The 211,880-nt window shown below is 48.7% G+C and overlaps 2 protein-coding genes across 3 annotated transcripts; one reads left to right on the forward strand and one right to left on the reverse strand.

Moving 5' to 3' along the window:
* Positions 1-17,172: 17,172 nt before the first annotated feature.
* Positions 17,173-17,916, reverse strand: LOC307066547 (peroxisomal membrane protein 11A-like; the record flags this gene model as incomplete). Its single annotated transcript, XM_079723725.1, has 1 exon — positions 17,173-17,916. One exon carries the CDS (start codon positions 17,914-17,916, stop codon positions 17,173-17,175), a length of 744 nt encoding a protein of 247 aa, XP_079579851.1.
* An 18,398-nt stretch (positions 17,917-36,314) lies between these two features.
* On the forward strand, positions 36,315-207,671 carry GNAO1 (G protein subunit alpha o1; the record flags this gene model as incomplete). Of its 2 annotated transcripts, none has more annotated exons than XM_079723481.1 (8): positions 36,315-36,432; positions 36,648-36,690; positions 124,328-124,469; positions 182,871-183,031; positions 187,844-187,972; positions 189,873-190,002; positions 203,708-203,861; positions 206,931-207,671. In XM_079723481.1, the coding sequence occupies 8 exons, from the start codon at positions 36,315-36,317 to the stop codon at positions 207,116-207,118; spliced, it is 1,065 nt and encodes a 354-aa protein (XP_079579607.1). The 2 variants fall into 2 exon arrangements, with proteins under 2 accessions (XP_079579607.1, XP_079579606.1); XM_079723480.1 differs by lacking the exons at positions 203,708-203,861; positions 206,931-207,671 and adding exons at positions 193,859-194,012; positions 196,184-196,371.
* Positions 207,672-211,880: the final 4,209 nt, after the last annotated feature.

The raw sequence follows: 211,880 nt of genomic DNA on the forward strand, positions 1-211,880 counted from the left end.
CCGTATAGCTTCCTCAAGTTTAACAATTATACCAATCAAGTATTGTATTTAAGATAGTTAATTGTGTTTATCAGACAATATAAGTAAAGAAGAATAAATAAAATGTGCTGCTCTTTTATCAATTATAAGAGCTTCTAGAACTACATATGTTCAGTAGTTTATGTCATGAATCTTCTGAAATAACAAGAATCATAATGTAAACTTCCATAAAGAATCACAGGTTTGAAACAGGAAAACTTGAGATCAAAACAGAAAAACTTCCCCAAATTTTAAAGTACAAAGAAGATGGTATCATCACAAGCTTACAATCAATGTCTATCAGTAGTTGATTTTCGGCCCTAAAAAGGGTGTTGAGGGTGTTGCCTGTGGCACATTAAAAAAAAAAAACAAAAACAAAAAAACAAAACCTCCTTGAGGTTCTTCCAAGATTAGATGGGAAGCAAATGTGAGGTGCCTTAAACCAAGGAGAATATTGGTTGGTGCAGGTACAGTTTGAAGTGTATTGGTTTGTTTGTTTTTGTTTTTTCTGGTTTAAGCCTTTAAATATACAATTTGTTTCTAAACAAATTGATTTGTTAGGTGGAGTTTAGTTTTTGTTTCTGTTGGAGAGATTGTTATTCAAAAGAACCACCAAAAAATTGGGGGTTATATTCCACTCCCCAGGAGCAAATATTTTTAAATATTTTAGCTGTTTCTCTCTGTGGTTATCTTCATATTTCTAAATAATGTGCTTAAACAGCTACATCTTAATTCATCAGTTTTGGACACTGACTTACCACACTATTTTGGTGAGAACGTAGCTTACTTCCACCCATATTCTCCTCCCTGTTTTCCCATCATAAATATTGATATATCCCACATTTTCTTTTTAAATCAAAGCAATAGAGTTTACATTAATTGGACATTTAAATACTGTTCACTGCTGAGTTAAGCAGTTGACTATGATTACCTCTCCTTTTTCTGGCAATTTTTTTTTTTCTGGAGTCAGTAATTGTTGCTCCTTAGAATTTGTTGAGCTTTGTTGCTGTTGTTGCGTTTTTCTAGTGGCTAGATCTTCCCATGCCCTTTAACAGCAATAATTCAACTTTCCATATGGTGAAAGCAAGCAGATGATCATTTTCTCCTGGAGCCCTCCACACTCCCTGCCAGTCTGGACTGGTTGCTCTCTAGGATTAATGCACAGCTGTCATCTTGGGATTTTCCTTCAGGACCATCCTGAGAATTCCCTACACATTCTTTCTGCTTCCTGAATCCCATACCTTCTCTTTCTTGGTTTAATCCCTCATTGTGATGGAGTACATCTTCCTGCAGCTTCCTGAGAAAAGATAAACGGATAAGGAAGGAAGCTGAGGGATCTCACTATTCTTGTGTACATTTTAACCTAATCTCCCTGTTTTCAGTCTAGGACCTCATTTCCTGCCCCTTTTCCTCAGTTTTTAACTTCTGACTTTCATAATAGGTTCTTAAATAAAAAGTATTTCAGAGAAAGCAACTGTTAAAGCTAAAGTTTTATTTCATTTGTAAGAGCCAGGGTTTGTGGCGGGGAAAAAAAAAGGATTTATAGGTCAAAAGCTTGGAGTATGTGGAATAAAGCATCTTTACTCTGAGTCACAGAGCAGGAAGGATATAATTTATGATGTAAGGGCATTTCCCAGTACATGGGGTACATGGGGTAGAAGGAAAAGGCCTTCCTGGGCTGGGGGTGGGGGTGGGGTGGGGTAGGTATCTAGGGGGAAAAAAGCAAGAAAGTGGAGATTCAGAAAAATCCTACTTTGTGCCTTGTCAGCTTAGAATCAAAACCCCAAGGGATGATGGAGACTCTCAGGCCTTATTAAACGTGGTTGGTCAGAGCATAGCCCAGGAAGCTGCAATATGAGCAGAGGGGCGAGGCGAAATGTACTGAGAAGATACACTTAATTTAAATCTGATTTCACTTATACCAAGCTAGAGTGATGGGGGAAACAGAGAGTGATATGCCTTAGCTTCTATTCCTCCTAGAAGTAGCCTTGGGTTCCATACCACCTTGGAATAGTATAGTTATAATCAATGTATCTTATGGTAGCGTGGTTAGGCTTGAGCCAGGGCAGGGGTGCCTGCTTTGTCAGTCAACGATCTGAAACTCTGGTGAGCTTTTTCAGGTTGATGACACATTGCTGACATGGCTGAGGATGTGGAAGCTGAGCATGACTGAAGACTTTACAAAGGGCCATTTTCCTATTCAGATGATCCCTTTTTACTCTATCTAGCTGAAGGGAAAACTGAGTTATTCAAGAATACAGTAGGCCAAGAACAAACTTGTCAGTGAGACTTAAGTAAACAAACTTTTGGCATTCCCCTCAATAAGTCAGACACCCTATCTCTTTTTTCCAGAGCCCATATGAAAGCCCATGTGAGATTCTGAGTGAGGCATGCAATGATTGGCTGGTAGCTGAAAGAACACCTAGACTGGAGCTTGCAAGAGTGGCTTCTACCCTTATGTACTGTATTGGTGGGAATGTAAACTGGTATTGCCATGATGGAAAACAATATGGAAGTTCTGCAAAAAAAACTAAAAATAATACTATCATCTGATCCAGCAATCCCATTTCTGGGTATATATTCAAAGGAAAAGAAATCACTATCTCAAAGAGATATCTGAACTCCCGTGTTCATTGCAGCATTATTCACAATAGCCAAGATGTGAAAACAACCTAAGTATTCATCAACTGATGAATGAATAAAGAAAATGTGAAAGCTATATATAATAATAGTAGAATATTATTCAGCCTTTTTTTGAAAAAGAAGGAAATCCTGCCATTTGTGACAACACGGATGAACCTAGAGGGCATTATGCTAAGTGAAATAAGCAAGACACAGAAAGACAAATACCACATGATCTCACTTATATGTGGAACCTAAAATAGTCGTACTCATAGAAGCAGAGAATAGAATGGGGGTTGCCAAGGGCTGAGGAGAGGGAGAAATGGGGAGATACTGGGCAAAGGGTACTAAGTTTCAATTATGCAATATAATAAGTTCTGGAGATCTAATGTACAGCATGGTGACTACAGTTAACAGTACTGTATTGTATACTTGAAATTTACTAAAAGAGTAAATCTTAAGTGTTCTCATACACAAAAAAGATGGTAACTATGTAGGGTGATGGATATGTTAATTAGCTTGATTGTAGTGATCATTTCATAATGTATTTGTATATCAAAACATCATGTTCTCCACCTGATACATTTCTATTTGTCAATTATATCCCAATAAAGCTGAAAAAAGAGTGGGTTCTAATCTATTTCCTCAGCAACTAGCTCTGTGACCTTAAACCGTCACATCTCTTCTCTCAGCTTCAGTTAGCTCCTTTGTAATTGAAGGGGTTGAACTGTGCCTTTGTCCTATGGGTCATCTGTGTGCTTCAGCAGAAAAAACAGCTAAACATTTTTAGGTGGCTCAAATGAATAAAAATTAGATTTCAACCACACTGCTGTTATTATTAAATGGCTACCTAATCAGACCTCTCTTTCATCCCAAATTAATCTGTAATGATATAAATGGTAACTTACAGGTTTTGAAGTGTTTGCTTCTACATTTCCCCCTTTCTCTCCCTTCAACCCATTTGTGGTAAGTAGGGCAGACATTCTATCTCCATAGTCGCCATAGTCTATAGCAGCAATTCTCCAGAGGGTATCTATCACAAATTCTTATTCCTGGGCCCTACTCATTTAGAGCTACTAAATGAGAATCTCTGAGATTGAGGCCCTGGGATTTATTCACTTTTCTGACATAATACCTCTAGGTGATTTTTATACACCCTGAATTTAAGAATCACTAGTTTACAGAAAAACATTTGAGGCCCTATTACATGTCAGGCACTATACTACCTGCTTTGCATATATTCTTTTTTGTTTTTTTTTTTTTTTTGCTGTACACAGGCCTCTCACTGTTGTGGCCTCTCCCGTTGCGGAGCACAGGCTCCGGACGCGCAGGCTCAGCGGCCATGGCTCACGGGCCCAGTCGCTCCGCGGCATGTGGGATCCTCCCGGACCGGGGCATGAACCCGTGTCCCCTGCATCGGCAGGCGACTCTCAACCACTGTGCCACCAGGGAAACCCTGCATATATTCTTTCATTCAGTCCTTATAACAACTCAGTGAAGGATATATTGTTTTTAAATAAACTTTTTATTTTGGAATAATTTTATATTTATGGAAAAGTTGCAAAGATAACGGTGATAGTATTCACCTCCCCCAGTTTCAGTGGCTCCTATTGTTATTATTTATATTACTGTGGTTAGTTTGTCAAAATTAAGAAACCAACACTGGTAAATTAGTGTCAACTAAACTCTAAATTTTATTCAGATTTTACCAGTTCTTTCATTAATGTCTTTTTCTTTTCTAGGATCTAGTCTAGGATACTACATTGCATTCAGTTGTTGTGTCTCCTCTGGTCTGTGACAGTTTGTCTTTGTTTTTCATGACCTTGATAGTTTTAAGAAGTACTGGTCAGGTATTTTGTAGAGTGTTCCTCAGATTGGGTGTGTCTGATGTTTCTCTCACGATGAGACTAGGGTTATGGGTTTTTTGAAAGAATACCACAAAGGGGAAGTGTCTTTCTCATCATGTAACGTGGGGTATATGATATCCATGTGACATCACTTGGTAATGTTAATAAAGTATATGTTTGTAACCCCAACTCAACCTATTAGGAAACAAAATTTTATCAAGCTCAGTGTTCCACAACTGCTAAGTGATGGAATTAGGGTTAAGTTTCATTTCTTTTCTCTGCCATTTTGGTTACAAGTGACCATTCCAGCTTTATCGTCCCCAAATAAAACTCTCCATTTCAGCTTGACTTGTCCTACCCTTATGTTATTTTATACTCCACTCAACTCCCAAGTTTTCCAAGTCCTTCAGTGTTCAGCTCATATCCAATCTGCTCTTTGAAACTCTCCATGACCCCCAACATATTCTTCTTCAATAAAATCTTGAAGTGCTTACTGTCTGCCCCTCTAATCTTCCACTTTGCATATACTTTCTTAACCTCTGTCTTTCCAAGCTAAAATGGAATGTTAATGGACAGAGACCAACCTACATGTGACTCTATGTGCTCCTGAGCTGAATGACCTTGGTATCTCACCAACTGCTATCTTACCCTCTTCAATCTTCCACACTGTAGTCAGAGGAATGCTTCTAAACTGCAAATCTAATTATACCATTACCTTGCTTAAAACTCTTCAACGCCTCCCCACTATTTACAAAATAAAGTCCAAATATCTGATTCTAACATATGAGGCCCTTCATGATCTGACCATTGGCTACTATTTCACCTTGTCTCTAGCCATCACCCCACTCTCAACTCCACGGTATCCTGCACTTCAGTCATGAAGAACTATTGGCAATTTCTAGGTGGCCTGTGGCCTTTCTGAGCCTTATGCCTTTGCATCTGCTCTGTTATCAGTGAGGATGCCACTGCAGAAGACTTTTCAAACTGGCTGATAGAACAAAAACAATTATAACATCATGTAACAGGAAGTTGAAAAGGAGGAACGGTTGTTCAGAACTCAACAATGTCATTAAAGATGCTGGTTCCTTTTATTATCTCTTTGCTTTGCCATCCTCAGAAATTTTGATTTGCCCTCAGATTGGCTCCCTTCACAGTCACAAGATGGTTGTGGTAGTTTTAAGCATCCCTTCCAAGCACAGCAATATCTAGAGAAAAAAATGGGGGCGTATCTCTTCCAGTGTTTCCCTCTTAAGGGAAAGAAGCATTTCCTAAAGCCCTCCTAGCAGATTTCCTTTTATATCTCATTGGCCAGAACTGGTTCATATGCCCAGACCTAGGATAATCAAGCAAGAGTGGACTTACCATAATTGGTTTAAAACTATCAGCACTTCCTCCTGAAGGTAGCAATAAGGTCACTCTCCCTTGGGTCAAGTAGGGGAGAGGACACCTGAGCAAAATCTCGGCAGTTCCAGAAAGAAAGAAGGTAATGAGTGCTAAGTGGGCAGGCAGTAGTGGCCGCCACACTGTTATTGTTTTCTTATCTTTCTTGTCTACTAGATGGACTCCTTCTCATTTTTTAAGATTCACCTCAAATAACAGCTCTTCCAGGAAGCCTTCTCTGATATCACCAAGCAAAATGGGCTGCTTCATCCTCTGAGCTCCCATATTACTGGGTTCATACCTCTACTATAGCAGTTAATACATAAGTATAATTCTGCTACCCTCAGAAAAAGTGAAACCTTGGAAAAAGGCACCATGTTCTATAAGGCTTTTGAGTTCAAGCTTGTTGAAAGTAAGAGAGAAGGAAAGAGGAAGGAAGAGAGAGAGGGAGGGAGGAAACAACTTAAATTCTCTGAGTTCCAGGCTGTTCATCTGTAAAATAGGGATAATTTTCATTCCTAATAGTTGTTTTAAAGATTAAATGGGATAATATACAGAAAGCACCCAACACAGTTCTTAACACATAGCCTCCCATATATTTTTGGAGAACATGTACTCATCTTGTATTTTTTAAATACCATCCTCCCACCCTTCACACACATTTCCTAACAGAATGCTTTGCATACATATAGTTGCTCAATAAATGTGTTAATAATTTGCATCAATCTAAAAAAATACAGATTACTGAATAAATTAAACAACCAGCCTAGTTTGCTATGTCCTGATTTCCTTTATTAGATTGGCTTAGAGAACTTTTTAATAACATTTCCTAATTTCTCTATTAACAGAACTCTTAATTGAGGCTTTCCTACAACCATCCAGAACATTAGCTCTGCACTCACTGCTTCAGTGACCTTTCACTAGGCACTCTTTTGCTTTTCCACTCCACTCTCTTCAGTATTCTGGGCTTCATTTCAGATCTGTCCTTCTGAGGTTATGTCTTCCTCCCCTTCCTAACACTTCTTTGTTGCCCAAAATAGGTGATGTCCCTTCGGAGCAAAAACACTTGGCAAATCAGCTAGCTTTAATAGGTACAGCTGTATACTGGTGTCTGAGAGATCGGGGCACAGATGGATTAAATAAAGGAAGAAGCTCACCACCATCTCTTTCTCTCCATGTACCCCTGCATTCCTCAAAGGAGTTTACAAAACATATAAAAATAGCAATACCATACTCATCAAAAATGCACAAGCTAAAGGATGCTAAGTGAGACTTTGCAGAATGCTAAAGAGTAACTAAAACAGCCAGCTCAGAAGATCATCAGAAAGCATGATGAGGAAACATTTGATTAAAGGGCCCTATGCCCAATCCAGCAAACTGGGACTGGAGCTGTTTATGATCACAATTTAACAAACACACTTCTCCAAAGAAAACTGGAGCATGTAATGTGGCCTGTTTCCTGTAGACTATAATGGATATCTTTAGGACTTCTCTCACCTAGACTAGCTCCTGGTATGATACTGTCAGCTTGGGTTCTGCCTGTACTCAGTTCCTTAGACACCCTGTGAAGTTTTGTGACATTAACCCTGAAAGAAGTATCAGTATATTACCTAAAATATTCTTCTCATCCATTGGATATTTGCTTTGAAATACTCTTATTTCCCTGCATGTGAAAATTTTCTATTAGATACCATATTTAATCCTCCTTATATCTGGCATATGTGTGAATGAATATATTCGTGTGGATCGATTCTTATCTCCATGGGTATCAAGGCATGAACATGTTGTTTTATACATGCATATATTCATGCACAAATTTATATATGTATGTACTTGAAAATGAATGTGTTTTTACCACTTTGCATTTCTGAAACTCATCTTGAGTTGCATTGTCCTAATTTCTTTGAATGAAAGTAGCAAAATTGCAGCCCAAACTAAAATTGCTCAGAGGCCTCAATTTACAGGTAACTAGCCCAATTTAGTACTCAATTAAATCCTATTCTGTTTAATCTATTAGCAACTGTGTCGACCTGCTTGTCAACTACTATCTTCTTATCTTCTATCCTTAACTCAAAAATCATTCTACCTTCTCTTCATTTTCTAGAGTTCATGCCAAGTACCCTACCTGTTATTTGGTATTTCACACACATTCTTAGGGTCATAGTTCTCAAAGCTTGATTTGTATGCCTCTGGTTATCTGTCAAAAAGATTCTTTAGGTGTATAAATAGTCCAAAGAGTGAATCACACAAAAATGGTATGGGTGTCAGGGGAAGGTGTGAAGAATGAGAAGTATTCTTTAGTGAAGACTGATATTATCATAGAATCATAAGGCAGAAAGATCCCAACGACATTATCACTGTTGGGTCATCCAGCTATTAACATCTCCAGTGTTGGGGAACTGAGAGCCATCCCCAAACATGCTTTCCGATCATGACAACACTCTCTTGTACATCAAGGTCACATCTGTCTTCCTGTTGTTTCTCCCATTCAAGTATTCATCAAAAGCCCATTAGAGGGCTTCCCTGGTGGCGCAGTGGTTGAGAGTCCGCCTGCCGATGCAGGGGACACGGGTTCGTGCCCCGGTCCGGGAAGATCCCACATGCCGCGGAGCGGCTGGGCCTGTGAGCCACGGCCGCTGAGCCTGCGCATCCGGAGCCTGTGCTCCGCAGTGGGAGAGGCCACAACAGTGAGAGGCCCGTGTACCAAAAAAAAAAAGCCCATTAGAGTGGCTAACCTATAGTGGTTAGCCATTGAGCCACTGACCCCCTTGAGAATCTAATGAAAATGTTGGACCCGCTTCAAAAATTGCACATGCAAAAATAATTTTTCTTACAATTTCAGGGAGCTCACAAGTTCTGTGAAGCCCATTCATCCATGGACTTCCTGGCAAAGAATTCCTCACTACTGTTTTGTCCTGAGTAGAGACATAGAGGAGAAATAAGCCATGGTTTCCTCCTTCAAGGAGCTTACTTTTTAATAGCAAATGCTTGTGAAACATTTCATAGCAATGAGGCAATATATGGTAAAGTACTCATCATACATAGAAGGACAGAAAATTCCACTCTTGCTTATATAGCAGGCTGGAAGGCCTTGCAAGTGGCCACCATGCACTCACATTTTATAAGTGAAATAAAAGCCTTCTACTGTGTTCTCAGAACACAGCATCACCTGATGGCACAATAACAAGAGAAAAGAGGAGAGTGCTGGTCATGGTCTGGTACATGGCACTCAATAAATGTTTGGTGAATAAGTAAATGATCCAAGAATAAAATGCTCCTTGATCTTCCAAGGAGCAAGTTGAACAGAACAATAAAAATATTTTATTCGCCTCTAAGCTTTTTTAGGAATAGCATTTCCATCCACTTCACCACTTAATCCAAAAATGTTAAAGCATTTCTAAACCCAAAACAAACCTCTATGAGACATGTTTTAGATGAGTTAATAAAGGTTAAAAAGATGTATCCAAGGTCACAAAAGCCAAACTACAGATTAGAACCCAATCAAATCTTAGGAAGGGGGCACTGGTACCTCTATTTTAATTTCTTAATAATGATACCTTCTAACAAAGTATTTGGACAGCTTTAAGAAGAAGTGATTAATTTTCTTTGAAATCCAGATGTTAGTCTGCATTCTTTATGTGAGGGTGACCTTGGAGTTTCAGTAAAGAAACTTCATCAAATAAGGTAAAAGGAAAAACCTTTTAGCCGGTTCATAATCACTTCTATTTGTGCTGTTAACACTGCTCTGTAATGAAACACAAAATGTTTTCTTTCAGCTGGGATTGTTGTTCTTTAGTTCTTTATATTTATGTTACATATTGTAAGGATTGTTTTGTTTGGTGTAGTTTTTGCTTAAGTAAAAAGATATTACAAAAAGACAAATAAAATCTTGCAAGGGGTCAAAGCAGTTAACACTCTACCAACTATAAATGGAATATTCCCCCTTACAATGTCTTTCCCCAGAAAAATCAAAGATTTTGCATAATGTAAAGAGAGATTTGAAAGTATGAATTCAAGTCCTGGCTCTACCATCCAATAATTGTGTGCCTTTGATCAAGTCACTTAGCCAATCTGAACCTCTATTTGTCACCAGTAAAATCAGGGTAATAAAACCTGCCCTATTACCCTCCATGGTTAAAATGAGGTTTACATGAGATTATGCACATGAAAAGAGCCTTTTAAAAGTCTCTATCAGTGTTAAGACAATATAGTTTCATCCAGAAGAGATGCTACCTGGTGATGGTTGGGTCACTTGCACAATATCAGAGTTTTAGGGGTCAGACTGTAGTAGTGGGCGTGAGAATTAAGATCACTGCCACGCATACTTCCCTTTTACCTTCTCCTGCACCTCGGCTCGGCTCTACCAGAGTGCTAATCAGCTAAAAAGCATCTGAGTTGCCCCTAATTTCATGAACATTCAAAGCTATTTATTTGGGGGAAAGATAAGACGTACATAATGACTTGTTCCAAAGTCTGATAGCAGAGTAAAAACAGTCAGCAACTGAATTCAGAGACTCCAGGATTCCCAATTTAATTTGTTATTCAGTAGTCAATTGACAGTTACTAATGCACACTAGAATATAAGTACATCTTTATGATAGTGTTGATAAACAAACTTGATAAAGGGGGAAAACGGTCCTTATTTTTAAAATTAATATATACAGAGTCCAGTGAGTTCAGAGAAACAGCAATTCAGAAGCGTAATCCTGAACAGATGGCTGCTCTCCACATGCTATCTCTGAAGGGGAGTTTTTTTTCAAGGTAAATAGAAACAAATGTTTTGGTGCATTGTGTACCAAAATACAGATCTCACAAAAAGCATTTTCCAGCATGAAACAATTTTCTTATTAATCATATCTTTATGACAAAGACAAAAACTGGTGTGAGCTACTTTAAGGCATTCACTGTCATTTCATCATTAAATTATTCTTATTAATAGACAATATGTTCAGTTACTTTTAAGATATTCACGTTATTTTAAATCTGCCCATTCTATCCCCTCATTCCTACCCCACCCTCCCTTGGTTCCTAACAACACTAAGCCACAAAAGTAGTTTGTCTCTCTTTAAAATGTTCCTTTTATAACCAATAAAGTATGAATATACTTTAAGAAATATGTTAAGAATATGTTTTAAGAAAACAATACATATTATTGTTTCATTAACTTATTTATTTAACAAACGTAGTTCAGGGATCTACACAAAGGGTAAAAGATACAAATCCCAATTCTGTCACTGATTATATGACATTAAAGACCCCTCATGGGCTTCCCTGGTGGCGCAGTGGTTGAGAGTCCGCCTGCCGATGCAGGGGACACGGGTTCGTGCCCCGGTCTGGGAAGATCCCACATGCCGCGGAGCGGCTGGGCCCGTGAGCCATGGCCGCTGGGCCTGTGCGTCCGGAGCCTGTGCTCCGCAACGGGAGAGGCCACAACAGTGAGAGGCCCACATAACGCAGAAAAAAAAAAAAAAAAAAAAAAAAGACCCCTCATAACTTCTCCTAGCCTCAGTTCCACCATCAATAATAATAATACCGGACTTGCTCACTTGACAAGCCTGTGTATGAAAATGCTCATCTGTTCATTCATTCATTCTTTCATTCAACAGATATTCATTGAGCCTCTACTCTTTGCTGAGCACTGGCATGGTGCTACAGATATGGTAGTAAACCAAACAGACATGGCCCAGCCTCACGAGCTCAATCTATAACTATTCACAGAAGGAAACTAAAGTGAAAGGTCTTATTTCAACAGGAAAGTGAGAGAAAGATATCCTAACTTTGGAGCCATTAGACTCTAGCCTCTTTTTGCCCAGAGCTACAGGTGAGGCTCCAGAGAATTGGCATGGATTACAAGAGAAAAACTTTATCAAATATGCAAAAAGGGACCATCTCATAACTGCTTCATTTCTATATTGGCACAAAATGTGAGTTAAAATACAATCCAAAATGTTTCATCCTTTAGGTGTGTTTTTTTCCCCCATAATTGCTCATAGTGGCTTTTTTCTTTTTGGAAGGTAGGTGTTATAACTTTAAATACAAATGCATAAACAAAAATAGCATTCTAAACAACACAGGACAGTGTGACTTCTTTTCTAGTCCAGAATTTCCCAAAATGTGGTATGTAGACCACTGCAAGACATGAAATCATTTTAGGTAGTACACAGATAAAATTTTCTTAATGGTTATGTGTCTACTTTAATTTATATCAGAAAAGACATAGCACATCAAAACCATAATTTCACTGATATTTGGGCTTAATATGAGGTTAAGAGCCCCCATGAATTATAGGAGCAGGGCTCAGGTGGGCCCATGAATGTTTCCAATCTTCCATCATAACTTTAGAGACACAGGAGGAAGTACAAGTGAATTGAATTTCGCATCCTGAATGTCCACATGTATTGCAGCAATCTTATCTGAGATAGAACATACTATTACTTAAAACAGTAGCTCCAGAAATGGTCTTGGGGAAGTCTTCACTGACTCAGCTTGCATCACTTCCCTCTTTAAAGCAAACATTGTGGCCACTGGGATGAGAATCTCAAATTGGCCAGGCCTAAGCTTTGTTGCCCCCTCTGGAACCTGGGACTGGGGCAAATCTACCTAAACTGTATGAATTAACAATGGAAGAGATGTGGTTCCACAAAAGAAAACTGAGGGAGTGTTCCTTGTATGTATAATGAGGATAGTAAGTCTTACATTAGAGGACTGTGGTGACGATTAAATGAAATAATATATTTTGCCTGACTGACCCAGTGAATGGCTCAAAGCAAGTGCTCACCAAATGGTGGTACTCTACTAGTGGTAGTAATAATTGCTATTATTATTTGTTAACATGATGGTTGTTGTTGTTGTTATAGCAGTGGTTTTCTAAAACAGTTTTAGGGTCACATTTTTAACTTAATTATTTTATCAACCTAGAAATGAAGAATAATTATTTGAATATAACCTTTGGAGAGTCATTAAGCCAAGGTAGCAATTCCTTCAATTATATCCTTAATTTGTTTATCATCCATGCATAATCCAGGCACTCAATTACCACAATAAAATTTTCAGTGTCTCACCAAATAGGTTTTTGATTCATTCTTAAGTGACACAGTTTTATCGTAACATAATTTAATCTAAATAATTATGCAACAATAGTGTTAGTATTTCTGGTAATGCTATATTTACAATAAATTGCAATGTATTTTTCATAGAACCCATATGATCTTGTGGGTTAATTTACTGTTTAGAGTTTCAAAATTAAAAGTAGTGATTATAATAATAAACGTATCAGCAAGAACTTACTAATGTTGCTAGAATCTTTACTTGTTAAAAAGCACATTATGTGGTTAGGAACAAGAGTTAAAACAAACGTAAAGACTAAAAAAATAACAAAGCTGGTTAGCCCTCTGTGGACCAAGGATAGCACTGTATACACCCTTTAAGTAACCCAATTAATTGAGAATTTATGATAGACAGACATGAATGCAAAAGTTAACCAAAATATTTCTAGTAAAACAATATATGAGTAAAACATATTTGGTTCATAATTTTATGAGTAAAGATTATTATCTGTTAAGATTATCATGAAAAAATACACATAACAAATATAAAGCACTGAAGGAAATGAAGCATTGAAAAATTGAACTTTTAAAATATACATACAGTATATTTCTTTTACATTCATTACGTCAATCCTTGACAAATTTCAGGAGAAATGAGACAACGGTGGGTGAAATATTATCTAAATACTATAAATTTTAAATATTCTAGAAGTCATAGAAGGAGTTTTAAAACCCTGAAATTACAAGTGGTAATTGCTGCTGAATTTTTAAAATGTTAAAGTGATTGCCAAAGGAAACAAAGAATAAGCTTACCTAAAAGTTAAATCCTATCCAGAGTGTCAAAAAAATTAAATGATGTATAACCAGAGGTGACCAGTCTACTACCTTTATATAGTGAAGGCAGCTATAAAGTCCCCCAGAGGGCAAAGCCATTTCTGTTTGTGGCTTTTTTATGTTCTAGTGCTTCCTCACTAGAATCAGTTTTTTAGGAACACCAAATACCAAAGTGTACATCTATAGTACACACTTATTAGAAATATAAATGCATGTGGCTTTCTACCAAAAACCTCAACTGAATTAAGAGAAGCACTGGGGTTTTGCTTTTAGTAAAGAATTATGAGTTCTTTCTTCTTTAGAATGTTTGCATCTATATTCATGAGGAATATTGGTCTGTAATTTTCTTTTACTGTAATGTCTGGTTCTGGTATCAGGGTGATGCTGGCCTTATAGAATGACTTGGGAAGTGTTCCCTTCTCTTCAATTTTCTAGAAGTGTTTGTGAGAATTGGTGTTTTTTCCTTCTTAAAAGTTTAGCAGAATTCCCAAGTGAAGCTATTTGGGCCTGTCATTTTTTCATGGGAATATTTTTAAATACAAATTTAATTTCTTTAACAGATAGGATTATTCAGGTTATCTATTTCTTCTTGAGTAAGCTTTGATAGTTTGTGTCTTTCAAAATGAATTTGCTTATTTCATCTAAGTTGTTGAATTTATTAGTATCTAAGTTGTTCATAATAGTCCTTTATTATCCTTACTAATACCAGCATAATCTGTAGTGATGCCACTTCTCTCATTCTTGGTATTAGTAATTTGTGTCCTAAATCTCTTTTTCCTTATCAGTCTGCCTAGAGGTTTATCAATTATATTGATCTTCTCAAATAACCAACTTTTGATTTCATTTATTTTTCTCTATTTTTCTGTTCTATATTTAATTGATCTTTGTTCTAATCTTTACTATTTCCTTTCTTCTGTATACTTTGGGTTTAATTTGCTCTTCTAGTTTCTTAAGGTGGAAGGTTAGGTTACTGATTTGAAACTTTTCTTCTTTTCTCACTTAGGTATTTAGCACTATAAATTTCCCTGTAAGTACTGCCCTAGCAGCATTCTATGTGTTATATTTTCATTTTAATTCAGTTCAAAATATTTCCTAAATTCCCTTCTGATTTCTTCTGACCCATAGTGAGTTAGAAGTGTGTTATTTAGCTTCCATATATTTGAGGATTTTTCTAGACATCTTTCTATTACTGATTTCTAATTTGATATCACTGTGGATAAAGAACATACTTTATATGGTCTGAATCTTTTTAAATGAATGAAAAAATGTTTTTTGGCCTAGAATATGTGCTTGAAAAGAATTTGCATTCTGCACTTGGGGCGTAAAGTGTTCTATAAATGTCATTTAGGTCAGGCTGGTTGACAGTGGTTTTCAAGTCATTTATACTTCTATTGATTTTCTACCTACTTATGAGTCACTGAGAAAGGAGTGTTGAAAATTCCAACTATAGTTCTGGATTTCTCCTTTAATTTATGTCAGTTTTTTTCATATATTTTTAAGGTTGTATTATGATGTGCATAACATTTTTGATTTTTTTTTTTCTTTTGTGGTACACGGGCCTCTCACTGTTGTGGCCTCACCCGTTGTGGAGCACAGGCTCCGGACGTGCAGGCTCAGCGGCCATGGCTCCCGGGCCCAGCCACTCCGTGGCATGTGGGATCCTCCCGGACCGGGGCACAAACCCACGTCCCCTGCATCAGCAGGCGGACTCTCAACCACCGCGCCACCAGGGAAGCCCTTGAATTTTTTTTCTTGATGAATTATCCCTTCATCACTATGAAATGATATTTTTTTCTCCCTGGTAATATTCTTTGCTCTGAAATCTACTTTGATATTAGTTAGTCCCTCTAGTTTATTTTTGATTATTGTTAGCACAGTATATCTTTTTCCATCCTTTTACTCTTCTTTTGTCTATAAATTTATTAGGCATAATTTATTACAGTAGAAGATCTGGACAAAGTAAAAATAGTTAAATTTTTTATTTGCCCTGACCTAGCAGCTTTTATTTCTCTTAAAATTCCCAAAATGTTCTTTCTCAAATCCCGTTTCTTGATTGGTCACTTTAAAAATAAGAGAGCCAAGGACGTGAGTCTACTTTTTAAGAATCTCAATCACATTTATGGGAAATTTACTTAGTGCACATTTCTTTTCTCATTTCCATTTGGATAAATGTGATGGCTTTACTGGCAGGACTGACACTGACCTCTTACCTGATGGCATCCTATTTCTCTACCTCACTTGCCTCAAATTAAGAGGATCTGTAATCACAAATAAGAACCCAACATCCAAGATGAGAAGTAGAAACACAAGTAAGTGGCATTGACTCATTGTTCTACTGTCCTCTTCACTAACCCCTTACTGCTCTTCTCCACCTCCCCCAACCACCCTACAAATATGAACTCTGATTTATCGTAGAATATAGTAGAATTTCATCGTATTTGTGAAATTTCTCAACTGCACAAATTTTGATGAAAATTAATGCGTAAGTGCCCAAACTGTTATATGGTTTTAAATAAACAATCCTACTGGTGGATCTAGATATAGTTTTAATTTTTGTAGAACAGAATATAAACCACTGACCAAGAAAGGTTCTAAAAAAGGATTTTCGCAGAGGATTCTGGAGAGTCTTGCACTTCCACTCAATCAGGAAGGCAGTGAAATATGGAAAGAGCACTGGATTGGGAGTCAGTTCTGTCCTCAGTTTTAACCTCAGTCTCCTCATCTGTCACAGGGAAACCCACAGGCACCAATTGTGACTTACCACATTATTTTTACCTCAAGTCCTTTCTATCTGCTTCGGATTTTTTGTTTCCTCACTGCGTTACCTAAAGACACAATTTATACTATGAAGGTGCCTGATGCACTTCTGATTTTACTACTGGACAGAGGAAGGACAGGAGCACAGTGATGTAAAAGTCAAGTTAAGAGGCTATAAGCCCAGCTCTCCTCTATCCTGGCACTGGCAGCTATGGAGGAAGTGGGGTAACTGATCAGAGAATAAGGGGCCTCTACTAGATCTGAGAGAGGGTGTGTATCAGTCCTATTGTAGTTGGGCGAAAGTAGTGAGGCACATGGCCCAAAAGTCGCTTACATTAGTGTCCACTTGTTAGTTTGGATCTTTCTCAATTTTTCTCTTTCAATTTTTATCCGTTCAGCAACCAGTAAGTTCCTAATATGCACATAAGAGATGTTCAATAAATGTTAGATGAAGGAAAAATACTCAGAAATTCAGAAGTCACTCCAGCACTCTAGAAAACACATAAACCTTCACTTTCTCCCCTCCACCGTTCTTGGCCCCACCTCTGTTCACATCGCAGGTCACTCAGTCCGTAAGCACAGCATGACATGGCTGTGCCTAATGCAAATGTCCATTTCACTAACAGGTTGTCTTGAAAGCAGGTACTAGTCTTCAGCCCGAAACCACCTCAGTGGGTCTTCAGTTTCATCTGAGGATACGCCACAGTGATGATGCCTGCTATAGAGGACACGAGACCTCCAAGGCCTATGATGCCAGGATTGGACTTATAGATCCCCAGCTGGTCCAAAGGGTTCAGGATATCACAGAAGTTCTTCACTGTGTACAGGAGCAAGGGAAGATGTTTCTTCAGAGATCGGAATAAGAGAAGAAGAAAGAACTGTAGCCATTCTGTTTCCTCACTAGCCACGCTATACCCAAGAGGATCCTGGGATGGTGATTTCTCCCTCCTTGCCCTGTCATGTGCAACCTGTTCCATCTGCAGGGAGATTTCATACAGATCCATGACCAGGCTCAGCAGAAGAGAATAGTAGTAATGGCGTCCAGCCCACATTCGCCATTTCTCTTTGTTAATGCCAGAGGCGAGCCCTGCACTCCTCACGAAGATGATGGGGTCACAACTGAAATAAATCACAAGGTTCAGGCTGGCTAATGTTAGGCATACGCGGGGCACCAGGTCAGTGGCATGAATGCTCTGCTGAGTCGCCTGTACAGCATGTACCACATTGCCTAGTCTGAACCATTTACGGCCAGTGCTCACACTGGACTCCAGTTTCTTGAGCTTCATAACAACCTCCTCTTTGTCAGCTTTAGGCTCTAACAAATATCTAAGCAACATGCATGTGTACTTAGTGGCTCTGAAGAGTTGGTCCTGGCCCTGGGTCTGGTTGGTGAAGCTGATAAAGGCGTCCATGGCACCCAGCCCAAGGACAAGAGTTGCACTGGGCTCTGTTGCGAGTCCTCAGGGGTGGCTGACAGGTCCCCACGGGAGGGTTGGTCTCTGCCCATCTGAGGGGCTGAGTCTCCCCGCCCCTGTGGGGGTGGGTGCCCATCCTTTTACTTTTAAGCCTATTTGTGGCTTTATATTTCATTTGTATTTCTTGTAAACAGCACATATACTTTGGTCATGGTTTTTTAATCTGATCTGACCATCACTGCCTTTTAATTAGGGTGTTTAGACTATTTACATTTTATATAATGACTGATATGGTTAAGTTTAAGTCTATCATCTTGCTATTTCTTTCTTTTTTTTTTTAAGTTAAACAACAGGCTTTATTTGGGTTTCACCAGTTTTTCCACGAATGTCCTTTTTTCTAAGATCTAGTCCACTATCACCTTGCTTTTAGTTGTCATGACCCCTTAGTCTCCTCCAATCTGTCTTTCTGTGTTTCACAGTCTTTCCTTATTTCCCATGGCTTTGACACTTTTGAAGGTCACTGATCAGGTGTTTTGTAGAATGCCCCTCAATTTGGGTTTGGTTGATGTTTTTCATGATTAGATTGGGATTATGGATCTTGAGGAAGTCTACCACAAAAGTGAAGTACTCTTCCCATCAAACCATGTTAGGGATGCATTGTGTCATGACTTAGTGCTGATGTAAACCTTGATCATTTGGTTGAGGTGGTGTCTGCCATGTTTCTCCACTGCAAAGTTACTATTTTTTTTTCCCTTTTCATACCCTCTTGGGTAGAAGTGAGTCACAAAGTCTAGCTCACACTTAAGGGGAGGGGAACTGAGCTCCACTTTCTGGAGAAAGGAATACTGAAAAATTTTTGGACATACATTAAAACCACCACAGTAATTAATGAATGCTATTTATTTTCTATTTGTCCCAATTATTCTTTTTTCCCTTTTCCTATTTTTCAGCCTATTTTTGTACTGAATACTTTTTATTACTCCATTTTATCTCCTTTGTTGGCTTACTAGCTATAACTCTGGTTTCACTAGTAGTTGCTTTAGGGTTTATAGTATACATCTTTAATTACAGTATACTTTCCAGTGATATTATATCAGTTTACATAAAAGAGCCTTAAATTGTACACTTCCATTTCTTTGCTCCTACCCTTTTTTGTCCAGTGATATTATATCAGTTTACATAAAAGAGCCTTAAATTGTACACTTCCATTTCTTTGCTCCTATCTTTTTGACAAAAAAAGGTAGGAGCAAAGAAATGGAAGTGTACAATTTCTGAAAAGCTTTTGTATTTCTGAAAAAGTTATTATTTTGCCTCTGTTTTTTAAAGAGATTTTTTTCTGGGTAGCAAATTCTATGTTGGCAGTATTTTTATTTTAGTACTTTAAGGATATTGCTCCACTATCTTATCACTCTCATCCTTACTTTTTTAGGCTGCACCACACGGCTTGTGGGATTTTAGTTCCCCGACGAGGGACTGAACCCAGGCCCTCGGCAGTGAAAGCATGGAGTCCTAACCACTGGACAGCCAGATAATTCTGTCTTGCACTTCCTTGATGGTGTCCTTTGAAGCATGAAAGATTCAACTTACCTAGTTTCCTTTTGTTGCTTGTACTTCTGGTGTTGTATTTAAGAAACCATTGCCTCAGAATCACAAAGATTTACTCCTATGGTTTCTTTTAAGAGTTTTATCATTTTAGCTCTGACATTTAGGTCTATGACCAATTTTGAGATAATTTCTGTGTGGGTGTGGGGTAGAGATACAATTTTATTCCTTCGAGTGTGAGTATCTAGAGTGTTTTTTCTCTATTAGATTATCTTGGCATCCTTGTCAAAAATCAGTTGACCAAAAATGTAAGGGTTTACTTCTAGACTCTTAATCCTATTCCATTAATCTATATGTCTGTCCTTGTACCAATATTACACTGTCTTCACTACCGTAGCTTTCTAGTAAGTTTTAAAGTCAAGATGTGTAGTCCTCCAACTTTCTTCTTCTTGTTCAGAATTATTTTAGCTATTCTGAGTCCCTTGCATTTCCATATGAATTTTAGGATCAGCTTGACAATTTCTTCAAAAGAAGACAACTGAGACTTTGATAGGCATTATATTGAACTTGTAGATCAATATGGGGAGTATTTCCATCTTAATAATATTGTATTCCAACCCAGGAACATGGGATGTGTTCTCAGTTATTTGGATCTTCAATTTTTTTCAACAAAACTTTGTAGTTTTCAATGAAAAAGTCTTGCATTTCTTTTTAAAAAATTCATTCTTAACTATTTTATTGTTTTTGATGTTACTGTAAATTTCTTTTCTTAATTTCATTTTCAGATTGTTTACTGCTTGTGCATTGAAGTAAAAGTGACTTACATATTGTCACTTGCAGTGGTTAGGAATCTGCCTGCCAATGCAGGGGACATGGGTTTGAGCCCTGGCCCAGAAAGATCCCACATGCCGCGGAGAAACTAAGCCCGTGTGCCACAACTACTGAGCCTGAGCTCTAGAGCCCACAAGCCACAACTACTGAGCCAGTGTGCCACAGCTACTGAAGCCTGTGCGCCTAGAGCCCGTGTGCCGCAAGAGAAGCCACGACAATGAGAAGCCTGCGCACCACAATGAAGAGTAGCCCCTACGCACCACAACTAGAGAAAGCCTGCGCACAGCAACGAAGACCGAACACAGCCAAAAAAAAAAAAAAAAAAAATTGCAGGATTTCATTTATATCCTGCAACCTTGCTAGGTCTTGTCAACTACAAATAGAAATAATTTTACTTCTTTCTTTCTTTCCAATCTGGATGCCTTTTATTTCTTTTTCTTGCCTAATTTCCCTGGCCAGTATCTCCAGTAAAATGATAAATAGCAGTAGTGACAGCTGACATCCTTACCTCATTTTTGATCTTAGGAAGAAAGCATTCAGTCTTTCACCATTAAATATGGTGCTATTTATCTGTGAGATTTTCATAGATGCCCTTTATTTATCAGACTGAGGAAGTTCTCTTCTATTCCTACTTTTTTCACTGCTTTTATCATGAAAGACTGCTGGATTTTGTCAAATGCCTTTTCCGCATCAACTGAGATGATCATATGTTTTTGTGCTTCATTCTATTAAAATGGTGTATTACATTGATTTTCAGATATTAAACCAAATTTGGATATATTCCCGGGATAAACACCGCTTTCTCATGGTGTACCCCTTTATTCCATGACTGGATTCAGTTTGCTAGTATTTTTAAAGGATTTTTATGTCCATATTCACAGGGGATACTGATTTGAAAATTTACTTTCTTACGATATCTTTGGTTTTGGTATCAGAATAATACTAGTGTTACAGATTAAGTTCTTCTATTTTTTGAAATCGTTTGTAAAAGATTGGAATTGATTCTTTAAATGTTAGGTAGAATTCACCAGTGAAGCTGTTCGGGCCTGGGATTTGTGGGAAATTTTAAATTACTAATCCAATCTCTTTACTTGTTATAGGTCTATTCAGATTTTTTACTTCTTCCTGAATCACTTTCAGTTTGTCCATTTCATTTAAGTTATCTAATTAGTTGACATACAATTATTCATAGTACTCCTTTGTAATCTTTTTTTTTTCTCTAAGGTTAATGGTAATATTCCCTCTTTAACTTCTGATTTTAGTAATTTGAGGCTTCTCTCTACTTTTCTTTATCAGTCTACTAAAGGTTTGTATTTTATTGATCTTTTCAAAGAACAAAATCTTGGTTTCATTGATTTTCTCTATCGTTTTTCTATTCTCTATTTCATTTATTTCCACTTTTATCTTATTATTTGTTCCTCTGCTAGCTTTGAGTTTAGTTTGCTCTTCTCTTATAATGGAAAATTAGAATACTGATTTTAGATTTTCTACTTTTATAATATAGGCACTTACAGCCATAACTTTTCCTCTAAGCATGACTTTAGCTGACCCTTAAGTGTTGACATGTTGTGCTTTCCCATTCATTTATTTCATAATATGTTCTCATTTCCCTTGTCATTTCTTCTTTGGCCCATTCATTATTTAGGAATGTGTTATTTATTTTCCACACATTTGAGAATTTCCAAAATTTCCTCCTGGCATTAATTTCTAATTTAATTCCATTGTGGTTGGAAATGCTCTTTGTTGATTTCAACCCTTTTAAGTTTATTGAGGCTTGTTTTGTGGCCTATCATTGGTCTAGCCTGGAGAATATTCAATGTCGGCTTGAGAAGAACGTGTATTCTGCTGTTTTGGGGGTGGAGTATTCTATAGATGCCTGTTAGGCCTGATTGATTTATATGTTGTTCAAGTCTTCTATTTCCTTGTTGATCTTCTGCCTAGTTATTCATTCATTATTTTATTATTATTATTTTTTTGTGGTATGCAGGCCTCTCACTGTTGTGGCCTCTCCCATTGCGGAGCACAGGCTCCGGACGCGCAGGCTCAGTGGCCATGGAGCACGGGCCCAGCTGCTCCGCGGCATGTGGGATCTTCCCGAACCCGTGCCCCCTGCATCGGCAGGCGGACTCTCAACCACTGCACCACCAGGGAAGCCCTATTCATTCATTATTGAGAACAGGATATTGAAGTCTCCAGTAATTACTGCTGAATCATCTATTTCTCCATTCAATTCTGTTTTGTCTGTCTGTTTTGTTTCATGTATTTTCAGGCTCTGTTGTTAGGTGCATATATGTTTATAATTGTTATATATCTAAATGTTATAAATTATTATATCTTCCTGATATCTTCCTTTTATTATCATAAAATATCCCTCTTTGTCTCTAGTAATACTTTTGTCTTAAAGTCTATTTTGTCTGATATTCGTATAACCACTACAGCTCTTTTTTGGTTACTATTTCCATGGTGTATCTTTTATCCATCCTCTTACTTTCAACGTATTTGTGTCTTTGAATCTAAAGCGTGTCTCTTGTAAACAGCATATAATTGAATCATACCTCTGCCTTTCACTTGGAGCATTTAATCCATTTACATTTAATGTAATTGTTGTAAGGTATGATTTATGTCTGCCTCATTTTTATAAATTCTTTTTTTTCTGTGTTTCATTTTTGATAGTTTGTATTTTGTGCAGTCAAGTTCATGAATCTTTTCTTCTTTAACATTTAATATGCTGTTAGTGTATTTTTTATTTAAGACATAATTTTCACCTCTAGACATTTAATTTGTGCCTTTTAAAAAAAAACATATTCTGGGCTTCCCTGGTGGCGCAGTGGTTGAGGGTCCGCCTGCCGGTGCAGGGGACGCGGGTTCGTGCCCCGGTCTGGGGGGATCCCACATGCCGCGGAGCGGCTGGGCCCGTGAGCCATGGCCGCTGAGCCTGCGCGTCCGGAGCCTGTGCTCCGCAAGGGGAGAGGCCGCAGCAGTGGGAGGCCCGCCTACCGCAAAAAAAAAAAAAAAAAAGAAACATATTCTGGGCTTCCCTGGTGGCGCAGTGGTTGAGAGTCCGCCTGCCGATGCAGGGGACACGGGTTCGTGCCCCGTGGGAGGATCCCACATGCCGCGGAGCGACTGGGCCCGTGAGCCATGGCCGCTGGGCCTGCGCGTCCGGAGCCTGTGCTCTGCAACGGGAGAGGCCACAGCAGTGAGAGGCCCGCGTACCACAAAAAAAAAAAAAACATATTCTGGGCTTCCCTGGTGGCGCAGTGGTTGAGAGTCCGCCTGCCGATGCAGGGGACACGGGTTCGTGCCCCGGTCCGGGAAGATCCCACATGCCGGGGAGCAGCTAGGCCCGTGAGCCATGGCTGCTGAGCCTGCATGTCTGGAGCCTGCTCGTCCGGAGCCTGTGCTCTGCAATGGGAGAGGCCACAACAGTGAGAGGCCCGCGTACCGCAAAAAAAAAACTCAAAAAACCATATTCTAAGTATCTACCTACAGATAGGATGCAATTATAATAATTTTTTTTTTCTTGCAGTACGCGGGCCTCTCATTGTTGTGGCCTCTCCCGTTGCGGAGCACAGGCTCCGGATGTGCAGGCTCAGCAGCCATGGCTCACGGGCCCAGCCGCTCCGAGGCATGTGGGATCTTCCCCGACCGGGGCACGAACCCGTGTCCCCCGCATCGACAGGCGGACCCTCAACCACTGCGGCACCAGGGAAGCCCTAATAATTTTTAATGTCCTTCTTTACTAATTCTAATATCTGTGTCAGTTCTAACCTGGTTTTTATTGATGGATTGCTTTCCACATTATGGGTAAGATTTTCTTGCTTATTTGAATGCATAGGAATATTCACTTGCATATTAGACATTGTGACTGTTCCCTTGCTGGGAGATGAGTATTTTTGTATTTCTTTAAATATTCTTGAGTTTTATCCCATGACATAGTTAAGTTCCTCAGAAACCATTTGATCATTTTAGATCTTGCTTGTTAGGCAGGATCAAGGATTAGTCCCTGACTACTGATTACTCCCCACTACTGAACAAGATCTTAAGTACTCTCTCCAATACTCTATGAATTATAGATGTTCCGGTCTGGCTAACAAGAACAGGCACTACTACTGGACCTCTGTGAGTGCTGCCACTGCTCCCTCTAATCCTCTCTGATGGCTTTTTCCCCAGTCTTGGGCAGTTTCCTCACATGCATGTACCAATCAGTAATCTGAATACTCAAGAGGACCCCTGGAAATATCCAGAGTTCTCCCTCTGTGCAGCTCTCTCCTCTTCAATACTCTGTCATGAGAACTCCAGCTTCCTTGGGTCCCCTCGATTCTCAGCTCCATCTCCTCAACCCAGGGATTCTGCTGAGCTCCACCTAGATTTCCCCTTCCTGCTCCACAACCTGGAAACTCCCTCAAAGCAGTAAGCTTTGGCAATAATAGGGTTACCTCATTTGTTTCTTGTCTCTCAAGAAACAATGTCCTTTACTGCCTGATGTCCAAGGTCTAAAAAAACATTATCGTGTGTATTTTGCTTTGTTTTATTTTCCAGTTGTTTCAGGTGAGAGGGTAAACAGGCAGTACCTGTTACTCCATCTTGGCCAGAAACATAAATCTTTTCCTGAGTTTCTTGATGACACCCAGGGGTTAAAAAATTGCTCAGAATTTTTTCAAATTTTGGGCACTGGGAATATACCTTATCACACACTTGATACAATGGAATAGGAGGTACACAACATGCCCTATGACGTATTCCTTCCAAAAGTGTTTAACCTGAATCTGAGGAATACTGCATCTGAGCCAGGGTGGGCCTCATATACGCCAATACCTTACAATAGAGAGCAGTTCTTCTGCACCTAGATTCCTCCTGTCTCCAGAATTCTTGTGTCCAGCTCCATTCTCTTTATGCCATCTATACATGAATTTATGTTACTCCTATAATGGCATACATAGGCACATTGATGAGGCAATATTTAAGCATGAATCCAAACCCAAGAGGAAGAAGACACTTTCCTCTATTGCCCTAAAATAAATGCAGGGTACTGAAGGAGAAAATAATTCATGCATTTCTAAAACACCCTGTTATCTTTACCACAAGAAATCAGAGCCCAAAGCATGAGCAAAATCTGCACTCTTTAAATTGTGGTATGCTTGAATGACTTACTAGCTAGGTATTAGAATCTCTGTAAAGTTTCTAATGAGCAGAAAAACAGAAATAAAAATAATATTCTAAAATGTAACAATGATTATGATATTCAGAAATTCCTTATGGAAAAGTCAAAATCTTTCTGACTGTCAAAATCAAGTTTGGTTAGTAATGGGATGAGCCTAAGGAAGGATCAAGTCCCAGAAACTAGAATAGGGGTCTTAAACTGTGGTTTTTGTACTATCTACCTCAAAATTATTTAGGGGTATACATTTAAATGCAGATGTCTAAGCCCTGTTTCACAGAGTTACTGAATCACAATCTCTAAGGGTGGAACCCCAGAACCTGCACTTTTACTAAGCACTCTTGGTGATTTTCATGAACATTAAAGTTTGAGAATGACTATAAGTAATCTCATTGGAACAAGGCAGGACATCAGGTCCACTCAATAGGCACCAAAAAGAAAAAATCCAAAATGCAGGCAAGACATGCTATCCAGGGAATCTGACAGGAAGTAGAGGGTTCACGTAGACAATTACAGGAGTGGGAGGAAGGTTCTACAATGTCAACACATGGAAATCCAAAAGCGGAGTGATTTGTTAGGAGTCAGGCATTGGCAATAGGTAAAGTTTCAAACAAACTGATGACGGGCATCAGAGATGTAGCAGTTTGTAGTAAGGATCCAGTTGTGCAGACTTGGGTTTAAGGATTGGGTTCTAATTTCTATGAAGTTGAGGAGATCAAAGTAGAACTCCAATCCCAAAGCAGGGTCAGAGTCAGATACAAGAACCTAAAAAATGCCTGTTACTGGAACCAGTCACAAGGACCAAGGTGAGAGCCTACTCCTTAGGGACAAGGTTAGCTCAAAGAAGGACCAGCACAGAGACTAATTTGATATGCAGCCACCAAGCAGCACAACTAGGGGCTCTTGGATTTATCTGCTCATGGCCTGTATCAAGGGTTAGCTTGCCCCAGGGAACTAAGTGGCCCTGCTGAAAGGACTGGAAAAGACCTATCTGACCCAACTTCTCATCCCCTACTTGAATTCTCTTTCAGACATAGCCTCAGGATGTTGTCACAGAGGTAATAGTGGTTTTTCTCAGTAGTTATAATGATGGCAGCCAGCTGTGAAAGAGGCTGATTCCTAAATAGAATAGCTCCCTGAGGTGAGCAAGGGGCAACTGGATTCTGGAGCCAACAGCAGGTTGTCTTCACCCCCAAGAAATTCTGAAATGTCACAGCCTAGGGTTGAGAACCCAGGTGTCCTGTGTTCAACTCTACTTTTCTTTAAAATAACAGATCACATTTTCAGTGAAAGAACAACTAATTTTTTTTTTTTTTTTGCAGTATGCGGGCCTCTCCCGTTGCGGAGCACAGGCTCCGGATGCGCAGGCCCAGCGGCCAATGGCTCACGGGCCCAGGCGCTCCGCAGCATGTGGGATCTTCCCGGACCGGGGCATGAACCCACGTCCCCTGCATCGGCAGGCAGACTCTCAACCACTGCGCCACCAGGGAAGCCCCCTATTACAACTAATTTTTAGCTCACTATTGGATGAACCCATAAATCCTTTCTTTCATGCTTAAGTTCCTTCATGCTTAGAGACTGATATCTGTAAGGTGGTAGAAGCATATGCTGAATTCCTCCACTCCCTCGATGAAACCTTTTCAGCAAGTAGGCAGGGAGCAACTAGTAATCACTAACCAAGCAATTACTAATCTGGCAGATACACTCTAGGGTTGTGGGAAGTGAGTGAAGAATTGAGATAACTGTCAGAACAAATGCCAGAGAAAATCACAGGAAGGGCAGGACTGAATAGATCTAGTAGAGGCTGTTGAGAGAAGGCCAACCCCTTGTCAAGCTCATCTGCCCCTTTGGTTACTTACCACTGGCTGTCTCACTCCTGGATCTATGCGACTCCCTTGACACTCCTTCCCCAGCCCTGTGGGATGTTCCCCACTCATCCTATTCACCCACAAAGAAATACTCTCAAAATCAATTGGGTGGTGATAATGAGCCATCATGTGCCTGCTGTGCTAAAATGGATATAAGGCAATCTGGAGAAAACCTTTCAAGACAGGCTTTAAAAATATCCCAGTATATCTAGGAGTGGTGTCACTTTTAAGTTGAAAAATCAAAGTCAAGCTACAGTCCTTTCATAATATTGGCTTGTTTTGTTTACAAAGGTGTTATATTTCTAAAGCAAATGCCATAAGAAGTATGAAAGGTTTACTCGATCTGAAGGGAGGAAAAAAGAAACAGGAACCATTTCAATAGTGGAACAAATGGACCTGGATTCAAGAACTGAATGGATTTGTAACGTTTTCTTGCTTTGCCCTTTGGAGGGGTCTATTGCTCTGCCTTCAATAGTTTCCTAAATATCACTCTCCAAGATCTCTGTTCACTTAACTCAGATTTAGAATTATGGATGTAGAATACAGAAGATGCCTAAAATTCCATTCCTTAATTGAGGAAATTGAGGTCTGGAAAGAGAACAGAATTTCCCAAACCAAGACTAAAAGTTTTATCTCTTGATTCCTAGTCCAGTGTTCTTTTCACTCTGTTGCCCTTCTTGATGTTACTTTTTTTTAGTTTTGAAAATTACTTTCCCAACCTACTGGGACTAAAGCTTTTCAATATCTTCCTTTAATAGTTCTATATCATCTACTCCCCATTTCTGGTTGTTACCTTTATGAGGGAGAGGGTGTAGCAAAACATGGAGAATATTCTGATAATTATACACTACAAAGATAATCTGTTTTTTTTTTTTTTTTTTTTGCAGTACGCGGGCCTCTCACTGTCGTGGCCTCTCCCGTTGCGGAGCACAGGCTCCGGACGCGCAGGCTCAGCGGCCATGGCTCACGGGCCCAGCCGCTCCGCGGCATATGGGATCCTCCCGGACCGGGGCACGAACCCGTATCCCCCGCATCGGCAGGCGGACTCTCAACCACTGCGCCACCAGGGAGGCCCCAAAGATAATCTATTTTGTATTAAGAACTAGGAATAATTTATTGGAATAAATATCATTGGATCATGAATTGTTTAGATAAAGTTCATTTATGATGATCAATAATATCTGACAAAGGGGGGAAGGAGTATTGAGTAAAGTAATAACTCACTAAAATATAAATAATATAATTGGTCTAGGTACTGTTTAAAAGAGAAACTTAAAAGGAATCTGAAAAAGAATATATATATGTGTATATATGCATATATATGTGCATATATGTGTATATATATATACCCACATATGTATAATTGAAACACTTTGCTGTACACCAGAACCACTGCTGTACACCAGAACCTAACACAACATTGTAAATCAACTATACTTCAGTTTAAAAAACAGCAACTTAGATATAATCTTTGAACCTTGGATCTTAGGGAAGTGGCATAATGTGGCAGAAAGGACACTGTCTTTGAATTCAGAAAATTTGGGTGACCATCTGATTACACAATTTACCAGCTGCATGATCTTAGGTAAATCAGTTGAACTTCCCTAGGCTTAATTTTATTATGCATAAAATGTAGATAGAAATCTGGGCTATTTCAAAGGGTTCTTAAAAGGATCAAATTAAATAATGTATGAGAGAGTGCTATAATTCAAAGATCAGAGACTATATGCATCATGATGGCAGGGGACCTAGTGTGTTGTTTTCAACAGTGTATTCCCAGTGTGTTCCTAGAACAGAGTCTGGCATAGTAAACACAGTAAACACAATAAGTATGTATTAAATAAATGAAGGCAACGATAGGAAAAATTTCATTCTTATCATCATTTTCTTACTGGAGAAATGTTTATGGTAGGATAAAGCCAAGTATCGGAGTACAGCAGAAGTGGAAGAATCAAAAAAGAAGGAAAGAAGGATTGGTGTCACATCTTTCCTAAAACAGAAGCAGAGGTGGTAGAATCAAAGAAAGGATGATCAAATTGAACAATCCCAAAATTTACCCTTTTGCTTTCCCTGCCCCAGTCATCCCACCTCTCAATCCATGAAAATTAATCCCAGTATTAATTTTTTTAAGATTGTCTTTGGGCATCCACCTCTTTAGTTTTGGTCATTTTAAGCCATTACATTCAATGTTTTTATTGAAATCTGTATATGTCCTCTCTTTGGTCATTAGGAACAGTGCTGTTTTTAATTTATATTGGATGTAACTAATTCAGAGTCCTCCCTCCTCCTTTTTCTTTCCTCTTCTCTTAGCCCTCTCCAAAGGCTACAGTGGCCAAGGGGAAAGACAGCCAACTGCAGGTGTTCCTTGAGAGGAAAATCAGTTCAGTTCTTTCCTTTCTACTTCAAGCTCTGAATGATCCTAGCTAAAATCCTACGGGATAGGTGTCTGGTTGAAAATACATCTCACTCTGAATTACCCTTCTTCAATTTTATAGATGTGCTCCATCACACACACACAGGAATTTTATAAAAATGTTTTTCTCTGCCACAGATGTCAGGGTTTTACAGGCCTTTGGGGAACAGGTAATACACCCAAATGTTAGCTCAACTGAAGAACCATGTTTCCCCACTGGAACACTATGTTCTTGGTATTTGGCAGATTTTGGGAACACCCCAAACCACATGTACTTTAGAGGATGCAGACAGGTCACAAAATTAAATCATTCTAGTCTGGCCAAACACCCTCAACCTACTTCTAATAAGTTTGAATTAATTGATAGCCTCCCCCTCCCCCAGTCACACTTGTTACAGACAATCCAAACTGGTTTTAACTGAATTCAGATAAATTCACCTACTTTTTGCCTTCAGAAACACAACTGACAGGAGCAAACAAAAACATTTCTATCTTTAAGGAGCAATGCGGTAATAAGACTTTGGACCTTGAAGCTTACAGAAGACTAATGAGATAATGTCTAAATGTGTTTGAGCTGCATGTGTGAAAGGCTCTATGGAGATAGAGAATATGATAAATAATGCAAGAAATCTTTGTGTCAGGAAATCTCTTGTCTACTGGAGGACAAGAGTATTAAATAATACTTTACAAACATGTACCAGCTAATCACATCTGTCAACTCTAGCCCAGGTAGGTTAAAAAGTCCTATTATTCCTATTATAACAAATAAGAGTCTTGGTTTCCGATGAAAGATTTTCCAAGAAAATGCCAACAGGAATCACGGCTGTTAGGAAATGCTTTCATTTTAAGCCAAGCTTCCAACTTCAATTTCAGCTCTTGGTCAGTCTTACCAATGTGAAAGCACCAGTCCTAGCCCCCTCCAACTTTCCACTCAATTCAAGCCAAATGCATCCCTGTGGGATTCTCTTGCTATCCTAAATTGAGAAAAATCACAAAGCACACTCTCTTTGGGGTTCTTGAACCATCAAAATACACTCAGCAAATAATGTTCTCAACACTGACCACGTAATGGACTTCAATAACCTAAGAGCTCAACTCAATTATCTACAAGCCTTCAAGCAAGTCCCTCCGTTTAAAAGTACACAAAACCTTTATTTCTTCCCATGTCATCTTTTATTCCTAACAATGATAAACTGATTTTTTTCATGAAGTCCGAAAATAACAAATGAGAGACGAAATTTAGCAAAGAATATTCTGATGGAAACTTCAAAAACATTTGGCGTGTGCTCTTCTCACAAGTTCCTAAATACCAACAAATCTCCCATTTTGTTTGTTTAAAATCAGTATCATTTCATTTTTCAGAATCTTACTTGAAAATAAGTCATTACCTCTTTGAACTCACCCAGTCTTAAAAGTTTTCCAGAATCAAGTCACAAAATTTCTATTAGAATAATCAAAAAGTCTCCGAACTGCAAAGAACTTTGATATATGATCTGATTTAGCCCTTGTCTATAGACAGGTGAATTTGGTTAATAGCATTAAAATTGATGACCTGTGGACAATGGGCCATGCTTGACCTTTTGGGATATATACAAAGTGGTAACTCCCTCACCTCAAAGGAGTTTATAGTCCAGTGATATGTTTCCTGAGCACATCACTTGGGGGAGAACGTATGATTGTAAAAATGAACAACATCAGGCTCCACCTCAGACTCACTGATTCAGAAATTCTAGATATTCACCCAGGAATCTGCATTTTAAAAAGCATCCCACGTAATTCTTATGCACAATAACATTTGATAACCACTGTTCTGGTAGGAATGAGAGATGTGCACAAACTAATATTAATACCAGTCAGAGAAGCACTGAATAACAGCTAACAAGGACAATAGGATAAGGATAATAATATCTTCTAGGGACATAAAAAAAATTGGATCAGCATCTTCCCTCATTAATGCCAGATATTTATCAGAAAACTCTAAGTCATTTCTTAGCCTTACCTAGACATTCTTCAAAGTTATATTCACCACTAAGTTAGAGTGTGAGCTATCAATTTTATAATAAAAACCCTTAGTGCAGAAACTTAAAAATCTCTAGTGATCTACCATTCTCCCCAAAATGCCTAATACATTTGACATTTAGTTTGATTTCATTTAGCTCATGAACCACACATTTTAGCCTATTTTCTTCCCACGAGGAGAGTAACGTCTATAAGGAATAGTAATTCTCATAAGTTTTTCCTTTGACAGAAATACAAAAACTACTAAACATAAAGAAAATTTGAATTCAGAAACAGGAGAGATATTTGGACTTTAAGAATGTAAGCTATTAGTAGAATTAATTGGCACAGATTCTCTACAAGACCTAGCACTTTGTTCAGAAAAATCACCTAGGGAGTGGATACCAATACAGATTTTAGAATAGTCTGACTTGGTAGAAGTAAGATGGGTAACTGAATTTTTAACAAGCACCCCAGCTGATTCTGATGTGAATTGTTTTGAAACATTCCAGGGATTTCAAGATTTCAGGAAGCCAAGCTCATGTCTAAACCTCCCTTTGAGTCTAAGTCAATACATTAAACACAGTAGATGGTCAATACATGCATATTTAATTAAAGTAACCTCAAAAGGGAACAAATACGGAAATTCAGTTCATCAAATCAGAGCCCACGTTCTGTAAGTTAGACCTGGAGGATCTTGCTTATATCGTAAATTACTGTCCTCCAGAATAGGAGCCACATGTGGTACAAAAGCAGCTCAATGTAGGCTTTTGTTGTTCCTTTTAGAAAGTATATAAAATATTCTGATCACCTACTTTTAAAATTAAAAGTATGCTGAACCATGTGTGGTAAGGGCTATAGTTGACCTAAGGTGGGGTAAAGGAGAATTATTTTTTTGGTCAACAGGAACAATCAGAGAAATATAATTCTGAGGATCATATAAAATAAAACCAAATTGAATCCGTCCCTGGTTACTTCTGATGTTAGGACTATAATTTCCTCATTCCCACAGGAATTAACTATGGACAAATTAAACACTTGTGGTATTATCTAATTACTAATAACTCACAGAGAACTGAGGTGTTATCCTTACTTCTTTTGGTGGGGGGGGCCCAGAATATGATTGGTTTCTGGAGTTGTAAGCTTTCTGTGAGTCTAGGAAGTATGATATATATATGCAGACATAAATATATATATATTTAAATATAAAATAAATACGTATAACATGTTCTCTCTCAAATAGTCCACAAACCTGTAAAAGGAGCCCTGCATTAGCATTAAATGACTGCATGACCTTGAACAATTTATTCAGCCTCTCAGAGGCTCAGTTTTCTCAGCTGTAAAATGGGTACCCAGGTTGATATGGGCCCAGGCTCTTTCCACTCAGCCATGACACTGCTCACACCACAATCCCTAACTGAGGTTTATGTGGGAGGATCACTAGACATAATTTTCATAAAAGTGTTCTGTAAGCCGTAAAGCACTCTACAGGTGAAGCAGATCATTATTAGTCTTTTATGAAGCCGAGCTATAAAGATGCAAAGTGACCCAGAAAAAGAAAACAGGGTAGACAAACCTGAAATACAACACCTATAGTGCCTAGAACATTACCCTGTTCATGGCAGGTACGTGCTTAGCAAGTATTGAGTAAAGAAAAACACAAAACATAGGTTTGTGCCTCCACCATACTAGGTATGATACCAAGAAGGAATAAATATACCCAAAATCAAAGATAGTTTGATTCAACCATGTAAACCACAATGCCCCAAGAGTCTAAGATCTTCAATTAAAAATTACTTCATATGAAAGAGCATTAAAATGTAAAATATGACCCACCATTTACAAAGAAATGGTTATGGTCTTACCTCTTCAGTATTTCAGATGCAGCCTCGTAGGGATTGCAGAATCTGGGTGAGGTGGCTGAATTTTTCCCCTATATCTGAGAGATCTGCATAACCATCCTAGCAACCTTTAAAAGAAATAACAAATTCTATAGAATATTGGTCACCTAAGCTCTGTTTTGGATCTGGGAGGCTGATTTTTAGTGACAGCCAGATTTTAAGCAAACCAGATTCATCCCCTAAGCTCCCCTCCTCAATACACATACAAAAGGAGACTGGGTAGGGGTGGAGGGGCAAGTGGGGAAGAAGTTATTTACTTTATAAAACGATTCTTTATAAGAGTCCTTTGTCAGTTTTCTACAATATTTAAACGTGATCTAAGTTGAAATATTCAAATTACATTACATACAACTTTTGACATAGACAGCTATTTGTGGAATGAGGCAAACCCAAACTGGGAAACAACAAATTGAAAAATTCAGGGGAAAAAATGTTTTCTTCTGTGTGGGCCTTAATTGCCCCCCCATTGCAAATATATTTTTATGCTGGGTAACATTTCCAAAAACAGGGGTGTTTTTTCTATTGTTGAAATGAAACAAACAAGTTTGCCTTCAGAGCCACAAAAATGCCCAACTATTAGAAAAAACGTTTTCCACTGGCCGGTTGCCTCTCCTATCCCCATGCAATCTTTCCTATTGGCCCCTTTTTCTAGGAGGGCCCCTGAGGCTGTCTGATGGAACTGACTGTAAAACCATTTTGTGCAGTGAGAACTAATTTCTTCAACATCTCAGAGACCACCTAGAACATGCCCGATCTTTGGCAGAAGTGTATGTGTTTCCTCAGTATTTGATGAGTTGTACGCTGAGTAACTGACCCAGGGTTGCTGGGTCTTTATTTTAAAAAGAGATGGGGCCGGGGAGTGTTTTCAAAGATTTAGAGGAAGAAGCTCTCTTCTCTCAAAATCTATTCATTTAATGTATTTGTGTTTCGGGAAGAGGCAGGACAAGAGGGCTCAGTGCAAAAATCTCAACCAAACTAAACCTTTCAAAATGAGCAAAAGCATTTAAGCTCTGTGTTGAGAAAGTAAGCATCACTCGCATGAAAACCTGTCCCTCCCATCCAAAAGCTGCCCAGTGTGGGAACTGTCTCCTGCGTTGCCCTTTTGGCCAGCAATCTTGGAGCAGGGTCTGCGATGGCAAAGGGAGGCAGAGGCTCCATGAGAACAGGCCCTGGCTTTGTCTCATCCTGCTGTGTTCCTCTCCTCACAGCCTCCTCTCTCACATACTAGGTGCTCAATAAATGTTTGTGGGACGCAGGAAGCGAAAAATCCGAATCTGCCCCTACGCCCCAAGGGCGAATGATTGGGAACGCAGGTTCCCTCAGAACCACGGTCTCCTCAAGTTAACCGACGCCACCTGACCTCGGCTGCTACGGCCCCAGCAGCCGAAGAGCAACCAAGAAGGCGCGCTGCTGGAGCCAAGATGGAGAGGAGGCAGGAGAGCGAGGGAGGCGGCGCCGGCAGCGACCTAGTGGACCCACCTGACGGTGGCGCGGGCGACCCAGCCCGGAGCTCGCGTTGACCAGGCCCGAGCCGCCAGAGCACTGAGCGAGGGCGGAGGCGGAGGCGGAGGCGGGGAGGGGCGCCCCGGCTCGAGCCCGGCCCCAGGCCCCGCCCCCGCTAGGCCTCGCACGAGCCCACCTCAGGGAGCCGCGGGCCCTCAGGGGAGTGGGGGGAGGGTGGGGGAGGGGAGGCCGCGCCGCGCGCGCGCGCCCCCGCTAGTTACGCGGACCTCAGCGCGCGCGCCTCCCGCGCCCCCCGCCCCCCGCCCCTCCCCGTCTCGGGGGCCCGGCGCGCGGCCCTGTTGACGTCAGCAGGCGGCTGGCCGTGCGGGGTGCGCAGAGCAGCTGGCGCACTCGCGCGCTGCGCTCGCCCCCTCCCCCGCCCGGTCTGTGGCGCGCGCGCGCTCGCTCGCTCGCTCGCTCGCTCTCTCTCCCTTCATTTTTTTTCTCCCCTCCCTCCCAGCGTCTCTCCTCTCTCGCTCCCCCTCGAGCTCCGGCTGCCCGCGGCTCCGTCGCGCTCTTCCTTTCTCTTCGGTAGGCTCCACCGAGCGATGCGAGCTCTGGGAAACAGCGACGCCGTCTCCCGCTAGAGACTTGCCCCCCGGCCCGGCCCCTTGCCCAGCCCTGCCCAGCGCGCGGGGGTCGGCGAAGGCGCCGCGGACGCACCGACGGCTGAGGAACAGCGATGCAAATACACTAGCAGCACCCCCTAACTCACTCCCTCCACACCCCGCGCCGCCTCCTCCTCCGGCAGCAGCGGCAGAAGGACCCACCCTGCCCCCCACCCCACCCTCCGCCGGCTCCGGCTGCGATTCCTGCCTCGACTATTATTTTATTTATTTTGGGTCGTGCACAAGCTTCAGTGCCTGCAGCCCGCGCCTCCTCGGACCGCGGGCGCCTCCTCCCTCGGCTCCGGAACCCGAGACCCCTGCCACCCTCGCCTCGACACCCCCAGAGCCCCGCCAGCTGCCGCGAGTCTCCGCGGCTGGAATCTTGTTAGAGGCTGTCTTTTTGGGGGGTTCTGTTTTCCCGACATTTTTGTTTTCAGCCAAGGGGAGGCTATCGTGATTTTTTCCCCTTTGAGCCCAGGCTCTGCTTTCTGGGGGGGTGGGGGGCGCGCCGAGCCGGGGAGCCGTGCCAGCCGAGTCAGTCGTGCGGGCTGTGGCAGGGAAGGGGCCACCATGGGATGTACTCTGAGCGCAGAGGAGCGAGCCGCCCTCGAGCGGAGCAAGGCGATTGAGAAAAACCTCAAAGAGGATGGCATCAGCGCCGCCAAAGACGTGAAATTACTCCTGCTGGGTAAGGACCGGGACTGCCACCCCCATCCCCCGACCCCGGCCACTCTGCACCCCCCCACCAGTCCCCCCCAACTCGCTCCTGGGGAGACCTGGTCCCCGAGTTGGCACCACCATGTGCCCAGGATCGCCCACTCCCTCGCATGCCTTACCCCCCAACCCCCCACCCCGGTCCCCTAAGCTGACACTCACCAAATTTTCCCCCGTCTGTCCCAACAGGGGCTGGAGAATCTGGAAAAAGCACCATTGTGAAGCAGATGAAGTAAGTCCCTGTGGCATTGGGATTTGTACTTTTATTAAGCATAATTTTAAAATAATTTTTATTACCTTGCTCACTTCACATTGCTCTCCAGGCCCGGTTTTTAATTCGTGCACACACACACACAAACACACGCACACGCATCCACACACCTGAATTTGACTCCCCTCCCCCAGGCCCTACGTTGGTTCTGGGTCCTCCACCCCAACTCCCAGGGTGGGTGTTTTCTTCTCCGGGGGGGTGGTGGAGGGAAGGGGAGCGCCTGTAGTTGTATGAATGACAGCGTCCGCCATATTGATCAGAGCATCACATTATTGGCATGATTATGATCGTTACTCCTGATTGTGTGGTGTTTCCTGTGTGTCGCTGCCTCTATTTCTATCTCTGTGTGTCTGTATCATTCTGTCTCTATTTCTCTCTCCTCCTTCCTCCACCCCCTACTCCACATCCATAATCCCACTTCCCCCTACTCTTCTCCTGGGGCAGTGATTTTTGAACTTGGCTAAAACGTGGAGGGGCCCCAGCCCTAGGCTGGGGTGGAGTATCGAGTGTCTGCTGTTCATGGATTTGGTGCTGAATTAGAGGCTGTGGTTTCTGCCCCTCCTCCCCACCCCCAGAGGACGGAGGTTGGGGGAAGGGGCGTGTGGTAGGGGAGGGGGTGGGTGTCCAAGCGAATGTGGCTGGCGCAGGTGTATCCAAGGTAGAGGTGGAAGGAGGACGTTGCCTGTGAGGCTGAATGCCCGCCCCTTGCTGCTCCCCCGCCTTTCTCCCCCACCCTCCCAGCCTTTGCGCTCCTGACACTGGCAGTTTTCGTTCACTCTATGGCCTTTATCAATGTATTTATTTACACTCTGCATAGGCTGTGTTCCGTGTAATCTACCCACAATGCGGATCTCAGGCCCCACTTGCTGCACCACCCCCTTCTGCCTTAGATATCAGTTTCCCCTCCTAATTAACTGGGGGTGGATTTGAGTGATGGTTGAAAATTAAAACAAAATGGGATATTCCTTCCCTTCCACACTTTCTCAGTAAGGAGCCTTGCCCCTCCTTCCTACTCCCAGGCTGGCTTCTTGCCCCATCCACTCCTGGTTAGCAGTTTCTGGTGAGCCCACAGGCAGCTTTGCTTGGGGAGGGGGTGACCTTAGGAAAGGGGTGCGCGCCCTTGGGCCTCCTAGCCCCGCTGCTTCCGTCGGCCTGTCGGTTCGGGACGGAGGAGTTCGTTAAGACCGTTTAGCGAGGATTCCACGTCGCTTTGCTGTGACACCTTCGTGCACACACAGCTCCTAATTAGGGGTTGCTGTGCAGTAAACAAAAATGATTATTTTTCAACTTGACAGAATAGCCGAAGTAATTGCATCCCGTAGGAAAACAATGGAAAGTAAAAACCCCTTTCGCAGAAAGGTGGGTGGGAGACGAAGCATGCTTGCGGTTTCAGAACCAAGATGCAAAAAATCTTGCATGTGTAACAGGCATGACAAGCGGGTTCTAGGCGGCGCCATGATGGTAGGGAGTAGCGACTCGGAGACAATTTCTCCCGTCTGCTTGACGTGTTCTTATTTTTGTTCGAGAGCTCCCTGGGGCTTTCTGTGCAGAGGCCCCTCGGCTTGCCGCACCCAAATTATCCACAGGTAATTTGGCCTGGGGCTTCTTTGAAGCTTGTGCAACCCAAATGGATGGGAAGGCGGGGCCTGGGGAATTGCTCGTTGCAACAAGGTGCATGTTGCATCTGCCTGGAGGAGGCCTTGCAGGTCGGTAAATGCAAGCAGCACCACCCCTTTCTCCCTAAAGGGGACGTTTCAAAACTTCAGAACTCTAATCTGCAGTGGCAGGCTTGCAGCCCAGTAGAAGCCCCAGCCACCGGAGCTGGGTGAGGTTTCAGGCGCTGCGAGTGGTGGACAGCGCCCAGCCGAGGCTGGAAAAGTCGAGGAGGCTCAGCTTGGTGGCGCTCGGCTCGGCTCGGCTCGGCGCAGGCTGGGCGCGAGGCTCGGAGGGACTCGGCAGTGTTCGGAGCCGAGCCGGGGCCTCGGCGGAGAGAGCCGAGCCTCTTCGAAGGAGGCCGAAGGCATTCGGAAACGCTCGGTTGAAGGAGCAGGGTGTATGCTAGAGTCTGGAAATTAACTTTGAATCTGCCAAAGCAACTCCTTACCTGCTTTTCCTGAACAAGCCCCATAACTTAGGTTGATTTAATAAGAAGTTTAAAAATATATACTGAGTACCCTGAAGGATACCTCGCCTTTTTTATTCAAACAGAGGCACGCTCTCCAAGGAGATAGGCGTGCCATTTTAGAATGAAATTTCCTAATTATGTACTGGGGCAGAAAATCTTAAATGAAGGCTGTATTTAGACTTCTCCGGGAAAGTCTTCTGCGTCTCATATTTGGTTACACGGGGGGGGGGGGGGGGGCGGAAATCAAGCGTTAGCTATTTCAGATGGTTAAATCAGACGTCCTGGCACTTTCTCTCTTTTCCCTGCGCTCCCCCCTTTATCACCCAACAGGACGCCTTTCTGGAGAAAAATAACAGGCAAAATTGAGATTTTGTAGGTAAAACTGTTAGTATATTTTTAAAAATACACCAGTTCTCTTTAGGAAATGAGTAAGTTTGCTCAAAAGGTGAGTCAGAAAGATTTCTGGCCCATGTAAATTTTGCCACAAGGGACCCTAGAGTCCTGTCCTCCTGAAGCATTCATGAATGGCAGCTTTTCCTGTAAGCCCTCCAGCTTGGCTTGAAATAAATCAGATCAGGGCCTTGTGCCAAGCTGGATGCAGGACTTGTTTTATTAACCACAAAATGTGGGATTGGTGTCACGGTATCCTAGTGACGAATTCTTTTGAGCCTTCCCTTGCAGAGGTGATTTTCCAGATTGCCACTTGGGTGAGAGTCACTTGAATCAGGAGAACTGTACTTATGGGTGGGGCTGGCTCTGAAAATCTAGGTGGCATTTACAAAACGCAATTTTGGACTTGCCTGGCCAGTATGATTGGTTAACAACCTATCAGACCATACTTACGAGTTAATCAGGATGCTCTTTTATTTCACCTGGGCAGATGAAATTAGAGCGTTCTCTGTGAGTGATGCCCTGTGAGAACTCGATGACTTCCTAATGGGGACTGGGGTTTAATAGCTCAGCCTGTTGCGTTGAGAGGAAGAATATTGATATTGAGACATCTCCAGATCCTTTTTAATCAGCATTTCCAGAGGAGCAAAGAGCCACTCCATTCAGCGTACATTCTTATCCACGTTGTGGCGTGCTGATTAGAAGACGGACGGGGCTTCCATATATGCCTGTAGTAACTGAAATTATATTACAAAGGCCTTGGCTGGCAGATGCTGCTTAGAACAAAGTGTTAACACCCATACCAGCCTAGGAACATTGCAGGGAAACTGACCTTTGACATTCTTTTGCTTGATACATGTTGCAGTGGGAAACTCGCATCCATTAAGAGAGGCTACATGTTAGACTGTCATTTGAAGAGCGTGATTCTTAATACTTCATTAAAATTTTCATTTGAAAATAGCTTGCTAGGTTTTTTTTCCTTTGTGTATGTGATTGTGAACTAGTGTTTGGGAGCTCTGTGTCAGACAATCCAGAACATTTCCGTACTGAGAAATAAACAACGATCATTGAGACGGCAAAATATAATTTTACATATATCATGAGTAATCAGTGACTTTTTATGTGTGACATTTTAAATAATTTTGCTTGTTAGGAGGTCCTGACCTCACTTGTGATACAGCCTCGTCATTTTTGCAGTCAATCAGGGGACTCTTTTATTCCAATTAATCAAAATTTTAACAGCAAGTGTTAATTTTATTTAATCACCAAAGCCCTCCCAAAGAAATCCCTTAAGGCATTATATATGGAATCAACAGAATCACTTTAAGTGACTTCCCATTCTGAGCAAATAGTGACAACTACTTGGACTGTCTACCTGATGAAAATGTAAAATGAACTGTGGAATTGCTATGGACACCACAGTTTGTCTTCATTTGAGATGTTGAATTTTCTGTGATGTCATATTCAGGCTAGCTGTTGTCTCTGGAGCATTAAGTGAATTTTTAGGGAGCTAGAGAGTCCGAAGGTGAAAATTGAGGCCTGGCTTGCTAGCTGGTAGGCTTTATATAAGTGAACACAGTAAAGTGGAGCACTTTGGATGTGTGTTCCTTTCCAAGGTGCTTGCTCAGTGCCACTGGTAAAACAAAATTTAAGGATTTGCCTGGTGAAGACACCATTGCTCATACAAATATCCCAGCCCTTCCAGTAGGATTGGAGTCTGAGGACAGACCCTACCAGACAGGGAAGACAATCTTAAGATTGCCAAAAGCTGTTGGTTTCCTCCTACCAGCTGACCCTGACTTTGTAATTAGGGTGTTTAGTCTTTGGCTTAGGTTCAGGGCAAGCCTGTGTTCATTCAGCGCACCGCTGTTTGGCACCGGCTAAGTGGCAGGCATGAGAGGAGGTGAATAGCAGCTTGCAGCCATTACTCAGTAAAAGTACAGTCGTCTGAAAGGGCGTTTCCTGCACATCCCCAAACGGTCCCATGTTGGGGCAGCGCTCCATTGAGAGCTCCTCGATCTGTGGACTTCTTGTTTCTGCAGTCATCTCTTTGGCTGCTTTGCTCCCTCTCCCCTTCCTCCTGTCTCCATGTTTATTCAAATGGAATGCACCTCTCTCTCTGGAGACAGTGTGAGTGCAAACAGAATGTCAGATCAAGTAGCAGATGAGTTCTCCTTTGCTGATGGATGGTGCTGTCTCCCTTCTTACTGTTCACTGAGCTGTAAGTACCAGCAGACCTTCCTGCCAGAAGAGTAGCACACAGTCCACCTGATCTCCTCAGGAATCAGCTGTGGAATTCTTGAACCTCAGTCACCTGTTGGATTCTGAAATCGAACCCGTGTGCTTACTGAAAGGGTTGTTGCTGATGAGATTAAATGGATGAAGCTTCATGCAGGATTGACAAGACTCCAAAGGAATCCAGAATTTCTAGTCTCTGTGTGGGGCTAGATTAGATTTATAGTGCCCAGAGTCAGAGGACTGTCTTTTTTTTTTAAGGACTTGGAACTCCCCAGATTATATCATGCATCTTAGCCACGCCTGCTAAAGATAGGACAGGATCACTTATGTTTTTCAGCTTCTCACTGTTAACACTGGAGATTTAATATGAGTAGAATAAGGTCATATTTTTCTGACATGTGCTCAGTCAATCTGGATGCAGGGACTTGGTTCCCTCTCTCCCAGGGTGTTCTAAGTCTCTCATTTCTTACAAAGCTAGACGGACCATTATCACAAGAGCACATTTTGATCTGAAAGACAGTAGACAAGCCGGTGAGGAGGTGATTTCAAACTGAAAAAAGCATTTTGGAAAGAATTACCCCAAAATATGACACTAGCAAAGAACAACTTTTGATTTTGAAAATTTTTTTAATAGGCTTTTATTTTTATTTTTTATTTTTGCGGTACACAGGCCTCTCACTGTTGTGGCCTCTCCCGTTGTGGAGCACAGGCTCCGGACGCGCAGGCTCAGCGGCCATGGCTCACGGGCCCAGCCGCTCCGCGGCATGTGGGATCTTCCCGGACCGGGGCACGAACCCGCGTCTTCTGCATCGGCAGGCAGACTCTCAACCACTGCGCCACCAGGGAAGCCCAAAAATTTTTTTAAAATGTGCACGTATGTGTATGTTTACATACATACTACATGGATTTTAAAATGGTTAGCAGATGCTGTAAGAAGAGCACTTCACCCCACTTTATTGACTGCATCATAAAAAGCTTGAAGGTGCTCAAACTGCATTCTAAGAATTTGTTCAAACCAGTATCACATTCTTATTTTATTCTATGTCTCTCATTTATGCACAATACTGGTTAGGAAAGAAACCTCCTGAGAAATCGGTCATTAGCATAGCGGAGGAAGGAGAGAAAGGAGCAGTGACCTGTTAGTGGCTCAAAGAGATAGGTGGATTCCTATTGAGAGAAGCCGTTTAGCGTGCTTTTAAAACTGAGAGGCAGTTAGCAGCTTGGGCTCTGTAACCAGGCTGCTTGGCTTTAAATCTTGACTCTACCACTAACTAGAAGTGTGCCCTTAAACAAGTTACTTTTTTGTGCCTCAGTTTCCTTGCCTGTAAAATAGGGCTGATAATAAAAATACCTAACAGGGTTGTGAGCATTAAGTGATGTAATACATGAAATGCCCTTTTAACAGTTTTCTAGAAATCATTTTACACATGTCAGCTACAGTTTTGATTCCTTTGATTGATTAGTGGGTGTTCCCTTCCCATATGGAGTTCTCAAGTATGTGGGCCTTAGCTTCCCTGAGAGCCAGAAGTGGGGCGCTGTGGTTCACGCTCAGGACTTCTTCCCCTTGCCTGCTCTGCAGCATCAGTTATATAACTAACTGTGTTGTCATAAGTGATATGACATTTTTGATGGCGCAGCTGCTTCAGCCCAGGAGGCTGGAGTGATATTACAGAGAGTGGGAGAGAGCGCTGGACCAGGAGTCGAGATAGGTGGCTGTGCTCCTGCTGCTCTGGGGGCTCCGTTTCCTGGAGTAGTTGGCCCAGGGCTACCCCAAGCTCCTTTCCTGCTCTAAGTGAGCTATGAAATTGGGAATTACCTTCATGTTCAGATTCTTGAGGTCTTTGATGCAAGGTTCTAAACATAGAAGAATCAATTCTGGCTCCCTCCTGAGGGGGTGCGGGGTACCCATGAAAGCTCTTTTAAGGCCAAGATAATTGCAGAATAGCAACCTCAACCACAAAGCTTTCTCAGCCAGGAAAGTCATAGTCCTGAGAGGCATTTAGAGAAAACCACCTCTAACCAAACTGTTCATGCAGATGTGCTTCTCAAACCAAAGAGGAGGATCTGAAAGTATCCTGTGATTGAGAAACAGGATGTTTCTGGGAGGAGGGACCCAGTGACATGTTAAAGGAAGAAGTGGTTTGTCTGTGGCTTCCAGGATGCTTAGAAATGGAGACAGCCCTGACTTCCACCCTGGATGGGAGGGCTACATAGACAGGAAGGAACTTGCCCGGGTTCAGGTGCCTAAGATCCAGGGAGTTGGGAGATTTGCAGAATAGTTAAAGGGGAGGATCAGGAGAGCTGTGTTTTAATTTTGGCTCCTTCTCTAACTTGACTTTGGGCAAGTCGTTTAGCCCCTCTGAGCCTCAGTCTTTTCATCTCTTACTTAGGATATGAGCTAGAATTTCTCAGGCCTCTTTCAGGATTCTAGCTCAGTAAATGCAAAGAGAAACCTAGAAGCCTGAAATGCAGGGGGGAATAGTGGGAGTATTTACCGCCCACAGCTTTTATCTGCTGAGCCATCTTTAGTTCTAATTTTCTTTACAGAAAAGAGGAAAAACATTGTGCTTTTCATAGCACCAAAAAATTAAAGTAAAATAAAATCCTGCAAGGCTAATAGTCGGTGCCTTGAATTTGTCCCCCTGCTCACTTGATTTCTCAACCAAGAATAGAGGAAAGGGAGATAATATATTTAAGGATAGGACTGTATCACCAAGAATTTACCTTGGATTCCCTGCTGATGACTTAGCCAACAGATAGGTTTTCTGTGGAAAATTGTTACTTATGGGAACAACTTCCCCATGCTGTAAAATCAACCTGGGCCACCTGCCTCCAGAGTCTTAGAGCACTAATATTTATTACACAGTGCAAATTAATTAGGTGTTTATGTATCTGTCTCCCTTGCTAGTCTGGGTGCCCCCTCCCTACCAGGGCTCCCTAAAGCAGGAATGGTGACTTATTTTTGCTCATCATACAGCACTGAGCCCAATGTCTGGCACAAAGGAGGTGTTTAATGAATGTTAGTTGGAGAAAAGAGAGAACTGAGGTGCACAAAGAATGCAAACTCATTTCTACAAAAGACGGAATAATAATATTGAAAGCCTTTGATGGTCATAGACTGTGTTCGTCATTTTCAATCCCATCTGTTATCCTCATTTGTTTCTTCTATCAACCTATGAGGAAATACAGTCATCAATTCCATCTTACAGATGAGGAAGTGAGGGTCAGAGAAGTTAGGTTAACTGTGTAACTTAACATCACACAGCGTAGTAAGTGACAGCAATGTATTGAGATCATGATTTGCCTAATTCCAAAACCTATGTCCTTTCCATTCTAATACCACACAGTTCTTACTAGACCACCACTAGTGTGGGCAACAGAGAGCTGGCAGGCCAGGAGCCAGTATCCATCAGCAGACAGTATGGCACAAGCCTTGATTGAGGTCAGTGGCTGAGAGAATAGCAAGTGGTTGGTTGGGGCCAGGTTCCTTCTGGAGGTGGAGGTGGTGGTCACCATCGTGTATCACATTGATTCTGACACGAAAGTGGTTCCTAATCATCATCTGGACAGCTCCTGGAATCATTTTCCATTCCTGCCTCAGAAGTGTGGGCCATTAGTAGGTGGCAACAGAGAGGAGCTGCCATTGAAGGTTCAGGCTTTGGTGGAAGGAAGTGGTCGGAGAAGACTTGGGAAAGACAGAATAGTAGGATATCCATCCATTCAGCCAGCCAGCCAGCCAGCCAGCCAGCCACCCAGCCGTTAATCCATCTGCTCACCCATAAGCACTTACTGAGCACCTAGTGTGAGCTAGACATATACATGATGCCATGGAAGTAGGGAGGAAGGTCTTAGTCCCTGCTCTTGAGGAGCTCAGCCTAATGGGAGATATGTGTAAAAGACCCTTACACCTCAGAGCAGGAAGTGCCACGGGGCTGTGGGAGAACAGAGGGCACCTTCTCTAGGCAGGAACATTGGCCAAGAGAAATGACACATGGGCTGAGTCTTAAAAATGAGTGGTAGTTAGCAGGTGGAGAAAAGGAATGCCAGGCAGAGGGACCAACATGTAAGAAGGCACTGAGATACGTCGCCACTTGGAACATGCTGGGAATGTGAAATAATTTGGTTTGATTAGAACACAATATATAAAAGGAGTGTCAAGAGATGGAGGATAAAAGATGAGACAGAGATCCGGTCGTGAAGGGCCTTGTTATTGTGCCAAGGACTTTGGATTTTATTCTGAGTATGAGATGCCACCAAATGGTTTTTTTTAATTCAAGTATAACTGACATAACATTATATTAGTTTCAGGTGTACAGTGAGATGATTCGGTATTTGTATATATTGCAAAACGATCACCACAGTAAGTCTAGTTAACATCCATCACCATACATAGTTAAAATTTTTTACCTTGTGATGAGAACTTTCAAGAACCAGAGAATTTTAAGGAAATGGGTTGGCAGGATCGCTTTGTGCGTTAGAAAGATCACCTACGTGGACTGGAGGAATCAGGTTCTGAGGTTAGGAGACCAGATGGAAAGTTATTTCTGTGATCCAGGTGGGAAAAGATTAAGAACTAAACTAAAGTGGTGGTAGTGGGAGGTGGGAAAAGGAGATAGATTTAAGAGCTATTTGGGCAGTGCAATAATAGAATTTTTTTCATGATCAACTGGAATGGCGTTGAGGAGGAACTACATTTTAAAGGATGTAGACAAAAATGAGTCCAGGATTCCTGGTTTGGGCCACTGGTGGGATGGTAGTGCCGTTCCCTGAGATGGAGAAATGCAGGAGGAAGAGGGAAGGCTTGAGGAGAAGAATGCTGACTTATTTTGGTCATGTTTGGTCATGATTCTTGTGGATCATCCAAGTGGAGATCCCTGGCAGGCAGTTGGATATGTGGATGAGGAGATAGGATGCACTTGGGGAGAAGGGTCAACTTGGAATTCTGTGGTGCTCATGGGCAGTGAGAGCCTTGAAAGTTGGGAATCTCACCAGGCTAAGTAAGAAGGGGAGAGAAGGCAGAGGATGCATCTCCCCCCACACACACAGCTCCAGGAGCTGAGAAACGTCTAGGGAGAGGAGCCTGTGATGGAAATCAAGAAGGAGTGAGCTAAGAGGCGGAAAAGAAAATCCAAGGCAGAGCAGCATCATGGGAGCCAAGGAAGGAAAGAATTTCAAGAAGGTGAGGAAGTAGTTGAGTCGGATACTGCAAGAGTCAAATAAGATGAAGATTGGCAGGTGACCACTGGGTCTGGAAACTTGTTGGCAACCTTGGCAAGAGCAGTTTCAATAGAGTGACAGGAGAAAAGACAAATTGCAGTGGAGTTAAGCATGTGGGATTGAGGAGGTTGTGGCCACAAATGGAGTCTCCTGGAAAAGAAACTGGAACTGTAGAAGGAAGGTAGGAGAAGGGGGGAGGGCTCAGGGAGGATTTATTTGGCCTCATTTGGCTCCCATGTGGGGACTTGGATCCACTGAGAAGCCGTAAAGAAAGAGTCCAGACCAAGGGAGATGCAGAAGGTATAGGAAAGAGGAAGTGGTAGAAAGAGCAGAGCCCCAAGAGGATGGGCAGGGAGGAGGGGGTGCAGAGTATGGATGGGCAGCTTAATCTGGACATGAATGTGCATCTCCTCCCCTGAGACTGACAGGAAGGCCATAAGCATGGGGTGTGTGTACAGAAATTTGGGGCTGGGATGGTGGGGACAAGAAGTTGGAGTTCTTGCCTTATCATCTATTTTTCTCTGTGAAGTGGGAAGAATTAAAAAGCAGCTGTGCTTGTTTACCAGACACCAAAGGCTGGTAACCTTTGTTCTCTTCAAACCACTCATTTATTCGTTTACTCAATATTTATCAAGCACCTGTTATGTGTTAGGCACTGTTCTAGGTGCTTGGAGATTCGGTGGTGGGCAAGTCAGTCCCAGGGGAATCAGGCAATGACTTCACAAAGAAATAATTGGACATAGTAATTGCAGACTGTGAAAACTTTTCTGGAGACACCTTTGCGTGAAGCCTTATACTGATCACGTAGGAATCCAATTCCTGCCCTCAGAGAGTTGGATCAGTTGGGGGAGACAATCAGTGCACAGAAGAGGCAAAACTAGAATTTGATTTGGACAAGGGCTCAGGATTAAGTCTGGAGGCAGTAGGTGGAGAAATGAGAGTTCAGTGGAACTAGGCTCTTCTACTCTGCCCAGATTCCCTCATTCCAGGCTGTCCCCGTGGGGCTGCCATGACTACCCCTGCTGCTTGAAGATAGAAATGGGCATGTGACCCAGGCCTTGCCATTCACAATTTCCCATTCCCCTGGTCATAGTGATCTTTCCAGGGGATGTGGTGTGAACTCAGTCCAGGTCGAGCAGAGTCCTTCTCTGGGATTTTGTAGTTACTATGAGAAAGGAGCTCTTCATCTGGGATCCCAGCAAGGTCCTCACTGGGTTGGATTGATGAAAGCCCAGAGCTGTCTGTGGCCATGTTTTCACATCTCCATTACTCTGTGCAGGAAGGAAGTTTACCTATTGTGGGAGAGACTTCGGGGGATGGGGGAATGGGGGAAAGAGAGAAGGAGAGAGAGGGGTTTCCAGAAAGACCTTTGATGATAATTATTGTATTCTCTGAAGCTGGCTCTATGCACTGGACAGTTATGTGAACCAATAAATCCCTTCTTTCACATAAACTAATTTGAGCTTGAATTCTCTCTCCTTTACAACCAAAATCATCTTAAAAATGGGTAAGGCCTTCCAGGAAGATGAAACAGTATGAGCTGAAGCACAAAAGCAAGACTCAAACATGCAGGGCACCATTATGGGGTAGTGGACAGTCTTATGTAACTGAAGAGTTGGGGTTTGTGGGAATATGAGGAGAAGTGTGGAAAGGAAGAGTGCAGCTGGACTGTAGGCTTCCCTGAGCATTTCGCTACGGGGTACACACTGTGAATACATGGTAGGGTGCACTAACCTCCTCCCTACATGGTAGGGTAGTAGAGCGCCAAGTTAGGAGAGCTTGAAGAGGGAAACCAAAGAGGCTCAAGAGCAGAGAGAGATTTTTGTAGTCTGCACTAGAGGATTGCTATGAAAGGCAATGAGGAATTGGATGGGGGAGAGATTTTAGAGGCAGAATAAGTGAGACCTGGTGTCTAGTTGAACATGGGGAGAAAAGAGTAGATCAGAAGAGTCCTCCCAGTTTTGAACCTGGGTTTTGGAGTTTAGTTATGTCAAGTTAGGAAGCATAAGAGTTTAGTTATGTCAAGTTAGGAAGCATAAGAGCAGGGAGGGAAGTAGCAGAGGGAAGATGGCAAGTCAGACCGCAAGCACGAATTTCCGGTCCTTGTAGGATAACTTCCGTGTTCACAATGTTCAGTGGTTCTCTTGGAGAAGAGAGGTCGGGGCTGGAAGGAGAGTAGGGGACTCTTGGCTGCCCTGTGTGGTAAGACCATGAGAGTCAGTGGATGCAGTGCCCCTGGGGTGGGAATGCAGATGAAGAGGAGAAGGGGTCTCAAGGAAGGATTTCACCCCCCACATTGTGGAGGTGAGGCAGGGGAGCCTGCCTTCGATAGACCCAGAGGTAGCTCCAACTGGGAAAAGGGGCTGGAGGTCAGAGGCACAAGAGGAGGCCCTGCCACGTGTGCTTCAGGAAGTTTTGTGTGGCGAGCAGGGTTCTGTTCCGTGGCATTGTCCAGTTAGATGAGGACTAAGAAAAGGCTGTTGTATTTTGGTGATTGAGGCTATTAGTGGCCTTTAAAAGAGCAGTTTCAGTGGAGAGGAAGGGATAAAAGCCAAATTCAAGAACATTTTAAGGTGGAGATAAGGCTGAACTGGGATTAAGGAAACTTGAGTTCTACCCCAGCTCTGTCCCTATTTAGCTTGGTGGCCCCAGGCAAGTTCCTTAACTTCTCTCGGATTTAGTATCTTTACATATAAAATTAGGAGACTGGACCAAAAGAGCTATAAGCTTCTGCTCAAGTCTTGAGGTCATAATTTAAGTTTTGCTATCCAGCAAAACAGATGTTCTCGTGGCAAAGGAATTCCCCGCCTTCTCCCTTGGCCACCCCCACCTGAGATAATAAATTATAACAAAATTAAGCTTTCAGAACTCTAGTGCTAATTGAGAGAGAAAACTGGGACATCAGCTCAGGGAACTGTGGACACCAGTGCATGTCGTGTCCACGTATACCCTTCGCTGAGCGCGTGGGGCCCTGCGAGGCAGGAATTTGTCTCATAATCTCTCAGGGTTTACAAGACCAGGGTCCTGTGTGGCTCTTCCCCGGGGAAGAGTGCAAGACAGAATAACCCCTGGGCTCTCCCTGCCTCTCTGAATTCACATGGATAGGAGAAAGAAGGCCTGTGAGCCTGAGCTGGCTGTGTGTGGGAGCTCCAGCCAGGTGGGCAAAGAAGAGTTGAAGGGACCCAGGCCTCAGGAGAGAAACAAGCCTGACGGCTCCAGAGGGCCAGGATGGGAGAGGCCCCGGCTCTGTGTCCCAGGCACTCTGTGGCCCCATCATTGGGGACTTTGGGGAAGGGATGGTAGAATGGCAGTAGGGAGACCCTGGTTTGGAGTTGTGGCCAGTCCTCCTACCCTTTTTTTTTTCCCCCATGTGCATGCAATATAAGGCCTGTTTCTTCTTTGAATCTTCTTAGAGTTTCAGCCACGTGGACCTCACTAGTCCCTACTTCTTTGGCACACGTGTGTTCATTCTGTGAATCCCAGTGGAAGCCCAACCATGGGTTGGCGTTATTCTAAGTTTCTAGGAACGGAGCTCTTAATAAGACCTACAAGCTCCCTGCCTTTAAGGACCTTACAGCTTTAGAGAAGGGGGATAGACAGTAAACAAGTAAATGAATGAGCAGGGTCATCTCATGTAGTGATGTGTTTGTTCTAAAGGAAGAAATAGGGCTCAAACAGTGGGGAGTGGTGAGAGGCGATGAGGGAAAGAAAGCTGGTCAGGAAAGAGCTGAGGAAGAGGGAAGAGCAGGTGCAAAGCCCCTAAGGCAGAAATGAGCAAAAAGGCAGCCAGGGAGGCTGGACCACAGGGAAGGAAAAGTAACGCGGAACAGGATTAAAGAGGCAGAGAGCCACCGTGCAACCCACGGAGAGGCATTTGGGTTTCATTCTGAATGCCATGGGGGCTTAAAACACAGGACGACTTGACCTGACTTATGTATTAAAAAGATTCCTCTGCATTCTGGAAAAAGCAAAACGATAGGGACAGAAATCACATCACTGGTTTCTAGGGATGGTAGGAGAAAGAGATTGACTACAAGGGGGTAACACGGGAACTTTTGGAGGTGATAGAAAACATTCTGTCTGTTAATTGGTGGTTACACAACTATATATGTTTATCAAAACTCGTCAAGCTGTATACCCAAAAAGAGTGAATTTACTGTAAGTAAATTATACTTCAGTAAATCTGACTTGTAAAGTGTCCATTTTTTAGGAGTTCCCCGGTGGTCCAGTGGTTAGGACTCTGCACTTCCACTGCAAGAGGCACAGGTTCGATCCATGGTCAGTGAACTAAGATTCTGCATGCCACGCAGCTCGGCCAAAAAACAAAAATACATTTTTTAATTAAGAAAAAAAAATTGCAGTATGCCTTAACAAAATACCTCTGGCTGTGTTGCTGCGTGGCTGGTGGACGAGAGAGCCAGCCTTGCACAGCCCAAGCAGTACACCCACTGCTGGCCTGACAGTTGAGCCTGTGTTGTGTGCTCTTCCTAAAGGCTTCCTTAAATCAGTTTACTGATGTGTGTTCCTAGTTTTCCCGTTCACATAGCTTTCCTTTACAATTGGCTTGAAAGCTCAATGTGAGTAGAAACCATCTGCTTGTTTTGTGTGGGCCCATGGTAGATGCTTATTACATATTATTTTCCTTACCTTTGAATGGCGCTCTAGAGTTTACAGGCTGCTTCTACATTCGTTAATTGCATTGGAGCTTTACTTACAACAGCCTTGTCAGGCCACACAGACATTCCTGTATCCCCATTTTATAGATGAAAAACTGAGGTGAAAATCAGTGTAGTACTATCAGGAAAGCATGAATTTTGGAGATCTTGGCTTTGCCATTTGTTGGCTGTCATGTGCTTTGGGGAAAATCATTTCATCGCTCTGAACCTCGGTTTCCTAATCATTAAAAAGAGATTGAAAAAAAATTAAACTCATTGCAGATACACTGTGAGGATTAAATGCGGTAACACAGCTAAAAGCACTTAGCATAATGTTGAAGTTCCCTAAATGGTAGCTATTTGTAGTATTTTTACTATCAGTGAAAAAAGTGATGTATTTAGGCGATATGGCCAGTACATGATGGAACCAGAGCCTAGTTTTTCTGACTCCAGGTGGGTCTCTCCTTCCATAACATCACTCAGTACGTTCTGCTGGTTGTCAGTTGATTGGTCTGGAGCTAATTACTTTTTTACCAACTCAGATCCTTCAGTGCAGTCGTTGATTAATTTATATTTGTTGAGCACTCACCATGTGCTCAGCACTGTGTAGACACAGGATACAATGGTGAGCCAAGACAGGCTCCATGGCTGCCCTTGAGGGCAGAGACGCCCTTAAGTTAATAGGCATTACAGCCAGCTGAGAGGTGGAGGATGCCGAGGGAGCATCTACCTAGGTTTGGGGTATGGAAAGACTTCTGGAAGAGGTAACATTGAAACTTTTTTTTTTGTAGCAAAAAAGCATTTTTGTGACATAGATCAGTACATATGCAAAATGTGCAGTAATCTTACACGTTTAGCACATGTTTAAAAAGCATGCACTCATGTAAAGAAGGTCCCTAAATATCCCTTCTTGATCGTAGCTCTTTCCCTCACTCCCCACTACCTTGATTTTCATGGTGTTTCCTTTTCTTTAGAGTTTGTCACCTATACATGCATCTTCTTCTCAAAGAAGATTTATTCTTACCTGGTTTTGACCTAATTGGAATCATACTGTTATGTATTAAGTTGCATCTTTCCTTCAACATTGTGTTTGTGATATTTATTCAAGTTGTTGTACGTAGCTGTAGTTCATTCATTTTTATTGCTATATAGTATTTTATAGCATTCTCTTCTGAATATTTATAATTTTTCTATGGAGCATTCACAAATATTTGTGTATACTTATGAATTTGCCATACATTATTCAGTTCACTGCTATATAGCTATACAGCATTATATACCAGCTCTGACTACCCTGCAATTTATTTATCCATTCTACTGTTGATGTGCCTTTGGGTTATTTTGAGTTTGGGGCAATTATGAAGGATGCTGCTATGAATACCCATGTAGATTTATATCCTGAGGCACATACATTTGTAAATGGTTCTTTGGAGTAGAATTGCTGGGAATCTTCAATTATATTAGATAATGCCACATGGTTTTCCACAGTGGTTTTTCCATATTACACTCTCTGCACTAGCAGAGAGAATTCCTGGGTTGTTCTAAATCCTTGCCGATATTTGGTGTTGTGAAACTTTAAAATTTTTGCCAAATTGATAGTGTATCTCATTGTGGTTTTACTTTACATGCTCTGCTAATGAGGCTGAACAGCTTTTCATATATTGATTGGACATTTTGGATTTCCTTTTCTATGAGGCACCTGTTCTTTTGTTACTTTTTTAAAATTAGGGGGTTTTTCCTCATTAATCTGTAGGAGTTCTTTATATGTTCTGGACAATAGTCCTTTTCCAGTTTTATTCATTATAAATATTACCACCCTTTGTCCTTTCACTTTGTTAATGATACACTGTGATTTTTAAAAGTTCTTATTTTTATGTTAGATTTTTCAATCTTCCCCTTCTTGGTTAGTGTTTTTTGTGTCCTGTTTAAGAGATCTGTGTTTTACTTTGAGATGGCAAAAGTTATCCTTTTTTTTCCCTCTTCAAAAAGCTTTGAAGCTTTTCCCTTTCATATTTAGGTGCTTAATTCACCTGCAGTTGATTCTTGTATATGGTGTAAGATAGGATTCCAGTTTCATTTTTTTTCCTAGATGGATACCCATTTGTCCCAGCACCACTTGTTGAAAAAGAGATTTTTTTTTTAGGTCACTGTTCTGTAGAACCACCTCTGTCATAAATCAAATGTTTATATACACAGGGACCTGTTCTTTGGCTCTGTGTTCCATTCCATCGGACTCTTGACTCCTAGCTCATTGCCACACTATCTTGATTACTGTAGCTTTATAACAGGTCTGGATATTTGGTTTAGTAAATCCCCCCCACCTTGGGCATCTTCATGAGTGTTTTGGCTGTTCTCAGTCCTTTGTGTTTGCATGTAAATGTAAAAATCAGTTTATGTTACACACACACACACACACACACACACACACCCCACTGCTATTGGGATTTTGAGTAGTATTTCTTATTTCTAATCTGTTTGGGTAGAATTGATATCTTTACATCTTGAGTCCTCCTGATCTATGAGCATATTACATTTCACCACCTATTTAGGTTATCATACTTTCTCCTAAAAATATTTATAATGTTTCCCATAGAGGGCTTATATACTTTCTGTTAAATTTATAGCTGGATCCTTGATATGTACAATGGTCTTATAATTGCTCCTTTTTATTAGTTGCATTTAAAAAATTTTTTTTTGTTGACACTAATAGTTTATTTTTTTAATTGTGGGACAGTTGACTTATAACATTATATTAGTTTCAGGTGTACAACATAATAATTTGATCTTTGTATACATTGTGAAATGATCACAATAAGTCTAGTTAACATTCATCACCATACATAGTTGCAATAAATTTTTTTTCTTGTGATGAGATCTTTTAAGATCTACTCTCAGTAACTTTCAAATATGCAATAATGAAGTATTACTAACTATAGCCACCATTCTGTACTATATGTCCCTATAAAATAAATAAGTCCCCATGACTTATTTATTTTATGATTGGAAGTTTGTACCTTTTGACCCTCTTCACCCATTTTGCCCACCTGACACCCCCTGCCCCTGGCGGCCACCAGTCTATTTTCTGTGTCTGTGAGCTGGGTTGGGGTTTTGTTTTTAGAGAGTCCATGTGTAAGTGAGATCGTATGGTATTTGTCACAACATTTTAGATACTAATTTAACTGTTCCAACGTTGTTGGTATTTCTTGGTCTTGACATTAGATTACTCTTCTAATTTAGACAGATACTCAGTTTTAGGGTTATCATCTAGATTGACTTGTGCTAAAAACATAGAACGCTCTGAAGGGTGTTCTCATTCAATATTGCCAGCACCCAGAATCTGTACAGTGTACAGAATATCTAGCTTGTTTGCCTCCTCCCTCCCTCCCTTCCTGTGACATAGAACTATTCTCTTTATCCTCTCCCCTTTCCTGAATCCCAAACTCCCCCTACTCTACCCCACTCCAGGCAGGAATACAGCTCAACTGACATGCTTTTAGCAGCAACAATAGCAATTCAGGTCTTTTGACTGGAAAGGCTTCCTAAGGTGATGGTATAAGCATTTGAATTGCATTTTGTATCTGTTGCTGGTATATAGAAATACAGTTGATTTTGTGTATTGATTTTGTATTCATCAACCTTATTTAATTTTTATATAAATTCTAATGGTTAATTGTAGATTGTGAGGCCTAGAGAAGGGAGTGAACTGTCCAGGTTCCCATGGCTAGCTAGTACCAGAGCAAGAATGAATGTGCTCCTATTTCTCCCTTGACTTCTCAAGGGAGAATGTTCAGGAAGGGCTGGGGGAAGCCAGCTGGGGAGAAGGAAATAACATTTATTGAACACTTATTATTTTAAAATGTTTAATATACATGATCATCTTAACGCTTACTGGTGGCAGGTTACTGGTTATCCCCATTTTAGAGATGAAGAAAGTGAGACTCAGGTTATCTGAAAGACTTGCTCAGGGTCACATCTTGGTTCATCACTGAGTGGACATTCCGGAGTTGGAGGAGTCCTGTTGCTCTGTCATACATATACCAGTCAGCACACCTTCTGCATTCAGGTTTTGGACTCTCTGGGAACTCCTGTCCCCGCCATGCTGTCTCCCAGGGCCCCAGCCCTTGCAGATCTGGTCTGCCGCTAATAAAGCTAATAAAGCTGTCCTAGCATTTTGGACTCAGGAAGGCCTGCTTATTGTCAGCTCTTGGGTTACGTTCACCCAAAGTCCCAAGATCAGTTTCCACCCCTGCCCCCCTACATAGTTCCCTCTCAACCGAGAAAATGAGTTCACAATGTGTTGGGTTCTAGGAACCAAATTAGGTGTTGCCCTGGGCCTCTCGTTTCAGTCCTGACTTGAAAATATGGTTGCGGTTTTACCACCCTGCTTTGTTATACAGTGAATTAGAACGAATTTATGGTTGCAGTCCTTCCCGGCACCCCTTTCCCCCAATCTCACTGATTGTCAGGAGCTGCCTGCACTCAAGGAGGAGGTTTGCTGTTGCTGGCTGTGCAGAGGAATTGTGCAATGCTCTGTTTGTGAATGCAGCCCAGCAGTGCTCTATTCAGTGTGACAGCTTCCTACTCTGGAACACACGGCCCTTCGCAGGGTGACTGTAAATTATGCAACCCCAGAGCTAAACAATGAGGAGTAGGGGGGAAAAGGAAGGGACAAGCTGGATTTTAGCCTGGATCTGAAATGTGAGTGTGCGGACTTAGGCTACTTGGCGATTGATGGGAGGAAGGTCTTTAGCAATTGAGAAAAGCCAGGAAGTCCTGTCACAGTGCTACTTGTGAAAGTGGGTTTTACTTTTTTAAAAATGTAAATGTTCTTTTCAAACTCTGTTTATCAATTCAAGGAAACTTTTAGAAACTAGGAGGGACGTTTACAAAAGAAAGTAGTCATATGTTGTTACCAAAAGTAATTGAGTGCTGAACACAGTACTTAACCTTTGTCCTGGTAGCCCCAAGTCATCATTTTTTGTTATTGTTTTGATGCTAAAAATCAGCAGTTCCCCAAAGGGTAATTGATGTGCAGACTGTTTCCGCCCTAGCCCCCCGCCCCCCAGTGGTCCTGGAATGCAATTCATTCTGCTTTGATATGCTTTATGTAACTTTCCGGTCTCTTCACTTGCTGTCATCTGTCACATCTTGCTCTTTCAGTGTTCCTACCTCATACGTTATTCCCCTTCTCTTCTTCTACTCTGAATCTGCAGTGGCCTGGAAAACAAAATGCCTGGCTTTGTCACAATAGTGTGTAGGGCAAGAATAAATAGGATATAAGCAAGGACCTGAGGAACTCTTGTAAAGTAGGGTGCTTGTGCTTTGGTGCCTGTACCTGGACTTTCTGCATTTCTGCTTACTTATGACATGGGATTAAGTATGTAAAAATGAATTGGCAACCGTGAAATGCTCTATAAATGTAAGTGATGGTGACAGGGTAGCTCTTGTTGTGCAATCTGCGGCTCAGAGTTCTTCGTTGTCCTTCATGACTCCTGGCAAGGTTTCGATTCACAGAAATTGCTGGACAAGTGGCTTCCAGATAAGGGTGATGTACTGTCATTTGTTACAAATGTTGTTGGCCTGACTTTAGCAGCAAGGAGGCTGGTATGAAGAATCTCTGTAGCAGAAGGGCTCTGCTTGGCCCTTTCTGTAAAATGGCATGGGTGTACCACACATGGTCAGGCTGCATGAGAGGGTTCCTGGGGAGCCCTCCCCAATGGTGGGCACCAAGGATGTCTTCTCACCTGCATGAGAACTTAAGGTCACTCAGCTGAGCCGGGCTGGATGCACTTGCTACTTTTTGGTCAAGACCTGCACTAGCAGTTCTTCCAGGGAAGAGGGAATGTGAATTTGGCTATTTTCAGATGTTTATAGTCTTTGCACTGAAGTGTTTGAAACCCTTTGGTTAAAAAGCTTTCCACCAACATTATTGTTCATTCATTTTTTTCACTCTTCAGGTATTTATTGAGGTCCTACCGTGTAGGAAAGGGGGATTAAAGAATGCAGAGGGGATGCTACAGTTTTTCAAAGTGGTCAGGGAAGGCCACAACAAGAAGATGAAATTGGAGCAAAGACTTGATGGAGGTGAAGGAGCCAGCTGTGTACAATGGGGAAAGAGTCTTGTAGGCAGAGGGAGCAGAAAGCATGAAGGCGCTAGGTCCTGCTCCCGTGAGCCTAGCAGAGTGTGCTGCGCGTGGGCTGTTCGCAGAGAAGCAGCTTGGGCTGGAGGGTGCCACGCCCGCCTTGGTGTCAACCCTGCCTGGTTGGAATCCTGGCTGTGCCACCTTCCAGCGAGTAGGTTTGAGGAATGTATGAAGCAGAGTAGAAAATAGTTAGCCCAGCACTAGGCACATAATAATAATTATGGTTGTTATTCTTTACCAGTTGGCAAACATTTGATATGTGTAGGACTTGTTTCCTCATCTAGGCTGTAACCCTCCTGTGGAGGGAATCCCAATGCCTATTCTGTTCTACCCCACAAGCCAAATAGGTCCATGGTGCACAGTGATATGTGGGTCAAACTTACACCATAAGTAGAGCAAACCATTTACACTGTCGTGGGTTTTCTCATAAATTGACTGTTGGGTGGGGAAGAAGTTTTCACAGGGCTTATGTGAAACTCCACTATACGTATTTGATATGTATTATTTGTGTATGTGGGCCCCCAGTGGATTAAGAATGGCTGAGCGTATGAAACCACAGCTTTTTATTGAGCGCTATTGAGAGGGAAGGGCCTTGCTGCCCGTGCTCCGGTGCAGGAGACTTCCATCTCTGGTTGCCCCACCTCCTCTCTCCATAGCCGAGGCCTGTCCCTCTGCTCCCTTTTCCTACAGATCTTGGAATTTTCAATTCCTTCCCACAGGTGCTAGGGCCAGGTCCAAGCAGTAGAGGAGTTCGCGCCCGGGCTACAGTGCTAAGCCCTTCCTTCCTACACTAGGGGCAAAAAATCTAAGAGAAATAACATCTTGATCTAGGCAGCGGTTACACAGGTTATACATCTATAAAAATCTATTGAGCTGTACACCTAAGATTTATATGTCTTACTATATGTAAGTTATATCTCAGTTTCTTAAAAGGTAATAATAGTGTGTTTTGTTAAGCAAAGGAAGGTCCAGAAAATTAAGCAACGCTCCTCTGAGTCTATGAGCCTCAGGAGAGTCTGATTCTGTGGGGAGCAGGGAACGGTGCTCTGTGGGGAGATGTTCGAGTCCTCAGAAGAGAAAGGCATGCCCCCCACAGCCTAGTTTTCCCTACTTAGCTGCTAGCATCAGCCATCTGTGAACCTCGCTCATCCCCCACATTTGCAGCTGGGGGTACAGGACTGGCAGGAGATGCTCCAGCACCCACTTTAGATTCCCTGAACTGCCAGCATGTGAGTTCACAGCCACAGTCCACTCGCCTGCACAAACCTGCCTGCCATTGTGAAGTGCAGGCCCTCAAGTCCTGTCTCTGCTGCTTGCCAGGTGAGGAATCAGCAAGTCCTAACCGTCTCTGAGCCTCACGGGGGATGGCGGGTTATCCCCTGTAAAATGGTGATAAGACCTGTGTTATCAGTCTCATATGCTTGCCAGGAGTAGCAGATCAGATCATGGATGTGAAAGTCTCATATAAACTATCAACAAAGTGGACTCCCAAGCCCAGCTTCTTCCCCCGGGTTTTGAGGGCAGTAAAGCCCAGTGGTTCAGTGTGCAGGCGCTAGAGGCAGACTGGCCTGCCTGGCCCTGCCACTTACTAGCTGTGTGACCTTGGCAAGCTGTTTACCCTCCTGGTGCCTCAGTTGCGAAATGGGAATGATGACAGCACTTGCCCCACAGCTTTGAACTAGGGATTGGATGAGGAAGTCCAGGTAAAAGCACTTGGCTCATGGCTCAGTTATGCAGCTTGTGTTACCATGGGCAAGGCTCTCTGCTAAACCTTGAGAGGACATCTTTATTGCACAGAAACCGGAAAAAACAAAAACAAAAACAGAACAGGTCTTATTTGAATATAACTGCTTCATGAACTAGCTATATTTTCCATGACTGGGGGCTTGAGATTGATTATTTGCTGTATTGGGGAAGTTTTCCATCCTGAAACCTTTAATCTTTCTTACCTAATACATAAAGGTCCCCTGTGACATGTCCTTGCCTTTAGGAGTTTTTCTGCAGCATCAATTGTGAGCTGTCTGATTTATGATTCAGTGAAAAAGTGACAGACTGGATATTCTTGTTCAATTCAAGGTGATTGCTGCATAGTCTTTTTTTTTTTTTTTTTTTTTTTTTACGCGGGCCTCTCACTGCTGCGGCCTCTCCCGTTGTGGAGCACAGGCTCTGGACGTGCAGGCCCAGCGGCCATGGTTCACGGGCCCAGCCGCTCCGCGGCATGTGGGATCTTCCCGGACTGGGGCACGAACCCGCATCCCCTGCATCAGCAGGTGGACTCTCAGCCACTACGCCACCAGGGAAGCCCCTGCATAGTCATTTTTAACAGGACACCAGATTTAGCTAAACACTTGCAGTAAGGTAGTATGAATATTCAGTTCAGGATGCTGCCTATACAGGCTTGAGCTGCTGTGGCTTTTTGTCGTGAGCCCGGATTCTAAAAACTCATACGCAGCTGACATAATGGCTTCTGTGTTGCCTAAGGGGCAAGAGACCCCTGTCATTAGAGTCAAGCATTGACTCCTCCTTCACCCAGTTTTTTTTTATTTATTTATTTTTATTTTTTATTAGTTTCTGCTTTATAACAAAGTGAACCAGTCATACATATACATCTGTTCCCACATCCCTTCCCTCATGCATCTGCCTCCCTCCCACCCTCCCCATCCCACCCCTCCAGGTGGTCACAAAGCACCGAGCTGATCTCCCTGTGCTCTGCGGCTGCTTCCCACTATCTATCTACCTTACGTTTGGTAGTGTATATATGTCCATGCCTCTCTTTCGTTCTGTCACGGCTTACCCTTCCCCCTCCCCATATCCTCAAGTCCATTCTCCTTCACCCAGTTTTGAAGTGAGTATTTGTAAAGCCCCGGGCTGGAAACTGTAGGAAAATGCAGAGAAGGAGTAAGAAGGCCGATTCATTGAAGGTCTGCCAAGTGCCAGGTGTTTTATATGCATTAAGATTATTTAGTCATCAGACATTACACCGGGAGTTAGGTATTATGACTCCCTTTTTACAGACAAAAAAAACTTAAGCAAGGTTAAGTCAGCTGTCCAGCTGTCCAGGGTCACTGTCTTGGGGTGTAGTCAGGAGGTGATCTCAAGAGCTTTCCTAGGACCCTTGGTTGCACTGTTCTAGGGGTGCCATTCCCATTGTGTTATGTATGAATGACACCCCGGGATCTTATTCCTGAGTAGCTTAAAAATCAAGTAGGAGAGATACAACATACAAGGAAGTTAACAACACATGATGAAGTTCGATAAGGAGCAGAGAACGAGCTCTGTATGTTCCGTGGAGGGAAGAGGCCCTTACTGAGGTGGAGGCAGGGTGGGTGCCAAACAACTCGTAATCTGAAATAAGTTCTGTTGTGCTTTGCATTTTGTTCAGGTGTGTATTTCTTATATTTTCGGAATTGCCAAAAACAATTATCAAGCTGTGCCTGGCCCCAGGTGGACTAGGAAGTCCTCTCAAATGTTCTGCCCCTTCATTTCCTCCCTGCCCTTTGCCGGAGATGGAAGATGCCCCGCGGTACTGAGTAGAGCCGCTCTCCCCTGAAACTGGATGCCCGACTGGCACGCACTTTCTTGAGCAAGGAGGTGATTTGTATGTGGGCCTCAAATGTCTTTCCTGGTTGGTGGGGATGGACCATCACCCACCCTTTGGGCTCTTCCAGGGGTGTGAGTGGTAGGGAAGGGTAGGAAATGAGGTACCAACGTCAGTGGAGAAATCAAAAGCAGAGCATTAATATTCTACGGCAGTTAAGTTGGGCAAGAAAGGTCCCAGCATAAAACTGCACAAAATGAGAGATGATGAGACCTGATGGTGAACTAGGGGCCCAGCCATGCTATCCACCGTGATAACTGGATCCACGAGCCAGCTTAAGAAGGGCATTTGCTTTGCTCCCAAGACAGCTCAGCAGCGACTTGCCGACTCCCTGTGGCCTGATTCCCTAGGGCAGCCTCCAGGTTCTGCATGATCTGGCCCCTGCCTACCCCTCCAGCCTCTTCCCTTGCCGGTCGCCTTGCCTCCTTCTGTGCTTGAACCACACTGACCTTTCTTCAGTTTCTGAAACAGACTCTGTGTGCTCTCTCTTTTATCTCCAGGCCTTTGTCCATGCTGGGCCCTATTCATGGAGCCCTTTTTACCCCGCTCTTTGCTTGCCCAAATCCCACTCACCATCCAGGCCTCAGCAGAGATGTCACTTCACAGAAGCCTTCTCTGAACCCTAGGCCACTGGCATTTCCATTGCACATTGAACAGACCAACCCACTGCTCATTCTGTTATCTTTCCATGGTTGGTGTGCACCCACACCATTTTTAAAATGTGAGACACCACTCTGAGGGAATGTGCATAGTTGGAGTCATTCCTTGCCTCCACCCCCAGCCACACCTCTGAGTTGACCCACTCCAGAGAGCAGTCACTTGACCCTCAGGTCACTGTGGGCCATGACCACCTAATGTCAAGGCCTCAGTTACTGGTGGAGATGTGGTGGACTCGGGGAGGGTACTGGTGCCCGATCACCACAGCGTTCCCATCCCACGGGATCTTGAGTTGAAACCACCACATTGGGTTAAGATATGCTATGATTTACCCTTCCTATTCCCCTGCCTTCCTGGAGATCCAGAGACCTTCTGGCAGTGAGTTCTCACCTAACCTTCCCCTCTCTGGCAAGACCCCAACTTAGGGAGGAGGCTCTTGTGTGGTTCAGAAGCCAGCCAGTCTTGGAAAGCTGAGGTGCCCCATCGCATCTCTGTTCTTGCTTCCACTTTCTCACAGCAAAAGGCTTCCTGAGGGGCCCTTGAGTTGGTCAGAGTATCATGACTGCAGTTGCCTTCCAGAAAACCAGAGGTCTTTAAAGACTTTTTTTGTGTGTCAGCTAATAAGAGATCTTTCCTTCTCCCACTCTATGCCCCATCCCCCAGATAAAGATACTAATACACAAAGGAAACTTAACTTTTCCTAGGTCAAGGCACATACCACAAGTAAGACTTGAACCAACATCTCTTGACCATTGATGCAGGCCCTTGTCCATTGCCACGTTCTGCTTTTTGTGTGGCTCTGTCATGGCTCTGACTTCCTCTGTTCTCCGGAGGAATCCTGAAGCCCCCAACCTGTGAAATAGCCCCTGAGAGAGAAGCATCTGGAGGTGTGTACCAAAAGACCCAGAGCAGCAGGAAAACCTACCACATGGCTCCCCTCCGTAGGGTAGGCCTTGGTGCCTTGGGCCCTCCAAGGCCTGAGAATTTGAGTTTCTGGAACTAGAGGAGGCCCTGGTTAGTCCAAATATCCAATAGAACAGAAGAAACGTTTATGTCATCCTGATGCTGAGAAACAGTAGGACCGGAATGGTAGCCCCAGAAACACAACAGGAAAGGCAGAAGATGACAAAGCTCCCCATAGCTCCTTGGACAGCCATGAAGGACAAATGGCTCTGGCCTCTTTTTGCCGGTAAACTGAAGTTGGAGGCAGACCTGGGACCAGAACTCTTGGCCTCCTAGCCTGGGGGTCTGCCATCATATCCACCTGCCTGCAAAAATTCACCCCCACCTCCCCCATGCACCCTTTCCTCCCCCCATGAAGAAATCACCTTGGAGGGTGCTTTCAAAATCATTCTTTTAAAAATCATTTAATGGGACATCCCTGGTGGCGCAGTGGTTAAGAATCTGCCTGCCAATGCAGGGGACGCAGGTTCGGTCCCTGGTCCGGGAAGATCCCACATGCCGCAGAGAAACTAAGCCCGTGCACCACAACTACTGAGCCCTCGTGCCACAACTGCTGAAGCCTGCGCACCTAGAGCCCGTGCTCCGCAACAAGAGAAGCCACCGCAATGAGAAGCCTGCGCACCGCAACGAAGAGTAGCCCCCACTCGCCGCAACTAGAGAAAGCTCGCGTGCAGCAACAAAGACCCAACACAGCCAAAAATAAATAAATAAAATAAATAAACTTATTTAAAAAAATCATTTACTAAGAGCCTACCGTGGCCAGGTTCCATGACAGTTCCAGGCTACCAGAACAGAATGATACTTGAACTTTCTCCTGTAAGTGTTCATCAGAGCCTCCTGGAGGAGTTTAGTTCCTAAAACCAGCATTCTTAATGCCTTTTGGGTCACAGACTCCTTTGAGAAACTGATGGAAGCTATGAAGAGTCTCCTCAGAAAAATGCTCCTGCATTTTTTGCATTTGTAAAAACAATATTTGTATATGGGGGTTAATAGTCTCCCAAAGGCAGTCCGTGGATCCGACACACCTGGCCTTGATGGCAGATTAAGAAGGTCTGGACCAGATAATGAGATTATAACCTTGTTCTTTGAGAACAGTTGTTAATTCTCCAAAGGCAGCTTGTCATAGTGAACAGAGGATGGAAGCAGGGGTGTGACTTTGTGGTCATCGTTATTATTTTGGCAAAGTTGTACATGCGCCAGTGTCCTGTGGTCTTTAATTTTTCATCCTGCCCAGGGTGTGAGAGGAAACCAAGGCAGAGGGAAGGTTGACCAGCACCAGAGCCAGCGATGGTGCTTAGAGAGAATGTAGCCATTGGACCCAAGCCTCTGCTTCTGGGGGTGGGGAGAAGGAAACCAGGTGGGGTGTGGGAGAAACTTAGGAAAAAAGCCAGGAGTCAAGCACAGAAGTTTTGCAATGGGATTTAACAGGGTTTTAAAGAGAGCTCAACTTTGAGATGAACAGGAGGTTTAGAAAGCCTTTATAAGGTCTTCCTAAGTGATGCTGACAGCTAAGAGTGGCATGCCCCTGAGAGTCTATGATTATCTCGAAGGAGAGATCTTTATGGGAGCCTTATTAAGAACAGAGCATGTCAGTGGGAGGGAGCAGCAACGTGTTCACAGCTCTGGAGGGCAAGTGAGGCAACCTCCTCTATTTGCAACAAGCTTTGCAGTCCTTTTCCATTATATCTGCAACAGACCATGGGGTTGGTAGAGGACCCCCTTGCTCCCTAGAAATTGTAGAACACTAGGGTCGTTAGCGCAGGACGTAGTAGGCTGCCCGTCTAAAGGTATCCTTAAAATAAACCCTTAAAAAATAATAAAATAGGGCTTCCCTGGTGGCGCAGTGGTTGAGAGTCTGCCTGCCGATGCAGAGGACACGGGTTCGTGCCCCAGTCCGGGAGGATCCCACATGCTGCGGAGCGGCTGGGCCCGTGAGCCATGGCCGCTGGGCCTGTGCGTCCGGAGCCTGTGCTCCGCAATGGGAGAGGCCACAACAGTGAGAGGCCTGCGTACCGCAAAAAAAAAAAAAAAAAAAAAAAAAAATTAATTAAATAAAATAAAATAAGCCTTTAATTGGGCCTGGGGTTTGCCCCTCTACAGCCAGGGTGATGTGACAATCTAGATTACAATGTGCCCTCCGCCCCCCGCCCCAAGCTCTGGAGCCCTGGAATTCCCTGGGTTGGTGGCCTCCAAAAGAGCATGAAAGCCATTTCCCCTGTGAGATCTTATCCCCTTCATGTGTGCTCACCAGGTGCAGGGAATTCTGTCAGCCCCGCTGAAGGTTTGAGGCTCACCCTGGAGCCTGGCAGCCTGTGCTTCCATCTTAGGTGGAAATGCAGAAATGGAGTGAGCAGAGGATAAACCCAGAAGAGCCAGGTCCGGGGAGAGCAAGAGAGCGTGTAGTCCAGTCCCTTCATTTGATACATGGGGAAACAGTGCAGCATAGCTTTGATACATGGGGAAACAGTGCAACATAGCTTTGCTGCTAGACTGTAATAGCTGATGAGGAGGGTGACAATAGTAGTACCATATTTTGAGCACTTGCTGTGCACCAGGCGTGGTGAGGGTTATCTCAGGCACTCTCCATGAGATGGGCATCACAGCATGGTTGAGTGTCCATGTTATGCACAAAGGTCCTACATAGAATGCGGGCCCTGGAGCCCCAGCACCCAGCTCCAACACCTGGGTGTGTAGCAACTATATTAGTTTTCTCTTGCTGCTGTTCCATATTACCACAAGTTTCATGGCTTAAAACAATACACATTTATTCTCTTATCATGCTTTAGGTCAGAAGTCTGGTATAGGTCTCATCAAACTGAAATCAAGGTATTGGCAGTCTGTTCCTTTCTGGAGTCCGTAGGGAGAATTTGTTTCTTAATCTTTGGGATTGTTGGTGGAATTCAGTTCCTTGCAGTTGTAGGAGTCCCCCTCTTCTTCTTGGTTGTAAACCGAGGGCTGTCCCCAATTTCTAGAGGCCACCACATTCCTTGGCTTGTGGCCCCTTTCCTCCATCTTCAGTGCCAGAAGTGGTGAGTCGAGTCCTGCTTCATCACGCCTCTCTGATCCCTCTTCTAGATTTGCATCTCTCTCTGACCCAATTGGGAGAGGTCCTCTGCTTTTAAGGACTCGTGTGATTAGATTGGGCCTATCTGGATAATCCAGGATAATCTCCTCTTCTCAGTGTCCATAACCTTGATGACATCTGCAAAGCCTCTTTTGCAAGGTTGCAGGGATTAAGGTGTGGCCATCTTTGGGAAGGTCATTATTCTGCTTATCACCGTGACCTAGGGAAAAGTGCTTGACTTCTTGGTTTTGTTAAGTGAGGAAGATGATGGTACCCGCCTTTGGGTTATGAGGATCAGTCCTGGCACATTGGTAAATGCTTATTTGGTGTTAGCTGTGGGCATTGTTACCAAACCTGTTTTATTTTGAGGAATCTGAGACTTGGAGATGTTAAGTAACTTGACAAGGGATAAGATTCAAAACTCCTTGAGGGAAAGGACTGCGTTTTATGCATCTCTTTCATCCCCCGTAATACCTAACACAGTGCCTGGCCCAGAAAAGATGCTCAGGGAATGTATGTTGGATGAATGACTGAGGACCAGAAAGAATGAATGAATTGTATGAGCACCATTAGAGATGGAGGGACTCTGAGAGGTCACCAGTCCCAGCCCCTCGTTTCACAGCTGAGAATCCGAGGCTCAGTGGGGAAGGACGCCGCCTCCAGTGATGCCTCAGGTAACGGTAGAGCCCAAAATGTAGCCTGTGACTCCCTGACTAGTACGTCTTCCTCTGCATCAAGCTGTATTCACTTCTGTCGGGCTTTCTAGACCCTGTGGTCTCAGCTAAGCTGGAGGCCAGTCCCATGGGATAGAGGTGTTGAACCTGACCCTGGCCCAGCCTTGGAGAGAGGAACTAACAGACAAGTGAGAGCTCCCGTTCTTTCTTCCTGGAGGTGGCCTTTGGCAAGGCCTTTCTGTAGTTGGTTCCTCAGCCTTCTGTAGATTTCCGGCGGCACCGACCCGATAGGACAGCAAGCAGATGCCTGACTCACTCTTGCCCACATCAGTGCCCCTCTGCTTTGACATAAGGCTGCATGGCATAGTCAGGGGACCTGGGGGTAGTCTGCTCACTTACACTTATAGTGTGACGGAACCAGGGACCATTTGGCTCCTTGGGACTCAGTTGCCCCATCTGTAACCCATCTGGACACCTCCAGGGTCCCAAGTGAACCCTGCATTTCAAGACCCTTTCAGAGAGATGGCTGGAAAACATTCACATCACACTCCGGGACAGAGATGCACTGTCGTCTCCAGGGCTCCCTGGCTCTGCTTAGGCTGAGTGCAGCTCGGCAGCCAATGAGATCTTTCTGGGCAGCTGGTAGTGTCCCCTCTCTTCACAAGAGCCAGCTAAAGCGGGATGGGGTGGTGCCCCATATCTCTGGGCCCTCAGCTGTGCCAGGCTGCCCCTGACACGAGGCAGCCACAGGGAAAGCGTTATATCACTGTAGAGCAGAATGTGGCATTTATGCTGTCTCATTGGAATGAGGGCTTTGTCATTGTATCTGGTTGTTTGAGGAGAGTTGAGCAAAGTCAGAACTGTTCTTTTCTGGGCAAGAAATGTCAAGTGTTACAATGTCAGGGGTACCAGGTAACTCATGGAGGAATGGAAGGTATGGTGGGTGGTACCATGAAAAGGACACTGATGTGTTCCTCCTGTATGCCAGGCCTGGGCTCGGCACTTATTTTGATTTACGGTAATCCCTTGAGGCAGGTATGATTTTCCTAGCTTTACAGATGAGGAAATGAAGGTTTGGAAGTGCTGACTCCCTGGTCACCCGAGGGTACTAACAGGAATTATTTGGCCTGTAACTAGTTGAATACTTGGTTGTCAGGTGAGGAGGTATGTGCTTTCTGATGGGGCTGGAGCATCTTCCCTGCCTTCTAATGGGAGGATGGAGTCCACTCTAGCAGAGAGGGAATGGGTTAATCAGTGGCCTAATAATCATAGCCCCATTTATCAGTAATGACATGTCTGCTGTGTGTACTGTTCTAGCACTGGTAATATGGCTGTAAAAGGAAGAGTCAGAGTCCTTGCCCTCAGGGAGCTGCCATTCTAGTTTCAGGAAGACCTACAAACATACAAATAATAAATTGCAGGTACTGAAGGCCATCCAGAGAGTAAAAGAGGGAAGTGTGATGGAGGCTAGCTGGGAGGCTGCTTTAGCTAAGGTGGTCAGGGGAGGTCTTCCTTAAGGAATGAAATCTGAGCTTAGACTCCAGTGGTGAGAAAGGGGCAGCCATGCAGAGACCTGGGGAAAGAACTTTCCAAACAGAAGGAACAGGATAGTGGTGAGCATGTGATGACCCGGAGACGGGAAGGCTGCCAGGGTGGCTGAAGCCAGGGGAGTGAGGGAGAAGGGGGAGGGGAGGGAGCTCTGGGAGGGGCCGGCAGGGCCCTCAGAAGGTCTTTCTGAGCATGTTGAGGAGCCGTTGGAGGGAGTTAATTAGAAGACAGCCATGCTCTGATTTATACTTGGAAAGTTCACTCTGGCTGCTCTGGGGAGGATAGCAGTGGAGGGGCAAGAAGGGAAGCAGGGTGACAGGAAGAAGGCCATCGTGGTCTTCCAGGTGGGTGACAGGTAGTGGCAACTGGGACCTGGTAGTGGACTGTGAGAAATTACTGCAATCAGGCTATTTTGGAGGTAGAGTCAATAGGGCTTACATATAATTAGGACAGTGGAATGCTGGTAAGCTAGCCAGGGTGTAGTGTGCCAGTTTCTGTGGTGTAATATCCCCACCATGGCTGATTCCAGGCTACCAACCTCACAGTGGATGATGCAGTTAGCTCTTGTGAGCGTGACTGAGCCAGCTACAGTGCACTCCCCGGTTCGGCTGTGGGATCCCAGGGTCTTTGGTCGGCGCATCTCGGTGGTAGTGATGCTGTCCACTGAGGTGGGAAAGATCAGAGGTCGAGAGAAAGAGGCTGGGGCTGGGGAAAACAGTTCTGTTCTGGCCATGTTAAATTTTAGATGCATGTATTAAACAGCCTGTTCTGTAAGTTCTGGGCAATTGCATGCTTTACCTCATTTTAATGCTAGTCCCTCTGATACCTATCTGTGAGTTTGGTGGTTTCTCCATTTACGGAACAATAAAAGAGGCCAAGAGGGGCTTCCCTGGTGGCGCAGTGGTTGAGAGTCCGCCTGCCGATGCAGGGGACACGGGTTCGTGCCCCGGTCCGGGAAGATCCCACATGCCGCGGAGCGGCTGGGCCCGTGAGCCATGGCCGCTGAGCCTGCGCGTCCGGAGCCTGTGCTCCGCAACGGGAGAGGCCACAACAGTGAGAGGCCCGCATACCGCAAAAAAAAAACAAAAAAAAACAAAAAGAGGCCAAGAAGTTGAACTGAAGTTGTACAGCCAGTGAATGGCAGAGCTGAGTTTGAACTTAGTTGGTTTGATGTCACCCCAAGAATCTAACCACTGCACACACTGCCCTCCAGAAACCACCCCATCCTCAGCGCCACGCTACTTTTCTTAGGATGTTAAAAGTGGGTCTTTAGAAAGTTTTGGAACAGTCTTCAGACCAGAGGTTACAGTATGGTTACCCACAGACCTCACCCACCCTCAGCTGTGTCGTATGGGGTGGGCTTTTTCGATGAGGTGGACCTTTTCTTGTTGGAATCATTTTGTTTTATTGGCCTGTACAGTGTTAAAAAAAATAAAAGGAGAAGAAAGACAGACATGTAATTCATCTCGCCTTAGACGAGAGTGTATTCTCCTGCTGCCACCCTCAGGGTCCTCCATTCCCTCCTGTCTCACCACCTTCCTGCTTTACACGCGTGTTACTTGCTCGGCCCAGGAAGCATTGAGGTGTCCCTTGCTCGGGAGGAACGCAGCTATGGTGGCCTCCGCAGGCTAGCTCTTGGCTTGGTCCTCGCACATCAGGAAGTGAGCTCTGAGGCTCCTGTCCCGACTCCCAGGCCTGAGCCTGGCCTGGGGCTTGAGGAGTGTTTGATCTGCACCCTCAGCGGCTCCCTTCTTGACCAGCACCATCCACCGGAGGCACCACTGTACTTGAGCAGCGAGAACTGTGATTGTTCTGACCCAGTGAATACTGAACCTATCCCACCTCTTTCCCTGGCTGTATTACTATTAATTTGCTAACAAAATGAGACATGGGGGCATTGTTTGTCTCCATCAGCAGCCTTTTGACCTTTCTCACTGGTGATACAATCAATGAAATGGTACACTTCAGCATCGCCAGGCGTGGCTGGAGCTGAGTGAAATCTGTGGTCAGGGAGGCTGAGTGGAGTGCACAGCCCGCTGTGGTGGCTGCATCTGCCTGGCTCCCCTGGACCGAGAGGGCCGTGCTGGGCTGTGTTACCCGAAGCAGCATAGCAGGATTGACTGGAAGGTGTCACCCAGAGTTGGCATGACCAGTCGGCCCTGAGCACTGCTCTGGAGCTGATGGCACTTTCCTGAGCCAGGGAGGGAGGCCAGCCTGCCTGCATCTGGGCAGGTTCTTGCATTCCAAGTGCAACTGGCAAGGAGAGTTCCCCCCGGGTTTGGTCAGGGCCCTGCCAGGCTGGAATAGGGTAGGTAGAGACTCACCTAGGGAGCATCAGGGCTTTGCAGGCATTTCGGACTTTGCATGTCTTTAGTAAAAGATGTTTAAGTCTGTATCCCCAGTACCTGTATTTTTATATTATGTATATTAAAATGCATAAGGACAAAAAGAAAAATAGAAAAGTTAACTAAAAATTATAACTGGAAATATCACTTTCTCCCATGCGCCCGTGGGTCACGGCGGTGTCCTCCCTCCCTTCTGCTGGCCTAGAGCTAGTGCAGTGGGAAGAGCACCAGGGGCTCAGAAACCTGCGTGCCGAGTCCCAGGTCTGCTTATTAATCTACTATCTACTGCACGCTGTCTCCTCGCCTCACCGCCTTGCTTCCTTCAGGTCTGTGTAAATGTCACTTTCTTAGGTCTTTTCAGACCACCCCACCCTATGTAAATCCCAGCCCACTCCCTTACCCTGCTTTGTGTTTCCTGAAAGTACTTACTGCTACCTGGTGTGTTTATATATTTTTGTTTGTTTGTTGTCTGTCTTCCCCCATGTATGCTCCAGGGGAGCAGGGGTTTTCTGTTCTCCGTGGTATGCCTGGCACAGAGTAGGAACTCAATAAATATTTGTTGGTTGAACAAATTAACCTTCTCTGTATAAGGTAATGCTGCTCAGTGAACTTTTGTGTTGGAGGAGAAATGACAAATGACTTTAGTGGTTGAAAGGAGGATTTAGAGGGTAGAAGTGGAATTGTTTTAAGGGATGTCTGCTTTGTTGGAAGACATCACTGTTGCCTTTACCCATGGTTGGGGACAGGAGCTACAAGTAATTGGATCTCTGCTGACTACCAGGCACTGTTCTAGGAGATGATAGCTAGGTAGGTAGGTAGGTAGATAAAAGGAAATAATTTAATCTTCACAATAACCCAATGAGGTAAATTCATTATCTCCATTTTACAGATTTAAACAAAACAAAACAAACAAACAAGCAAACAAAAAATAAACTTGAGGCCCAGAAACTCAAGTGCATCTAACTCCAAAGTGCCTAAAACCATGGCTGGCACAGGTCAGACACCCAGTGAGTATGTGTGGAATGAAAGAAAGCCCAAGTATGTATATCCCTAAAGCTTCTCAAGCTTTTATACTAAGTAGCCCTTGTGGAAGAGGCTGGTGAGTGTGTGCCCAGGAAGGTCAAAGGGTATCACCTGAAGCAGCCCATCTCAAGCTCAGAGATTCTTTGATATCTGGCTTTTTATTTTAAAAATTAATGTGAATTTTTGCATTTCCTTTATATTATAAAACAAACCCCTCTTTATACTATAAAAACGATGCTTTCGATTATTTAGCAACTTACATAATTTCTTCAAACACTCCAATTAAAACTGCTGCTCTGCGTTTAGCTCGTGGCTGGTATGCTCCTGGTGTGAGTTTTATACACCCAGGAGTCGTTCAGCCCAGTGTGCAGGGGCCCCAGTGGAGCCTGGTGTGGGGCCTGGTCTCTTCCACGGCCCTCAGCAGGATCTCATGCCGCTTGTCCCTGTGTAAACATGGCTTGTCCAGAGGAAACGGGATGTTCGCTTCCAAGCCTGGGCCATCTGTTGTTTCAGACCTGGATGGTGGCTGCACCTGGGCAAACGGGGCCTTCAGCAAACAGTGCCTTGCTGGCCCCCTGATAAGGGGTTGCCTCCCAAGCAGATTTTATAGCTCTGCCCTTCATCCCCAGTCGGAGAGCGGGCGGGGAGAGTATAAAATATCCCTGAAACTCTCGGAATAATCTTTATGGTCTGTTTTATATAAACCAGAGGTCCAGTGTGGTGTGTGAAATGGACCACTGAGACTCGGCCCACAAGGCTTTGGTGTCAGAGAGCTAAGGGCCTCCCAGAAGGACCTCTTTTTGGGCTAATGCTTCAGCGACTGCGTTTCCAGTTATTCTCTCCAGTGTGGGAGTGAAGGTGTTCCACTTCACTCCCACAGAAACCATAAGGTTTCTTCACTCTCTGTGTCTTTGTTTGCCTCTTCCCGGAAACCCAGTTTGTGTCAGTCCAGAGTCATACAGTGGTTTAGAACTGGAAGGGCTCTTAGAGACCATCCAGCCCTCGCATTTCACAGATGGGAAACTGAGGCCCAGAGATAGAAAGGGAGGCCCAGCCCCACCGTAATCTGCCAGTCTGCACCCTCACAGTCCAGGGCTGTGGAGTTGGGGCACTGGATGTCTGTCTCTGTAGGGAAACAGCTGATGCTTTGTTCACTTTCCTCGTCTTGTTAACCTCCACCCCACGGATACATCGCAAAGCCAGGTCCCAAAGACTGCAAGAGGTGAGAAGAATGAGGGTGGTCAGGTTCACAAAGAGGATGCTGCCGTGACCTGGGCAGTTTGGCTTACTCTCTGTGTGAAGGGCTTGGCTGGTTCCTGTTCAGACCCAGCTCCATGTTCAGGTCCTGAAACCCAGGGTGGCTGGCTTTGAGAGCCATTTGGAGGTGGGCTCAGAGCAGACTCACTCTTACCCAGGGAAGGGACTCCCTTTGTTCATGTCTCTGCCCAAGTGTCACCTCCTCCAAGAGGCCTTCCACGATTCCCTGCCTTTTAAAATAGCATTCCTCATCACTTGCTGTTCCCATACTCTGCTTTAATTCTTCACTTATGACCACCTCTCGTGTGCTTTTTTGTTCATTTTCTGTTTTCTCTTTCTAAAATATACGTCCCCTGAGAGCCCAGTCCAGGGCTGTTTTGTTCACTGCCGTATCCCCAGAACATAGAAGAGCACCTGACATGTTTTGTGTGCTTAATAAATACTTGTTGACTGAATAAAAGGAGGACTCGGGGATCATGGGGAATAGGAAGGAACTGGGTACAATGTGAGGATACTGGGAAGACGTGGAACGGACAGGAAAGAAGTGTGTGGGCCTAGGGGCCTTGCAGGACATGGAGCATCTGGAGGTGCTTATGGACTAGGGAGCAGGGGGAGCTGGGAAGGAGAGGCAGTGACGGGAGTAGGGATTGGGGATGGATCAGGAAAGAGAGTGGACACAGCCTACCCTCTGAACCACCTAAACAAACCTGAACACAGACTGTGCACAGAGCTGCTTCAAGGGGCTCATCTGTGATTCTTTCCAAAGTCACCAGGCTTGATACTAGGTGCTGGCCTCTGAGGTCAAGTGTTTTTGATCCCTTGGTGGCCCAGCCTGTATTTCCGCAGGGGCCTCTGCTCCTTTGAGGCTTGACACCCTTCCTGTTCTTGATACCCTGCAGGGCAGGGCCCCTGGCAAGGTGGCACCTGGTCTCAGGAGACAGATGTGTCTCAGTTACAGTGTTGTCCCCAGGGCTGCCCACCAGCACTTCCCCCATTTAGGTGGCAGGGCAGAGTGAGAAATACAATGTGGGAGCTGGAGGGGCCCCCAGACCATTTGGTCCATTCCCATCTATTGCAGAAGGGTGAGTGTGGACCAGATTGATGCCCAGAGAGGGTAAAGGACCTGTCTAAGGGCACACAGCAAGACAGTGGCAGAACCCAGTCTAGAACCTTCTTTTTTTTTAGTTCTTACTTTACTATTGCTTACCTTTTGATGGTCCTCCTTCCTACAGCCTCCCCTACCAAAAAAAAAAAAAAAAAAGTCCATGAAACCCTGACGCAAGGACCTCCTGATGCCTACTCTAACATGATTGATTGACCCTCTGAAGCCTCGTAACTCTGAGGTAGTTGCTGGAGAAATTCATGCATCTTCAAAGATATGCCCAGTAAGAAAAACGGTGCTTCTGGCAGAGAAAGTGGTTCCAGTGAGTCGAGCGTTTCCCAGGTTCATATTCCTTGGATTTCTGGTTTCACGAGCTTTTAATATTTGTTCTGCACCTCCCCCTAAAATAGTTGTACGGTCAAGTAAGAAAATGCTACCTCCTGTATCCCCATCTTGGAGAGACACAATGGTCTTTAGCGTATTAAATGCTCTGAGAAGTTCTGTAGTTAAAAAAAACAACAACAAACCCAGCAGGACAAACAAATTCAGAGTTTCCCACACTTGTTTGACCTCAGAACTCATGAAAAACTGTTGGCCTCTCACAGAGCTGGTCTTCCCCCAGCTACAGACCAACTAGATCGCTCACACAAGGTAATACCCAACCTTTACTCTTTATTTGGTATACTCCTGGTTTTTTTTAAACTTTAATCATAAAATATATTTTAAAAAATAGGTCATAAAGGACTTTACAAAAGGGGTGAAGGTGGAGTGCCCTCCCGCCAGCTTCTTCTAACTAGACGGACAGAAGAAAGACAGCTTCACAAAGATTATCTCCTCTTCTTTATATCCTCGTGATTCTGTTTTTATTGTCCTCAGAAAGCCTACCGGCACTTTCCATTTTGTGAGTAAAACACGTCCTCTACAGAAATGGCTTTCAAGACAGGCCAAAAAGAATTCCCCATCAGGAAATGGTATCAGTGACTGTCACATACCTCGGGAGGCAGAGTATCAGAGTGTTTAAGTGGGTTTGAATCCTGCCATCACCACAAAACATTACTTCCTCTGTCTTTCTGATTCCTCCTCTCTTAAGTGGGGTGCTCATAGTAGGGCCTGTGAGCCTAAGGTTGTCTTGAGGATTACACAAGATCTATGTTGAGCATTTAGAATGGTGTCCGGTGCAAAGCCAGTGCTTACTGAGAGCTCACCTATTAATATCACTATCACCGCAGTGAGAGCTGTGTGTAGGCAGCAACTTTGTTTTGTTCGCTTCTGTACCCCCGGTGTCTAGAACAGGGGCTGGCGCATAGTTGATGCTTAGTAAAGACTGGTTGAATGACTGAGAAAATGAATGGATGGCCTTCCCTGTATGGAGAGGAAAGCACATTTCTGAGAGTCAGATTCCAGCAGAGTAGGTGCCAGGGTAAAAGTGAGCGGCTTTCCGCAAGGCGAGGCTGTTGTTTCCTCTGCCTTGTCCTCCCTGCACATGAATGAGGAGCCAACACCCGAAAGGATGCAAGTCTCGGCGTGGAACTCAGAAGTAGAGCGTGAGGTGATTTCCTGGAAGGTGACAGTGTCATCTGAACATTTTGGGCCTTGAGGTTCCAAGCCTCGTGGATTTCTATTCCTGGTTACTACGCAAGGTCTGTGTTTGTCCCAGCCAGAGAGTTGCCAGCAGAACTGCTTACCTTGGGAGTGCCACAGGAAATTTGCTGCCTGGGGAGCTGCTTTGGAAGGGGAAGTGCCCACGGCTGTTCAAGGGGGACCGAGAGTCCCTTGGCCACCTTGACACCCTTGCCCCGCAAACGCTCCACATTCTCTCCTCTGCGAGTTGGCACCACAAAATGGCATGCGAACCCTTGGCCTGCTGATGTTGACTTTACCCTCTCTTGAGAAAACAAAACCAAGTCACTGGACCAAACTAAGCAGCCCAGACGCTGTGCTAACCCGGCTCTGCCGGGAAGTCTGATATTGATTTGTCCCTGGCCTCTCTTTGCCTTCAGCAACCTAAGGTCTGCCTGTCACCTAAGCTGGGAGGTTGACTCCATTACATTCCCTCCAGACACCCACACCCGCATTGTTTTTATTCTTGAAGGAGTCCGGGTTTACCTAGAGTTAGGGACTTTTAAGGACTGTGAGTGGCCCAACCTACCTGGTCTGTGGCGGGAGGTGAGCGGTCTCACCCCTGTCCTACCCTCTCTGGCTGGAGGACTCAATAGCAACCAGTCTAGGGAGCAGCAAAGGCCTGAGCAAAACTTGTGTGACCAACCAGGTTCATGACCTTGGCCCCCTGGCCCAGAATGTCCTTAGGCTGGGGATACTTATGGCTGGGGAGGGGGGTAGATCTCTGGGGAGGGGGTGGCCTGCAGCTGAATGCTGTCTTTGAGGAAGTATAGCTGGAAAGAGAGGTTATTGTGATTCAGCCAGGCCTGAAGTTCCTCAGGCTCTCCCATGGGGTTCTGATAGCCAGTTTGGGGAGAGCTCACCAAAGGCAAAAGCCTGGATGAGCCTGTGAGCTGTTTCAAAGCTGAAGTAGCTTCTCAGTTCTGCCGCTCCCATTTTCCCTGCTCTCGGGCTCGTTTGCTCTACCCAGAGGGTGTTCCGTGAGGGGATAGGAGTTCTTGAGGTCCAAATAGGACCAGCACTCCCCTCTACCCTCCCCACAACGCGCCTGGTCTAATGACCACAGTGGGTGTGCAGGGGGCCCTTTCCAACTCAAAGATTCTCCAGGAGAGCACATTCTAGCCCTAGGAATTGAGGAGACCAGTCTGCCTCTCTCGAGCCACGGTCATCTGTCTATGTCAGAAACCTGTTTGCCTTGGAGTGGCGAGCACACGGCCATCTGCAGCTGCCCTGCACCTGGCTAGTTAATGTTCAGCCACCTGCTTGCCCGGAAAATGTTATCCATGTCTCTCTCCCCATTGACTCATCAGAGTTTAAATGTAGCTCCAGTGCTTGAGTTCTAGAAATGACACCTGTTCTCTGACCGGGCAGACATACTTAGCCACAGCTTACAGCTCTCAGGGTGCTGTTGGAGGTGGGGGAAAGAGTGTTAAGGTCATGCTCTCTTGAGGGCTGATGACTGAGGTGCAATATTTCTTCTAGCATTTGGCTCCCTCAAAGAAATTCAGTACTTCCCTCTGATTGCAGGGGGCTTTAGGATGTTAATAAAAGGCTCAGTCCATACAGATCATCTGGCAACTTGATAGAGATTTAGACTCTTAGAGAAGACGGGAGCTTAGAAGAGCATGCAGCCTGGCGCATTTACAGATGAGGAAGCTGGTGCCTGCAGAGACCACAAGGACGTAGAGAGTGCTAGTGCACCTGGAGGGCAGCCCAGGTGAGTATCCTCCACTCTCGTAGCCTCTGCCCATCCACCATTTCCCCTTGGCTCCTTTAGAGCACACACCAAACTTGTGTCCAAAGGTGGTGCTTATGGTGGAGTGCTTGCTAAGAGAGAACCTTCCATTTTCCATGGGATTTTGATGGATTTGTGGAGTATGCCCAGCCCTCCTCTGGCCTCCCTGGCTGTCCTGCTGTGTAGACTGCAGTCTCTGTGTCCTTCACCGTCTGCCCCCATCACCCAGCTCTCTGCTGGGGCTAAGAAAGAGTAACCCCACCTTGTAGCTAGCCACTTGCCTGTTGGAGTAAGATGAATGTGCATTGATTCTGGCGGGAGGTAAGGTATTTATCTGCATCATTTGACCTGTGTGGATCTCATGGCCATATGTAAAATAGGAGGAGAAATGGAGTGGCACTTTATGTACATGACTTGGGTGAGTCTCTGTCATTGGAAATCATCACAAAGGGGGATTGAGCCTGCCCTGTTTTTACCTGAGATGGTGACTCTTTTGAGTCAGTGCATTTTGACACAGAGAAGCTAAGCATCAGTCTTTTTCTTTTTTTTTTTTTTAATTAAAAAAAAATTACTTATTTTTGGCTTCGTTGGGTCTTTGTTGCTGTGCGCAGGCTTTCTCTAGTTGCGGTGAGGAAGGGCTACTCTCTGTTGCGGTGCGCTGGCTTCTCATTACAGTGGCTTCTCTTGTTGCGGAGCACGGGCTCTAGGCACGCGGGCTCAGTTGTTGCGGTGTGCGGGCTCTAGGGTATGAGGGCTTCAGTAGTTGTGGCACATGGGCTTAGTTGCTCCGGGGCATGTGGGATCTTCCTGGACCAGGGATCGAACCCATGTCCCCTGCATTGGCAGGCAGAGTCTTAACCAGTGCACCACCAGGGAAGTCTCAGCATCAGTCTTAAGATAAAGACTTCGTCAGGCATGATTCTTGATTCTACTTCTTAGTTAAAGTGAAAACAGTGTTCTCCCATCATTGCTTCCTAGATCTTTCCTGAAGCTGCCGAACTGGTTGACCTTTGCTGGCAAATCAACATTGATCTACTTTAAGGAAAAGAAATTAATGGTATGGGCAATATTCACTGTAGTTTAATTCAAAGAATCTAACCTTAGGTAAAACGTGCAAAATAGATCATGTTGGAGAAAAGGGAGGCTTTGGTAAATTGTATCTTTTCTATTCCCCCCGCCCCCACACATTCTGTCTCTGTCTCTCTCTCTCTCTCTGTCTCTCTCTCTCTCTCTCTCTCTCTCTCTCTCTCTCTCTCTCTGAATTTACTGTCTGAGGTAAATTGGAAGAAAGGAAGGGCAAGTAGAGGTGCCCTTCTTAGGGACTTTAGAGATTCCCAGTGATGACTTCCAAATAGGTGTGAACTGCATTGGTTCAGGCCAGCCCAGTCACTTTAATTGGCCAAGGTCAGAGAAGTGAAGTAGCAGTCTTTGTTTATCCTGCAAACAGACCTCTTAACTTCCAGTCAAGAGCTGTGTTTCACTACAGTGTGCTACTTCTCTCCTGGAGTGACCTTTCCAAGCTGGTCCGTGATTCACCAGAGCAAACTGGTCTCATGGCGTTGTTGTCACACCAGCAGCTTTGTTCCCAAACTCAGTGATCCTCTGTAAGCATCACACATCTTATGGCTTTGAATGACTTTTATTTCACGAAGTCAGTGTCATCAATAGAGAATCAAGTTTTACCACCATTAAATATTTTCAGATTCTGAACACATTCTGGAAAAGGCAGTGAGAAGTGCTTTAGCCAGTGGCAGTGTTGGTGGAGTGTGTGGGTTTGTGCATTTGGGTGTCTGTGTCTAGTTCCACCACTTACTGCTGGGTGATCTTGGGTAAGTTTATGTAATTTATCTGGGCCTCACTTACTTCATCTAAAATATGGGAGTGATAATAGGACCTAATTTATAAAGTTGTTGTGAGGATTAAGTGGCATGCTGTACATAAAGTGCTGACTAGCTTGTTGCTGGTGCATAACAAGCACTCACAGAATATTTGCTATCATCATCATCATCATCATCATCATCATTTTATTCTTCTCTCTCTTTTGTGTTTAGATTGGTCTCTCCTATAGCTGTAGATGTTATCACCCAATGCAGATAAATATAAAGAGTCAAAGAACTAAAGAGTAGTGACATTAGGCTAGTGGGATTTGTGCAGCCTTTCAACAGACATTTATTAAGCACTTACTGTATGCAAGACATAGAGCTGCGCATTGGGGTGAATAAGACAGATGTGGTCCTACTTTCATGAATCCTATCCTCTTGGAAGGGAGACAGGCATTGAATGGTTACTTACCAGTGTGCAGAGTGTTACAACATGGATGCCCTCTGTCTGACAGAGGAGGGAGAGAGGAGAAATCATACATCTTGGTGGCCACCCCGCTCTTCCAACCAGAAGAATGCCAAGATCTCCCTGGAAATCCATCTGTGTAAATTTAACTCTAGGGGGAAAAACACAGCCGTTCCATTTCCAAACTGGAATTCTCCCCCATGTGTTTTTGGGAAGCACAGATGCCTTGGTGTTTCCCTCTAACAATAACAGAGATTGTTCACAATTATGAATGGTATTGGTTGACTTCAGCTCCAACAAAACCATGAATCATTTCATAACTTCTGAAATTGCAAAGAAATAACAAACACTCTGGCTCTAGAAAAAAAATGGACAAGTTATGGAGCACAAATTCGTCTAATTAAAACGTGAATTCTTTTTTGTTTGTTTATTTAACAGCTGCACATTGCAAGGCCAGCTGGCAATGGATAAAAAGGCCAGTTTAGTGTCTAGGTACCTGGGGTACCCCTTGAACAGTCTCATCTGTGTAATCTGTAACTGGCTATCCATAACTTCCTTTCTCCATCTCTCTCAAAGCTTTGAGCCAGAAGCATTATTTCATACATTTTACCACGTTCTAAGGAAGTGAGGGTAAAAGGAGATACATGGGCTGAGGCTTATGTGACAGACAGTCTCCATCATGGATCCCCGTCACAGATACCCATAGGCACATACACCCTTAGGTGGGACCACTTTTTCCAGCACACTTGTTGGATCCTCCTGATACCTGGCCACAAGATGAAGTTTTCTAAAGGTGGGATTATGAGGGTCAGGCTTTCCCAATGTGTGATAGCCTATGAGGTGCCAACAGGGCCTGGTATTTGAGATACAGGCTGACAGCTCCTCCTCTTCCCTCTTAATCGAGAAAGGTGCATTCTTTCTTAAAAAAAAAGATGCATTTTGGCCGTCGACACCCGGGTGCCTTTGCCCATGCATACATTCAGAGGCACAGCTGGGTTCTAATATCTCAGAGCTGAGACCAGATGGAGAGTGGGGACAAAAACGTGATGTGTCACAGTATCTGAATCTTGCCTCCCATTGTATTGACATTCTTTTTTAAGTTAGTAATGTTATGTGCTATAAAAATTTGTTGAAAAGGTACTTCTTTTGGAAAACAGGCTCAGGGAAGCCAACTCTGCTTCCACTCCTGGTCTTTTTCCACCCTGGAGGGTACAAAACAGGTAGCAGGAGACTCAGACCCATTGGCATAGCATGCCCTAACACACACACATTTTTTCTTAATAACATTTTTGTTACACAATTAATACTTGTTTCTCATAGATAAAGCATACAGACTTTATTTATTTTTAAATATTTATTTATTTATTTGGTTGCATCGGGTCTTAGTTGCGGCATGTGGGATCTTTTACTGTGGCGCACGGGCTTCTCTAGTTGCAGCGTGCTGGCTTCTCTAGCTAGTTGTGGCGTGCAAGCTCTCTAGTTGTGGTTTGCGGGCTCTAGAGCACATGGGCTCAGTAGTTGTGGCACGCGGACTTAGTCGCCCTGCGCATGTGGGATCTTAGTTCCGCAACCAGGGATCAAACCCGTGTCCCCTGCATTGGAAGGCAGATTCTTAACCACTGGACCACCAGGGAAGTCCCAAGTATACAGACTTTAAAATGGAAGAAAATAAATATAACCTGTATTCTCACTACTCAAGGAAGCCACAGGTGGCATTTTGGTGTATGTATTTCCAGACTTCTTTCAATGTATGGGTACATGTTTTTAAACAAAAATTAGTGTCAGGGCTTCCCGGGTGGCGCAGTGGTTAAGAATCTGCCTGCCAATGCAGGGGACACGGGTTCGAGCCCTGGTCCGGGAAGATCCCACATGCCGCGGAGCAACTAAGCTCGTGGGCCACAACTACTGAACCTGCGCGCCTAGAGCCTGTGCACCGCAACAAGAGAAGCCACCGCAATGAGAAGCCCGTGCACTGCAACGAAGAGTAGCCCCTGCTCGCCGCAACTAGAGACAGCCCATGTGCAGCAACGAAGACCCAACGCAGCCAAAAATAAATAAGTAAATAAATTTATTTTAAAAAAATTAGTGTCAAACTGAACACCTGATTTTTTTACCCCTTCTCACACTCAACATACACTCTGAACATTTACCCATATCAACAAATATGATTGCATATCACTTTGAATGCTCTGCTTATCTCTTGGAAGATCTTTCCTTTCGTTTCTGTCTTCTTGCTATCAGACAGAGAGACAGTAGAAAATACACTTTACCATTGTATCACAGACTCACATCTTGGGCACCTCTGAAAGTTTTGCACTGGCCCATCACAAACACTCCACTTAAGACCCTTCCCACTCCAAGTTGTGATTATAAGTATGCCCACCATTGCCAGGGTGAAGGGCAGCTCTGTAAAATGCACCACCAGCTTTGGCACCATGGAGACTGTGGGAAGTTGCCTTGGGTACCACTTAGAAGCACTAAGTAGGTTTTCTTAGCAAAGAAAAAGGGACTAAATTTTATTTATTTATTTATTTATTTATTTATTTTGGCTATGTTGGGTCTTTGTTGCTGCGCGCGGGCTTTCTCTAGTCGCAGCAAGCAGGGGCTACTCTTGGTGGCGGTGCGCAGGCTTCTCATTGCAGTGGCTTCTCTTGTTGCAGAGCATGGGCTCTAGGCGCGTGGGCTTCAGTAGTTGCAGCACACAGGCTCAGTAGTTGTGGCTTGCGGGCCCTAGAGCGCAGGCTCAGTAGTTGTGGCGCACAGACTTAGTTGCTCTGCGGCATGTGGGATCTTCCTGGGCCGGGGATCGAACCCGTGTCCCCTGCATTGGCAGGTGGATTCTTCCCTGAGCCACCAGGGAAGTCTGGGACTAAATTTTAATGGAACTCTCTTTGGTGGTTAGATACTTATAAAAAGGAGCCAAGTCAGCATTCCCCTCCCCAGCCTAGGCTTCCTGCAGCTGAAAACACCTTCCATGGACAGAGTGGGTCCTAGGGACATACTGGACAGGCCATCCTTAGCTGCTGAGCCCACAGGGACTGGTAAGGCACCACCAGATAAGAATATCTGTCTCCTTTTGGAGCCTAAATCCAGAGGTGCTGAGGCATCACATCCTTCAGGTTTTTTGTTTGTTTGTTTTCGCGGTACACGGGCTTCTCACTGTTGTGGCTTCTCCCGTTGTGGAGCACAGGCTCCGGACGTGCAGGCTCAGTGGCCATGGCTCACGGGCCCAGCCGCTCCGCGGCATGTGGGATCTTCCCGGACCGGGGCACGAACCCGTGTCCCCTGCATCGGCAGGCGGACTCTCAACCACTGCGCCACCAGGGAAGCCCCATCCTTCAGGTTTTAATGAAGAATTGTTTCAGTGATGAGTTCTACAGATGATTGCTGAGGGTTTGTTACTCTGGGGGGGAAGAAAGTTAAGAACTTCCGTATTTAGAGCAGATTGGCTAATGTGGGAACAACTACAAATAATCCAGGTGGGGGACCCTTGTAAATGCCATTGTTAATTATCACTGGAGCCTTCAGCTCTGGATCTCTTTCCCAAAGTGGATGAATAAGATTGCCATTTATTCACTGAAGGTTAGAAACAGCATACAGCATCTTAGCGTAGGCGACTCAGCAGAGGCTGTGGTAGTACCGTTGAGGAGTGAGGGGGTCTCAGTAACTGTCCTTGAGCCATTCAAAAAAGGAGTCCTGTCTCCACAAAGGTGCTCACAGGTCAAGCTTTTAAATCAGAAGAACAACTTGTCATTGTCCCCTGGGACTGCAGAAGGTGAATAGGTGGGTGGTTCTAGAAAGCACAGCAGGAGGCTTCATATAACACAGCATGGATTCAAGGCAGGGGCTCGGCCAGCCCCTGGTGTCTGATGAAGAGATGGGGACTCTTCTTCAAGTGCCTCTGAAAGCCACCTCAGTAGCCCCTGGGGAAGTGTCCTCTCATTGGTTTCAGCTCAATCTCTGCAGGGCTCAAGAGTAGCAAGAGGCAAGGTTGGAGACGCTTCCTTTTGTGGGCACCATTCCCTGGATCCTGTTTGTCCGTCGAGTTATGGAAGGCGTTTTGCTGCCCCCCATATCCAAATTCGGTTTAGCAAATCGTCATTGGGTCCCCCCTCTGTGGCCTCGTCTCCAGGTTTCTACAGATGTGAACACCTGTAGCTTCACTCCCCGGAGTAGTATCAGTTTTCAACCACTTCCTTAAAGTGTCCCATCAATCCATCATGGCTCTGTATAATGCTTTTATTGGGTGGTGGCTCCCATATGTGTATACATTTGAGCATGTCAGTTTGGTGGCCTTTTTCCTGCTGTCCTGAACTTTTATCTGAATCTCATATCAGAATCTAATTTTTCCCTTTTCTGTAGACTTCCCATTTCCTCCATGGAATCCCTATGCAGGGTTGTAAATGGAGCTCCATGGCTTGATCTTGGTTTAATTGGTTGGTCTTAGATTGTGATTTCCTCTCTCTCCAGGCTCAGGGCTACTCATGGCCAGGTGCTAAGGTTGACACAGTTGTGAGCTGTGAAGCAAGCCAGGGTGTTCTCCTGAAGTGGGGTCATCCTTCACAACCCAGGTGTTAGAGAGGTATTTGGAAACTGTAATAGGACAAGTTCTCTGTGGTCTCTGGTTTGATTCATCTCAGCTCAGGAAGGCCACCCTTGTGCAGAGGAAGAAGGTAGGTGACAGCCAAGGCCATGGTGCCTCCAGGGCCTGAGTGCTCCTTCCAGGAGGTGGCATTGGTATCATCCAGCTCTCTGTAGGGTTCCATGCTCTTCGTGCTCTGTGTGTTTGGTGGCTTCATGGAGCAGGGGCAGACCTTGAGAACCAAGCAGTCCCGTGGCTACATCCCGATGAGCCATGCAGGACTCTCCTCTGACCCTACAGTGCTCTGATGCTGCTCCTATGGAATTTTTCATGGTGAGTTCAAAGCACTTTGGGTGGGTGACATTGCCCAGAGCCTGTGATGTGATTCCCACCATCAGAGAATGCCAGTGTGGTTGAGCAGTAGAGCTGGGGGTTGAAGCATCATTTCTCAAGCCCCTTCCTCAGCCTAGTGTGCAGCATTGGGGTGCAAGGGTAACTATACATAGCACACCCCTCCATCACTAAGTGGGGGGGGAGTGAGTCCCTTTTCTGTTCTCTTTCAGTCCTTCTGATCAAGTCAAGGAGAGAGTTTCACTTGGGCATTAGGATGTCTTTAAATCCCTCTAAGCCTTCCTTTTTTAACAAAGAGCATTTTATTATGTGGTCTTACTGTAAGGTTCTGTTTCTATTGTATTTGCTTTCATGGTTATCTCCTACTTAAAGCATGTGGTAAGGGTTTTTCATTTAAGGCAGTAATATAAAATTTCTTTTTTAAATAATAAGATATATTTGTTCCTAGCATGTGGAATTAAATTAAACTACTAAACTAATCAAGAAGCGTGGTACGTATTATGGCCAAAAATCATGAGGGTGGTCCTTGAGTGACTAAGGTTTGAGAAGTGCTAAATCAAACTTGCTCTTTTCCTTACCACGCCATCCAACGTCCCTTCTTGCCAAGGCAGCTGAGAAGGTGTTTTGATTTGAGTGTGTGTGGTTTATGTCACTCACGGGAGCTCCTGATTACAGGCCTGTGGGACTGAACATGAGTAGAGGTTGTGCTGTCTACTGGCAGAGACTTTGACCTTGACCCTCAGTAGGAAACCATGCTTGGGATAAAGAAAAGTCCTTGACTTGGGAGTTCCTGTAGCATACCTGACAACAGCCTGCATTCCAGTGTGGTCACCACCAGAGTTAGTGGGTACTGTGAAGGTCACTCAGCCCACTCTCCTGCCAGTCTAGGACAGCCTCTGGAGCCCAGCCAAAAACACTAATAGCAAATGTGTATTGAACTCTTACTACATGCTGGCACTTCACATGGGTTATCTTACTTACTTATCATAATGCTTAAAAGGTAATAGTTATAGTGGTAGTAATAAGAAGAGGAGGAGGAAGAAAAAGATGGAAAAAAGGCTAATATTTATTGAGAACTCTTCCCAAAATGATCAACAGATTCAGTGCAGGCCTTTCAGAATCTCAGATGCCTTCTTTGTAGAAATGGACAAGCTGCTTCTAAAATTCATGTAGGATTTCAAGGGACCCAGGATAGCCAAAACAGAGTATGGCCTATACCTCCCAATTTCAAAACTTACTACAAAGCAACAGTAATCAAGACAGCATAGTACTGGCGCAGGACAGACATACAGATCAATGGAATAGAATCGAGAGTCCAGAAATAAACACATGCATATGTGGTCAGCTGATTTTTACAAGGGTGTCAAAACCATTCAGTGAGGAAAGAATAGTCTTTTCAGCAAATGGTGCTGGGACAACTGGATAGCCACATGAAAAAGAATGAAGTTGGACACTTACCTCACACCATATATAAAAATTATCTCAAAATGAATCAAAGACCTAAATGTAAAAGCAAAAACTATAAAACATAGGGATAAATCTTCATGAGTTCGGTAAAGGGTTCTTAGATATGACACCAAAACATGAGCAATAAAAGAAAAAAATAGATTGGACTTCATAAAAATTTAAACTTCTGTGCTTCAAAGGGCATCAACAAGAAAGTGCAAAGACAACCCAAAGAGTGGGAGAGCATATTTGCAACTCATAAATCCAATAAGTGATTTGTATCCAGAATATATAAAGAACTCTTAAAACTCAGTCATGAAAAGACAGATACCCCAATTTTTTAAAATGGGCAAAGGATCTGAATAGACACTTCTCCAAAGATGATATACAAGTAGCCAATAAGCACATGAAAAGATGCTTAACATCATTAGCCATCAGGGAAATGCAAACCTTAACATGCAGTACGATGGCAAGAATCAAAAAGTCAGGTAACAACTAGTTTTAGTCAAGGTTGTGGAGAAATCGGAACCCTCCTACACTACTGGTGGGAATGTAAAGTGATGCAGCTGCTTTGGAAAACAATCTGGCAGTTCCTGCAACGATTCAACATAGAGTTACCTCATGGCTCTGCGGTCTGACTTTATGATTTCATGGTTGGAAAACAACCCAAATAGACAACTGGATAAGCAAAATGTGGTATATCCATACAATGGACTATTATTCGACTATAAAAAGGAATGAGGTACTTACACATGGTATGATGTGGATGAACCTTGAAAGCATTATGCTAAGTGAAAAAGCCAGTCATAAAAGACCATGTACTATATGATTCCATTCATATGAAAGTCCAGAATAGAGAAATTGATAGAGACAGAAGGTAGATTACTGGTTGCTTAGATGTGGGAAGGGGTGCGGGGGAGGGGAAGAGAGATGATAACTAAAGACTTCAGGGTTTCTCTTTTTTTTAAAATTTATTTTGGGGGCTGCATTGGGTCTTCATTGCTGTGTGTGGGCTTTCTCTAGTTGTGGAGAGCAGGGGCTACTGTGTTGCGGTGCGTGGGCTTCTCATCGCGGTGGCTTCTCTTGTTGCGGAGCATGGGCTCTAGGTGCACAGGCTTCAGTAGTGGTGGCACGTGGGCTCAGTAGTTGTGGCTCACAGGCTCTAGAGCGCAGGCTCAGTAGTTGTGGCGCACGGGCTTAGTTGTTCCGCGGCGTGTGGGATATTCCCGGACCAGGGCTCGAACCTGTGTCCCCTGCATTGGCAGGCGGATTCTTAACCACTGTGCCACCAGGGGAGTCCCCAGGGTTTCTTTTTGAAGTAATAAAAATGTTCCAAAATTGACTGTGGTGATGGTTGCACATATCTGTGAACATACCAAGAATCCTTGAATTGTACTTTAAATAGGTGAATTGTATGGTATGTTAATTACATCTTAATACAGCTGTTAAAAATATTTATTAAGTACTTACTAAGTGCTAAGCGGAGTTCTGAGCATTTTTACCTATATTAACTCAGTTTATTTTCACACTTACCCAGTGAGGTAGGCCCTATTATATGTATTTATCCCCCATTTTGCAGCTGAAGAAACGGAGGCAGAGTTGCCCAAGGTACTCTTCTCACCTTAGCACATGAGGAAGCCAGGGCACAGCGTTTAAGTGCTGCATCTCCGGTGATGCAGCAAGTACACAATGGAGGCAGAATTGCAGTCTGGTACCAGACCCCTGCTCTCGGCCACTTACCGTGCTGTACTAGAGGTAAAGGAGGGGTCCCTGTCCCGGTGGAGTTACCATCTACTTGAACACGTATTCATAAGGGAGAAAGAAGCCCCAGAAACACTGTCTGAATGACCATCCACACTAATTCACTCTGGGACTTTAGTTAAGGACAGCATTACTGGGCCTCTGTTCCCTCATGCTTTCAACCATGTCTTATGCTAGATGCAAGAGGGCCCCATTCTGGGGTTCTTAAAGGTAGTAATGCGGTCTGTGGATGACCTTTAGCACTAAAAAGAAAAAATTCTAGCAGGATCCTATCTGTTATCAGGTCTTGCAGGCTAACGAGACCGCAGAGCGTCTTTGCTCTTGGCTGGAATTACATCCAACCAGGGCAGTAACCCTGGTTACCTCAGGCTGATGCGAAGCTCTGATTAGCAGTTACGTATCTGACTCTGCTTAGCAAGAATAAGAAATTGAATCCTTCATTGCTTGAGAAGTGCTGTGTGGTAGGATAAACCTTCATAGCCTGTTTTTGGGCCACTGGGTAGGAGAGGCCAACTGCAAGTCTGGGGGCTTCCACCCCTCTGTCAGACTATGATTCTCTGAGGTCATTTGACCCCCACAGGACTTACCCTGCCCTGGAACCCCGTCTTTCTGGTCACTCAGATCCCAGCTAAGGAAGCTTTCTCTTACTACCCAGGGGTTCCCTGTTGAAGGCTGGAGCCCAGGCGGGCAGTGGGTGGGCGGTGGCCACCACAGCCAGGCTGGGCAAGCACTGTGTACTGTCAGGAAAAAGGGCAGGGCCCTCTGTGCTCTGAACCATCAGTTTTTCTCTTTCTGTAGGCAGGAGGCAAGGCCTGGGTCCCGCTCATCAGCACCGTCCTCAGTTGTGCCTGGAGAGCTCTGAAAATAAGGCAGATTAGGAATAATGGCCCCTGGGGTCTACTCCAGCACTAGTATTCTCTGGCACTAATTTTCAAAGCACGTTCTACTAAAATGTTTTCCATTGAGCAAAATAGTGCCTCTAGGATCAGCCTGTGCTAGAGTCTTAGGACAACTGAGCCGGAAGAAGCCGTCAAACAACATTTATTTTATAGGTGAGAAAACTCTGTTGGTTTGTCCAAGGAGCTGTCTCAGCTACCACTGTTGGTCCAGAGAGAGGTGGTCTGCAGTCTGCTGTGGCTGCTGATCTGATCATCAGGATCATTTATCCATTCGCACAAGTCCGTGACGGCTGCTTCTGTTCTATGCTAAATTTAGTTTGTGTGGATTTGCCTTGGGATCACAGCCTCAGTGTTCCACTTGATTCAGCTTGGCTGGGGCAATGCTCAGGTCTTTTGTAGAAGAGTCCATGGCCCCGGCCAGTTAAAGGGTGGCCTGCCCTAGAGCAGCCAGAAAATCTTGCTCACTGACTCATTTGTTAACTCACGAACATAGCAGGCATTGCCCCAGGAATTGGAAAAGTATGAAAGCATTTGATGCGGATATGTTCCTGACCCAGAAGGAGCTGACGGGTGTACGGAGGAAGATAAATCTGTGTACTAATCACGGCAGAAAATACTTGGACCAGTTGGAGGGCTGGGGCACTTGAATAATAGAGGCCCACAGGAGGTTTTCTGGAGGAGATAGCATTTGAGCTGCCCCTGAGGAATAAGTAAGATTTGGGAACTGATATGATGTACCTTCTCTGTCAAAACATGGCCCACTGGGAGCAAAAAACAAAGCAGTTGAGACATTCCCAGTACCGAGTCTGGAGGCTGGAGCTGGGCAGTGGCGGGGAGGAGGGGGGTCCTTGAAAATCACCAGGGTAATCACTTCCCCTCTTCCCCTCTCCGTGCTGGGTTTCCCATCCTCGAAATGGTGGGGTTGGTAAGATAGATGATCAGCCGCTTTCTGCTCTGACTTCTGAAAATCTAGTCCAAGCTCCTCATGTTTTAGAAGTACTAATGTGCAGCTATATCCATTAGGTGCTGAGCGTGACCACACACTGTGCTGAGTGCTTTGTACCAGAAACACCCAGTGAGGCTTAGAGGTCAAGCCACTTGCTCACCAGGTTCATCCGTTCACTTAGCAAATAGTGGATACGTCTGTGTGCCAGATACTGCCCTGGGCATAAAATGATGAGCAGTGCAAACACAGCCTGTGCCCTCGTGGAGCTTATAAAGTTTTGTGGAGGAGAGGGACACTAAACACACATATTATGAATCTTATTATAAACTGCGGAAAATGCAGGCATCTTAGGAGAGAGACCAACGGGAGGTATGTAATTTAGATTTGGCATGTTCTGGTAAGGGGCAGCAGGATTCAAACCCAGATCGTACCATGTTCAGAGCCCCTTCCATAAGGACTGCCCAGCCTCTTCCCAGCTGAGATCTCTGCAGGGCCCCTGGGTAGTCAGGGACAGGAGTCAGGTCTCCCAACCCCCTGGGTCTGCCTTCTTTCCTCACAGGCTACCTTCCACTCAGGTTACTACCTCAGGGCATGTGCCTGTCTGCACGGCTGATGAGAAAACATGGCTGACTCCTGCAGTGCCCTCTTTGAGGGGAGGTCAGGGTCAGCCCTAACACCCAAACTCTCCTTTCCATCCACCTTCTCAGGGCTCACAAGTCTCAGGTCCTCCTAAAACAGTTGGTAAGCTTTCCTCAAAGGTCATGTTATGGAAAACCCCTGCTTAAATCTGCCTGCTGCAATCACAAAGGGCATCAGTGAGAAAACCTCTTCCGGAGAGTGTCTGTGTTCATGGTAACGTGCCGAGGTCACAGTGTGACATTGGAGCCCTGTACACAGAAGCAAGGATCTTGTTGCAGGCGTCCCGGGGCCCTGCACTAGAGGATGCTGGATGTTTAAGTTCAGTGTCTCTGGCCAATAGCAGCTCTAGGACTCTTCCCAGCCGGGGGCTGAGGAGGACAGGGAGCCAATGTGTTCATGAACCAAAGGTCCTTTTCTCTGCCAGGATTGTCCTCAGGGAAGAGCTCACGGCACCACAGCCCCCCAGCATCCTGCCACGGACCTTGTTCTCTGTGCTTCCGTGTTCTCCCTCATGTGCCCTCCCCACACAACAGTACTTCTGGGGCCAGTAGGCTGTCCTTTCTCCCCTGCTTGCCCTCCTTTCCTGGCCCACGGCCCTTCCACCTAGTTACAGCCCTCTCATCTCTCTTCCCTGGACATCAGCCTCTTCAAAAAGATTTTTTAAAGAGCAAAACTGTAATTTATGTTTGTTAACTAAATGAATTAATCAAATAGGCCTTTTTATTATGTAATATTCTGTCCATAAAAAGAATATATGACATCAATATGAGGTGTTAATAAAATGCCCATTTTGCCGAGTTAAATCTCCTTGCGCCCCACCCCTAGAGTAACAGCCTCTAACTGGCCATTTTTCCTGTTTTCTCCCCAGTCTAATCCAATGTCCACGTGCCTGCTGAAGCAGTCTTTGCCCAGCTCAGCTCCCTGCAGTCACCATCTCTCCCTCTCGCGCTCTCTCGCTCGCTCTCTCTCTCTCTCTCTCACACACACACACACACACACACACACACACACACCCCTGACTGCACTGCCCAGAGCACACAGGCTGGGACTGGCTGTCCTGAGCAGATCGGAACCACCTGCACCCTGCTGCCTCCCTGCCTTCGGTGCATGGTTTCCCTTACCTGGAATAACCCCCACCCACACGTCCCACATCTCTGCCTGTCACACCCACCTCTCCTTCTAGGCCACAGAGTGTCATGGTTTTCCTGAAGCCGCACCTGATTCCTCCAGTCAGCTGTGCTTCCTCCTCCTCTGAACCCCTTTATAACATGGGTGGTTTTTCTTTTCTCTTCAGGCATCTGACATTTTGCTCCTTTTTATTAAGGTCAGTTTTTTCCAGATCTTATCTCACACAATGGATTATAAGCTTCTTGTGGACAGCCCTGTGTCTGAATTTGCAGGGCCTGGTAGAGCACCTTGTACATAATAGATGCTCAGTGCATAACTGGACAGTAGTGACTTGAACAGTACTCCTCCAAAGCCCAACTCACATCCTCTTCCCTGAAATCCTGTAAAAATAGGTACCCCTTTGTCTCCCTAGGGAAATAGGGGCTCCTTGAGCAGGAATGCGGTTAGTTCTTGAAAAATACTGGCTGGATGTATGAATATTTGCAAGCATTCTGCCCGAGATGGAGGATTAGACTCAATGCTTTCTAAGGCAAAAATTGTTTAACCTGTATTGCTTCTTGATAATTAACACCCATGAAATGATACTTGAAATTGAAAATTAAATATCACGTAAAGACAGAGCAATTGTGATATCGACTGTGCATTGTCACAAATACCTCTTGAAGATTGCGGCTCTCAGAAAGTCATTCATAAAGGGTTTTTTTTCTTTTTCTTTTTTTTATTGAAGTATAGTTGATTTACAATGTTGTGTTAACTACTGCTGTACAGAAAAGTGATTCAGTTATATATACACTTTTAAAATATTCTTTTCCATTATGGTTTATCATAAGATATTGAATATCGTTCTGTGTGCTGTACAGTAGAACCTTGTTGTTTATCCAGTCTGTGTATAAAAGCTTACATCTGCTAAACCCAGCATCCCACTCCATCCCTCCCCCTTGGCAACCACCAGCCTGTTCTACGTCTGTGTTTCCGTTTCATAGATAGGATCATTTGTGTCATATTTTAGATTCCACAATTAAGTGATATCATATGGTATTTGTCTTTCACTTTCTGACTTCACTTAGTATGATAATCTCTAGTTGCATCCATGTTTCTGCAAATGGCATTATTTCACTATTTTTATGGCTGAGTAGTATTCCATTGTATATATATGCCACATCTTCTTTATCCATTCATCTGTCAATGGACATTTAGGTTGTTTCCACATCTTGGCTATTGTGTATAGCACTGCTCTGAATACAGGGGTGCATGTGTATTTTTGAATTATAGTTTTGTTTGGATATATGCCCAGGAATGGGATTGCTGGATCATATGGTAATTCTATTTTTAGGTTTATAAGGAGCCTCCATACTGTTTTCCTTAGTGGCTGCACAACTTACATTCCCACCAACAGTGTAGGAGGGTTCCCGTTCATAAAGGTTTGAAGTCTCTCTGTAGATGTCTCTGGGGATAAGGGGTTCTGAGGGAGATTTTGTCTGCATGTCTCACTTTTCAGTGCCTTTAACAAAACACAGACTGCTTTACTTTAACTGACACTGCTAAGAAGAACATGTACAATTCTTTCAAATGGTTCTTAGATAGTATAACATACCTGTGCCTTTTAATTGTACTGTCATTACAATGTTTAGAGAATATAGCATACAAAAGTTTCCACCCTTAACTGCTGTTTCTGTTTTTCTGTGCTACTTTCCAGTCCTTGTCCATATGTAGCAAGGAAACTTTCATTTCTGCCGGAAATGAAATTGAAGTGCTGACGTGATCATATTATAGACAAACTTTGTGAGCACCTAGTATGTACAAAATCCTGTGCCGAGAGCGGTGCAGGATGCAAAAAAGAGTTTGTCCACTGAACAGATGTTTACTAGGTGCCTGCTCTGTGCCTGGAGCTGCTCTGGGTCTCGAGGTGCATTAGCAAATAAGGTAGAGCCCCAGCTCTCAGGGATGGGGAAGCAGACACCTAAAGAGATTAAAAAAAAAAAGTATCAGGGCAGATGGGCTATGAAGAAAGATAAAGCCGAGTAAGAGGGATAGAAGGAGCTGCTATTCTAGGTGGGTGGTCAGAGACATCCCCTCCAAGGTAACTTTGAAGCAGAGATTTGAAAGAAGTCTGGGAATGAGGAAAGAGTTTTTTGGGAGAAAGAACTTCTTTTTTTGCATTTCCTTTCACACTGAATGTGAGTGTGAGAGACAGAGGAGTCGAGGGTGAATTCCAGGTTTTTGGCCTGAGTAACTGATAAGATGGAGATGCTGCTGAGCCCTAGAAGAACACAGGAGGAACAGGTTTGGCCAGCAAAATCAGGAGTTTTGTTTGGTCACGTGAAGCTGGATAAACCTCCTCCTAAGTTCGTGGCAGACACCGCCACGACACTGTTCCCTGCTCAACCCAAATGTGGCCTCAACATCTCCTCAACACTGTGCTTCAGAAACCCACACTTGGGAAGAAAACTTTCACTTTCCTGCTATTGACAGAGAATCCAGTGAGTGTGTACTGGGGAGGCCAGTGCTGGGGAGGTGGCATGATCTGGGAAAGTTGCAAGGAGGAGAGAAGCTTGAAGTGAGCTTCCTGTCAGTTAGGGGGCTCTTGGTTGTAAGTGCCAGAAAACCCAAATCAAAATGGCTTAAACCATACAGGAAGTTAGTAGCTCACATATCAAGGAGATTAAGCAGTCCCGCGGTTGCCCAGTACAGCTGTCAGGGACCCAGGTCTTTCTTTTTTTTCCGCCAGGCTCAGCACTTAGCTGGCTTCTCGCTGTCGCAGCTCCAGGCATCCTGGCTTCACACACCTAAGTCCAAGGGCATCCCAAGGAAGGAATTCTTGAAGAACTCAGAGGCCTGGGCAGTTAGAATAGGAAAGGCCACTGCTAATATTCCCCTGAGCAGTTGCACTTGTGCAGAAGTTGGACCGCCCTCAGCATAAGCCCTGTGCGGAGGCCAGGTGTAGCTGATGGCTCTTGAGTAGAAAGCAGAGGACAGTGCCTTCCCTTGGGAAACAAAACTGGAAACTGATACTGATTCTTTGTCATTCCCACCTTCATTCAGGTTGTGTGTTAGACCCTTTCGGCTGCAAATGATAGAAATCTTGCCCATATCAGCTTTAATAAAAAGGAAACTTGGCAGTACCCGGCACTGAAAAGCGTGGATCCAGAGGCTCCAAAGATACCCTCAGCACTTGCGTCTCTCTTCTCTGCCTTCCTCTCTCTTAACTTTGCTCTCAGATGGGCTCGCCTGTCAGGCCCACGAGATGTGGCCTCAGCCTCAGGCCATACATGCCTCAGCTTTGAATGCCCATGGAAAGTGTGAGTTTCCTTACTGGATATCCCAGGAGAGGGCTTACTGCTTCTCATTGCTTCTGACCGGCTTGCATTCCCATCCCTGAAGCAATCACTGTGGCTCTGGGGAGTCCAGTGTGCCCAGACCCCACCTTAATGACACTGAACAAGAGTCGGGGTGAGGTGGCACGCCAAACCGCTGATGCTGGCAGAGAGGTGAAAGAACAGTTGGTAAACCCAGGCCACGGATGTCCCACCCAAGGTTCTACCTCCAAGTCCAAGAACTATCCAACATATTTTGGTTTTGTTTCAACATCCCCTTACGTGTTTTACAGTCTACAACAGGCTATCACAGACATCTCACTCGGTCCTCACAATAACTCTGTAAAGGTGGCTGGGTGGGGATTATTCCACTTTACAGACGAGAGTCAGAGAAATTAAATGACTTATTCTGGATCCTCCAGGTAGTAGATAGCAGGTCTGGCCTTTGAACCCAGGTCTTCTGACCCCAAGTCCAATGTTCTAGCCTACTCAGCCAGCAAAATTGCCTGTTACATTTAAGACTCGCTGTGAATCTGCATGCGTATTTGACGAAAGAAGTTCTTAAAACTGCACAAATGAAATCAAGTTGAAGAGTCAGCTCAAGGAGTTACCATCAGTTGAAGGCTTGTGATATGTAAATGAAAAAATAAAGAATGTCATTAAGTTCAAGGGCATGTTTAAATAATAGTTAATTAACTTTTACTTTTACAGAATAGCAAATATTTTCCCCTTCTGCTGAGTTGGGTCCTAGGAAGAAGGATTGTAATACCCACAGGTGGTCAAGTACCAGTAGGATTTTCCTCAGCCTCCTTCGTAGAGAAGAGCTTGCTGTGGATGAGTCTCCTCACCCTCCCCACCCTCCCCCTCCCCTGACGAACGTGCAAACCATTGTCAGCTGAGGGTCCTGCAGATCATGTGGCAGAATTCAGTCTGCCCCCAAGGTTGGCACACCAAGCTTTCCCCTGCAGGAGTCGATTCTGTACCAAGTGGGATTATCTGCCCACCCCCATCTCTCCCTGAACTCCAACTCCAGTCTGTCAGCCAGGCCGCCTTTTTCTCTGATGAACAGGTGGCTCCAGGGTGGATTCTGAAGCATCTTGTTAGATTTCGGGGTGTTTGGAAGTAGTTTTTCTGGGGTCTTAGATGGAACCAGAAGGCTTCAGGCCGGAAGGCATCAGCTACAGTCTCCAATTCTCTGAGGCTCTGTTTACAGACAAGTTAGACTTGTCCCCTACAGAAGGAGCAGTGGGCAGATAAATTACAGGGAGGGCAAGAAATCATCTTCCCACCAGCAAAGTAGGGCCACGCTGAGAAGCATAGAGGGAATTCTCACCTCAGATGAGCTGATCAGGCCAGAAATGTGTTTATGATTCATTGAGAACATAAGTGAAGGTACAAGGTAATTATAGGCACTCTGCCGTCTCCCCATTGGTTATTAGTCTCTGGATGACAGAGCAGTAGCAGGGCTGGTTGGGTACAGCCTCTGTGAACCCAGGTCTTCTGACTCCACGTCCCCCAGGTTGGCCCCAGACGCCAGGCTGCTGGAAGGACCCCCTCATATTGAGGTTCAGGGGAAGCAGTGAGTCCTGGGCTGTACTGGCAGCCTCAGCAGGCCGCTAGGCACAGGGGGAGCAGGGCCAGCCCAGGAGGGAGTCAGGGTGAGCTGGGTCTCGGAGCGCCTTGGTAAGAGCACAAGCTGTGGAGTTAAACAGAAGCCCGCACCTGCCACCTACTACCTGTGTAACCTTGAGCTAGCGAGTTCATCCCCCTAAGCCTCTATCTACTTCCTCCTCTGAGACATGGAGATAATAGTAGTACCTTCCTCAGAGAGTTGTTGTGAGGATGAAATGAGATGGTGTGTGTAAAGCACTGAGCACGATGTTGGCACGGAGTAATGCCTCAGTGTGTTCGGGTAGTGAGGCCGTTGACCTCTTCCAACCCATGTCTGAGGTCTGAGTCCTGCCCTGGGTCTCAGGAGTGTTGTCTCGGTACCAGCCCATTCTGAGGACCCGTGGCCTCACCGAGCCATCAGACCAGGAGCAGCTCATCCACGTGCCGTCATCAGGGATACTCAGGCGGACTCCCAGACGCCCTCCCCACTTTTCTCCTGGCCCCATCATGCTGTACCTTCTCAGGGGCAGCTGGGTGGGCCCTGTGTTCACAGCGGGGAGACACCCCGCGGCTTTGCTGAGCTGCCCTCATGCAGCTCACAGGGCCCATCTGGTGGGTGGAGCCCCTGTGGCCCCCGAAGAGGTGCCGTGCCAGAGCCGGGTTCTGAGGCTGCGGTGGGGCTTCTGGTGATGGGCTCACCTGCTTGCCTCGCTTGCCTCATTCCAGGAGCTCAGCGGGGGAGTTGCTCTTGACTGACCTCTGAGTGTCTGACGAGATAGCAGCAGCAGCAGCAGCTGTGTCTGGAGCCAAGTGTTGGAGCAGGGAACAGCGTCACCCCCCTCGGGGCCCCTCTAGCCTGGCCCAGATTTTGGCCAGCTCTCCCGAAAGACTCCCTCGAGGACCCTGGGTCTGGTGCCAGGACCCATCACCCCCACCCTCCCTCCATCTCACCCGCAGCAGTGTGTGACTCGTCTTATCACAGAGATTAGCGGGGAGGAAGCCTGCAAGTGGAGGCAGAAGGCCGAAGGTGAGCCCCAGCACTGGCCGCTTGCCCACTGGTAACCTTGAGCAAGTCACATTTCCTTTCCAAACTTGCTTTGTTGCCTGGAAGAAGAGGGGGAGAAGAGAACAGCTCCTTTCTCCTTAATAGGGGATGCGTGAATGTCACCTAAGCTAACCATAAGGCAATGCTTAGCTGTTTGAGAAGATTTTAAAGAAAGTCAGAGGTGAATTTGAGAAATGAAAAGATTCTTTCCAGCCCAGTGGAGCAGATATTGGCCACTCTTTTCATCTATTTGGAGTGAAAGCAGGCACTCTCACTGGACCACCCTGCTAGTTTCAAGGCTGAAACTACAATTGTTGGGTCCCGCTCAGGTTCGACCCCCAGCAGGAGGTCTGCACAGACATGGAAGGTCTCGGAGGCCTGGCTCTAACCTCGTGGGCTGCATGCTTCTGTTCTCTTGTGGCAGCAGAGCTGAGGCATGCATGGGTGGCTGAGTGTGATGGGGGATCCAGCATTGAGCCTCGACCTCCTCCCCAGCCTGGGGGTGGGAGGGAGATGTCAAGTCTTCCTGAGATTGAGGTTCCAATTAAAAACACAAAACAAAACAACCTTGTTGAAATTCTAACTAAAATTTATATTAAATTCCATTATACAAAGGGGGAGATTTTAAAAATAATACTGTGTTCTCATTTGAGAACATGTATCTTTTCTTCAAATCTGGTTTTATATCCTTCAGTAAAATTTTTTTTGAAGTATAACATACCTAGTAAAAATACACAAATCCTAATGTACAGCTCAATGAATTTTCACAACATGAACACACCTGGATACTCAACATGGCCTGCACTGATCTCTTTTTGTCATCACCCCTACTCTCCTGACTTCCAACAGCATAGATCCGTTTTGCCCATTTTTGTATTTTCTACAAATGGAATCATTCAGTATGTACTCTTTTGTTTTTGTCTTTTACCTGACATTCAGGTTTATCCACACCGTTGGGTATAGATGTCGTCGTTTCTTTTCACTGCCGTATAGTATTACATTGCGTGACTAACCTCAGTTCTATTCATTTCTTCTCCAAGTGATGGGGGTGACTTCTGGCTTTGAGCTATCAGCATTAGTGCTGCTAGGATCAGTTGTGTTCATAGCTTTTGGTGAACTTTTGCATGCATTTCTCTTGGGTATGTACCTAGGAATAGAACTGGTGGGCAGTAAGATTTTTATAGTTTTCTTCTTATAGGTTCCGTAAGTTTCTTGTGTAATTTATCCCTAGATATTTATAATTTTGTTGTGGATAGGCTCTTTTTAAATTTTCTCTTTTAGGTATTTATTACTAGAAAAAATATTAATTTTTGAATATTTATCTTGGATCCAGCCACCTTACCAATTCTCTTATTAATTATAGTAAACTTTTTTTTCTTTTTTACAGTAGTCTCTTAGGTTTTCTGGATATCCAAATATCATCAAAAAGGTTATTTTAGCTCTTATTTTACAACACGGATACCGTTTTCTTGCTTTACTACATTAGATAGTAGTAGTAGGTCATGATAAATAATAATGGTGATTACGCTCATCCTTATCTAGTTCTACATTTTAGTTAAAATGTTTTTAGAATGTCCCTGTTTAAAATCATATTTGCTATCGAGTTTTGGTAAATAGTTTCTATTTTGTATAAGCAATTAGCTTCTATTCCTGGTTTTTAATGAGAAATGATTTAAATTTTACCAGGTACCTTTCCGGCATCTGTTAATGTGAGCATATGACTTTCCCATCTTTGTAGTTGTTATAGATAATGATGTTGAACGACTTCACATTTCTAGGATGAACAGGTTTAGTTGTAACATGTTTTTTTCTTTTGCTACTTAGCTAGATTCAATTATGCAAATAATTATTGCATCGGTTTTAATAAATGAGAATGGTTTATAGTTTTCTTGTGCTGTCTTCTTCATGTTTTAATAATTAAAGTTATAGTGGCTTCATAGCATTAATTGGGGAACTCTCCATCTTTTAGTATGATCTAGAATCCTTGAAATGATGTTGGAATTACCTGTCATTTAAAGGTTGGATAAAATTCATTGAATCTATCTGGCACTAAAAACCTAGCGCCATTTTCAATAGTAGATCTTTGATCATCTTTGCAGTTTTTCTATAGTAATTTGTTTTTGCAAATGTTCCTCTACCTCTTGGATCAATTTTAGTAATTTATGTTTGTCTATGGAATTATCAGGTGTTCAGGTTTGTGGCCATAGGGCTGCATGTGGTATTCTTTTATGATTTTGCTTTTTTCTCTTCTACAGTTGTGGTTGGGTCTTCTTTCTCATTTCTGATCTTTGTAAATTTGCTCTTTTCCTCATAGTCTCATTAAAGTCTTATTTTACTTATTTTCAGTTTTTGTATTTATACTCTCCACTCTTCTACTATTTTTTAATCTTATTAATTCCAGCTTTTAACTTTATTGATTTACAGTCATGTTCCTTTCATTTTGGTTTGTTCTTTTTGTAATCTTTTGGTAATCTCTTAAGAAGAGGGCTAAGTTTCTTTATTTTTTCATATTCCTTCTTTAATCATAGAGCCTTTGAATTTCCTCTGAGCATGACTTTTGTTCTGCCCCATGGGAATTGGTATGAAGTAGTCTCTTTAACTGCTTTCTAGCTAGTTTGTCATTTCCCTTTTGATTTCCTCTTCAATCCTAGATTTATCTAGGAGTGGGCTTCTTAATTTCTAAGTCAATATTTTTCTCCTCACTTTTTAAAATTTCGAATTTTATTGATTGTAATTAGATATTGTGGTATATAAAAGCTCTTCTTTGTAAAATTTGTTAAGGTTTTATCTCTGCAACCCAACATGTAATCAGTTTTTGTAAATGATCCAGTCCCTAAAAATAGTTTATTTTGTGTTCAAGGAATGTAAGGTCCTGCATATTTCTAGAAATTCAAATTATATTATTCATTTTCTCTGTCATCTTAATTAATACTTGCCTGTAAGATTTGTCCATTTCTGAAATAGCCATCTTTGAAATTTCACATCAATATTTTATTTATTCCATTTCTAATACTTGCTTTGTATATTTAGCTTCTCTGGTGTCTAATGCATACAAGTTTCTGATGGTTGTAACTTTTTTCATAAAGTGTTCCTCTAATCATTACAAATATCTTCATCCTCTGCAGTACTTTTCAACTAAAATTCCCCTTTATCTAATTAATTTTGGCACTCATGCTTTCCTTCTGTTTGCACTTGCCTGGTATCTATTTGTCTATGCATTTATTTTCAACATTTCTACATACCTTTATTTTAGTTAGATTCTAAAAAACGTTGTGTACATGGGTTTTGTTTTCTGTTCTAATTGTTAATCCCAATCTGACATCTTCTTCATTAACTGATGTACTTGACTTTATTCCTTCCATATTATGGTATGTTTTTAATTTCCTTCCATCACTATTTTCATGTTTTTCTTTCCTCTTGTTTGTGCTGGTTTGATGTAGTTGCTTTGCATTTCCCTTGTCAATTTGGAAGTTCTCTACTTTTCCATCTTATTAAAGGTTACATTCTTTCCCCCTTAATTCATAATCAAATACGTACTGCCCTCTGATTATTTGAAAGCAAGATAACACAAAATAACTGTTTCTCCCTCCAAGTTGCTCTGTTTCCTCTCTACTTTTCTTTACTTCAGTGGGATGAGACCTTTAGAATTATTGCCCTGTCCCCTATTTAAGATGAGACCTTGGAAGACTTTTACTTCCTTCCTTTTCAACTCCTTGATTTTGTTAGGATAATTCACTATTTTTAGCTTTGGCCTGTGGTTGGACTTTCCCTGATAATATGTCCCTTCTATTTTCAGAGTCCTTATTTATCGGTTCTGTTCCCAGAGAGTCCACCTTTCTCTGTTTAGATTTAGGAGAAAGGGGAGGGAGCACGGGTGTGAGCAGACATCCATATTTATCGTGCTTTCCTGACCTGTTCGTTCCCCGTGCCCTTCCCCCCCACCACCCCCGCCCATGTTGAAGTCTCTGTTCTGGTGCATCTGTTGTTTGTTGCTTTAAGTATTTTCCATAGATGGGACGTGTGGGTGGTAAAACTGTGGATCCTTGCATATCGGCAAATATCTTTTGCCCTGATGGGCAAAAATGATGGGCAAAATACACAGTATCAGTATTTGAGGGATTTCGGTTCTCTTTTATGAGTGGTCTGTAGATGGTATTCTACTCTCTTTTAGCCTGTAGTATTATTCAGATGAGAAGTCAGGTATCAGTCTTTTTTTTTTCTTTCTTTATAGGTTCTTTCTGTCTAGAAGCTTTTAGGGTTTTGTGTTCATCCTCAAAGTTGAGGAATTTTACCAGGATAACCTGTGTATATGTCCTTCTTGCCACCCTTCCTGGAACTTTGTGAGCCCTTTCAATCTGCAGACTCGGGTCTTTTTTTGGAATTATCTTCTATTAGCTACTTGGAATTATCTTCTATTTGTTACTTAATTACTGGCTCTCCTCCATCAGTTCCCTTTCCTTCTTCTAGAACAACCAGTATTCTCAAGTTAGATCCCCCTAGGTCTTTCCTCCAGGTCTTTTGTCTTTTCCCTCATGAATTCTGTCTCTATATACTTTTGCTTTGTACTTGGAGATGATTTTTCCTTTTGGTCTTCCAGACCACTAATTCACATTTCAACAGGGAATCACTCACCTACTATAGTTGGGAAGACTTTTTTTTAATATGCAGAAAGTCTTTTATGTCTTTCCTGACTTGCTTTAGGGCACATGTGATTTTCTGTTTGACTTGTCATTTGTCTCCTGGAACATGTGCACTGTTTATTCTGACTGATCTTCTGCTCGGACTTTGAAGCATGTTGTGAGTTTTTCATTGCTTCTGGTTGTGGAGTCCAGAGTGGCAGGTCTCCACTGTGGAGTGGAGCTGCCCTCGTCCTCTGGGCCAGTGGTGTCAAGGTAGGTGAGCCACTGGTTTGCTCCTGGGATGTCTAGGAGGAGTTTTTTCTCCCTGGCTTCCCCTTTCTCCTTCAGTCCCAGGGGCAGGGGAAATGCAGCCCACTTGTTCAGCTCCTTCTTGGCCTCCTGAGGTCCAGGGAGACCAGGGCCAACCAGGCAAAGCCAATTTCAAACTCCCCATCCCAGGGCTTCCCTGGTGGCGCAGTGGTTGGGAGTCCGCCTGCCGATGCAGGGGACATGGGTTCGTGCTCCCGGTCCGGGAGGATCCCATATGCCGCCACGGAGCGGCTGGGCCTGTGAGCGGAGCTTGCGCGTCCGGAGCCAGTGCTCCGCAACGGGAGAGGCCACAACAGTGAGAGGCCCGCGTACCGCAAAAAAATAAACAAACAAACAAACAAACAAAAACTCCCCATCCCTCCTCCCCAGATTCCCCCACACACACTGGGGTCCACAGGTCTCTCTTGGCCAGTCTCTTCCGGGTATCCGCAGCTTTCGATTCTTGCTCCAAAGCTCTCTGAAGCTGCTCTTCAAGTAAAAGGGAGAAATCCTCACACCAGTGTTTAACTCTTCTCTCCCATATGTACCCCCGTCTACCCAGAGGCCTCAGCAACTCTCTGATTCAGCATGGGCAGATGGATTAGAGATGCTAATCTCTTTCAGGTTGCTGTGTTCCCAGAATTCTTGTCATCCTCTCTCAGTTTCCAGTGGATCTGCTGAGACTGGATAACCCCCTACCCTTCCCTTCCTCTGGGCAGGCTATTGTTGTGACTGGCACCCGGAACCCTAACATCCCCCCATGCCCTAAAGCCCCCTCCACTCTTTGATCTGCTTGAATCAGATTAGACACTGGACTGGATTCCAGAATCGTGTGCTCCAGGGTCCCTTGCTGTGTGGGCTGGGCACTGCTGACGACCCCCAAGATGATTTACGATGGTAACAAGGACCCGGAATTCTATAACATTGAATCCCATGATGGGAAAGTTCTTTTTTCAATTCTCTTTCAGTTCCTCTTGAGTTTGGTGTTACTATGTCTTTGACACCTCTTTAACGCTTATGAATCTCCCTTTTAGCAAAAAAGAGAGCAGGTATCATGCTCAGAGTCTTCGGTAGGCAACAGTATTTGCCTTTAGCCGGGACAGGAAGGCTGACAGAGGAGGAGGTTTGGTGGGAAAATCAGTAGTTTAGTGCCCAGCCCATTTAGTCTGTAATGCCTAGTGCATATCTAAGTGGAGATGTTGAGTAGGCAATCCAGGGTCTGAGCCCTGGGGCACTCCAGTGTTTAGAGATTGGATTCCTTCCTCCTTGCCAACCCATGCATAGGTACCTTTCCTGCTAGTTGGCTCAGTGCCTTTGCATTGGCTAGCTCAAGAGGTTTGCTTCCCATCACTTCTGGGCCACTTCTTGGCAGCCGAGGCCACGTGATTGTCATCAGTGTTCCCTGTGTCTGACCAAGCAGCACTTAAGTGCAGACATGGCCTGTGGCCAAACTTCCAGCTGTGCAGAGACTTCTGGTTGGCTGTGCTTCTTGTCAGATCCATGGGGTGTGTCACATCCTCCAATGAGGCTGCATTAAAAGATGGAAGCAACCTGGATCTGTTTCACAAGTTTGAACATGGTTCCCACTAAATACTCCAGTGTCATTGGACCTGTCAAATTCCTGGCCATATTTATTAGTATTATTCCCACCCATATTTATTAGGATAACAACAACAAGAACAAAAATCTGCCATTAGTTTAGCACTTTTCCTTCCTACCAACATGCTGGAAACATTTAGTCTAACGGGAACATGGCTAATGCCACTAACTGGCTCTTTGAAGGGGTCACAGTGCCAACAGGGCCAGCAGGCAGTAGACTGAGGGCTGCAGATCAGTGGGGCCAGTGGATCACTGGAGAGCACTGGCCTGCCCATAGCAGGCAGCCAAACTCAGGTCCCACCTGAGAAGGCAGATCAGCATGTCCGATTTTTTCAGGAGAAGCCAGAAATTAGTATCTCTTTGTGAGAATTCTCCTGATTTATAAATGTTTGCTCCAATGAAAAAAACTAAGCTAAACAGAAAATGAAACCACTGCAGGCCAAACAAAACACATCTCTCTCTGGCCCAACTCCAGGCTGCAGATGGCTAGTATGAGGCCTGCGCTCTGGGACGGTGGGCCAGACAGTCACTTTGATTCTCATACCTCCCCCATTACTGTGAAACGGGGCCACTACCAGGGCTGTTGGGATGGAGGTTATGAAGGGGACCCTGCTTCCACCTGCAGTTCTGCTGCTAACCGGCTCTGAGACTTTGGCCAAGCAGTATGTTAACCTCCCTAAGCCTCAGTTTCCTTATCTGTAAAATGGGGATAACTGTGTTCCTTATCCCTGAGATCTTGTTGTGAGGATTAAATGAGATAATATACAGAGACGCCTAGCACAAAGTTAGTGTTTAATCAGTAGGAACTGTTATTATTGTTCAAATAATATCTGTGAAAATGCTTGGAAAACCCAAAAGGGAGTGTTGGGTACTTGTCACTGTTCTGGGTAGTGGCACACTAGCCGGCTCAGAAAGCCCCTTGCCGTGTCTCTACAGCAGAGGGAGGCAGCAGGGCCGGCCTGAGAATGGCCTCGTCCAGGCCTCTCCCCTTTATTTTGCTCAGGGACATGATGGTAATGATAATATTCCTGAAGTCCTGAGACTTGCTGTCTAGGAAGGCCCAGCTCCACATCCCCACGGCTTCCCTGGAACTGGTGTCAGAGGCTCGCTGCCCTCCACACTCTGGCCCTGACACACCTGTAGCCTCTGAGCGGCACCCCCTGCCATAGGATCAGGGGGTGCTGAGGACACAGAGGGAGAATTTCTGTCATCTCTTTTGGGAGAAATGAGGGATTGGGGCAGGATGTGGTGAAGGTTTAGTCTGAAGTTGCACAGAGGAGCCCTGTGCAGCCCTGGACTCCACAGCCCTGTTGGCGCTTCTCCTTTGGATGTGGACATCGCAGTCCAGGCCGCTCCTGCACAGCGCACTTTGTTCTTTGTGGAAAGTGCCACCAGGCACACATTCCTGACTTCAGATGGTCCATGATCTGAGCCTCAGAGCACAGTGACGGTGTCGGGCTTGAAACAACAGACCCCACACTGGGAAGCAGGATATTTGCTTACACATTCTTGCATGATCAGCCAAAGAGCCCCAGGGACGTTTTGTGATCCGTGTGAGCCGACCAGTCCGTGTTGGAGCTGGGGATGCTGGAGCCGGCGCAAGAAGAACAGCCTGGCTTCCGAGGGCTCGGTCAGCACCACCCTCGGGCACTGCAGCCATCGCACCAAAATAGGACCTGGTACGCCGTCAGCCTCACACATGGTGGGAATGCTGCCTCCTTGTAGCAGCGTGTGATCTGCTTCAAAGAGGCAAAGGCTGTGCCTTGCACTGAGTAGATGTTGGCGAAGTGTTCATTGAACTGAAGTCCATTCTTGGGAGCCCCTGTTTGTGTCCACATTCGATGCTGGAAAACCGTGTGTGTTCTCTTCCCCTTCCTACCCTCCTTCCCGGGCTCTGACCATCCCTGCACCCAGACCATGCTGATCATCCTGCATGTTGGAGCTTAAAGCACATTTGATGTGGAAGTGTCTTAGAACAGCTGTCTCAGCAGTTGGCAATGGTGCTAATAAGCAAAAGTGAGTTTGGTGGGGACACACAGTGTCAGGGGTCTTCCAGGACAGGCCCCATTCATTCATCCACTGTTCACTCCTTCAGCAACCATGGGTTTGACTCTGGGGCAGGAGGAGGAATCTGAGCTGGATTCTGCCTTCAAGGGGCTTTCCGTCCAGCGAGAGGGCTGAGACGCATCCTAAGGAATAGGAATATCAGGTGGAGAGCGGTGAGTGGAGCAGAGGCAGTGCTGTGAAGGGCAGCAGAAGGGGCAGAGCAGGGCATTCGTTTGATGAGGATTAAGCTGTGACACTGGAAAGGTGTTAAAGACTTGATGAAGGGGCCGGTGTGGTAATAGCAACCTCCTGATGGTTGGGACCACTTCCTAACGCCTGTCCCCTCCTTTCCAGTTGGTCAGGAGTCTTGCCCCTCACCAGCCTGGTCTCCTTCCTCCACATGTGCTTGATGTCATCAGTATTCCTTGGAAATTGTGGTCTGTGGGCTGTCTGTACAGTAGTTAGGAGCTTGGGCTCTTGGGAATACCCGTGTTTACTTGCTGCCTGACCTTGAGAAAGTGCATTAACCTCTCTGTGAGCCAGTTTCCTCATCTTTAAGATGGAGCTGGCACTCACACTCACATAGCTGCGCTGAGATGGTTGCCAGGAGCTGAGGTCCCAGGGGCGTTGGGAGGATTGAATGCATGAATGTCCAGCCCTGGGCACAGCGCTGGCAACTATGAGGTCAACAGGTGCTGGCCATCCTTACTCTTCCCTAGGACCCAGCTCTCCCTGCTTCCCGTGTGGCTGAGCGGTATGCATTCGAGCAGACTTGGATGATAGGCATTGTGTGTTTTTCTTTTGTCTTTACCTGAAATCCCAACAAGGAGAGCCTGACCAAGAGGACAGATTCTCAGGATGGCAGCTGGAGAGGCGCCTCCATGAACTGCTTGATTTCCATGTGAGCCAATTTCGGACTTGATTCACATTTGAAATCCCTCCGCTGCCAGCCACTGGACCAGGAGCAGGTCTGCTCCTCAGCAGCGGCTCGGAGTTCATGATGAGGCACCAGACTCTACTTAGCCTCCTGCTGGCCTCACAGACGAGCAGCAGAACCACCAACTGAGCCCCGATTCCATGACCCGCCAGCCCCGGCTATCACAAAGACAGGCCGAGAGGCCGCAGCTGGGCTGTCAGCGACCTCCGCACCACCTGCAGCCCTAGTGGATGTTTTTGGCCTCAAGAGCAGAACACGCTGCCCCAACTCCAACATCCCTGGAGAGGAGAGTGGCTGTGGAAGCCTGCAAAGTGATTTTTGTGGACTCTCTGTTTTGGGTCGTGATCATACTTATAGTGGTTATGAATGAGGAGCTTGCATCTGCCTGAGAAAGTCTGGGATGGGAAACCCGGGAGGCCACAGCGGGGCTATTTAAATCCACCACACGGAGACCGGCATCCTTTCTGGGCCACATGCACTGCCGGGGAAGGAAGGCTGGCTGGGCTGGACTCTGCTGCATGTTTCTGTGACTGTATTTCTCTCAATCTGGCAAGACATGCCCTCACCTGGAATTCTCCCTCACTTTCTTTTAAAGACTCAACAAACGGGTGACACGGGGAACCAGAAGAATGCGGCTTACGTGGTACTGTCGGAGAGGTTCAGGGGCCTGAGTGCAGACGTGGCCCCTTTGTCTGGCAGACCTGGCGTGGCAACTGACCACTGCCATTAAGTTTGGGGGAGACGTGCGTTACTCTGGAGAGGAATGTGAATTCAGACTTGCTTTTGGCAGACTTCATCATAAGCACTTCCCCGGAGGGCATGAGAAATGTGATTTCCCCAAGGAACCCTGCCCTGTCTCAGTGACCTGTACCTTTTGCCTTGAACTCTGTCCTCGGCAGGAAGCTGAGAAGAGCATTTTGTTGTCTCTCTGTTTGCGAACAAATGTTCACCTAGAACGGTCCACCATCTGGGGCACTGCTTGGGAGGCTCTGTGGGAAATCCTGAAGCTGCCCCCTGGGTGCGTGCCCAGCAGCCTAAACCAGGGAACAGGGGATTCTTTTCATGCCCCTTTGTCTCTGCCAGTTGGTGGTGGTGTTTTGGTGTCCTTCCTGCTCAGTCAGTGGTAAGAAGGGAAAGCAAAACAAGTACTCATTTTAAAAGAACAGGAAGAGAAGAACCAAGAGCCTGTGATAAGTGTTTTCCAGGCTGCCCGCATCTGTAATCCAGAAGGGAAGAAAGGAGGAAGTCGCTGGTCCCTGGAACGCGTATAAGAAAAAGTGATCTCATTGATTAGCTCTAGTAGTTTTCTGGTAGCATCTTTAGGATTCTCTATGTATAGTATCATGTCATCTGCAAACAGTGACAGCTTTACTTCTTCTTTTCAGATTTGGATTCCTTTTATTTCCTTTTCTTCTCTGATTGCTGTGGCTAAAACTTCCAAAACTTTGTTGAATAAGAGTGGTGAGAGTGGGCAACCTTGTCTTGTTCCTGATCTTAGTGGAAATGGTTTCAGTTTTTCACCATTGAGGACGATGTTGGCTGTGGGTTTGTCATATATGGCCTTTATTATGTTGAGGAAAGTTCCCTCTATGCCTACTTTCTGCAGGGTTTTTATCATAAATGGATATTGAATTTTGTCGAAAGTTTTCTCTGCATGTATTGAGATGATCCAGAAAACTACTAGAGCTAATCAATGAATTTGGTAAAGTAGCAGGATACAAAATTAATGCACAGAAATCTCTGGCATTCCTATACACTAATGATGAAAAATCTGAAAGTGAAATCAAGAAAACACTCCCATTTACCACTGCAACAAAAAGAATAAAATATCTAGGAATAAACCTACCTAAGGAGACAAAAGACCTGTATGCAGAAAATTATAAGACACTGATGAAAGAAATTAAAGATAATACAAATAGATGGAGAGATATACCATGTTCTTGGATTGGAAGAATCAACATTGTGAAAATGACTCTACTACCCAAAGCAATCTACAGATTCAATGCAATCCCTATCAAACTACAACTGGCATTTTTCACAGAACTAGAACAAAAAATTTCACAATTTATGGAAACACAAAAGACCCCGAATAGCCAAAGCAATCTTGAGAACGAAAAATGGAGCTGGAGGAATCAGACTCCCTGACTTCAGACTACAAAGCTACATTAATCAAGACAGTATGGTACTGGCACAAAAACTGAAAGATCAATGGAACAGGACAGAAAGCCCAGAGTTAAACCCACGCACATATGGTCACCTTATCTTTGATAAAGGAGGCAGGAATGTACAGTGGAGAAAGGACAGTCTCTTCAATAAGTGGTGCTGGGAAAACTGGACAGGGACATGTAAAAGTATGAGATTAGATCACTCCCTAACACCATACACGAAAATAAACTCAAAATGGATTAAGGACCTAAATGTAAGGCCAGAAACTATCAAATTCTTAGAGGAAAACATAGGCAGAACACTCTATGACATAAATCACAGCAATGACCCACCTCCTAGAGAAATGGAAATAAAGACAAAAATAAACACATGGGACCTAATGAAACTTCAAAGCTTTTGCACAGCAAAAGAAACTGTAAACAAGACCAAAAGACAACCCTCAGAATGGGAGAAAATATTTGCAAATGAAGCAACTGACAAAGGATTAATCTCCAAAATTTATAAGCAGCTCCTGCAGCTCAACAAAAAAACAATCCAATCCAAAAATGGGCAGAAGACCTAAATAGACATTTCTCCAAAGAAGATACACAGACTACCAACAAACACATGAAAGAATGCTCAACATCATTAATCATTAGAGAAATGCAAATCAAAACTACAATGAGATATCATCTCACACCAGTCAGAATGGCCATCATCAAAAAATCTAGAAACAATAAATGCTGGAGAGGGTGTGGAGAAAAGGGCACACTCTTGCACTGCTGGTGGGAATGTGAATTGGTACAGCCACTATGGAGAACAGTATGGAGGTTCCTTAAAAAGCTACAAATAGAACTACCATATGACCCAGCAATCCCAGTACTGGGCATATACCCTGAGAAAACCATAATTCAAAAAGAGTCATGTACCAAAATGTTCATTGCAGCTCTATTTACAGTAGCCCAGAGATGGAAACAACCTAAGTGTCCATCATCGAATGAATGGATAAAGAAGATGTGGCACATATATACAATGGAATGTTACTCAGCCATAAAAAGAAACGAAATTGAGCTATTTGTAATGAGGTGGATGGACCTAGAGTCTGTCATACAGAGTGAAGTAAGGCAGAAAGAGAAAAACAAATACCATATGCTAACACATATATATGGAATTTAAGAAAAAAAATGTCATGAAGAACCTAGGGGTAAGACAGGAATAAAGACACAGACCTACTAGAGAATGGACTTGAGGATATGGGGAAGGGGAAGGTGTGACAAAGCGAGAGAATGGCATGGACATATATACACTACCAAATGTAAAACAGATAGCTAGTGGGAAACAGCCGCATAGCACAGGGAGATCAGCTCAGTGCTTTGTGACCACCTAGAGGGGTGGGATAGGGAGGGTGGGAGGGAGGGAGACACAAGAGAGAAGAGATATGGGAACATATGTATATGTATAACTGATTCACTTTGTTATAAAGCAGAAACTAACACACACAAATAAAGAAAGAAAAATTAAAAAAAAAAGAGAAAGTGATCTCCAGCTGGACTTGGTCACTGTGAAGTAGGGCTGGAGCAGAGGCTCTCCTGAAGTACTGTAGCCCTCAGAGCCCTCAGGAGTTAACACAGTACCAGTTGTGTGCAGGAACTGCACCGTCTTTCACATCAGCAAGTCTTTGTGGCTAGTCCAGTGTCCTGCTGCCATATTTCCAAACAAAATCCCAAGGGCTCTGCAGTGTATCTGTAGTCATTAAAATTCCTGGTTGCTGAGAACAGAAACCTGCCTCAGAGTGAGTGAAGCACAGAAGGAAACACGTTGGCTCATGTAACTGAGTAGCCTCGGAATATACTAGCATCAGGCATAGCTGGATCCAGGTGTGTGCTACACTGACTGGCCAGGTATGGATCAGGGGTTCACCTCTGGAACTTAGGCTAGGGATAGGGAGATTCCCCAAAGTGGGAGGAAGGATGGTTCTCCAAAGGAAGGGAGAATAGGAACTGGGCAAGCAAAAATAGCAGATACTACTGCAGCCCTCATTTGCTGTTTACAAAGCTCAATGTCCCTCATAGGCGTATTCCGCAGTGAGTCACCACTGCACCCCACAGCGAGTGGTGAGGGATCCAGGAAGAACCCACCCAGAGAGGAGCCCTCTCACAGACTCTCTGAGTCCCACCTGGTCTGCTTAGATGACAGCTTTTTGGACTTGTCAGTCTGGGGTCAGAAAGGGAGATGTTTTAGGTGGCTCAAGTTGGTGACTTTCTGTTGTGTGAGCTGTCTACCAGCAATAGCAGGCTCTAGTGGTCTTTGCTCTGTTTCCTGGGGTTCATGAGAACATACCCAGGGGCTAATGAGCGGGGTCATAAATGATGAGCAAACATACTGGAGGCACGAAGGGTTGTTTTCCCAAGGATTGAACAAGAGGAGCAAAGTGCTGCAGGCTCACTCATGCTTTCTCCACAAAATAGAATCAAAAAGCTGTGCAAACTGCCCCCTGGTGTATAATATTATCCATATATTAAACATAACGCACTAATAAGAATACTTCATTTCATTATGTCAGTGGAGGAAGAAAGGGCAATCTAGCAGCTGCCCTAATCAGGCAGATGGGAAACCAGAAATGTTACTTAGATTCAGTCAGGAAAATCGACACTGAACCAATTTGCCTCATTCACTGGCTTTTATACTGTGTTTAACGAAAGCTCACGTCTTTACATAAGGCATTGTAAAATGGGCTCGGGAGCCATAAAGCTCTCTGTCGTGTCTTTGCAACACAACCAATGATTTTAACAGTTGGATTTCAAAACACAGGTTTGGATTTTCCAAGAAGTGACATGGAGTGGGCCATATAAGGTGTCTGCATGTCCTCACCCTTAGAAAACCTACGAGAAGCAGGATGTTAGGGTTAAGGGGGAGGGGGTTTGCGGGTGGACCGGCGCTGGTAAGGTGGGGGGGATCCTGGTAAACCACTAAGGAAAAGGCCACAGATCCTGGGCCTTCAGGCAGGAGGCTGTTCAGCGCCATTGGTGGATCTGGGATCAGCAAGGGGTATGAGGTGGTGTCGGGCCAGGGAGGGACCCATGTTTCCAGGCTCACAATTTAAAAGCTGCCTACCTTTGCAGAAGCGAGTCATGTGTGGAACCACCATTTTAGAGCTGATGAGGTCCTGAGCAATCACCTGTTTTGTTCAGCTGTTCAACCAGCGTTTATTGATCCTTCACTGTGTGCCCGGCACTGCTTAGGGTGCTGTGGTCAGTGAGACAAACGGGGGCCCTACCCTCATGGAGCTCATTGGTATGTGGGGAAACAGATAAGATACACGTAAATCTATATTTATATCAGGTGGTGATAACTGTTTTGAAGGAGAAACAGTATACAAGTAAATACATATATTTATGTCAGGCGGTGATAACTCTTTTGAAGGAAAATAAGGCAAGATAAAGACAGAGGATGATGGAGGGCCTGTTTTAGCCAGAGTGGTCTGAGGAGGTGACATCTGAGCAGACCTTGAATTCAGTGAGGGATGCAGGCCTCTATTTCAGATCTCCTCAATCCTTGGTCCACCAAGAGCCCCTTTGATTGCTTGTCCCCACGTTTTGTGATCTGTTATACCCCCAAAAGACATAAAGATGACCACTGAGCTTGGTTAAGCTGAGTGAAGCAGGGTGACCACAGGGAGCTGACACAACCCAGGCCCGAAGCTGGCACCTGACCCGTCCGAGAGGCTGGGCAAAACACACAGGAAATGAATCCGAAGTCCCAGTGACTCACTGCAGCTGCTCGGTGACAGAGACAAGGCCAGACCCCAGGTCTCCTGAGTGACAAAACTGGGGTAGAAGCTGCCACAGGAAATGCCAGTATTTTTCTCAAAACACTAGCATGGGAAGAGCCAGTGGCTGAAATCTGAGGGTGGGTTAGGAGGCCGAGGGTATCCTCACAGGAGGCTGGCAGAGCTGCCTTGAAGGATTTCCTCTAACCCCAAGGTGGAGCCCCAGGCCAAGGCTAGTGCTGCTGACCTAAGAGGGGCTGGCCAGCGGCCCCGGCTCTCGGGGACCTTTTCCTGCCCACTTCACTTGGGGTTCCAATGCTTCTCAGTGGCCAAACTGCGTAAGAACCTAGGTCTTCTGTCTCCAAGTCCAAGGCATGATGTCTCTAATCCAAGGCTGGGGTCCCAGGAATCAGACCATCCACCCTACTGAGAAGAGAAAAAGGAACAGAGCCTGAGAAGGCAGTGCTCAGAGCATCATGCCCCCGTGGAATGAGAGCCGGCGTGCGCCCACCCCCCAGCACTGGGAGTCTTGAGAAAGGGCAAGGTCCACACTGTTTTCCAGATAATGGCAGCAGAGGCTGTGTACTGGAATCACGACATGTCCTGGCCTCGCCCCGGCTCCATCTGGTGACAGTTGGCAGCTGACATCTTTGCTTCTGGCCTGAGTTTCCCCTCATTAAAAATGGCATCTTTATAACAGATTTCTGCAAGTCACTGTCAATAGGACATACCCCTTGTTTTGTACCAGTCATTCCCCTGGGGAATTGGTCTGCCTGACACTATTCTTTTTAAATACCCTCCTATTCTATATTATTCTACATTAGAATATCAGGTTCTAAATATAGTATGAATCACTAAGGGATCTTATTTTTTAAATAACTTTTCTCATACCATACAACTTCACCCCACAATTAAACAGCTGGGTTTCAAATCGAGTCTTTCGTGCCTTCTTTTCAAATAGCCGAAAGATCCCATTTGTGCCCACGTGCTTCAGTCTAGCCCGGCCTGTGAGGCAGGAGTTGTCCAGCTTCTGGCTTGTTCTGTGCAGGTTTCGTAGCTTTCTGCCTTCACTGGGTGGAGTAGGCTCTTAGTTGAAGCTGGGAAGAGCTCCCATCCACAAGCAACCCCAACATCCACTGGTAGGGGTTTGGCTACATGACTCAAGGCGCATTCAGATGATGGGACCCCAAACAGCTGGTGACAACTCCTGGGTGACACAGAGCCACACAGTGTGATTCCATCTCTGGGGAAACAATATGGACTCCCAGGTGAAAGAACTGAAATTTACACTAACATGAGGATGGTGCTTCCCTCTAGGTGACGGGATGATGGCTGATTTTTTTTTTTCTTCTTCTTCTTTTTTCCTTAGCTGTGTGAGTTGGAATCTATGAGTGTTCCAAGAATAGTCCTTTCAGGCAGGGCTGGAGAAGTCAGGGAAAGAGGAGGGAAAGCTGCTATTTTAAAGTGATCCGTGCTTAGAGCAGAACTGTTGGAAGTCAAGATGGTTCAGAGTGGTACACAGATGAACATTTTGTTTATTTTAATAGGTGACTGTGTAATGTGTATTAAGAAAAAATATAAGTAGTGCATTAGTGCTGGGTGATCAAGTCCCCGCTGCTCTCTCTGACCTCATCCCCTCCACTCTCCTGGTTATTTACTCCATTCCAGCCCAGCTGGCTCCTCACCATCCTTCTCACACACAAGGTGCCCCAGGACCTTTGCACGAGCCGTTCTTTGTGCCTGAAATGCTCTTCCTCACATACATCCAAGATCCACTCCATCTCATCATTCAGGTCTCAGCTTCACATGTCACCTCCTTTTCAGGCTCCTAACTCTACACCCCCTTTTTGTGTTTATCACTGTATGATTATTTGCTTGTTTGTTTACTAGACTGTGCATCCCTTGAAATCAGGGCTATGTCTGTTCTGTTCCCCACTGCCTCCTGGGTACTGTATGAATGGCACTTGGCATGTAGTGGTCAGCTTTGTGGGTGAGAGGAGGAGGAAGCCACGGGTGGGGACTGGAGGCAGTAATCTTGAGGATGGCTCCAGCTCTGCCAGTCAAGGAAACAGCCTTTATGCCTAGAAAAGAGCAAAGCTTCTGGCCTCTCAAGAGGGACTTCCAGGTCTCAGTCCCTCTGCTCACTTGGGACTCTGGGAAATCAGAAACAAGGGCCCAGCATAATTACTTAGTAAGACACCTGCAGCTGGTGGTCTCTGAGCCAGTCATTCAAAACATAGGTACCCTCTGGCCCCCAGCCCCTCACTCATTTAGGTCAAGGCACTGCTGCACTGGGTGCACGGGGGACCCGTGGCCTGGGAGACAAGGCGAGTGGTCTAGCCCTGCTTTGGCACTGATTAGTCTGTGATTAGTCTGTGACTTTAATACTAGGGACTGGCAGTTATTGGGCCCAACTGTGTGCCAGGCCCTCCCCACACATTCTTTAATACTGCAGACAGCCCTGTGAGGGACAGTCATTATCCCTGTTTTCTAGAGGAGAGACCTGGGCCCAGGAAGGTTAACTTGGCCGTGGTCCACACGGTTAGTGAGTAGGAGAGTCAGGGTGTATCCAGCTCCTAATAGGTACTCAGTGTCCGTTTGTAGAATGAACTAAATGGATGAATAGCGTCCCCTGGGGGATATGGGCTGCTGCAGGTCCTGGAAATGCCCACCTGTCACCAACCGCCTGTCCCTGCTCACACAGTGCCCTCTGGACCACTGTTGACTGCCCTGCTTTGTCTTCACCCTTGGTGGCATCCAGCAAACCAGGGACCAGGCAAGACTTCATCAAGTGAGAATATGTACAAGAACAGAGTCAGCGGAGCCCCAACAGGGAGAGGAGGGGATGTTTCACCAGGGCCAGTCCCCGCCGCCACGCACACATTATCCTCGGGTGCCTCCCCTTTGCTGTGCCCGCCTCAAGCTGGTCTGCTGTTCCTGCCAGCGCCCGTAGCCTGGCTGGTGTTTGTGATGCTTCCCCCATTGAATTAACTCACTATTTGTACTTCTCCATGAGACTCAGTGGAATCCTCCCTCCGGAGGGAACATCAGACCTGCACCAGCACCAGATCCAGAGCAGCCTTCCTGACTAGGCTCTCTGGCTTCCAGTCCCACCTGCCAGCCTATGAAGTGCCTTCTGTTCATTTAGCACACATTTCCCGGCACCCTGTGTGCCAGCTGGGGGCTCTGGAAGACACGCAGAGACCATGCAGGCTCTCCGCAGTGCCGCTTCTGCCTGTGCTGTGCCCTCGCCCCGCCCCCAAGTCTGGAGTCCTGTCTTCCTCCCTGTCTCTCTGGCCTGCTCCCACTCCACTTGGAATGCTGCTTCCTGAGAGGTGGCCCCTGCTGTAGGTCCTTCTCTTGTAGCTCTTTCTGGTTGGGTTTTTCTTCTTGGGTAGCACCTACTCCACTTATAATTTAACCATTTGTAAAAGTACTTCTTTGATATCCATCTTCATATTCAAGCTCCATGAGGGCAGGGCTCGTGTCTGTCGGTTCACTCTTATATCCCCAGCACTTAACTGGCACATGGTCAGTACCTGAAAAATATATGAAGACTGAATTAGGGGCTGAATGAAGAAGCTTACAGAATACCCTCAGAGAAGCCCCCCAAGTTATTGGGAACTAGAGCTTTTAAGACAGAAGTGGAAAAAAATCTTTCTGTTTTGCAATTGTTAGATGTTTTTCTTACCTGGTATCACCCATCACCCCCCCATCTCAGGGGTGCACTAAGGTAGATGAGAGGTCTATGACACAGTGGAAGGGCCTCTGGAAATTTTGTCCCTGCTCTGCCACAAGCTAACCATGTGACTGTAGGCAAGTCTGTCCTCTCTAAGTCACAGTTACCTACCCAGGCAGGGAGCATCATGGTAGGAGCGTGACCTTTGTCATCAGATAGTATCATGGCTGATTTGGCAGATGCACGGTGTCACTAGGAATGCCCTATACCCCTTTGACCTGCCGTCCTTAGGGTGGTGGCCTTTAACCTCTCGGTCACAACATGGCTGCCATGGCTCCAGTATTTACTTCGTCATGCAAACACATGTTAAGGCAAGAAGCCAGGGAACGGCTGGCAGAGGGACAGCCAGGGACACGGGGGCAGTGGAGAAATGAGGGGACCGGAAAGCTGTTCTCAAAGGTCTGTCACTGGAACAAGAAGAGAAAGTCTTTCTCAGAGGCATTTCTAGCCAACTCCCCTTCAGTCTTACTCGCTTGAGCTGGATCACATGGTCACTCTTAGCTGCAAGGGAGACAGGGAAGGGAATGCACCATGGTGAGAAGGGAATGGCTGTTGGGCGGCAGCCAGCATGTCTGACGCACATACCCTTCATTTGGCCCTTGGCAGATGCCACTTTATACTGTTAACTCTCATGTTCTCAGCACTAGCTTTCTCACCTGGAACGAGAGCCCTGGGAAGGCAGGGACCAGGCTGAACCCAAGTGAAACACGTCAGGAAATTCCTATTGATTGACGACTTTACCCCTTGTTACTCGATTCTTCTCTCACGGCCAAAATGGTCCCCCTGTTAATAAACATCAGTCTGTCTCCCATCGAACATGATTTGTTGTCCTTTCAAATAACAAATGCGCGTTTTTTTTAATGAAACAAAACAAACATGATAAGAGAGTAAAAAAAAATCACTGAATGCTACCATCCAAAAGTGATCTTGATGATATTTTGTTAAGCATCCTCCCACGTCATCCTTTCTCTCTCCCGCCTTCTCCCTCCACACCCCCACCTCTTACCAACACCATCACACACAAATCTAGTTTTATATAAATGGCTGCATGGGGCACACGTTGTACTCTAACCGGTGTTTTCATTTTACAATCCTGTCCGGGTCCGTTGCTCCGGTAGGTTCTGTGGAGCCCCTAATTGCTGGTATGTGGCTCATTAACTCACTGGTATCTCACTGTTGCCTGTTTGATTAAAACTGTGTTCTCTGAAGCCAGGGTGGTCTTTTTCCCCCGCTAGGGAGGGCTGTGGCTCTAGGGCCAGAGCCACATTGCTGATCAGGTTTCCCCGACGACTGGAAACTGTTGTCAGTGGTCACACGAGTGAAGCCCTGAGCACTGACCCTAACCCAGGCAGCCCACATGTGATGAGAAACACATTTTATAACCTCATTAAGCGGCCCCCAAATCAGGAAATTTAGCTTTTCGACCCGCTGCTGCTCCTGTGATGTTTGTTAGGTAAATGCACGGATCCTGTGCTCCAGTCTGGGCCATGCGCCCTCTCTCCGCCCCGTCTTCCTTCCTGTGGCTGTGAGCCCTGCTTCTCCTCCTCCGGGGGGCGGAAGGGGTCTGCCCATGGTGTCCGGCCTCCCTGCTGCTCCATGGCCCCGGGTCACTTCCTGTCCTCAAGAGGACAGACACCGGACACCCAGCACCCTGTACTTTCTCCCCTGGCTCCACTTAGCAAATGCAATAATATCAATAACAGTCATCATAACAGCTGAGCTGATTGAGTGCTTCCTGTGCCAGGCCCTCTTCTTTACATACCGTGGCCCAGTGAGCGTAGCCACTGTTAATTACTAGGCCCATCTCCATGGAAAGTTGAGGAAACTGAAGCACCAAGCAGTTAAGGAAATTGCCCAGTCACACGTCTCAAGTCTGACTCCAAAAGCACCCCCTTAATCTAAACTCTTAAAGGGATTATTGTGGAGGATGGAGAGATGGTCCTGGTGCCAGGGAAAGGGTGCTGATAAAAGGAAGCAGAGGAGGGGCATTTAATCCACCATGGAGATGGAGTGAAAAATCATGTGTTCCAGCAGCTTAGAGCCTGTGCGTTTGTGAACCTCCAGAAATGGGGGGTAAAACTGTGTGTGTGTTGGTGCGTCTGTCACAGTGTCAGAAGCATCGTGATTCAGAGAGGGAGAATGGCTGCTGGGCCGGATGATCCTCCAGGGTCCCTTCCAGCTCCTAAGCCTGTGGTTCTGTGACCATATAAGGCCACTGTGCCTGGGGAGTCTCACTGCAGCGGAGTGCAGTCCTGCACTGAGAAGGGGAAGCAGAGAGCAAAGGGAGCCCCAGCCCAGGCCCCCTGCAGGGTCTCCAAGGCATCAGAGAGAGGAGCTGGGATAGGGGAGGTGGCAGGGGTGGTGGTGGGGGGAGTGGGGTCCCTCCTTGATTGCCTCTTCCCAGAAAGCTGAGACCTGCTCCAGCGGGCTTGGCTGCTACCCTCCCTCTCCCTCCCCATTTCCACTTGGGATCTTCTCCCTCAATTGTGTTGCCAGGTTTCCAGAGTCCAGCTGGTGGCTCCTGTCCAAAATCAAACACTCAAGGCTGCAGAATCAGCCTTGCTTGCTCCCCAGTTTTCTTCTGGTTTGGTAGCTTGGAAAACCCACACCCCTCTGAGTCCCTCAGTTTGGGGTGGGCACCAACACAGCATCTAGCTTGACCCTCCTTTGCTACCCTGGCTCTGAAGACATAGGAAATCTGGTGAGTTCCCACCCCAACACACACACACACACACACACACACACACTCACTCTCTCTCTCTCTCTCTCATGTCTGCCTCCTTTAGTGAGCTCCTTGGAGAGGGGTGGGTCTTGTGCATCAGTGTAATCCTGGTTCATGTAGTTATGTCCCACTTCCCCTGAGTACTATTCAGAGCCTAGCCCTGTGCCAGTTGTTATGGAGAGCAGGAACTGAGATGGATGAGATGTGGTGCCTGACCTCCAGGGACTGACAGGCTGGTGGTAAAGACAGAAAGTTAATAAATAAGTGCACTAGGAAATGGTCTCACAAGGTATGAAACATGTTTTAGTCATGACTGTATTGGTTGTAAGTGACAGAAACCCAAATCAGATTAGCTTATGCAGAAATAAGAGGGAGTTGTTTGACTCATATCACTCAGAAGTGTAGGGATAGGGTTAGCTTCAGGAATAGCTGGATCCAGTGGCTCAGATGATGTTTCTGGGACTTGATTTTGCACTCTGTCACTCAACTATGTAGATGAAGCTTGGTTTGTCTGGGGCTGCTGCAGTGTGAGATGTCAGAGATGCCACATGCAGCCTCACTCCTGCTTTCCAAATCCTGGCCAGGTCTCCTCCAGGGCTCAAACCTGGGCTGTCACAAGAAACCAGAAACCAGACTCCCCTGCGCTGCCTCTCCAACCCCTAACCAAACACCTCCTTTCCTTGCCCCGTACTCCTTGGGCTGATATTATAGGAGATGTTTTGATGCTCACTTTGTATGGGAAATCTCTGGGTTCTCTGGGAACCTAGATATAGGGATCCCAACAGAAGAAGCAGTCCTGCCTGTCAGCATCCACCTGGTGGGCACAAGCACGACCTCGAATGCCATTGTCACACTTACCAGCTGTGTGACCTCGGGTAACTGGGTTAATCTCTTTGAGCCTCAGTTTCCTCTATCTGTCAAGAGAAGATAAATTTATCTCCTAGGTTTGTTTTGAAGATTAGACGAGATAGTGCATGTAAAGCACTTAACACAAAGACTAAACCCTCAAACATGAGCGGCTGTTATGATTCTGCTTCTTTTGTACCACCAGTGAAGGAAATTCTATTTGGGGGATTTTGACTTTAGAATGAAGATATTATCACTAACAGCTACTATATATTATATACTTACTATACAATAGGCACTTTACATTTATTCCTCACAGCAGTTCCTTGAGGCTGAGGAAACCAAGGCCCGAGGGGTTAAATCCTTTGCCAGGAACACACAGCTCATCAGTGATGGAGCTGGCGACCCCGTCTTTCTGACTCCTAAGCTCTGACCACTCTCCGGAATGAGATGGGAAATAGAAAATAAAGGGGCCTTAAGTGATACTTATAAGGATATATGACTGAAATCAATGCTGGGGTGAGGGGTTAGGAAGCAGAGAAGAATGGGGCATGAAAGAAATACTGAAGGACTTAACACTAAAAAAATCCAGCCTTTTTCTCTGAATGGCAGAATTATGAACATTTATTTATTTTTGGTGTTGTTCTGTATGGTGCAACTTTTCTATGGTTGAGTACTTACTACTTTGTAGTCAGAGGGAAGGGAAGGTGTAAAATTCTACCCTGAAGCAGAAAACCCAGTTTTAAGCTAATATAAGCCAGTTTGAACAAGTTTTGCAACCAGTAATCATGATTTGAGCAATTTTTGGCCAAACTGCATCATTTTTGTAAACCCCAAATGAAGCTTCTCTATCTTGGGCCACCCCAGGCACCAGTGAGACCTTCCAGGCAGTGTTCTGCCTAGTCCAGTCTGAGGCTTGAGGGGTGGCAGAAAGGACTGTGTGCTCAGAGACCTGGGTGCTGCTCCTGCACGTGGCTCTCTCCCTGCCTGCTGACAGCCATTAGGCCAGTTACTCAGTCTCGCTCAGTCTCCTTTTCTAGAGATCGGTATAATAAAATCCTACCCTCCCTACCTTGTTAGGTGGTATAAAGAATTAATACTAACAGGTGTGAAAAATGATAGTCCCATCCCCTAGTGGAAGGAAATCCTGTAGAGGGTCTAGAGAGTATTCCCAGGAGAGTGGCAAGGCCTGCTGGTCCAGAACGAAGCATGAGAAACTCATGGCACTGGCTTCTTGGGAGAGTGTGTCATGGGGACCAGTAAATCCAGGCTGCACCTCTCAGGTCACCCAGAGGTCACCCTCTGAGGGGAGTCTGGTCTTGGAGACTTTTTTAGTGATGGTTCTAGAGTTTACAATATGTACCTTAACTTATCATGCTTTACTTTCAAGTAATATTATGCTACGTCATGTATAATACAAGAATTTTTCAACAGTATATTTCCATCTTACCCCTCCCATCCTTTGTGCTATTATATAAATTTTACTTCTATGTAATAAGTTTTCAGCCTTTTTCCTCTCTTTGCTTCAGTTTGGATGGTTTCTGTATCTGTGTCTTCAAGTTCACTAATCTTCTGTGTGTCTAAATCTGCTGTTAATCCCCTACAGTGAAATTTTTATCTCGGATATTGTATTTTCATCTTTAGATACTTCATTTTGTTCTTTTTTACCTTCCATTTCTTTACTCATTATACTCATGTTTTCCTTTAATTTCTTGAAAATATTTTAAATAGGTGTTTTTGAGGTCTTATTTGTTAATCCCATCATCTCTGTCACTTCTGGGTCTGCTTCTGTTGACTGATTTTTCTCCTGGTTATGGGTCACACTTTCCTCCTCCTTTGCATATCCAGAATGAATGAATGAATTTATTTATTTATTTATTTATTTATTTATTATTATTATTATTTTTTTGTGGTATACTGGCCTCTCACTGTTGTGGCCTCTCCCGTTGCAGAGCACAGGCTCCGGACACACAGGCCCAGCGGCCATGGCTCACGGGCCCAGCCGCTCTGCAGCATGTGGGATCTTCCCGGATCGGGGTACGAGCTCACGTCCCCTGCATCGGCAGGCAGACTCTCAACCACTGCGCCACCAGGGAAGCCCCCAGAAATTTTTTATTGGATGCTGGATATTATTAAGTGTCTGGATTTTGTTGTCCTCATTTAAAGAGTGTTAGATTTTATTGTCAGGCAGTTCAGTTACTTGTGGGTCAGTTTGCTTTTTTAAGGCCCGTTTTTCAGTTTTGTCAGGGCAGGTCTAATGTAGCCTTTACTCTAGGGCTAGTTTAGCCCTACTACCATGGCGTGAGCCTTCTGGGGTTCCTGCCAAATGCCCTAGGTGTCAGCTCTCCACTCTGGTTAGTCGGAACTTGAGCATCTCCCAGCCTTGGGCCAGCTCTGGGAGGTGTTCACCTTATAAGCTCCCTGACACTTGTTTCTTGAGCTCGTAGAGTCTCACTCTATTCAGCCAAAGACTCAAGGAGACCCCTGTTCAGATATCTGGAGCTCTCTCTCTCTCTCTGCACTTTTCTCTCTGGTACTCTGCCCCTCAATTCCCAGTCCCCACAGCTTTCCTGAACTTTTATCTTTATCCCATCAGCTCAGTAAGACCCCTGTGCTCTGCTTGGGTCCTACCTCCCTGCACTGAGGTCTGGTAGACGCCTCCAGGCAGAAAGCCAAGGCAATCATAGGACTCACCACGCTTTGCTTCCTTTCTGTTCCGGATCACGGTCCTTTGCTGCCTGTTCTCCAGTGTCTGAAACCACTTGTTTAATGTATTTTGTCCAGTTTTCTGGCTGTTTACAGTGGAAACTAACAATTCCCTTTGAGATCCCCCGTGGTTGTACACCAATGCCTCAGACTGGGTGTACACTCAAGAAACTTGTACAAAAACGGAGTTAGGGCTAATAAAAGTCAGTGAAAAGGCAATAGGGTCATTTTGATCTGCTTCTTAGAGAAACTCAGGATAAAGACTCACAACCCAGCACCAAGTCATATTTTATAACAGGAATCATTAGTGTCCATCAACTGACAAATGGATAAGTAAAACGTGGTATATCTGTACATGGAATCTAGTTTGGCAATAAAAAGAAAGGGAGTACTGATGCATGCTACAACATGGATGAACATGCCAAGTGAAAGAAACTAGTCACAAAAGATGACACCTTGTGTGATTGCCTTTATGTGAAATGTCCAGAATAGGCAAATTTATAAAAACAGAAGGCAGATCAGATGAGTGTTTGCTTACTGCTGGGGTAGGGGATGGGGAGGGACTGCTAATGGGTACAGGATTTCTTTTGGAGAGGACAGAAATGGTCTAAAATTAGCCTGTGGTGACCATTGCCCAACCTTGTGAATATACTAAGAAGTACTGAATCACACGCTTTCCATGGGTGGATTGTGTGGTCTGTGAACTATATCTCAGTAAAACTGTTTATACAAAGAAAGAAAACTTGTTAGCAGTTTTCTCCTGTACTGACGGACGTGAACAGCTGGAGAGGGGCTGTGGAGGTGGAAATGGAGGTCTGAGCTACTATACAGGTGGATGTACATGTTACAGGTAGCGTTCAGTCTTGGACTGAAAAACATGACCACAGGAGAGTTTGCACGGGGGATGACTAATGTTGGATGTTAGTCTTGAAATCCATTTGTCCTTTCTTAATTACCTCAACCATGAGAGGATTCTTGCAAAGTCTTGGCTTTACCCCCTCTCTAGTTCTCTCTCCTCCCCAGACCCTTGTCGGCAGCAGGCGTTCACTGAGCGGCCGCCATCTGCAGGGAACAGGGACCTCAAGGCATGTCTAGCCTCAGCCCTGACCCCAGAGGAACCTGAGAACAGGAGGGCAGGGAGTATCGCATGGCCTCTGAGAACTGCCGTGTCGCCTTCGTGTCCTCCATGTCATGTTCAGAGCCATCAGAATAAGGGTGACACAGTGGTCACATCCCAGCTGAGGATGGGGAGTGGGCAACTCCTTCTGTTGGCTTTTCTCTGGTCAAAAAGGAAGGTTTTAAGTGAGTGCTCTTCCCTTCATTAAAAGCAGCGTAAGTTTTCTGCGAAAGAAAACATGTATTCTTCGTTTGCAGGCTTCTCACAGGGGTCTTCAGCAGTATACTCCTAACTGGATATTTAAGTTAAAACCCTGAGCTTTGCTTAAAAATACTAATGGCGAACATTTATCGAGCGCTTAGTGTGTGTTCTAAGTGCTTTAAAGTATTGTCAACCCCTTGACTGATCTTTCTTTCACTGTACATAGGGAATGTAAAAAGGCTGCATTTCTTTTTTCCACTGTTCTGTTTTTCAGATTAATTTTCAGTAATCTAGTTTGATTTTTCCTTCAGATTTTGTGGTTTTATCACAGCAGCTCAGTAATTCAGCATCCGAGCTGGGCTCGGCCCTCAGCCAGCTAAGCCGGGAGGTTGGCTGGTGTGGGGCTTCACATGCCCAGCACGCTTGGTGCCAGGTGTGGACAGCGCACTCATCAGGCATGCTGTGTGTGGTTTTGCTCTAGGATCATCCACGAAGATGGCTTCTCTGGAGAAGACGTGAAACAGTACAAGCCCGTTGTCTACAGCAACACCATCCAGTCCCTGGCAGCCATCGTCCGGGCCATGGACACTTTGGGCATCGAATACGGTGACAAGGAGAGAAAGGTAGGCTGCTGCGCCCATGCACACGGGGAGGAGAGGGCCGTCTCTGGTACCAGCTGCGTCCTCTTTATAAGGCCAGGCTGCCGTGCAGGGACAGGACGAGACTGTGCTGTGTCACCCACCAGTGTACCAGTTGACCTGGCCAATACAGTCAAACAGGGACTCTGGTGACAAACCGCCACAGCACAATCGCCAAGGAGACAACAGCCATAGAATTCCAGGGTTTATTTTGCAGATGAGAAAGGGTTGGTGACTGCCCTAAACTGGGACTCTCACAACATTGTCCAAGTACATGCCCTTGGGCAATTAACTTGAACAGAAAAAATATTTCTTAGACAAAACAAGCCCCACCTGGCCACAGTCTTCCCTCCTTAGGAGAGCTCTCCTTACCTTGTTGGGGGGTGGGGCAGCCATTTGAATTCAGTCTCTTCCCTCCTTTGCCCCATGGGTTGTGTTTTCTGCCCCTCCGAGGTGAGTCTGAGGACCGAAGAGGCTCTCCTTCCTGTAGGAGGTCAACATCCTAGAACAGGGACAGTTTTTCAGTTGAGTTTCCAGGCATCTGATAAGTGGTGAATGGAATAAGTTGTAAAAGCCTCTTTTTTGCAAACATTTGTGTTAACTGTAAGACTGAACCTTACACAGCTATACTGGCAAAGCCAAATAAAAGGTGGGGGGGGGGAGGAAGGGAGGGAGGGAAAACAGCCTCAGATAAGTTATCTAAAAGGGACTCTTCATCTCCTGGTGGGACCCTGAATCCCAGCGATCCCCTTCCTGTGACCTGGAGCGTGAGGAGGGGAGCAGGTAGAGGCCTCCGAGCACCTGGGCCCCTCCTTGGAGCCTCTGGACGGAGAGCGTTAATCTCCGATTACTGCGTGGTTTGGTTATACATCGTGTATATATCCTGTCTTGGCTAAAAAGTCACCTCCCTCACAGAGGAAAACTATCCGCACCTTCTCTGGGTCTGATAAATCATCTGTGACAGATAGCTTTAAATGTAAAATTCAATATTTTATGCACAAAATCCTAATTCCATGCGACAGAGTCATCCCAGCTCAGGCATTGCCTCCTCCCGGAAGATGGGAACTGGGTGACTGAGAGTGTGTCCAAGACCAGCCTGGGGTGGGGAAGCCGGGCGCTGCCCCTCTGCAAGGCTGAGTCTGGAAGCTGGTTCTGCAGAGGAAGTACTTCTCCCCAGGGACCAGCTTTGGATTTGGTCATAGAGCCAGGGCCTGCAGAACCAGGGGCACTGAGTTCTTCAGTCTTGTTTCCACTAAGTATTCACTGAGAGTACAGTGTACCAGGCCTTGCTGGGGATACAGGAACGAGCACAGTAGGAGTGGAGCTGGAGAAACCAGTCAGCAAAGAGCAACTCAGATCATCAGAAGTAGCCAAGACAGGTTACAGGTAGCCAGACAAGTTACAGGGCTTCATTCATTTTTAATGATAATGGCCACAGTGGTTATACAAATAGCTCTCTTGTATTGAACACCTACTAGCTGCCAGGCACTGTGCTAAGCACCTTACAAGTATTAACTCACTTTAGTCAACTTAGGCATTAAAGCCCAGAGCAGGAAATGCCTGGTATGATCTTCAGACATGGGACAGGCCACAGGCCTTTGGTCTTTCTGTCTGCCTTTTGGCCAAAGAGAGAGCATGGAGCCTGAATCTCAGTTAACCAGACGACAGGCCTAGTGCAAAAGCTCATGTGTCCACAGCTCACACCTTACACAAACACACATGCACGCAGGCACACACAACCACAGCCTGCGAGATCTTCCAAGAGTATGTGTGTTCACCGCCACACCCACCTCCCAACCAGTCTTCTTTCCCCAAAACCTCCTGCCCTGATTATAACCCAGACAGTCAGTGTGGCTTCAGAATGCTTTTCTCCTTCAGTTTTGGAAAACGTTTGTTGTTCCCGGGGGGATTTTTTTTTTTTCCATTTTATTATCCTGAATAGAGAGATAATTGCTCGGGAATTGCCAGGAAGATGATATATCAAGGACTATACTGCGGGACCCCTTGGCTTCTGTGGCTGTTCCTCTTCTGTGGGATTCCTGGTCGAGACAGCCCTCAAGTAGGAGATCAGGAAAGGCTCCTCTGGGAAGGGAGACCAAGAGCAGAGTGGGGACTCCCTGGAGAGTCCACTGGACACAGAGAGGAGCTGGAGCCCAGTCCTCTCCCGGCAGGTGGCACCATGGCAGACGCCTGACGGGTCTGCGGGGCAGCACAGGTTTGTCAGGCACAGTCCTTCTGGCTGGCAAAGGCCTCCAGGCCCTGGGGCACCTCCTCCTGTGTTATTTCACCTTAGGCTAAAGTGAGCCAGGCAGCTGGAGAAGGTGTTTCCTGGGAGTAGGCTGCTCTGGATTTGCTGTCTGGGCAGCGGGGTGCAAGGATCCCCTACCTGCCTGTATATCAGTTGTCAGGGGCTTGAGGTGGAAGGGGGCAGCCACTTCAGACTGGGTGGCCAGGGAAGGTTCCCCTGAACCTGGAATGGATATTTGTGATGAAACTCGACTATAAGAAGGAGCCAGCCGTGGGAGGAGGAGGAGGGACAGAGGTTCTAAGTGGACACTACCAGGGCCCTGAGTGAGAAGTGAGCCTGGCAAGTTGGGAACGAGAAGCTCTGTTCAGCCTGAACTGCGCCTGGGGGCATAGGTGGGCCCTGGGGTGTTGGACTCCCTCCAGTCAGGTCTGCCTGCATCTGGCCAGTTGTTGGTGCCCAGATGCCCTGACCCCAAGGCTGGGTCTCCAAACTCTTTCCTCTCTCGGGTTCCCAGGGGCTGCCCACCTGGGGGATCTGCTGTTTGGATCTGGGAGAACCATCCCATGCAGAGCCGACCCAGATTGGTGTTTTGGTGTGTAAAGAAAAGACCTCCTTCTCTCTCTTGGCTTGCGCATGTCCGCCATCGTCCCCCCACCCATGATGGCGTATCTGGAGGAAAACAGCCCCACACCCAGCACCTGCTTGGGCCAACCAGTTTTATACTCTCCATACAGAGAAGTATCTAGAAGCTTCCTTGCCATACCTCACTAGAACAACGTCCTTGACTTCTCCTGGCAGCTGGCTTGCCCCCCTGCCCTGGCCCCCCAGTGGAGGGAGGACTGATTGGTTTCTCCTGAAGCCTCTCTGGGGTGTGGACTCACCTAAGGCCATATGACAGTGCATGAGCCCAAGCCTGAAAGAGCCTCTTTGTTGGGCAAACAGCAGGGATCTCCTTATACACCCCATGCCCCAGCCCCCCCAGACCACAGACTGCTCCCCATAGATACCACACACTCCCACACCTCCAGGCCTCGGCTCAGACCACACCCTCTGCCTCTTGTGCCTTCTCCCCTCTCTTACCCCTGGAGCTCTTCCTGCTCAGCAAGGACCAACTGAGCTCCCGTCTTTGCATGAAGGTTTCCTCCTTCCCCTGACAGCTCAGCTCAGCTCAGCGCTTTCTCTGTTGAGCATGTATGTCGTGCAGTGTGTCACTCTTTCCTTAGAGCAGTGACCCTTGCGCTTCAGGGTGATCAAAACCCATTTGAGCAGCTAATGAAAGCCATGAGCCTTCTCTCCAGAACCGTGCACTCACTCACATGTCCAGGAAATTTTTCATACGATTTCAGGGGGCTCTGGAACTCATAAAGCCCACCAGTGCAGCCTAGAATAAGAACTTCATTATGTCTACGGTCTTTCTGCTCGAGGCCTGTGTCATTCATCTTTGGGTCACCTCCCCACCCCAACAACCAGCACAGTGCTCAGCACATAGTAGGCCCACCCAAAAAAATCTCTTGAGTAGAATGACATTTCTAACTTTCTCGGTACTTAGAGAAAAAAGGAAAAGAACCTGTAATGTTATCACTACTGAACAGATGTTGACTGAGTACCTACTATGTGTTCAGTTTGTACTAAGCTCTGGAGAAAGATTCAGAGGAATGTGGGATGGGGCCTTGAAGGGGCTGGTCATCTGCTTGAGAGGACAGGGCTCATAGGCTCATTCCGTGAAGTGGTCAGGGAAAGCTTCTTAGAGGAAGTGAGGCTGGAACTGTCCTTGAAGCAGAGGTACGGCTTCACAGGCACAGATGTAGGTGAGGAAAAGGACTTGAAGCAGAGAAGAGCATGAATAAAGGGCATGGGTTGGTGGTGACCAGAGGAGATTTGACTGACGGAGGAGGCCAGTGGCCAGGACAGAGGATCAGGATGTAGGAAGGTGTGGGAAAGTTAGAAGATACAGTTAGGTCCAGATTGGGTAGGCCTTGGAAAGTATGCCAAGGGGTTTGGGTTTTATCCTGTTGGCAGTAGGCAGCCATTGATAAAGTTTGAGCTGGGGAAGGATGGGCTGAAAGCGAGTTTTAGGAGATTATCATGATGGCATATGCATGGTGGGCTAGTGGTGGGAGAGACTGAAGGTCAGGAGGCAGGTTGGGAGCTACAGTAAGGGTCTCGATGGGAGTTGGAAAGGAAGGGCAGCAAAGTGATGTGCGGTGATGAAAGAAAGGGACCTGGTAGTTACTTGGCTACTGGGGCAAAACTGTAAGGATCAGGAAACTGGGACTCTAGTGTTACCGGCCTTGATGACTGGGAACAAGGTGACACCTCTGGCAGAAAGTCAGGAGATAGGCTGGGCTGGGCCAAATATGGTCTCAACCTCATGGGCTCCAGGTGGAGTCAGCAAGTAGTAGATGGACTCAGAGAACTGCAGCTCCAAGAATTGAAGGTGATGATAATAGTTGCTTTCAATTTTTATGTTCTAGGGCTTGCATTAAACCATTTATATTAATTAAAAATTTTAATCCTAACAGCTACCTGTGCAGTGGGTGCTATTGTTATCTCCATTTTACAAGTGAAAAAAAAAATGAGGCACAGAGAGGCAAAGTGACTTACCCAAGGACATTCAGCACAAAATATATACGTATATAATACAGATTTGTAACCCCAAGGAAGCTATGATTCATATGGCTCAGGTCCGGAGCAGAGTCCCATTTAAATAGGCACAGTACAACCAGGCAAAACAAATCTTCAGAATCCCATTCTTTCTTCTGAGTTTCTCCAAAAATATGAAAAGGGACTCAAAGGGCAACTCCCACTGCTTTTCTCACAGGTCGTTTTCTGTCTTCCTCACGTCTGTCCCACCCCCACTCTCTTTAGCTGCTTTCTCTCGCAGTTCCCCAAGAGACCATCTCTATACCGCCAGCCTGCCAGGCTTTTCCCCTCCTGTCCTCTTTCTCCTTCTTGCTATTCCGCCTTTTTTCCTCCTGCTTTCTTCCTCCCTCTCCTGCTCTATGCCTAGAAGGGGCTCCCTCTCCTCCTCCCCCTCTTTCCCTTTCTCCAACTGTTCCTCAGTTTCTCTCTCTCTTCTTCTCCCTGTCTCTCTCTCCATCTCCGTCTCCCTCCTTCCTTCCCTCCCTACTCACCCCCAGTTCATTATCATGTAAATTCTCTTAACTTTTTGAGTGGAGTCCCTCCCCCTCCTCCTTCCTCCGTCTTCCATCCTCAGCCCAGGGCCTTCATCTGCATCACAAAAGCAGAGAAACTTGTGTGGCAGAACTGACCTAAACTCAGACACTGGAAGAAAGTCTGGGGGAAACTGGACAATTACAGGTGTAGGAGGTTCACTTGGACCACCGTGGGAGAGGGGGAAAGTCTGTGAACAATCCCATGTTATAAATTTTATCACACCCATGTGTATATGAAAATATACATAAAATTTATGTGCATATACATGTATACTTGCATATGTAAAGTACATTATAATGGGACAATAGCGAAGAGATAATGCTTTGAACTTGTATGAGGCTTTATTCAGTTGAAAATACTCTCATTTTCGTTTTTTTCATCGTTTGTGCATATGCCTATTTCTCCCACTAATTTATAAACTCCCTGAGGACAGAATATAGATCTTATCCATCTAGTACAATGCCTGACACAAGAAGTATTGGATACTGCATTCAAATCCCAGCTGGATCACCAGCTATATGGCCCTGCGTAAATTATTTAACTTCCTTAACCCTCAGTGTTTCTGTATGCAAAACAGGCATAATTCTAATACTGTCCCCTTTCATCTGTTGTAAGATTAAATGAGGTAATGCATGTGAAGTGCTTAGGACAGTGCCTGACACGTACAGCACTTAATGGGCGGCCCGGGGTCAGTGACCCAAGCAGGACTAAAGATCAGTGCTGTTGCTGGAATTGCTGCTCAGCCTCTAATGTTACACCAAGAGGCTTCATTAGAACACCCCCTCCTTAGAGATAATGGCACTATTTGGGGAGGCAGAATCAAATTTCATACTTAGATTCCAGAATGTCATTGGATCTCCTCTGGTAAAAGAAATCTTGACATTTAAGTCACACAGCGGAGCGCTGAACACTAACTTCTTTTTGTGTGTGTGTGTGTGTGGTACGCGGGCCTCTCCCGTTGCGGAGCACAGGCTCCGGACGCTCAGGCTCAGTGGCCATGGCTCACGGGCCCAGCCGCTCTGTGGCATATGGGATCTTCCCGGACCAGGGCACGAACCCGTGTCCCCTGCATCGGCAGGCGGACTCTCAACCACTGTGCCACCAGGGAAGCCCCTAACTTCTTTTTAATCGGGGGAATATGGTGGTGCCATCTCCACAGCGCAGTGCTGTTCACCCTGTGGTTTACACAAATTCTGAAACAGACAAAAGCAAGGATGCTCTCTGGTCTGTGTCTGCCTGAGTTCCTGGGGTCTAGAGAAACCGCAGCGGTCCTCAGTGGTGGTTGTCAGATCTGATGGGGGCTGGGGAGGTGACACATGAAGGCCCAAACCTGAGGCCAGGAAGAGGCTTCCTCTGGGCAGCAGCATGTACACTGCTGCACGCTAGGTACTGCGCCGCTCCTCAGCTGTATCGGACCAGGCCTGGCCAGGCTCTGTTCCCCTGCCTGCCCAGGTTAATAGAGTTTGAAACTCCTCCATTCAAGGCCATCTAAGTCTGCTGCTCCATTTTGCAGATGGTGGCAAAAAATAGGCCCCACCTGGGCCCAACAGGAAAGAGACTTACTCAAGGGATGACCTGGCAGGCCCAGAACTAGAACTTCAGGTTTTCTGAATCACTGTTCACTTCTCTTTCCATCTCAGCGGTCTGCCCCAAATCACTCAGCCAACTTGGGGCCTCGTTTTCTTTCATTTGGTTGGTTAGTCACTCATCCTGCAGATACTTCGTGAGCAGTCACATCCCTGGCAGACAGTGCACAGGGAGGTGGGTTTACGTGCAAAAATGAAAAGATGAGGGATCCCATCCTTTGATTTCCAAGGCCTCCCCAGCTCTGCAGGGCTCAGTGCAGCCAGGTTGGCTTGCTCCCTGTGGTCTAAGGCTGGATCGGGCCCAGGCTCTGGGTTGGGGCAGGCATCTTTATTTTAAGCCCTGCCATAAGGAGTTCCAGACCTGGCTGCTAATACCTTGGCCCAGGTTGGTGGCACAAGTGGCTCTTCCTGGCCTTACTCCAAAAGGAAGAACCGGCTCAAAGGAACAGCAGGTTTCAAGGTGGGAAAGGAAGAGGAGGGATTAAAATTTCAGGTTTTTGAGATGTCCCTCCAGTTCCTCTCCTCCTTAGAGTATTCTTGGGTTTCCTCAGCTGCAAATGGTTGCCCCCTCCTCTTAACGCTTGTCATTTTGGAGCTCCAGCCCCAGCTCTCCCCGGCCCTCTGCCTCAGGATGCCTCCCCTCTGCAGCTAGACAGTGAGTCTGGAGGGCCAGGACGGTCTTGTCCACCTGAGCATTCACCCGTCCATTTGTCCACATTGATGTTCCCGCAGTGGTGGGCAAGACCCAGTTCCTGCCCCCAGGGCGCAGGCAAGGAAGGCAGATGCTTCAGCAGATAGTGCTTTTTATTCTCGTGAAAGTGCAGTGATAATGACATACCTCACTGGGTTGTCTTGAGGATTAAAGGACTAATAGGTACAAGCTCTTAGAGCAGGGCCCAGCACACAGTAGGTACTCAGGAAAGCTTAACTGTTATTAGCATCATGTGCCTTGAAGCAGAGTGACAACTACTCTAGTTTTCAAAGGTTGATTAGGCCTTACAGATGAACAATGGTAGGAGGGAAGCAGTCCCCCCTGGCTGAGGGCAGCCTGAGCTGAGTAAAGGTGAGCGCCGGGGTCTGAGTGCTCATAGGAGGAGCCCTGCCTTTGCTTGGGTTCCATCCTGCTGTCAACTGCCCACCCTAGAGAATCCGGAAAGCCGCAGCAGGCTTGGACTTCTTGCATGATTGGCATTTAATGAAGAGGTGCTGATGAGGGGAAGATGGAGCGTTCTCCTCCACTGAGTTTTGGAGTTTACTGAGGGCTAAATAGAAAACCATTTTTCTGAATCTTGATAAAATGCTGAGCCATTCCCTGCCTTAGTAAGTCAAGTGTTGAGAACGCATGAGAGTGTTTCCTTGTTGATGGAGGGTCACACTGGGCCCTCTGTGGCCTTCAGGGGTTGTGGTCCAGGCCCAAAGATGAAGGACATTCCAGGAGGAGGCTGGGCCTAGTATGCTTCCCCAGGACATTCTGAAGAAGTTACCTTTGGGACTAAATTGTTGGAAAAACAGTTCACCTAGGAGAAAAGCCCACGTTCCTTCCTGCCTTGAGGCCTTTGATCCACAGGCACCAGGCCAAGCATGAACACGCTCCCTGGCCTTGTTCCTCGAGAAGCAGGGTATGGGCTGCCATTACAGTTACGGAAGGATTATGGAGGTATTCCCTGTGTTGGGTTTGGGGTAGTCACAGCCTTAGCTTTAAATGGTAAGCACTTTCACTTGGGCAAGTCACAAAGCTCCTCTGAGTCTCCCTGTGCAAGTTAGGATATATTGGGCTGCACGTAAAAACCACACAACCAGCAGTGTCCTTGATGGTAGGGAGGGCCATGGTTTCCTGGACAGGGACTCCTGAGAGTCGGCAGCCCGGGGCTGCTCTGCAGCTGTGCAGCATCGGGGCCTGGGTCAGCACCTCGGTGGCTCTCCGGGCGCTCATGGCTCCAGGATGGCAGGTGACCCCCTCTCACAAGGCCTCCAGAGGCAGGAGGAAGAAGCAGGGCAGCCCGACTTCTTACTTCGCATTGGCCTGGCAGCAAGGGATCTGAGGAAAGCAAAAATGTGGGGTTTCTGGCCACTCTAGTAGGACACAGAGGCAAGAGACAAGGTGCTGGGGGACAGCACCAGTCACCACCTGCCACCCTGCCTGTGGACTGTCATGGGAATTAGTAAGAATGTGAAAGCAGATGTACTGAGTCAATGGGAAGTCCAGTCCAGCGACCAGGAATGGGGGAGGTACTCTGGTGGATGGGTGCTCCTCCAGGCTGGGGCAGAGATGGGTCCTCGTTTCTTGTCCAGTTTCTGCCTTTGTTTTCCCACTGTCTTAGTCTTTTCTGGCCGATATAACAGAAATACCATAGACTGAGTGGCTTAAACAACAGAAACTTATTTTTCACAGTTCTGGACATTGGGAAGTCCAAGATCAAGGTGCCAGCAGATTAGATGTCTGGTGAGGGCCACTTGCTGGTTCATGGACAGCCGTCTTCTCACTGTGTCCTCTCACGACGGAAGGAATGGGGTTGATCTCTGGAGTCTCTTATAAAGGCACTAATCCCCTAATCCCCATCCCAATATCATGATGTTGGGGATTAGGTTTCTACATATGAAGTTTGAGAGGACACAGACGTTCAGTCTACAGCACCCACATAGGCTCAGAAGCTAGAATGTTGTCCTGAGGGGCACCGGAGACAAGAAAATGGTGGCAGGTAAATCTCCTGGCAGCACAAAGCTATGGCAGAGTCTCTGGGAAGAACGTCCGTGTGAGCCTGGGAACAGGGCTCCCCGAGAAGAGCACAGGCACACCACCACCCGCCCGCCCTGGCACCTGCAGCAGCTCCAGCCCCCCAGCTTCTCTGGGTTCGTTGGTGACTGCCGCACCTGGCCTCCGTCTAGCTCCTCCTGGCTGCCCTTCCACTGCGAGCCGAGTGGAGTGGGCGTTCGAGCCTGGGCCTCTGCCAGCCTCTGCACATTCATTGCCTGTAGAAAGAGGTGTGGAATATGTAAAAAGAAAGAAAAGGAAACCTAAAGGCTCCAACCAACAGTAAATGAAAACCACAGGCAATGATGCCTTGCACTAGTGTCCCCTCCCGCTCTCTCTCCCTCTCTCCCCACTACCCCTTCACAGTAGCTTACACACCCCTCATCTCTGTCTCTCCCTGTAAGCCCTCCATCGCCCAGCTCTAATGGTGGGAAAATGTTACAACTGCGCAAGTAAGTATTCCCGAGCATCAGGATGAGGGTGGGGTCCCCACTAGTTGCCTTTCCCTTGGATGTATGGGGGGGCCTCACATTACAGCCCTCATTCTCCACCCCCGCCCCCCCACATCTCTGCCTGGCTACTCCACAGGGGGAACCAACAGCCTCCTCTTTGGAGAGGGAACATTGTGGGTGCATCCTTTGGGTTCAGAGGTGTCTTTAGGGTGGCAAACAAGCTGCCAAGGAGACCTCCCAGCCTTAGAAGATGTAGAGAACAGCTAAGAGAGGCCTGCCTGGCCAACGCTCATTTGTTTTTTAAATTTATTTATTTATTTATTTATATTTTTGGCTGCATTGGGTCTTTGTTGCTACGCACGGGCTTTCTCTAGTTGCGGTGAGCAGGGGCTACTCTTCACTGCAATATGTGGGCTTCTCATTGCAGTGGCTTCTCTTGTTGCAGAGCACAGGCTCTAGGTGCATGGGCTTCAGTAGTTGTGGCACGCGGGGTCAGTAGTTGCGGCTCGCAGGCTTAGTTGCTCCACCGCATCTGGGATCTTCCCGGACCAGGGATCAAACTCATGTCCCCTGCATTGGCAGGTGGATTCTTTTTTAAATTTTATTTTATTTATTTTTTTTGTTGCGTTGGGTCTTCGTTGCTGCGCGTGGGCTTTCTCTAGTTGCGGTGAGCAGGGGCTACTCTTCGTTGCGGTGCATGGGCTTCTTATTGCGGTGGCTTCTCATTGCGGAGCACAGGCTCTAGGCGCGTGGGCTTCAGTAGCTGTGGCTCTCAGGCTCTAGAGTGCAGGCTCAGTAGTTGTGGCGCACAGGCTTAGTTGCTCTGTGATATGTGGGATCTTCCCAGGCCAGGGCTCGAACCTGTGTCCCCTGCATTGGCAGGTGAATTCTTAACCACTGCGCCATCAGGGGAGTCCCAACACCCATTTTTTGAGGCTCCTGGCATTTGAAAAATGAAGAATTCTTAAAACAAGGTCACAAAATTGTGGTTTATTTTATTTTATTTTATTTATTTATTTTTTAAGTTTCTTTTCTTTTTTTTTTTTTTGATGTGGACCATTTTTAAAGTCTTTATTGAATTTGTTACAATATTGCTCCCTGTTTTATGCTTTGGTTTTTGGGCCACAAGGCATGTGGGATCTTAGCTCCCTGACCAGGGTTCAAACCCTCACCGGCTGCATTGGAAGGCGAAGCTTCAACCACTGGACTGCCAGGGAAGTCCCATGTGGTATATTTTAAATGTGTGTACTTAACAAATTAATACCTTGGACCCACCACGAATGCAATGCAATGTAATTGTGCTACCCAGAACATAGTTACCGGATTTATAAAAATGTTAGTACACAGCCTGTGTCGGCTGTGCAGTCCTATAGGGGGACACAGGTTAAAGCTTTCTGGTGAGCACGGTCACCATTCACCCCAGAGGTCTCTCCCTGACTGTATCTATTACCTTATTTGGTCCAAACCCCACATTTGAGCCCTTTGTGAATGTCAGATCCTTTCCTGGGGACCCAGTGTACTGCAGAGAAGCTTGGGGGCCAAGAGGTGGACTTTGGCCCGTTGAGGGGTGTCAAGGATGGGAAAGGGGTTAGGTGTGCCAAGGCAGTGGCACTGTGTGGGTGAGACCATGAGTCACAGGCAGGGGTGGTGGCCAAGGTGTGGTATCTGGGTCCCTCCCTAGCTCGGAGGCCTTGCTCTGCATGCTTGTGGGGTGGGGGGTATAGTACCACACACGTGGGCTAAGGGATGGCTTCCCTAGGAAAACCAGAGCCCATCTGCCCTTCCCATAGCCACACACGTCCATCTTCTGCTTTACTCAGCTCCCTCTCCCCTTCTTATTTATTTGCTCCGCTGCAACCTACAGTGGTCTTGCATCACTGCCGAAGACCCTCTCTGGATGTTAGGACACTTTTTGTTACAAAAGATAAGAGATACAATCAAACTGGCTTGTGAGAAAAAGAATCACCTGACCCAGGGATTAAGAAGTCCAGAGTGGGGAGTTAGTTCCCTGGTGGTCTAGTAGTTAGGATCCTGCGCTTTCACTGCCATGGACTGCGTTTAATCCCTGGTCGGAGAACTGAGACCCCACAAAGCCGCATGGCATGGCCAAAATTTAAAAAAAAAAAAAAAAATCCAGAGGTCCTGCTGCAGGTGAGGCTCACCTCAGCAGCTCTGATGATGGCCCTGGCTCCTCTTCATCTCTCCATTCTGTCCCCCTTACAGCCGTCCCTTGACACTCCACAAAATCGCTTCTTGCCTTGCAAGAAAATGGCTACAGCAGTTACGTCACCACATCCTTCCACCCCACCTGACCTGTGAGCATCCCGGGATGTACAGAACACAAGACGTGCCCCTGCAGTCCCTTCCCTGAGAAGCCACTTAGGTCCTGGGAATCCCTCCCTCTCCTTGGCCCCAATTAGATCACACGCCCATCCCTGAAACAGTCACTGTGACCAAGGGGATGCAGTACTGATTGCCTGAGGGGTTCCTGGGACCAGAGTGAATTCCCCAGAGGAAAATCAGCTCATGAAAAAGGAAAGGGAAGCAAAAGAAGCAAATGCTGGGGAGGCCACCATAGCCATCCTAAATCTCTTCTTGAGTTCAGTGCTGCCAACTGTGCCTGATTCATATTGTATCAGCGGATGGCCAGCCAGGCTCAAGCTAGCACAGCAGGATTATGAGATAACCCAGTTTGGCTGGAGCCAGAGCTGCTGTTCCCATGGTGGCCTCTCCCCCAGGGTCCCAGGTGTAGGGCGCGTGGACACACAGCCCCCAGCCCACCCCTCCCCTTTCCCATCTCACCTTTTCACTGGGGCTGTGGCAGGGGTGATGGCAGAATTGGAGGTGAAGCCAGGCGGGGGATACGGGCCCATGTTTGGGGATGTCTCCTGGGAAGTCTTGGGTCTTTGCCAGCCCACCTGAGCCAGCAGGGACCTTAGCCATGTGCCAGTCAAGACTTCATTTTAGAGCTGGGCAAGTGCAGCTGCAAAGGGCTGTGCCCAAGAGAGGCAGCTCAACAGGGGTTAGAGCCAGGCTTTGGAGTCAGAGACACAACCTTGAATCCTCACCCTGCCTGTCACCAGCACTGGACTTCAGGGTGGTCATTTGGTTCACTCAACCTCAGATTCCTCATCTGAAAACTGAAGATGATAATAATATGACCTACTCACAGGGTTGTTATGGTTGAAGAATTAATGTGTGTTGAGGGCTAAGCATGGGGCCTGGCACCTAGTAAGTGCTCAGTAAACAGCTCTTGTTTGCATCTTCCTCTCACCCACACTTCACTGCCTGTCTGGTAGAGAGAGTGCCAGGACTAGAAGCCTGGCTGTGACAGTTGTTTCAAAACAGGGTGAAGAGCTAGTGCCAAGGCCTCTGAACTCCCACAAGTCAAAGAGGGGGCCTCAGCCCCTCCCCGAAATTCCCTATCGGTTCTGGTTCCAGGCTGGGAAGCAGGGTGTGTGTCCCGGCCTCTGTCCCTCTTCCTGGCTTTGCTGGAGTGGAGGTGAGGAAGGCTACTCCTGAACCAGGGTCTGGCAAGGCCTGAGACAGAGACCAAAAGAAGTAGAGCTAAGGAGAGCGAAAGCAGGATCTCAGAGAAAAGGAGAGAGGCAGATAGTGCTGGGTGACAGTCCCCCGGAAACACTTGAGCTGGTTTCTTCATGAGTAGGAAGGGCGACCATATGTCCCAGTGTCAGTGGGGTGCCTGGCACAGAGCAAGTGTTCCTTAAATGGCAGCTACCTTGTTCCTTTGTGTTTAGTCTGTCCCTGGCTCCATGAATGTCATTCCCGCTGTAAACCCCTCCCCAGTCCCTGCGGCTGGAAGTGTCTTTTCCCTCTCCTGGGCACCTACAGCATCTCTCTTTCTTTCATTTGTTCACTCACTCATTCATTTGAGAAACATGCCTTCTGTGCACTAGCGGTGTGCCAGGCCCTGGGCGCACAGGGGTGAGCAGAGACGAGCAGCAATGCCGCCTTCACAGAGCTCAGTCTGGGGGAAGATGGGCGCCCCTCAGTAACTCCGGAGAGCTGTGAGCATCCCAAGAGCAGGCCTGGCCTGGGCTCTGCTGCCGACGAGGTGTTTGACGGAGAGCAGGAAGGAGCTGGCACGGTGGGGCCGGCGGCAGCGGGAGAGAAGGTGCGTGGGACAGATTGTGCAAGAGCACGTGCAAAGGCTCTGATGTGGGGAGTCAGGGTCTGAAGGAAGGCCAGTGTGACCGGAGCTGAAAGGTCAAGTGGGGAGAGTGGCAAGAGATGAGGCTGAAGAGGGAGGCAGGGGCCAGCCAGGTGAGGAGAGCTTCCAGGCCATGAAAGGAATTTTGGCTTTGTTCCTGACTCAGCAGGAAGGCACTGAAAGTTTTAAGCAAGGCCAAGACATGGCTGGCCTCTGAGAGGCCTGCTGTGGCTGCCCTGTGGTGAATGGATAGATGGGCGGCCGGAGAAGAGCTGAGAGGCTACTGCAGGCCCCGGGGGGTGGAGAGGTAGTCTGCCCCGAGAGGAAGCGGGCCTCTTTCTGGGCCTGCCCACTGCCCACCTGACATGGAACCCGGTGCAGCCGCCACATCCCCCACGGGACCACGAGCTCCTCTGGGTGTACTGCCCGCACAGGGCCTGCCAAACCCTGCAGAGTCCTGTGGGTGGGCCCACGGAGGTTCCCGCCTCTCCGACTCAACCGACACAGACAGGGTACCCCAGGCCCTCAGTACCATAGCAGCCCTGGCCTCCCTGCTCTGGGAGTCCTCAGTGGGAACCTCCTCCAGCCTCCCCGACCTCCCCTCCAGCCCCTGACCTCAGCCCCTTCTGGATATTCTGACCTCTTCTCCCTCAACCCCCACCCCTGGCCTCAGTCTCCTCATCTGTAAAATAGGGATGATTCTATACTTATGACAACAAACGCCACAGACGGGGAGTCCTTACAAGGCAGTGTGCTCCTCCAGACACAGCATGAACGTGTTACTAGCTCTGATGTGCACAGACAGACCCTTATGGCTCAGACAGCAAGCTCGCATCGCCCAGCATAAGTGCTGACAGTCGGCTTCTCTCCTTCCTCTCTCCCAGGTGAGCCCAGGAGCAGTTGACTGCCCTAGAGGAGCCGTGGATTAGGAGCATTTGCACAACCAGACTCCCCTCCCCCAATATTTCTGGTCTGAGGTCCCCAAGGCACAGTCCTGAAATAGCTCACTGCCAAATTAGGTCCCGCTTTTCCAGCTCTGTGGGCGCCCTCCCCTTTCTTGCCCAGCCCTCTGTCTTCCTTCCTTTCTCCTTCCTGCCACACTTCCCTGCCTGGTGCCATGACCAGCTGGTTCCCCTGATGACAACTGGCCAAGGAGAGGAAGGCAGCTCTCCCGGCCCAGGGCGGCTCTGTGGGCCGAGCTTTTGCAGGCCAGGTTGCCTGCTGGGGGCCTGGGCCGGTCTGGGGGCTCCACCACTGTTCTCAGGGTCTGCAGTTGTGCACCTGAGTGGTGCAATACCTTGATTCCAGGATACCACCCTCTCCAGGACCACGTCCAAGAGTTCCCCTCTGCAGCAAGGAGCATGATGATAAGGTCTCAGCCTCTTGTATCTTCCTATATGGAACCACAGTGCACATCCTTGAAGTGAAGCTCTGTGTGTGGTAGGGCAAAGAGCACATATTCAGGAGTCAGGCCAAAGGTCTGACAAGGTCAAAACTGGATCCTCCTTTTTTAGCTTTGTGACCTCAGGAAGGTTCCTTAAGTACCCTGAACCTCAGGTTCCTCCTCTGTAAGATGGATATAATACTGGTGTATATCAGTCAGGATGCAGGCTTCCCTGCTGTAACAAAGACCCCCTAAATAACAGTGGCATAAATAAGATAGATATGCATTTCTCTCCTGCCTGAGCAACCCAGATGTGACACCAGTCAGGCCCTTCTGTCCTGTTGCTCTGTCACACTCAGGGTCTCTGCTTCCGTTCCAGGCCCAGGATGCTGCCCTTGCTACCCCTTCTAGCCAGCAGCACGGGAGAAAGGGAAGGGGATTGGCTTATAGAAGGCCTTGAGTGTCAGGTCAAGTATAGATGCTCATGGCCTGGACTGGGGATGTCTAAGTTGGGGGAAGAACCCCTGACCAGCAGTGCTCCACAGAGACTGCGTGGTAGGCAGGAGAGTCGTGGTCCCCTCCCTGGAACTTGTTGCGTCATGTCGGTGTGCTTCAGATTTACTTCTTATCCAAGGCCCAGTGGGTCTCCCCTGGCCCAGGGCATCAGAATCTCAGACCCCCTCCCACCAGCCACTCAGGGGCAAGCCTCCCTGCAGGATGAGAGTCCCACCTTGCCCAGTGCTGTCCTCATACCTGGAGGCTCAGGCCCTGCCCGCTCCTCTTCCGACGATGCTTCCCTTCTTTGTGCGTCCTCATCCCTTGCAGTCTCCAGCAGCCTTATTGGAGTTTAATCACAGCTTTCTTAGTGAGCCCTTTGCTGTGAACGTACAATTTTGTGCCAGAGGAATTGTTGACACTCTTCTAGGCCAGGATTCCTCAGACATTAGTCCCTCGATGTGATGCAGCAACACTCTCTCTTCTTGTTGAGTACGTCTGGGGACACGGGCTATATCTCCTCTTGGGGAACTACAGTGTGCATTACCGTATCCAAGGCACTCGGAGCCCTACAGAAAGGAAGCTTGTTGATGTTGTGTGTCTCATGCAGAGTTTCCCAAACCTTTTTTTTTTTTTTTTTTTTTTTTGGAGTAACCCAATTAAGTTGTATAGCCGTTATATGGGACCTGCCGCTCTTGTCCAGGTCCTTCCTTTTACAGAAGGGGATGCTGAGGCACAGAGCAAGGAGAGGCTTGCACAGGATCATGCCGCAGGCCCAGCAGAGCTGGCACGAGAACCAGGTCTCCGTGGATTGGAGAAAAAAAGGGAGGATTTTTTTCCCCTTGGCTTCCTCTCTCCTGGCCTCGCAGGAGGCAAGAATCACACTCCCACATTCCAGTAACCGTTGGAGGTGTGCCTTCCCTGCTCCAGAGTCCCTGTCCCATGCCCCCCCATAAGCATCTGGTCTCCCCGAGCAGTCGGAGGGCAGGGCCACTACCTTCTGCTTCTCTTGCTTTTACAGGTGGGGGGATCAGCCTGGTTCTAAGGGTAAAGTACAAAGATTGGGTCAGTGACCTCTTTTTTTATTTTTTGCCACACATGAGTTAGAGTGGATTCTGGGTTATCCCTCTGAGACTTTCACCCTGACTTGCACTCTGCATGCCTCCAGGAGTGCAGACAGGGGCAGCCCTGGGTGCTTCCATGTGATCTGATCACACCCCGTGCCCTGCACTGTTCTGAGCACTGTCCACATGTTAGCTCATTTGCTATCTTCTCTTGTCCCTTTCAGGGCACCCTGTTTCTTGACAGGACCATGACTGATACATAGACTCCATTATTGCCCTCATACTACAGATGGCAAAACTGAAGTTCAGAGAGAGAGAGGAAGTAATAAGCCCAAGGTCACACCACTGGGACTGGGTGCAAACCTAGGGAGTCTGACTCCAGACTTTTAACTAATCTAATGAGGGTGCTGGCCCATGACCTCCACCTTGGCTTTCCCGCCTAGAAAATCACTGGGAGCCACAGCCTGGGACCAGGCCCTGAGCTGTGTGCCGGGTAGATGAGTACCAGGAAACCAGGTACCTCGACTCAGGCCAGGCTGGGATCGCTAGCCTACTGGCAGATGAGGCCAATAAAGGCCTCGTCTACTCTGGAAAGGCTGATTCTGCCCCCTTGGCTGGCTGCTGGGGGCTTGCCAGCCACAGGGGTGAGTGAGTGGAAAGACTGCTCCAGGTGTCACCATCCGGAGCATGCCAGGAAGCAAGCCCCGAGCACACCTTGGGCTCCAAGTCCTAGACATTTCAAAGCTGGGCAGGGACAGGAGAATCAGGTCTAGCCTCTGTGAGGAGGCTGTTTCCTCCTGGGAGAACTTGGAGAGGTGGGAAAATGCAGCCCCCCCAGCCCTTCTCTTACCAGCCACCCAGCCAGATGGGGAGAACAGCCAGCATGGGGACTAGTCTTCCCTCACTGTGACTTTCTGGCACCTGGAGGGGCAGGAGCCCAGTGTGCCTAGGCCCCCCAGGAACTCAGCAGGGAGGGGCTGGGGTCTTTGTTAGATGAGGGTCCATCTTGAGCTGGAGGCGTGCCAGGCCTCAGCTCACGACAGAAGAACACTGATCCTTCACAGAAAAGCTGGGCTCCAGGCCCTGCCCCAGCTTACTCTGTGACCTCAGACAAGTCCCTTGTCCTACAGGGTCCTACAGAAGAACCAGCTGGCCTCTAGATCTCCCCTCCACCCCACCCCCCATCTCAGTTCTGTAACTTCTAAAAAGTTCTATAAATTCTCCTGGCAAAACTTAAATGCTAAGCTCGGGTGATTGCCAAGCACAAGGCTCTTCCCTTGAATCCAAAAGAGAAAGAATCCCCCGTGTTTCAGTCAGCGCAAGTTAAAGACCGACTTCTCTCGGGGAGGGAGTTGGTGTAAGGTGGCCGGCAGACTATTGTCAGCAGGGGACACAGCCCCCCATGGGCACCCAGGGCACGCAGCTTGGGGTTGGAGCCTGGGGCTGTAGATACGGGCACTGTCCCAGCCTTAGGGGAGCTCCGGTGTGGACTGGCACATGCAGGCCGCCAAGCCACAGGGATAAAGCCACTAAGGCAGAAAAACACTGTCAGGTGTTACCGTCACGGCATCTGTGTCAAGGGTAACCGTGTCGCAGGGCTGCAGGGGGAGATGAACATGAATGGCCGTGTGAAGCTGTCAGCTTCCCTCTGATCACTCTGGAAGGCTCCCTGGGTGGCAGGCAGGGGAAGGTGATTTCAGGAGCCGTTTACTTGACGAGAATGAGATGGCAGAGCAGACGGAGCAGGTTCAGGGTGGGGGCATGAGGCCAGGGATGCCTTTGGGCATCATCACAAACGTGCACACATTTTCATTGACTGACCCGTGCCCTAAGCCCAGAGCATGTGGGCCAGCATCCCACAGCAGCGTCAGGGCACCTGGACTGCCGAGCAGTGGGAACTGCTGCTCCTGAGTGGGTAAGCCCCAGGCAGTTGCAACGGTCGCCTCTCCTGCCCCCCCATAGTCTGCTGCCCGCAGCAACCCGTGTGAGCTCTTACAAGTGCACGTCTAACCCCCTACTTAGAAGCCCTCAGCAGAAACCTCGGCCCTCAGGTAGAGCCCTGCCCGCCGCGGGTCTCTGCTCCTGCCACAGCATCTGCTTCTGATTCAGGGCTTTTGTGTGAGCCACGGCCTCTGCAGGAGGCATTCTCCACCCCTGTTCCCCCCACAGAACTGGGCTCTATTGTCACCTCCTCTGCGAAGCCTCTCCCACCCCCCCAGACCAGGCCGGGCCTTTTGTCCTGACACTCTCAGATCCCTGGGAGCTTACTTCAGGGCCTTGTCATGTTTGTAACTGTATGTGTGTATGAATATTCCCTCAATGTCTGTACCCCTGCTAGACCGTAAGGGGAAGGGGCAGGGCCTATCTGACTCCAACTGGAATCAGTGCTGAGTACCCAGCACAGTGCCTGACCCAGAGGGAAGGGGATGCTCAGCTAAACTCTGCTCCATGGCCACAGTGTGCCGAGTTGTCTGCTGGGGTCAGAATGTACATATCTCTGGCCCAACCATCCAAAACTGAGAGCTCCCTCCTGCTATTGTTGCTGTTCAGGAAACAGCCACTGGCAGGCTCTGCCCTGCCCAGCCTCTCAGCCTACAGGTCTGGCTACCCCTCTGGTGCTCTAGCCTCGAGAAGCAGCCACCATGGAGCCCAGCAGCTCTGTGGACGCCTCTGCACCGTGAGGCCTGTGGGCCTGGCAGAGACAGGGGCTCAGACATCTCGCCAGGCTCTTTCCGTTTCCCCAGGCCTTGGCCTGAGAAGAATCTGGTGACAGTATGAATTCTGGGTTTCAGGCCCAGCTTTGTTTGTAGCTCACTGTGTGATCCTTTGAAAACCCCAGAATACGTGCTCGTACTGGATCTCTTGGTCAGCTGACTGTGTAGATGCTGAGGTCCAGGGGAACACAGCGTCCTCAGATATGCAGGGAGATGGCTTCCCGTGAGTGTAGCAGAGAGAGTCACTAAAAGAACCAGCCAGAATAACTTTGAGAAGTGCAGCCCACTGACTTGGACTCTCTACAGCACTCACAGGCCCTGAGTTGGGATTTCAACACCCACCCCACCCCCCAGAAGATGAGGTGAGAGGATGGAGACTGTGCTTCCTCTGTGGGAGCCAGAAGGCCCTGGTGGCCCTCAGACTCCGTGCCCATCGTTGTCCTGGGCCTGGACATTCTCTTCAGCGTTTACGGGGCACCTGGTAAGTGCCAGGCTGGCAACGGACAAGCCCTCACAACCCATGCGCATGAGGAGCTCACAGACTTGTCTCCCGGTCCCGCACTGAGCGGTGCTCAGGCTCACACTCTGCAGCCAGCCTGCCCCCGGCTGAGCCCGATGCTGCTTTCTGTCAGAGGTGTGACCTGGGGGAAGTTACCGATCTGCTCTGTGCTTCTTTTTTTTAATCTGTAAAATTGGGATAGTAACGGTTCTTTATCTCATGCTTGGGACAATGTAAAGGGCTTGAACAGTGCCTAACGCACGAGTATGCGTGAGCTCTTTGTATTAGTCGGCTTGGGTTGCCATAACTAAACATGGACTGGATAGATTAAACAACAGAAATTTATTTTCTCACAGTTCTGGAGGCAGGAAGCCCACTATCGAGGTTCTGGCTCAAATAGTTTCTGGTGAGAGCTCTCCTCCTGGCTTGCCGATGGCCAGCTTCTTACTGCGTCCCCACCTGGCCTTCCCTAGGCACGTGACTGCAGAGAGGGGGAGGGAGAGCCCTGTGAGGTCTCTAATAAGGATGTCAATGCTGTCAGATCAGGGCCCCACCCGTATAATCTCACTTAACCTTAATTACCTCCTTACTCCAAGTGCAGCCACACTGGGGTTGGGGCTTCAACCTGCGAATTTTTGGCCAACACGTACATTCCGTCTAGAACACTCTTACTGAGAGGATTTAGCCTTTATGATCTACTACCCTGATTTGGCCCTTGGTAGTGAACTTGCCTGGCATGTATGAGGCCTCTACCAATTACACAGCTCTGTGATGAGCCCCTGTGAGGACAGGCACCCTTTGTTTTCCAGCTCTGAGCCCTGGGTTTGGCGCAAAAGTAAATCCCTTTTACTTCTGCATCTTTTTTGAACTCTGGACCTCCCACCTGTGGGGCAGGCATAACTGGTGTCTACACTTGAGGAAACTGAGGCTCAGAGAATTCAAATGACTGGCCCACAGTCAAGCAGCTAGTCAGTGGCAGGTCTGTTCTTGGGCCCAGATATCTCAGAACCTGGCCCATTGCCCTTTCTACCACTGGTATGACCCCCTGTGAGATCAGAGTCAAAAATCAGATTGTGGAGAACCAGAATGAGTTTGGATCCTATACTGTAGAGCCATCTTGTTCATAGGCCATCTCCCAGGCCTGAGTTTTCTCAGCTACTGAATGGAAACCACACCCCTTGCCCTAGTACTGTGTAGGAAGGAGAGCAGGGTCACACATGCGAGAGGTGATACCTACTGGAAGCTGGCTCTGTGCAACTTCCCCTGGAACAAGGCCCCTCTTCAGGCAGGACACAGAGGGCAGGCACCCCAAAAAGAAACCCCATACGCACTAGCAGTCACTCCCCATTCCCCCCCACCCTCAGCCCCTGGCAACCCCAATCTACTTTCTGTCCTTGTGGATTTGCCTGTTCTGGACATTTAATACGAATGAAATCATACAATATGTACTCTTTTGTGTCTGGCTTCTTTCATCTGGCGTAATGTTTGCAAGGCTCATCCAGGTTGTAGCCGAATAGTATTCCATTGTATTGGAATTTGGAAACACCAGACTTTGTTCATGCATTCATTCATCAGTTGATGGACTTTGGGTTGTTCCCACTTTTTGGCTACCCTAGTAATAATGCTGCTGTGAACATTCATGCATAGGTTTTTGTGTGGACTCATGTTTTTGTTTCTCTTGGGTGTATACCTAGGAGTGGAACTCAGGGGTCATATTCTAAGTCTGTTTTAACTTTCTGAGGAAGTATCCACCTGTTTTCCAAAGCGGCTGTACCATTTTACATTACTATAAGCAATATAGGAGTGTTCCAGTTTCTCCACATTCTCGCTTACATTTGTTATTGTCCATCTTTTTTATTATAGCCATCCTAGTGGTATCTCAGCGTGGTTTTAATTTGTGTTTCCCTAATGACTAAGGATGTTGAGCATCTTTTCATATGTTATTAACTATCTGTATGTCTTCCTTGGAGAATTGTCTGTTCAGAACCTTTGCCCACTTTTTAATTGGGTCATTTGTCTTACTATTGAGTCGTAAGAGTTCTTTATACATTCTGGACACCAGTCCTGTATAGACATATGATTTGAAAATGTTTTTCTCCCCTTCTGTGGTTACCTTTCCCCTTCCTGGATAGTGTCCCTTGAAGTCTCACCCACTCCTTCCCCTGCCGCCTTACTTGGGCCTCCTTCTTTTCTGGTCCTACTCATCTTTCTTACCAGCTCTCCCCTGGGGACTTGCACCCTCCTGGAGCTACAGGAGCTGGCTCTTTCTTGCTTCGTGGACAACATTCCCAACAGGTTCTTGCCCAGCCAGCAGCCTGAACTGCACCCAGACTGCGGTTGCCCTGGGTTTGGGGGCTCTGAGTCTGTGTGATGAGCTGTGCCCACAGCCCCATGGGCCGAGTGTGGCAGAGTGGAGAGGTGACCACCATACACTGATCATCCACTCAGCCCTCGATGCTCTGCACGTGCTCTCCCATCACATTCCCAGAACAGTCTCGAAAGATGCTAGTATTTTGTCTTTCCTGGGTATAAAATGGAGCCAGGATTTGCTGTCCGGGGTGTCGGAGTGCACAGCATGTATATGGCTCACAGGCAACAAGTTTGCCTCTGCTATCTTATTTGGTAAATGTCTATTCTGGGAGGAGCCCAGTGTTGCTCAAAAATTCTAGAGAATGTATTGGTACCTCCCTAGGACTAAGTTCCAGGATAGTAGCAACAGAATTCCCTTGACATTCCAGAAAATGCCTGACCTCACCTGGTGTAACAAACAACCCCCAAATCTCAGCGGTTCAGCACAGTAAAGGAATGTTTCTTGTTCACATCACAGTCTGATGTGAAAGGTGAGGGGTGCTCTGGCCCATGCAGCCAGGAGGCAGCTCCCCTCTGCTCTGTGGCTTTGCCAGCCCCTCAGCCTCAGGGTCTTCTGCTGGACTCCTGACATCAGGCCAGCAGACAGGGAAAGGAAATGCATGGAAGGTTGTAAGGAAAGTTTAGGGAAGGCCAGGCCACATTCCATTGGCCAGAATTTGGTCACTTGGTCATACCCAACTGCAAGGGGGTCTGGAAAATGTCTAGCTGTGACCTCAGGAAGAAAAGTCAAAATGCTGTCATTGCAGGAAGGCAGTGCCTGGCACAGGGCGCAGGTGGGAATTTTAGCCAAATCGCCTCCTGCTCCTTGAAGCCCCACCTCAAGCGTGGCGAGAGGTCCATGTTCGTGGCTCCTCCGGGCCTGTTTGTCCCCTGCTCCTCATGGGGACCCAGCGAAGTTGTGGGGGCTGAGCAGTGAAAGAGCATCGCTGCTCTGTGACATGATGGAGCAAACCTGAGGTCACTTGCTGGTGGCAGCTGTGGCAGAGCCTCCCTGCCCCCCATGTCCTCTGTCCCAGCTCTGTGAAGATGGACCGCCTTCTGACGCTGATATGCGTGATGGCCCTGGAACTTTGATTCCAGGTGCTGTGTTCTAGGAGCTTCTGTGTTATGTCATTGTTTCTCTAGCCTGATGCACATAACTTTGGTTGTTGTGAGATACATGTATTTTTGGCTGCGTTGGGTCTTTGTTGCTGCGTGCGGGCTTCCTCTAGTTGCAGCGAGCGGGGGCTACTCTTCGTTGCGGTGCACGGCCTTCTCGTCACAGTGGCTTCTCTTGTTGCGGAGCACGGGCTCTAGAGCGCAGGCTCAGTAGTTGTGGCACACGGGCTTAGTTGCTCCGCGGCATGTGGGATCTTCCCGGACCAGGGCTTGAAACCGTGTCCCCTGCATTGGCAGGTGGATTCTTAACCATTGTGCCACCAGGGAAGCCCTAAACCTTTTTTTTTTTTTTTTAATTTGTTACATGTCTATTGTAATGCGTGTTAGAAAAAGAAACACTTAACACATCAAACTCATAATTTCACCTAAATTACCATTTACGATGAGGCTAATTTCAGGGCTCTATTGATATGGAAGAAAAAGTGACACCTGAATGGCTGAGCTTGGGAACATGGCATCAGGTGAAAAGGCTCAGATGCTGGACTGCTTTAAGGAACCGTGGTTCCAGTGCTTGCCAGCTGTGTGACCACACTGCACCGACTTTCCTCCTCAGTAGCCTGTTGCCATAATGTAGATAGAGCATAGGGTGCTAGGGTGTCAGATGATGGACAGCGGTATCTGGCACATGCTATGTGCTCGGTACGTGTTAGTTATTAGGAAACACGGCATCCTGTCATTTAACTGTGCCAACAATCCTGTGGTAGGTGTTATTACTGCCATTTTATAGATGAGCAAAGAAAGGTTAAGTCACCTGCCCAACTGGTAGCAGGGCCAGGCCCCCGGTGTGCCTGACTTTCAGGCTGGGCTCTGCCAGGGGAGTCCTGTTGCAGTCCTGGCTCTGGCACTGACTTAGGAGGCCAAGTTAGGCAGGCCCCATCCTCCTCTGAGCCTGCTACATGCATGGGGCAGGGGGTCAGCTTAGTGGTTTGTGTAGGACCAGGCTTGCAGAGCGTAGGGGCTGGTATTCTCACTTCAACCACAGCAGACACCTTTGCTTAAAACAAAAATAAAAACAGAACTGGACCGGATGTGTTCTAGATGCCCACAAACTTTGCCCCTCCCCAACCCCTTGCCTGGCTGTGGATTCTTGCTGCCGTCTCTCTCCATAACATCTGGGTGCTTTATTGTGACCAACTTAACTTCAAACTTAACCCAAGTAGAGACCATCATTTGTCTGCCTAATTATCTGTTGATGGATATTTAAGTTATTTCCCTTCTAGTGCTAATATATATAATACTGCTAGAACACTGATGTACAGGTTTTTGTGTAGACACATATTTTTAATTCTCTGGGTATGTACCTAGGAGTGGAACTGCTAGGTCATATGGTAAGGGTATGTTAACTTTATAAGAAAGTTCCAAACTGCTTTCCAAAGTGGTTGTACTATTTAAAACTCCACCAGCAGTGTATGAAAGAGTTCCTGTTGTCCTGCACTGTCAACGACACTTGGAATTGTCAGTCCTTTATATTTTAGCTGTTCTAGTTCGTATGTAGTAGTATTTCACTGTGCTTTTTAATTTGCATTTCCCTGATGACTAATGATATTTGCACCATTTTGGTCATTTGTGTATCTTCTTTTGTAAAGTATCTGTTCGCACCTTTTTATTCTTCCCTTTTAGTGGGTTGTTAGTCTTCTTATTAATGAGTTGTAAGAGTTTTTAAAAAATATATCCTGGGGCTTCCCTGGTGGCGCAGTGGTTGAGAATTTGCCTGCCGATGCAGGGGACACGAGCTCGTGCCCTGGTCCAGGAAGATCCCACATGCCACGGAGCGGCTGAGCCTGCGCATCCGGAGCCTGTGCTCCGCAACGGGAGAGGCCACAACAGTGAGAGGCCCGCGTACCAGAAAAAAAAAAGAAAAAAAAAAAAAGATGCAGACCTACTAGAGAATGGACTTGAGGATACGGGGAGGGGGAAGGGTAAGCTGGGACAAAGTGAGAGAGTGGCATGGACATGTATACGCTACCTTCCTTCTTTATGTTGAAAGCTCCACCCTCCTCCCAGTTACTCAGGCCGAAAACCTCGAACTCCTCCCTCCCCTCCTGTGTCCCACTTCCTTTTCCAGAATGGCTCTTGCACCAGCCCCTTCCTCTCTCTACCCAGGCCTCTGCCCCGGGTCAGGCCTCCTTCCTTCTGCAGTGCTTTTGGAAAAGCTCCTTAGCAAGATGGTCTGCCTGCCTTCGGCCTCCCCCATCTTCCATCCTGCGTTGCCAAAGGCTTCCTTTCTGAATCAGAACCCTGCAGCCCCGGGGTGGATGTTTGGCGGAGACCACTTCGTAAGGGCAGGGCTCGGCTGTCACTGGCTTCTCTGGTTATAAATAACAGGCTCTATTCTTAGGCCACCAGTAGTTAGTTCTCGTCCCCTACTGTGCAGAGCCTCCATCAAGGACATTAGCGTCCTTACTGGAGACAGGCCATTCCTTGGCCTTTGGCAGGACCCATTCCTTTGATACGTGATCAGAAAATTCAATTATAAAACCAGTTACTGATTTCCTGAGCTTTACAAGGAAGACATGAAAGTTTGATTAAGTTTGAATTCCTGTTTGGCTGATTGCCAGCCAAGGCCAAATGGGCTTGTGGGAAGTTTTTTTGTTGATTGTGTTTTGTTTTGTGGCTGCGCTCATGGGAAGAGGGGGCACGCTGGTTTTGTGTTGTGGGGTTTTTACCACCCCTCCAACTTGCTGAATGGCTTTTCCCCTGTTGTGATGCATGAGATGTAAATCCCCCCAAAGACCCGTTGCCAGGGTGACAGGCTCTGGAATTGAGCTCAGCTAAACAACGTCCTTCAGCTTTGAAGGTTGAAGCATTTGTTTCCCATGCAGAGTCGGGTTATAGTGGCCCTCCACAAGGCTGCGTTCAGGGCCACCTGAATGAACAGGGACACAGAAGGGGCTCTCTCACTGGTCACTTTGGAGTAGCTTCAGCAGTGTGGCTGGGGTCTGACTGCTTCCAGCTTAGGGAACACACAGAGGCCAAGGATCAAGGGGTCAAAAGACTGGAGCCCCTGAGTGCTTCTGCCCAGGTGGTCCTCTCTCCCCAGAACCTGCAGTGCTGGCCGGCAGTGACAAGCTGCTGGGCCCCGACAGCCAGGGCCTCGGGCGGGAGGGGATTGGAGAGCAGACCTTTGTCTCTGGCCAGAGCGCCTTGCTTTCTCAGGTACTTCTGGGAAACTGAACAAAGCCTGTGACGGGAGCTGACCGGGGCTCTAGGTCAGAGTCTGAGTTGGTTCCGGAAGCCAGGTTCCTTCCCTAGGAATAAAATGAGAGGATTCCAGTTGTTTGGAAGCTGTAGCCATCCCAGAACTCTTCCTATGGGAGGCATATTATCCGAGAGTGGGGATGAGGCCCCACTCAAAAGCATCTCCCCCGTGCCTAAAGTGCCCCAATTAGAGATGGAGCCTTCTGGATTTTAAAAGCCTTTAAGTCTCTAGGAGTCCTGGTAAAGTACTAATACCCCTGGAGGGAAAAGCATCTACCAGTGGGGACTAGCCATCAGCTAACTGAGAAAATGGCCCTCTGGGAGTAGGATGTGGGATTCCCTGTGCCCAGAGTAGGGTCAGATGAACTCCACCTGCCTTTCAGCTCAGTCAAGGCTAGACCCAAAAGTGACCCCTCAGACTAGAAAATACTTGCACCTCTGACATCTGCGTGGTGCGCCACACCTCACAAAGCACTCACACCCCGCCCTCGGCCACACAGCAGCCTCACCGGCCAGCTACCGCTACCCCCAGTCGGACGAGGTAGCCGGGGCTCAGAGGGGTCAAGTGCCTGGTCCAGTGCCACACTGCCGGTGAATACAGATTCTGGACTTGGCCCTGGGACTTCTGAGTCCAGCCCAAGCCTGTTCCTCTGCACTCACAGCTTCCAACTGCATTGAGGCCACGGACACAGTGCACCTGCTTTGTTCAATTGGCTTGTTTTGTGTGTGTGTGTGTATGTTTTTATAAGGTGAGAATTTTTTGTAAGGCTTGAATTTGGGTTCTTTTCTTTTCTCTCTCTCTCTTTTTTTTCTTTAAATGAAACTGTTACAGCTTCCTGGTGGAGTTGTAATTAGGAAATTCTGGATTAGTCAGCCAGGCAGAATTGACAAATAACCAGGCAGTGCTGGATAGAGTACTCTTTCCCCTCCTTTGAAATTCAGGAAGTTGTGAAGGTGGGAACATTTTGTGCAGCTGGGCTGGGCCGGAGAGGATGGACTCCCTCCTTTATGTAGAACTAGACAACAACAAAAACATTAGTTATCTTTGTGTAGCATGATTTTTTTTATATGTGCAGACATGAGGTATTATGGGAAGGGTAGGGGGAGCAGGTGAGGGAGGAACCCAGGTTGGGGTCTAGGCTTTGACAGGAAGGGATTGGCACCCCAGATGGGGGAAGGGTTCTTGAACAGGTACCTGGATAGACCCCACAATCACCCCCACTCCACTTGTACTTCTGAGTGACAGTGATGACAACAGGGCAGTAACAACTACCCCATGTAAGGAGCACACTCAGGCAGGCCCTGCGCCAGACACTGTTGTTTATGATGTTCTTCATTTTCATTCTTCATTTTAATAGTGACATGTTTATTTTAATATGAATCCAAAAAGTATGTAGCCCATCTAGCTCATGATTGCCCAGATATTAGAGTAAGGCCAGTGTAGGGGCTTAACTTTTTAAAAAAGTGAGTCAAGTAAAAGAAACATTATACACATAAGGCCAGGGGTATTACACAGAACGGGCAGAAATTACGAAAGCAGGACAGAAAGGACTGAAGTTTGGGAAAGCTTGCCTTAGCCATATGAGCTAGGTAAGTAATATGGTTATGCTCATTTTACAGACAGGAGACTGAGGCTGAGAAAGGTTGAGTGACTTGCCCACAGTCACACAGCTGATAGGTGGTAGAGCCAGGACCAAGACCCAGGCCTGCCCGACTCCAAAGGCAGATGAGCAGCCCCAGAGAGGCTCAGAGCTCAGAGCCCATAGCCCAGGTGAACAACCTCGTCTTCATGCTCCAGATGAAGGGCCCAGTGCTGGCCTGCCGGCCAGCCTTCCTGGGGCTGTCCGCTGGGGAAAGAAGGCTTTTCCAGCTCCTCACTGAAGGGTTGATGGAGGTGAATCCCACTCTAGGGAGGGGGGCTCTGGGCTTGCTTTCTCTAATCAGCTGCGTCTAATTCCCTCAAATAAAAGCCTTTTCAGAAAGCGCCTTGGCAGAGCTGCGATGCCCAGGATTCTCTGTGCGGAGGCCCCAGCCCAGCTCCACCCACCCCCAGGGCCCTCCTGGTCTCCCTTCCTTTCTTCCCTGGCCTCTCCCAGCCCTTCCTTTTCTTCTTCCTTTCTTGTCTCTGAATCACTTTTTCCAATAAGCTGTCAACTCAGTATATCAAGTAACTCCCTGAATGATTTCTGAAAGACTCCTTCTGAGGACTGAAACCTCAGAGTTGGAAACACATTTATATTTATGTGGGGCTGAGATTTCAGAGCAGTATTAAATTTGCATGGGGAGCTGACAGAGTAACCTCTTCCACACAGTATAGACGGTGAGGAAACGCATCTTCAGCAGGATAGAAATAGTCAAACAAGCAACTTTTCCAGGCCTATTACTCTACTGGGAGAAATCAGCCCAGTTTACCTAGGCATGGGGGAGCAGCAGTCAGACAATCAGAGCAAATCTTGTGGCTTAGAAACCATTTGGGTCCCTGTGTTTTATAGTTGGCTGGATACCTAACCACGGATTCTGGGGTTGCAACCCCAGAAATAAAAGACAGTTGGTGCGTGCACGCATGTACACACTTGTGTATTTGGCTGTGTAGTTTGTGTGTGTTTGACCATGTGCCTTCTCTAAGGAAAGGGCCTGTAGCTTTTGTCAGCTCTCAAAGGGGCCTCCTACAATCCTAAAAAGGTTACACTAAAGGCCTACTATGTGCCAGCCATATAAGCTGCTAGCTGAGGCCTCTGAGGAGAGTAATTCTCACTGAACTTAGACTTTAGAGGTGAGAAACGAACAAATAAACAAGAAAAGCCAGATAGTGGTCAAGCAGTGCAGAGGATTTAAATAAACAGATTCCATGAAGGGGTGGCTGCTTGAAGTCAAGGTGGTAACCAGCCAGCTTCCTGCAGCAGCTCACACTGTGGCCGACCGTGTGACATAGCCACAGCTGACATCTACTGACAGCTCACCATGTGCCAGGCTCTGTCCTAGAGGGCTTATATTATTTCCTTTAAGCATCCCAGCACCCTGAGAAGTTGGGACTGTTTCACAGATTCAGGTGGTAAGGCTTGGTGAGGTCACACAGACGGCTAGTGAGAGAGCCAGACCTAAATCTAGGGTTGCCCACGTCCAAATGCCTCACTGGGTAAAACGCTTCCCTCTCCAGACCTCATTTTTCTCATCTGTAAAAATGGGATGCTTCTATACTCAGCAGCTTATCCCCGAGAAGCAAAGAAAATAGTTTTTAAAATATAAACTTTTTTTTTTTTTGCGGTACGTGGGCCTCTAACTGTCGTGGCCTCTCCGGTTGCGGAGCACAGGCTCCGTATGCGCAGGCTCAGCGGCCATGGCTCACGGGCCCAGCCGCTCCGCGGCATGTGGGATCTTCCCGGACCGGGGCATGAACCCATGTCCCCTGCATCGGCAAGCGGACTCTCAACCACTGCGCCACCAGGGAAGCCCAAAATACAAACTTTTATACAGATAGGTGTGAAGGAGCCCCAGGTGGAGCTGATGGTGTGTCTGTGGTCCCACAGAGGTTCCCGAGTTTTCTCAGACCCCTTCAGGGCTTCCAGGGGAACCACCAATGTGAGGAATTTTACCTAAACCTCATTTTGCTAATTGGAGAGTTTGCCTTGTCTCCCACTCTCCTGTCAGAGTTCCAGGGAACAACAGCTTTAGTTCTAGAAGCCTGACACTCACGGCCACTGGTCCCTGAGGTGGTGGTTCTCACCACCTGCTCGTTGCCAAGTGGCCACAGGCTCACATGTCTCAGCCAGTGCCAGGCCTCGTTCCTCAGACCTTTGGGAGCTCCAACGTTAGCCTGTGTGGCTAGTGTGGCCAGTGTGAACACAGGCTGACTGATGCTGACAGTGGTTGATGCTTAGACTTAGGCTGACAGCATCAGATAGCTACAGTGGTCTAGAAAACAGAGCCTGGGCCACTTTAGCCCTTACCGTTGATTGAGGGTTTTTGATGTCACCCCTCTGAGAGTATTAATGGAAGGGGTAACACACTTCATTAAGTACCTTGGGGTGACTTGGATGTGCTTTTAAAGGTCAAGGCTCTTACAAAAGGGGTGTGGTAGAGCCAAGAGCACAGGTTTTGGGGGTGAGAAAGATCTAGACACACCCCAGCTCTAGCTTCCAGCTCTGGGACCTTGCATCATTCATTTGCCTCTTGACTTCATTTTCTTCTGCCTTGTTCTCATTTATCCAGGGCTGTAGGAGGTAGGGTTGTTCTTCCCTTAACCCTCTAAGCACTTATCACAGAAGTAGCTAATTTTGTTCGTTATTGCTATGTGTGTGCTTATGTGCACAGGGAGATCGGGTTTTTTTACATATTTGTTTGTGGGTTTTTTGTTTTGTTTTGGTGAGTTATTTTTAACCAACCCCCTGACTTGTACTTATTTTACTGTGCATTTCTTCCAAGTAGGACACAGCTCCACTGTTCTGCTTGATTGAGGGGTTCAGTCACAGCAGTCCTGTGTGACTCATAGACCACAGTGGCCGTTACGTTACATTTTTACTCTTTGTCACGCTGAGCACCTGACTGCGCTCACATTGAAAGCACCCAGCATCCTATGCTGTTATCACCTCCATGTTACGGATGTGGATACTGAGACTCAGAGAGGCTAAGTAGGCATGGTTCCAGGGTCCAATTACTCTCGCCGTGTTGCTGTCTGGAAATGTGGGTGTAGCCAAAAGGCCCAGGGCCCTGAGTGCCCCGACCCGAGGGTCCTCCCCCACCTTATCCAGACAGTGGCACCTGTGTCCCATCTCACTTTGATGTGAGCAGTCTTCTCAATGTGCAGCTCGGAATCTGCTCCTTCTAGCCCCATGGACAGCCCCTTCCCACCTGCAACGTTCAATTCTCAGGGACCCCAGTGCCAGCCCAGGCAGACTGAAGTTCCCCGGGCCCCAGCTACTTGGCAGTTCAAACTGTGGCCTCTCCCTAAAGGGTCTCCACCAGCATCTGCCCCTTCCCTGCCACGTGCCCCACTTCCCAGCCAGCCTGAGCTTAGTCCTATCTCCTTGCTGGGAGCCACCAGCTGAACCTTCAGGGACCCTGTAATCCCTCCTCTCTGTGCCTCAGTTTGCCAACTTGTATGGTGAGGGAGTGTAGACAGCATCATTTCTGAGGGCCCTTCCAGCTCCGACGTTGCAAACCTCCGCCATTCCTCGTCTGCTGACTGCAGTGGCCTCCTTGGTGTTCTCTCTGTGGCCACCATCCCAGCCCTCCCACACCCAGTCTGGCTGCACACAGCAGCCAGAGTGAGCTTTCAGACCCAGATAGCATTTCTCAGCCCTCCATTAAGCCCTCCAGTGGTTTCCCACCACACCTGGAATAAAAGTCGAACCCCTTTCCGTGGTCGGCAGTGCCCCGATGGGGGCTGGGGGCTCACACACTGGCTGCTCTCAGAAGGCGCCTTGAGCACAGCCAGCACACCAACCTACCTGCTGTTAGGCCCCGTTACCCACATTACTGGTATCATCACTGTGTGTCTTGATTTCTCACCCAGCCTGTGTCCTCAGTTTTATATTTATGGCTTGCCCTGACATTTTCCTTTTCTTACATGTCCCAAATTATTAAAAACAGTTGCTTTATGGTTAATTGAATGAATCATGGGAAGAACATTTTTTTCCTGTCTATAAATAATTCCCCCTAAAATTTTTCTGGGAGGATGCAGTGCTGTGACAAGCCCCCAGCACATATCTGATAAGTGCCATCGTGCTCCCAGCCTCAGCTCATGAATGTCCAGACGTCACTGGAACTCCCCCTGACCTGAAACAGGACCTCCAGGGTCAGGCAAGCTGGGGGTTGGTGGAGAAGGGGCACAGGAGTCGTAAGCAGCCTTCAAGTGCTAATCCTGCCACTTCCAGACATTGAAACTGCCCCCAGAGGGATCAAAGTCTTGTTTTTCAAGACTGACACACAGAAGCCCATTCGGCAACTAACTGGTGCGATTCAGAGCCAAGTGTAGGCATTCAGAGGCGAGGCAGGCGTGGGAGCTAGTGCAGAGCCTTCCCAGAGCAGAGGCTCTCCTGCAGCGTGTCCTGGAGCACAGGGTGGGTTACAGGTGTGCCCAAGGGAGTCCCTCCTACGTGTACGGAAGGTGCTGTACAGATGCCATCATTCTCTGCTGGACCCTGACTTGGGAAAGGTTGGGGGGACCAGCCTACAGGAGGCAAAGCTTGAGTGGGTATCTTAGGTGGCAAGGCCTTGGGTAGAGATTTCACCTTCTGGGGGAGGAGAGCCCCTTAGATACTCGCACGCTTGTGCAGCATCACACGGTGTGATGGTATCGGCCACCTCACAGATGATCACATCCAAGGAGATGCACAGAGGCGGCTCGTGTGCTGCCATTGACCCCCAGCCCTCATGCCTGGCAGTCACTGCCCATCAGTCACAGCACTGAGCCTGGCCTCAGAGTCCTGTCGTGGTGGCTGTGCCCCAGGTGGCCGCTGAGTTGGTCAGAGTTGGCCTTCAAGTTGAAGCCAGCGTCCTGCCTCTGGTCTGCCCAGTTCAGCTCCCTGTTTTTAGAGGCCGGCAGGGGAGAATGAGCTGGAAGGCCACATGGGAGAATACCCATCTTGCACCCCAAGCCTTGTAACCTCCTGGTGCAGCGCTCGTTGGTTCCTTCCCTAGCAAGTTCATTTGTTCATCCAGTGTTTACTGAGCACCTGCTGTGTGCCCCACTCAGTGGTAGGTCCTGAATGCAAGAGGGAGCCTGACTTAGGAGCTCAGGGTCCAAGGGGAGGAGGCCTGGAAACACATACCCTATACCGTGGTGAGAGCCACACTCGGTGCCACCCTCATCGGGGGAGCAAGACCCTGCAACCCGAGGCTTCAGTGGGCCCCTTGTCTCTGCCCCACTCAGGGGCTTTGCCCACCATGCTGGACGCCTGTGTTCTGCCACTCCTTGCTGAAATCCTTGCCCCAAATTCCAGTCTTGTCTCCAGGGCTGACTAAGACCCATGACATCCCAGGCAGGCAGATCCCTGGGGATGTCTTTTATCATTTATTCAGTGGGTCCATGGAAACCCTGGTTTTCTATTAGTGGGCATTCTTCCTGTATTGTTCAAAATCAGAGGTATATTAGATGCACCGAGCATAACCTCGCGTTTTAACTTTGGGGAGCTGGCTTGCGTGTCAATCATCTGTAACAAGAGAACACTGGTCCCTCACAGTCCCTGAGGGGAGAAGGGGCCCACGTGGATGTGATTACACAGGTAGGCTCGCAAGTCAGTTTACAAGTTCCATTTTGTTTTTCTTTCTTTTTTAAATGTTGGCAAACATTCTCCACTTTTCTGCAGTTCGTGTTCTTTCTTCGGTTTTCATTTGCAGTACTTCCAACCAGACAACTTCTTGGGAGGAATATTAGAGGATTTGAAATTTAGACAATAAAATAAATCCCTTCACCCCTGAAAACAGCCCTATCCCATGCACAGTTCAGTTCCAGAATTCCACTGACCACCTGTCTCGGCCTGGCCAAGAGTCAGTGAGCTGGCCCATCCCTGCATGTGTGTCCCACACATATGTGGTTGTGTCAGTGTTCAGCTGGCATAGGTGGGCACCTAGGAGGGACACGGTCCACCTCTCCTAGAGCAGAGCCAGCACACTCCCCTCCAGTTGCTCTGGAGGCATCCAGGACAGAGGGGGGTTTGTGTTCAGACCTGTGACATTTCAGCTCCTCTCAAGACTAGTCTGTCCCATAACCTGGCTCTCCTGCATTTCCTGTTGAGGTGAGGAGAGACCTTGAGAGTGGGCACTCCCTTCTCTGCTTCCTGACCCTGTCTTTGGCTCACCCTGGTGCTGCCAGGCCTCCCAAGGACAAGGAGATGGCACCTGGTACCCAGCTCAGTTTATGTCCCAGAATTCATTCATTCCTTCATTCCATAAGTGAACAAACTAGTCAACAAAGTAGATGCAGGCCCTGCGGGTATGGAGCTCACAGTCTCCCTAGGAAGATAAATAGTGAGGAAACAAATGTACCTAATTACACACTGTGATAAGTTCTGTTAAAGAAAAGAATGCTGGCAGGGACAACAGGAAGCACCTGCTTTAGATGTGGTGGTGGGGGGCATCAGGGAAAGCTTTGAGGGGAGGGGTGTGTTACATTTAAACTGAGACTGGAAACTAAGAAGAGCCAATCTCTCAAAGTCTTGAGGTAGCAGGAGGAGGCGTGCAAAGGCCCTGAGGTGGAAATGAGCTTGGCAGGTGTGTTGCCAAGCCTAGAGAGGGGGGTTAGGGTGGCTGGCACATTCAGGTAAATGAGGGCAAGGGAGCCTCAGGATGAGGTTCAAGGCGAAGCAGGACCCAGACCCTGCCGTGGCCTTGTAGGTAGAATCTGGGAAGGTGGAGGGAGAACCCCCACTCCCAGCCCCAGGAGAGCCCCATCTTGGGCTGTATTTGTTTGCTAGGGCTGTCGCAACAAAGTACCACAAACTCGGAGCCTTAAGCAACAGGAAATTTTCTTACTGCTCTGTAGGCTGGAAGTCTGAGATCAAGATACCAGCAGAGTTGGTTTCTTCTGTGGCCTCTCTCCTCAGCTTTGTAGAAGTCTGTCTTCTCCCTGTGTCTTCACATGGTCTGTCTTCTGTTTGTGTGTCCCAATCTCCTTATAAGGTCGTAATGGATTAGGGCCCACTCTGATGGCCTCATTTTAACTTAATCACCTCTTTAAAGACCTGTCTCCACATACAGTCACGTTCTGAGGGACTGGGTGGTTAGGACTTAAACGTATGAATTTGAGGGGGACACAATGCAGCCCATAACCAGGGTCTTTCCTGACATCCTCTTTGAGGACAGGGTTGTGGTTTTGGATCAGCATATTCAAATGCCCTGGGAGGCCAGGGGAGACAGTCCTGCTTAGTCCTAAGCAGCCCCGCTCCCTCTTTGTTGAAAGAGCTAATTAACAAATGTTTAAGAGTGTCAAAGACTTAATGGCACCAAACTGAGACTTTCTTACCCACGATTAATCAGAATCCTTGAGAGTTGGAAACCTCCCGGAGTGATTCATTGGTTTTTACTGCGGGTCCCCAGTGGCCTACACTTTGGGACACCCTCCTTCAACATTGCCAGGCAGGGCAGAGTCTAGGCAGGGAAGTGAGTGACAAGCTGAGTAAGGAAGGGGGGCTGGGGCTGGCCAAGCCCACCCAGGCTCCTTCGTGTTTTCTCCCAACCCCTAGCATAGCCCCTTGCCCAAGAGGGAGGCCCAGACAGCCTTGTGTTGAATTAACTGGAGGGAAGAACCCACTTCCGACCTCAGCACCTGCCTTCCCCAAACCCCTCAGGGCAGTGTGTTCTCAGCTTCCAGAGCCAGGGGACAGCTGACCCCCAGCTGCTGGAGGATCAAGGTGTCTGCAGACCCACAGATTAGCCTTGGGTGGCTGCCCCTGCCCTTATGCCAAAGATAAAAATAACTAAAAGGAGGGAAATGTCCTAGAGAAATTACCTTGAACTTCAGAAAACATGAAGCCAGGCTTCGTCTAATTAAGATGACATTTTAAAAGGGGGTAGGGGGGTAGGGGGACACCTGGGTGGCATTTTAAATTGCAAGCTGATTGTGCAGCGTCTAATTTTGGTTCTGAGCAAAGTTTCCAATTGGAACAGAGGACCTGACTTCAAAGGCAGCGCCAGTTGGGGAAAGAGTGAAAAGAGCAGCAGGGGGCCTCTGGGCACAATGTGGCCAGGACTTAGCAAAGGCTGGCAGCCCGGGGGTGGGGGGGAGGTGCACGCAGCCCTCGAGAGCCTGCTGTGCCTTTTAGGGGATCAGTGGAGCCGCTCCTGGGAGGAAAGCTAATTGAGGCAGTGGCCTTGTCCTTGGAGAGTGAGCTTTTGTCCAGCCTGGGCCATTGTGGGAGCACTCACCAGGCAGAGCGCTGGCCTGGGCTGGCTGCAGGCCTCCCCCCTACCCGGGTCTCTCCCTGGTGCCATAGAAACAGGCCTGGTTCTCAAGTAGCAGCCCCTAGCACCCTCTTGGGGAGGGGCTACTCCCTCCAGGGGACTTCCTCCTGCCAGCCTCTAAGGCCCACCAGGTGGAGAAGGCCTGCTGCCTCCCTCCCAGAATCCTGGGAGAGGCAGGCTCAGTCCCTTTCAACTTGGAAGGTGGGTGGATGGGTCTCTGAGTTGGAGGGAGTTGGAGAGAGTTGGAGGGCTGGCCCATCCCCCCAGGGCGCAAGATACTGCTCTCGGGCTCTCTGGACAAGCGGCCGCAGGTGTGTGCAGAGCCAGCTACCCTCAGGGGCTCCTGCGTATCCTCCCTGCTTTTGTCCACCCCAAGTTATCTCACAAAGATGGCTCAACTAGGCAGACTTACTATTACTGTTAGGACAACTCAGACTACTAACACTGATCTGCACATATGCACCCACGCTCAGGCACACTCACGCACACGCATGCACGCCATGATTGAAGCGTTTCACAGTTCAGAGAGCTGTGAACTCCCCTAGAACCCGGGTTCTCACAGAAACCCTGGAGGGGAACATGGCGCAAAGAGCACCACCGCTTAGAGCTGAGGAAACTAAGCCACAAACCGTTGAAATGACATGCCCACATCTTTGAAGGCCAAATCCTTGCGTTTTCCATAAATCTTACGTGGACTCTGTCTCTTGCTCCACTGGACTCTCCCCGACCCACCTGGCTCCTGATCAGCCACCGAGGTCTCTGTCTCCATCCCTCCCTCTGGCCTCCATCTCACTCTCTCAGCGAAGGTCTTTCTCCAGGGCCTTCGCAGGGAGGCAGGCTGCATGGTGGGGTGGCTGACTAGCGAGGGCCTGGAAGAACTTCTAATAGGTAGCGGGCAGGTGACGAGGCCTTGGTTGCAGCGTAGTGGGGTTTCGCAGGGGTGATTAAATGCTCTCTCGGCAGTAGCCTACTTAAAGGGAGAGAGCCTGGAGGCTGGGAGACTGGGCGGACCCCTGCTGTCATCCATGCAGGAGAGGCAGGGGTGGCCTTGCAGGGGAGTCAGACCTTTCTGTGGGCAAATGTCGGTTCTTGGGAACCAGTTGGCTGCAGGGACAGAAGAGAATGGAGTTGGCCTTGGGGTCTCTAGTTTGTGTGATGGGAAACACAGAGTTGCCTTTGGAAAGGCAACATGTCCCCAGAGTGGTTCAGGCGCTCCTGGGGTCACACAAGTTGACCTGGCAGTTCACATGGACCAGTATCTTCTGTTTGAGTAGTTTTGTGTATTTTAGTGTATATTAGAAAAATTAGCACACCGACCTCTGATTTCACTGATATTATTGTTTAGGATAAGATGATTTTTTTTAAACTTATTTTTGGCTGTGTTGGGTGTTCGTTGCTGTGCGTGGGCTTTCTGTAGTTGCAGCGAGCGGGGGTTACTCTTTGTTGCGGTGCGCAGGTTTCTCATTGTGGTGGCTTCTCTCGTTGTGGAGCATGGGCTCTAGGCGCGTGGGTTCAGTAGTTGTGGCTCGTGGGCTCTAGAGCACAGGCTCAGTAGTTGTGGCACACGGGCATAGTTGCTCCCGGGCATGTGGGATCTTCCCGGACCAGGGATCGAACCCGTGTCCCCTGAATTGGCAGGTGGATTCTCAACCACTGCACCACCAGGGAAGCCCCTTTAATTTTATTGAAATATAGTTGATTTATAATGTTGTGTTAGTTTCAGGTGTACAGCAGAGTGAGTCAGTTATACATGTGTGTATATATATATATATATATAAAAATATATATATTCTTTTTTACATTCTCTTCCATTATAGGTTATTAACAAGATATTGAGTATAGTTCCATGCACTATACAGTAGGTCATTGTTGGTTATCTATTTTATATATAGTAGTGTGATATTTTCATCCCAAACTCCTAATATTTCCCTCCCCCACCATCCCCCTTTGGTAACCATAAGTTTGTTTTCTACGTCTGTGAGTCTGTTTCTGTTTTGTAAATAAGTTCATTTGTGTCATATTTTAGATTCCACATATAAGTGATATCATATGGTATTTGTTTTTCTCTGTCTTACTTCACTTGGTATGATAATCTCTAGGTCCATCCATTGCTGCAAATGGCATTATTTCATTCTTTTTTGTGGCTGAGTAATATTCCACTGTATATATGTACTACATCTCTTTTATAGGATAAGCTGATTTTTTTTTTTTTTTTTTTTTGACTGCATTGGCTCTCTGCTGCTGTGTGCGGCCTTTCTCTAGTTGCAGCGAACGGGGCTACTCTTCATTGTGGTGCACGGGCTTCTCATTGCAGTGGCTTCTCTTGTTGCAGAGTGCAGGCCCTAGGGCGTGTGGACTTCAGTTGTTGTGGCATGCGGGCTCAGCAGTTGAGGCTCATGGGCTCTAGAGCGCAGGCTCAGTAGTTGTGGCGCACGAGCTTAGTTGCTCTGCAGCATGTGGGATCTACCTGGACCAGGGCTCGAACCCATGCCCCCTGCATTGGCAGGCAGATTCTTAACTACTGGGCCACCAGGGAAGTCCTGGATAAGCTGATTTTTTAAAATGAGTTTATTTAATGTTTTAAAAAATTAAGAAAATAGCAACGGTCGTTTGCTGGTACGGCAGAAATCGTGAGCCTGAGATGGGAAGGAAGGCGGTGACGGAGACTGTGGGATGGGAAACCAGGGGCGGGGGGAGGGTGGGACTGACCGGGAACCTGCTGAGTTGAGTGGAGGAGCCAGGGAACCTGGGGTCACTGCCCAGAGAGCCTGTACAGAGGAGGATCTGGTGACATCCCACCCACCAAGAAGGTGGCTTGAGAAAGCAAGAAGGGTTTTGAGGACTGAGGAACTTAAATGTCTGGTGGAGGAATGGGGCCCACAAGGGAGACAGAGGAACTCACTGTCCAGGAAGCAGCATCCATGGGGCCCAGAGCCCGGCGCGAAGACAAGTGAGCAGAGGGCAGGCCAGAGATGGAGAGGGGCACTGAGACCCCTGGCGGGAGTGGGGACGGAGGTAACAGGACGAAAGGAGGAAGAGGAGGACAGTGGCTTGAGGGGGAACAGGGGCAGAGGAGGGACTTAGTTTGGGGAGGCCAGAGCATGAGTGCAGAGAGAAGGTGAGGAGAGGAGTGGATAGGGGTGCGGCGGGGCGAGGATGAAGAGTCAACAGAAATGGAGTGGGACCAGACCTCCATCCCCGCCTTTTCAGCAGGTCAAGCCTGACGTGGGATGCAGGGCACAGTGACTTTCCTTTCAGGGTTTGGCTGAAGTTCATCTGGTGGCTGGGGGGGGTGGTCTAATAGGCCTGAGAGGGGGCAGTCCTAGGTTTGGATTCAGTGGCCCTCAGGACTAGGTTGATCTGGCCTCCCCACAGGCAGGCCGAGAGGACCGGCCACCTCACTGGAGGGCAAGTGCCCGCTCAGCCACAGGGCTGCTGGGGACAGGTGGGCAGGGCGGGTCCCTCCCTCCTTCCTTCTGTCCTCCCTGCTGGGCTGGGGGTTGGGCACTTACCTTCTCGCTCCCTTCCAAGAGGACGTTGGCAGCTAGTAGACCAGAAGTCGCCATGACAACAAAGCTCCTTAACAGGCCAGAGCCCCTGGATCTCCTGCATCTGCATCCAGGCAACTTGGGGCAATTGTCTCTTAACAAAGGTGAGCCCTCGAGTTGGCTGTTGATGGTGAGGAGATGGGGCGAGTTGGGCAGACTCACTGTTGCCATCCCCCTACCCAAGGCAAGGAAGGCACAGATGCCCCTCCTTTCCCATGAGAATGCCACGTGCTCCTTGGGAGCTGGAACCGACAGTGAGCTCATTCTCTCTGGAAGCCAAAACCAGAGAACCAAGGAGGGAGGCAAGGACAGAGAAGGAAATAGGAGGTCTGCAGCTAGTGAAAGCTGGAGCCCATGGCCTGCCCCCTGTCCTATGCTGCCCACCAGCAAGCAGTGTACATGCCCGGTAAATCAGGGTGGTCCTCCAGGCTTCACAGAACCTGTAGCAGAGGCCCTGATGGTGAGAGGAGGGTCAGGGCCGTGCAGAACTGTAAGTGAAGCAGGTTGTTTCCAGCCTCCCTGCCCAGGGCCCAGAACCAGCCTCACAACTCCTGGGTGTACTCCTTCTGTTCCGTGTCCCGAGGACGCACTAGCTGTGTACCTGTCTTATGCTGCTCACCGTGGCACGGCGCTTCCCAGTTGAGGGAGTGGGCAGGTTTGAGCTAGCATGATGGACAAACATGTTGATGTTTATCTCAGTAGCTACTAACTCACTTTAGTGCATTTTAGAAAAAAATTAAAACTAGCATATCAAATATCCTTTTGCAGATATTTTTGTTAGTGATACTAAATTTACTTTCTTGTACAATAAGTTTAAGTGGATAAAAGTCTAAAGAAAGATATTAAGTAAATTATAGTAGATCGTATAGAAACACAACAAAAATTTACCATCATTTATCAAGCTTCTATTATGTGCCATGCATTGTTCTGTGGAACAAAAATTATGCCAGTGGTCGGTGTGTAAGTGACTGAGGCTTGAGAAACACTGCTTCAGGGCACAACTTTCTCCTTTTTCCAGGAGAGTAGACGGGAGCGGAGGGGGGGACCCAGATTCTTCAATACTCCAGAAAACTTCACCAGCTTACAGTCTTTTGGAGAGGGCAGCGTCTTGCTCATTGAAGCAATAGAAGAGGAACAGTCCCAGATAATCCATAACCTAGGGCTAAACAGAGGCCAGATGTCACATAGGGAACAAAAACCAGAAGAGGAAGACCACTAACAGGTTGTATCGATCAGGGTATCACTAGCTGCTACAAAAAATATACCCCAAGGGTTTCATGGTTCAAATGCAACAGGTTATTTCTTGCTCAGCTTATAGTCTGGGCAGGTGCTCTGGGTGGGTGTGTGGCTCTCCTCCACATGGTGATTCACGACACTGGATCTTCTATCTTATGGACTTTGTCATCCTCTACATTCAGGGGGCAGGGAGCACACTTACACCTGAAGAGCCTTGGTCCGAGAGCAGCGCACTGCACATTCACACTCCACGGACTGCAGCTCAGTTACGTGGCAGGTTGTAGCCTGCAGGAGAATCCCGAACCCAGGGGCCATGAGAGGGCTGAAATGCAGCCCACCTTCCCCTCACCGAGCCATGTGGCCTGAGGAAAAACTCCCTTTTTCTAACCCCAATGAAGGTGCTGTGTGGACTGTCCTCTACCCTGGCCAGGGCTGGGGGAGCAGGGCATGGAAAGGGGTGAGAGGGGAGAGAGAGACAAAGGAACCTGAGCCCAGGTGGCACCATATGGCCCCCTTTGTAGCCCCACTGTTTCAGAGAGTGAGGCCAGCTCCTGAGCGGGGGCGTCCCGGGGCTGCCCCTCTCCCTCAGTGAGCCCTGTGCAGCTCTTCCTCAGCATAGGGCCGAGCTGAGGCCTGGGACGCTGCCTGGTGGGACAGTTGACCACCGTCCCACGCCCAGGTCTGTACAGACTTGTTCCGCCCCGTGTCCATGGTACCCAAGATCACCCAGTGTCAATGTCGGGGAGATGAGAATGGCTGGGGATAAGTGGATAGGGGATACCATGTGCCCTGATCCCAGGCCTCAGAGAAAGCTGCTCAGGTGGCAGCCCCCAGGCTGCTGCAGCCCTGTCCCTGCCAACATCACATGAGAGACAGGCCCCTGGAGGCTTCGCTCAGCCCCAGGCCTCCCCCAGCCCCACACTCCTCTTGTGGCCAGGTGCTGGGAGTCCAGGGAGCTGGCAGCCAGCCTGGCCCCACTGTGCCTTCCTCCTCCTGCCTGCCAGGGCAGCCCGCTGGGACCTCTGCCTGGCCCAGCTGGTGCACAGCCGTGGGTGCCACTCTGCCTCACCTGTGTTTTGGTTAACCCGCATGTTCGTCACCCTTGTTTTTTACACCTGTCGCCATCCCACCTGCCTCATTGTAAATACTGCAGCATCAACATGCTGACACTGGTCCCCAGGATGGGCACCAGCGGGCCCCTGGGGAGCTCCAGCCCCTTAGCAGCGGGACCAAGCAGAGCAGGCGATGGCAGCAAGAGAGTGTGCACGGGCCAGCTCTCTCAGACCCTACCCTCACGGAGACGTCAAAAGACCAGGACTCCGGGCCCGGCGCTGCCAAGGGGTGGTCATCCAGCAACCAGGGGAAGCAGTGCTGCGTGGTGCTGACAGAGCATGTGCCCTGGAGGCAGGCAGCTGGGGCGCACATCCCAGTCTGCCCCCTGCCAGCTGAGTGAGCTCAGGCCGGTCTCGTAACCCATCTGAGCTTGGTTTCTCCAATTATAGAAGGGGGGGAAACGATAATACTGGTGAACGTTAAATGAAATAAAGCCCTTGGGAAGCTCTCACTAAATACAAGCTACTGCTATTATCTCTTAGAACTCCTTGACCACCAGAGTTCTGAGCACGTGTGTCTCTGTGTGTGTGTATCTGTGTGTCTCTGTGTGTCTTTGTGACTAAGTCATCAGCTCCTAGGCTCACAGGAGGCCCCGGGGAGGCCACAGCCCTAGGCTTGCTGGTCCTCTGGGCCTACCCTGGCCCCTGACCCTAGAGGTACCTCCTCAACCCCAACCCTGGCAGTCTTCCACCACTACTACCCTTTGGCAAAAACTCATAATTCCTGATTTTCTACCTGAGACGTCGTCTGTAGCTCAAAGCCCTGCCTCTCAGCCCATGAGAAGGTCTGGTGTGAGTCAGTTCCACCTCATCAGCTGGCCCTCAACGTGTGCAGCTGGGGGCCTCCGTCTGCATGGTCCCCCTTGCTAACAAAGGGAGATAGGGAGCAGGGTCCTGCTAGAATTTCACATTAGTGTTGGGCTTTCCTTGTCGTTATTCTGCTGGGTGTCTTCTATTTAAGTCACTTCATGCAGAGTTTCCGTTTACCATAAGGATATGAAGTTCATAAGTACAAAGATGTGTCTAAGATGTGATGGGCATCAGGTGGAACAGAACTTGGGCAGAAGTTAGAAGGTGTTCAAGGGATAATGTTTGGGAAAGAGTGATCTGGTCTAGTGATTTTCAAACTTTTTGGCTTGAGAACATCTTTACACTACACTTTATAATTTTTTAAAAATTACTGAGGACCCCAATAAACATTTTGTTTATGTAGGTTGTAGCTATCAATCTTTATTGCATTAGAAATTAAAAACAACAAATTTTTAGTATTTATTCATTTAAAAGTAACTATAATAAACCCATTACATATTAATACAAATAACATTTTTATGAAAATTACTATCAATATATTGTCTAAAAATACTTCAGTAAGCAGAATATCGTTGTCTCACATTTTTACACATCTCTTTAATGGGCTTAATGGAAGACAGCTGCGTTTCTCACACGTGCATCTGTGTTTAGTTCGTTGTGATGTGTTGTTGGGTCGAAGAATCTGAATCACATTTGGCCCCACACAAATACATGGTTAGAAAAGGGAGTATTTTACCAGCCTTTTCAAATAGTCCTTCTTTGAAGTTCACTAAAACTGAACAGTTGGTAGCTTCTTTTTTTATTATTATTTATTTTATTTATTTAGTTTTGGCTGCGTTGGGTCTTCGTTGCTGCGCGCGGGCTTTTCTCTAGTTGTGGTGAGAGGGGGCTACTCTTCGTTGCGGTGCACAGGCTTCTCATTGCGGTGGCTTCTCTTGTTGTGGAGCACGGGCCCTAGGGCTTCAGTAGTTGTGGTACATGGGCTCAGTAGTTGTGGCACACGGGCTTAGTTGCTCCGCGGCATGTGGGATCTTCCCGGACCAGGGCTCAAACCTATGTCCCCTGCATTGGCAGGTGGATTCTTAACCACTTCGCCACCAGGGAAGTCCCAAGCAGTAGTTTCTTAAAGGGTAGAATCTGAAACTATATCAGTGACCATTTCCTACTCTGTTACATTAAAATTCAACAAGCAGTACGGGAACAACTGGACATCCACATGCAAAACCGTGAATCTGGACACAGACCTTATACTTTTCACAAAAGTTAACTCAAAATGGATCATAGACCTAATGTAAAGTGTGAACGTATAAAACTCCTAGAAGATAATTTAGAGGCAATCTAGATGGCCTTGATTGTGACCATGACTCTTTAGATACAACACCAAAGGCACAGTCCATGAAAGAAAGAATTGATAAACTGGGCTTCATAAAAATTAAAAACTGTTACGTGAAAGACACTCTCAAGACAGTAAGAAGACCAGCCTTGGACTCGGGCACAATATTTGCAAAAGAAAGGTTCAGTAAAGAACTGTTATCCAAAATATACAAAGAACACTTAAAATTCAACAATAAGAAAGCAAACAATCTGATTTTAAGATGGGCCGAAAACCTTAACAGATACCTCATCAAAGAAGATATATGGATAGCCAATAAGCATATGAAAAGATGCTCCACATCATAAGTCATCAGGGAAATGCAAATTAAAACAACGAGACACCACTACACACCTTTGAGAATGTCCAAAACCTGGAACACTGACAACACCAGATGCTGGTGAGGATGTGGAGCAACAGCAACTCTCAAGCATTGCTGATGGGATGCCAAATGGTACAGCCACTTTGGAAGAGTTTGGTGGTTTCTTACAAAACTAAACATACTCCTACCGTACAATCCAGCAATCATGCTCCTTCATATTTACCCAAAAGATGTGAAAACTTATGTCCGCACAAAAAACCTGCACACAGATGTTTATAGCAGCTTTATTCATAATTGTCAAAACTTAGAAGCAACCAAAAGGTCCTTCAGTAGGCGAATGGATAAGTAAACTGGGCAACACCCAGACAGTGAAATATTATTCAGCATTAAAAAAAAATGAGTGATCAAGCCATGAAGAGACAAGGAGGAACCTTAAATGCATATCACTAAGTGAAAGAACCCAATCTTAAAAGGCTACATACTGTATGATTCCAAATATATGACCTTCTGGGAAAGGCAAAGCTATGGAGACAGTAAAAAGATCAGTGGTTGCCAGGGGCTGGTGGGGGGAGGGATGATTGGCAGAGCACAGAGGATGTTTTAGGAGAGTGAAAATCCTCCGTATGATACCACAGTTCTGGATGCGTGTCATTATACGTTGTCTAAACCCATGGAATGTACAACACCAAGAGTGAACCCAAAGGTTAGCTACAGACTTTAGGTGATTATAATGTGTCGATGTAGGTTCATCTTTGGTTTAAAAAATAAATAAATAAAGTGTACCATCCTGGTGAGTGAGGTCAATAATGGGGGAGGCTCTGCATGCATGGGTCAGGGGTTTTATGGGAAACCTCTGTACCTTCCTCTCAGTTAAGTCTTTTTAAAAAAATCCATTGATCTACTTTGCACTTTGAATGGGTCAACTGTGCATGATTCTTAACATCATTTTGATCATTTGGAAGATACTGGTTCAGAGTTATGCACATCTTCCAAACATTGACGTATTTCAGTGGAGAATGTGAAGAACTCACATTTGTTAACAACAGCATCTATCTTATCAGAAAAGTCTTCAGGTATTGGGAAGCTGTCAGGTTATGGTGTTAAATACAAATTTCCAGAATTCTGATTTTTCGCTTGAAAGTTGGAATGTTTTCATTTTGGTAACGAATTTGTTAGTTGCTTTCCTTGAAGTGATAGGCTCGCTTGGTTTTTTAGAAAATGTCTTCCAAAGACCAAGTCTGAATTACCATTGTTTGTCTGTCAGGCATTCTTTCAAGTAAAAGTGGTGTCATGTGAGAAAAAAAAAGGGACCGTTTGGGCTGGCAGGGCAGTCTTACAAGTGCCTTCCCTCCAGACAACCATCATCTGCAGTTTGCAGCACACTTCGTGTTTTATCACACAGAATATGAAAAAGACGTTTGTGCAGGGTAGAGATTCTTTTTTTAAAAAATAAATTTATTTTTTAATTTATTTTTGGGGTTGGGTCTTCATTGCTGCACGTGGGCTTTCTCTAGTTGCAGTGAGCAGGGGCTACTCTTCGTTGCAGTGTGCGGTCTTCTCGTTGCGGAGCACGGGCTCTAGGCGCGTGGGCTTCAGTAGTTGTGGCACGAGGGCTCAGTAGTTGTGGCACGAGGGCTCAGTAGTTGTGGCTCATGGACTCTAGAACGCAGGCTCAGTAGTTGTGGCGCATGGGCTTAGTTGCTCTGCAGCATGTGGGTTCTTCCCAGACCAGGGCTTGAACCCACGTCCCCTGCATCGGGCAGGCGGATTCTTAACCACTGCGCCACCAGGGAGGTCCCTAGAGATTCTTTTAATTCATAATTTTGACCATTTCCTCAAGGACATTCTTAAGTAGAACTGGCATTGGTTTTATTGTGAATGCACAGTGGCAAAGAACAGAATGGCAGCTGGTACAGTTCGGTGCCACTGCTTCCTGCAAAGGGGCTGCGGTTTTGTCTCCCGTTGCTTTTGTACCATCAGTGCAGGCAGAGAAGCCAATAACATCGTTATAGAGTTAGGAAAACAGTTTTGATCTTGTGGACCCCTCAGAGACCCCCAGGGGTGTGCGGGCCACCCTTTGAGAATCACTGATCCAGCCAACCTCTTCCTTGTGCCTTTGAGGACAGAGACTCCGAAAACAGATGAGACTTGCCCAGGGTCGCAGGGTCAGTCAGGCAGAACGTGGACCCCTGGTACACTGCCCCAGGCTGTGTCCCTGAGGGCCAAGAAACAAGTGACATGCTCCTTTTCAAACAAAAACATCGTCCCATCACTTTTTTTCTTTTTTTTTGCGGTACACGGGCCTCTCACTGTTGTGGCCTCTCCCGTTGCGGAGCACAGGCTCCAGACGCGCAGGCTCAGCGGCCATGACTCACGGGCCTAGCCGCTCTGCGGCATGTGGGATCTTCCCGGACCGGGGCACGAACCCGTGTCCCCTGCATCGGCAGGCGGACTCTCAACCACTGCGCCACCAGGGAAGCCCCCAATCACTTTAATGGATGGTGCGGGAACTGACGTCTCCAGTGAGGAGACGAGGAGGGAAGGGGTGTCAGCGAATAAGCCCAAGGAGAGGCACCATCAGCCAATCCTGTCGTCTCCAGGACCTGCCTGCCTCCCATCATGTACATGCTGTTTCAGCTTCCATCTTTTCTCTTCCATAATTGTGTCGCTAATATCTCCCAGCTGAGACGGCTCTAATTAAACTATTCACCGATGTCACTTAGTGTTCTGAAGAGACGAGGTTGTCCATTATCACTTTTCTTCCCCTTTGACTGAGCTCTGTGTCGGTAATTTCATTCTGCCCGTGTTCGTTTCTTAGAAATTTAGCCTATCCAATTTCAGTTCTTTTCTCCCATCTCAGGACATTGAGCTCAGGAGAAAGGAGGCAGAGTATGAGGATTTGGACATTTCTGTCCCTTTCACCTTAAAGTTTATTTTGGACTGAACAGTGCCTGCCGGTGGTTCAGCTGTCCTCCCTGCCCCCGTCTAGGAGAGCCTCCCAGGAGGTATAGACTGGTAGGTCTGGACCCACCAAGGGGAGAAGGGCAACAAGAGAAAGTGGCACCACCCAAGGCTGTTCCAGAGGGGCTGCTGATTGGGGTTTTAGGCAAGCATGCTTCCCCACTCCATCCTTGGGATCTGAAGCAATCGGAAGCCGTGGTGACATAAACACACCACTGCCCCAGAGGGCCCAGGACAGCTGCTGTTCTGCACCCCCCATCTCTGCCAGTCACCCACCTAGGACACCTCTCTGCACTCTGGCCAGCTATCACTGGCTGGGGCACTGGCCTCCTCTGCAGGCCCTGCTCACCCCCTTCTACACTGGCCTCAGCATTTCCCACCCTGTACCTGACAGTCTCCTTACCCACCTCTGGCCCTGAAACCCCTGCCAGGGTGGTTTTAGGAGACACACGCAGCGGCTTCACCTAAGAACAGCACAGCTGGGGAGAAGGCCGAAAGCCATGCCTCCTGAGAAGGGCTGGGGGCCTGAGAATGTCCCCAGACCCACACTCAGGGAGTGTTAGCATCTGCTCGGTAAGGCTCCATCTTGGAGCTGCCCACAGTGGGACCCAGGCTGCCCCCAGCCCTCTCCCTGGGTTGGGGGTACACAGTTCACACTGCACTCGGTCTGTGTGAGAGCTCCTGGACCATCTGTGCGGGCTGGATACTATTCTTCATTTAATGTCCATGGGCTGTGTGGACCTCGAGCCCACCATTGTCCAAAGGCCCTGCTGATGGCTGGAGGGGTGTCTGATGCCCTCCAGGATCCACTGCTTCCTGGCAAGGCCCTCGGCTTCCCCTTTAATTCCCTCGTGAGGGAAGAGCAGTCTCTGGACTGTGCCTGCCTCGTGGGCACAGCTGACCCACGACTGCCTGCTCCCAGTCATACCCCTCTCGCATCCCCCGTCTGCACCAGTTTTTCCTTGAGCTGTGGCCCTTACTTAGTGGCTGCCTCCTTGGAGGAGGCTTCCCGGACTCGGACTCCACAGCTTGGTTGTGTCTGACGCCCCCACTGGACAGCAGGCTTGGGTGGGCAGTTTCCAGATCCTGCTGGCTGCCGTATCCCCGGCACCCAGCCCTGGGCTCAGCCAGCCTGTGGTAAGCAAACATTCACTGGTCTAGCACTGGCTCCTTCTGCTTAACTTGGGCCAGGGCCAGGGGTGGGACCCACACCAATTACAGAGGCTGGCAGATGGTTTCTGAGTGGAAACTTTTAGGTGTCGAGCGCTAGAACCAGTGAGCGCTGGAACCCGGGCCAAAGTCATCCCCACAACCCCCTGGTTTTTGAAGATACATAGCAAGCCAGAAGGAAAAGCTGCTTCTAAACAACTGGAAGATCCCAATGGTTTTGAGATGGAAAAGGGTGTGATCCTTCAGAAAATGAGGTTCTTTAGAAAACCCAAGTCTTTCCCCCCTCCTCAGGAGGCAGCCTGGGCTCAAAACAGAGAAGGTTTTCAGAAGGGCTTAGGACAAATCAATCCCTGAGGAATCCTCTGAGCCCAGCTGGAGGTCTTAGGAGAGTCTTCCTTTTACAAGGCCCCAGGCTCCTGACAAAGATGGGACCATGGGACAGAGGGAGGGGACGTCAGGGGGCAGTTGTTCCGTGATGTGTTCAAGGCTGGGGAGATGCAGACAGTCTCTCCTTATGCCTAAATATTTCTCTTTCTGGCAAATGTGAAAGTTCATAAGGCGGGGACCCCACTCGGTAGTGGGTGTACTATGGATAAGTGAGTGAATGGGTGGGTGGCTACATAGATCAAAGAGGAGTGAAAGGAATGAAAAGGGTGCACGAATGAAGAATGAAGGGATGGGCAGATGCTGTAGAAGGATAGAAGGGAGGTGAAGGGATGGGCGGGTGGTTGTGGGAGTGAGTGGGTTGATGGATGAACAAGGGTGGCTGATGGGTGATGATGTAATGGGTGGGTGGATGCCTGATGTTGGATGGGTAGGTACCCTAGATAGGGGGTGAGGGATGTGTGGATGGATGGCTGGAGAAGGGATGGCACAGCTGAAAGGAGGCAAGATTAGAAATAGCACCCAACCCTTGGTTCTGCTGTAGGATCATTCTGGGGAGCCAGGAAGGTTCCCTTCCCTAAGGCAAGTGGTAGGCCTGTGAGGTCCCCCCGGTCCCCCCAGAGACCCTGTGCCTGACAGCATGCTCTAGGCACAGGCCTTGCAAAGTACTCCTAAGTCCAAGTGAAGAAAGAGCCCCAAGCTTGCCCAGCCCTGAACTGCTAAGTGCCTGTAGTGCCTCCAGTTTTGCCACTAACAACAACAACCTCATAGATGTCTAAAATACCCTGGGGACCACCACTTCCACTGAGAGTCACAGTTAGGGAGCCACGTGCCAGCCCAGGGCCAGGGAAGCAGGGGTGAGGGAGGGGGCCCCTCTCTCCCCCGCTGCCCCCGGCGGCAGATGGGAAGGGAGGGGCACTCCTCTGCACGTGCAAGAGAGAATGTGACTGCCGCATTTCCTCAGATGCAGGGCCCTGGGTAGCATGTACGAAGTGCCCAGAATGTGCACGCTGCCATTCTCCATCTGCTGACATTGCAGTACTCAGGCTGGGCCTCCAGCATCGGGAGTCTCTCTGTCTCTTTCCCTTGAGGAACAGAGTCAGCAGCCCATGAAAGGCAGCTGTGCCCACTGGGCCTGGCCTGCCTGGTCTGTTGGGTTGGGCTTGTCCAGCTCGTCCTCCTTCTCCTGTTGGCCTGTGCACTCCTGCCCCCTGGTGGTAGCTGGGGCTACTGCAGTGCACATAGCAGGGCTGGGCAGAATGGAGACTTCCCTGCAGCTAGAGGACTGTGTGTGTGTGTGTGTGTGTGTGTGTGTGTGTGTACATGCACACAGTCACACTTTACTTGGTCTAAAAGATGAGAGAAGGAGGAAAACTCTGAAAGATCCAAAGCAGCTCTTCAAATGGAAACGGTTATTATTATAATTACTATGATTATTGTTATCAAGATTATCATGCTTACCTGAGAAATCTTATACAAAGCGGGCTTATTTTATGTCAGGTTGTTGTTTGTGTCTCAGAGACCTCACCTTTGCTTATAATAACTAGCATTTGCGGGGCTCTTTATGTTGCAAAGCTGTGTCACGTCGATTTAGCCTCTTTCATCTGCACAAACAACCCTGTGAGGTGGGAACTAATAAGAGAGCAGAGGCTCAGAGAGGTTAAGTGGTCTGTCTAAGGTCACAAAGCTAAAAAAAAGCTGCAGAGCCAGGATTTGAACCTGCGTCACCTGACTGAAAATTCCTATTCGCTTCCCCACCATATCCTTTGTGTTTCCTCTCTTGAGAGTGAAAAGGCTCTCTCAAACTTCAGTTCCAAGCCCCTTTGCTCAGAAGAGAGGGGAAGAGTTTTACAGACCCAAGTGTTTAACATGCACTTTGCAGTCCCAGTTTCAGATGATGAATACACCGGGGCACTTGCAAGGCCCTGCAGTGCCTGGCGTATGCACAGAGATGTGTGGTGTTCATTGCCAGGCCAATGCCAGCTTCCCTGGGTCACCACTCATCCCACCATCACCTCTGGTGTGGCACAGCACAGGCTGGCACCTGCTGCGTCTCTGAGAAGGGTGACCAGGAGACACTGGGCAAGAGAAACTGGTGCAGAGGGGCTCTCGGTGGCCCAGAGTGGGCAGGCGGGAAGGGGCCTGTGGGCCATGGGAGCCCACACCCCTCCTCATAGTATGGATTCCGGCTCTCAGGACCAGCTGGCTGACTAGAGATAGCTTTCTGGAAGTAGAACCCCTCACCCCTGGACACCAGCAGGCATCCCCACTGACAGGCCCCTGGATCGCAGGTGCTGCTTCCCAAGCACACTCGTGGCCAGTCCCCAGTAGTCCATGTCCCCGTGGCAGGGGGCCCTGGGCTGCATGTCACAGTGAGGGACCCCTGCGTACTGTCACTTCACGGGGGCAGCCGCCCCCATCACCACCCTAGGCACCCTGCTCCCCAGCGTTGGCCCAGGGCAGCCCACTTCTGGAAGGCACCCTGTGCTGAGCTCCCCACCCCACCAAATGCTGGAGATGCCCCCCATCTCCATGTGCCGCTTCCTCTCCCTGCCCACCCCTTTCTCCAGATGCTCATGGTTAGGGTTTCTATGGGGTTCTCTAGTGTTGCGGGGCTTTCCAAAAGTATCTCACCTCTGCCTAGAGCAGCTTCAGGACATCTACATGTGACCATTAAGATGTCATTTAACCAGAAAGGTTACACTGGCTCCGATGAAAAGAAATGTTAATGCTGATTTTAAATCATTGGTATGGTGAGAAGAATCCTGCAGGTGTCCCTGAGAGTCATAACCTCTCCAGAGCCTCCTGATCCAAAACCCATAAGAATGGCATCTTGTATGACAGTCTGTAGGTCCATCCACATCTTACAGAGTGAAGTAAGTCAGAAAGAGAAAAACAAATATTGTATATTAACGCATATGTGTGGAACCTAGAAAAATGGTACAGATGAACCGGTTTGCAAGGCAGAAATAGAGACACAGACACAGAAATAGAAGCAAACGTATGGACACCCAGGGGGGAAAGCCGGACGGTGGTGGTGGTGAGAGATTGGGATTGACATGTATACACTAATATGTATAAAATAGATAACTAATGAGAGCCTGCTGTATAAAAAATAAATAAAACTCAAAAAAAAAAAAAAAAGAATGGCATCTTGCCTGTGGTTCACATTCAGAAATGCAGGGTCCCAGCATGTCCTTAAATGTCTCACCCCTTCCCACGCCCCTAGGCATCCCGAGAGCAGGCAGATTGGCCTCCTCATCTCTTTCTGGTCCCCAAGGAGCTGGGGAGGTGGGGCGGCAGCACGCCCGCCCCTCAGGGCCTCCCTGTGCTGGTGCTCTCTGTTTGCTCACATGACAGCTCTGTGAAGAGATTGATGATACTGTCACCCCATTTTTCAGGGTAGGATGCTGAGCCCAGAGACGTTAAGGCCCTGCTCAAGCCAGGACCCCAGTTCTGGGTGGTGCCTTGAGCCTGTGGCCTGAGCCCCTAGAAAGCTGCATGGAACAGGACTGGAACCCCAAGGCAGGGGTGACCAAAGGGTGCTGTCGGAAAAGGAGTGAGTCTTGGGGTGCGGGTGGCATGGGAACTGGACGTTACAGCATGGGCAGCCCCAGCCCATAGAGGGTGGCGGCCAGGGAGGGGTGGGCATACTGGGTACTTTGTAAGTGCCAGACCCAAGCCACCCAGGCCCGTGCGTCTGAGGAAGGGCATGTTCTCTCTCACATGCAGGGAGCTCCCCTCCCTTGCTCCCTGCTGCTGGGGGCAGTGCGAGAGAGAGAGGGGCCCATTTCCCTAGCCCCGGGCTGGCAGATGGCTCCCTAACTGACCCTCAGTGGAAACGGTGCCCCGCAGGGGCATGTTAGACATTTGTGAGGTGTCTGTGGCAGTGGCAGTAATTGGGGCACTACAGGCACTTAGTGGCTGGGGGCCAGGCATGCTGGTGTGTGACAGCGGCACACAGTGACAAATGTCCTGCACCCACTCAGCCCAACCGTGCAGGGCCCTGCCAGGCACGGTGTCAGTGAATAGCCTCCCTCAGCTCCTTGCAGGACTGTCTCCAGAAGCCCACCAGATGGCCTCTAGTGTCCAATACGTGGCCAGTGCCCACAGGGTATCTTAGTGCCCCCCCCCCACAGGAAACATAGTACAGCACATGGGCGTGGACGTGTGCCCGGGCGTGACAGGAAGAGGGGAGGGGAGTCCGATGCCAGAGGAACTGTGTGGGCCGCAGTAACGGGATGGGTCTGCCTGGAGGAGCTAAGCCTGGTATTGGCCTCAGCACACCAGGCAGTGTATTGTCAGGACTCTCTGGGGTACGTGTGCAAAAATAAACCAAGCAAACAAAAACATGTCTTTAGGTTAAGAAAAAGAGGATTGATTAAGGTAGCTGGAAAGCCAGAGGTATGTGTGGCTGCAGGCACAGCTGGACCCAGGTGTTTTGACATGTTATGGGGACCCGGCGTGCCTCCCTCTCTCAGATCTGCCTCAGTGATGGCTCCACATTCAGGTGGGCCCTTCCTTTGAGGGTCTCTCTCTCCCCTAATAGTTTATACAGGTGTCCTGGAGCTGGTAGGGTTAGTCTCATTTGACAAAGTTGGATTCTTTGTCCACCCCAAACTGTTCACTAAGGCCAGCAGGATGGACTGGCCAGGGCCAGACCCTGTGTCCATGCTGGAGCCATGGGACAGAGGAAGTCCCACCCAAACTGCTCAGACTGAGTCGGGGGAAAGAGTGCTTTCCTTCAGGCAAGCAGAGGTTCTGGTGTCCCAAAAGGAGGGAATGGAAGCCACATAGGTGGAGGAGGCAGCCATCCAGCAGAAAAGGATGGAGCAGATCAGAGGGGACGGGCCCTTCACTGTTACCTCGAAGCTGGTCACTGCCCCAGCATCCTCCACTGAGTAACACTGCACAGGTCAGACCTAGTGGGTCTGCTCTGGTACATGCGTCTGCTTTGTCACACCTCACGCTGCCGGGACAGCTGGGCATGCTCTGACCAGCAAGAGGTGGCAGCGCCATGGGGGCTGTAGCAGAGGGCAAGGTGCTGGAAAATGCCTCCCCCCACCCCGCCACTGGCCCAGGAGGGGACCTGGACAGGAAGGTCAGGCCCAGTGTGAGCCCCATCCCCCGGGGCCCCAAAGGCAGGAAGACAAAGGGACAAGGCCCTCCTCTGGCTCTATTAATTGCTTGTTAAGCTTGACCCCCACGGGGCTGGCCCAGCCAGACAGCTGCCATTGTCCTCCAGGGCACATTGGCAAGGCCCCTCCCTCCCGCCACGCCTGACCCTTCCTACCTTCCTCCTTATCCATCTCCCCTACCTTTGCTCAGGGGGCTGGGCTGGACACCAGTGTCTGAGATGCAAGTCCAGGGCTGTTGGCTGGAGCACAGTAGAGGTTAACCTTGGGTCCAGGCTCTCCCACTTACTAGCTGTGTGACCTTGAGCAAGTTACCTCACCTCTGAGCCTCAGTCTCCCCATCTGTTAAACAGGATGGCTACTGGGCAGAGCTGCTGTCATGGTTGAACGAGACACAGTGTTGTTGAAATGGACAAGATGAGAGGAGTTGGGAGATAGAGAGGGTGGAGTGAGAAATCGAGGCCGTGCCTGACAGTAAAATGCCAAGGACCCATTCATCTCACAAATGCTGCTGAGCACCAACAACTATGTACAGAGTGTTGTGAGGTGGGGGTGCCGTGAAAAACCAGGAGATTATCCCTGCCCTGAGGAACAGGCACATACAGCACTAGCTGTGACAGTGGAGTGGTTGGTGTGCGTGGGGGCAGACTCTGCCTGGGGCGTGGAGGAGGGCTTCCCTGAGGCAGTGACACTTGAGATGGGGAAGAGCCGGGTGGAGCACCCTGAGGTGAGGTGACCCTGGCTACCTGGGGAACAGAAGGAAAGGCGGTGTGCTTGGAGGCCCAGGAAAGGGGAAAGGTGGGAGGAGGTTAGGACCGAGAAGTAGGCAGGGGCTTTGGAGGCCAAGGTAAGGAGTTTGGAATTTAGGGATAATGGGAAGCTATTGAAAGAGTTTAAACAGGGAGAGTTATTGTGTCCATTACAATTAGGTTTGACTGAATATCCGAGACCTAGAAAATAGTGATTTAAATGAGGTATAAGTTTAATTTCAATGTAAAAAAAAAAAAAGTCCTCAAGGACCTGACTGTTTTTAGATCACCCATCCACTGTCCCTAGGGTGTAGACCTTGTCTTCATGATCCAAGTTGGCTGCTAGAGTTCAGCCATCACAGGCTTCAGGAAGGAGGAAGTGAGAGAAAAAGGGTGCATCTTCCCTTTACAAAGACCTCACTACACTTTGGCTTACCTCTCCATGGGTAGGACAGGTCACATGGTCACATCTTTGCCACAAGCAAAATTAGGAAATGTAGTCTTTTTTTTTTTGCGGTACGCGGGCCTCTCACTGTTGTGGCCTCTCCCGTTGCGGAGCATAGGCTCTGGACGCGCAGGCTCAGCGGCCATGGCTCATGGGCCCAGCCGCTCTGCGGGACCTGAGATCTTCCCGGACTGGGGCACGAACCCATGTCCCCTGCATCGGCAGGTGGACTCAACCACTGCGCCACCAGGGAAGCCCGGAAATGTAGTCTTTAAGTCGGATATCAGTGTGCCCAGTTAAAAAAAGTTGTGGGTTCTTTCTCTACGGTCTCCTGCTGGCTGTTGTGTGGCAGACAGACTGAGGAGAAGCAAGAGGTAGGCAAGGAACCCTTGGGAGGGGGCTCGGGCAGCCAGGGAAAGACGGTGGTGGCTCGGACTCAGGGCTGTGCAGGAAGAGATGGGGAGAAGTGGACATTGGGAGGGACGTGGCAAAATCAAGGATGACTCCTAGTCTTTGAGTCTGAGCAGTTGGGCCGATGGTTGTGGCGTGCACTGAGCTGGGGAAGATGGGAGAGAAACAGAAGGGCAGACAGAGAGGTGTCGCCAGCACAGGACCTTGCCCCACCCCCGCCTTCGCCACACCTCGGTGACGAGATGGAGCTGGGAGGGCAGCGCCAGGCCAGCCTTCCCCAAACCATGCACTGCATCCCACTGGAGTGGGATTCCCAAGATTCCAGACCACACACAGAAGGGCATGAAGTGGCTTTGTGGAGGCCCATGTTTTCTAAACCACACCCTTGAGTGGCCTGGCCCAGGCATAGTGCGGCTCTAGGTGGGAGGGTGTCTCTCCCCCAGCAGGAAGTCTTGCCCTACCCACCCCTCAGGTCCCAACTCCCTTCTCACAGATCAGGCAGGAACCTTGAAGGAGGGGTCCACAGGAGGAAGTCTGGGAAACTGGCCAGGTTTATCACAGTCATCCCACAGGTGGGCAAGCAGGCTGAGATTTCCCGAGGTCACGCAGGCACACAGGAGCAGCATCAGCACATAGGCCCTGACTCACAGGCCTGTTTTTAGCCCCAGGTGGAGGCACCAACCCTGCTCACCCACCCCTGCATCCCTGAGTCACCGCCTGCCTAAGGCACCCAACGCCTGGGTCCCAGGGCCAGCTTTGCAGGTGGCTGCCCCCAGGGGAGGCTCCGGTGCTGAAGAAACTCATCTCCCAGATGGACAGAGACCCACGCTCTCCTGGTGGGCAGCCCTTCCTGTCAGCTGAGGGTGACTTTGGGAGTCCGAGGGCTGAGGTCTTTGGGACCCTGAAGCCCCCAATCTAGGGGCCAAGGGCATGTAAACTTCCAGATGCCTGGAGTGACAAGGCTGCAGCAGGCAGGCCTGTGTCCCTAGGGAGCTAGATCCGGGCCAACATCATGGGCATGGCCTGCTGGCCTCCAGGCCAGTTGTGGCTTCCTTCCCAGGGCAGGCAGGCAGAAGCGGACACAGTGCCAGCATTTTCCCATTGACCTTCTGCAGTAGACAGGCTCTGAGACATAAGTAGCTACTTAGCTGGACAGCTTGATCCCGGAAGTCTCCACAGAAGGCTTTGTCCCCACGTACCTTGGTGCAAAATGTTTTGTTGGCCACAAGTCTTCCAGGCGTTGACCTTGTCTCCTTCGTGTCTCTCCCACCGCGAAGGACACCTGCAGGTTTCCAGCACCTCCGCTCGCTTCCTGAGCCGCATGCGGCGGGCTGGGGAGCCTGGGTCTCTGGCTCACTTGGAGGGCGGCAGGGTTGAAAGGGCTCGAGATGGAGCAACCGTCTAGTAATGATTACCGTTCCCTTGAGTAAAGGGCCCTCTGTTGCTTCCCCTCTCCCTGACCAGGCCTAGGGCTGAGCCCTTGTCCCGGAGCCCTAGCAGGTGCCCGACCGGGGCTTCTGTCCCCACCGAGGCCTCAAAGCCGCCGTCCATGTCTCCTCACAGGCTGATGCCAAGATGGTGTGTGATGTGGTGAGTCGAATGGAAGACACGGAGCCCTTCTCTCCAGAGCTGCTCTCCGCCATGATGCGACTCTGGGGCGACTCAGGGATCCAGGAGTGCTTCAACAGGTCCCGGGAGTATCAGCTCAACGACTCCGCCAAATAGTGAGTGTCCCAGGCAGGCGGGAGGCCGAGAGCGGGGCAGCAGTGTGGGCGTGGAAGGGGCTGGGGCCAGTGGGGCAAGGAGGCGTCCTTGCTGAGGTGGGAACCACTGTGAGGTGTTCTGCCTCGGGTGTCAGGAAGGAAGGAGAAGGGGCTTCTCCTCCTGCCCCCGGGATGAGAAGGAGGCCTGGGAGGTGGGGGGCACAAGCCGATAACAGGGCTCCCAGAGGCCCAGGGAGCCTGCTTGCTCTGGAGGGGGCCTGGCCCTCCAGAAGGAAGATTGTCAGTGTAGCAGCATTTTTGTCCCCTGGAGAACCCTTGACCCCATAAGTACAAATCAAGGGCAACACAGACAGAAAATAACTTACATGGTGCCCTTTTGTCTTCTTTTTGAGAAAATAATACCTTTTCCATTCCTCTCTCTTTAAAATTAAAAATAAGGAATATGTAACCCATCAGATAAGTAAAGTAAATAATCAAACATACACTTTAATACTGTGTTATAACTAATAAGGGGAAGAAAAGGACAGAGGAGAGAGAGGGGCCAGGTGGGGCGGGCGAGGAGAAGGGGTGAAGCAGCTGAAAGCCAGAGAGGGCTGGAGGGGTAGGAGAGGGGAAGGCAGAGGGAGTGACGGGATCACAGGACTGCCCGCTGCAGCCTTGTCACTCCAGGCGTCTGGAAGTTTACATGCCCTTGGCCCCTAGATCGGGGACTCCAGGCCTCTGGGAATGGTCTGTGGTGGTCAGGGACACGCCTTCTGTTTTGAAGACATTGGCACTGCACTCCAGCTTTCAGGAAACGCACCCACTTTTACAGTCTCGTGTCCAGGTTTTCAGTGGGAGCCTCTGGGCTTAAACCCCACTGTCTTAGGATGCGTGTGCTCCGACACTGATCTGCTCAGCTTCCTCACCAGCGCTTCTCATCTGGGGCCACTTTGCCCCCAGGAGACACTGGCAATGTTTGGAGGCATTTTCGATGGTCCTGACTAGGGTGGTGCTACAGACGTCTAGTGGGGTAGAGGCCAGGGATGCTGCTGACTTCCTACAGACACATTATACAGTCCTCCATAGCAAAGAATTACCTGACCCAAAATGTCAGTATCACCAAGATTAAGAAACGCTTGTCTCCATGGTGCTGATGTAGTGGAGGCTAACGCTGAGAAAACAGTGCTCACTAATGGATTCTGGGACATTGCCATTGGCTGTGACGACAGCTAACAAACCAGGGACTTGTCTTCCCATCTCTGCACACCTAGATTGTCCACAGGGCAGGCGCCTGGGTCCCGTGAGTCCCAGGTGGTAACGACCCAGGCCCCAGCCACTGATGAGCCCCCAGGACACCTTGGTGGACCAAGGGTACGAGCCCAAAGGTTCAAGTCCACACCTCTCTCTGTACACTCAAGTCACAGACCTCAACCCAGATCTCCCCCTCAACGCACAGCCATTCAGGCCTGGAGAGAGTCCCCCCCTTCCTCTCCCCCTCCGTGCCCACTGCTCTGCCCAAGTCCAGGCCCTTCCCATCCCCCCACCACCCTCAGGGGCTCCTCAGGGCATCAAATCGTGACCCCCACTTAAATTGTTACCACTTAACTAATTATAATATGAACCCATGGCAAAAAAATTTTAAAACAATACAGAAAGGTATAAAATTGTTAGTGAATCCTCCTCCCGGGCCTGTTCCCCTCCCACTGTTAACTATCTCCATTTACTTGTCCCAGTGATGTCCAGAAAAACCTGATCCTCCAACTATAAATAGTATTTAATGACCTCCAGCTGTGAAAGCTGAGGGAGTCAGACCTTCCTTCCTTCCTTTGCTGTTCCCCACTTCCACCACCAGTTTTTTGCTAGTTTTACAGGATTATTTTTAGTTCTTCTGGTGGTTACCTTTATAACTTGAAATGAACGACTTGAGTCAGTACTTGTCAACTCCCCCCAGCTAAGCTGAGGAGACCCGCCCTCCTCTCTCTGTCTTCTCTGGGAGGGGGCTCCCAGGAGAGCAAGGGCGGGACCTACAGGCAGTCAGGTTCGGAAGGACCTTAAACACTTTCTGGTCCAGGGTTGCTTTGCTGTTGTAGTTTCAGCTGCTAAATCTCGTCTTCTGACAAGAGCTGAGGCCCGAAATGTCAAACAGTTCAACGTAGATTTGTTGTGACAGAAAGGAGAGGCCTAATAGGGCTGTCGCCTGGCACACTCCGGGGGGCACCACTCACGTCCTAGACTGTGTGAGTGTCTGGCCCAGAGCCTCAGTCACCACATGTCCCCTTCCTGCCCTGGGGAGCTGGCCCGTCCTCTCATGTTACCGGTGAGGCTCCAGGGCTCTCGGGGAGACAGGGCGCCCAGGTCTCTCTGTGTCATGCACCGGGGGTGGGTGAACACGGCTGGCCCTCCCCGTTCCCTTCTGAATGATGGCTCTGAGACAGGTCCTAGAAACCCAGAAACCTGAGCACATCCCAGCAGGGGCTGTAAAACGTAGTTCTGTGGTTTGGTAGGATTATTTTTTCCCAGACTGAGGTCCCCACTAAAGGTCAGCGCTGGCTGGCAAAGCGTCCTCTCCTTCCCTCCTCTCGGGTCTCCCTGCCCCCTCCCCATCTGCTCTCCTTAAGCCGCAGAGCCATCATTCCAACGCTCTTCTGGTCAGAGCCTTCCAGAGTGAAATTCCAAGTCCTTACAGTGACCTCAGGGGCCTACGTGCTGTGTCCCCCTCACCTCCATCACCCCTCCAGTCTCGCCGCTACCTGCGCCTGCCCCGTGTTCAGCCTCGCCACCACCTCCCGTCCAGCGCCTGCAGCCTGGGCTCCTCCTCCACTGAGGTCGTGGCCTCTGTTCCCCCTGGTCCTGCTGCTGGGGCATGAGAGGCTCATCTCCTCACCTCCTCAGTCTCCATTCGAATGTCATCCCGCTTGACAAGCCTTCCCCAGCCACCTGATATCAAATAGCCGCCCCCAGCCAGCCTCCCCACTTACTGATAGCTTGATTCTTTCCTCCTGACACTTACCACCTCCTGACATGTTGTGCAGCTTACTCATCTGTTATTTACCTCACTCTCACACACACACACACACACACACACACACACGCACACGCACACACACACACACACACACACGCACGAACACAGGCTCCGAGGCCTATGCCCCCCCCAGCACCCAGGACAGTCGGCAGACAGTACATACAGCAGGTGCACGGCCCACTGTGCTCACCCTACCCCCCACCCCCATGGCCGCCTCCCTGCATGAGGCTCAGCCAGCACCGAGAGACAGAGGGCCAGGTTGTCTGTCTAAAGGAGGGTTCCCCAGCTGGGATGGGGGCCAAGACCAGCGGCTCCCAGCCCTGGTCTCCAGCTGGAGACGACAGGAGGAGGCTCGATTTGAAACCAACACAGCTTCTAAGCAGAGGCAGTGGGAGTGTGGGGAGGGGCATGCACAGAGGGTTTGGGAGGATTAGGAAGGGTGGGGAGGGGCCCTCCAGGCTGAGATCAGAGACTGCCCAGACACCCACAGGCCTGGAGAGGAGGCTCTGCAGCAGCCAGAGCTTTCAGGTCTGCTCTGCTGCCTCTACCTCTCTCCTTCCACAGGGGAGAGGAGGCCTGCAGGCCAGTTTAAGAGCACGGGCTTTAGAGTCAGGCAGACCCGCGCTCGAGTCCTAGCAGTGTCCTCTTTCTAAGAGTGTGGCTTCAAGCTTGCCTTCCCTGAGCCTGGGAACACACCATCGGCTTTATTTCCTTAGGGAGAACTCTCACAAGGATTTGAGGCAGCCTGGGTTATTGGTTTACCAAGGGACACCCTCCTTGGTGAAGGCGTCTACCCTTCCCAGCCCTGTGGACATCCACAAGCTGGGGAGCCAGCCCCGCGGTGGGTCCCAGGACAGGTGCTGATAAAGCACAGGCCCTCCACGCACAGCCTGCGACCCCATATAATGCCATGCCTCAGGCCCTCAGGGCTGCTTCCCGTGGGCTGTGTGTGGGGCTCTCCCTGCACAGGGGTAGCCCGGCTGGCCCTGTGGGTCCTTGAATCTTCCTGCCAGCCTGACCAAGCTCCCTCCTTCCTGGTTTCCTGGATCCCAACCTGGCTTGGGGTTCAAACCTAACCGATACCGACCCCTAAAGCCCTTCCCAGTGAGTGGCCTGGGTGGGCGAAGTGCAAAGGCCTGGTCTGTCTACAGAGCAAGTGGTGGTGTGGGAGGGGCTCTGAGGCCAAAGACCTGGGTCCCAGCAAGGCCCCGCCCCTCCTGGCTGTGTGACCTCTGAGCCTCCCTTCCAGGAGCACCATATGGGACGATGCGATGGCCCCCTTGATAAACCCTAAGGAGCATGGAAGAGGCAGGCAGAGGTTCAGAGGGCCTCTGGGAAGCACCATAGGGAACTGTTAAGAGTTGGAATCCCAATCCCTGGCTCACAGCTGGGCGAGGCACTCACCTTCATTAGAAAACCTAAGTTTTCTAATCTGTGAAACAGTACATCTAACTCAGGAAATTAAAGATGAAACATGATGATGCATATAAAGACTAGAACCTAACTGTTGCCCATTATTATTGTAAGATGAAGAAATGACAAACACTATTATAAACATGTTCGTCTCATTTAAAGATTCGGCCTTGTCTGAGTGTGCCTGAAACCGTGCGCGTAGCCCTCAGTCTGAGCCAGAGGCTCTGAGCGCGTGTGGCCGGGACATGAGCTTCTCTTTCTCAGCTGCCCCCCCACACACCTGGCCCTGGACGGGGTGGTGCCATCATTCCACAGCCCCGGTCAGGACTGGCTCTCGGGGAAGGCGGTGCCCAGCACCTGGTCTATGGTCCCCTGTGTGTTGCCATCCCCAGCTACCTGGACAGCCTGGATCGGATCGGGGCTGCCGACTACCAGCCCACCGAGCAGGACATCCTCCGAACCAGGGTGAAAACCACTGGCATCGTAGAAACCCACTTCACATTCAAGAACCTCCACTTCAGGTGAGGCCCAGGGAGGCTCCCGAGCCCTGGCAAGGGTGCCAAGAGATGGGCAAAGCCTGCCTCTCGGCCTCGCCTCATCTGGAGCACCCAGATGTCGCCCTGCCTTGGGGAGCGTTCGAGTTGGGACAGGCAGTTAGATACGAGAAGGGGCCTGTCTGTGTACCTCTCTTGCACCAAGTTCGGGGGCTGGGGTGAGCGGGGAGGCTTCCTGGAAGAGGGGTCCTGGAGTGGGTCTCTGAGGAACAGGGAAGATTTAAGCGGACAAAGGAGGGGAGTCCTGTCCCTGGGTGATTTCTGAGGAGGAGGAAGAGGAGGGGGAATCACCTAGGTGGCCCCTTGGAGGCCACCTTGTGAGAGGGGTGGGGAGTAAGGTGGTTGAACCCAAGCGACATGTGTGCAACCCCAGGACCCATGTCATCTCAGAGCTGGAGAGGGTTTGGAGATCAGCTTACCCACCCTCTCCGGGTGCACTTGGGGGAACCGAGGCCTGGGAGGAGTAAGGCTGTCCCCAAGCACAGAACACAGCTCAAGTCCAGGGGTCTGAGCACCTCAGAACAGGCCCTGCTGGAGGGTTGTGGCGCCACCTGGGGCAGCTTCCAGGCACTGAGGCCTGGGAGCTGCTGTCCTGCCCCTACCTGCCTCCATGTGTGGTTTCCAGGTGTCAGGTAGAACAGGAGGAGCGGCCTGTTTAAGGCCACTTCTTGGCCCCCTGCCCGCCCTGGGAGGGCTGGACTCCAGGACCGCTGGCCAGCCCACGGCCCAGCCCCTGCCCGTTCCCACTGAGACAGAGGGCGTTGAAGTTCTGTCTCTATCTCCGCAGGGCTGCACGAGCCTCACTGGGCACACAGGCCTCTAGGCCTCCCTTGAACCTGGGGAGCACAGTGATGGGCATGGAGGCCCCAAAAGGTGCCTCTTGCCCCCTACTCTCTCCAATCTCTCCCCCCTCAGCCCTCGGGGGCAGAGGGTGCGGGGCTGGGCTTGGGGCTGCCCGGCCTGCAGAGTCTGAGCATAAGCTCTGTAGAGGGGCCGCAGAGACCATCAGCCTGTGCCCAGCATTTCAGATGGGGAAGCAGGATCCGAGGGAGGCGGTGATGGGACGAGTACAAGGCCTGTTTCCTTGTTCCAGGCCCACTTTGGGCTCTGCCTGTGGTTACTCTCCTCTGTCGGGAGGTCAGGGGCCAGCCCACCCCAGCAGCTGTGTGCCAGCGGACCTCCCGGGCCTAGGAGGCAGTGGACCTTCATTCAGGGCGTTAGGTGTGAGGTTGACCTCTTCCTTCCAGGAACCAAGCCACACCTGCCACAGTCAACCCCCACAGCCCTCCTGCCCCCTGGGGGATGGTGTCTGAGATGGGGAGAGGAAAGGGAGGCACAGAGCAGAGGCTTTGTCTGCAGACAGACCTGGGTCTCACCCCACCTCTACCACACCAACTCCTGCCGGGACCCTGGGCACTTAACCCCTTGGTGCCTCACTGTCCCTCCATGTAGCAGGTGACGATCCCTGCCTGCCTCCCTCCCTGGGCTGCTCTGGAGTTTTCACAGCCCACAGACGTGAACAGACACGCTCAGAAAGCCAGGGACAGGATGTGCGTATTACCCTGAGAGGAGGACCTCGCAGAGGGGTTTCTCGGGAACCTTGCAGAGGCGTTAGTAAAAGTCCTGAGATGTAAGGGCAGGTCTTTGAGTCTCTGTATGGGAGCACAGCCCAGTCATGGGGCAGAAGCAGTGACGGCCACCCTGCCCCGGGGACGCGGCGGTCGGCCCTGAGCACCCGGAGTGAGGCTCCTTGGGAGGCTCGTTGCGTGTACAAGCCCCCTCCCCCCCGCCGCCTACTCGACCAGTGTCCGCACACCGGCCGGGGCCCCACCACCCACCACATCCAGCTTCCCTGTCTCCCCTGCAGGCTGTTCGACGTTGGGGGCCAACGATCTGAACGCAAGAAGTGGATTCACTGCTTCGAGGACGTCACGGCCATCATCTTCTGCGTCGCGCTCAGCGGCTATGACCAGGTGCTCCACGAAGACGAGACCACGGTGAGTGGCCCTGGGCCGCCTGGCTGCGGCGGCCGGGGGTCCCGTTGTCGGCCAGGCCGTGCCCGGGCTCCCTCTTCTGACTTCGTTGTGGGGCAAACGCCTCGTGATGCCGATGCAGCAAAGGCAGCCACAGGCCACCCCGCTCAGAGGCTGCATGCAGACTGGTGACAAACGTCTCTGCAGACTCTGGGTCTCAGGCAGTATGTGCCTCTTTAATAAATTCAGCAGAGTCACAGAGGCCGTCAGGCCAGAACCAAATTAAGCAAATCCTAAACGAAATCAGGGTGCAGTCGAGCAAGAATGTACTTAAGACAGAAATAGCAGTTCTTAGCCCTCGCGGCCCTCCCTGAGCAGTGGACGGGGCTGGCAGCCGGAAGGGCAATGGGACATGGCATGTAGGCGAGTGACAGTGGGGGTGCGGGCCCCTCCCCTGGAGGACGCCAGCCCAGGTTCCCGCCTCCCGTCAATGCGTCTTCAGTCTGGGGCCTCAGAGAACTGCCAGGCTGGCTTCAGAGGGGTGCCCTCACCTGGAGAGAGGGCGCAGCCTTTCTCTGGGCCTGGGCTGGGCCTGGGCCTGGTTTGCTGCTGAATTCAGGTAGCACCCTCTCTGCCTCGGTTACTGTCTGCTGTCAAAGGGGTGTAACCATAGTACCTGCCTGGTGGGGCCTTGGCAATGGAGTGAGAATCCGCGAGAAGTACTTGGAACCGTTTCTGGCACAGCAGCGCCGAGCTGGTGGTTGTATTGTCACCGGGGATTGTGCTGAGCTGGGGGCCCACTGAGCTGCCCGTGGAGAGGTGGGCCTGCTGCAGAGCCTGCAGGGAAAGCCGAGCACTGGCCCAGCGCGCCACGGGTTCTCCCGAGACAAGCACCTGCCGCGGCAGGGCTCCTGGGCTGTGGGGTCACACCTTTGGCGATCATTAGCTCCTGCTGTGTGAAGCAGGCACAGAGCCCTGGCACTGAGGGTTTGGGGCTGGGCTCGTCACGGTGGGCCTTGAGCAAGGCCTGTCTTCTCTCTGGGCCTGTCTCCTCATCAGTCCTGCCTGCTGGTCCCTTGGGACTGCTGCAAACATCTGCTGAGCTTTGGGGTGCAACTGTGGGGAGGAGGAGCCGCCGTCCTGTGGGACTTATGCAGCGATGAGGCTGTGGAAAGATTGGGGGCAGGGCCGCTGGCCGGGTGGGTGATCCGGACTCGCACCATGTGCTGGCTTGTCCCCTTGCCCTTTCTCCTTCAGTCCCAGGTACACTCCTGAGTTAGGCATCAGCAAACCCCTGAAGCCCTGCCTTGTTCCAGGGCGAGTCTCTGGGGCCCCAGCCGTGCAGCTCTTTCTTGTAACGCCGTAATCATTCTCAGTGGCCTCAGCTGGCTGTGGCGTCTAAGATCACCAGACCTGGACCCACTGACCACCCCAAAGGTTGGCTCCTGCTGCCCCCACAAGGCCCCCGCGTGCAGGGACTGCCCCGGCACGTCTCTCACTGGTCCGTTGTTGACTCTCCTTTTGGACCAACTGTTCACGGTCCACTTGGCCACTCACGTGGTCTGAGATCCAGGTGGCTCATCTTTTCTTCCTGCAGTGCCTGGGAGTGGGAAGCAGGGCTGGTGCAGTGAGCAAAAAGCTGATCCTGCCGTGGGTTTCAAAGAAACTGAAGCACTGGGGTGTCGAGGGCCCCAGGCCTCTCCCTGGGGACCCGCTCAGCTCAATCCCAAGTCCCAGGCCCATCAGCCCTGGGGCAGGGGCTCGCACTCACCTCTGGAGCACAAGGCAGAGCAGAGGGACATCTGGGCGGGTCTGGCAGCCACGGGGTCCCAAGCTCCATGGCCCTCGGGTCTCCAGTAAACACGGGTGGGTGCCAAGCCTCACCCTCGGATGGCCTCTCTGGTCTGCTCGCCCAGGCAGCCCTCGCTCTGGAGCGGGGCCCATCCTGGGGCACCTTCCTTCTCGCCTTTCTGCCTTTACTGTCTCTCTCCCACCTCCCTCCTTCTCCCCCATTTCCCCGCCCTTCTTCACAAGGGCTGGAGCAGAGGACCTTGGGGAAGCAACAGCACGTGGGGCCACAGCCAGGAGCAGGCTCTTCCTGGGGCTCTGTCCACCCAGGCAAGATCAGCAGCCCCCGCAGGGCAGGGGAGTTGGCTTTACCACTTAACAAGAGCCCACAAAGGCGGCTCATTGCCACGGTGACAGCAAGAACAGCGCCGTAGAGCTGAGCAAAACGCCTGTGTGTCCAGGGCCAGGCGGCAGCGTTGGGCAGCTGGGGGTCCAGGCGGATGTGGCCCGCGGTCTAGCCCCGCCCCTTCCCGCTGGTGAGTGTGGCAGCTGCGCCACCTGCTGCTCTGTAAAATGGAGCCCGTGGCAGAGCAGCCTCTGGGCGGCTGTGAGGGCCAGCGGGCTCGGAGCTGCAGAGTGCCTGCCCTCAGGACTCTCCACTCAGCAGACGGCAGCTGTGGGATGGCTCTGTCCAGGCACACGGCTCAAGGACAAGCTGTGGGACGAGGACGCTCTGCCCCCGCGAGGCAAGAGCTACACCCTGCTGACCAGTCCTTGGCCTCCACCTTCCTCTCCGGTCGGCCCTGCCCCTCCCTCCCAAGCCTGGGGCAAAAATTGGGGCTGCCTGAGAGAAAGGTGTCTGGAGGCTCCTGGAGCTCGGCCAGGACCCCTGGGGCTAGTGGCTGCCCACCCACTGGCCGGCCACCCTGCCCGCTGCGGCCCAGACCCCAGCAGCCCCAGGCCTCACCTGCCACAACTTCTCAGCGCCAGTGCCGTCACCGCCACCTGCAGGGCCTTAACTTGCCAAACCAAGGCCAAAACCATGAGCAGATTCTGAGAGACCCTCCAAGTCGGGCAGGTATGAAGCGCCTCCTTTCAGTTGATACCATCAGCTAAGAGTTGAAAGCAGCAGGTTCCCAGGGCACCGCCGGGTGACTTTGCTGTGAAGCCTGCCCCCCACTCCTGCGTTCCATACTCCTCACCAGCCACTCGGCTTAGGCTGGTCCTCCCCACCCTCGCCTTCCATCTCCAGCCACGCAGTCCAGAGCCCCAGGGTGGCCGTGGCCTCCAGAGCCTACACGGGGGCCTCCGGAGGGACCGGCTTTGACTTCCTGGCCCGAGACCGGTTGAACCAATTTTGTTTTTTGCTTTTTTTTTTTCTCTTTCTTTCTCTCATGTTTTCTGCTGGGTTTTTATCTTCCTCTCTGTTTTCATCTGTTTTGCTGGCTTTCATCTTGGGGTTCTTCTGGCCCCTCTACCGGGAAACCAGCCTCGATAAGCAGCTCACCCAGAGCCGCCCCACGGCCCAGCCAACCCACCCAGTCTCCAACCACACCAAGGCCACAGCAAGATCACTCCCCCGACGCTGTCCCCCTGGTGTCTGCTTCCAACTCTGGATTAATTCGAGGATCTCTTGGTCCTCGGTTAATGTTTCCCAACTGAATGCGTGCACCCTCCCACCCCTGCTGGCGAAACCAAATGAGATCCCAGTAGAGAAATCTGCATGCCTGAGGTCCCGTGTGGACGTGTGGATGGTGGTGCGGCCCCTGCCCCCGTGTGCATGGTGCATGTCCTCTCCATGGGCTAGAGGCCCTCTGGTGACCCCGCTGCCCTGGCCCGGGTCAGCCCTCTTCAGTGGGGGGCAGCGTTCCCCGCCCTGTGCCCTGCTCCACCACCCCCCCCACCCCACCTGCGTGTGGAATGCAGCAGGGACCATGTCCTTGTCCTTGTGGATCCTCCTGTCTCCGTCCCTGGTGGTGCATTCAGCCGTGTTGGTGGACCTTCCCTTCGCTTGTCCTGCTTTGTCACTGGCCGCGGTGGGTCAGGGCCCTGGGCACCGCCAGCCCTCACTTGCCTCTCCACTCTGTTGCAGAACCGCATGCACGAATCTCTGAAGCTCTTCGACAGCATCTGCAACAACAAGTGGTTCACGGACACGTCCATCATCCTGTTTCTTAACAAGAAGGACATATTCGAAGAGAAGATCAAGAAGTCCCCGCTAACCATCTGCTTTCCTGAGTACACAGGTAGAGACTGCCACTCCCCACGGGGACCGCAGGGGCCACGCAGCCGCTCGGGCCACACCAGCTCCTGAGGGAGCTCAGTCCCCCTTCACCATGCTCTGCAGACACACCAGATTCTGCCCTGGAGAATCCAACACAAAACTTAAGGCGGGTCCCCTCCCTTCCCCACAACATGCTGTTGCGAAGGGGTGGGGCAGCCTGGTCAGGGGAAGCAGGGCTGGAATCCCGGCTCTGCCACTTACAAGCTGTGTGATCTCGGCAACCTCTGGACCTCAGCTTGGTCATCTGTAAGTAGAGCTTATCAGTGAAATGGCAATACCAAGATGATGATGGGGTTGAAGATCGGGGCTTCGAGTCAGACAGCCCAAGGTTCGTGCCCCCACTCTGCCACTCACAGCAGGTTACATAACCTCTCGGAGCCTCCGTTTCTGTGTCTGTGAGATGGGAACAATCACTGTGATTATCCACCCTCCCTCCCAGAGTTGCCAGAGGACAAAGTGAGCTAAAAAGCATGGAAGGCTCAGCATGGCAGTTGTTGCATAGTAAGTGCTCACTAAACATTCGCTATTGCTCTTATGACTGTGATACTAAAAAGCATCGTGACAGCACCCCCATACAGGTAGTTATACGATTCAAATGGCCTGTTGAACGTGAGAGAGCTTCACGAGCAGCAGAGATCAGGGCCTCCCTGCGGAGGGTGCTGAGGATGACGGAGGCCACCTCTGTTAATGTTGCCGTGGGTTTACCTGACTGTGGGTGGGTGGGCAGCCTGGCCAGGGCCCTCATGGAGCAGCAGGGTGCCTGGAATAGCCCACGGGCTCACTGGCTCTTAAGGATGGCCAGGGCCTGGAGAGACGAATGGAAGCAAAAGCGGGCATCCCCAGCCTGACCAGCCCCCCGGCCTGGAGAGCACAAGGGTAGACAGAGTCCCAACAAGGTGGGCCTGCTAGTTAAGCCTCCGGGCTGAACCCCAGTTCCCCGAGAGTGGACGTGGGGGCCATGGCTTGGAGCCGGACAAGCAGCACAGCTCACTCTGTCTCCCATTCCTCGAGATCAGGCTGCCTGCCCCGTGGGTCAGGCCCCAGCAGCATGCAGCCAGAGGTGGGCTGGGCTCAGCACCCCTCACACCTGCCAGTCAGCCTCCTTTTAGCCGTATCTGAATTGGGGGTCTGTGGATCCTGCCCTAGGTGACCTGGGCTGTGGCCCATGGTGCAGCAGAAAGAAGCAAGGTGAGTCAGTCACCAAGGCCGTTTGGTGCTGACAAGGTCCCAAGGACCCTCTCCCTCACCTCCGGCCCAGATTTAGGTAGACCCTCAAGGCCAGGCCTGGTGGCCTGTGCCCATGTGCCGAGGGGCTGGGTCCGTCCCGCTGTGGCTCCGAAGTCCAGCCCCCCTCCCTCCCTCAGTGGGTTGTGACAGCCCTGCCTGGGCCTGGGCCTGGGCCGGGGTTCCTGGAGCCTGTGGAGGCTTCAGGGCAAAGCCAGGAGTCCTGTTCTGTTCCTCCCTAAACAGCAGCTCCTCTCCTGGAAACGCCTCTCCCTGGGCTCACCAGGGACAGAGTGATATGGCAGCAAGGAAGGCAGCAAGTCAGCAAGCCAGACAGTTCTTAATCCCTGGAGGGTGAACATGAGAAGGAGGAAGGGGGAAGGAAGGAGGGTGGGGCGATGAGAGGAAGGAGGCCAGGGCGGCTCCCAGGTGCGGCACAGTTTCCACCCACCTTGCCCAGCAACAGCCAAGGGAGGTGAGGTCCCTGCCCACTCCGAGGAGTCACAGCCAGGAGAGGACAGCCTGCAGGGGCTGGCGCAGACTTCTGCACCTGTGTGAGGGCTGGTTCAGATTTCTTTGGGCAGGACCCACAGGAAGAGAGAATGTTTGCCTCAGGAGCCCGTACATGCATCTATGAAAAGAAACAGGAGTTCCATGAAACAGTGTTCATCCTTAGCACAGGTGAGGCCCGGTGAGGTTTGACCTCTTGTTTCCGTCATTGGTTTTAAACTGGATGTGGACCACGGACTTGGTTTCATGACCCACTGTTGATTGAGCTGAGCTGTCGTCAGGTTTCTCCTGCAGGGTTGTCACTGAGAGTCCCTTGGTGTCCACTCCCCAGCCCGTGGCCTGACCGGCACCCAGGTGGGGGCCTCGCCTCACCAGCTCCTGACCTGGTCTCTCCTGCAGGCCCCAACACCTTCACGGAAGCCGTGGCTCATATCCAGGCGCAGTACGAGAGCAAGAACAAGTCGGCCCACAAGGAGATCTACACCCACATCACCTGTGCCACTGACACCAACAACATCCAGTTTGTCTTTGACGCCGTGACGGACGTCATCATCGCCAAAAACCTTCGGGGCTGTGGCCTCTACTGAGCCCTGGCCTCGCCACCCAGCTGCCCACCACCCTGCCCAGCCTGCCGCCCCACCCCTGCCCTGGACAAGGGAGCACCAGCAGCTGGCACTGAGCCGGGAAGAGGAGGCGCCCTCCATGGCCTCCCCCACCCCAGACACCAGAACACGTGGTAACGGGGCTGGTGGGAGCGCCGAGTGCCCACACCTGCCGAGACAGACGGCCCGCTGGCCTCCGCGCCATCACTGGGTGTCTCCCCGGGGGAGAGGCGTACGGGGGCCACGTCGCCGTCCGGGCCAGAATGAGCGCGCTCTGCACGCAGTGGTTCATGCTTGAGGTCCCAGGGTCCCCTCCTGTCTTTGAAGCTGTGTAGGTGGTGGGGCGGCGTGCTGGCCGGAGTGGGGGCAGTGGGAGCCGCTGCTCAGCTTTTCTTGGGGTCTCTCTGGTCGAGGGCAGCTCCGTCACCAAAGGCCAGGGTGGGACCAGGCCACCAACCGTGTGTGGGTCCGGGGGCTCAGGCCTTGGCAATGCCTCCCTCCTCCTCCCCCTGGACCTCAGCCCCGGACGCCAGTCCTTCCTTCTCTGGGCCTCCCTCCCTTCACACCTCTGGGGCTCCCCAGTGCCCTCCTGGGGAACCCGCACCCCGACCCCTCACAGGTCTGGAAATGCTTCTGAGACCGACTTCTTGCAAAGGCACGTGGTAGATGGTCGGTGGGGTTGAGTCCCGCGGTGCCTGGACGGAGGTGGGGAAGAGACGGTGCGGGAGGGGGGGCGGGGGAAGTGGCTCTTGCGTTGACTGGGATGGGGGCCTCCCACCCGGTCTTTGCAGGTCCCGGGGTGGCTTATCTACTTCTCCCGTCACCCGGGGCTCGGGCGGCCGCTCTGGAGTGTGAGCAGACGTGCTTTTTCTTCCCAAATTCACGGCGAATCCAACGCAAACCAGCTGGGCAGCAGGGGCCTGGGGACTGGAGGTTCTGTAGTTGAGGAGGCCCAGGGGAGGTGTGGGCACGGCCCCTGTAGCCAGTGTCTCAGCTTCCTTCTGTCTTGGTGAAGAAATCGGAGAGTTTGTCCACAGCCCTTGGGGTCCCGCCAGCCCCCGGGGGCAGAGGAGGGCAGGTGGACAGGCCCATCATACTGTGTGTTGTGAGGGGCGCAGCCTGGCTCACACACACACACACAGCCCCAGCCCCCTCCCCAGACAGAGAGTCCTGAGACCCCTTGGAGGGGCTTTGCTGTAGAGATTCCTGAGCAGAAAAGGGTGGGGTGACTCCTCCTGGTGACCCAGGTCCTGGCGGACCTTGGACAATGAACACACCTCTTTCTCTCTCTCTCCTGGGCGCCTCCCGTTGGCGGATGCCACCAGCCGACACCCCAGGCAGACCCTGTGTGCTTGGATGGCGGCTTTGCCTGGGGCTCCAGATGTGCCCACAGGAGGAGAGGAGCCGCCCCCGAGGGGCCTCGGGCTCCCTCCTCAAGCCCTCTGCCTCCTCCAGCACCCGCTCTGGGCTCTGCTCAGTCCCGGGCCAGGCAGGACCCCTGACTGCCCCGCAGCCGGGAGCTCTGGGCTTCTCGTTTCCAACAGACCCGGAGCTCTGGGTAGTGCACGGGAGACCCAGGGCACCTTCCCTAGTGCCAGACGCCTGCAGGGGTGGGTGCCGCTGGGGGGAGCCCCATCCCTGCCTGGCTGTCTTGCTGCCGCCCCTGGCCTCATGGGAGATCAGCAGGCAGCCCAGCTCCATTTCGGTTTTGCTTGCCTTGTTGTGTGCTGCGCCTCGTACCAGGTGCTGGGTCATGGCAGAGGACAGGCCCCTGGAGCCGACAGCCGCAGTGTCCCGCACGGGCAGCCAGGGCCAGTCAGGCCATGTTGCCCAACACTGAAGGCGTAGCAGTTATTTCCTGGCAGCACCATCCTGGGTGTGGGCAGCTGTGCCTCTAATGCTGCCCTGTGACCCCAGACTCAAAAGCAGCTGCTAAGAAGGGTATACTGGCTAAGCCCCACCTCTAAGGCCATTGTCCTGGGGGTGGGAGTCACCTGCTTTCCAGGCCCAGGGCAGCAGACAGGCTGAGGGCCCCGGGCCGTAGCCCACCCCGTCTACCATGTTAGGAGGCTGGGGAGTGGGGTGCTTGGAGCCTTCCTGCCCCTCCGTGCCCTGGGCTGCCTTTTCTCTCTCAGATGCTCTGCCCTGCTCAGCTGCTTATGCTACTATTGCCCTCTGCCCAGGGGGTCCTCGGCTGTCTAGTCGAAGCCCCCAAGGAGCAGGTATCCAGGGTGAAATTCCTTCCCTGTCCTCTGCGTCTCCCATCCACGTCGTCACAGGTGGCTCCACCGTGGGGAGGAACGACTGAGGGGACAGATGAGTTTTGGCTCCGTCGTGGGTGTGGGTGTGGGGGAGATGTTATGAGTGACCGGACGTGGGTGATTCTCTTATCCACAGTGGCCCCGTGTGTGCCCCAAAGAGGCCATGCTTCGACTCTCTGCATGCCTCTAGTTTATCAGGGCAAAGGGAAACTGATCTCTAAGAGGGGCGCCTTTACCAGACCCGTGAAACTTATGCCTGCCGTCTAGATGCCTGTGGGCAGGTTCTATGCCCTGCACCAGTTGCCCTCACAAGAGCCAGGTCTTGGCCTTCCCACCAAGAACTGAGAGAGGCCCCCAAGGCTCTCTGGCCTACCTGGAGGGGGCAGTGCCCGAGGCCCCAGGGAAGGGCTCTGTGGAGCCTGTGGACTCTGGCCTGGGCGGCTGCAGGGTCTGCTCCAGCCCTGAGCAGACAGCGCACCAACAGTTCTGACGTCCTGCTTCTATGGCCCCCTTGCCTGGAGCCCTAGATGCCTGGTGCCCTCGCCCTGTCTCTCCTCTCTGGTCCCAGCAGAACCTGAGGACCCGTGGCCACATGCTCCTGCCATGGGGCGGTGGGCGCAGCCCAGGCAGAAGGCCAGCACCGGATCTGGTGTCAGGAGGCAGCTCTCCTCCCAGCCTCTCCCCCGAGTCCAGCTCCGCCCCACTGATGGGAGCTGGAGGCACCCCTGCCCTCCACGACTGCCCTCCCTACCCAGAGCCCCCATGACCAGGGTCCTTAAACCCCCAACACGGAACACCCAGGAGTCGGCTCACCTAGCTCACCTCTGCCAGGGTGAGTCCTGCAAGGGGAGAGAATATCCCACTGCTTCCGCCTAACCCTGTGACAGTCTCTGCCCCACTGCTTGATTCTGCAGGTTCTCCTCTCTGGCCTGCATCATTCCTGGCTCCTTCCCCTCTTCCCTTGGCCTGACCCAGTACACTCTTCAGCCCTCTTGGTGAGTAAATCCACCGCAATCCGGGCCTCAACCTCTTGCCTCCAGACCAGGTAGTGTCCTGCCCAGCCCCCTTTTTGAGAAGTGTGGTGCACAAGGCCTCTTCGGGTGGCCTCTGCCCTTCCCCGAGCCTTCCGGAAGCCTTCAGGCACAACCTGGCAGTTCTCAGGAACTGAGGCTTGAGGCTCTGCCTCCGTGGCCATCAGAGATTCAGTCTTGGGTGCCAAAGGCCAGCACCCTCCAGACAGCGCCCCCTTGTCAACCCACAAGCCTACAGAGCAGAGGGTCCAGCAGCCCAGAGCAGTAAGACAGGACACAACATCCAGACCAGGATCAGGGCCCGGGTGTGAGCTGCTGCCCCCAACGCCCGCCCCCAGCGAGGTGAGTCCTCAGCCCTCTCCCAGGAGCCAAGTGGGGCCTTCCCTTGGGGGCTTCAGACATGCTGCACCCCCAGCCAGATGAAGGCCCCTGTCAAGGGAGGGCCTGCTCGGGGCAGAGACAGAAGGAAGGCCCATCCAGGCCCAGGGCGCCCAGGGCACCAGCGTGAACCCACCGCCCGTCCCCGGCAGAGCCAGCCGCTCGGAGGCACCACCCCTCCTGTGGCCCATCCTTTCCTCCCCCGCCCCCCAGCCCTGTCCCCGCGGCCTCCCTGAGCAGCCAGGCCCTTCACCTCCTGGTCCCCTCTGTCTCAGTCCCTGTGTGCTCTGTGCCCTGTGCCTCCTCCCCTCCCCGTCCCCGGCAGAGGTGGGCTTGGGCGCCCCTCTTCTTTCTTAGCAAACCCCTCTTAGGTGCCGCAGTCCCACTTCCCGACCCCAGCGCCACCCACCCCATATTAACTGTAATTTTGTAAGAAGAGTGACTCGTTGGTTTAATAAATCTGTAGTCATTGTAATAATTTATTGGCTGCCGTAATGTATTTATTAGTCACCCACCATTAATAAAAAGTGCCAGCTTTTTCTAGCATGAGTGTGGTGTGTTGCGTCAGTGCCCAAGTTGCTTCCACCGGCGCCCCCCGCACGACACGTGTCTTGGGGCCGGACTGCGGGCTGCCTGGCAGAGGGGCACAGCCTGCTGGGGCAGGATTCCAGGTGACCGGGATTGTTGTGAGGGCAGAGGCTGGTCTGTCCCGTCCCGTGTGCTTGGTGCCGGCCACGCCCCTGCTCCGGTGGCAGCAGCCAGGCCGCTGGCCATGCTCTGCTGGAGACTGGGAGAGACAGGGTGGTGACGACGGCAGGGGTGGGTGCTGTCGCCTGGCTGTGGCCCCTGGCTCCCTTCTCTTTTCTCACGTGCTGACATCTCCTCTTGTGAATGTGTTCTTGCATCCGTGTTCTCTGGGGAAGCTTGGAAGGACAAGCTGGGCTCTTGGCTCCTTGGTGATGGGTTCCAGTGTGTTTGGAGGGATGGCGGTAAGGCCTGTGGGGTGTGGAGGGGTTCTCGGTGCCGGCGCCTCCCCTCCCTGCAGGGGCTCCCCTCCCCACTGCCCTCCCTGCATCTCCTGGCTCGGCGCCTCCTTCCAGGCTCACTCCGATGCCCTCCCCACGGGACCAGGTCTGACTGGGGAGCGTTGCTGCCTCCCCGGCCCCTCCCCTGCTCTGTGCCGCTCGCTCGCTTGCTCGGAACCGGGACTTTTTCACGTGTGTGCATTTTCTCTCCCCAACTAGACTGTGAGCTCTCGGAGAGCAGGAGACTGTGCCGGTCGTTCCTACAGCCCCGTAGCTGCCCCACGGAGGGCCTTGCACACAGATCCAACTGGTATTGGTGGGAAGAGTGCCCGCTCTGCAGCCCTGGGGCGTGGAGGGGCCGAGCCTTAGCCGAGTGGAACTCTGGAGCCCAGGCAGCTGGCCTGGATTTTTCCTTCGGACCTAAGCTTGGCGGCCTCCAGACCAGACCTTCAGCTCAGCCCACATGCCAAATGGGCACAGTCTGCACTCTCAGCTTGGGCCTCCCTGGTGGCCCCTTCTGGTCCTGGGAGTGCCCTGGGCATATGTCTCCACTGTGTCCCCCAACGTCTAGATCAAGTCGAGATAGTTGGGCAGTGAGTTGGGATCTTGCCTCTGGCTGAGGCCTTCCAGCTGTTGGTTGAGCAGCGATAGGACAAGGTGGTGTCGTGTGGTGGTGAGGCTTTTCCTATTGAATCCTTGGCTCTCCTCTGCTCCCTGGTGGCTCGGGGACCCTGGGCGTTCCCAGCCCCCACCCCCCTGCGCGTGGATCCACCTGGCCTCCCAGGAGACCTCCGCCTGCCCTTTTCTGAACAGCCTCCATTGAGACGGCACCGGGCGGAAGTGTCTCATGCCTCCCTGAGCGTGTCTATGCAGTGACTGGCCGGCAGAAATTGTGGGGACTGAGAATGAAATTGACTGGTTGAGGCTAGGAGGGTAATAAGATCATAGGAGTTTGCTGAATATGTGCGGCAGAGTGAGAGGACGATGCCATTTATTTACTACAGATCCCAGAGGGCGTTGTAAATCCGTGCGGTTGTCTAGGGGCTCCCGAGGGGCAGCTAAGAACCTAGACTGCCCCCTCCACCAACTGGCCTTGACCATAAGGACAAGGGTTTGGTACCAATACCCTTTCCAGGTCACCAGTATGACTACACAGTCTTCCGAAGAGATGACGGAAGGCGCGCGGAGCTGGCCATGACTCTCTGCTCATTTATTCTAAAGCCCACAGGCTCCTCACTCTGGCTGGAGAAACCAACCCATTGCATTGCAGAAGCTCTGGTCTGGCCCAGAGCCGGGTGCAGGTCTCTGCTCTTCCCCATCCCAGCCATGTCACCTCTCATTGTCCCCTAAGGATCGATGAGGTTAAATGACACAAGGCAGGGGAAGAGCTGGCAGAGTGGGGCTTGGTGATGGGCGGTGGTCACTTCATCTTCTTCCCGCTCCCACTCAGCTGGAGGGAGATGTCGGAAAGCAGTTTACTCAGCGCCACTGCTTGCTCGTCCATCTCAGTGATGAACGCCCAGTGATGCCCACACCACTGCTCTGCTCTCTCCTATGATTTGCTTCAGTCTTCTTACTTCGGAGGGAGCGTGTAGCTTGGAATTACTCCTGAACTTGACCTGCAGACCCGTGGAGCTAGGTTTGGGGCGGACAAGTTCCCAGGGCTAGTACAGGGTTCTTGGGGGAAATGACCGGCTCTCCCTTCCCCCAGAGAGCTATATCACGAGGGAGCCACCTTCCTGTGCAGAAATGGGTTTGTACACAGACAACAAACTGCCAAGAAACAGACTGCCCAAGTTCATGTGCCTGGCATCCCACAGTAGGATAAGTCCGTCCTTGCCCCGGACAGAGGACTGTCCCCTGGGATCCTGCTTGATTTGGAGTGCCCATTGTGTTCACTCATTTGCTAAATGAACTCCTGTGCGCAAAGCAGTTCTCCACGTCTACGGTGCTTAAAGCTCCTCGCGTGACCAGTCGTGGTTGAGCTTGACCCAGCCCGAGGGGGTACGGCCAGAGCCCCAGGCACTCCTGCAGGCAGCCTGGGCAGGAGCGTCTCCCCAGGCAGCAGCCCCTGAGGATGCCTGCAGGAGCCTGGCGTGACTTCCCCTCAGACCACAGGAGGGGCCTAGAGGCCCTCACCACTCCCAGAGGACACCCCGACCCACAGGTTAGGCCCAACAGGACAGGTCTGGACAGGAAGAGCCAAAGCGCAGCTCTCAGGCTCCCGTCCAGCAACCCCCACCCCCCGCCAACACGCACGTGCACGCACACGCACGCACGGAGACCTTTCCGTGGCTGGAGACTGCGGACGGGAGAGCTCGGTCACCCCGTTCTCAGCCTCACTCAGGGAGCCCAGGTTGGCTCCAGTCCAGTCTCTGCCACCGGCCCTGAGACAGGGGTGCAGGTTGCTCTGAACACTGGAAATGCGAAGCTCCATGCTGTGCGAGAACGTTCTGTCAGCCTTCGGAGGAGCTGAGGAGCCGTGGGGGCCCAGGAGCCCTTCCTGAGCTGCCAAGTAGCCCAGTTCCTCCCTCTCAAGCCTAACTTCCGTCTTCTCTTTCCCTGTCTCCGTGTCTGTCCCTCTCGCTGTCTGTCTGGCTCTCTCCCTCCCCGCCTGGGGCTGCAGAACCGCATGCACGAGTCTCTCATGCTCTTCGACTCCATCTGTAACAACAAGTTCTTCATCGATACCTCCATCATTCTCTTCCTCAACAAGAAAGATCTCTTTGGTGAGAAGATCAAGAAGTCACCTCTGACCATCTGCTTTCCTGAGTACACAGGTAGGTGTCGCGCGGACCTGCCAGGGACCTGTGTCTCCCCTGCGGGCACGGGCACCCCTGCAGGCATCTGGCAGAGGGTAGAGGAAGAGGCGAGCGGGTGACCAGGTCTGGTGCCCTGGGCGTGGTGGGGAATGGACCCTCGTGACGCGTGTGGGTTGTGAGCAGGCGACTCCGGAGAGACGTGGCAGGATCAGGAGGCAGGACAGGCGCACAGCTTCCCCCTCTCCTTCCGTCCTGGTCCGCTGCCTCCCCGGTCACCCCGCCTCAACCCCTGCCCAGGCCGCCTCAGACCCGCCTACTTTCTCTGCTCCTGCTTCGGTAGCCCTGCCCGTGCCAGCAGAGCAGTTCCCCCGCCCCACGCCGTCGGGCCTCCTCTCCCCACCTCCACCCGCATCCTGCCTGCTCTTTCCCGCTCTTCTCTGCCCCTGCGCTTTTCCCCCAGTCAAACCACCCCTACTTCCTGCAGGCCTTCTCCATCTCCGCTTGCCTCTCTTCCGCCTTCTCCAGGGCTTTTCCTCTCCTTCTGGCTCCAGGGAGTGTCCCACCCCGCCATGGGAAGCTGTCTCTGGCAGCTGACGGAGGCTGGCTGTGTAGGGTGGCCCGGCTCTGGGCTGCTGCTGAAGGCTAGGGCAGCGCTGACGGGAGGCCGGAGCCCAGCCTTTGTCGCTCTGGGGACTGGGAAGCTTCTAGAGGCCCCTGGGGTGTGGCAGTAGAGAATGTGTCACAGGTGGGCTCAGTCTGGAACCCACTCCCTGACAGCCCCAGTGAAAGATCAGGGCTTAGGCTCAGCTCCCAGGGCGACATGGGTCCCCAAACCCAGCCAGATTCCAGAAGAGATGGTTGCTGGCCCCTCCGCCCTCCTCCACTCCTGGGGGTGGGGGGGAGCCTGCCCTCACCCTTGGGTGTGGAGGGCGCATTGGCTTGTTCTGAGCGTAGTCTGTCTCCACTGTGTGAATCTGCCAGCTTCCTGCCCTCCCCAGGGTGCAGAGAGGGAGACAGGGCAGGCTGTCGGGGCTGACAGGTGTCAGGAGCATGGTGCGGGCAGGCCGGCAGACAGGCAGGCTAAAGCAGCTTCTGGACCCAGACTCTGCAACTTGGGACAAGTTAATCGCCTGCGCCTTGTTTGTCATCCGGGCACCACAGCAGATAATGATGCCCACCGCTTGTGGGGCTGGGGGTGGGGGAATGAACGGAGAGAACGGTGCCTGGTGCCAGGTCTGCACCATAGCTGCCATCACTGCCCTCGTACCATCCAGAGGATGGAAACCAAGCAAGAGGGGTTGGCCGTGGAGGAGGCGCCCTCCGGGCGGGGTGGAGCGAGTCCATGTGGGCATGGGACAGGCCAGGGAGGGCCCTGCCTGTGGGCGGAGCCGGACGTTAGCCCCCTTGGCAGCCACCTCTCCCAGCCTCAGCAGAGGCCCTTCAGGACCAATTCGGGTCTTTAGATAAAGTTGCGATGACCGGATGGGGCTCGGAAGTCTGCAGGCTCCAGCAGTGCCACCTCAGGGGGCTGGCCTGAGCCTAGGGCTCTTCCTTGTCCCCAGGGACCTGGCCTCACTGGAGCCCGATTTGGGACATGGCCCAAGGTGCGGTCAGTTTCACTGTCATGTTGTATGGGGCGCTGGATGCACCCAGGGAAAGTCGGTCTGAGTTTGGGAAACATTTGAGTTCTTCAGGGCCTCCAGAGGGATCCAGTTTGAGTTCAGAGAACACGCTGGATGACAAATGGTCACCAGTGTGGTGGCCCCCGGGGGTACCTAGGCCTGTGGGGACAAAACAGGCTGGAGGGGCTGGGGCGTGCAGGTAGCTGTCTGGACGTCCAGGGGGAGCTCTGCGGGACCACCAGGCCGTGTAAGGGCGCGGACTGAGCAGACGCGGACTGAGAGAAGGCGGGAAGTGGACATCCCCAGAGTTACTCCTGGGCACTTTTCACCTCCGTGGGTGCCGTCTTAGCACCCTCTGGGCAAGAAGCTCCTTGATGGAGTCCACTGTGGGGTTGTGTCTAGTCTGCGAGCTGCCACTAACTTGATGGCTTCACCTTGTTGGTGGCCAGCCAACGGTGGCGTGGAGGAGGCTCTGCCCCGTGGGCTGTCAGAGCCGCTCTCCACCCTGTCCCCACCCACCCCGTGGCCCTGACCCCTCACACTTGCTTATCTGGCTGCAGACACCTTCCAGCACCCAAGCCCCAGCCCCCCTGTGGCTCACACCCAGCCGTTGGAGGATGGCACAGGCGGTGGTGGGGGCATGGCCCACCCCCTCAGCATAAGACTGTGTCATTTCCATGCTGGCTACATCCCAGGGGCACTGCAGAAAATGGGGCAGCCTAACTTGCATGGGCTTTTAGGCAGTTCTCTGTTGGTCCACGTTTTATGATAATTGAAAACTACAGGATAGAGCCACAGGGTTTGGGTTGCAGCTGGTGGGCAAACTGTCCTTACATCATGCACAGATACCCCCACCAGACCCCGGCCAGGATCGAGGGAACACTCAAGGAATTGCGGGTGGGGGGCAGCGGGGCTCCAGTCGGCATTACAACACTGCCAGCCCCTTAAACGGCCCACCTGGGGGTTCCCAATGCCCCCTGTCCTGGCCACTCACCCAAGAACGGGGACGGCTTAGAGACAGTCCCAGCCCTTCTCATTAAGAAGCAGCATCCAGGAAGGAGTGTAGGCGCTGCGCCCCCACCCCCACCCCCCCGCACACCCAGGGCCACCACCCCGCCGGGAACTCGTGCATCAGAAGCAGGACCGGTTTAGACCAGGGGTGAGTGTTGTGAATGGCAGACTGGCCAGCCTCAGTGTGCTCATCTAGAAAGCAAAAGGGACAGCCTGTGGCCGCTGTCCGCCCAGGGCTCCTGGGGGGACCCTGTGTGAACACAGAAGGAAAGACCTGGGAAAGTCAGAAGCCAGGCCAGTGCTCAGCCGCATGTGGTTTTCAGTGTAAGATGCGACTCCACCTTGGAGAAGGGCCCCAGGCAGCCTCCTGGAGAAGATCACGGCCCACATCTTCAGCCCACCCACCCCCTCTCACCAGGGCCTCCCCCCCCCGTTCTGCTCTGTTTCGTTACAGGCCCCAACACCTATGAAGATGCCGCCGCCTACATCCAAGCACAATTTGAAAGCAAAAACCGCTCACCCAACAAAGAAATTTATTGTCACATGACTTGTGCCACAGACACGAATAATATCCAGGTGGTATTCGACGCCGTCACTGACATCATCATTGCCAACAACCTCCGGGGCTGCGGCTTGTACTGACCTCTTGTCCTGTATAGCGACCTATTTGGTAATGATTCCAGCATTCACAGAAAAGCTTGCACACATACACACACACACCCCACTAACAAACAAACAAATGCAAGTTGGTAAATTAACTTTAAAAAGGCGTAACAAACCTTATATATAGATAGACAAATAAATATATATTGTTTTTTTTAGTTTGTACTAGAAGGAGCTTCAGACAGAACTGACCGACATTCCATTGATCATCAAGGTTTTCCTGGGACAGCACTTGAGCATGCACTTACGTGCACGCACACACACACGCACACGCGCGCGTCACGATGGCAGTCCTGATTTGGGAGTCCATCCTTTTATGAACAGCCATGTGATTTTACACTGAGACCCATTTCTGTGAGCAGGGAGAGGGCAAGGAAAGGCCTGGCCTTAGTCCCGCCTTTTCCTCTGCATCCACCCGCTGAGGCTGTGTGCTGTCAGTTCTGTCCTGCTCTTGTGCGAATTCCAAAACCCTTTGAAAAATGGCCAACATCCCAAATGTCTCCCTGCCCTATACTCCCAACAGAAAAATTAAGGATGCTTCTCTTTTGGGTGGTAGAGGTGGTTAATTTCAAGAATTTAGAAGAATCATTGCTCCGACCAATCCACTGTCTGTCTCCTGAGTTTTCTTTATTCATGTGAACAAGGCAAGAGTCAGAGAAAAGGGAGACTCCGGCTGCTTTCTGCAAGCAGCTGATGGGAGGGGCCGTGCAAAGCACAAGGTCACCTGCAGAGATGAAGCTGCTCCTCCCTCCAAAAGGGCTCCCCCTCCAAGAGGGCGGGAGAAAGAAGGGGAGTGATGTGGAGAAGGGGCAGGAGTGGCTGAGGGGAGGGCGGATCTGCAGACCTAGCTGCGTCAGGGTCCCGAGGGGTGAGGCCTCCCAGGAGGCCCGGGCTAGGCTTCCCCTGGATTCCTGATCCCCCTGCGATGCTGCCCCATCTTGCCCCACCTCAACATTATTAAACATGTTGGAGGGTTGGTTGGTTGGTTGGTGTTTTAAATGAAGGAAAATGGTCAGACTGGACCCCTTATCTCTCTCTCTACAGACTGCTTCACGGACTCTTTGCTGTTGACGTTGATCTCCTGGTAGCATGACCTTTTGGCCTTTGTAAGACACACAGCCTTTCTGTATCAAGCCCCTGTCTAACCTACAACCCAGAGTGACTGACGGCTGTGTATTTCTGTAGAATGCTGTAGAATCCGGTTTTAGTTGAGTCTTTACATCTAGAATTTGAAAGGAAAAGAAGAACATTTCCCATGTGCTTTGTAGCTTAAAAAAAAAAAAAGATAAAGGAAAACTCAGCATCTCATCCATCTTTTTTTCTTTCTGAAATAAACATCCACAGCTGCACCCGTGCCCACCCCATCCCACCTGCAGAGGTGCCGCCTGTCCGCACCCGGGGCGCTAGTTCCCGGAGTGTGCTCAGGCCACGCTTTCCAGACGCGGCCTCACCGTCCACAGCCCTCCCCGCGCCCAGGCCCGAGCCACTCCAACCACCACACGCTCACTCCAGGTTTGCATAGAAAAAGCACAGCTCTCACGGGCCAGTAGCTGCCCCAAAAGAAAGAATATGGAACATATATATATATATATATATATATAAATAGAGCCCTATAGGAAACAATTTCCCCCCAGCTCCCTTTCTACAGAGTACCTTTATCATTTTTTTTTTTAGTTTTAGATTTTGTTTTTATTTTTGTCCTGATGAGCACTATGTATTACATACCAGATCAGCTTTCATAGTCTTTGGGAACCGGGTTGTGGTTTTTCCCGCTGACATTTCGCTTCTCCGTCTCTCAGATGGATGCTCCCTTTGTGTGTGTGCGCCCCTCCACCTTTTCCTTTGTTTCAGTGACCTGTGTTCGCTCTTTCTCATGTGGGGATGTTTGTGCTGCAGATAAAAACAAAAATTTTTAAATACCACAAGATGGAAAAAAAACAAAAAAATTTTAAAAAAAGATGGAATGTAATGTTTACAAGAAAGCCACAGTTCTCATGATCAGTCCAATGTCATTTCTACTTTGACTAGTATCCAAACTCCTTCACGGTTTCACTTTTAAGACAATATTTGCTGAAGACCAGTCACAGCCATTTCAGATAAAGAGGCAAACAGACAAAACACAAAAAATTTAAAATGCAGAAAAAAAAAACTTGGGGAAAAAAAAGCCCACGGGTCTTTCTAAGCCTTTCTATTCCCAATCGGTGAGGTTTCTGTGATATCTTACACACTGCCAGTCTACTTCTCTGACTAATGGAAAATTCATGTGTAGCTCAATAAAGAGAATGTTTGTCTGTATTCCTGAGTCTCGCCCTCGGGCTTCATTCTGACAGGAAAAGGAAGGGGGATTTGACTGGGCCACAGATGCTGGGAGGCTGGTGGGTAGGGCTGTAGGTGCCGGATGAGGATCCCCCGCACCGCCCCCCCTCCGCCCCCGCCATCAAGGGGAGCCAGCTGAGCGCAGCCACCTGGGGGCAGGGCGGGCAGAGGAATGGGTCGCTGAGGCCTGCAGGTGCCCTCTTCCTCCCAGCTCCATCATCTCCTCATGCTCAGCTGGTTTGGTTTTCGAGAGTAGGATGGAATGGAGCATTGGAAAGCGGGGGAGGGCAGGTAACCCCAAATCTCCTGCTACTACGGGATCCTGTACCCAGTCGCTCCACCACAGCAGAATGGGTGGTCCCAAGAATGAGGCCAAATTGCCCCGGCCCTCTGTACCCAAGGGGTCACATGCACTCACTTGGACACCTTTAAAAGCCTCTCCTGTTGCACCTGGATGCCAGAAGTCCCCGGCAGGCTGAACACACACGGAGCAGCTGAGCACAGCCTGGGGTACGGAATCTGGTTCTCAGTTCCTCCAAGTGGCAGGTCTCACTACTTCTCCACTGGGTTGCCAGGTTTCTACCGCAGTTAGTTGCACATCAGTTGAGACTGAGACCTGGAGGTAACACAGCTCATCAAAATCCTTGCATCATGTCCATGGATCACTTACTAGCCAAGTAGTCAAGTGCTCCACCTAGGAGACGGCAGGGTCTGGGCAAAGGGCAGTTAACTGGAATCCTCCGCACACCAACAGCCCAGGAAGGCCTCTCCTTGGCAATTCCAATGGCCTTTTGAGTCTAGTGAGGATGGAAAGTGGGGGTTGACACTGCTGCAGAGACCGTGGTGTAACAAGAGGCTAGTCCCCTCCTGTTACAAAGAACGGATCCAGGAGCTCCTCAGCCAGGACAAGCCTGCGGGTGAGCCAGCCAGGCCCGCCCCTCCCCCAGTGCTGCTCCACCAGCTCCCCTCGCCCCAACTTATCTGCAGAGGGAGGCTCACAGCCACCTCTGTTGATGGGGAGCCTGCGCTCCCGGCCACAGCTTGACTTCAGGACACTGTTCTGGGGGGATGCAGATGAAAGGCTGAAGGATGCCATGACTTCTACATGTGGCGTACCTGGACTCTTAAAAAAAAATGAGCCATAGAATAACAGTTTTGCATATGAATTTTGCAGATAAAAACAACCGAAGTTTCTTTGCCTTATCTTCCTTAAAATGGGATCCAGAAGCATTTTCTTGGGAAAGGGTGCAGGGAAAGACCAATTAGATGAGACACGTGGGGGCAGAGCCTACACATCATAGTCTCTAGACACTCCACAAGCGACTCCAAGGTGCAGTCAGGGGCGCCGAGAGATGGAGGCGTTGAGGTGACGGAGAGCCTTCAGGGCAGGCAGACGCTGTTCCCTGACCAGCTCGGCGGCAGGGCCACGGCTCCTCCTGCATGCGAGGCCCTGCTCCACAGAGCTCTCTCCACTTCCTCCCCGTAGTGGGGAAAGGCGCGCCCAGAGAGGACCACGTCTGCTGGCTAAAGATAAAAAAGCATACTGTCTGCACAGCTCAAGTGGGAAACCAGGTCCAAGTGGCCACCCGGGCACCCAGGATTTATATCAACACAAGAAAAACATCCACAAGGACCATCAATCTCTACAGTATATAAAAGCCTCAAAATTAGGGGGAGAAAAAAAAGCAAAGCGAGCACCCAAGATGTCAGCAGAGCCAAAAGAAAACAGAGGGAGTAAGGGAGAGCGCTTCCAAAAGAGCCCAGAGAGGGCAGGGGCACCCCCACCACCATTCACAGGGCACCCAACACTCGGTTTACAAACGCGAACCAGCAGCCTGGCCTCCGCTTTGGGCTACGTGGCGGAGCACGAGGACAGGCTCCCTTCCTGGAGACAGCCAGCACAGTGAAGGGGCCGTGGGATGGGGACCACCTGATGGAACGGGACACTGGTCTAGCCTCCTGCCCTTGCCCTTGGCATCTGTCCCAGATGGCCTCAAGAAGTGACAAAAGCCAAGAGAGACAATACAATTAGTGCCCAGAACCCTTTACTATCCAGGTGTAAAATCTAAGGGTGAATTTAGGACTTCTCTTTTGGGGTCATTTTAAAGGCATGGCTCCACTTTGATCACTGTCATACTGCTGTATTCCAATGTCTCAGGTCCCTCTAAAATTGACTCCAAAACATTTTCTCTTTTCACACATCTGAAACATAAGAACACATGGAATTGGTATCATCTTTAAATGTGCACAACATGCACACACACATAAGGACGAAAAAACCCTCCAACCAAAACGAAACACACAAAATCAAAACGCGTTCTAATTTCCGCACCTCTGAAAAAAACTGCCTTAGCTCCCAGCCACACACAACACACTAGGAGAGTTTGCTTTTTATTATCATTATTATTGTTTTACAATAAAAACA

Source organism: Hyperoodon ampullatus (assembly GCF_949752795.1).
Source record: "Hyperoodon ampullatus genome assembly, chromosome: 18".
Lineage (NCBI taxonomy): Eukaryota > Metazoa > Chordata > Mammalia > Artiodactyla > Ziphiidae > Hyperoodon > Hyperoodon ampullatus.